Source organism: Anolis sagrei, chromosome 7 (genome assembly GCF_037176765.1).
Source record: "Anolis sagrei isolate rAnoSag1 chromosome 7, rAnoSag1.mat, whole genome shotgun sequence".
Lineage (NCBI taxonomy): Eukaryota > Metazoa > Chordata > Lepidosauria > Squamata > Dactyloidae > Anolis > Anolis sagrei.
In genome coordinates, this window is record NC_090027.1 from 2,654,391 (window position 1) to 2,942,748 (window position 288,358).

The 288,358-nt window shown below is 45.4% G+C and overlaps 5 protein-coding genes across 5 annotated transcripts in view; 4 read left to right on the forward strand and 1 right to left on the reverse strand.

Annotated features, from left to right (window-relative positions):
* Positions 1-1,325: 1,325 nt before the first annotated feature.
* Positions 1,326-95,598, forward strand: PLEKHA2 (pleckstrin homology domain containing A2). Its single transcript, XM_067470645.1, is given in 13 exon segments — positions 1,326-1,444; positions 35,041-35,204; positions 44,370-44,426; positions 51,517-51,565; positions 54,056-54,118; positions 54,121-54,152; positions 61,166-61,273; positions 73,435-73,578; positions 74,835-74,903; positions 77,957-78,027; positions 79,912-79,975; positions 88,779-88,856; positions 90,955-95,598. Coding segments are annotated over 12 exon segments (1,239 nt in total). The 5' UTR covers positions 1,326-1,444; positions 35,041-35,063; the 3' UTR covers positions 91,318-95,598.
* Positions 95,599-106,752: 11,154 nt separating this feature from the next.
* Positions 106,753-127,469, forward strand: HTRA4 (HtrA serine peptidase 4). Its single transcript, XM_060787651.2, has 9 exons — positions 106,753-106,873; positions 109,197-109,296; positions 113,201-113,405; positions 114,215-114,409; positions 116,430-116,462; positions 120,089-120,203; positions 120,430-120,487; positions 124,441-124,542; positions 127,282-127,469. The coding sequence occupies exons 1-9, from the start codon at positions 106,831-106,833 to the stop codon at positions 127,445-127,447; spliced, it is 1,017 nt and encodes a 338-aa protein (XP_060643634.2). The 5' UTR covers positions 106,753-106,830; the 3' UTR covers positions 127,448-127,469.
* A 2,405-nt stretch (positions 127,470-129,874) lies between these two features.
* On the reverse strand, positions 129,875-137,665 carry TM2D2 (TM2 domain containing 2). Its single transcript, XM_060787555.2, has 4 exons — positions 137,405-137,665; positions 134,342-134,429; positions 132,402-132,517; positions 129,875-130,843 (listed from the first exon to the last, which is right to left on the reverse strand). Exons 1-4 carry the CDS (start codon positions 137,626-137,628, stop codon positions 130,630-130,632), a joined length of 642 nt encoding a protein of 213 aa, XP_060643538.1. The 5' UTR covers positions 137,629-137,665; the 3' UTR covers positions 129,875-130,629.
* A 14,033-nt stretch (positions 137,666-151,698) lies between these two features.
* On the forward strand, positions 151,699-257,828 carry ADAM9 (ADAM metallopeptidase domain 9). Its single transcript, XM_067470646.1, has 22 exons — positions 151,699-152,006; positions 185,742-185,833; positions 188,812-188,876; positions 199,202-199,280; positions 200,409-200,485; positions 205,724-205,907; positions 212,737-212,802; positions 214,460-214,531; positions 216,322-216,491; positions 220,215-220,296; positions 223,823-223,956; positions 227,172-227,343; positions 231,931-232,023; positions 235,573-235,768; positions 237,871-237,976; positions 238,218-238,401; positions 242,085-242,165; positions 242,392-242,497; positions 243,788-243,926; positions 244,153-244,249; positions 249,245-249,384; positions 253,057-257,828. Exons 1-22 carry the CDS (start codon positions 151,913-151,915, stop codon positions 253,136-253,138), a joined length of 2,511 nt encoding a protein of 836 aa, XP_067326747.1. The 5' UTR covers positions 151,699-151,912; the 3' UTR covers positions 253,139-257,828.
* A 3,536-nt stretch (positions 257,829-261,364) lies between these two features.
* The window catches only part of LOC132782422 (disintegrin and metalloproteinase domain-containing protein 2-like), an 80,364-nt gene continuing 53,370 nt past the window's right edge, over positions 261,365-288,358 (forward strand). The window contains exons 1-7 of the mRNA XM_067470854.1: positions 261,365-261,449; positions 266,409-266,488; positions 269,922-269,983; positions 273,394-273,472; positions 274,431-274,507; positions 281,460-281,649; positions 286,030-286,095. Of these exons, the coding sequence (XP_067326955.1) occupies positions 261,365-261,449; positions 266,409-266,488; positions 269,922-269,983; positions 273,394-273,472; positions 274,431-274,507; positions 281,460-281,649; positions 286,030-286,095 (639 nt within the window). The remainder of the gene's footprint in view (positions 261,450-266,408; positions 266,489-269,921; positions 269,984-273,393; positions 273,473-274,430; positions 274,508-281,459; positions 281,650-286,029; positions 286,096-288,358) is intronic.

Genomic DNA, 288,358 nt, shown 5'->3' on the forward strand with positions numbered 1-288,358 from the left:
TGAGCCTGGAGCCCCAGGTCTCAGCGGTGGCCGGGAGAGCTTTTGCACAATTAAAACTTGTGCGCCAGCTGCGCCCGTACCTTGGGAAGTCGGATCTGGCCACAGTGGTCCACGCTCTTGTCACATCCCGGTTGGATTACTGCAACGCACTCTACGTGGGGTTGCCTTTGAAGACTGCTCGGAAACTTCAACTAGTCCAGCGAGAAGCAGCCAGATTGCTCACCAGAGCGGCGTACAGGGAGCATACCACCCCCCTGTTATGTCAGCTCCACTGGCTGCCGATCCAATTCCGAGCACAATTCAAAGTGCTGGTTTTGACCTACAAAACCCTATACGGTTCCGGCCCAGTGTATCTGTCCGAACGGATCTCCCTCTACATCCCACCTCGAAGTTTAAGATCTTCTGGGGAGGCCCTGCTCTCGACCCCGCCAGTGGCACAAGTGAGGCTGGCGGGGACGAGGAGCAGGGCCTTCTCAGTGGTGGCCCCCCACCTGTGGAACTCACTCCCCGGGGAGATCAGATCGACAACTTCCCTTCTAGCGTTTAGGAAAAAACTAAAGACCTGGATGTGGGACCAAGCTTTTGGCCATGCTGACAACTGACTAAAGGACCTATCGATAGACAAGGACAATGGAATGGAATGGATATATGGACTCTGATATATGGACTCTGACATGAGATAGTTTTTATGATTTTAATAGTTATTGATGTTTCATTTTAATTGTTGAACTGTTATATTTTGTATTGTTTGTTGTGTGATTTGGGCATCTAATTGTGCCTCCTTTGTAAGCCGCCCTGAGTCCCCCCCCCCCCCCCCGGGGTGAGAAGGGCGGGGTATAAGTAGATGAAATAAATAAATAAATAAATAAATATGCCCAAATGTGAACACTGGTGGAGTTTGGGGGAAATAGATCATGACATTTGAGAGTTGTTGGGATTTATAGTTCACCTAGTTCACCTACATAGTTCACCTACAATCAAAGAGCATTCTGAACTCCACCAATGATGGAATTGAACCAAACTTGGCATACAGAACCCCCATGACCAACAGAAAATACTGTGTTTTCTGATGGTCTTTGGTGACCCCCTCTGAGACCCCCTCGCGACCACCACCCCCCCCCCAGGGGTCCCCCCCCCCCCCCCCCAGGTTGAGAAACGCTGGTATAGATGCACTTTTCGCAATGCAGAAGGAGCCAATGCTGTGTGCGCCCTGGGCTTGGGAGTCAATGCAGTTCAAGCGGGGACAAACCCGCCTCCATGCCACCGTGCGGATGCTCTGGGGAGGGCTGGCGAGAGGCGGGCGAGGCTGGCCATCCCTCCTCCCCTTTGGGGCTGGCTTTGGCAAAAGGGAAGCGGGACGAACCCGGAAAAAAGAGGAGGCGCCGGCAAAGGAGGAGGAGGAGGAAGGAGAAGGAGGAGAAGGAGGCCCGCCGCCGGCCGGAGGGTGAGTGAGTTTGGAGAGCCAAGGAAGGGGGGATGATGGGCGCTGCGCCTCCAAAGAGGAAGAGCCAGGTCCTTTTGGGACTCCCAAAACTCCCAGACTCTTGCAAAGTCGGCTCTTCTTTGGGGGGAAAGGGAGAGAAGTCCCTTGTGGACTACAGCTCCCAGCATCCTGCAGAGCGAAGTCTCTCTTTGGGGAGGAAGGAGACCTCATTAGGAGTAGAGCTCCCCAAATCCTGCAGAGATTATAGAATAGTCTCTCTTCGGTGAAGAGAACCTTTTAGCCTTACAGCTCCTGGCATCCCCTAAAGTAGAGTCTCTCTTTTTGGACTACAGCTCCCAATATCCTGCAGACTACAGTCTCTCTTTGGAGAGGAGACCCTTTTAGGAGTATGACTCCCCAAATCCTGCAGAGTAGAGTCGCTCTTTGGTGAAGAGAGCCTTTTAGGATTACAGCTCCTGCCATCCTCTAGAGTAGAGTCTCTTAAGAGGAAGGAGAGACTCTTTTTGGACTACAGTTCCCAATATCCTGCAGACTAGAGTCTCTCTTTGGAGAGGAGACCCTTTCAGTAGTATGACTCCCCAAATCCTGCAGAGTAGAGTCGCTCTTTGGTGAAGAGAGCCTTTTAGGATTACAGCTCCTGCCATCCCCTAGAGTAGAGTCTCTTAAGAGGAAGGAGAGACTCTTTTTGGACTACAGTTCCCAATATCCTGCAGACTAGAGTCTCTCTTTGGAGAGGAGACCCTTTTAGGAGTATGACTCCCCAAATCCTGCAGAGTAGAGTCACTCTTTGGTGAAGAGAACCTTTTAGGATTACAGCTCCTGCCATCCTCTAGAGTAGAGTCTTTAAAGAAGGAGAGACCCTTTTAGGACTACAGCTCCCAATATCCTGCAGATCAGAGTCTCTCTTTGGAGAGGAAGGAGACCCCATTAGGAGTAGAGTTCCCCAAATCCTGCAGACATTATAGAATAGTTTCTCTTCAGTAAAGAGAACTTTTTAACTTTACAGCTCCTGGCATCCTCTAGAGTAGAGTCTCTTAAGAGGAAGGAGAGACTCTTTTTGGACTACAGTTCCCAATATCCTGCAGACTAGAGTCTCTCTTTGGAGAGGAGACCCTTTTAGGAGTATGACTCCCCAAATCCTGCAGAGTAGAGTCGCTCTTTGGTGAAGAGAGCCTTTTAGGATTACAGCTCCTGCCATCCTCTAGAGTAGAGTCTCTTAAGAGGAAGGAGAGACTCTTTTTGGACTACAGCTCCCAATATCCTGCAGATTAGAGTCTCACTTTGGAGAGGAAGGAGACCCCATTAGGAGTAGAGCTCCCCAAATCCTGCAGACATTATAGAATAGTTTCTCTTCAGTAAAGAGAACTTTTTAACTTTACAGCTCCTGGCATCCTCTAGAGTAGAGTCTCTTAAGAGGAAGGAGAGACTCTTTTTGGACTACAGTTCCCAATATCCTGCAGACTAGAGTCTCTCTTTGGAGAGGAGACCCTTTTAGGAGTATGACTCCCCAAATCCTGCAGAGTAGAGTCGCTCTTTGGTGAAGAGAGCCTTTTAGGATTACAGCTCCTGCCATCCTCTAGAGTAGAGTCTCTTAAGAGGAAGGAGAGACTCTTTTTGGACTACAGCTCCCAATATCCTGCAGATTAGAGTCTCACTTTGGAGAGGAAGGAGACCCCATTAGGAGTAGAGCTCCCCAAATCCTGCAGACATTATAGAATAGTTTCTCTTCAGTAAAGAGAACTTTTTAACTTTACAGCTCCTGGCATCCTCTAGAGTAGAGTCTCTTAAGAGGAAGGAGAGACTCTTTTTGGACTACAGTTCCCAATATCCTGCAGATTAGAGTCTCTCTTTGGAGAGGAGACCCTTTTAGGAGTATAACTCCCCAAATCCTGCAGAGTAGAGTCGCTCTTTGGTGAAGAGAGCCTTTTAGGATTACAGCTCCTGCCATCCTCTAGAGTAGAGTCTCTTAAGAGGAAGGAGAGACTCTTTTTGGACTACAGTTCCCAATACCCTGCAGACTAGAGTCTCTCTTTGGAGAGGAGACCCTTTTAGGAGTATGACTCCCCAAATCCTGCAGAGTAGAGTCGCTCTTTGGTGAAGAGAGCCTTTTAGGATTACAGCTCCTGCCATCCTCTAGAGTAGAGTCTCTTAAGAGGAAGGAGAGACTCTTTTTGGACTACAGTTCCCAATACCCTGCAGACTAGAGTCTCTCTTTGGAGAGGAGACCCTTTTAGGAGTATGACTCCCCAAATCCTGCAGAGTAGAGTCGCTCTTTGGTGAAGAGAGCCTTTTAGGATTACAGCTCCTGCCATCCTCTAGAGTAGAGTCTTTAAAGAAGGAGAGACCCTTTTAGGACTACAGCTCCCAATATCCTGCAGATCAGAGTCTCTCTTTGGAGAGGAAGGAGACCCCATTAGGAGTAGAGTTCCCCAAATCCTGCAGACATTATAGAATAGTTTCTCTTCTGTCAAGAGAACCTTTTAACTTTACAGCTCCTGGCATCCTCTAGAGTAGAGTCTCTTAAGAGGAAGGAGAGACTCTTTTTGGACTACAGTTCCCAATACCCTGCAGACTAGAGTCTCTCTTTGGAGAGGAGACCCTTGAGAGGAGACCCTTTTAGGAGTATAGCTACCCAAATCCTGAAGAGTAGAGTCTCTCATTGGTGAACCTTTTAGGATTACAGCTCCTGGCATCCTCTAGAGTAGAGTCTTTTAAGCGGAAGGAGAGACCCTTTTTGGACTACAGTTCCCAGTATCCTGCAGCTCAGCGCCACTCTTTGGAGAGGAGACCCTTGAGAGGAGACTCTTTTGGGAGTATAGCTCCCAAAATCCTGCATAATAGAGTCGCTCGTTGGGGAAGAGAACCTTTTAGTATTACAGCTCCTGCAATCCTCTAGAGTAGAGTCTCTAAGAGGAAGGAGAGACCCTTTTTGGACTACAGCTCCCAATATCCTGCAGATCAGAGTCTCTCTTTGGGGAGGAAGGAGACCCCATTAGGAGTAGAGCTCCCCAAATCCTGCTGATTATAGAATAGTCTCTCTTCCGTCAATAGCCTTACAGCTCCTGGCATCCCCTAGAGTAGAATCTTCTAAGAGGAAGGAGAGACCCTTTTAGGACTACAACTCCCAATATCCTGCAGATTAGAGTCTCACTTTGGAGAGGAGACCCTTATAGGAGTATAACTCCCCAAATCCTGCAGAGTAGAGTAGCTCTTTGGTGAAGATAACCTTTTAGGATTACAGCTCCTGGCATCCTCTAGAGTAGAGTATTTAAAGAAGAAGGAGAGACCCTTTTAGGACTACAACTCCCGATATCCTGCATATTAGAGTCTCACTTTGGAGAGGAGACACTCCCCAAATCCTGCAGAGTAGAGTAGTTCTTTGGTGAAGAGAGCCTTTTAGGATTACAGCTCCTGGCATCCTCTAGAGTAGAGTCTTTAAAGAGGAAGGAGAGACCCCTTTAGGACTACAACTCCCAATATCCTGCAGATTAGAGTCTCACTTTGGAGAGGAGACACTTTTAGGAGTATAACTCCCCAAATCCTGCAGAATAGAGTCTCTCTTTGGTGAAGAGAAACTTTTAGGATTACAGCTCCTGGCATCCTCTAGAGTAGAGTCTCTAAGAGGAAGGAGAGACTCTTTTTGGACTACAGCTCCCAGTATCCTGCTGATCAGAGTCACTCTTTGGAGATTTGACCCTTTTAGGAGTATAACTCCCCAAATCCTGCAGAGTAGAGTTGCTCTTTGGTGAAGAGAACCTTTTAGGATTACAGTTACTGGCATCCTCTAGAGTAGTCTTTTAAGACGAAGGAGAGACCCTTTTTGGACTACAGTTCCCAGTATCCTGCAGATCAGAGTCTCTTTTTGAAGAGGAGACCCTTGATAGTATAACTCCCCAAATCCTGCAAAGTAGAGTCACTCTTTGGTGAAGAGAACCTTTTTAGGATTACAGCTCCTGCCATCCTCTAGAGTAGTCTTTAAAGAAGAAAGAGAGACCCTTTTAGGACTACAGCTCCCAATATCCTGCAGATTAGAGTCTCTCTTTAAAGAGGAGATTCTTGATAGTATAACTCCCCAAATCCTGCAAAGTAGAGTCACTCTTTGGTGAAGAGAACCTTTTTAGGATTACAGCTCCTGCCATCCCCTAGAGTATTTTAAGAGGAAGGAGAGACCCGTTTTGGACTACAGTTCCCAGTATCCTGCAGATTAGAGTCACTCTTTGGAGAGGAGACCCTAAACTGTTCTGGCCCAGCCTACCTATCCGAATGCATCTCTTCCTACGAACCCTCCAGGAAGTTAAGATCATCTGAGGAGGCCCTGCTCTCGATCCCGTCTGCTTCGCAAGCACGCTTGGCAGGGACGAGAGACAGGGCCTTCTCTGTGGTGGCCCCTCGGCTGTGGAACTCCCTGCCTAGGGATAATAGATCAGCCCCCTCCCTCCTGACCTTTCGTAAGAGAGTGAAAACCTGGCTCTTCGAGCAGGCATTCGGAACCCCAGAATAGTCAAGCTTGAGATGGAGAATGACCCAGGAACGGCCAAGACGATGAAACGGATGAGGATTGGATTGAGAGGATATAGCTCTTTCTTAAATTGTTATTGCACTGTCTTTTTTGTCTAAATGCACTTACTTGTTTTTGCTTTTGTATTGTATTGATGGCATCGAATTGTGTCGATATGTAGACCACCCTGAGTCGCCTGCGGGCTGATATGGGCGGGATATAAGTGATGTAAATAAAATAAATAAATAAATTTTAGGAATACAGCTCTCCAAATCCTGCAAAGTAGAGTCGCTCTTTGGTGAAGAGAACCTTTTAGGATTACAGTTACTGGCATCCTCTAGAGTAGTCTTTTAAGACGAAGGAGAGACCCTTTTTGGACTACAGTTCCCAGTATCCTGCAGATCAGAGTCACTCTTGGGAGAGGAGACCCTTTTAGGAATACAGCTCTCCAAATCCTGCAGAGTAGAGTCGCTCTTTGGTGAAGAGAACCTTTTAGGATTACAGCTCCTGCCATCCTCTAGAGTAGAGTCTTTAAAGAAGAAGGAGAGATCCTTTTTGGACTACACTTCCCAGTATCCTGCAAATTAGAGTCAAAGGAGACTCTTGAGAGGAGACCCTTTTAGAAGTATTACTCCCCAAATCCTGAAGAATAGAGTCTCTCTTTGGTGAACAGAACCTTTTAGGATTACAGATCCCAGTATCCTATAGAGTAGAGTTTTTAAGTGGGAAATAGAGACCTTTTTTTAGACTACAGCTCCCAGTGTCCCGCATATTAGAGTCTCGTTTTGGAGAGGAGACTCTTTTAGGGGCATAGCTCCCCAAATCCTGCAATCGTAGAGTCACTCTTTGGGGATGAGAACCTTTATGATTACAGCTTCCAGCATACTGCAGAGTAGAGTCTGTTTGGGGGAAGGAGAGACCCTCTTGTTACTACAGTCCCCCAAATCCTGCCGAGTAGAAGTCTCTCTTTGGAGAAGAGGCGCTTTTAGGATTACAGCTCCCAGAATCCTGTAGGCTAGACTCTTAGAAGGAAGGAGATACCCTTTTTGGACTACAGCTCCTCAAAGGCTGTAGGTAGGATCATTCTTTGGTGAAGAGGACTTACTAGGATTACTAGTAAGTCCTCTTCACCAGGATGCTCCCAGCATCCTGCAGAAGAAGATCTTATTTGGGTTGGGGAAGATAGGGAGAGACCCTTCTTGCAAAGTTGACTTTTTTTTGGGAAAGGAGAGAGGTTCTTTGTGGACTACAGCTCCCAGCATCCTGCAGAGTAGCCTTTAATTTAGTGGGAGACACCCGTTTTGGACTATGGTAGGTTATTAGCAATTGTGGAAGTTGAAGTCCAGAACACTTGGAGGGCTGAAGTTTGCCCATGCCTGGTGTAGATGCATCCTCTGTCTTCTGAAGGATCCTCCTCAATCCTACTGGAGCCTCTGTCTCTTTTCTCAACATTGGAGAGGACAGACTGGAAACTTCTCATATGTTTGGCTTTGTGGGGTAGCTCAGCGCTAGATCTCCTCCTATGAAAGTCAATGTTGGTGTAATGCAGTGTGAGTTGTGAATGGGCCCATGCCTGGTGTAGATGCATCCTCTGTCTTCTGAAGGATCCTCCTCGATCCTACTGGAACCTCTGTCTCTTTTCTCGACATTGCAGAGGTCAGATTGGAAACTTCCTATATGTTTGGCTTTGTGGGACAGCTCATTGCTAGATCTCCTGCTATGAAAGTCAAGGTTAGTGTAATGCAGTGTGAGTTGTGAATGGGCCCATGCCTGGTGTAGATGCATCCTCAGTCTTTTGAAGGATCCTCCTCGATCCTATTGGAGCCTCTGTCTCTTTTCTGGAGGGCCAACGTTTGCCCATGCCTGGTGTCGATGCCTCCTTTGTCTTTTGAAGGATCCTCCTCGATCCTATTGGAGCCTCTGTCTCTTTTCTGGAGGACCAGTGTTTGCCCATGCCTGGTGTAGATGCATCCTCTGTCTTTTGAAGGATCCTCCTCAATCCTGTTGGAACCTCTGTTTTGACATTGCAGAGGTCAGACTGGAAACTTCCTATATGTTTGACTTTGTGGGGTAGCTCAGCGCTAGATCTCCTCCTATGGAAGTCAAGGTTAGTGTAATGCAGTGAGAGTTGTGAATGGGACCATGCCTGGTGTAGATGCATCCTCAGTCTTTTGAAGGATCCCCCTCGATCCTATTGGAGCCTCTGTCTCTTTTCTGGAGGGCCAATGTTTGCCCATGCCTGGTGTAGATGCATCCTCTGTCTTTTGAAGGATCCTCCTCGATCCTATTGGAGCCTCTGTCTCAACATTGCAGAGGTCAGACTGGAAACTTCCTATATGTTTGGCTTTGTGGGGCAGCTCAGCTCTAGATCTCCTCCTATGAAAGTCAAGATTAGTGTAATGCAGTGTGAGTTGTGAATAGGCCCATGCCTGGTGTAAGTGCATCCTCTGTCTTTTGAAGGATCCTCCTCGATCCTATTGGAGCCTCTGTCTCAACATTGCAGAGGTCAGACTGGAAACTTCCTATATGTTTGGCTTTGTGGGGCAGCTCAGCTCTAGATCTCCTCCTATGAAAGTCAAGATTAGTGTAATGCAGTGTGAGTTGTGAATGGGCCCATGCCTGGTGTAGATGCATCCTCTGTCTTTGGAGGATCCTCCCCGATCCTATTGCAGCCTCTGTCTCTTTTCTTGACTTTGCAGAGGTCAGACTGGAAACTTCCTATATGTTTGGCTTTGTGAGGCAGCTCAGCACTGGAACTCTTCCTACGAAAGTCAATGTTGGTGTAATGCAGTGCGAGTTGTGAATGGGCAGATACCAGGCTAGATTTGAACTTGCCAACAAACTGGCTTGGCTACTTTGGCCAGAAGCATCTTCACACCAAGCACTCATTTGCAAACGGGAATTATAATATTAGTTCCCTTTTCCAGGGGCGTTGTGAAGCTTGTTCACGGAGTGTGCATTTAAACTCTTTGAAAGCACGATTAGTTCTAGCAATATATTAGGTTAGGTGTGAATATGCAGCCTTAGGGTCCTAGGATGAACTGGATCAAGTTGGGTAGTTAGGGTGTATCCACATTGTAGAGTTAATGCAGCTTGAGACCACTTGAACTCGATGCTTTTGAAATCCTGGATTTTGTAATTATATGAAATTTGGAAGGTACCAGCAGATATTGGCACAGAAACGGAAGGATTCAGCAATAACAACCATGAGTGAGTGGATGGCAAAATTAATACACATCATCAAGATTGACAAGTGGACTTGTTGAAGGCTTTCTTTGCAGGAATCACTGGGTTGCTGTGAGTTTTCCGGGATGTATGGCCATGATCCAGAAGCATTCTCTCCTGATGTTTTGCCTGCATCTATGGGCCCTTCCACACAACCCTATATCCCATAATATCAAGGCAGAAAATCTCTCAGTATCTGCTTTGGACTGGGTTATCCGAGTCCACACTCCCCCACATCTATGGCAGGCATTCCCAGAGATTGTGAGGTCTGTTGGAAACTAGGCTAGTGGGGTTTATATACCTATGGAATAATGTCCAGGGTGAGAGAGAGAACTCTTGTCTGTTGGAGGCAAGTGGGAACATTGCAATTTCCCACCTTGATTAGCATTAAATGGCCTTTCAGCTTCAAAACCTGGCTGCTTCCTGCTTGGGGGAATCCTTTGTTGGGAGGTATTAGCTGGCCCTCTCTGTTTCGTGTTTGGAATTTCCCTGTTTTCTGAGTGTTGTTCTTTATTTACCTAACACTTCCCAACAAAGGATTCCCCAGGCATAACAACAACAACAACAACAACTTTATTTTTTTACCCCGCCTCCACCTCCCTGAAGAGACTTGGAATGGCTTATATTTATTTACTTATTTATTTATTATTCAAACTTCTATGCGGCCACTCCCCAGAGGCTCGGAGCAGCTTACAAGAACAGGCTAAAATCGAACACAATTTAAAAACAATTTAGAACAATTTAAAAACAGCAATGTCAAACATTAAAAGCCTGTCGAAACAGGTATGCCTTACATGCCCTGCGGAAAGCTGATAAGTCCCTCAAGGCACGGACTTCAGGTGGCAGAGTATTCCAGAGCGATGGTGCCAACTGCTGTGAAGGCTCTGCGTCTGGTTGCTGTTAGACGCAAGGTCTTGACACTGGGAATTTCCAACAAATCTTGATCCTCAGAACGGAGGGATCTCTGGGGTTAGTAGGGGGTGAGGCGGTCCCTCAGGTACATCGGCCCCAGACCATGCAAGGCCTTCAAGGTGAGTACCATCCCTTTGAAAGTGATCCGGTGCTCAATGGGTAACCAATGCAGCTGCAGTCAGATTGGGGTGATGTGGCATCTCATCGGAATTCCCGCAAGAAGCCGAGCGGCTGCATTTTGTACCAACTTGAGCTTCCGGATCACCGACAGAGAAAGGCCCATGTAGAGGGTGTTACAGTAGTCCAGTCTTGAGATGACCGTGGCCTGGATGACCGTAGCGAGGTCGTCCCTGGACAGGGAGGGGGCCAGCCGTCTAGCCTGCCGCAGGTGAAAGAAAGAAGGCGGTTCTGCTCACGGCGGAGAGAGACCTGGGCCTCCATCGTCAGAAAGAGAGGGTCCAAAAGGACTCCCAGACTTTTGACCAATGATGCCTCGCCATCCAGGGTAGGCAGCTGGATGTCCCCACTGCCTGGTTGACCCAGCCATAGGATCTCCATCTTTGCTGGATTCACCCTCAACCTGCTGGCACGCAGCCATCCAGCAACGGCCTCGAGGCACTAATGGAAGGAATCGGGTTCAGAGTCCGGTTGGACTTCCATCTTCAGCACCAGCTGAGTGTCATCGGCGTACTGGTCACACTCCAGCCCAAAACCTCAAACCAGCTGAGCAAGTGGTTGCATAGAGATGTGAAACAAGAGAGGGGAGAGAATGCCCCCCTGAGGAGGAACCCCACCAGAGAGAGAGGGGGGACCTCTCGGAGACCAGGCCTCCCCTCTCCACTCACTGTCCACGGTTTTGAAGTGCCTAAAACAATACATAAAATAAAATACACACAGAATACAATACTAAATAAACTAGTAGTATAGAAAACAACAATTTGACACAAAATGGCGTCCAATAACATGGTCAACTGTAAACAACATGAAGGGAAAGGGATAGAGCAAGCTGCAGCTAAGGAATCAAGGGCATGGGATGAAGCTGCTGTGCTGTATCATAATGGCAGACCATTGGGCTAGACATTTTCAAAGGCTTGTCTAAACTTCCAAGGAAGCAGCCAGGCTATGAAGCTGAAAGGCCATTCAATGCTCATTGCAACATTCCCAGTTGCCTGAAACAGACAAAAGTTCCTTCTCCTACCCTGGACATCATTCCACAGATATATAAGTCTCACTTTCCTAGTTTCCAACAAACCTCACAACCTCTGGGGATGCCTTTAGTCATAGATGCAGGTGAAACATCAGGAGAGAATGCTTCTGAAACATGGCCAGACAGCCAGGAAAACTCACTGCAACCCAATGTAGAAGGGGCCTAGATAAAGCTGTTACATATAACTGTTGATACTCAGGTTGGATATTGTTGTGTCGTTTTCTTCGTTTATTTATTTTTATCGGAAGATAACGTTGTCATCTTGGTTCCAGAAACAGCTGGAAGATAGCTTGTGATTTTGGAAAGTGTTCTCTTCTTTTGGGTTGTTGTGAGTTTTCCGGGCTGTATGGCCATGTTCTAGAAGCATTCTCTCCTGACATTTCACCTGAATCTATGGCAGGCATCCTAATTTCCAACAGACTTTACAACCTCTGAGGATGCTTGTCATAGATGCGGATGAAACGTCAGGAGAGAATGCTTCTGGAACGTGGCCGGACAGTTCGGAAAACATACAGCAACCCAATGTAGAAGGGGCCTAGTTGTTAAATATAACTGTTGATACTCAGGTTGGATATTCTTGTGTCGTTTTCTTCGTTTATTTATTTTTATCGGAAGGTACCATTGTCATCTGTTATTGAAAGATAGCTTGTGATTTTAGAAAGTGTTCTCTTGGTTTGGGTTGTTGTGAGTTTTCCGGGCTGTATGGCCATGTTCTAGAAGCATTCTCTCCTGACATTTCACCTGAATCTATGGCAGGCATCCTAATTTCCAACAGACTTTACAACCTCTGAGGATGCTTGTCATAGATGCGGATGAAACGTCAGGAGAGAATGCTTCTGGAACGTGGCCAGACAGCCCGGAAAACTCACAGCAACCCAATGTAGAAGTCGCCGAGATAAAGCTGTTACATATAACATATAACTGTTGATACTCAGGTTGGATATTGTTGTGTCGTTTTCTTTGTTTATTAATTTTTATCAGAAGATAACATTGTCATCTTGGTTCCAGAAACAGTTATTGGAAGATAGCTTGTGATTTTGGAAAGTGTTCCCTTATTTTGGGTTGTTGTGAGTTTTCCAGGCTGTATGGCCATGTTCTAGAAGCATTATCTCCTGACATTTTGCCTGCATTTATGGCAGGCATCCAAGCTCTGAGGATGCCTGCCATAGATGCAGGTGAAACGTCAGGAGAGAATGCTTCTGGAACATGGCCAGACAGTTCAGAAAACACACAAAAATCCAGTGGTTCCCCAGGCATTTCTGGGCACCGCAATTCAAGAGAATCATAGAATCATAGAATCATAGAATCAAAGAGTTGGAAGAGACCTCAAGGGCCATCCAGTCCAACCCCCTGCCAAGAAGCAGGAATATTGCATTCAAATCACCCCTGACAGATGGCCATCCAGCCTCTGCTTAAAAGCTTCCAAAGAAGGAGCCTCCACCACACTCCGGGGCAGAGAGTTCCACTGCTGAACAGCTCTCTCACAGTCAGGAAGTTCTTCCTTATGTTCAGGTGGCATCTCCTCTCTTGTAGTTTGAAGCCATTGTTCCGCGTCCTAGTCTCCAAGGAAGCAGAAAACAAGCTTGCTCCCTCCTCCCTGTGGCTTCCTCTCACATATTTATACATGGCTATCATATTTTGGCCACAACATTAATACCCAAATCGCCTTCCAAAGCTCGTTTGTATTTTCTTTTGTTTTCTGAAACTGATTTCTTGTGCCTTTTTGTATCTCGTCTGGCTTTGCTGCGGCTCCGTATCTGCACCGCGATAGCACCAAAATAGAACAGTTGCTCCTTGAAACTTGCCAAGGCTTTATCTGGCTCTTGCATTTGGATGTTGTTCTTCCTCGGACAGTACACACAGTCCCCGTTTATCTTCGGCTAGATTAGATTTAGAGAAAGCAGCCGGCAAGCGCTTCAAGGTTGTTCTGGGAGTTAATGGGAGGACTGGAACTCGGCTCCGTCTTGAACCAGCTTCAGCACTTCCTTTCGTTACTTCTTCCCTCCTTCCCTTCGTGCTGCTTAGACTTTGCTTTTCTGCAAACAGCTCAAAAGCAGAATTACATACAAGAGATACTATTGTTGAAGGCTTTCATGGCCAGGAAACAGGAGCAGGATTCAAAATGATCTTGACGGATTAGGGAGATGGGCTGAAACTAGCAAAATGAAGTTCAGCAGGGTAAAATGCAAGATACTCCACTTTGGGAGAAAGAACGAAATGCAAAGATACAGAATGGGGGACGATGAGGCCTGGCTTGAGAGCAGTTCGTGTGAAAAAGATCTTGGAGTCCTCGTGGACAACAAGTTAAACATGAGCCAGGAATGTGATGTGGCGGCAAAAAAAGCCAATGGGATGTTGGCCTGCATCAAGAGGAGCCTAGTGTCTAGATCTAAGGAAGTCATGCTCCCCATGCTCTATTCCGCTTTGGTTAGGCCACACCTGGAATATTGTGTCCAATTCTGGGCACCACAATTCAAGAGAGATATTGACTCTAAGCTGGAATGTGTCCAGAAGAGGGCGACTCAAATGATCAAGGGTCGGGAGAACAAGCCCTATGAGGAGCGGCTTAAGGAGCTGGGCATGTTTAGCCTGAAGAAGAGAAGGCTGAGAGGAGATATGATAGCCATGTATAAATACGTGAGAGGAAGTCATAGGAAGGAGGGAGCAAGCTTGTTTTCTGCTTTCTTGGAGACTAGGACGCAGAACAATGGCTTCAAACTACCAGAGAGGAGATTCCATCTGAACATGAGGAAGAACTTCCTGACTGTGAGAGCCGTTCAGCAGTGGAACTCTCTGCCCCGGAGTGTGGTGGAGGCTCCTTCTTTGGAAGCTTTGAAACAGAGGCTGGATGGCCATCTGTCAGGGGTGATTTGAATGCAATATTCCTGCTTCTTGGCAGAATGGGGTTGGACTGGATGGCCCAGGAGGTCTCTTCCAACTCTTTGATTCTATGAAACGTTAGAAGAGAATACTTCTGGAACATGGCCATACAGCCCAGAAAACTCACAACAACCCAGCAATACTATTATTGTGTTGTCAAAGGCTTCCATGGCCAGAATTGCTGGGTTGCTAGGGGTTTTCCGGGCTGTGTGGCCATGTTACAGAAGCATTCTCTCCTGATGTTTCACCCACATCACTGATATATCACACAGTCCTAGACACTTGGGAAGTGTCCGACGTTTGATCCAATACAACAGCCAGCTTCCTATTATTATTATTATTATTATTATTATTATTAGTGTTAATAATAATAATAATAATAATAATAATAATAATAATAATGGCATAAACCAGTACAGGTGGTCCCAGTGGTGATCGGCACACTGGGTGCAGTGCCTAAGACCTTGGCCTGCACTTAAACACAATTGGCGCTGACAAGATGACCATCTGCCAGCTGCAAAAGGCCACCTTACTGGGATCTGCGGGCATTATTCGTTGATACATCACACAGTCCTAGACACTTGAGAAGTGTCCGACGTGTGATCCAATACAACAGCCAGCAGAGTGTCTGCTGTGGACTCATCTTGTTGTGTTTCAAATAATAATAATACTAATACTAATACTAATAATAATAATAATAATAATGGCTGTGGCATAAACCAGTACAGGTGGTCCCAGTGGTCATTGGCGCACTGGGTGCCATGCCAAACGATCTCAGCCGGCATTTGGAAACAATAAGCGTTGACAAAATCATGATATGTCAACGGCAAAAGGCCACCTGACTTGGATCTGTGCGCATCATTCGGAAATACATCACATAGTCCTAGATGCTTGGGAAGTGTTTGACTTGTGGTTTTGTGATATGAAATCCAGCATAGAGATCTCATTTGCTGTGACATATTGTGCTTTTGCATCAATAATAATAATAATAATAATAATAATTCCAGTGCTCTATGAATGTTCTGCCTTGGTTACTCCCTGTCCCAGGAGAACACCTTATGGCATTTCTCCTGCCCCCGTTTTCTTTAAAGTGTTTATGAACTTAGATGTTGTGAAAGGTTTACTTGGCACCCTTTTCAAGCCGGTGATGGATGGATGGAGAAGGCAATAACTTAGTATCTTCTTTGTTGGTTCTTTGCTGCACATGTTGGCCACCCAAGAGCCAGATGCGATTTGGACTTTTTTGCAACACGCATCTGGATTGTTCAAAGGGGTCATTACAAAATCCTCTACGCAGATGGAGAAAAATGGGTGTGGGCAGAAAAGTCTTGGCCACGGTAGTCCACGCTCTGGTTACATCCCGTTTAGACTACTGCAACGCTCTCTATGTGGGGTTGCCCTTGAAGACGGCTCGGAAGCTCCAACTGGTCCAATGTGCGGCAGCCATGATACTAACAGGAGCAGGGCGCAGGGAGCATACCACCCCCCTGCTGTACCAGCTCCACTGGCTGCCGATCTGCTACCGGGCTCAATTCAAGGTGCTGGCACTGACCTATAAAGCCCTAAACGGTTCCGGCCCAAGATACCTAACTGACCGCCTCTCGGCCTATGAGCCCACGAGGACTTTGAGATCTTCCGGGGAGGTCCTGCTCTCGATCCCACCTGCCTCACAGGCACGGCTGGCGGGGACGAGAGATAGGGCCTTCTCGGTGGTGGCTCCTCGGTTGTGGAACGCCCTTCCCGTAGACATCAGGCTACCCCCCTCCCTGTTGATTTTCCGCAGGAAGCTAAAGACCTGGTTGTTTAAGAAGGCTTTTGAATAGAAGTACAATGACTGGTAACTTGACTACAGGAATGGAACAACGGAAATGATATCGGATTGTGAACTTGACGATGAGACGACTCGGAATGGTCTTGTAGTAAGGTTGATGTTTTTGATGAGATGTTTTGATAATTATGTACTGTGGATTATTTTATTTTATGTTGTATTTTGCACTTGTTTCTCTATGTTGTACACCGCAATGAGTGGATGGTGATGGCACAATCGTCAGCATAGATGAAACTCTCTGTCCCTTCTGGTCGTGGCTGGTCATTTGTGTAGATGTTGAACATGGATGGAGCAAGCACGCTCCCCTGAGGCAGGCCGTTCTTCTGTTTCCGCCATCTGCTTCTCTGGCCCTGGAACTCAACAAAAAAGCTCCTGTTTGGTAGCAGGTTTCCTATGAGGCGGATGAGGTGGTCGTCCTTTGTGATATTATACTATTTCTCAGGAGGAGGCAGTGGTTCACGGTACCATAAGCCGCTAACAGGTCTATGAAGACAGCTCCTGTCTTTTCCATGTAATAGGCAGAAAGAGCACGCAAAGCTTTGGAGAGCTTCTGTTCAGCCATTTCAAAGCTCCCTGCTTGGGTGGTGATGGCACAATCGTCAGCATAGACTAAACTTTCTGTCCCTTCTGGTAGTAACTTCTCTGCCTGTTAGTGCCACTGGATTCTATGGGTCCATAGAAGGAATGCCATTTAATCCCACTTTAAATGCCAGGGCTCAACGCTAGGAAATCATAGGAGTTAAATATATATGTGCTATTGCGATTTTTTATGCTTATATTGCTTTGTTAACTTTATGTTTATGTTGTTTACTCTGTATGTATTGATGATGTTACTTGGAAACTGCTCTGAATCTCCTCGGGGAGATAGAGTGGTATATAAATGAAGTTTTGTTGTAGTTTGTTGTAGTTCTACAAGGTCTTTAGTATTTATTTATTTATTTATTTGCTCCACTTGTATACCGCTCTTCTCAGCCCTCAGGCGACTCAGAGCGGTTAACAACCAATTCAACAGTACAAAACAGATCATTAGTCAATTAAAACAGCAATATCAATTAATTAACATCAAAACATCAATACAACAATAAACAAAATAACAATCCATCACGTCTCATCAATAGAATCAGCATCCACTCTCATTGTCCATTAATCATAGAATCATAGAATCAAAGAGTTGGAAGAGACCTCCTGGGCCATCCAGTCCAACCCCATTCTGCCAAGAAGCAGGAATATTGCATTCAAATCACCCCTGACAGATGGCCATCCAGCCTCTGCTTCAAAGCTTCCAAAGAAGGAGCCTCCACCACACTCCGGGGCAGAGAGTTCCACTGCTGAATGGCTCTCACAGTCAGGAAGTTCTTCCTCATGTTCAGATGGAATCTCCTCTCTTGTAGTTTGAAGCCATTCCTCCATTGCATCCTAGTCTCCAAGGAAGCAGAAAACAAGCTTTCTCCCTCCTCCTCCCTGTGGCTTCCTCTCACATATTTATACATGGCTATCCTATCTCCTCTCAGCCTTCTCTTCTTCAGGCTAAACATGCCCAGTTCCCTAAGCCGCTCCTCATAGGGCTTGTTCTCCAGACCCTTGATCATTTTAGTCGCCCTCCTCTGGACACATTCCAGCTTGTCAATATCTCTCTTGAATTGTGGTGCCCAGAATTGGACACAATATTCCAGATGTGGTCTAACCAAAGCAGAATAGAGGGGTAGCATTACTTCCTTAGATCTAGACACTAGGCTCCTATTGATGCAGGCCAAAATCCCATTGGCTTTTTTTGCCGCCACATCACATTGTTGGCTCATGTTTAACTTGTTGTCCACGAGGAATCCATATTCCAATAGTCAGTCAGTTGCACTGCTTAGTTGAAAGCCTGTTCGAAGAGCCAGGTCTTCACTCTTCCGGAATACCAGACAGGAGGGGGCCGATCTGATGTCTGTAGGAAGGGTGTTCCACAGCCAAGGGGCCACCACTGAGAAGGCCCTGTCTGTCATCCTCTCCAAACACGCCTGTGATGCAGGCGGGACCGAGAGCAGGGCCTCCCCAGACGATCTTAATGTCCTAACTGGTTCATAGGAAGAGATGCGTTCGGACAGATAGGTCGGGCCAGAACCGTTTAGGGCTTTAAAGGCTAAAGCCTGGCACTTTGAATTGTGCCCGGTAGCAAATTGGCAGCCAGTGGAGCTGGCGCAACAGAGGAGTGGTATGCTCCCTGAGTGCTGCTCCTGTTAGCATCTTGGCTGCCGATCGTTGGACCATTTGAAGCTTCCGAGCAGTCTTCAGAGGCAACCCCACATAGAGAGCATTGCAGTAGTCTATACGGGATGTAACCAGAGCATGGACTACCGTGGCCAAGTCAGACTTCCCAAGGTACGGGCGCAGCTGGCGCACTAGTTTTAGCTGTGCGAATGCTCCCCTGGTCACCGCTGAAACCTGGGGTTTCAGGCTCAGCGATGAGTCCAAGATCACACCCAGATTGCGAACCTGCGTCTTCAGGGGGAGTGCAACCCCGTCCAACACAGGTTCTAACCCTATGCCCTGTTCGGCCTTACGACTGACCAGGAGTACCTCTGTCTTGTCTGGATTCAATTTCAATTTGTTTGCCCTCATCCAGAGCATTACAGCGGCCAAGCACCACTTCAAGATCTGGACAGCCTCCTTAGTAGCAGGTGGAAAGGAGTGACAGAGTTGGACATCATCTGCGTACAGGTGACACCGTACCCCGAAACTCCGGATGATCTCTCCCAGCGGCTTCATTTAGATCAGTGATTCTCAACCTGGGGGACGGGACCCCTGGAGGGGTCGCGAGGGGGTGTCAGAGGGGTCGCCAAAGACCATCAGAAAACACAGTATTTTCTGTTGGTCATGGGGGTTCTGTGTGGGAAGTTTGGCCCAATTCTGTCATTGTTGGGGTTCAGAATGCTCTTCGATTGTAGGTGAACTATGCAACCCAGTAACTACAACTCACAAGTGTCAATGTTTATCTTCCCCAAACTCCACCAGTGTCGACATTTGGGCATATTGAGTATTCATGCCAAGTTTGGTCTAGATCCATCATTGTTTGAGTCCATAGTGCTTTCTGGATGTCGGTGAACCACAACTCCCAAATTCAAGGTCAATGCCCACCATACCCTCCAGCATTTTCTGTTGGTCATGGGAGTTCTGTGTGCCAAGTTTGGTTCAATTTCATTACTAGTGGAGTTCATAAGGCTCTTTGATTGTAGGTGAACTATAAATCCCAACAACTACAACTCCCAAATGAAAAAATCAATCCTCCCCAACCACACCAGTATTCAAACTTGGGTGTCTTGAGTATTTGTGCCAGTAAATGAAAATACATCAGATATTTACATTACAGTTGATATCAGTAGCAAAATGACAGTTATGAAGTAGCAATGAAAATGATATTATGGTTGGGGGGTCACCACAACATGAGGAACTCTATTAAGGGGTCGTGGCAATAGGAAGGTTGAGAACCACTGATGTAGATGTTAAACAACAAGTGTTCTCTGCTAAAGAGTGCTGGTGCCTCATCAAACTATAAGTCCCAGGATTCCATTGCACGGAGCTGTAACAGTTCAAAGTGAAGTCAAACTGCACTAATTTGATAGCCGGAAGCTTCAACCATTAGGCTACACTGTCTTTCCGAATGCAGGCCTATCTTGGTTAACAAAGGCATTCCTTTTTGCAACGTATTTTTTACGTTTGCCTCCAACATTCCTCTTCCCCATCCTTTATCTCTTTGCAAGGTTCGATGGTGAAAGAGGGCTGGGGAAGGAAACACAGGTTGCATCAGGATTTGTGCAATAAACACAGCGCAAGAAAGCTTTGTGAGATTTATTAGATTTTAAGCCTGGAGGCAAGGAACAGTTTGGCTCTCTTACTTGTAAAGTGCCATGTGGAGTGATGGCTCTATATCAATGAATTATTATCATTATTATCATTATAGGACTGGAGTTTGGAAAGAGAAGAATCGTTTTCCACTGTAAGCCATATCTATCGCAAGTTTGCAATCCCTTACTGCTTCCAAATAATAATAATAATAATAATAATAATAATAATAATAAGAGAGGAAACAACCAGGCACATCTTAACACCTCTCAACAAAAGATTTCCCCAGGCTCAGCCAGGCCTTCAAATGCTAATGAAGGTGGTCAGTGGAAACATTCACACCTAGCTCCAGCAGAGAAGAGCTCTTTGCCCCACCCCAGTCATTCCACAGAGGAGGGCGACTAAAATGATCAAGGGTCTGGAGAACAAGCCCTATGAGGAGCGGCTTAGGGAACTGGGCATGTTTAGCCTGAAGAAGAGAAGGCTGAGAGGAGATATGATAGCCATGGATAAATATGTGAGAGGAAGCCACAGGGAGGAGGAGGGAGCAAGCTTGTTTTCTGCTGCCCTGGAGACTAGGACGCAATGGAACAATGGCTTCAAATTACGAGAGAGGAGATTCCTCCTGAACATTAGGAAGAACTTCCTGACTGTGAGAGCCGTTCAGCAGTGGAACTCTCTGCCCCGGAGTGTGGTGGAGGCTCCTTCTTTGGAAGCTTTTAAGCAGAGGCTGGATGGCCATTTGTCAGGGGTGATTTGAATGCAATATTCCTGCTTCTTGGCAGAATGGGGTTGGACTGGATGGCCCATGAGGTCTCTTCCAACTCTTTGATTCTATGATTCTATGATTCTATGTATAAACCCATATTCCTAATTCCAACAGACCTCACTACCTCTGAGGAGGCTTGCCATAGATGCAGGCGTAACGTCAGGAGAAAATGCCTCTAGAACATGGCCATATAGCCCGAAAAAACCCCACAAGAACCTAGTGATTCCAGCCATGAAAGCCTTCAACAATAATAATAATAAACAACAACAACAACAACAGTGTTAAAAAACAAAGTTTGGATCATTGATGTCGCAACTCCAGGTGACAGCAGGATTGCAAAGAAACAACTGGAAAAACTGAGGATTTAAAGATCGAACTGCACAAGCCGGTCAGGGGGTCCCAGTGGTGATCGGCACACTGGGTGCAGTGCCTAAAGACCTTGGCCTGCACTTAAACATAATCGGCACTGACAAAATTACCATCTGCCAGCTGCAGAAGGCCACCTTACTGGGATCTACACGCATTATTCTCCGATACATCGCACAGACCTGGACACTTGGGAAGGGTGATTTATTATCCAGTGCAACAGCCACCAGACTGTCTGCTGTGGACTCATCTTGTTGTGTTTCAAATAATAATAATAATAATAATAATAATAATAATAATAATAATAATCACACAGCCCTAGACACTTGAGAAGTGTCCAACGTGTGATCCAATACAACAGCCAGCAGAGTGTCTGCTGTGGACTCATCTTGTTGTGTTTCAAATAATAATAATAATAATAATAATAATAATAATAATAATAATAATTTATTGTGACTAGCAATAGGAGCCTAGTGTCTAGATCTAGGGAAGTTATGCTCCCCATGCTCTGTTCCTCTTTGGTTAGACCACTTTACCTGGAATATTGTGTCCAGTTCTGGGAACCACGATTCAAGAGAGATATTGACAAGCTGGAATGTGTCCAGAGGAGGGCGACTAAAATGATCAAGGGTCTGGAGAACAAGCCCTATGAGGAGCGGCTTAAGGAGCTGGGCATGTTTAGCCTGAAGAAGAGAAGGCCGAGAGGAGACATGATAGCCATGTATAAATACGTGAGAGGAAGCCACAGGGAGGAGGGAGCAAGCTTGTTTTCTGCTTCCCTGGAGACTAGGACGCAATGGAACAATGGCTTCAAACTACAAGAGAGGAGATTCCATCTGAACATGAGGAAGAACTTCCTGACTGTGAGAGCCGTTCAGCAGTGGAACTCTCTGCCCCAGAGTGTGGTGGAGGCTCCTTCTTTGGAAGCTTTTAAACAGAGGCTGGATGGCCATCTGTCAGGGGTGCTTTGAATGCAATATTCCTGCTTCTTGGCAGAATGGGGTTGGACTGGATGATGGCCCAGGAGGTCTCTTCCAACTCTTGGATTCTAGGATTCTATGAAAAGGTGAATACATCTCAACCTTCCTAATGCCGCAACCCCTTAATACAGTTCCTCATGTTGTAGTGACCCCCAACCATAAAATCATTTTCGTTGCTACTTCATAACGGTCATTTTGCTACTGTTAGGAATCGTCATGTAAATATCTGATATGCAGGATGGATTTTCATTGACTGGGCCAAACTTGGCACAAATACCTGATATGCCAAAAGTTGAATACTGGTGGGGTTGGTGGGATGATTTTGTCATTTGGGGGTTGCAGTTGCTGGGATTTATAGTTCACCTACAATCAAATAGAATTCTGAACTCCACCAACGATGGAATTGAACCGACCTTGGTACACAGAACTCCCATGACCAACAGAAAATACTGGAAGGGTTTGGTGGGCATTGACCTTGAGTTTGGGAACTGTAGTTCACTTACATCCAGAGAGCACTGTGGACTCAAACAATGATGGATCTGGACCCAAATGTGGCACAAATACTCAATATGCCCAAATGTGAACATTGGTGGAGTTTGGGGGAAATAGGCCTTGACATTTGGGAGTTGTAGTTGCTGGGATTTATAGTTCACCTACAAACAAAGAGCATTGTGAGCTCCACCAACAATGGAATTGAACCAACCTTGGCACACAGAACTCCCATGACCAACAGAAAATACTGGAAGGGTTTGGTGGGCATTGATCTTGAGTTTGGGAGTTGTAGTTCACCTACATCCAGAGAGCACTGTGGACTCAAACAATGGATTTGGACCAAACTTGGCACAAATACTCAATATGCCCAAATGTGAACATGGGTGGAGTTTGGGGGAAATAGACCTTGACATTTGGGAGTTGTAGTGGCTATGATTTATAGTTCACCTACAATCAAAGAGCATTCTGAACCTCACCAATGATAAAATTGGGCCAAACTTCCTACAGAGAACCCCCGTGACCAACAGAAAATACTGTTTTTCCTGATGGTCTTTGGTAACCTCTCTGGAAGGAGGGCCTGATATAGATGCACCCCTGATTCTGAGGTCCTATCTACACTGCCATATAAAATCCAGATTATTTGCTTTGAACTGGATTATGCGGCAGCATAGATCCAGCCAGAGCTACAATAGGTTTATTGATCAATAGCTTCTTTACGTAGAGCAGTTTAGATGAGATAATATTGAGTATGGAAGATATCGAACCAAAAAAAGCCAACCTATGGAGAGTCTGCTCATTCAGGAGTCAATTTCTCAACCGTTTGCATGAGCAGCGCATGATGAAATATCAGAAATCTGGTGGAAGGAAGTAACCGGGTTTCCTGTTGTCAAGGTGCCCTCCTTAACTTTCTTAACTTTCTAGATCAGTAATAGAAACCAAAAACCTGTGCAAAAGAAAAGAAAAGGGAATGCACGCACATTCTCTTTATTTGCATAGCGCAGTGCTGTTTGAAGAACCGAAATTCTCCAGAATCGAGACATAGTGCCGGGAACGTGTCATATTCTCGGTATGATTCACAGTCTTCCTCTTACTCTCTTAGCAAAAATTAGAATGGTATTTCTCTCATTCATTTTTATCTTCTCTTTTACCCACTACGGAGCCCAAAGGTGCATCTGCACTGTAAAATTAATGCAGTTCGACACCTCTTGAACTGGGTTGTTGTAGGTTTTTTCGGGCTATATGGCTATGGTCTAGAGGCATTCTCTCCTGACGTTTCGCCTGCATCTATGGCAAGCATCCTCAGAGGTTGTGAGGTCTGTTGGAACTAGGAAAAAGGGGTTTATATATCTGTGGAATGACCAGGGTGGGGCAAAGAACTCTTGTCTGATGGAGCTAGGTGTGAATGTCTCAACTGACCCCCTTGATTAGCATGTGATGGCCTGGCAGTGTCTGGGGCAATCTTTTGTTGAGAGGTGATTAGCTTGCCATACATCAAGGGAACCACTGACCACATAGGGAAGCTGTTGAGGAAACACAGCAGTGGTTCTCAACCTGGGGGTCGGGACCCCTGGAGAGGTCACGAGGGGGGTCGCCAAAGACCATCAGAAAACACAGTCTTTTCTGTTGGTCATGGTGGTTCTACGTATATGGGAAGTTTGGGCCAGGGTGGGACGAAGGACTCATGTCCGCTGGAGCTAGGTGTGAATGTCTCAACTGATCCCCTTGATTAGCATGTGATGGCCTGGCAGTGCCTGGGGCAATCTTTTGTTGAGAGGTGATTAGCTTGCCATACATCAAGGGAACCACTGACCACATAGGGAAGCTGATGAGGAAACACAGCAGTGGTTCTCAACCTGGGGGTCGGGACCCCTGGAGGGGTCACGAGGGGGTTGGTTCTAAGTATATGGTGGTTCCAAGTATATGGGAAGTTTCTATTGTTGGTGGGGTTCAGAATGCTCTTTGATTGTAGGTGAACTGTAAATCCCAGCCACTATAACTCTCAAATGTCAAGGTCTGTTTTCCCCAAAATCCACCAGTGTTCACATTTGGGCATATTGAGTATTTGTGCCAAGTTTAGTCCAAATCCATCATTGTTTGGTTCCACAATGCTCTCTGGATGTAGGTGAACTAGAACTCCAAAATGCAAGGTGAGTACCCACCAAACCGTTCTAGCATTTTATATTGGTCGTGAGAGTTCTTTGTGTTCAGTTTGGTTCAATTCCATTGTTGGTGGGACAAAGGACTCTTGTCTGCTGGAGCTGGGTATGAATGTTTCAACTGACCACCTTGATTAGCATACAATGGGCTGACTGTGCTAATCAAGGGGGTCAGTCAAAACATTCACACCTAGCTCCAGCAGACAAGAGTCCTTTATCTCACCCTGGTCATTCCACAGATATATAAACCTTTTTTCCTAGTTCCAACAGACCTCACTACCTCTGAGGATGCTTGCCAGAGATGCAGGCGAAACGTCAGGAGAGAATGCCTCTAGAACATGGCCATATAGCCTGAAAAAACCTACAACAACCAGTGATTCAGGCCATGAAAGCCTTTGACAATACTTATTATTATTATTATTATTATTATTATTATTATTATTATTATCTGTTGAAATCTAATCACCTCTCAACAAAAGGTTGCCCCAGGCACTGCCAGGCCATCAAATGCTAATCATGGTGGTCAGTCGAAACATTCACACCTAGCTCCAGCAGACAAGAGTTCTTTGTCCCACCCTGGTCATTCCACAGATATGTAAACCTTTTTTCCTAGTTCCAACAGACCTCACTACCTCTGAGGATGCTTGCCATAGATGCAGGCGAAATGTCAGGAGAGAATGCCTCTAGTCCATGGCCATATAGCCTGAAAAAACCTACAACAACCCAATGATTCCGGCCATGAAAGCCTTCGACAATATGTTGCATAAGAATTGTTTGTTTGTATCTATTCTGGGTTTTAGTTACTTTTTAAGAAAGGATGTTTTGGATACGGTAGCAAGTTCCATCCTAGGCAGTTGGGGGAATGAATTGTGTTCTGTTGTGTGTGTGTGTGTGTGTGTGTTTTGTGATGGTCAACTTGTGATAAAGTGAACTGACCCAGTCATGGATCAGGAGGACCAGATTGGGAACTTTCGAGGGGGATTCCTGAATGCACTTAGGCTTTGCCCCACAAGTGAGTCATAATAAAGGGAAGGGGAGTCACACCTCGGAGGTGGCGCAAGGCTGTGTTTTGGCTTCCGAAAGCATGCCTGGACATGTTGGTTGTGCAGAAACATTATTTCTAGAAAGGAGTCTGGGGAAAACGGGGATGCCAGGCTTCTTCTCTAACTGTTTAAGCCAGTGTTTCTCAACCTTCCGAATGTCGCGACCCCTTAATCCAGTTCCCCATGTTCCTCAGTTTCCCCAACCAGAACATTATTTGCATTGCTACTTCATAACTATTATTTTGCTCCTGTGATGAATCATCATGTAAATATCTGATACGCAAGATGTATTTTCATTCACTGGACCACATTTGGCACAAATACCCGGTATGCCCAAATTTGAATACTGGTGGGGTAGGAGGGGGTTGGTTTTGTCATTTGGGAGTTGTAGTTGCTGGGATTTATAGTTCATCTACAATCAAACAGCACTCTGAACTCCACCAACAATGGAACTGAAACAAACTTGGCACACAGAAGTTGGATGACCAACAGAACACACAGGGCTCCCATGACCAACAAAAAAGGGTTTCATGGGCATTGACCTTTCGTGGGCATTGACATTGACCTAGGAAGGGTTTCGTGGGCATTGACCTTGAGTTGTGGAAGTTGTAGTTCACCTACAACCAGAGAGCCCTGTGGACTCAAACAATGATTTATCTGAACCAAACTTCGCACAAATCCTCAATATGCCCAAATGTGAACACTGATAGAGTTTGGGGGAAATAGACCTTGATATTTGGGAGTTGTAGTTGCTGGAATTCATAGTTCACCTACAATCAAACAGCATTCTGAACTCCACCAGCAATGGAATTGAACCAAACTTGGCACACAGAAGTTGGATGACCAACAGAAAATACTGGAAGGGTTTGGTGGGCATTGACCTTGAGTTTTGGAAGTTGTAGTTCACCTACAACCAGAGAGCCCTGTGGACTCAAACAATGATGGAGCTGAACCAAACTTCGCACAAATCCTCAATATGCCCAAATGTGAACACTGATAGAGTTTGGGGGAAATAGACCTTGATATTTGGGAGTTGTAGTTGCTGGAATTCATAGTTCACCTACAATCAAACAGCATTCTGAACTCCACCAGCAATGGAATTGAACCAAACTTGGCACACAGAAGTTGGATGACCAACAGAAAATACTGGAAGGGTTTGGTGGGCATTGACCTTGAGTTTTGGAAGTTGTAGTTCATCTACAACCAGAGAGCCCTATGGACTCAAACAATGATGGAGCTAAACCAAACTTCGCACAAATCCTCAATATGCCCAAATGTGAACACTGATAGAGTTTGGGGGAAATAGACCTTGATATTTGGGAGTTGTAGTTGCTGGAATTTGTAGTTCACTTACAATCAAACAGCACTCTGAACTCCACCAACAATGGAATTGAACCAAACTTGGCACACAGAAGTTGGATGACCAACAGAAAATACTGGAAGGGTTTGGTGGGCAATGACCTTGAGTTTGGGAGTTGTAGTTCACCTATATCCAGATATCCCTGTGGACTCAAACAATGATGGATCTGGACCAAACTCAGCACAAATACTCAATATTCCCAAATGCAAACAAGAGGTCTCTTTCAACTCTATCATTCTATGATTCTATCCAACAAAATCATAATCCTGCCCAAAACTACACAAAACAAGGTAGTGCAAAGTGCCTGGTATAATCTGGAGTCTGTTTCGTGGGTCGCACAAACTGTCCAAGTTTGGGGAAAATAGACCTTGATATTTGGGAGTTGTAGTTGCTGGAATTCATAGTTCACCTACAATCAAACAGGACTCTGAACTCCACCAGCAATGGAATTGAACCAAACTTGGCACACAGAAGTTGGATGACCAACAGAAAATACTGGAAGGGTTTGGTGGGCATTGACCTTGAGTTGTGGAAGTTGTAGTTCACCTACAACCAGAGAGCCCTGTGGACTCAAACAATGATGGAGCTGAACCAAACTTCGCACAAATCCTCAATATGCCCAAATGTGAACACTGATAGAGTTTGGGGGAAATAGACCTTGATATTTGGGAGTTGTAGTTGCTGGAATTCATAGTTCACCTACAATCAAACAGCATTCTGAACTCCACCAACAATGGAATTGAACCAAACTTGGCACACAGAAGTTGGATGACCAACAGAAAATACTGGAAGGGTTTGGTGGGCATTGACCTTGAGTTTTGGAAGTTGTAGTTCATCTACAACCAGAGAGCCCTATGGACTCAAACAATGATGGAGCTGAACCAAACTTCGCACAAATCCTCAATATGCCCAAATGTGAACACTGATAGAGTTTGGGGGAAATAGACCTTGATATTTGGGAGTTGTAGTTGCTGGAATTTATAGTTCACCTACAATCAAAGAGAATTCTGAACCTCACCAATGATAGAATTGGGCTAAACTTCTCACACAGAACCCCCATGACCAACAGGAAATCCTGGAAGGGTGCAGAGTGCTCATTGATTGCTGGTGAACTATAAATCCCAGTACCTACAACTCCAAAATGTCTAGGCCATTTCCCCTCAAAACTCACCAGTATTCAAATTTGGGCATATTGGGTATGCATGCTAAGTTTGGTCCAGATCAGTCATTGTTTGGTTCATACTGTACTCTGGGTGTTGGTGAACTAGAACTCCTCTAAATCCCTCCAAAAACCTGGAATTCAGAGTTTGAAGGAGTGTGAGAATAGCCAACAAGAAGGAGATCAGAGGCCAAAGAAATGCTTTCATGTCTTGCAAAGGGTATTAAGTAGTGTGTTTGAAAACAAAGCTTTGTCAGAGCAACTTCTCGCTCAACCAAGCATCTTGTGTTCGTTTTCCTGTCTCCATGGTCTTGGGATTTTGTCGTGTTCTCGTGGAATCCTGCTTTACAGTGCTATGTTTTATTGGTCTTTAGAACATTATTTTCTTTTTAAACTTTTCATCTTTAAGTTGTTGTAGGTTTTTCTGGGCTATATGGCCATGTTCTAGAGGCATTTTCTCCTGACGTTTCGCCTGCATCTATGGCAAACATCCTCAGAGGTAGTGAGGTCTGTTGGAACTAGGAAAAAGAGTTTATATATCTGTGGCATGTCCAGGGTGGGACAAAGAACTCTTGTCTGATGGAGCTGGGTGTGAATGTTTGAACTGACCACCTTGATTAGCATTTAATGGCTTGGAAGTGCCTGGGGGAATCTTTTGTTGAGAGATGATTTGATGTGCCTGATTGTTTACTCTCTGTTGTTTTGCTGTTGTAATTTTAGAGTTTTTTAATACTGCTAGCCAGATTTTGTTCATTTTCATGGTCTCTTCCTTTCTGTTTAAATTGTCCACATGTTTGTGGATGTCAGTGGCTTCTCTGTGTAGTCTGACATGGTGGTTGTGAAAGTGGTCCAGCAGTTCTGTGGTGCCACCACCGAGAAGGCCCTGTCCCTCGTCCCCACCAGACGCGATTGCGAGGGTGGTGGGACCGAGAGCAGGGCCCCTCCAAAAGATCTTAACAACCTTGATGGTTCATAGGGGAGAATCTGTTCAGACAGGTAAACTGGGCCGGAACCGTTTAGGGGTTTATAGGTCAACACCAGCACTTTGAATTGTCAGAAACTAATTGGCAGCCAGTGGAGCTGGCACAGCAGAGGAGTAGTATGCTCCCTGTACCTCGCTCCCGTTAGTAATCTGGCTGCCGCTCGTTGGACTAATTGCAGCTTCCAGGCAGTCTTCAGAGGCAACCCCATGTAGAGAGCGTTGCAGTAGTCTATACGGGATGTAACCAGATGTAACCATGAGGCTGATGTGGCCCTCGATGAAAATGGGTTTGAAACCTCTAGGTTTATATATATATAGGTTTACTATCAGTGTATACAGTACATTATTCAGGAGGTCTTGTTTGTTGATGGAGGTTACGGCCTCTTCCACACAGCTGTATAAAATCCACATTGAACTGGATTATATGGCAGTGTGGACTCAGATAACCCAGTTCAAAGCAGATATTGTGGATTATCTGCATTAATATTCTGGGTTGTTGTGGGTTTTTTTGGGCTATATTGCCATTGTCTAGAGGCATTCTCTCCTGGCGTTTCGCCTGCATCTCTGACAAGCATCCTCACTACCTCTGAGGATGCTTGCCATAGATGCAGGCGAAACGTCAGGAGAGAATGCCTCTAGACCATGGCCATATAGCCCGAAAAAACCTACAACAACCCAGTGATTCCGGCCATGAAAGCGCTCGACAATACATTAATATTCTGGGTTGTACAGCTGTGCAGAAGGGCCCTGGTGCTGGTACGGCTGTACCAGGAGCTCTAACTTTATTTTCTTTCTGTTATCTGTTTGCAGTCATAGGGCAGGCCACCTGTCCATCATAATTAAGCTTTGGTTCCGCCCCTTGTTCAGGGCTCTGGGAGGGAAAGGAGCCATTTTTTTGGGCAATCTCACATAAGGAAGCTAAACTATAGGACGTAGACCAGCTTGTCCCGTAGAAAAGCGTCTTTTCTCAAGAATATCTGGGGAAACAGAAATGGAAATTCCAGGGGAAAGGTCCCAAGGCTCTGTCGGAGAGCTCACAGCATCAGAGGGAAACAGCCCTGAAGTTTTCAAAGAATTCTCGAAGGGAGAACAGCATTACAGATCCACTGAACTCCAGCTGAAATATCTACAAGCCTCGGCTGGTAGGTCTACTCGATACCCAGACGCATTTGGAATCGGTAGTAGCACCCACACCGATGAGGCATAGATAGTAAACAGCCTGGGAGAGGTTAAAGAGGGTTTTTTCCTACAGAGAAAGTACAGTTAATCAAAGTCAGGTGCCAGTCCATTGAGGACTAGACTAAGAAAGCCTTGAAGTGCTGTTTGAACCATTGAAGATTTGTTGTTTGTTCCATAATAAAGACTTTGTTGTATCATTCAAGACTCTAAAGACCATCACTTCAGAAAAATCCCTGAGAACCTCTCTTTGAGGCGCCCCTGGATTCCCGCTGGGCTTAAAGTATACGTCCTATAGAAAAGAACAGCTGTTACAGACCCGGCGCGCGACAGAACAGCCCTTTACCACCCAAGTGAAGGCTTTCACACAGGGACTATTTCATCCTAGACGTTATGTGTATCCTCCACCACAGACATCCCAGTGTTCCTAACTCTCTCCATTAGTGTGGAATTTGCATGACCCCGCCCACTGCCTGTGCCTTAAGTCTTTCCTATTCTTTTCTATGGTGCACAGCAAACAGAGGAATTGATCGCCAACTGAGAGGTTTGGGGAGAGTTCACTGTTCAAGGGATGAGCTCCTGTTTATCTTTGAGTCCGGACATAATGCATGCGGCATCTTTCCTCCGGCACAAACCCCATTGGAACAAATGAGGAGACATGCCTGAAGGTAGCAGTGTTTGTGCCTAATTCCCTTTCATTTGTGCTTGAGGACATCCTGACGGAAGTCCCTACCGCTCAGGAGTGTGTCTCTTCCACTCGGCCACCCTTGACAGCCTCCGAAATCTGTTGCCCGAGGCAGGTGTCTCGGAGAGGAAGCCACTTCCTGGCACATTGGGCATTGCCACATGCTTCTCGTTGCAGAGAATTTCCAAATAGAAATGAAGGCGAAATGTTCTTTCTGCACGCACGGTTGGTTGTACACATGTGCAACACTGAAATTGCTGGGGTGTCCATCAGTTGTGTAACCATCATGAAAAGTAAACAGAGCCTAGACGTACAGTGGCGTACATTAATAATTTGGTGTGCATTCCTATTTGATATGGGCGTTGTTCAAAGATGTACTTGAAATGTGTTCCCCATGATTGCAGAACATGCCAAGCTGCATTGAGAGAAAGCCTTGGACAGTTTGTGCGACCCACGAAACAGACTCCAGATTATACCAGGCACTTTGCACTATCTTCTTTTGTGTAGTTTTGGGCAGGATTATGATTTTGTTGGATAGAATCATAGAATGATAGAGTTGGAAGAGACCTCTTATTTGTATTGTCGAAGGCTTTCATGGCTGGAATCACTCAGTTCTTGTGGGTTTTTTCGGGCTATATGGCCATGTTCTAGAGGCATTTCTCCTGACGTTTCGCCTGCATCTGTGGCAAGCATCCTCAGAGGTGAGGTAGTCTGTGTAGTCTGACATGGTGGTTGTGAAAGTGGTCCAGCAATTCTGTGGGGCCACCACCGAGAAGGCCCTGTCCCTTGTCCCCACCAGACGCGATTGCGAGGGTGGTGGGACCGAGAGCGGTGCCCCTCCAAAAGATCTTAACAACCTCACCTCTGAGGATGCTTGCCACAGATGCAGGCGAAACGTCAGGAGAAATGCCTCTAGAACAGGGGTCAGGAACCTTCGGCTCTCCAGGTGTGGTGGACTTCAACTCCCACAATTCCTTGAGGCTCGGCATTCGCCCCAAAGGCTTACCTTGGCCCAACGAGGTTTGTTTGGCTCTACGTTATGCTCGTCTCTCCCCCTTTGCTGCCCGTCCTCCATGAAAAAGAGCCAAACAAACCTCGTTGGGCCAAGGTAAGTCTTTGGGGCGAATGCCGAGCCTCAAGGAATTGTGGGAGTTGAAGTCCACCACAGCTGGAGAGCCGAAGGTTCCCCATGCCTGCTCTAGAACATGGCCATATAGCCCGAAAAAACCCACAAGAACTGAGACTTACCTACTTACTTACTTACTTACTTACGACAGGGGTCCTCAAACTAAGGCCTGAGTGCCAGATACGGCCCTCCAAGGTAATTTACCCGGCCCTCGCTCAGGGTCAACCAAAGTCTGAAATGACTTGAAAGCATGCAACAACAACAGCAATCCTATCTCATCAGCCAAAAGCAAGTCCACACTTCCCATTGAAATACTAATAAGTTTATATTTGTTAAAAATGTTCTTCCTTTTAATTATTATATTGTTTTAAAGTGTTTTTTGCACTACAAAGAAGATATGTGCAGTGTGCATAGGAATTCATCATGCTTTTTTCAAATTATAATCCAGCCCTCCAACAGTTTGAGGGACTGTGATTTGGCCCTCTGTTTAAAAAGTTCGAGGACGCCTGATTTACGACATTTATATGTCGCCCTTCTCACCCCAAAGGGGACACAAAGTGGCTTACAAGGTATATATTACATACAATATGTTATATTATTAGTGTCATGAAATCTACCTTTCAGTCGACTAGGCCGAAGCCTGCATGACAGTGGCTGTCATCTTGGAAGGCAGGCAGGACAGGAGGAGGAGTCAAGCCGACTCCTGATTGGGTATAGCAATTGGGGGAGGAGTCGGTTGAGAGAGGGAAATAAGCTGTCAGGTTTTGACAGAGAGAGAGAAGTGTCTTGACATCAGACAGGGGGAGAAGTGTCTTGACTTGAGACACAGAAGGATGAAAACTTAAGATAGGAAGTTTCAGTAGGGATCTGACAGAAAAGGAAGAGCTTTTAGTGAGCCTTAAGTTTAGGGAATAGGCTGAGACAAAGGCTAGGATTTTACTGTGTTGTGAGAGCCAGTAAAAGAAAGATTTGTCTCCTTATACTTGGGATAGTATAAGGGAGCTTACTGCCCTGTGGTGGAGGCAGATAGGAGTCTGTTCTCTAGTCGACACTGTTTCTAAGGATAGAGCAGTGTGTTTTAAGGAGTCTAACAGTTGTTAAAAGCTTTTCTGTCAGGGGAACTATTTGTTTAAGTAACCAAGTTTCTGCAACTGAATCACGCTTCTGTACCACTCATTTCTATGAGTTGTTGTTAATATAAAGTTCAATAAACCATTCTTAGTTTACTTTTAACTGGTGTATGCCTCAGTCTATTAATCGCCTCAGAACTCATTCTGTCAAACCATTTTAAAGTCCAGTCAGCCAGTGAGGAAGCCATAGAAGAACAAGGGCACAAACACCCCTTACCTATAACACATTCACACCTTTGGTTCCTCAGGCCAATAGAAGCTGAGGTGGTGGCAGTAATACCCAACAAGAACATTCGGTCATTAACACATTCAACTTAGGGTCAGTTTAAAATTCGCTATATTAGCATAGTACAATATCAGCATTAAACATTGCTATATTGCACCATACCACTATATCGTAATATTATTAGTAATATATATATATATATACTAGCCGTCCCCTGCCAGGCGTTGCTGTGGCCCAGTCTGGTGATCTGGAAAATAAAGTAATGAAAAAGTGTTGGTTTCTAATATATGTAATTCCTTTCTGCTTGTGGGTAAACAGTATTTCTTGTTGTTTCTTTGTCAATGTTGATGTGGAGAGTGTCTGGTTTGCCTACTCTGGAATATGCAACATATCATAGTCCTTCTTTAAGGGTCTCTTTCAAATCTAGGATACTATATCTGTGTGTATGTGTGAGAATCATATCTATCTATCTATATCTATGGCTGGATGGCTCTCTGTCAGGAGGGCTCTGATTACATTTTCTTGTCCTGGTGAAGGGAGTTGGACTGGATGGCCTTAAGTATTTTCTGTTGGTCCTGGGGGTTCTGTGTGGGAAGTTTGCCCCATTTCTGTCATTTGTGGGTTTCAGAATGCTCTTTAATTGTAGTGAACTATAAATCCCAGTAACTACAAATCCCAGATGTCAAGGTCTATTTCCTCCAAACTCCATCTGTGTTCATATTTATGCATATGGAATATTTGTGTCAAGTTTGGTCCAGATCCATCATTGTTTGATTCCACAGTGCTCTCTGGATGTAGGTGAACTACAGCTCCCAAACTCAAGGTCAATGCCCACCAAACCCTTCTAGTGTTTTCTTTTGGTCAGGGGAGTCCTGTTTGCCAAGTTGGTTCAATTCCATCGTTGGTGGAGTTCAGAATGCTCTTTGATTGTAGGTGAACTATAAATCCCAGCAACTACAACTCCCAAATGACAAAATCATAATTTTTGAGTGATGGTCACTCCTTGTGTTGTGAGATGTTTTGTTGCCAAATTTGGTGTGATTTCATTCATTGGTTCTTTTGTTTTTAAGGTACTCATTATGCACAGAGCATTTTTATATATATAGATTAGCATAGTACAATATCAGCATTAAACATTGCTATATTGCACCATACCACTATATCGTAATATTATTAGTAACATTCTCTCTCTCTTATTATTATTAATAATAATAATAAGATTATATATATATATATATATATATATATATAATCTTATTATTATTATTATTATTATTATTATTATTATATTGCATCACATAATATAAATATTATATGTATATATTATATTATATTATATTATATTATATTATTAAAATAGCACAGGAGACAAGATGGAACTGTCCCCTGGCCCCCTCTCTCTTCACTCTGACCCAGAGCAACAGTTGTACACATGTACTCATAGGCCATCCAGTCCAACCCCCTGCCAAGAAGCAGGTTCACCATTGATTGGGTTGCGACATGCACAGCCATGCTCTGGGCTGGATTTCCCAGAACACTAGACCTTACCTTCCCGTGTCTGCGATTCACAGGGGGATGCTAGAAGAAGCCCGGAATGCCTTATGTGGACCGTCAGAACCGGATTTGTGGGTTCCTGGACATTGAAGACAATGAGGCCAGCGGCAGGTTCCTGCGGAGATATTTCATCTTGGATACCCAAGCCAACAGCCTTCTGTGGTACATGGACAATCCTCAGGTGAGGCTGTCTTCTGCTGCTCACCTTTTGTGTCCTGTGTAAATCTACCTTTGTTTGTCCAAATGTATGCCTAGATGTGCGGGGGTAGCTTGACGAATGCAAGGTTGGGGTTAAAATTGCTGGAAGAAACATGAACAACCTTAGATATGCTGATGATACCACTTTGATGGCTGAAAGCGAGGAGGAACTGAGGAGCCTTCTAACCAAGGTGAAAGAAGAAAGTGCAAAAGTTGGGTGTTGCAACTCAGAGTAAGCTTCACCTTGCTTCCGAACACCACCTCACAAGAGCTGTAGTTTTATAGTTTATTGAGGAAGAAATCCAAGTCAAAATAAAGAATAAGCATTGTAAAGTTCCAAAGATTAGGGTTAAATGCAGAATATAATTCCAAAGATCTTCAGGTAAAAGCAGGAGACACAATCCTATTGGCAAAGTTCAAACCAGAATCCCAGGTACAAGCAATGAAACAATTGCCCCATGAATCACAATGCAAGAAATCCCAAACGCACTGCTTTTCAGGCTAAGATTATTCCATGAAGCTTTCAGGCTCATAAGCTATGTTGAACTGACACTTTCCCTTGGTTTGCAAGAAGCCTAAATACCTTTCTAACATGAAAACATTACATGAAAACATTGCGATGACCTTTCACCGAGCTGGCCTCTCGTCTGCCGGCCAGGCGAGAACTCCACCTGACCCGGATATCAATACGAGCTTGCTGGGTCAGGTCACTGTCAAGGTTTTCAGTATCAGTGTGGGAAGGAAGAGGCGAATGCCTCCCCACCTGTTCACTATCTCTTTCGTTAAAATTCCTTTCTCTTGGGAACCGTTGTGTTGATGTTGACTCTGCACTGTCTGTGCTGTCTATGCTGTCTGTGGGAGCTGCAGGCCCAGAGATTTGAAGCACAGAAAAAGAGCCATCTGAATCCCAACATCCTCATCATCACAGAACATCTAAACCACAACACTGGGTTGCAGTTAAACATAAAAAAACCAAGATTATGGCAACCAGACTGATTAATAACTGGGAAATAGAGGGAGAAAACGTGGAAGCAGAGACAGACTTTGTATTTCTAGGTGCAAAGACGCAGACTGCAGCCAGGAAATCAGAAGACGCTTCCTTCTTGGGAGGAGAGCCATGACCAATCTCGATCAAAGAGTGAAAAGTAGAGACATCACACTAGGAATGAAGATCTGCATAGTTAAAGCAATGGTATTCCCCATAGTGACCTATGGATGTGAGAGCTGGACCAGAAGGAAGATTGAGCGAAGGAAGAGAGATGCTCTTGAACTGTGGTGTTGGAGGAAAGTAATGAGAGTGCCTTGGACTGCGAGAAGATCCAACCAGTCCTTCAAGAAAGAAAGCCCGACTGCTCATTGGAGGGAAGGAGATGAGAGGCAAAGAGGAAGTCCTTTGGCCACATCATGAGAAGACAGGAAAGCTTGGAGAAGACATTTTTTTTGTCGTGTCAGGAGTGACTTGAGAAACTGCAAGTCGCTTCTGGTGTGAGAGAATTGGCTGTCTGCAAGGATGTTGCCAGGGAACGCCAGGATGTTTTGATGTTTTTACCATCCTTGTGGGAGGCTTCTCTCATGTCCCTGCATGGGGCGCTGGAGCTGACCGAGGGAGCTCATCCATGCTCTCTCTGGATTCGAACCTATGACCTATCAGTCTTCAGTCCTGCTGGCACAGTGGTTTAACCCACTACGCCACTGGGAGCTCCTGGAGAAGACAATGATGCTGGGGGAAATGGAAGGAAAGAGGAAGAGGGGCCAACCAAGGGCAAGATGGATGGATGTCATCCTTGAAGTGACTGGCTTGACTCTGAAGGAGACCCTGGGGGTGGTGACAGCCGACAGGGAGCTCTGGCGTGGGCTGGTGCATGAAGTCACGATGAGTCAGAAGCAACTGAACAAATAAACAACAACAACATGGCTAGATCTGGTTTAAAAGCCCCTCTCGGCTTGTTGTATGTCAGCCTGTAATTGTGTCTGATGTTTACGATGGAAATGGGGTCTATGTTCGTGATGGTGGACCTGGATCTATTGGCAATGAGGATGAGGATTTGCCTGGGCCTGGAAGATTCACAAGGTCACATTCCTGGGAGAGGCCTTTTGCAGTCTTTCTCAGGGCAACTGTCTGATGATTATTTGACAGGTGCAGAAATTAATGAGAGTCAACTAAATGATAGAAAGCAAAACTTTTGTAAACAAAGACAGTGCTCAGGCACAAAGAAGATCAGTTTGCTTACAGGAAAAGAGATTAAAAAACACTTTTATCTGTTGGTAAGTTCAAGAGAAATGCTTTCCTTTTGGTTTTGGGATCTGGAAAAGCCTTATATTGTTTCATGAAAAGAGTTGCCTCAGTTGGGTCAACCTTGGAGTTTCATGACAGTCTTGTTTCAACCATGAAAAGGAGCAAAGTTAGCTACCAGTATTTCAAAATTCTAAAATTAAAACAGTAAATAAAAAACAAAACTCAAAAAAGCAGGGAATTCCAGACAAGAATCAATCATGGCCAGCTAACACCTCCCAACAAAGGATCCCCCAGCAGGAAGCAGCCAGGCTTTGAAGCTGGAAGGCCACTCAGTGCTAATCAAGGTGGCCAATTGCAACATTCACACCTGCCTCAAGCAGACAAGAGTTCTTTCTCCCACCCTGGACATTCGACAGATCTATAAACCCCTCTTGCCTAGTTTCCAAGAGATCCCTCAACCTCTGAGGATGCCTGCCATAGGTATGGGCGAAACGTCAGGAGAGAGTGCTTCTGGAACATGGCCATACAGCCCGGAAAACTCACAGCAACCCATTTGCCCTTTATGTTTGATAGAATCTGCCCTTTGGGAGATAAGGCAGAATATAAATAAAGTATTATTATTATTAGGTTCTTGTAGGTTTTTCCGGGCTATATGGACATGTTCTGGAGGCAATTTTTCTCCTGACATTTCACCTGCATCTATGGCAAGCATCCTCAGAGGTAGTGAGGTCTGTTGGAAATAGGAAAATTGGTATTATTATTATTATTATTATTATTATTATTATAAATAAGCGATTGTAGGCATTGCAAATCAGCCACCCCTTCCACCCACAAAATTGAAACGGCCTGGTATCATGGAATTCAAGACCAGAGAGGCTACTCTCTGACCCAGCAGTTTGCTCTGACTCATATCATTCCTTCCCCTGTCTGAATGTCTTAGTAAGGAAACCACAACAGATCCTCTTTGTCTGGGAAATTCCCATGGCCAGCTGGCAAGCTCTCATCTGAGCCTATTTGGAGGGCAGCACACATACATGGTTACATTTTTTTAAATAAACTCTGGGTTAATTCAGCTACCGTTTGCATCCAATTCTTATCTTCCCAGTGAATTTTTTTGTCAGCCCTGCACGTCTGTTAGAGAAAAGGAACAGTGGCTGAATGCCTTTTCCTAGAACTGGCCGAAAAGTCCCAAAGTGGTGCGGAAGTGCTCTCTTTAGTTTGAGGGCAGGGAGAAAATGAGGAAAATCCTATTGTGAAAGTGTGTCTCTCCAAATGCATCTATAACAAGCATGGGCAAACTTCGGCCCTTCAGAAAAGAGACAGAGGCTCCAATAGGATCGAGGAGGATCCTTCAAAAGACAGAGGATGCATCTACACCAGGCATGGGCAAACTTCAGCCCTCCAGAAAAGAGACAAAGACTGCAATAGGATCGAAGAGGATCCTTCAGAAGACAAAGGATGCATCTACACCAGGCATGGGAAAACTTCAACCCTCCAAAAAGAGACAGAGGCTGCAATAGGATCGAGGAGGATCCTTCAGATGACAGATGATGCATCTATGCCAGGCATGGGCAAACTTTGGCCCTCCAAAAAAGAGACAGAGGCTCCAATAGGATCGAGGAGGATTCTTCAAAAGACAGAGGATGCATCTACACCAGGAATGGGCAAATTTGCCCCTCTAGAAAAAAGACAGAGGCTCCAATAGGATCGAGGAGGATCCTTCAGAAGACAGAGGATGCATCTACACCAGGCATGGGCAAATTTGGACCTCTAGAAAAAATACAACCTTAGATATGCTGATGATACCACTTTGATGGCTGAAAGCGAGGAGGAGCTGAGGAGCCTTCTCACCAAGGTAAAAGAAGAAAGTGCAAAAGCTGGGTTGCAGTTAAACATTAAACAGAGGCTCCAATACGATCGAGGAGGATCCTTCAGAAGACAGAGGATGCATCTACACCAGGCATGAGCAAACTTTGGCCCTCCAGAAAAGAGACAGAGGCTCCAATAGGATCGAGGAGGATCCTTCAAAATACAAAGGATGCATCTACATCAGGCATGGGCAAACTTTGGCCCTTCAAAAAAGAGACAGAGGTTGCAATAGGATTGAGGAGGATGCTTCAGAAGACTGAGGATGAATCTACACCAGGCATGGGAAAACTTCAGTCCTCCAAAAAGAGACAGAGGCTGCAATAGGATCGAGGAGGATCCTTCAAAAGACAGAGGATGCATCTACGCCAGGCATGGGCAAATTTGGACCTCTAGAAAAAAGACAACCTTAGATATGCTGATGATACCACTTTGATGGCTGAAAGCGAGGAGGAGCTGAGGAGCCTTCTCACCAAGGTGAAGGAAGAAGGTGCAAAAGCTGGGTTGCAGTTAAACATTAAACAGAGGCTCCAATACGATTGAGGAGGATCCTTCAGAAGACAGAGGATGCATCTACACCAGGCATGGGCAAACTTTGGCCCTCCAGAAAAGAGACAGAGGCTCCAATAGGATCGAGGAGGATCCTTCAAAAGACAAAGGATGCATCTACATCAGGCATGGGCAAACTTTGGCCCTTCAAAAAAGAGACAGAGGTTGCAATAGGATTGAGGAGGATGCTTCAGAAGACTGAGGATGAATCTACACCAGGCATGGGAAAACTTCAGCCCTCCAAAAAGAGACAGAGGCTGCAATAGGATCGAGGAGGATCCTTCAAAAGACAGAGGATGCATCTATGCCAGGCATGGGCAAACTTTGGCCCTCCAGAAAAGAGACAAAGGCTGCAATAGGAATGAGGAGGATCCTTCAAAAGACAGAGGATGCATCTACGCCAGGCATGGACAAACTTTGGCCCTCCAGAAAAGAGACAAAGGCTGCAATAGGATCGAGGAGGATCCTTCAGATGACAGATGATGCATCTATGTCAGGCATGGGCAAACTTTGGCCCTCCAGAAAAGAGACAGAGGATCCTTCAAAAAACAGAGCATGCATCTACACCAGGCATGGGCAAACTTTGGCCCTCCAGAAAAGAGACAGAGGTTGCAATAGGAGCGAAGAGGATCCTTCAGAAGACAGAGCATGCATCTACACCAGGCATGGGCAAACTTTGGCCCTCCAGAAAAGAGACAAAGGCTGCAATAGGAGCGAAGAGGATCCTTCAGAAGACAGAGCATGCATCTACACCAGGCATGGGCAAACTTCAGCCCTCCAAAAAGAGACAGAGGCTCCAATAGGATCGAGGAGAATCCTTCAAAAGACAGAGGATGCATCTACACCAGGCATGGGCAAACCTTTGGCCCTCCAGAAAAGAGACAGAGGCTGCAGTAGGACCAAGGAGGATCCTTCAGAAGACAGAGGATGCATCTACACCAGGAATGGGCAAACGTTGGCCCTCCAAAAAAGAGACAGAGGCTGCAATAGGATCGAGGAGGATCCTTCAAAAGACAAAGGATGCATCTATACCAGGCATGGGCAAACTTCAGCCCTCCAGGTGTTTTGGACTTCAACTCCCACAATTCCTAACAGCCAGTCCAAACACCTGGAGGGCCAAAGTTTGACCATGCCTGATCTACACTGTAGAATCGATGCAGTTTGGCACCACTTGAACTGCCATTTCTCAGTGTAATGGAATAATAAGAGTTGCAGTACTACAAGCTTTTTAGCCTTTTCTTCCAAAGAGTGCTGGTGTCTCACCAAACTATAACTCCCAGGGTTCCATGGAGCCATGGCCATTGAAACTGCATTCATCAAACTGCATTCATTCCACTGTGTGGATGCAGTGTACAGACGTTGCTACGTTCTTTTCTTTCCCTTGTTATCCTTTTTATTGTGTTGATGAAAAGTATACCCTCCCAGCTGTAAACAGAACCCTGCGAAGCTTTCAATAACATTCTGTTTTTTGCATTTTAGGAAGTGTGTTTTGCTTCTGGTGGGTTTCCAGGTGAGACCAGTGAGCTGTGTGAGGCTTCTGGTGGTTGCTGGAGGGGACTGGTGTTCTGCTTCATGTGTCACATACTTGTTGTTTGCCATTGTGAAATGTCACCTAATTTACTTCACAAGAGATCTGTAAGGTTAAAATGGTGTGAATCCAATAATAATAATAATAATAATAATAATAATAATAATAATAATCCAGTGAGTTAAACCACTGAGCTGCTGAACTTGCTGACCGAAAGGTTGGTGGTTCAAATCTAGGGAGTGGAGTGAACGCCTGCTGTTATCCCCAGCTCCTGCCAACCTAGCATTTTGAAAACATGCAAATGTGAATAGATCAGAACGTCTCAACCTTCCTAATCCCCTTAATTTAGTTCCTCAAGTTGTGGTGACCCTCAACCATAAAATTATTTTTGTTGCTACTTCATAACTGTAATTTTGCTCCTGTTATGAATCGTAATGTAAATATCTGATAAGCAGGACATATCTTTATTCACTGCACCAAATTTGGCACAAATACCCGATACACCCAAATTTGAATACTGGTGAGGTTGGGCGGGGATTGATTTTGTCACTTGGGAGTTGTAGTTGCTGGGATATATCGTTCAGCTGCAATCAAAGATCATTCTGAACTCCACCAATGATGGAACTGAACCAAACTTGGCCCACGGAACTCCCATTACCAACAGAAAATACTGGAAGAGTTTGGTGAGCATTGCCCTTGAGTTTTGGAGTTGTAGTTCACCAGAGAGCACTGTGGACTCAACCAATGATGGATCTGGACCGCTCTTAACGAGTTCAAGTCCCCAGGGCCAGATCAACTACACCCCAGAGTATTGAAGGAACTAGCGGAAGTCATTTCGGAACCATTGGCAACCATCTTTGAGAGTTCTTGGAGAACGGGAGAAGTTCCAGCCGACTGGAGGAGGGCCAATGTGGTCCCAATCTTCAAGAAGGGAAAAAAGGATGACCCAAACAATTACCAATGTCCGGTCAGCCTCACGTCGATACCGGGCAAGATTCTGGAAAAGATTGTTAAGGAAGCGGTCTGCAAACACTTAGAAACAAAGGCGGTCATCGCTAAGAGTCAACATGGATTTATCACAAACAAGTCATGCCAGACTAATCTGATCTCTTTCTTCGATAGAGTTACAAGCTGGGTAGATGCGGGGAATGATGCCGTGGATGTAGCGCGTCTGGATTTCAGTAAGGCCTTCTTTGACAAGGTCCCCCACGACCTTCTGGCAAGGAAACGAGTCCAATGTGGGCGAGGCAAAAATGCATTTTAACAGTACCTTCAACTTGCTTCTGACACGATAAATACTGTATATACTCGAGTATAAACCTAGTTTTTTAGCCCTTTTTTAAGTCTAAAAAAGTCCCCCTCGGCCTATACTCGAGTCAAAGTTATTTATTATTTTACCCTGTTAGAAACACATAATACATATAGCATTATTATTATTATTATTATTATTATTATTATTATTACATTGATAATTTTACTTTATTATTGTTTTCATTATTATATATATTATTTCATAATATCTATTTATTATTGTTATTATTACATAGAATCCTAGAATCAAAGAGTTGGAAGAGACCTCCTGGGCCATCCAGTCCAACCCCATTCTGCCAAGAAGCAGGAATATTGCATTCAAAGCACCCCTGACAGATGTCCATCCAGCCTCTGCTTAAATGCTTCCAAAGAAGGAGCAGAGAGTTCCACTGCTGAACGGCTCTCACAGTCAGGAAGTTCTTCCTCATGTTCAGATGGAATCTCCTCTCTTGTAGTTTGAAGCCATTGTTCCATTGCGTCCTAGTCTCCAAGGAAGCAGAAAGGAAGCTTGCTCCCTCCTCCTCCCTGTGGTTTCCTCTCACATATTTCTACATGGCTATCATATCTCCTCTCAGCCTTCTCTTCTTCAGGCTAAACATGCCCAGCTCCTTAAGCCGCTCCTCATAGGGCTTGTTCTCCAGACCCTTGATCATTTTAGTCGCTCTCCTCTGGACACATTCCAGCTTGTCAATATCTCTCTTGAATTGTGGTGCCCAGAATTGGACACAATATTCCAGGCGTGGTCTAACCAGAGCGGAATAGAGCATGGGGAGCATGACTTCCCTAGATCTAGACACTAGGCTCCTCTTGATGCAGGCCAAAATCCCATTGGCTTTTTTTGCCGCCGCATCACATTGTTGGCTCATGTTTAACTTCCTGTCCACGAGGACTCCAAGATCTTTTTCACACGTACTGCTCTCGAGCCAGGCATTGTCCCCCATTCTGTATCTTTGCATTTCGTTTTTCCTGCCAAAGTGGAGTCTCTTGCATTTGTCCCTGTTGAACTTCATTTTGTGAGTTTTGTCCCATCATCTCTCTAATCTGTCAAGATCCCTTTGAATCCTGCTCCTGTCCTCTGGAGTCTTGGCTCTCCCTCCCAATTTGGTCCCGTCTGCAAACTTGATGATCCTGCCTTCTCGCCCTTCATCTAAGTCATGAATGAAGATCCTGATCAGGACCAGGCCCAGAACAGTGACTTGCAATTTCTCAAGTCACTCCTAACATGACAAAAAAAAATTACATTTCCATTATTTTACTCTATTATTATTATTAATTATTACATTTATTGTTTTACTCTATTTATTTTTATTAGAAGGATATGCAAGCAAATTTACATTGAAGGTTAGAATAACGGTTTAATCAGAGTTGGGCAGCCTTATTTAAAATTACAGTTTTATGTAAATATTCAAAAACATTTAGCCTGCTGATGTCTCAATTAATGTAACCGTATTGGTATCTATTTTTATTTTGAAATTTACCAGCTGCATTTCCCACCCTCGGCTTACGCGCGAGTCAATGAGTTTTCCCAGAGTTTTGTGGTAAAATTTGGTGGCTCGAGTTATATTCGGGTCGGCTTATACTCGAGTATATACGGTAAGTAAAAGAATTCAATTTATTGGTGGCTTTTTGATTGATTGGTTTCTTTTGTGTCTTTTCAGAACTTGGCTGTAGGGGCAAAAACTATTGGATCACTGCAGTTGACTTATATCTCTAAGGTAAGTGCAATGTATAATCAGGACATCTGGGATATATAGTTTTTTCAAAATTTTGAATCCCCAGACATGGGGGTGAGTATATAACAATATATCTTGAAAATGGGGTGCAAGTGCAAGTCTGAACATGGAATTCATTGATATTTCTTACATACTTTGTACACTTTGTAGCCTGTAGGTAATTACCGTATATACTCGAGTATAAGCCACCCAAACATAATTTTACCACAAAAAACTGGGAAAACATATTGACTTGAGTATAAGCGGAGGGTGGAAAATGCAGCCACTACAGGTAAATTTCAAAATAAAAATAGATACTAATAAAATTACATTAATTGAGGCATCAGGAGGTGAAATGTTTTTGAATATTTACATAAAACTGTAATTTAAGATAATGCTGCCCAACTCTGATTAAATCATTACATATCTTCAATGTAAATGTACTTACGTATCCTTCCAACAATAATTTATTTATTTGTCGTGTCAGGGCAACCAGTCAATTGTATTACATTTCTAACAGAACAAAACAAACAAACAGACAAAACACAGAATTTGCAAGTTTGGTAGTGGATTAAATGTCCTTTGACCAGTCTCTGGCCTCTTGGAGTGCCTCTGGTGTGGCCGCAAGGAGGTCCTCCCTTGTGCATCATGTGGCAGGGCTCAGGGTGCATTGCAGCAGGTGGTCAGTGGTTTGCTCTTCTCCACACTCACATGTCGTGGACTCCACTGTGTGGCCCCATTTCTGAAGGTTGGCTCTGCATCTCGTGGTGCCAGAGCGCAGTCTGTTCAGTGCCTTCCAAGTCGCCCAGTCTTCTGTGTGCCCAGGGGGGAGTCTCTCATCTGGTATCACCCACGGATTGAGGTTCTGGGTTTGAGCCTGCCACTTTTGGACTCTCGCTTGCTGAGGTTTTCCAGAGAGTGTCTCTGTAGATCTTAGAAAACTATTTCTAGATTTAAGTCGTTGACGTGCTGGCTGATACCCAAACAGGGGATGAGCTGGAGATGTCTCTGCCTTGGTCCTTTCACTATTGGCTGCTACTTCCCGGCGGATGTCAGGTGGTGCGATATCGGCTAAGCAGTGTAATTTCTCCAGTGGTGTAGGGCGCAGACACCCCGTGATAATACGGCATGTCTCATTAAGAGCCACATCCACTGCTTTAGCATGGTGAGACGTGTTCCACACTTGGCATGTGTACTCAGCAGCAGAGTAGCATAGCGCAAGGGCAGATGTCTTCACTGTGTCTGGTTGTGATTCCCAGGTTGTGCCAGTCAGCTTTCATATGATATTGTTTCTGGCACCCACTTTTTGCTTGATATTCAGGCAGTGCTTCTTGTAGGTCAGAGCACAGTCCAGAGTGACTCCCAGGTATTTAGGTGTGTTGCAATGCTCCAGTGGGATTCCTTCCCAGGTGTTAATCCTCAGAGCTCAGGATGCTTCTCTGTTCTTGAGATGAAAAGTACATGTCTGTGTTTTAGATGGATTAGGGATCAGCTGGTTTTCCCTGTGATAGGCAGTAAGAGCACCTAGAGCTTGAGAGCTTCTGTTCTACCATCTCAAAGCTCCCTGCTTGAGCAGTGATGGCACGATCATCAGCATAGATGAAGCTCTCTGTCCCTTCTGGCAGTGGCTGGTCATTTGTGTAGATGTTGAACATGGATGGAGCAAGCACGCTCCCCTGAGGCAGGCCGTTCTTCTGTTTCCGCCATCTGCTTCTCTGGCCCTGGAACTCAACAAAGAAGCTCCTGTTTTGTAGCAGGTTTCCTATGAGGCGGGTGAGGTGGTCGTCCTTTGTGATATTATTATCCAACAATAATAAAGAGAGTAAAATAATAAATATAATAATAATAATTTATTATTTAGAGGTTTTCTATACCGGCCTTCTCAACCCCGACGAGGGACTCAGGTCGGTTTACAGCATATATAAAGTACAATCATATAAAAGAACAACAAGTGCAAATCATTACATATTAAAATAGTACAATACAGTAAAACATCATCATTACAGTTTCCTAAGCCAAATCGTCAATCCAGTCATAGTCATAGTCATGCTCATAGTCACAGTTCATCATAATTCATCACAGGGAAAGGTTCTAGGTTCAGTCCTCGAATGCCACCTTCCAGAGCCAGGTTTTTAGTAATTTCCTGAACGTCAGGAGGGAGGGGGCAGATCTAACCTCTAGTGGGAGGGAGTTCCAAAGCCAGGGAGCCACCACCGAGAAGGCATTGTCTCTCATCCCCATCAACCGTGATTGTGAGGGTGGTGGGACCGAGAGCAGCCCCCCCCCCCCCCCCGGAAGATCTTAATAGCCTTGATGGTTCATAAAGGAGAAGTAAAATAATGGAAATGCAATAATAACAGTAATAGAGTAGAATAATAAATGTAATAATAGAGTAAAATAATAAATGCAATAATAATAAAGTAAAACAATAAATGTAATAATAATAATAAATGGTGTAAAATAATAAATGTAATAATAATAATAATAATAATAGGGTAAAATACTGTAAATTTAATAATAGTAAAGAGAGAAAATAATAGATGAAATAAAAATAATACTAATAACAGAGTAAAATAGTAAATAACCTTGACTCGAGTATAAGCCGAGGGGAGCTTTTTCAGACTAAAAAAAGGGCTGAAAAACTAGACTTATACTCGAGTATATACAGTATATATTTTTGATGTTCTTGTGTGTGAAACAAGGCTTGCGTATATTGAACCATCCGAAAGCAAGGGCATCCTTCTCTGAGCCATCCACCTGGCAATTTGGGAATATTCTGGGTTTCAGAAGTTCAGCCAAAGCATTCTCATTCTCAACCTGTGCAGGATTTCTTGATATCTTTTTTTAAAAAAGCATTAAAGATTAAAAGCTGGGAGGAGGAAGTGCTAATTCCTTGGGCCTATCCCTTTCTGCCATGTGAATTGCCTTGCTTTATCTCCTCATCGTTTCAAAGCTATTTTAATTACAGTCTTAACCCCTTCTGAAAATGGAGCTGCGCTTGGCTAGCAATTTAAGTAGGACATTCTACACCTTCTTCCAGGATCATAGAATCCTAGAATCAAAGAGTTGGAAGAGACCTCCTGGGCCATCCAGTCCAACCCCATTCTGCCAAGAAGCAGGAATATTGCATTCAAATCACCCCTGACAGATGGTCATCCAGCCTCTGATTCAAAGCTTCCAAAGAAGGAGCCTCCACCACACTCCCTCCGGGGCAGAGAGTTCCACTGCTGAATGGCTCTCACAGTCAGGAAGTTCTTCCTCATGTTCAGATGGAATCTCCTCTCTTATTGTTTGAAGCCATTGTTCCGCGTCCTAGTCTCCAGGGAAGCAGAAAACAAGCTTGCTCCCTCCTCCCCCCTGTAGCTTCCTCTCACATATTTATCCATGGCTATCATATCTCCTCTCAGCCTTTTCTTCTTCAGGCTGAACATGCCCAGCTCCTTAAGCCGCTCCTCATAGGGCTTCTTCTCCAGACCCTTGATCATTTTAGTCGCCCTCCTCTGGACACATTCCAGCTTGTCAATATCTTTCTTGAATTGTGGTGCCCAGAATTGGACACAATATTCCAGGCTTGGTCTAACCAAAGCGGAATAGAGCATGGGGAGCATGACTTCCCTAGATCTAGACACTAGGCTTCTCTTGATGCAGGTCAAAATCCCATTGGCTTTTTTTGCCGCCACATCACATTCCTGGCTCATGTTTAACTTGTTGTCCACGAGGACTCCAAGATCTTTTTCACACGTCCTGCTCTCAAGCCAGGCATTGTCCCCCATTCTGTCTCTTTGCATTTAATTTTTTTCTGCCTAAGTGGAGTATCTTGCATTTGTCCCTGTTGAACTTCATTTTGTTAGTTTTGGAGATCAAACAGAATTTGGGCCACTTTCTGTTCAATGAGGGGTTGCCATTGGAAGCAGCAAGATGGATGATTTCCCCCATGACATTTCAGCAGCATTTCTGCTTCTCCTTGAGTTGCTTCTTGCCATGGTCGTTGCCTCTTAGGTGTCCTGTGGGCCCATCCGCAACGGCCATATACATCAAAGTGGGCCAGAATTCATTCCATGACATTTACATGATGCCACGGGGCAAATTCTTGCCCACTTCATGGTTTTGTCCCACATTACGAAAAGTTGGGAGATTCTCTGGAATATCCCCAAAGTTACAGAGCAGCCCCTCACCTTGGGTTGGTGTAGAGTGGGCTAGTTCTGATTTGGAATTGCTGAAGCCACTATGGCTTTCATTCATCTACATTACCAGTTTTGAACTGGTGGAGGGTAGTTAAAGCAGAACATCCCACTTTTCTTGCAGTCCATGAGGATCCACTCATTTTGGAGAGGTTTCCCCAACTTGGAGAGGGTTCCCTTAGAGAGGGTCCTTCCAATTTGGAGAGGGTCCGCTCAACCAGAACAGGGTCCCCCCTCTGACTTTGAGCGGGTCCCTCTGACTTGGATCCGGTTCCTTCGACTTGGGAAGTGTCCACCTGACTTGGGGAAGATTTCCCTGACTTGGAGAGGGTCCATCTGACTTGGAGAGGTTGCAATCAACCGGGAGATGGTCCCCATTCTGACTTGGAGTAGAGTCCCTCCAACTTGGTGAGGGTCCATCCAACTTGGGAAGGGTCGACCTGACGGGGAGGTTTCCCTTGACTTGGAGAAGGTTCCTCTGACTTGAGGAGGTTTCCCTTTGACTTGGAGATGTTCCATCTGACTTGGAGAGGGCTCCTCCAACTTGGAGAGGTTCCAGTCAACTGGGATAGTGCCCCACCCTCTGACTTGGAGAGGGTCCCTCCGACTTGAAGAGGTTCCATCTGACTTGGAGATGTTGCAATCAACCGGGAGAAGGTCCCCATTCTGACTTGGAGAGGGTCCCTCCAACTTGGTGAGGGTCCATCCAACTTGGGAAGGGTCCACCTGACTTGGGGAGGTTTCCCTTGACTTGGAGAGGGTTCCTCTGACTTGGGAGGTTTCCCTTTGACTTGGAGAGGTTCCATCTGACTTGGAGAGGTTGCAATCAACCGGGAGAGGGTCCCCATTCTGACTTGGAGAGGGTCCCTCCAACTTGGTGAGGGTCCTTCCAACTTGGAAAGGGTCCATCTGTCTTGTGGAGGTTTCCCTTGACTTGGAGAGGGTTCCTCTGACTTGGAGAGGGTCCCATTGACTTGGAGATGTTCCATCTGACTTGGAGAGGGCTCCTCCAACTTGGAGTGGTTCCAGTCAACCGCGATAGTGTCCCTCCTCTGACTTGGTGAGGGTCCCTCTGACTTGCGAAGAGTCCACATGACTTGGGGAGGTTCCCCTGAATTTGAGAGGGTCCCCTGACTTGGAGAGGCACCACTCAACTAAAAGAAAGTCCTTTTGACTTGAGTATTGTTCCCTCAACTTGGAGAGGTTCCACTCTGGAGTGGGTCCCTCCAACTTGGGAAGGGTCCACCTGACTTGAGAGGTTTCCCTTTGACTTGGAGATGTTCCATCTGACTTGGAAAGGGCTCCTCCAACTTGGAGAGGTTCCAGTCAACTGGGATAGTGCCCCCCCCCCCGACTTGGAGAGGGTCCCTCTGACTTGGTTCCATCTGACTTGGAAAGGGTGCAATCAACTGGGAGAGGGTCCCCATTCTGACTTGGAGTGGGTCCCTCCAACTTGGTGAGGGTCCATCCAACTTGGAGTGGGTCCCTCCAACTTGGGAAGGGTCCACCTGACTTGGGGAGGTTTCCCTTGACTTGGAGAGGGTTCCTCTGACTTGGGAGGTTTCCCTTTGACTTGGAGATGTTCCATCTGACTTGGAGAGGCTCCCTCCGACTTGGAGAGGTTCCATCTGACTTGGAGAGGTTGCAGTCAACTGGGAGAGGGTCCCCATTCTGACTTGGAGAGGGTCCCTCCAACTTGGTGAGGGTCCCTCCAACTTGGGAAGGTTCCACCTGACTTGGGGAGGTTTCCCTTGACTTGGAGAGGGTTCCTCTGACTTGGAGAGGACCCCATTGACTTGGAGATGTTCCATCTAACTTGAAGAGGGCTCCTCCAACTTGGAGAGGTTCCAGTCAACCGCGATAGTGTCCCCCCTCTGACTTGGTGAGGGTCCCTCTGACTTGCGAAGAGTCCACATGACTTGGGGAGGTTCCCCTGAATCTGAGAGGGTCCCCTGACTTGGAGAGGCGCCACTCAACTGAAAGAAAGTCCTTTTGACTTGAGTATTGCTCCCTCAACTTGGAGAGGTTCCATTCTGGAGTGGGTCCCTCCAACTTGGGAAGGGTCCACCTGACTTGAGGAGGTTTCCCTTTGACTTGGAGATGTTCCATCGACTTGGTGAGGGCCCACACGATTTTACCCCTCTCTTCTTCAAGGCTCCCTAGACTTCTAGCAGGATGAACAAGCCCTATGGCTGTCTCTGAGGCTGATCTACCACTCTGACCTGGCCCTGAATTAAGTGGCCTGTGTAGTTGCTCCCCGTGTCTTCAGCAGCTGCAAGATAGGCAGATCTTTAACAGGTGAAGCTTTTCTTTCATCTCTGATGCTGTGTAGGTTTGCCAGAGGGAAAACTGAAGGCAACTATTACAATTTACAGGAGGTGTTGCTTATTACCTGTTGAATGCCTGTTGACACTTAGTAAGGGATTCTGTGAGTAGTTGGAGCTAGATAAGCAGAAAAGCGAGGTTTGAAGTTGCAGGTCCTTGCATCCATCTACTTTTGCCACACTCTTTAGAAACATACCCAAGGTTGAGTGCCTTCCACCCATTTCTGACTTATGGCAAACCTAAGGCAGGCCTATCACAGGTTTTTCTGGGACGGAGAGCTTGAGTCTTGCTCAAGATCACCCAGTTATTTTCTATGGCTGAGCAGGGAATTGAACCTTGGTCTCTAGAGTTGTGGTCCAACACTCAAACCCTTGTGGCTTTTGCTCCTTTACACCACCATTAAAGGTCTAAAAGCCCAGTTTTCAGTATCCCAACCTGGACTGGAGATGCATCACCTGGTGAATGTACTCCCGTCGTGAAACTAACCACCTTGCTTCATTTCCCCAAATGTTGACAAAATGAGCATCGCATTTTTTTGGAATTGCACTTTCAACGCTCTTCTTTTTCGCTCTGATTTTTCATGACAGGTCAGTGTGGCGACCCCGAAACAAAAGCCCAAAACACCATTCTGTTTTGGTAAGTGTAAGAGGAGAATGTGCGTCAGGGAAAGAGGAGCAGCAATGACTGTTTTCAACAAATCCTTTGCATTTAAAGACTTATCAGTGGAATGTGGATATTGACTCACTGTGTGACTTTTGACGGCTCATGACCAGTGCTTGGTGATGTTTCTTGTAGTCACCAAATGGTGAGCGTGGATTTCCTTTGAGCAGAGATGTCTAGGAAGAGTGCAATAATAGCCAAAATATTGTAGCATCTCCACGAGAAGTTGGTGCTAGGAGGATGAGAATAGTAAGAGGGACTGTTGTTTTCCAAGCTGATTTATTTATCGTATCAGGAGCAAAACAAGAATACAATTGTATTAAACAAAACAAACAAACAAACAAAATAAAGTTTGCAAACTTGGCATTGTATTAAATGTCCTAAATGGCCTCTGGTGTTGCCGCAAGAAAGTCCTCAATTGTGCATGTGTCAGGGCTCAGGTTGCATTGCAGCAGGTGGTCTATGGTTTGCTCCTCTCCGCACTTTGTGGCCCCATTTCTTGAGGTTGGCTCTGCATCTCGTGGTGCCAGAGCGCAGTCTGTTCAGCGCCTTCCAAGTCGCCCAGTCTTCTGTGTGCCCAGGGGGGAGACTCTCATTTGGTATCAGCCATTGATTGAGGTTCCGGGATTTAGCCTGCCACTTTTGGACTCTTGCTTGCTGAGGTCTTCCTGAGAGTATCTCTCTAGATCAGGGGTCCTCAAATTAAGGCCCAAGGGCTGGATACAGCCCTTCAAGGTCATTTACCCGGCCCTCGCTCAGGGTGAACCTAAGTCTGAAATGACTTGAAAGCACACAAAAGCAGGCCCACACTTCCCATTGAAATACTAATAAGTTTATATTTGTTAAAATTGTTCTTCATTTTAATTATTGTATTGTTTTAAGTGTTGTTGTTTATTTGCACTACAAATAAGATATGTGCAGCGTGCATAGGAATTCATTCATGCTTTTTCCAAATTATAATCTGGCCCTCTAACAGTTTGAGGGACTGTGACCTGGTCCTCTGTTTAAAAAGTTTGAGGACCCCTGCTCTAGATCTTAGAAAACTATTTCTTAATTTAAGGCATTGGCGTGCTGGCTAATATCTGAACAGAAATTGGGCCAGAGATGTCACTGTCTTGGTCCTTTCATTGTTGGCTGCTACTTTCCGATGGATGTCAGGTCTTGCAATACCGGCTAAACGGTATAATTTCTCCATATCTTCTAGATATTCAGATATCTAGAATAGATATCCTATTCTAATGCAGCATGTCTCATTAAGAGTCACATGCACTGTTTTAATGTGATGAGATGTGTTCCACACTGGGCATACGTATTCAGCAGCATAGTACCATAGCGCAAGGGCAGATGCCTTCATTGTGTCTGGTTGTGATCCCCAGGTTGTGCCAGTCAGCTTTCATATGATATTGTTTCTAGCGCCCACTTTTTGCTTGATTTTCAGGCAGTGCTTCTTCTTCTTTTTTAAAAAAAATATTTTTTATTGATTTTGTTTTACAAAACACATTGATAAAAACAAGGAGTGAAAGTACGGGTAGGTTACAGAGGGAGGTTGTGGGTAAGGAAAGGGGATTGGGAAGCGGGGGGAGGAGGGATCTCGTGCGGGAAGGGGGGGAAACTGGTGGGGGGGGGGGAAACAAGGGTGGGGATTGGAAACTTCCAAGTTTATCCAGTATGATACAAACTTTCTTGGCTTAACCTGTTGAGTTTAGCTTTCACATATTATTCCCATCTATTGTATTGAAATAAATATTTAATTTTATGTACGCCTTGTGGCTATTTTCCTTGGAGATAGTATAAATGCTAATGTAATTAATTGCTTAGGGTCGTTACTCCCTTTTGCTTTTCTTTTACTTTCATCTTTTTCTTGGATAATTTTTTTTTTATTTTTTAAATTTATTATATTTCTATTAAGTACATCCCCTTGTTTTCTTCCTTTATAAATTTTAATACTGATTTCCAGTTGGTTTTCTGTGGTTTACTGTGGTTTTGAGAGATTCTCTGAGTCAACATATCCATATTAATTATATCCAATATTTTTGGGTCCAGTGTTCCAGTGTTGGTATTTCTTTATTTTTCCACTGTCTTGCTAGGACCATCCTAGCAGCTGTTGTTAGGTAGAAAATTATTTTATCCTCATTCTTTTCCAACTTGAGATTGTGGAGTCCTAATAATAGGGTTTCTGGTCTTAGTTCAAATTTTATCTCTAGGATTTTTTCTATCGATCTATGAATTTGTATCCAGTATTTTTTGACCCGTTTACAGTCCCACCACATGTGTAGAAATGTGCCCTTCTCTCTTTCGCATTTCCAACAGCGGTCTTTTTTTCTTGTTCTTATTAATTTTGGCAAGGATTTCAGGTGTTAAATACCACCTATAGGCAGTGCTTCTTGTAGGTCAGAGAATACTATAAGATGATGCAAAGCCCTTAAATGACATTGATCTCCGATGCTGATTTCCTTCTCTCGGCAGTTATCAATGCACTTTCTCGTCGCTATGTCTTGCAAGCCAATGACCAGAAGGACCTGCAGGACTGGTGGAAGCATTAAACCGGGCCAGTAAAATTACAGTAAGTTGACCCTGTGTGCAGCTTCAAGGCTCCTTCCTTCCTTCCTTCCTTCCTTCCTTCCTTCCTTCCTTCCTTCCTTCCTTCCTTCCCTCCCTCCCTCCCTCCCTCCCTCCTTCCTTCCTTCCTTCCTTCCTTCCCTCCCTCCTTCCTCCTCCCTCCCTCCCTCCCTCCTTCCTTCCTTCCTTCCTTCCTTCCTTCCTTCCTTCCTTCCTTCCTTCCTTCCTTCCCTCCCTCCTTCCTCCTCCCTCCCTCCCTCCCTCCCTCCTTCCTCCTTCCTTCCTTCCTTCCTTCCTTCCTTCCTTCCCTCCCTCCCTCCCTCCCTCCCTCCTTCCTTCCTTCCTTCCTTCCTTCCTTCCTTCCTTCCTTCCTTCCTTCCTTCCCTCCCTCCCTCCCTCCCTCCCCCCTCCCTCCTTCCTTCCTTCCTTCCTTCCTTCCTTCCTTCCCTCCCTCCTTCCCTCCCTCCCTCCCTCCCTCCCTCCCTCCTTCCTTCCTTCCTTCCTTCCTTCCTTCCCTCCCTCCTTCCCTCCCTCCCTCCCTCCCTCCCTCCCTCCCTCCCTCCTTCCTCCTTCCTTCCTTCCTTCCTTCCTTCCTTCCTTCCTTCCCTCCCTCCCTCCCTCCCTCCTTCCTTCCTTCCTTCCTTCCTTCCTTCCCTCCCTCCTTCCCTCCCTCCCTCCCTCCCTCCCTCCCTCCCTCCCTCCTTCCTTCCTTCCTTCCTTCCTTCCTTCCTTCCTTCCTTCCTTCCTTCCTTCCTTGTCCCACTTTTCACTTTATACAGGATTATTATTATTTAAATGTTTTGTTATTTTGTTTTAAAACATTTCAATACATTTGCTATACAGCAGACACATGGTATGCAATACATCCCCTAAATCTTTTGTATCCACTCTTGCTTTCACACTTGCACAAATATGTCTATCCTTCCAGATTGTGTTCCCTGTTGGGGGAGCTTTCTCACACAAGGCTTTTCTCACACAGAGGTTTACCTCACACTCCTCAGGAAGACACTAGCTTTGGCACACTAACTAACAAGCTCCGTGGTGCAGTGGGTTAAAACATTGAGCTGCTGACCGAAAGATTCAAATCCAGGGGGTGAGCTCCAGCTGTTAGCCTCAGCTTCTACCAACCTAGCAGTTCGAAAACATGCAAATGTGAGTAGATCAATAGGTACCCGCTTCTGCAGGAAGGTAACGGCGCACTATGCAGTCATGTTGGCCACATGACCTTGGAGGCGTCTGCTGACAATGCCAGCTCTTCGACTTAAGTCTACAACTTCCGATGTCTTACTATTTTCCAGTTTTGGCAGAGAGATACTGGAGCTCTTAATGGCTTTGACGTGGGTCACAAGCTCCGTGTGCAGTGGGTTAAACAATTGAGCTGCTGACCAAAAGATTCAAATCCAGGGGGTGAGCTCCAGCTGTTAGCCTCAGCTTCTACCAACCTAGCAGTTCGAAAACATGCAAATGTGAGTAGATCAATAGGTACCGCTTCTGCGGGAAGGTAACGGCGCACTATGCAGTCATGTTGGCCACATGACCTTGGAGGCGTCTACTGACAATGCCGACTCTTCAGCTTAAGTCTACAACTTCCAATGTTACAGTTTTGGCAGAGAGATACTGGAGCTCTTAATGGCTTTGACATGGGTCACAAGCTCCGTGGTGCAGTGGGTCAAACAATTGAGCTGTTGACTAAAAGATTCAAATCTGGGGGGTGAGCTCCAGCTGTTAGCCTCAGCTTCTACCAACCTAGCAGTTCGAAAACGTGCAAATGTGAGTAGATCAATAGGTACCACTTCTGCAGGAAGGTAACGGCGCACTATGCAGTCATGTGGCCACATGTCTACAACTTCCAATGTCTTACTATTTTCCAGTTTTGGCAGAGAGATACTGGAGCTCTTAATGGCTTTGACATGGGTCACAAGCTCCGTGGTGCAGTGGGTTAAACAATTGAGCTGCTGACCAAAAGATTCAAATCCGGGGGGTGAGCTCCAGCTGTTAGCCTCAGCTTCTACCAACCTAGCATTTCGAAAACATGCAAATGTGAGTAGATCAATAGGTACCGCTTCTGCGGGAAGGTAACGGCGCTCCATGCAGTCATGTTAGCCACATGACCTTGGAGGCGTCTACTGACAATGCCTGCTCTTCGACTTAAGTCTGCAACTTCCAATGTCTTGCTATTTTCCAGTTCTGGCAGAGAGATACTGGAGCTCTTAATGGCTTTGACGTGGGTCACAAGCTCCGTGGTGCAGTGGGTTAAACAATTGAGCTGCTGACCAAAAGATTCAAATCTGGGGGGTGAGCTCCAGCTGTTAGCCTCAGCTTCTACCAACCTAGCAGTTCGAAAACGTGCAAATGTGAGTAGATCAATAGGTACCGCTTCTGCAGGAAGGTAACGGCGCACTATGCAGTCATGTTGGCCACATGACTTTGGAGGCGTCTACTGACAATGCCTGCTCTTCGACTTAAGTCTACAACTTCCAATGTCTTACTATTTTCCAGTTTTGGCAGAGAGATACTGGAGCTCTTAATGGCTTTGACATGGGTCACAAGCTCCGTGGTGCAGTGGGTTAAACAATTGAGCTGCTGACCAAAAGTTTCAAATCCGGGGGGTGAGCTCCAGCTGTTAGCCTCAGCTTCTACCAACCTAGCAGTTCGAAAACATGCAAATGTGAGTAGATCAATAGGTACCGCTTCTGCGGGAAGGTAACGGCGCTCCATGCAGTCATGTTGGCCACATGACCTTGGAGGCGTCTACTGACAATGCCTGCTCTTCGACTTAAGTCTACAACTTCCAATGTCTTGCTATTTTCCAGTTCTGGCAGAGAGATACTGGAGTTCTTAATGGCTCTGACATGGGTCACCTCTGCTACCCCTCTATTCTGCTTTGGTTAGACCACATCTGGAATATTGTGTCCAATTCTGGGCACCACAGTTCAAGAGAGATGTTGACAAGCTGGAATGTGTCCAGAGGAGGGCGACTAAAATGATAAAAGGTCTGGAGAACAAGCCCTATGAGGAGCGGCTTAAGGAGCTGGGCATGTTTAGCCTGAAGAAGAGAAGGCTGAGAGGAGATATGATAGCCATGTATAAATATGGGAGAGGAAGACACAAGGAGGAAGCAGCAAGCTTCCTTTCTGCTTCCCTGGAAACTAGGACGCGGAACAATGGCTTCAAACTACAAGAGAGGAGATTCCATCTGAACACGAGGAAGAACTTCCTGACTGTGAGAGCCATTCAGCAGTGGAACTCTCTGCCCCGGAGTGTGGTGTAGGCTCCTTCTTTGGAAGCTTTTAAGCAGAGGCTGGATGGCCATTTGTCAGGGGTGATTTGAATGCAATATTCCTGCTTCTTGGCAGAATGGGGTTGGACTGGATGGCCCATGAGGTCTCTTCCAACTCTTTGATTCTATGATTCTATGATTCTATTATTGTGCAGCAGTTTGTGAAGAGCCTTGAAAATGCTGGACCAGACCAGAGAGCCAGGATCTAGGCCAGGTGGGGTGTGAGCCTCGTAGGAAGAAAACCAGTTTTACCTGCCCAGCCTACAGAAAAGGAAATCCGCCCAGGTTTTGCCACCTGATGGCAGATAGGAATGGCTGATGTCAAGTAAAGAGAAGCCAAAAAAAAAAAAGGTTTGCAACTTCGGGTTTGTCTACACTGTAGAATTAATGCAGTTTGGCACCACGTGAACTCAACGGCTCAGTTCTATGGAATTGTGGGTGTTGTAGTTTTCTGAGGCAGAGAAGGATAAAGACCCTGCACAAGTAGAACTCCAAGGACTCCGTGCAGCTTGTAGGATGGCATATGCAGGCCTTTGGATTTTTATTTTATTATTATTATTTTACTATTATTTTTAATGTCATTTTGATAATGCTGATGATCGTGCCATTACCGCTCAAGCAGGGAGCTTTGAGATGGTAGAACAGAAGCCCTCCGAAGCTCTGGGTGCTCTCACTGCCTATTACAGGGAAAACCAGCTGATTCCTAACCCATCCAAAACACAGACCTTTTCATCTCAAGAACAGACAGCATCCTGAGCTCTGAGGTTTATTACCTGGGAAGGAATTCCACTGGAGCATTGCAGCGCACCAAATACCTGGGAGTCCACTCTGGACCGTGCTCTTACCTACAAGAAGCACTGCCTGAACATCAAGCAAAAAGTGGGCGCTAGAAACAATATCATACGAAAGCTGACCGGCACAACCTGGGGATCACAACCAGATACAGTGAAGACATCTGCCCTTGCGCTGTGCTACTCTGCTGCGGAGTACGCATGCCCAGTGTGGAACACATCTCACCACACTAAAACAGTGGATGTGGCTCTTAATGAGACATACCGCATTAGCGCGGGGTGTCTGCGCCCTACACCACTGGAGAAATTACACTGCTTAGCTGGTATTGCACCACCTGGCATCCGCCGGGAAGTAGCAGCCAATAGTGAAAGGACCAAGGCAGTGACATCTCCAGCTCATCCCCTGTTTGGGTATCAGCCAGCACGCCAACGACTTAAATCTAGACATAGTTTTCTAAGATCTACAGAGACCCTCGCTGGAACACCCCAGCAAGCGAGAGTTCAAAAGTGGCAGGCTCAATCCCAGCACCTCAACCAATGGCTGATACCAAATGAGAGACTCCCCCCTGGGCACACAGAACACTGGACGACTTGGAAGGCATTGAACAGACTGCGCTCTGGCACCACGAGATGCAGAGCCAATCTTCAGAAATGGGGCCACAAAGTAGAATCCTCGACATGCGAGTGTGGAGAAGAGCAAACCACTGACCACCTGCTGTAATGCAACCTGAGCCCTGCCACATGATGCACAATGGAGGACCTTCTTGCAGCAACACCGGAAGCACTCCAAGTGGCCAGATACTGGTCAAAGGACACTTAACCAGCTACCAAACTCACAAGTTGTGTATTTTTCTGTTTGTTTGCTTTGTTCTGTTAGACTGGTTGTTCTGACACGACAAATAAAATTGCTGTATTATGTTGTCCGGGCTTGGCCCCATGTAAGCCGCTCCGAGTCCCCATTGGGGAGATGGTGGCAAGGTAGAAATAAAGATTATTATTATTATTATTATTATTATTATTATTAATTGTATTGTATTGATTGTTTTTGTTATTGCTCTTGTTATTGATGTACTGCGGGCTTGGCCTCATGTAAGCCACACCGAGTCCCTTGGGGAGATGTTAGCCAGGTATAAATAAATAAATAATAATAATAATTATTATTATTATTGTTATTGACAAAGTCCTCCTGGCTTCCATGGCACAGGTCCTGAACCGATGCTTGGCCGCTGTATCGGACCGGATGAGGGCGAACAAATTGAAATTGAATCCAGATAAGACAGAGGCACTCCTGGTCAGTTGTAAGGCTGAACAGGGTATAGGGTTACAGCCTGTGTTGGACGGGGTTACACTCCCCCTGAAGACGAAGGTTCGCAGCTTGGGTATGATCCTGGACTGTTCGCTAAGCTTGGAACCCCAGGTTTCGGCGGTGTCCAGGGGAGCATTTGCACAACTCAAACTTGTGCGCCAGCTGCGCCCGTACCTTGGGAAGTCTGACTTGGCCACGGTAGTCCACGCTCTGGTTACATCCCGGATTGATTACTGCAACGCGCTCTACGTGGGGTTGTCCTTGAAGACTGCCCGGAAGCTTCAGATGGTCCAGCGCTCGGCAGCCAGGTTGCTAACGGGAGGCGGCACTCAGGGAGCACACCACTCCTCTGTTGCGCCAGCTCCACTGGCTGCCAATCCGCTACCGGGCACAATTCAAGGTGCTGGCTTTAGCCTATAAAGCCCTAAACGGTTCTGGCTCTGCTTACCTCTCCGAACGCATTTCCACCTATGAACCGACTAGAACATTAAGATCGTCTGGGAGGCGCCCTGCTCTCGATCCCGCCTGCGTCACAGGCGCGTTTGGCGGGGACGAGAGACAGGGCCTTCTCAGTGGTGGCCCCTTGGCTATGGAATGCCCTACCGGCAGACATCAGACAGGCACCTTCGTTGCTGACGTTTCGGAGAAAGGTCAAGACCTGGCTTTATGAACAAGCGTTCGGCTAAGCAATGCAACCAATCAAGGAAGACGGTAAATGGAACATAGGAACGGCACAAGGACTATGAAAACGGATCTGATTTCAACTGAGGCGTTATATATGTTGTGTTGTTGATTTGTCCTGTCTGATTGTTAACTGTTGTGGATCTATGTGTTGATCCTGTTGTTGTACTTATGTTTTAATTGCACTGTAAACCGCATTGAGTCGCCTGTTAAGGGCTGAAAAATGCGGTATAAAAATGAAGCAACTAAATAAAGTAAATAAGAGAGCCTGAGCATATCCCACTTGTTCCTGCTTCTGGAAAGGTGTGAGCAGCCGGGGCACCCAGCGTGCGGATACCTGATGCATGTGAAGATAGTCGTGGGTGATTTTTTTCCACAGACCCGACACTCATCTTGACATTTTGGGCTAGGTGGCCAATGTTTACGCAGTGATTTTCCAAAATGGCGACCTCCCTTTTACTGAATGTTGTGTTCCTCAATAGCAGAGTTGGGTTGCCCTGCAATGGGAGCTGTTTGCACCAAAGTTTGACCACATTGGAATTGGCAATGCCAGTTCTTGACTCCATCATCTGATGGAGAATCCTCACCATAACCCTCTTTCATCTCATCGAACGTCTCCTTTGGTGTGTGGCCTTTCAAGGAAAGGAACTTGAGGACTGCTCTGTCTTCCACTGGGTCCATTCTCAAACCTGACTCCACTTTAGCACCTGTCACATCAAGACTGTTATCCGTTCTGAGTTGTCAATTGGCACGTCACCTATGTTGACTTCTATCATTACACATGTGCAGTTTCTGCATCCTGTGCTAAATAGGAGTGGGTCAGGGAAAACCTTTAATGAACGCCTCTCGTAATTAAATGCTCGTCATTGAGGACTTGAGACTTGGGCAGTGTGGGGTTGAATTCCAACAGGTAGTTGATCATGCAGACCAGAAATGCCATGTCCTATTTTTCCTCTTAGGTACCAAAAGGTGGAAGCTTACCCTTGACCACAGAAGTTGGGAAGCGACCCTACAAGACTGAGATCATTGGCGGGGTGGTCGTCCAGACGCCCATCTCGGTCAACCAGGTAAGAAGGAAATGGCATGGCAAGCCCTGAAGTGTGTCATAGTCCGTTCTACTGCCTTTAGAGTATGTCTCCAATTGGACATTTATGTTGGGTTTGCTCTCTGGATTAGAACGTAGTACTGTGTGTCTTTGCTGTTTGTTCTTGGTAAAATAAGAATTGGAGAGTAGGGTGACAGCCTGTGCTGGACGGGGTCACGCTCCCCCTGAAGGCGCAGGTTCGCAGCTTGGGAGTAATCCTGGACTCATCGCTGAGCCTGGAAGCCCAGGTTTCAGCGGTGACCGAGAGAGAGACCTCCTGGGCCATCATCCAGTCCAACCCTATTCTGCCAAGAAGCAGGAAAATTGCATTCAAAGCACCCCTGACAGATGGCCATCCAACCTCTGTTTAAAAACTTCCAAAAAAGGAGCCTCCACCACACTCCAAGGCAGAGAGTTCCACTGCTGAATGGCTCTCACAGTCAGGAAGTTCTTCCTCATGTTCAGATGGAATCTCCTCTCTTGTAGTTTGAAGCCATTGCTCCATTGCGTCCTAGTCTCCAGGGAAGCAGGAAATAAGCTTGCTCCCTCCTTCCTGTGGCTTCCTCTCACACATTTATATATGGCTATCATATCCCCTCTCAGCCTTCTCTTCTTCAGGCTAAACATGCCCAGCTCCTTAAGCCGCTCCTCATAGGGCTTGTTCTCCAGACCCTTGATCATTTTAGTCGCCCTCCTCTGGACACATTCCAGCTTGTCAAAATCTCTGGCGCAACCCCTCTGTTGCGCCAGCTCCACTGGCTGCCAGTCTGCTACCGAGCACAATTCAAAGTGCTGGCTTTAGCCTATAAAGCCCTAAACAGTTCCAACCCAGCTTACCTGTCCAAACGCTTCTCCCCTTACGAACCCTCCAGGACTTTAAAATCGTCTGGGGAGGCCCTGCTCTCGATCCCACCTTTGTCACAACTACGGTTGATGGGGACGAGAGACAGGACCTTCTCAGTGGTGGCCCCTCGGCTATGGAACGCCCTCCCTAGGGATATCAGATCGGCCTCTTCCCTTTTAACATTTCAAAAGCAGGTGGCTCTTTGAGCAAGCGTTTGCAATACAATATAACAGACATGGAGAAAAGCGGAACGACTCAACAGTGTTATTGGATAACGGTTTTAACAAGGAGACTCAAATTGATATATGTTTTTATTGATATTGGTTTTATATTTAAACTAGCCATCCCCTGCCACGTGTTGCTGTGGCCCAGTCTGCGCATATGTTTTGTGTTTTATATATGCATATATGTGTGTATATATTTGTGTATATGTGTATATATGTGGTTTTGCGCATGCGTTGTAATGTATTTTTTTGTTTTTTTGGCTTTTTCAGTCTCTTCCACTGTGTTTTTCAGTGTTTTTATGAGTGATGGTCACTCCTTGTGTTAGTATGTGTCTTGTGCCCAAATTTGGTGTCAATTTGTCCAAATGGTTGTTGAGTTATGTTAATCCCACAAACGAACATTACATTTTTATTTATATAGACTAGCTGTCCCCTGCCACGCGTTGCTGTGGCCCTGTCTGGTGATCTGGAAAATAAAGTAATAATTTCTAATATATGTAATTCCTTTGTGCTTGTGGGTAAACAGTATTTCTTGTTGTTTCTTTGTCAGTGTTGATGTGTAGAGTGTCTGGTTTGTGCACCCTGGAACATGCGACATATCATTGTCCTTCTTTAAGGGTCCCTTTCAAATCGATGATACTATATATATGTGTGAATCATATATATATATATATATATATATATATATATATATATATATATATATATGAAGGGCTTTGATTACGTTTTCTTGCCCTGGTGAAGGGAGTTGGACTGGATGGCCTTAAATATGGTGGTTCTGTGTGGGAAGTTTGCCCCAATTCTGTCATTGGTGGGGTTCAGCATGCTCTTTGATTGTAGGTGAACTATAAATCCCAGCAACTACAACTCCCAAATGTCAGGGTCTATTTTCCCCAAACTCCACCAGTGTTTACATTTGGGCAAATTGAGGATTCGTGCCAAGTTTGGTCCAGGTCCATCATTGTTTGAGTCCACAGTGCTTTCTGGATGTAGGTGAATTACAACTCCAAAACACAAGGTCAATGTCCACCAAATCCTTCTAGTATTTTCTGTTGATCATGGGAGAACTGTGTGCCAAGTTTGGTTCAATTCCATAGTTGGTGGGGTTCAGAATGCTCTTTGATTGTAGGTGAACTACGAATCCCAGCAACTACAACTCTCAAATGTCAAGATTCTATTTTCCCCAAACTCCACCATTGTTCACATTTGGGCATATTGAGTATTCATGTGGAGTTTGGTCTAGATCCATCATGCTGTGCTCTCTGGATGTAGGTGAACTACAACTCCAAAACCAAAGGACACTGCCCACCAAAAACTTCCAGTATTTTCTGTTGGTCATGGGAGAACTGTGTGCCAAGTTTGGTTCAATTCCATCATTGGTGGAGTTCAGGATGCCCTTTGATTGTAGGTGAACTATAAATTCCAGCAACTACAACTCCCAAATGACAAAATCAATTTTTCTGAGTGAAGGACATACATTGGGTTGTTAGGTGTCTTGTGTCCAAATTTGGTGTCAATTCCTCCAGTGGTTTTTGAGTTCTGTTAATCCCACAAACAAACATTACGTTTTTTATTTATATAGACAGATTGATTGTTTTTAAATTGCATTTTATGCCTTTGATATTGATTGTAAACTGCTCCGAGTTGCCTGTGGACTGAGAGGGGTGGTATGTACATGTAGTAAATAAAATAAATAGAGGTTGTTTATTAAAAGTTTAAAGTTTGTTGTATTTAATTGTATAAAGTGATTTGTTATAGTTTGTATATGCAAATTTGTTCCAAATTTGAGCGGGGAGTGTGATGTCTTGGCCTGTTTATTTCTCAGTTGGACTGTTCCATTTTACCAAGTTTAGGGGAGAGCTTAGGTTCCCCCTAGAGGCCGAGTTCGGTTGGTGCAGCCCATTCTGACCCAGAGCCAGAATGGGCTGGTTATAGAACTTTGTTTCCCATTCTTTGTTAGTCTTAGCTTATAGATAGTTGCCAGATAGTGTCTGGTCTGGCCTAGCAATTTGAACAGGCCATCCTAATCACGTATTTGCCAAAGCTTATAGATAGATAGTCATAGATAGAATAGTTAGATTTGCCTTATAGATAGATTAGATAGTACATATACATAGAATAGTTATAGCCGTATTTGCCTTAGAGTTTATAGATAGATAGTTTGTAAATGCCTTATAGATAGAATAGATAGTATTTGCCTTAGAGTTTATAGATAGATAGTTTGTAAATGCCTTATAGATAGAATAGATAGTATTTGCCTTAGAGTTTATAGATAGATAGTTTGTATTTGCCCTATAGATAGATAGTTATAGATAGATAGTTTAGATAGTACATACCCCAGAGTTTATAGAGTATTTACCTCATAGAAATTATAGTTGTTTTTTACCTCAGATTCACACCTTTGTACATTGTTGTAATTCACCTTGATTATCTAGTAAACTATTGTTAAACTTAATCTTGTTTATAGAGTTTTATTTTGGGGAAATAATAGTAATTAGGGCATACCGATGGTCACTGGGAAAATAGCCAGACACATTTAGGTTTCTTAATAGATGTTCCTGGTGTGCCATCACAGACCGGGTGTTGGATACGGCCACGCCATTTAATTAAATGCAAAACCTTAATTACAATCAACTCCCATAAAGCACTTGGCAGCTGCGATGATGAAACGAAGGCAGGATTTCTCTTGCTGTATAAGCAATTAGCAGCTAGCAATCTGGTTGGCAATATATTCACGTATAAGCCTACCTCGTGTATATATATTCATGTCTACGTCTCACATATAGGTCAAGGCCAGGTTTGGGAGCCCAAATGATGGATTTTGATATGATCTTGGATGAGTCGAGGGTCATTCCTTGGAGAGGAGAAACCACCAACGACTCGGCCCCAAAACATGGGATCAGTGGCCCATTCTGACCGCCAAATCCCAAATCAATACTGGCTTTCTTCGCGATGTCCAGGGACTTCTGATGCTTATTGAGGGAGTAAACCAGGTTAATCCAGTTTAGCCTCATGCTAAGGAAAGTTGGGAAGCATTCCAGAGTTTGGCCGCAGAATGCAGTGACCTCTCCGGATTTATGTTTCAGCTTTTGCGGACTGGTTTAGTCACAGATTTGTTTAGAAACGTTCTCTCTCGAAATCTCTAGGCTCTGTATGGTCAGCTTCCTCCACTCATAGCAATTTCTTTACTGGATCTGTAATTGGTTAAATGGACGAACCCAGAGGGTGCTCACCAATGGTTCCTCTTCATTCTGGAAAGAAGTGACGAGTGGAGTGCCACAAGCAGGGTTCCGTCCTGGGCCCGGTCCTGTTCAGGATCTTCACTAATGACTTAGATGAAGGGTTAGAAGGCAGGATCATAAAGTTTGCAGATGGGACCAAATTGGGAGGGAGAGCCAAGACTCCAGAGGACAGGAGCAGGATTCAAAACGATCTTGACAGATGAGAGAGATGAAGGGCCAAAACTAACAAAATGAAGTTCAACAGTGACAAATGCAAGATACTCCACTTTGGCAGAAAAAACGAAATGCAAAGATACAGAATGGGGGACAATGCCTGGCTTGAGAGCAGTACGTGTGAAAAAGATCTTGGAGTCCTCATGGACAACAAGTTAAACATGAGCCAGGAATGTGATGTGGCGGCAAAAAAAGCCAATGGGATGTTGGCCTGCATCAAGAGGAGCATAGTGTCTAGATCTAAGGAAGTAATGTTATCCCTCTATTCCGCTTTGGTTAGACCACACGTGGAATATTGTGTCCAATTCTGGGCACCACAACTGAAGAGAGAGATTGACAAGCTGGAATGTGTCCAGAGGAGGGCGACTAAAATGATAAAAGGTCTGGAGAACAAGCCCTATGAGGAGTGGCTTAAGGAGCTGGGCATGTTTAGCCTGAAGAAGAGAAGGCTGAGAGGAGATATGATAGCCATGTATAAATATGTGAGAGGAAGCCACAGGGAGGAGGAGGGAGCAAGCTTGTTTTCTGCTTCCTTGGAGACTAGGACGCAAGGGAACAGTGGCTTCAAACTACAAGAGAGGAGGTTCCATCTGAACACGAGGAAGAACTTCCTGACTGTGAGAGCCGTTCAGCAGTGGAACTCTCTGCCCCGGAGTGTGGTGGAGGCTCCTTCTTTGGAAGCTTTTAAACAGGGGCTGGATGGCCATCTGTCAGGGGTGATTTGAATGCAATATTCCTGCTTCTTGGCAGAATGGGGTTGGACTGGATGGCCCAGGAGGTCTCTTCCAACCCTTTGATTCTGTGATTCTATGATTCTATGGTGATATTTCATTTTCACACTTACTTACTTATTTATTTACTTAGGCGATCCCTCGTTGTCTGAGTAGCATAATCCTCCAGGGTGGGTCCGTAGGTGACTATGGAGCCCTCTTCTTGACCCGCATCTTCTCCCACAGTGAGGGCATTGGTTTCCAGGTGGAAGGTGGTTCCGGTTTGGCTTGACGTGCCTTCTTCTTGGCACGTTTCTCTCTTTCACCTGTCGCACCTCAGAGTAGAACCACCTTGCTTAAGACACCAAAGAACACACCAGCAGTTGTCTTTGTAGGTTTATTTAAAACTAGCTGTCCCCTGCCATGCGTTGCTGTGGACCACACGGGGGGTTCTGTGTGGGAGGTTTACTTAGGATTTACTTAGGATCGCCTAAGTAAATCGCCCAGTTCTATTGTTGGTGGGGTTTACAATGCTCTGTGATTGTAGGTGAACTATAAATCCTGTCAGGATTATTGAAAGTATGCATGTATGTTTTTCAATGTGCTTCAATATATTTAACAATGGTGTTCATATGTATTCAAAATGGATTCAGTTATGTTCAATTGTATGCTAGAATTGTTATTGCTAGAGGAAGAGAGAGTAAAGACCTTGATAGAAGTTAGATAACAAATTTTCCTGCCTGGGAAGAAAAAGGGAGGATCGAGCCAGAGAGAAATGAGATAAGCAGATGTTCTGGAAACTGTTGTGTGCTGTGCTTTGTAGTCTTCATGATGTAGCCCGCTTGGAAGTAGACCTGTCTTGAGATGTGCTAAGTAAGCTTTGTTATTTTTGAAACTGAAAACTGCAGTGAGTCCCGTTTTGCATCTGTGTGATCTGGTAACCTCAATTTCACTGCGCATAGCCCCCAGGGTCTCACTCTGACAAATCCCAGCAACTACAACTCCCAAAGGTCAAGATTCTATTTCCCCCAAACTCCACCAGTGTTCACATTTGGGCAAATTGAGGATTCATGCCAAGTTTGGTCCAGATCCATCATTGTGTCCACAGTGGTCTCTGGATGTAGATGAACTACAACTCCAAAACCAAAGGACACTGCCCACCAAATGCTTCTAGTATTTTCTGTTGGTCATGGGAGAACTGTGTGCCAAGTTTGGTTTAATTCCATTTTTGGTAGGGTTCAGAATGCTCTGTGATTGTAGGTGAACTATAAATCCCCACAAACTACAACTCCCAAATGTCAATATTCTATTTCCCCCAAACTCCACCAGTGTTCACATTGGGACATAATGAGTAGTCGTGTAGAGTTTGGTCCAGATCCATCATTGTTTGTGTCCACAGTGCTCTCTGGATGTACATAAACTACAACTCTTTGATTGTCAGTGAACTATAATTCCCAGTAACTACAACTCCCAAATGTCAAGGTCTATTTTCCCCAAACTCCATCTGTGGTCATATTTGGGCATATGGAGTATTTGCAACAAGTTTGGTCTAGATCCATCATTGTTTGTGTCCATAGTGGTCTCTGGATGTAGATGAACTACAACTCCAAAACCAAAACCAAAGGACACTGCCCACCAAACCCTTCCAGTATTTTCTGTTAGTCATGGGAGAACTGTGTGCCAAGTTTGGTTCAATTCCATTTTTGGTAGGGTTCAGAATGCTCTGTGATTGTAGGTGAACTATAAATCCCAGCAACTACAACTCCCAAATGTCAAGATTCTATTTCCCCCAAACTCCACCAGTGTTCACATTTGGGCATATTGAGTAGTCGTGTAGAGTTTGGTCCAGATCCATCATTGTTTGTGTCCACAGTGCTCTCTGGATGTACATAAACTACAACTCTTATGATTGTCAGTGAACTATAATTCCCAGTAACTACAACTCCCAAATGTCAAGGTCTATTTTCCCCAAACTCCATCTGTGGTCATATTTGGGCATATGGAGTATTTGTAACAAGTTTGGTCTAGATCCATCATTGTTTGTGTCCATAGTGGTCTCTGGATGTAGATGAACTACAACTCCGAAACCAAAGGACACTGCCCACCAAACTCTTCCAGTATTTTCTGTTGGTCATGGGAGAACTGTGTGCCAAGTTTGGTTCAATTCCATTTTTGGTAGGGTTCAGAATGCTCTGTGATTGTAGGTGAACTATAAATCCCAGCAACTACAACTCCCAAATGTCAATATTCTATTTCCCCCAAACTCTACCAGTGTTCACATTGGGACATATTGAGTATTCATGTAGAGTTTGGTCCAGATCCATCATTGTTTGTGTCCACAGTGGTCTCTGGATGTAGATGAACTACAACTCCAAAACCAAAGGACACTGCTCACCAAACTCTTCTGTTGGTCATGGGAGAACTGTGTGCCAATATCTTACAATATCTTGTAAGCCACTCTTGAGTCTCCTTTGGGGTGAGAAAGGCGGCGTATAAATGCCATAAATGAATAATAATAAATAATAAATATTTACATTAGAATCATAGAATCAAAGAGTTGGAAGAGACCTCATGGGCCATCCAGTCCAACCCCATTCTGCCAAGAAGCAGGGATATTGCATTCAAATCACCCCTGACAGATGGCCATCCAGCCTCTGCATTACGATTCAGAACAGTAGCAAAATTCCAGTTATGAAGTAGCAACAACAGTAATGTTATGGTTGAGGGTCAACACAACATGAGGAACTATTAAGGGGTTGCAGCATTAAGAAGGTTGAGAAACCCTGTCCTAATGGAAATGTTTGCCTCTTATACTTTTCCAACCCTTCTTTGGAAATGGCACGATTTTCTCTTTCTGATAAACTTCGGAAAAGGAGTGCTGTGCCATATTTTTCTGGCTTGCGGAGTAGTCCACCCCTTCTCTTTCTGGCTCTTTGCTTTGCCCCCAACCTCAAATGGAAGCTAGTTTTGAGGGGGTTGGGGCTCCCATCCTTCGGGGACACACAAGGAGCCCTTGTGCTTGCCTCTTTTGTCAGCAGGGAGCGTTAATGATGAAAAAGCAATCAGGGGGCATTGGCCCATGTAATTTATGCGGGAGGCCAAATTCCGCCTTCGCTCTTGAATAGCAATCCCTTTGGGGCTGGCTCTGTTGCAGTTCAGTTCTGGCTTTGTACGGCGTCTATTTAGCCAAGAGGAGGTTGCAAAGGACTCGTGTTTTTTCCTGCCACTTGATTGCTTTTTCGTCCCACACGTTTCATTTAGGGGACTGTGAGGACGAAACCCCATTCTTTGTGGCACTTCCCCCCCTCCATCCATCTTCTCAATGGTGGCATTTGGAGCTGCTGCCCTTTGTCCTCCTAGAACAAACAGCATGGCACCAATCCGTCTCCGCGACCTTTAGTAAGATTTAGGAACACGGCCTATATCCAAGGTTTTCCCTGCAAGGATCATAGAATCATAGAATCCTAGAGTTGGAAGAGACCTCCTGGGCCATCCAGTCCAACCCCATTCTGCCAAGAAGCAGGAATATTGCATACAAATCACCCCTGACAGATGGCCACCCAGCCTCTGTTGAAAAGCCTCCAAAGAAGGAGCCTCCACCACACTCCAGGGCAGAGAGTTCCACTGCTGAACAGCTCTCACATAGAATCCTAGACTTGGACGAGACCTGGTGGGCCATCCAGTCCATCCCCATTCTGCCAAGAAGCAGGAATATTGCATTCAAAGCACCCCCAACAGATCACAGTCATAGAATCATAGAATCAAAGAGTTGGAAGAGACCTCCTGGGCCACCATCCAGTCCAACCCCATTCTGCCAAGAAGCAGGAATATTGCATACAAATCACCCCTGACAGATGGCCATCCAGCCTCTGTTTAAAAGTTTCCAAAGAAGGAGCCTCCACCACACTCCAGGGCACAGAGTTCCACTGCTGAATGGCTGTCACAGTCATAAAATCATAGAATCAAAGAGTTGGAAGAGACCTCATGGGCCATCCAGTCCAACCCCATTCTGCCAAGAAGCAGGAATATTGCATTCATTCAAAGCACCCCTGACAAATGGCCATCCAGCCTCTGTTAAAAAGCTTCCAAAGAAGGAGCCTCCACCACACGCTGGGGCAGAGAGTTCCACTGCTGAATGGCTGTCAGTCATAGAATCATAGAATCAAAGAGTTGGAAGAGATCTCCTGGGCCATCCAGTCCAACCCCATTCTGCCAAGAAGCAGGAATATTGCATTCAAATCACCCCTGACAGAGGACCATCCAGCCTCTGTTTAAAAGCCTCCAAAGAAGGAGCCTCCACCACACTCCGGGGCAGAGAGTTCCACTGCTGAATGGCTCTCACAGTCAGGAAGTTCTTTCTCGTGTTCAGATGGAATCTCCTCTCTTGTAGTTTGAAGCCATTGTTCCATTGCATCCTAGTCTCCAGGGCAGCAGAAAACAAGCTTGCTCCCTCCTCCCCCCTGTGGCTTCCTCTCCCATACATGGCCATCATCATATCTCCTCTCAGCCTTCTCTTCTTCAGGCTAAACATGCCCAGCTCCTTAAACCGCTCCTCATAGGGCTTGTTCTCCAGACCCTTGATCATTTGAGTCGCCCTCCTCTGGACACATTCCAGCTTGTCAACATCTCTCTTGAATTGTGGTGCCCAGAATTGGACACAATATTCCAGGTGTGGTCTAACCAAAGTGGCATTGCTTCCCTAGATCTAGACACTATGCTCCTATGGAGGTGGAGAAACGCTTGGGATATGCCTGTCGTGTTGTACACAAGAAAACATAATTCTTCTCTGTGTGTATGTGCCTTTATGTCGCCAGTTTGGCTTATGGTGACCCCAAGAACTTCATAGCGTTTCCTTGGGCAAAGGATATTCAGAGGTGGCTTTGCCAGTTCCTTCCTCTGAAATACAGGGTTAGTCAAAATGAATAGGCCAATAAGAAAATTAATTGTATATCTTATTGGCCTATTCATTTTGACTAACCCTGTATATCCTATGGCACCTCGTCATTAGCGATCTGCCATCTGAGTCCGAACCAAGGCTGAGCCTGCTTAGATTCCAAAATCTGAGTTTGTCAGAACCCAGATGCCTTAAAGAGCTAGACACAGGAGTATGTCCAAAACAATAGTTTATTAAAGCAAAGTAAACAGGACTCAGAGACACTTGCTTCAGTGCCTCTGGTCAAAACTAAAAAGTGGTAGCAATTTCTAGCTTGAAAAACAAACTTAGTCAATAATCCGGATTATCCTGGCAAAAAAACCGAATTAAACAGGAATTCTTCCAAAACACCCCAGAATCACACAGCAAAACAATCCAACAAAGAGTCGTGAAGAAGAGCCGTCGTCCAAATGAAGTCCAAAGTCCAAGAAATCCAAGTCCGAAGTTGAAAGGTTCCAAAGTTCACAAGGCAGCGTCGTCGTCAAAAGCAGTCCGAAGTCAAGGAGAGGGGAAATCCGCACTTATGAGAATCCAAGCTGGTTGGTATACAAAGCAAAACAGCAACCTGCAGATCCAGGACCCAAGCCCAACAGGAAAGCGGCAGCGACAAGACCCAAGGCACGAAACCAACACTTTGCCTACTGCAAAGTTCTATCATTCCAGTGCCTACATTTATCTTACAACTCATCATCCAATGATGAGCTGCCCTCCACCCCGTCCTCATCACTCTCAGCTCCTCCAAAACTCAAGGTCAATGCCCACCAAACCGTTCTTGTATTTTCCGATGGATATGAGAGTTCTGTGTGCCAAGTCTGGTTCAATTCCATCGTTGATGGAGTTCGGAATGCTCTTTGATTGTAGGTGAACTATAAATCCCAGCAACGGCAACTCCCAAATGAGTGATGGTCACTCCTTGGGTTAGTAGGTGTCTTGTGGCCAAATTTGATGGCAATTCGTCCACTAAAAACGAACAGAACAGATAGATAGATAGATAGATAGATAGATAGATAGATAGATATTGACCGCATTGAGTCGCCGCCTGAGGCTGAAAAATGCGGTATAGAAATAAAGCAAATAAATAAATAATAAATAGATAGATAGATAGATAGATAGATAGATAGATAGATAGTAGGGTTGGCCGGTTTCGTTCGTTAATTTCGTAATTCGTTATTAATTCGTATTTAAATTAGCTTACGATCCAATATTGAGCCATGCAGGAATAGTGTGAGGAGTAAATTAGATTCGAAACAATTTTTTCAATTTATTCCGTAATTATTTCGTAATTATTTTCGCATGTCTGGTGCAAGTTTTATAGTTGTTGTTTGTTTTATCACACCAACAGTCAACAACAGAGGGAGAGGGAAGCTTCAGAAGTTCCCCCTGTCCCATTTGGAGGTTTTTTTAGTATATTGCGCAATCGCGTCCGCCATTAACGAATCGATTCGAAATTTTACGAAATTTCGGAAATTTCGAAATTTTTAAAAGGGAAATTTCGGAATTATTTAAAAAAACGAAACGCAAGGGCCCCCTAAAAACAAAACGAGTTTAGAACCAAATTTTTCCGTCGTTACCCAAGCCAGATAGATAGATAGATAGATAGATAAGTAGATAGATAGATAGATTGGATTGTTTTGTATTGTATTGTATTGTATTGTATTGTATTGTATTGTATTGTATTGTATTGTATTGTATTGTATTGTATGTAATGTGTGTGTGTGTGTGTGTATCAGGCATGGGAAAACTTTTTGACTCATTGTGTTTTGAAATTTGACAAGCAGGCCAGGCCAGTGGCAGATGGATGGAGAGTGTTTGTGCCTTCCGGCTGTTAGGAATTGTGGGAGTTGAAGTCCAAAACTCCTGGATGGCCGAAGTGTTGCGCATGCCTGACCTAGGACTCGCTTTGCATTTCTTTCCTGATGTATCTCATGGTGACCTTTGTTTTGGGATGGCCATGACCAGTTCTCTCTCTTGTCTCCAGAATGGAGGGGAAGGCTCAGAAGGCAACGAACCCGCCGTGGTCCACCCGCTGTTGAGACGGTCCCAGAGTTACATCCCCAGCACCAAAACACCTCTTGGGCCCCCAGTCCTCAAGAGTGGCTTCTGTGTCAAACAAGGGAACGTGGTAGGTGCCCACCATAGAAAGGAGTAGACTATCTCGATTAAAGGAGGTCATGGAGTCCTCTATTCTTTTGCGGTCAAACCTTAGCAGGCACCACATTTTAAAATAGATATTGGCAAGCGGAAGAGGGCGACTAAAATGGTCAAAAGCATGGAAACTCACTCTTTCTCTCTCTCTCTATATATATATATTGTATATCCTCGAGTATAAGCCTAGTTTTTCAGCCCCTTTTTTAGGCTGAAAAATCTCCCCTCGGTTTATACTCGAGTCAAGGTTATTTATTATTTTACTCTGTTATTAGTATCATTTTTATTACATTTATTATTTTACTCTCTTTACTTTATTTATTTATCGTGTCATCCACAACCAGAACATTGTATTACATTTCTAACTGAACAAAACAAACAAACAGATAAAAAAACCCACAAATTTTGCAAACTTGGTAGTTGATTAAATGTCCTTTGAGCAGTCTCTGTCCCCTTGGAGTGCCTCTGGTGTTGCCGCAAGAAGGTCCTCCCTTGTGCATGTGGCACTCACATGTCGAGGATTATTCCACTTTGTGGCCCCATTTCTTGAGGTTGGCTCTGCATCTCGTGGTGCCAGAGCGCAGTCTGTTTAGCGCCTTCCAAGACTCCCCATTTTCTGTGTGCCCAGGGGGGAGTCTCTCATCTGGTATCACCCACGGATTGAGGTTCTGGGTTTGAGCCTGCCACTTTTGAACTCTCGCTTGCTCAGGTGTTCCAGCCAGTGTCTCTGTAGATCTAAGAAATCTATTTCTTGATTTAAGTCGTTGACGTGCTGGCTGATGATGGGAGAAGGAGAGGTAGTCCCTAAGGTACGATGGACCCTGGCCGTAAAGAGTTTTAAAGGTCAGAACTAGCATCTTAGACAGGCCACAGGACTCAGTTGGAAGCCAATGTCAATGTTGCAGCACTGAAGGTGTTCTATGGCATTTCATGGGCATTCTTGTGAGTAGACTGGCTGCCGCGTTCTGAATAATATGGAGCTTTCAGGTCGTAGACATCGGAAGGCCCACATACAGGGCGTTGCAATGGTCCAGCCTAGACGTGACCGTGGCATGGGTGACCGTTGCCAGAGTCTCGTCAGACAGGGAGGGTGCCCGTTGCCTCGCTTGTCGTAGATGGAAAAAGATCATTACATTTTTATATCTATCTATCTGAATCTGTTTGAGACAGCAGCAAAGGAGCTGGAAAGGATGTGAGTCTTACAATATATATTTTTTTTCCCCTGCCTTTCAGAGAAAGAGCTGGAAACGACGTTTTTTCACTCTGGATGATTTTTCCATCAGTTACTACAAGTGTGAACAGGTAGGTAGTCAAGGCACGATTTGCTGTAGGATTTATCCTATGACTAGTGAGCATCCCATCCCCTTGCAGCTAAAGCCTCACTTTCCATTAAGGTAGGTTTGCTATAATTCATGGATTCCTCTTTCCGTGAATGTATCCCCTGTGGATACAGGGTTCAGACTGTCATTTCCAGTAAAAACTAGGCAATCCGCAGGTTTCATCTTTTCCTTGGAGGAGCAGCCTGACACCCAGTGATGAAAGGCGGCATTGCAGTCTTCCAATAGGTTCAACTTCACCTTTTACATTTGGGTTGCTTTGCAGTTCCATCTTTAAATCCTTGTATCTTGTCAGCTTTTCCAGTTGCTTCTCCTCAATTCGGCTGTTGCCTAGGATTGCAACATCTACATCCATGATTGTTTTTTTTCCCCACAATCGTAGGATCAGGAGTATTGTGCTCCAAAACAACAACAACAATAAAAACTCCTCCTGCTCCTGCTTCTGCTCCTGCTCCTCCTCCTCCTCCTCTTCTTCTTCTTCCTTCTTCTCCTCCTCCTCCTCTTCTTCTTCTTCTTCCCTTCCATTTCCCTTCTCCTCCTCCTCCTCCTGATCTTCCTCCTTCTCCTCCTCCTCCTCTTCTTCCTCCTCCGCCTCCTCCTTCTCCTCCTCCTCCTCTTCTTCTTCCCCTCAATTCCCCTCCTCCTCCTCCTCTTCTTCTTCTTTCTCCTCCACTTCTTCTTCTTCCTCCTCTTCTTCTTCTTCTTCCCGTCCATTTCCCTCCTCCTTGTCTTCTTCTTCCTCCTCCTCCTCCACCTCTTCTTCCTCCTTCTCCTCCTCCTCTTTTTCTTCCTCCTCCGCTTTCTCCTCCTCCTCCTCCTCTTCTTCTTCCCCTCAATTCCCCTCCTCCTCCTCCTCTTCTTACTCCTCCTCCTCTTTTTCCTCCTCCGCCTCCTCCTTCTCCTCCTCCTCCTCCTCTTCTTCTTCCCCTCTTCCCCTCCTTCTCCTCCTCTTCTTCTGCTTCGTCCTCCTCCACCTCATCATCTTCTTCTTCTTCCCTTTCCCTCCTCCTCCTCCTCCTCCTCTTCTTCTTCTTCCTCCTCATCCTCCTCCACCTTCTTCTTCTTCCCTTCCATTTCCCTCCTCCTCCTCCTCCTCCTCCTCCTCCTCCACCTCCTTTTCTTCTTCCCCTCAATTCCCCTCCTCCTCCTCCTCCTCCTCCTCCTCCTCTTCTTTTTCTTCTTCCTCCTCCTCCACCACTTCTTCTTCTTCTTCTTCTTCTTCTTCTTCCTTTCCATTTCCCTCCTCCTCCTCCTCTTCTTCTTCCCCTCCATTTCCCCTCCTTCTCCTCCACTTCTCTTTTTCTTCTTCTTCTTCCTCCCCCTCTTCTTCTTCTTCTTCTTCTTCTTCTTCTTCTTCCTCCTCCTCCTCTTCTTCCTCCTCTGCCTCCTCCTTCTCCTCCTCCTCATCCTCTTCTTCTTCCCCTCTTCCCCTCCTTCTCCTCCTCTTCTTCTGCTTCGTCCTCCTCCACCTCATCTTCTTCTTCTTCTTCCCTTTCCCTCCTCCTCCTCCTCTTCTTCTTCTTCTTCCTCCTCATCCTCCTCCACCTTCTTCTTCTTCCTTTCCATTTCCCTCCTCTTCCTCCTCCTCCTCCTCCTTCTCCTTCTCCTCCTCCACCTCCTTTTCTTCTTCCCCTCAATTCCCCTCCTCCTCCTCCTCCTCCTCCTCCTCTTCTCCTTCTTTTTCTTCCTCCTCCTCCTCCACCGCTTCTTCTTCTTCTTCTTCTTCTTCTTCTTCTTCTTCTTCTTCTTCCTTTCCATTTCCCTCCTCCTCCTTCTCGTCGTCGTCGTCCTCCTCCTCCTCTTCTTCTTCCCCTCCATTTCCCCTCCTTCTCCTCCACTTCTCTTTTTCTTCTTCTTCTTCTTCTTCCTCCCCCTCTTCTTCTTCTTCTTCTTCTTCCTCCTCCTCCTCTTCTTCTTCCCCTCCATTTCCCCTCCTCCTCCTCTTCTTCCTCCTCCTCTGTTGGACCTCAACCTGTGATTGTGTTTCAGGATCAGGGTGCTTTGGATGTGGGGAGTGATGTCAATGAGTTTCAAGATGAGTTTCAAGATGGCAAGTGTTTGGTCAATGATCTTGATGCAGAGAATGGCCAGGAGATCCCTGTTCAAAGTGTAGTTTCTCATGAGAATGTCAGTGAGGGGTGTGGGGATGATGGTGTGCTTTCTGAATTGTTACCAGAGAGTTCCCATGATAGGGAACATGAAAACAGCTTGGCACCTGGCCTAGCTGAAGAAATTAATGAGCAAATAGATAACGAGCAAATAGATAGAACGCAAGGAGATTAGTCAAAACAGGAGAGCCGAACAGTGGCTTCGGCGGTCTGCCAGGCTCAGAGAGAAAAAGATAAGAAGTTCTCAGTTAAAATGAAACCAATTTCTGAATGCTAGAGACTTAGCTATTGAGGAGATAAAAGTCCCAAGTGCAGGATAATTAGTCAGATGAAGCATCATTTGGAATCAAGTCACATTCTCGTCCTTGTCCATGGAAGTTTTGTTTGGGAAATTCATGTTCTAAGTGCCTTTGTTTCATGGTTTTGATTCTTGGATTTCATGCTTCTATATTCATTCCTTGGGTTCATGTTTCCTGATTTTTTACATTATCTGGGAAGTTTTTGACTTTCCAACAGACCTCACTACCTCTGAGGATACTTGCCATTGATGCAGGCGAAATGTCAGGAGAAAATGCCTCTAGAACATGGCCATATAGCCCGAAAAAACCCACAAGAACCTAGTTTTTGACTTTGCTTTTATGGACTTTGCTGGACTATAACCCTGGACTACTTTGTTCCTGCTTATTTTCCTACCTAATTGGATTTACCTATTTCTTTAAAGTGTTTTTTACCTTATTGCTTTTTAATTATCTTCAATAAAAGGATTGTTTGCAATCCAACGGTGTGATGTTTAAAGTCAGAGGACTTTTCCCGTCCTGGAGTGCAACATCCTCCTCCTCCTCTCCTTCCCCTTCACCTTCTTCTTCTCAATTTCCTTTGCTCAACCAGCTTCTCTTTTGCCTTTCCTCAGGACAAGGAGCCGTTGCGGACGATCCTGCTCAAGGATGTGCTGAAAGTCCACGAATGCCTTGTCAAATCTGGGTATGACTTCCCTTTTCTGGTTTGACTTTCCCTTAGTGGTTGGCACTTGGTGTCTAAAGTGTTTTGGCTGATGGGACACCAGCCTTTATGCTTGTGTGGTTCCTCTTGCTGAAGGTAGAAGCCATCTTGCTGAAGGTGGGTATTTGTGCCAAATTTGGTCAACGGAATGAAAATACATCCTGCATTTCAGATACTTACATCACAATTCATAACAGTAACAGAATTAGAGTTGTGAAGTAGCAACGAAAACAATGTTACGGTTGAGGGTCACCACAACATGAGGAACTATATTTTTTATTTATCGTGTCAGTATCAACCAGACAATTGTATAACATTTCTAAAAGACAAAACACAAAGTTTGCAAGCTTGGTAGTTGATTAGATGTCCTTTGAGCAGTATCTGTCCCCTTGGAGTGCCTCTGGTGTTGCCGCAAGGAGGTCCTCCCTGGTGCATGTGGCAGGGCTCAGGGTGCATTGCAGCAAGTGGCTTGTGGTTTGCTCCTCTCCACACTCACATGTCATGGACTCCACTGTGTGGCCCCATTTCTGAAGGTTGGCTCTGCATCTCGTGGTGCCAGAGCGCAGTCTGTTCAGCGCCTTCCAAGTCGCCCAGTCCTCTGTGTGCCCAGGGGGGAGTCTCTCATTTGGTATCACCCACGGATTGAGGTGCTGGGTTTGAGCCTGCCACTTTTGGACTCTCGCTTGCTGAGGTGTTCCAGCAAGTGTCTCTGTAGATCTTAGAAAACTATTTCTAGATTTAAGTCGTTGGCGTGCTGGCTGATACCCAAACAGGGGATGAGCTGGAGATGTCTCTGCCTTGGTCCTTTCACTATTGGCTGCTACTTCCCAGTGGTGCGATACCGGCTAAACAATGTAATTTCTCCAGTGGTGTAGGGCGCAGACACCCCGTGATAATGCGCCATGTCTCATTAAGAGACACACCTACTGTTTTAGCGTGGTGAAATGTGTTCCACATTGGGCATGCCTACTCAGCAGCAGAGTAGCATAGCGCAAGGGCAGATGTCTTCACTGTGTCTGGTTGTGATCCCCAGGTTGTGCCAGTCAGCTTTCGTATGATATTGTTTCTAGCGCCCACTTTTTGCTTAATGTTCAGGCAGTGCTTCTTGTAGGTCAGAGCACGGTCCAGAGTGACTCCCAGGGATTTGGGTGCTTTGCAATGCTCCAGTGGGATTCCTTCCCAGGTAATAATCCTCAGAGCTCGGGATGCTTGTCTGTTCTTGAGATGAAAAGCACATGTCTGTGTTTTGGATGGGTTAGGGATCAGCTGGTTTTCCCTGTAATAGGCAGTGAGAGCACCCAGAGCTTTGGAGAGCTTCTGTCCAACCATCTCAAAGCTCCCTGCTTGAGCGGTAATGGCACGATCATCAGCATAGATGAAGCTCTCTGTCCCTTCTGGCAGTGGCTGGTCATTTGTGTAGATGTTGAACATGGATGGAGCAAGCACGCTCCCCTGAGGCAGGCCGTTCTTCTGTTTCCGCCATCTGCTTCTCTGGCCCTGGAACTCAACAAAAAAGCTCCTGTTTTGTAGCAGCTTTCCTATGTGGCAGGTGAGGTGGTAATCCGTTGTGATATTATACATTTTTCTCAGGAGGAGGCAGTGGTTCACAGTATCATAGGCTGCTGACAGGTCTATGAAGCCAGCTCCTGTGATCTGCTGTCTTTCAAAGCCATCTTCTATGTGGTGAGCCAGGTTCAGCACTTGCGATGTGCAGCTTCTGCCTTTCCTGGGGAACTGTATTAAGGGGGTTGCAACATTAGGAAGGTTGAGAACTACTGTATTAGATCACAATGAAGAGGAATAATAAATATGTCCATTGTGTGTCTGTTGGGTTGCATCTCAACGTCTCTTTTCCTGTTTTTCCAGAGACCTCCTAATGCGGGACAATCTCTTCGAAGTCACCACAAGCTATAGGACCTTCTATATCCAGGTAAAAGACCAACACTCTAGAACTGTTGCTTTCCAACTTCTGTCCTCCTTCCACATTTTGCGGATTCAATTAAAAGAGAGTCTCTTTAGGAAGCTCTTTATGTCCTATGCGATTCTATGACCATCTTCCAATGGCTGTTGACCATTGAGTTGTCCTGGAAGTCCTAGAAATCCCTGGAGATATTTGAGAAAGGCAATTTGTATGTGGTTTATCACTTTCATGGGGCTCCTGTGCCCCTAAACCCAGCAAACTATATGTATATTAAGAATATTTTGGCAATGGAACCATTAGGGATGAGAAAGTTTGATTTGCTCGCAGTCGCCCATCATCACTACCATCACCACTACCACCTTCATTATTATTTACTAGCTTGGGTACGCGGCTATGAATAACCCGGTTCCCCAAGTTATTTTTAAAAAGTCAGTTTTTAATTTTATAGAATGCATAAGGTTGTGGGTGAACTACAACTCCCATCATGCCAGATTAACCCCAAGAAACTTTATCAGTACTTAACGTTTGTTACATTGGGCAAGTTTGCTCTAGATGCATCATCGGTGGGGTTCAGTGTGGTCTCTGGCTATAGGATAAACTATAACTCCCACTATGGTGAGTCAGTCCACTTTAACCCCTCCAGTAGGTTGTGTTAGTCATGGGGGTTCCGTGTGCCAACTTTAGTCCAGGTCCACCATCGGTGGAGATCACAGTTTTTCTGGTTGTGGGTGAACTACAACTCCCAGAAAGGAAGGACAGTTGAACTACAACTCCCAGACACAAAGGACAGTAGGTGAACTACATCTCCCCTCCAGTAATCAAAGGAAAGCCAGTTCCCTTTCAGTAATCAAATTTTGGCATATTAGGTATGTGTGCCAAGTTTGGCCCAGATCCATCACTGTTTGAGTCCACAGTGCTCTCTGGATGTAGGTGTACTACAACTCCCAAACTCAAGGTCAATGCCCACCAACCCCTTCTAGTGTTTTTTGTTGGTCATGGGAGTCTTGTGTGCCATGTTTGGTTCAATTCCATCTCTGGTGGAGTTCAGAATGCTCTTTGATGGTAGGTGAACTATAAATCCCAGCAACTACAACTCCCAAATGACAAAATCAATTTTTTTGAGTGAAGGGCATACATTGGGTTGTTAGGTGTCTTGTGTCCAAATTTGGTGTCAATTCCCCCAGTGGTTTTTGAGTTCTGTTAATCCCACAAAAGAACATTACATTTATATGTATATTTATATTTATACACATATACATACACACACATATACATACACACACACACATATCCACAGACATATACATACATACATATGTTGCCAGTATATATGGCATCTTTTTTGAGATGTAGGTGTTTGCTTTTAAATTTATTTTCCTAGGCAATAAATTTAGCTCTCGACGGTTAAAACGCTGCCAAACAGGAATCGTGGTTGTTGGTTTTTCAAGCAGAAGAGGTGAACGAGGTGAGCTTTTGCAAAACAGCTCGTTCGGGGTCTCAGGAGGCCAGGCCTGCAAAAGGGATCCTGCGTTCAAAACACTTTCGTTTCCCCGTTTCATCATATTTACAATGATTGTTATTTGCATACATGCAAAAAGAAATACGATAAAGATGGAGAACAGTTGAAAACCTGCTCCGGATGGTCACTTTTGGAGACATTTCAATGTGATCCAGATGATACTTCTGCGAAGAAGCAAGAGAGCGGAGGGATGAATTATTGTTGCCACCAATTTGAAAGGAACCACTATTCAGGAGATTTTACCCCAGTTCCCAATTTTAAAAAGAACTGGCCGATTTGCAATGGAGGTTGCCGATTAGGAACCAAATTTACCATCAAGTTGGAAGGGAGGCTGTTCAATTGCACCTCCTCCTTTATTAAGAAAGTAATAACTTAGTAGTAATTACACTGTATATACTGTAGCGTGACTGGAGAGAAGAATGTAGATTTATTTGGTTACTTTTCCCTGCGTTTCTGCCACCACGTGAGGTAAGTTGTAATATTGTGAGAAATGGCACTTGGTACACAGAATAGATGGAGCTGAGGCAATCTTCAAACAAAAGTTAACAATTTTATTAAGTACACAGTGTTTTGGTTGCAAGACGTAACTTTTCCTTGTTGCACTTGGAATAATACTTGTAACTTTAACAGTTCATTCTTTCAAGTAACACAGAATCTTTCTGACGTAGAGCACTTGTTTCAGACAAAGTTTCCATACAGGGATGTTTCCCTTAGTTGATCCTCCCTAGATCAAATACTAAGTAACCTATTCTTTAGCCTCTCCTTAGACTAAAAGAATACCAGCTCTGTTTCACCATTCGGCTGCACTAGCCTGAGAAACTTCCAATAGCCAAACCCAGCTTTTCAAAGCCTCAAAGTTTTGCTTCACAAATCACTCCGCTACCTTTACTTTTCTTCTCTCCCAACTCCTAACTCCTGACTCCTCTGAACCTAAACCCGGACTGCTCATTCCTCTAAACCTAAACCCTAACTGATTTTTAACTGTCGTTTTTTCAAACTCTCCCCTCTAAGCTCCTCCCACTTCCCTCTCTCCTGCATCGGTCTCCATGGCAACGCACATGGAGGACTCCTCTGACTTAGGCCGCTCCAGCATTACTGCAGCCAATCTAAACACAAATACAGTTAAAATCATACAATTTATAATCAACTCCTGTACCACTTCCCATCATCTGCAGTCACTAGGACAAGTCCATTCAAAGGCCAGAAACTTGGCTAGTGACTGCAGATGATGGGAAGTGTAGTCCAGTAATATCCAAGGAGCCCTGAACTATGAAACTGGATCCACACTGCCCTGTATCCCAGGATCTGACCTCAGGTTATCTGCTTTGAACTGGCAGAAGAGGGTTGGACTGGATGGCCCTTGGGGGGGGGGGATGGGATCACTTCCAAGGTTCCATCCACACTGCCATATAATCCAGATTTTCAAAGCAGATAGTCCACATTATATGAGTCTACACTGCCATATAGTCTAACTCAAAGTAGATAATCTGGATTTTGGGTTGTTGTGAGCTTTTCGGGATATATGGCCATGTCCCAGAAGCATTCTCTCCAGAAGCATTTTCATCCGCATCTATGGCAGACATCGTCAGAGGTTGTGAGGTCCTCTAGATTTTATATGGCAGTGTAGAAGGCGCCCAAGTCTATGATTTTATGCTTTGAGCATTGGATGAAGTCCCTATTCAACCATTGAAACCCTCTGGGGCTGGATCTACACTGACCTGAAACCCAGTATTTCATCCCAGATTATCTGCTTTGAACTGGACTATATGAGACTGGATCTACACCACCCTATATCCCAGATCTACACTGCCCTATAATCCACTATCTCATCCCAGATTACCTGTTTACCCTGGATTATCTGGCAGTGTAGACTCGTATAAACCATTTGAAAACAGATCATCTGGGATCAGAAACTGGAATTTAGATGGCAGTGTGGATCCAACTTGGGTGATTTGGGGCAAATCATGATAGGGGCACCATAAGTGACATACAATTTGAAGGCACAACATGGTAGGATCACCATAAGTCACATATGACTTGAAGGCACAATATGGTAGGGTCACCATAAGTCACATATGACTTGAAGGCACATGGTAGGGTCACCATATGTCACATACAACTTGAAGGCACAACACAGTAGGATAACCATAAGTCACATATGACTTGAATGCACAACACGGTAGGGTCACCATAAGTCACATATGACTTGAAGGCACAACATGGTAGGATCACCATCAGTCACATTTGACTTGAAGGCACTACATGGTAGGGTCACCATAAATCACATATGACTTGAAGGCATAACGCAGTACGATCTCCATAAGTCACATATGACTTGAAGGCACAATATGGTAGGGTCACCATAAGTCACATATGACTTGAAGGCACAACATGGTAGGGTCACCATATGTCACATACAACTTGAAGGCACAACACAGTAGGATAACCATAAGTCACATATGACTTGAATGCACAACATGGTAGGGTCACCATAAGTCACATATGACTTGAAGGCACAACATGGTAGGGTCACCATAAGTCACGACTTGAAGGCATAACGCAGTACAATCTCCATAAGTCGCATATGACTTCAAGGCACAACATGGTAGGATCACCATAAATCACATATGACTTGAAGGCACTACATGGTAGGGTCACCATAAATCACATATGACTTGAAGGCACAACATGGTAGGATCACCATAAATCACATATGACTTGAAGGCACTACATGGTAGGGTCACCATAAATCACATATGACTTGAATGCACAACATGGTAGGGTCACCATAAGTCACATATGACTTGAAGGCACAACATGGTAGGGTCACCATAAGTCACGACTTGAAGGCATAACGCAGTACAATCTCCATAAGTCGCATATGACTTCAAGGCACAACATGGTAAGATCACCATAAATCACATATGACTTGAAGGCACTACATGCTAGGGTCACCATAAATCACATATGACTTGAAGGCACAACATGGTAGGATCACCATAAGTCACATATGACTTGAAGGCACTACATGGTAGGGTCACCATAAATCACATATGACTTGAAGGCATAACGCAGTACGATCTCCATAAGTCACATACGACTTGAAGGCACAACCTGGTAGGATCACCATCAGTCACATATGACTTGAAGGCACTACATGCTAGGGTCACCACAAGTCACATACGACTTGAAGGCATAATGCAGTACGATCTCCATAAGTCACATATGACTTGAAGGCACAACATGGTAGGATCACCATAAGTCACATATGACTTGAAGGCACTATATGGTAGGGTCACCATAAGTCACATATGACTTGAAGGCACTACATGGTAGGGTCACCATAAGTCACATACGACTTGAAGGCACAATGCAGTAGGATCACCATAAGTCACATATGACTTCAAGGCACAACATGGTAGGATCACCATTAGTCACATATGACTTGAAGACACTACATGGTAGGGTCACTATAAGTCACATATTACTTGAAGGCACAACACGGTAGGGTCACCATAAATCACATATGACTTGAAAGCACAACAACACAGTCCTTTTCCAATCTGCTGAACCAGCGTTCCTCAAACCGCTGTGGTCAGGCCGGATGAAGTTAATGGAAGATGTCCAAGCCATTTGGAGAGCATCACAGCGTTTCTCCAGACCCATTCTTCACCGACGGAGTGAGCACATCCTCCAGTGCTTGGCTTGCTTTGTGCGGTGACAAGGAGTCCCAGTGACCAGAACTTTCCCTTCCTTGAGCCTTTGGGGTGTAGTCCTGCCATGAGTGATGCGTGGGTGAAGTTTGTTGACGTCAGCTTTCGGTGGCAGCGAACGGCAGGCTGTCCATGTTGTTTCCATTTCTGAGAAAGCAATATTTACCCAAAGCTCAGGGGGATTTGTTGCTTTTCAGCCTTGTTCAACAAACTGCCTGCATTTCTGTTTGCACAGGTTTTATTGCAACTGGAGAAGTTGAGGAAAAGGTTTAAGGAAGGGATAGATCTGGGGTGCATTTTGGCTTGGACAAGGCGTCAGGAAGGAAGCATTCCTTCATCTTCCATGCCTACAAAGGAGAACAGAAAACTTTTCTCCTTGGAGATCAAAACGGCAAGAATCTTGGGTGCATTTGGCAAAGCCAAATCTTGTTGTTTTCTAAAACATGGATGCTATTGCCATGGATCTATGCCTTGCCTGGGTCCTAATTCACATGGCAGTCAATGGCTTGCTGTTTGTTGCTTTTCTATCCTTTTAAGGTCTTTCCTATCTAATGTCTAAAGGAAACATATTTCTGTTTTCTTGACAAGATTTCTTGCTGGAAATAAAGGGATTATTATTATTATTATTATTATTATTATTATTATTATTATTTGAAGCACAACAAGGTGACTCCACAGCAGACACTCTGGGATTGTGGCGCAGCTGGCTGAGTGTCAGCTGCATTAAGATCATCTGACCAAAAGGTCATGAGTTCGAAGCCAGCCCGGGTTGGAGTGGGTTTCCAACCAATTGTGTGTAGCCTGTTGTCGACCTTTGCAACCCAAAAGACAGTTGCATCTGTCAAGTAGGAAAATAAGGTACCACCTTGTGTGGGAGGCTAAATTAACTAATTTATGAGGCCATAAAGAAAAGATTCCGGGGAATGTGGAATGCGGAAGAACTTCATCAGTGTCGCTGGTAGACAATGAAAGCAGCAGCTCCCCTGGCGGCCAGAAAAAAGTTAAATAGCCTCTGTGTATTGTCTGTATATGTTGTTTGTCAAACTGGCATTGAATGTTTGCCATATATGTGTACACTAGGCTTGGGCAATCCATGGTTCTAAATGGTTCTAAAGTACTTACAAAACTAAAGTTCTGGTGGTGAAAATTTCAGAACTCTAACAAAACTCTCAAAATTTCACAATAAATGGCAGTTCCTAATTGATTCTGTCATTAAAATAACCAATAATGAAATAATAATTAAATTTTGAAAGTTTTGTTAGAGTTCTGAAATTTTCACCACCAGAACTTTAGTTTTGTAAGTATTTTAGAACCATTTAGAACCATGGATTGGCCAAGCCTAGTGTATACTGTAATCCGCCCTGAGTCCCCTGCGGGGTGAGAAGGGCGAAATATAAAAACTGTAAATAAAATAAATAAATAAATATCTGCTGGCTGTTGAATTGGATCACATGTCAGACACTTCCCAAGTGTCTAGGACTGTGTGATGTATCGGTGAATGATGCATGCAGGTCACCTTTTGCACATGGCAGGTGGTAATTTTGTCTGTGCCGATTGTGTTTAAGTGCAGGCCAAGGTCTTTAGGCACTGCACCCAGTGTGCCGATTACCACTGGGACCACCTTGACTGGTTTGTGCCACAGTCTTTGCAGGTCGATCTTTAAATCCTCATATCGTGTCAGCTTTTCCAATTGTTTCTCTGCAATCCTGCTGTCACCTGGGATTGTGACATCGACGATCCATACTTTGTTTTTTAACATGATTGTGAGGTCAAGAGTGTTGTGCTCCAGAACTCTGTCTGTCTGAATCCGGAAGTCCCAGAGGAGTTTGATGTGTTCATTCTCTATAACTTTTTCCGGCTTGTGATCCCAACAGTTCTTTGTGGCAGGCAGATGGTGTTTGTGGCACAAGGCCCAATGGATCACCTGAGCAACGGTGTTGTGCCTCTGCTTGGAGTCTGTCTGTGCGATCTTCTTGCAGCAGCTGAGGATGGGATCGATTGTTTCACCTGCTTCCTTGCAAGGTCTGCACTTGGGATCTGTCATCAACTTTTCAATTCTGGCTTGGATGGCCTTGGTTCAAATGGCTTGTTCTTGGGCTGCCAGAATCAGGCCCTCCTTTATCTCCTTTTTCAGAGTTCCATTTTGTGAGCCACAGCCATGTTTTTTCTTTGTCCATTTGGCTCTCAATTTCCCCCAGGAACTGTCCAGGGAGAGAGAGCCTTCTTTGGCCAGTTTTCCCTTTTGCTCTGGATTGTGTTTTGATGGTATCCCCTCTTTGTCTTTTGCACCTGAAGCAGTTTTCTACTCTTGACTTCCCTCAATGTTGGTTTTTGACGTATTTATTATTATTATTATTAGTAGTAGTAGTAGTAGTAGTAGTAGTGGTGGTGGTGGTGGTATTATACTAGCTGTATCGGCCACACATTGCTGTGGCCAACCTTCCCTCCCTCTTTCTCTCCTTTCTCTCCTTTCTTTCCTTCCCCCTTTTCTTTCCCTTCCCCTTTCTCCCAGTTCTTCCTTCTCTACCTATTCTTGGACTGCAATTCCCAGCAGTCTGGTTTCTCTTCAGATCGTATAATTCCCAGCAGTCCTCCTGATCGATCTATCTACGTATGTACATATTGCTATCTAAACTATCTATTTGGAGAACTGCTGGGAGTTGCAGTCCTGGAATAGGAAATGGGAAATATGCCGGGATTGGGATGCTCTCAAAGAAATCCAAGGAGAAGAAAGCTTGCATCTTGGAAGCAGTGCATTTGGATCATCCTCCTCTCCCAAAGGGTCTGACTATTGGATGCTGGGAGCTGTAGTCCAGAAGAGAGTGTGGATATGCTATTGTGTGTTTTGTTTGCCAGGGGAGTCGTTTTTGCACGGGGAGCTGTATTTCTGGCATTGCAGAGGGATTGGCTGGGAACTGCTGGAAAAGCACTTTGGTTTTCTCAATGTTCAATGAGAGGCCGAGCTTCTTGAAGCTTCTCACATATAAATATGTGAGAGGAAGCCACAGGGAGGAGGGAGCAAGCTTGTTTTCTGCTTCCTTGGAGACTAGGACGCGGAACAATGGCTTCAAACTACAAGAGAGGAGATTCCATCTGAACATGAGGAAGAACTTCCTGACTGTGAGAGCCGTTCAGCAGTGGAACTCTCTGCCCCGGAGTGTGGTGGAGGCTCCTTCTTTGGAAGCTTTTAAGCAGAGGCTGGATGGCCATCTGTCAGGGGTGATTTGAATGCAATATTCCTGCTTCTTGGCAGAATGGGGTTGGACTGGATGGCCCGTGAGGTCTCTTCCAACTCTTGGATTCTATGATTCTACAAAGGTGTTTAGAGTGGCATGTAGGTCTTCTTCTAAATTTGCATAGAATACGTTATCATCAGTATATTGAAGTTCTATAAAAGATGTTGTTGTGACCTTGGTTTTGGCTTTCAGTCTGCTGAGGTTAAATAGCGTGCCGTTGGCTTTCACGTTACCTTTGGACACAGACCGTGGGCCATGGTTCAGCCCAAAGAGACCTGAGGAGCGGGTCAAAGAACTGCCTTTGGACAGGTCTCATCCTAGTCTTCCTCTTCCTCTGCTTGCAGGCCTACAGCCCCGAGGAGATGCACAGCTGGATCAAAGCGATTGCGGGGGCGGCGCAGGCATTAAAAAGCTGCCCGAGGGTAGGTCATATCCTTTTTGCTTCACCAGTTAATTCGTTGTTTGTTGTCTCAAGCAGGCAGGCGTCATGTGTTTTAATGTCTTGGGCAAACAAGTGGAGGGATAGCTCATTTCCAGGAGGTGGATTTCCAATGCTGCGTCCCTCCCGGAGTTGCCAGCTTGAAGGTTGGGGACAGGCACATCACTGCCCACGCCTCGCCACAGCTGCACATGAAGACATTGGCACGAACTCGGCCGGCTTGCCTCAATTTCCCTTGAAAAGAGGACACCGAGCCTCGTCGGATCCCTTAAAAAGCCCAAAATTAGTCAAGCAAATTAACCGCTAAACAGATTAATCTCCAACCCACCCCATAATTCGCTGGGTCGGTGGAATTATTTTCCCGATGAAAGGAATCAAACCCACAAAACCATGTGCTGTGTTTCGCCAGCATCTATGACAGATATCCTCAGAGGGTGTGAAGTCTGTTGGAAACTAGGGTGCCTGCCATAGATGCAGGAAAACGTCAGGAGAGAATGCTTCTGGAACATGGCCATACAGCCCGGAAAACTCACAACAACCCAAAACAAGACAACGCTTTCCAAAATCACAAGCTATCTTCCAATAACGGTTTCTAGAACCAAGATGTCAACGTTAACCTTCCGATAAAAATAAATAAACAAAGAAAGCGACACAACAATATCCAACCTGAGTATCAACAGTTATATGTAACAGCTTTATCTAGGCCACTTCTACAATAGATTGCTGTGAATTTTCCAGGCGGTCTGGCCATGTTCCAGGAGCATTCTCTCCTGACGTTTCTCCCACATCTATGACTAAAGGCATCCTCAGAGGTCATGAGGTCTGTTGGAAACTAGGCAAGAACTTCTCTGTTGGAGACAGGTGTGAATGTTGCAATTGGCCACCTTGATTAGCACTGTAGCTTCAAAGCCTAGCTAATTCCTTCCTGCCCAGGGAAATCCTTTGTTGGGAAGTGTTAACCAGCCCTGATTGTTTCATGCTTGGAACTCCCTTTTTTCTGAATTTTCAGGCTTTGAAGCTGAAAGGTCACTCAACGCTCATCAAGCTGGCCAATGGCAACATTCGGAACTCTTGTCTGTTGGAGGCAAGTGTGAATGTTGCAGTTGGCCACCTTGATTAACATTGAATGGTCTTGCAGCTTCAAAGCCTGGCTGTGGAAGGTCCAGGGTGGGAGAAAGAACTCTTGCCTATTGGGGGTAAGTGTGAATGTTGCAGTTGGCCAGCTTGATAGGCATCGAATGGCCTTGCAGCTTCAAAGCCTGGCTGTAGAAGGTCCAGGGTTGGAGAAAGAACTCTTGCCTATTGGAGGCACGTGTGAATGTTGGAATGGGCCAGCTTGATTAGCATTGAATAGCCTTGCAGCTTCAGAGCCTGGCTGTGGAAGGGTGGGAGGAAGAACTCTTATCTGTTGGATGCAAGTGTGAATGCTGCAATTGGCCACCTTGATTAGCACTGAATGGCCTTGCAGCTTCAAAGCCTGGCTGTGGAAGGTCCAGAGTGAGAGAAAGAACTCTTGTATGTTGGATGCAAGTGTGAATGCTGCAATTGCCCACCTTGATTAGCATCGAATGGCCTTGCAGCTTCAAAAAGTGGCTGTGGAAGGTCCCGGGTGGGAGAAAGAACTCTTGTCTGTTGGAGGCAAGTGTGAATGTTGCAATTGGCCACCTTGATTAGCACTGAATGGCCTTGCAGCTTCAAAGCCTGGCTGTGGAAGGTTCAGGGTGGGAGGAAGAACTCGTGTCTGTTGGAGGCAAGTGTGAATGTTGCAATTGGCCACCTTAATTAGCATTGAATGGCCTTGCAGCTTCAAAGCCTGGCTGTGGAAGGTCCCGGGTGGGAGAAAGAACTCTTGTCTGTTGGAGGCAAGTGGGAATGTTGCAATTGGCCACCTTGAATGGTGTTGCAGCTTCAACGCCTAGCTGCTTCCTGCCCAGGGGAATCCCTTGTTGGGAAGTATTAACCAGCCCTGAAAGTATGGATAACTGTTCAATTGGAGCATTCACAGCATCTACAATGGCAATCTAGAACTCAGAAGTGGGGAGGAAAGGTTTTTGAGTCTCTGTCTCCTTCTTTGTTTGCAGGAAATGTCTCTGGTGAGGTCCATGTCCATGAACAAGCGTGGCAGCCCCTCCTCGTCCACCTCGTCCATTGCGCGGCTGAAGCAGCTGGGAGAAGAATCCAAACCCCTTGGCGGCAAAAGCCCATCCACCTCTTGCTGGCTTCCTTGGATGCCCATCCCGCCATCCGAAGAGAACCAGCAGCCCGGAGCGGAGCAAAAGCCCGGTCAAGTGAAAGACTCTGAGTTCGCACCTCTGTTTTCGGAGCGAGACGGTGTTTCCGTGCCAGCGAGACGGTTGCGGCACAGTTCGGAGCCCCAGAAGCCGAAAGAGCGCCCTTTCCCTTTCGACTTGGATGACGAAAGCATCCGAACGTCGGACGTGTAACTGTGCACAGCGGGGCAAGGCTCGCCCAAAATGCTGTGCCTGCTCAGGAAACTGGGAAGAACCACTAGACTACTTCGAACTTCGGAAGGGCACGGAATGGGATCCCCAAGCCCGGTTTGAGGCTATTACTAGCCTGCAGGACCTCTATCGTGGTGCCACCCACCCAGGCTTCCCCTTGAGCGAGAAGACCTTTCCTTCCTGAGATGGAGACCTTCCTGATGGACTTGGCCATGGTTTGTGCCACCGTGATGCCTTCATCTACGCCGAAGGGGAGCCCGTGCCACCAAATTAGTTTAGCAAATGCTAGTTAAGAGTGTTGCTTTCATCTCTGTAGCTTGGAACTCTTTAATGTTCGGTTGTAATGTGCTTAGTTGCACCCTGGCTTTCAGGTCGTGGCACACGTGGAGGGACGGAGCTTTCTTTTGTGTTCAAAGGACTTTGAAGGTACTTCCGACAATGTGATCTGGTGGAAACAAGACGGAACCACTTCGTCCCCTTCCCTAATTTACTTTCGTAACCCTTTTAGTTAACACTTTTAGGGTTAAACCACTGAATTTGCTGATTGAAAGGTTGCCGGTTTGAATCTGGGGAAACGGGGTGAGCTCCTGCTGTTAGCCCCAGCTCCTGCCAACCTAGCAGTTCGAAAACAAGCAAATGTGAGCAGGTCAGTAGGTACCGCTTCTGCAGGAATGTAACGGCGCTCCATGCAGTCACGTGTGTGTGTCAACTGCTTTTTTTTTTGTCGTGTCAGGAGTGACTTGAAAAACTGCTCCTGCTATTAGCCCCAGCTCCTGCCAACCTAGCAGTTTGAAAACAAACAAATGTGAGCAGATCAGTAGGTACCGCTTCTGCGGGAAGGTAACGGCACTCCATGCAGTCATTTGTGTGTGTCAACTGCTTTTTTTTTGTCATGTCAGGAGTGACTTGAAAAACTGCTCCTGCTATTAGCCCCAGCTTCTGCCAACCTAGCAGTTCGAAAACAAGCAAATGGGAGCAGATCAATAGGTACCGCTTCTGCGGGAAGGTAACGGCACTACATGCAGTCATGTGTGTGTGTCAACTGCTTTTTTTTTTGTCGTGTCAGGAGTGACTTGAAAAACTGCTCCTGCTATTAGCCCCAGCTCCTGCCAACCTAGCAGTTTGAAAACAAGCAAATGTGAGCAGATCAGTAGGTACCGCTTCTGCAGGAATGTAACGGCACTCTATGCAGTCATGTGTGTGTGTCAACTGCTTTTTTTTTGTCGTGTCAGGAGTGACTTGAAAAACTGCTCCTGCTGTTAGGCCAAGTTCCTGCCAATCTAGCAGTTCGAAAACAAGCAAATGTGAGCAGGTCAGTAGGTACCTCTTCTGCAGGAATGTAACGGAGCTCCATGCAGTCACGTGTGTGTGTCAACTGCTTTTTTTTTTTGTCGTGTCAGGAGTGACTTGAAAAACTGCTCCTGCTATTAGCCCCAGCTCCTGCCAACCTAGCAGTTTGAAAACAAGCAAATGTGAGCAGATCAGTAGGTACTGCTTCTGCGGGAAGGTAATGGCACTCCATGCAGTCACGTGTGTGTGTCAACTGCTTATTTTTTTTTGGTCGTGTCAGGAGTGACTTGAAAAACTGCTCCTGCTATTAGCCCCAGCTCCTGCCAACCTAGCAGTTTGAAAACAAACAAATGTGAGCAGATCAGTAGGTACCGCTTCTGCGGGAAGGTAACGGCACTCCATGCAGTCATTTGTGTGTGTCAACTGCTTTTTTTTTGTCATGTCAGGAGTGACTTGAAAAACTGCTCCTGCTATTAGCCCCAGCTCCTGCCAACCTAGCAGTTTGAAAACAAGCAAATGTGAGCAGATCAGTAGGTACCGCTTCTGCAGGAATGTAACGGCACTCTATGCAGTCATGTGTGTGTGTCAACTGCTTTTTTTTTGTCGTGTCAGGAGTGACTTGAAAAACTGCTCCTGCTGTTAGGCCAAGTTCCTGCCAATCTAGCAGTTCGAAAACAAGCAAATGTGAGCAGGTCAGTAGGTACCTCTTCTGCAGGAATGTAACGGAGCTCCATGCAGTCACGTGTGTGTGTCAACTGCTTTTTTTTTTTGTCGTGTCAGGAGTGACTTGAAAAACTGCTCCTGCTATTAGCCCCAGCTCCTGCCAACCTAGCAGTTTGAAAACAAGCAAATGTGAGCAGATCAGTAGGTACTGCTTCTGCGGGAAGGTAATGGCACTCCATGCAGTCACGTGTGTGTGTCAACTGCTTATTTTTTTTTGGTCGTGTCAGGAGTGACTTGAAAAACTGCTCCTGCTATTAGCCCCAGCTCCTGCCAACCTAGCAGTTTGAAAACAAACAAATGTGAGCAGATCAGTAGGTACCGCTTCTGCGGGAAGGTAACGGCACTCCATGCAGTCATTTGTGTGTGTCAACTGCTTTTTTTTTGTCATGTCAGGAGTGACTTGAAAAACTGCTCCTGCTATTAGCCCCAGCTCCTGCCAACCTAGCAGTTCGAAAACAAGCAAATGTGAGCAGATCAGTAGGTACCGCTTCTGCAGGAATGTAACGGCACTCTATGCAGTCATGTGTGTGTGTCAACTGCTTTTTTTTTTGTCGTGTCAGGAGTGACTTGAAAAACTGCTCCTGCTATTAGCCCCAGCTCCTGCCAACCTAGCAGTTCGAAAACAAGCAAATGTGAGCAGATCAATAGGTACCGCTTCTGCGGGAAGGTAACGGCGCTCCATGCAGTCACGTGTGTGTGTCAACTGCTTTTTTTTTGTCGTGTCAGGAGTGACTTGAAAAACTGCTCCTGCTATTAGCCCCAGCTCCTGCCAACCTAGCAGTTCGAAAACAAGCAAATGTGAGCAGGTCAGTAGGTACCGCTTCTGCAGGAATGTAACGGCGCTCCATGCAGTCACGTGTGTATGTCAACTGCTTTTTTTTGTCGTGTCAGGAGTGACTTGAAAAACTGCTCCTGCTATTAGCCCCAGCTCCTGCCAACTTAGCAGTTCGAAAACAAGCAAATGTGGACAGGTCAGTAGGTACCGCTTCTGTGGGAAGGTAACGGCACTCAATGCAGTCATGTGTGTGTGTCAACTGCTTTTTTTTCGTGTCAGGGGCGACTTGAAAAACTGCAAGTCACTTCTGGTGTGAGAGAATTGGCCGCCTGCAAGGACGCTGCCCAGAGGACGCCCGGATGATTTGATGTTTTATCATCCTTGTGGGAGGCTTCTCTCATGTCGTGTCAGGAGCGACTTGAAAAACTGCAAGTCGCTTCTGGTGTGAGAGAATTGGCTGTCTGCAAGGACGCCCGGATGATTTGACATTTTTATCATCCTTGTGGGAGGCTTCTCTCATGTCGTGTCAGGAGCAACTTGAAAAACTGCAAGTCGCTTCTGGTGTGAGAGAATTGGCCGTCTGCAAGGACATTGCCCAGGGGACGCCCGGATGATTTGATGTTTTTATCATCCTTGTGGGAGGCTTCTCTCATGTCCCCACAGGAGGAGCTGGAGCTGATATAGGGAGCTCATCCACCTCACCTCGGATTCAAACCTGCGACCTGTCGTTCTTCAGTCCTGCTGGCACAGGGGTTTAACCCACTGCGCCACTGGGGGCTCCTACTGTCAACTGCTAGATAAAGTGCATGAAGCTGATTGGTCAGGCAATACCTGCTGAGCAGGCTGAGCCTGGGACTTTTGGTTACTGTTCAATTTTTGTTCAGGCAGGTCCCAGCCGCCAGGTTGAGAAATGCTGAGATATCAGGATCAAACCACGGCATGTACTGTTTTGTTCAGCTATGCAAAAAAAAAAACTACTGTCTTATAAACTGTGTAAATGGGTGGTTGCAGGTTTTTTCGGGCTATATGGCCATGTTCTAGAGACATTCTCTCCTGATGTTTCGCCTGCATCTATGGCAAGCATCCTCAGAGGTAGTGAGGTCTGTTGGAACTAGGAAAATGGGTTTATTTATCTGTGGAATTATGTCCAGAGTGGGACAAAGGACTCTTGTCTGCTGGAGCTTGGTGTTAATGTTTCAACTGACCACCTTGATTAGCATTTGATGATCTGGCAGTGCCTGGAGCAAACTTTTGTTGAGAGGTGATTAGATGATTATATTTGAGAACACAGAAATGCTGACCACTCTCACAATCACCATGTCAGACTACACAGAGAAGCCATTGAAATCCACAAGAAGCAGGTGGACAATTTCAACAGAAAGGAGGAAACCATGAAAATGAACACAATCTGGCTACTAATATTAAAAAACTAAAATTACAACAGCAAAACAACAGAGAGGAAACAATCTGGGACATCTAATCACCTTTCAACAAAAGATTGCTCCAAGCACTGCCAGGACATCAAATGCTAATCAAGGTGGTCAGTTGTAACATTCCCACCTAGCTCCAGCAGACAAGAGTCCTTTGTCTCACCCTGGTCATTCCACAGATATATAAACCCATTTTTCCTACTTTCAACAGACCTCACTACCTCTGAGAATGCTTGCCATAGATGCAGGCGAAATGTCAGGAGAGAATGCCTCTAGAATATGGCCATATAGCCCGAAAAAACCTACAACAACCCAGTGATTCCAGCCATGAAAGCCTTCGACAATAAACTGTGTAAATGTCTGGGGTAAGAAACCCCTTTTTATATTATATTGCAACTGTTTCAGGAATGCAATATTTGTGTTTTAAGGGAAGTAATCACTAGCCTCAAATAAGATGCCTGGCATTAACCTGAAAATGCTTCTGGTTGATCTGTGAAAGGATAGGACACGCCTTCCTCTTGCCACGTTTCTCCCTTTCGCCCTCCATTCATGCCTCTTCGAATTCCGCAGCACTGCTGGTCACAGCTGACCTCCAGTTAGAGCACTCAAGGGCCAGGGTTCCCCAGTTCTCGGTGTCTATGCCACAGTTTTCAAGGCTGACTTTAAGCCCATCTTTCAAACTCTTTTCCTGACCACCAACTTTACATTTCCTGTTCTTGAGCTGGGAGTATAGTAACTGCTTTAGGAGACGACGATCGGGCATTCGGACAAGCATAGTTGATGAACAATTGTACAATATCTGCTTTGAACTGGGTTATCTGAGTCCACACTCAGACAAGGTGGGATTTTCTGCCTTGATATTCTGGGAGAGGCCTCAGTGTGAGGTAAACCTCAGTGAGAGCGGCCTCAGTGTGTTAGTAGTCCTCAGTATGAGTTGGCCTCAGTGTTAGAAGACCTGGTGTGAGAAGCTTTGGTGAGGAAAGCCCCAGGTTGAAGCTTGTGTGAAGGCTGTCATGTGTAAAAAGCTATTGTGTGAAGCTCCTGTGTAAGTTCGATGGGAGAGGAAGCTCCATTCATGCCTCTTCGAATTCCGCAGCACTGCTGGTCACAGCTGACCTCCAGTTAGAGCACTCAAGGGCCAGGGTTCCCCAGTTCTCGGTGTCTATGCCACAGTTTTCAAGCCTGACTTTAAGCCCATCTTTCAAACTCTTTTCCTGACCACCAACTTTACATTTCCTGTTCTTGAGTTCAGAGTATAGCAACTGCTTTAGGAGACGACAATCGGGCATTCGGACAAGCAGAGTTGATGGACAATCGCACAATATCTGCTTTGAACTGGGTTGTCTGAGTCCACACTCAGACAAGGTGGGATTTTCTGCCTTGATATTCTGAGAGAGGCCTCAGTGTGAGGTAAACCTCAGTGAGAACGGCCTCAGTGTTAGTAGTCCTCAGTATGAGTTGGCCTCAGTGTTAGAAGACCTGGTGTGAGAAGCTTTGGTGAGAAAAGCCCCAGGTTGAAGCTTGTGTGAAGTCAGTCATGTGTAAAAAGCTACTGCGTGAAGCTCCTGTGTAAATTCGATGTGAAAGGAAGCTCCATTCGTGCCTCTTCGAATTCCGCAGCACTGCTGGTCACAGCTGACCTCCAGTTAGAGCACTCAAGGGCCAGGGTTCCCCAGTTCTCGGTGTCTATGCCACAGTTTTTAAGGCTGACTTTAAGCTTATCTTTCAAACTCTTTTCCTGACCACCAGCATTACATTTCCTGTACTTGAGTTGGGAGTATAGCAACTGCTTTAGGAGACGACGATCGGGCATTCGGACAAGCAGAGTTGATGAACAATCGCACAATATCTGCTTTGAACTGGGTTATCTGAGTCCACACTCAGACAAGGTGGGATTTTCTGCCTTGATATTCTGGGAGAGGCCTCAGTGTGAGGTAAACCTCAGTGAGAGCGGCCTCAGTGTTAGTAGTCCTCAGCGTTAGAAGGCTGGTGTGAGAAGCTTTGGTGAGGAAAGCCCCAGGTTGAAGCTTGTGTGAAGGCTGTCGTGTGTAAAAAGCTACTGTGTGAAGCTCCTGTGTAAATTCGATGTGAGAGGAAGCTCCATTCGTGCCTCTTTGAATTCCGCAGCACTGCTGGTCACAGCTGACCTCCAGTTAGAGCTCTCAAGGGCCAGGGCTCCCCAGTTCTCGGTGTCTATGCCACAGTTTTCAAGGCTGACTTTAAGCCCATCTTTCAAACTCTTTTCCTGACCACCAGCATTACATTTCCTGTACTTGAGTTGGGAGTATAGCAACTGCTTTAGGAGATGATGATCGGGCATTTGGACAAGCCGAGTTGATGGACAATCCCACAATATCTGCTTTGAACTGGGTTATCTGAGTCCACACTCAGACAAGATGGGATTTTCTGCCTTGATATTCTGGGAGAGGCCTCAGTGTGAGGTAAACCTCAGTGAGAGTGGCCTCAGTGTGTTAGTAGTCCTCAGTATGAGTTGGCCTCAGTGTTAGAAGACCTGGTGTGAGAAGCTTTGGTGAGGAAAGCCCCAGGTTGAAGCTTGTGTGAAGGCTGTCGTGTGTAAAAAGCTACTGTGTGAAGCTCCTGTGTAAATTCGATGTGAGAGGTAGCTCCATTCGTGCCTCTTCGAATTCCGCAGCACTGCTGGTCACAGCTGACCTCCAGTTAGAGCACTCAAGGGCCAGGATTCCCCAGTTCTCGGTGTCTATGCCACAGTTTTCAAGGCTGACCTTAAGCCCATCTTTCAAACTCTTTTCCTGACCACCAACATTAGATTTCCTGTTCTTGAGTTGGGAGTATAGCAACTGCTTTAGGAGATGATGATCGGGCATTCGGACAAGCAGAGTTGATGGACGATCTCACAATATCTGCTTTGAACTGGGTTATCTGAGTCCACACTCAGACAATGTGGGATTTTCTGCCTTGATATTCTGGGAGAGGCCTCAGTGTGAGGTAAACCTCAGTGAGAGCGGCCTCAGTGTTAGTAGTCCTCAGTATGAGTTGGCCTCAGTGTTAGAAGACCTGGTGTGAGAAGCTTTGGTGAGGAAAGCCCCAGGTTGAAGCTTGTGTGAAGGCTGTCGTGTGTAAAAAGCTACTGTGTGAAGCTCCTGTGTAAATTCGATGTGAGAGGAAGCTCCATTCGTGCCTCTTCGAATTCCGCAGCACTGCTGGTCACAGCTGACCTCCAGTTAGAGCACTCAAGGGCCAGGGTTCCCCAGTTCTCAGTGTCTATGCCACAGTTTTTAAGGCTGACTTTAAGCTTATCTTTCAAACTCTTTTCCTGACCACCAACTTTAAATTTCCTGTTCTTGAGTTCAGAGTATAGCAACTGCTTTAGGAGACGACAATCGGGCATTCGGACAAGCAGAGTTGATGGACAATCCCACAATATCTGCTTTGAACTGGGTTATCTGAGTCCACACTCAGACAAGATGGGATTTTCTGCCTTGATATTCTGGGAGAGGCCTCAGTGTGAGGTAAACCTCAGTGAGAGTGGCCTCAGTGTGTTAGTAGTCCTCAGTATGAGTTGGCCTCAGCGTTAGAAGACCTGGTGTGAGAAGCTTTGGTGAGAAAAACCCCAGGTTGAAGCTTGTGTGAAGTCTGTCATATGTAAAAAGCTACTGTGTGAAGCTCCTGTGTAAATTCGATGTGAGAGGAAGCTCCATTCGTGCCTCTTCAAATTCCGCAGCACTGCTGGTCACAGCTGACCTCCAGTTAGAGCACTCAAGGGCCAGGGCTCCCCAGTTCTCGGTGTCTATGCCACAGTTTTCAAGGCTGACTTTAAGCCCATCTTTCAAACTCTTTTCCTGACCACCAGCATTAAATTTCCTGTACTTTAGTTGGGAGTATAGTAACTGCTTTAGGAGATGATGATTGGGCATTCGGACAAGCAGAGTTGATGGACAATCCCACAATATCTGCTTTGAACTGGGTTATCTGAGTCCACACTCAGACAAGGTGGGATTTTCTGCCTTGATATGGAGGAAGCTCCATTCATGCCTCTTCGAATTCCGCAACACTGCTGGTCACAGCTGACCTCCAGTCAGAGCGCTCAAGGGCCAGGGCTTCCCAGGTCTCGGTATCTATGCCACAGTTTTTGAGGGTATAGCATTCTGTGTCTGATGGAGAGCAATTGCCGAACAATAGCACCTTGTGTACAAAAATTGTTAAAAGCGAATTGTGCCGGAAATGCTGAAAACTATGAAAACACACTGGACTCCATCTAATGAAACTGGAACAACTTTTGCCTTTTCCTGTTAGTTTGCAAATGGAAATGTATATTGACCCTGTGGTACGGCTTGTTTTTGAAAAATGTCTTTGTTTGCACTAATGTATAGAGTATTTTTTAACACTGACCAGCTTGTTAAGTTTGCCAACGCTTTCCTGGAAGTCTTTGTCTGTTTTCAAAAGGGAAAGCATCATCCCTCATGGTGGGCTCCACGCTGGGCAAAGGTTTCCTCCTCTTCCGTCTCTTTCCCATCTCGAAACACTTCAAAGCAAGCCTGGCTTTGCCAGGAAGCAAGAAGAAGCTGGGCTTCTTGAATGCAGCCAGGGAAACCTGCATGCAAAATAAGCTTACGAATCTGCCCGTTTTCCCATCTTTTTCCTATCCAAATAGACACCCGCTGCGAAGTGGTTTCAAAAATACACAGCACACAATCGGCACAGTTTTACTAAGTTAATGGAGACTATTCCAAAGTAACATTTGTGCGCAAGACACTGCAGCTATGATTCAAAATCAGTTTGATGTTTCATTGAAATAATAATAATAATAATAATAATAATAATTAATATTATTATTATCTGAAACACAACAGGATGAGTCCACAGCAAACAAGATCACTCTGCTGGCTCTTGCATTGGATCACACGTCTGACACTTCCCAAGTGTTTATTATTATTATTATTATTATTATTATTATCTATATATATAAGAACCTTAAGGTCGTAATTAGGCGGTCAAAAACAGCTAAACCACCGGACGAAGAAAGGAAGATAGAGAAGGAAGGAAAGAGAGGAGGAGGGAAAGGAGAGAAGGAAAGAAAGAAAGGTAGAGAAGGAAGGAAAGAGAGAAGGAAGGAAATAAAAAAGTGAAAGAAGGAAGGAAGGAGAGAAGGAACGAAAGAGGGAGGGAGGGAGGGAAGGAAGGAAGGAAGGAAGGAAGGAAGGAAGGAAGGAAGGAAGGAAGGAAGGAAAGAGACAAGGAAGGATGAAACCAAACAGCAAATGAAGCGAGAAAAGAAACAGGTAGAGAAGGAAAAAAGAAGAAGAGAAAGAAAGAGGGAAAGAAGGAAAGAGGGAGGGAAGGAAGGAGAAAGAAAAAGAAGGAGGAGAAAGAGGGAGGGAAGGTTTGCCACAGCAACGCATGGCAGGTACAGCTAGTCATTATTATTATTTGAAACACAACAAAATGAGTCCACAGCAAACACGATCACTCTGCTGGCTGTTGAATTGGATCACACGTCGGACCCTTCCCAAGTGTTTATTATTATTATTATTATTTGAAACACAACAAGATGAGTACACAGTAAACAAGATCACTCTGCTGGCTCTTGCATTGGATCACACGTCGGACACTTCCCAAATGTTTATTATTATTATTATTATTATTATTATTATTATTATTATTATTATCTATATATATAAGAACCTTAAGGTCGTAATTAGGCGGTCAAAAACGGCTAAACCACCGGACGAAGAAAGGAAGATAGAGAAGGAAGGAAAGAGAGGAGGAGGGAAAGGAGAGAAGGAAAGAAAGAAAGGTAGAGAAGGAAGGAAAGAGAGAAGGAAGGAAATAAAAAAGTGAAAGAAAGAAGGAAGGAGAGAAGGAACGAAAGAGGGAAGGAAGGAAGGAGACAAGGAAGGATGAAACCAAACAGCAAAGGAAGCGAGAAAAGAAACACAGCTAGTAGAGAAGGAAGAAAGAAGAAGAGAAAGAAAAAGAGGGAAAGAAGGAAAGAGGGAGGGAAGGAAGGAGAGAGAAAAAGAGGGAGGAAAGGTTTGCCACAGCAACGCGTGGATCACACGTCGGACAGTATTATTATTGTTGTTGTTGTTGTTGTTATTGTTGTTGTCATTATTTGAAACACAAGAAGATGAGTCCATAGCAAACAAGATCACTCTGCCGGCTCTTGCATTGGATCACACGTCAGACAGTATTATTATTATTATTATTATTATTATTATTATTATTATTATTATTATTTGAAACACAACAAGATGAGTCCACAGCAAACAAGATCACTCTGCTGGCTGTTGTATTGGATCACATGTCGGACAGTATTATTATTGTTATTGTTATTGTTATTATTATTATTATTATTATTATTAGAAACACAACAGGATGAGTCCACAGCAAACAAGATCACTCTGCTGGCTGTTGTATTGGATCACACGTCGGACAGTATTATTATTATTATTATTATTATTATTATTATTATTATTATTAATATTTGAAACACAACAAGATGAGTCCACAGCAAACAAGATCACTCTGCTGGCTGTTGTATTGGATCACATGTCGGACAGTATTATTATTATTGTTATTGTTGTTATTATTATTATTATTATTATTATTATTATTATTAGAAACACAACAGGATGAGTCCACAGCAAACAAGATCACTCTGCTGGCTGTTGTATTGGATCACACGTCGGACAGTATTATTATTATTATTATTATTATTATTATTAATATTTGAAACACAACAAGATGAGTCCACAGCAAACAAGATCACTCTGCTGGCTGTTGTATTGGATCACACGTCAGACACTTCCCAAATGTCTAGGACTGTGTGATGTATCAACGAATAATGTGTGTAGGTCTGAGTAGGGCGGCCTTTTGCAGCTGGCAGATGGTAATTTTGTCAGCACTGGTGGGTTCAAATGGCAGGGAAGGAGATTCCACTGAAAAGATGAGGAAGAACTTCCTGAGAGTGGGAGCTGTTGGAGAGTGGCCTAGGCTGCCTGGGAGTGGGGTGGAGTCTCCTTTGCTGGAGGCTTTTCCGCAGAGGCTGTCTATTTGGAGTGCTTGGATTGTACCTTCCTGCATGGCAGGAGGTTGGACTGGATGGCCCTTGGAGGTCTCTTCCAGCTCTAGGATTCTAGGAGTCTATCTCAGGAGCAGGCAATGCATGGCCAGACAGGACGGATAACGGACAGCAACCCAGTGATTCTGGCCACGAAAGCCTTCCTTGGACAACCCATTAGAATAGGGGTCCTCAAACTAAGCCCCCGGGGCTGGATACGGCCTTCCAAGGTCATTTACCCGGCCCCTGCTCAGGATCAACCTGTCTGAAATGACTTGAAAGCGCACAACAACAACAACAACAACAACAATCCTATCTCATCAGTTAAAAGCAGGCCCACACTTCCCATTAAAATACTAATCTATATATATAACAATGCTCCGTGCATAATGAGTACCTTAAAAACAAAAGAACCAATGAACGAAATCACACCAAATTTGGCAACAGAACGTCTCACAAAACAAGGAGTGACCATCACTCAAAAATTATGATTTTGTCATTTGGGAGTTGTAGATGCTGGGATTTATAGTTCACCTACAATCAAAGAGCATTCTGAACTCCACCAACGATGGAATTGAACCAAACTTGGCACACAGGACCCCCCTGACCAACAGAAAACACTAGAAGGGTTTGGAGAGAGCAATGACCTTTGGTTTTGGAGTTGTAGTTCACCTAGAGAGCACTGTGGGCTCAAACAATGATGGATCTGGACCAAACTTGGCACAAATACTCAATATACCCAAATATAAACACAGATGGAGTTTGGGGGGAAATAGACCTTGACATTTGGGAGTTGTAGTTACTGGAATGTATAGTTCATCTACAATAAAAGAGCATTCCGAGCCCCACCAACAACAGAATTAGGCCAGACATCCCACATAGAAAATACTATTTTCTGGTGGTCTTTCTGACCCTTCTGACACCCCCCCCCCGGTGACCCCCACCCCACCTTAGGTCTTGACTTCCCAGTTTGAGAAATGCTGTCTTAAGACCATAAACTCCAACTCCCTTCACCAGGGCAAGAAAACATAATCAAAGCCCTCCTGACAAAGGGCCACCCAGCCATCCACAAACACACACACACACACACACACACACATATATATGACAGATGCAGTATCAAAGATTTGAAAGGGACCCCTAAAGAAAGAAAATATGTGGCGCTGCTGTGGCCCAGTCTGTTCATCTGGGAAATAAAGTAATGAGAAAGTGTTGGTTTCTAATATATGTAATTTCTCTCTGCTTGTGGGTAAACCATACATCTTGTTGTTTCTTTGTCAGTATTGAAGTAGAGATTGTCTGGTTTGCCTACTCTGGAACATGCCACATATAATTGTCCTTCTTTAGGGGTCTCTTTCAAATACATGATACTATATCTGTCATATACATATATATGATATAGGCATGGACCACCATGGTCAAGTCAGACTTCACGAGGTAAGGTCGCAGTTGGTGCACAAGTTTTAAGTGCGCGAAGGCTCTCCCGGCTACCGCCGACACCTGTGCATCGAGTGTCAGCGCTGAGTCCAGGAGGACCCCCAAACTGTAGACCTGTGATTTCAGGGGGAGTGCAACCCCATCCAGCACAGGTTGCCACCTTATACCCCGGTCAGCTGAGCAACTGACCTGGAGGACCTCTGTCTTGTCAGGATTGATCCTCAGCTTGTTCTTCCACATCCAGGTTGCCACAGCAGCCAGGCACTGGTCCAGTATCATTGGGGCTTCCTTGGAATCTGGAGGAAAAGAGTAGTGGAGTTGGGTGCCATCTGCGTAGAGGTGGCACCGTACTCCAAAACTCCAGGTCTTGGAAGTCTTGTGTGCCAAGTCTGTTTCAATTCCATCGTTGGTGGGGTTCAGAATGCTCTGTGATTGTGTTGTTGTTGTTCATTCGTTCAGTCATCTCCGACTCTTCGTGACCTCATGGACCAGCCCACGCCAGAGCTCCCTGTCGGCCGTCCCCACCCCCAGCTCCTTCAAGGTCAGTCCAGTCACTTCAAGGATGCCATCCATCCACCTTGCCCTTGGTCGGCCCCTCTTCTTTTTGCCTTCCACTTTCCCCAGCATCATTCCCTTCTCTAGGCTTTGCTGTCTCCTCATGATGTGGCCAAAGTACATTTGATTGTAGTCTTTGATTGTAGGCGAACTATAAATCCCAGCAACTACAACTCCCAAATGACAAAATCAATTTTTTTTTGAGCAATCTAGGTTGTTAGGTGTCTTGTGTCCAAATTTGGTGTCAATTCCCCCAGTGATTTTTGAGTTCTGTTAATCCCACAAAGAAACATTACATTTTTATTTTTATAGATTGTTCTTCATTTTAATTATTGTATTGTTTTTAAGGGGTCTTTTTGCACTACACTAAGAGATGTGGGGAGCCCCCGGTGGCGCAGTGGGTTAAAGCACTGAGCTGCTGAGCTTGTTGATCGAAAGGTCGCAGGTTCGATTCCGGGGAGCGGCGTGAGCTTCCGCTGTCAGCCCTAGCTTCTGCCAACCTAGCAGTTCGAAAACATGCAAAATGTGAGTAGATCCGACGGGAAGGTAACGGCGCTCCATGCAGTCATGCCAGCCACATGACCTTGGCGGTGTCTGCGGACAACGCCGGCTCTTTGGCTTAGAAATGGAGATGAGCACCACACCCCAGAGTCAGACATGACTGGACTTAATGTCAGGGGAAAACCTTTACCTTTACCTTTAAGAGATGTGGAGTGTGCATAGGAATTCATTTATGGCATCTATGGTTGGAGTAGCCTGCTGTGCCTTTCATGTTCCTTGATTCGTGTTTGGGCGCTGTTTGGGCGCTGGAAGTCAGCCATAGCAGAGCACCTGAGGAACCAGCCTGGACACAGCAGATTATTTGAGAACACAGAAATGCTGGACCACTCCCACAACCACCATGTCAGACTACACAGAGAAGCCATTGAAATACACAAGCATGTGGACAACTTCAACAGAAAGGAGGAAACCATGAAAGTGAACAAAATCTGGCTACCAGTATTCAAAAACTCTAAAATTGCAAAAGCAAAACAGCAGAGAGGAAACAACCAGGTACATCTTAACACCTCTCAACAAAAGACTCCACCAGACTCAGGCAGGCCTTCAAATGCTAATGAAGGAGGTCAGTTGAAACATTCACACCTAGCTCCAGCAGAGAAGAGCTCTTTGCCCCACCCCAGCCATTCCACAGATATATAAACCCCTTTTCCTAGTTCCAACAGACCTCACTACCTCTGAGGATGCTTGCCATAGATGCAGGCGAAACGTCAGGAGAAAAATGCCATCTAGAACATGGCCATATAGCCCGAAAAAACCCACAAGAACCTAGTGATTCCAGCCATGAAAGCCTTCGACAATACAAATATGAATGGTTGGCCTTGCAGCTTCAAAGCCTGGCTGCTTCCTGCCTGGTGGATAATCTTCACTTGCCTAGTTTCCAAGAGACCTCACAACCTCTGAGGATGCCTGCCATGGATGAAGGCAAAACGTCAAGGAGAAATGCTTCTGGAGCAAGGCCAGACAGCCTGAAAACTCACAGCAACCCAATGACTGCGGCCACCTTTGGACAACCCACTCCAATAGGTCTCTTTGCAGCCCTGGGTTGTCCAAGGACCTAACCCTAACTCTTTCCAGCCCTGGAAAGAACTGGCCAGGAGTCCAGAGGGAAGGGGTCCCCGGGAGAGGAGGAGGAGGAGGAGGAGAGGCGCCTTTGGACGCACCCCCAGGGCGCTGGGCATAAAAGGCCTCCTCCTCCTCCTCTTCTTCCCAGGAAGGTTCTTGGCAGAGGCAGGAGCCCAAGGTCTCCTTCTTCAACCCTTCTCGAGTAGGCGAAAGCTATGACTGGGATGGTGCTGGGGGTGGTGGCGGTGGTCCTGGCGGCGTGGGTGCCCGGGCTGCGAGGGGACCCACCTTGCCCACCCACCTGCCAGGCTTCGCGCTGCCCGGCGCCCCCCTCTCCTCTCGCCTGCCAGGCCCTCGGGGGTCAACTGCGCCCGGACCGCTGCCAATGCTGCTGGGAGTGCGCCCCCGGAGAAGGGCAGCCCTGCGCCCCCGGCCCACTCTGCGCCTCCGGGCTCTTCTGCAAGCGGGGCCCCCAAGGAGGAGGGGGAGGGGGCCGGCCCAGGGGGGTCTGCACCTGCCCGGACTCCCCCTCGCCCCTCTGCGGGAGCGACGGGCGCACCTACCGCAGCCTCTGCCACCTGAAGGCGCACAACAAGGAGCCCCCCAGGAAGGGGGCACAGATGCCCGTCATCGCCGTCCAGAAGGGCGCCTGCGGGGAGAAAGGTACGCCTGGCACGCCTGGCACACTTGGGGGGCCCAGGGGAGCACCCCAGGATAGGAAGGAGTGGCTGCCCGGTGAAGGAAGGGAAGGAAGGAAGGAAGGAAGGAAGGAAGGAAGGAAGGAAGGAAGGAAGGAAGGAAGGAAGGAAGGAAGGAAGGAAGGAAGGAAGGAAGGATGAAAAGGAGAGAGGGCAGAGAGAGGGAGGAAAGAAAGAAAAAAGGAAGGGAAGGAAGAAGGAAAAGGAAGGAAGGAAGGGAAGGGAAGGAGGAAGAGAGGGAGGAAAGGGGAAAGGAAGGAAGGAAGGAAGGAAGGAAGGAAGGAAGGAAGGAAGGAAGGAAGGAAGGACGGACAAAAGTATGGAAGGAAAAAAGAGGGAGAGAAGGGAGGGAGGTAACTAACGAAGAAGGAAAGAGAGAAGGAAAGGAAGACAAAGGGAGGAAAGGAAGGATGGAAGGGAAGTGGGGGGGGGGAAGGAGGAAGGAAAAATAGAAGGGAGGAAGGATGAAAGGGAGGTAGAGAAGGATGGATGGAAGTAAGGTGGAAAGGAAGGGAGGGAGGAAAGAGAGAAGGAAGGAAAGAGAAAAGGGAAGGGAAGGTTGGAAGGAGAAAGGGAGAGAGGGAAGGAAGGAGGAAATGGGGAAGGAAGGACTAAAGGGTGGAAGGAAAGGGTGGAAGGAAAAAGAAAAGGAAGGAAGGATAAAAGGAAGAGAATGAAGGAAGGAAGGAAGGAAGGAAGGAATGAAGAGGGAGAAGGAAAGGAAGGAAAAAAGAGAAGGAAGGAAGGATGAAAGGGAGAGATGGGAGGATGGAAGAATAAAAAGAGAGGGAAGACGGAGGAAGGAAAGACAAAGGGGAGGGAAGGAAAGATGAAAGGAAGGAAGGAGAAAGAGAAAGAGAGGGAAAGAAAGGGGGAAGGAAGGACAAAAGGGTGGAAGGGAAGGGAAGGATGGAAGGAAAAGAGGGAGGGAAGGGAGCGAGGTCACGAGGAAGAAAAAAGAAGGAAGGAAAGACAAAAGGAAGGAAAGGAAGGATGGAAGGGAAGGAGGGAAGGAAGGAAGGGAAGGAGGAAGAAAAGACAAAAGGGAGGGAGGGAGGGAAGGAAGGAAGGAAGGAAGGAGAAAGAGAGAGGGAAAGAAAGGAAGGACAAAAGGGTGGAAGGGAAGGATGGAAGGAAAAGAGGGAGGGAAGGGAGCGAGGTCATGAGGAATAAAAAAGAAGGAAGGAAAGACAAAAGGAAGGAAAGTAAGGAGGGAAGGGAAGGAGGGAAGGAAGGAAGGGAAGGAGGAAGAAAAGACAAAAGGGAGGGAGGGAAGGAAGGAAGGAAGGAGAAAGAGAAAGAGGGGGAAAGAAAGGGGGAAGGAAGGACAAAAGGGTGGAAGGGAAGGATGGAAGGAAAAAGAGGGAGGGAAGGAAGGGAGGTCATTAGGAAGGAAATAGAAGGAAGGAAAGACAAAAGGGAGGAAAGGAAGGATGGAAGGGAAGGAGGGAAGGAAGGAAGGGAAGGAGGAAGGAAAGACAAAAGAGAGGGAAGGAGAGAGGGAAGGAAGGAAGGAAGGAAGGAAGGAAGGCAGGAAGGAGAAAGAGAAAGAGAGGGAAAAGGGGAAGGATGGAATGAAAAAGAAGGAGGGAAGGGAGGGAGGTCATGAAGAAGGAAAAAGAAGGAAGGAAAGACAAAAGGAAGGAAAGGAAGGATGGAAGGGAAGGAGGGAAGGAAGGAAGGGAAGGAGGAAGGAAAGACAAAAGAGAAGGAAGGAAGGAAGGAAGGAAGGAAGGAAGGAAGGAAGGAAGGAAGGAAGGAGAAGGCACCTGCAGGGAGAAAGGTTGGCCTGCAGGGAAGGGGAACACCACTTGGAACAGGTCTGGGCAAACGTCCTAACTTGGGGGCTGTATGGCAGGCAGGCCAGGAGGGAGGGGGTTCTCCCCAAGGCCCTTTCCTCCATGGCCTTTCCTCCCGTTCCTTCCTCTTCTCTTTCGGAGTCAGAAAGTGAAGGAAAGACGGAAATGTTTGGATCCCAAAAGGGTTGGCCTTGGTCAGGATGAGATGGTGGACAAGAGAGAAGAAGTGTCTCCATGAGACCTCGTCTTGCCAACTCCTGAGATAGACCGACTTACTTACTTAGGCGATCCCTCATAGCCTAGGGATGGTGGTCCTCCAAGTGCAGCACCTTAGTGGTGAGTCCATAGGTGGCTGTGGAGCTCTATTCTTGATCCACATGTTCTCCCGCAGCGAGGACATCGGTTTCCAGGTGGAATGCAGTGACTGGTAGTGAATTAAGGCCAGGCATTTCTTCTGCGTAATGGATACATTGGTTGGTTGTCCTGCAGAACCTCTGGACCCCAACAGCCTGCGACAAAGGTTCAACTTCATTGCTGACGTGGTGGAGAAGATTGCCCCTGCCGTCGTCCACTTGGAACTGTACCGCAGGTAACGGAGCATCTGTCTGGTTATATCCTTTATCTGAAATGCTTGGGGTCAGAAACGTTTGGGATTTTGGAATACTTGCATAAATGCATATGTGTACATCTTGAGAGATCTTGGAGATGGTACCCAAGTCTAAACACAAGTTTTGTTGGTTTCATGCACACCTTAGATACAAGGGGCGTTCAATAAAGATTTCCCCTGACCCGTTTCTATTTACCACAGGACGCTGAAACAGCACATGTGTAATGACATAAGTCTCTATAAGTGACGTGCCAATTTACAGCACAGAACGGATAACGGCCCCGATTTGAGGTGAGAGGTTGGAGAATGGACCCAGAGGAATCCAAAGCAGTCCTCAAGTTCCTTGATTTCAAAGGCTGCATACTAAAGGAGACGTTCGATGAGATGAAAGAGGGTTATGGTGAGGATTCCCCATCATATGATGGAGTCAAGAACAGGCATCGTCCATTCCAATGTGGTCGTACTTCAGTGCAAATAGCTCCAATTCCAGGGCAACCCCACTCTGCTATTGAGGGTCACACCATCCAGCAAGTGAAGGTCGCCATTTTGGAAAATTGCCACATAACCATTCGCCACCTAGCCCAAAATGACAAGATGAGTGTGGGGTCCATGGAGAAAATCGCCCAAGACCATCTTCACATGCATAAGGTGTTCACTCACTGGGTCACACCTTTCCAGAAGAAGCACCGAGTCTAATGCTCTCAGGCTCTCTTGATAATGATGTGCCATGGAAACCAGGAGGACTTTGTCAACAGGAGGAAAGCTGGGTCCATCACTCTGATCCTGAGATCAAAGTCCAGTTGGTGTAATGGAAGCATCTTGATGCACCACCTCCAAAGAAGGCACATGCCCAACTCTCGGCAGGCAAGCTCCACTTATAGGATTTTGGGACCAGCACAGAATAGTGTTGATGGATCTCCTAGCAAAGGGGACCAGGATCACTGGGGCAGACTAGGCTTCACTGCTATGGAAATTGCAGGAGGCCATCCAAACCAAGAGACATGGCATGCTCTCCAAAGGTGTCTTTTGCCTTCTGCAAGACAGCGCACCAGTTCACAACTCTTGGAGTTGTTGCCCAAATGGAAGACGCATTAAATCCTTCTGCAGTGATTCTCAACCTGGGGGTCGCAACCCCCAGGGGGGGTCACCTGGCCATTTCAGAGGAGTCACAAGGCCGCATCCATTTATTTATTTATTTATTTACGGCATTTGTTGACCGCCGTTCTCAGCCCTAGGACGACTCACGGCGGTGTACAACATATAAAAAGTTTACAATAGACAATATCACAACAAAATCAACATCACAATCAATAATACCATTACACTAAATCATCCGCGCCGTCTCATTGTAGAATCATAAACCAAACTCGTTATCCATATTCCGTTCTGATCGTCATTACCAATAATTGTAGCACTTAGTCAAACGCCTTCTCAAATAACCATGTCTTTAGACTCTTGCGGAATGACATAAGGGAGGGCGCCTGTCTGATATCTACAGGGAGGGCGTTCCACAGCCGGGGGGCCACCACCGAGAAGGCCCTATCTCTCGTCCCCGCCAGACGAGCCTGTGAGGCAGGCGGGATTGAGAGAAGGGCCTCCCCAGACGATCTCAAGGTCCTCGTGGGCTCATAGGCCGAGATGCTGTCAGAAAGGTATTTTGGGCCGGAACCGTTTAGGGCTTTGTAGGCCAACACCAGCACCTTGAATTGGGCCCGGTAGCAGATTGGCAGCCAGTGGAGCTGGTACAACAAGGGCGTTGTATGCTCCCTGCGTCCCGCTCCTGTTAGTAACATGGCTGCCGCGCGCTGGACTAGCTGAAGCTTCCGGGCCGTTTTCAAGGGCAGCCCCACGTAGAGAGCGTTGCAGTAGTCAAGGCAGTAGCCCAAGGGCGCGGGCCAGACAAGGGCTCCTTCGTGCGAGGCCTGGCTTCGCACAAAGCCCACCTCGCCTGCCGCACACTCTCACTATCCGGCGTGAGTGTGAGGCGGGCGATCGCGCCAAGGTCTCACGCAAAGCCCCCTTGCCCACCTCGCGCTTTCGCCATTCGGCGTGGACACGAGGCGGGCAAGGCATCGTCGGCGTGAGGCCTGGCCTCGCGCTTTCGCCATCGTCGGGACCCCTGAGCAGGTCGCAAGGGGGGTGTCAGACAGGTCACCAAAGACCATCTGTTGACCATGGGGCTTCTGGGTGGTAGGTTTGGCTCAATTCTATCATTGGTGGGGTTCAGAATGCTCTTTGATTGCAAGTGAACTGTAAATCCCAGCAACTATAGCTCCCAAATGTCAAGGTCTATTTTCACCAAACTCCACCAGTATTCACGTTTGGCCATATTGAGCATTCATGCCAAGTTTGGTCCAGATTGAACATTGTTTGAGTCCACAGTGCTCTCTGGATGTAGGTGAATTACAACTCCAAAACTCAATGCCCATCAAATCCTTCCAGTATTTTCTATTAGTAATGGGAGTTCTGTATGCCAAGTTTAGTTCAATTTCATCATTAGTGGAGTCCTGAATGCTCTTTGATTGTAGGTGAAGTATAAATCCCATCAACTACAACTCCCAAATGACAAAATCTCTCTCCCCCCCCCCACCCCACCAGTATTCAAATTTGGGCCTATCGGGCATTTGTGCCAAATTTGGTTCAACGCAATCCCAGCAACTACAACTCCAAATGTCAAAGTCTATTTCCCTTAAACTCCATCTGTGTCCGTTCATATTTGGGCATATGGAATATTCGTGCCAAGTTTGGTTTGAGTCCACAGTGCTCTCTGGATGTGGGTGAACTACAATTCCCAAACTCAAGGTCAATGTCCACCAAACCCTCCCAGTTTTTTTTTGTTGGTCATGGGAGCCCTGTGTGCTGAGTTTGGCCCAATTCCATCATTGGTGGAGTTCAGAATGCTCTTTGATTGTAGGTAAACTATAAATCCCAGCAACGACAATTCCCAAATGACAAAATCATTATTTTTTTTGAGTGAAGGACATAAATTGGACTGTTAGGTGTCTTGTGTCCAAATTTGGTGTCAATTTCCCCAGTGGTTTTTGAGTTCTGATGGTATCACAAACGAACATTACATTAGGTTCTTGTGGGTTTTTCCGGGCTATAGGGCCATGTTCTGGAGGCAATTTTTCTCCTAACGTTTCGCCTGCATCTATGGCAAGCATCCTCAGAGGTACTGAGGTCTGTTGGAACTAGGAAAAGGGGCTTATATATCTGTGGAATGGCTGGGGTGGGGCAAAGAGCTCTTCTCTGCTGGAGCTAGGTGTGAATGTTTCAACTGACCACCTTCATTAGCATTTGAAGGCCTGGCTGAGCCTGGGAAAATCTTTTGTTGAGAGGTGTTAAGATGTGCCTGGTTGTTTCCTCTCTACTGTTTTGCTGTTGTAATAAGATTTTCCCAGGCTCAGCCAGGCTGCTACTTCCCGGCGGATGTCAGGTAGTGCAATACCGGCTAAGCAGTGTAATTTCTCCAGTGGTGTAGGGCGCAGGCACTCCATGTCTCATTAAGAGCCATACCCACTGTTTTAGCGTGGTGAGATGTGTTCCACACTGGGCATGCATACTCAGCAGCGGAGTAGAACAGCGCAAGGGCAGATGTCTTCACTGTGTCTGGTTGTGATCCCCAGGTTGTGCCAGTCAGCTTTCGTATGATATTGTTTCTAGCACCCAGTTTTTGCTTGATGTTCAGGCAGTGCTTCTTGTAGATCAGAGCACGGTCCAGAGTGACTCCCAGGTATTTGGGTGCGCTGCAATGCTCCAGTGGGATTCCTTCCCAGGTGATCTTCAGAGCTCGGGATGCTTCTTGAGATGAAAGGCACATGTCTGTGTTTTAGATGGATTAGGGATCAGCTGGTGATAAATTATTGTTGATGTTGTTTTGGGGCAGAGTGCCTTACACCAACAAAGAAATCCTGGTGTCCAGCGGCTCGGGCTTCATCGTGTCGGAAGACGGCTTGATTATCACCAATGCCCACGTCCTCACCAACAAGCAGAGGATCAAAGTGGAGCTCAAGAGCGGCCACCAATTTGATGCCAAAGTCAAAGAAGTCGACCACAAACTGGACATCGCCCTGATTAAAATAGACGCCAACGTAAGTCCAGCTGTAAGTCCACCCTCTTAGTGGACCGCAAAGCTTGGGAAGTCAGTGACTGGTCGGGGGGGGGGGTGGACTCTGGGAGTTGTAGTCTTTTTAAGAAAGTAGTATTATCTGCAGTAGAAACGTGGCTTGCATCGGACTAGAAATAATTTGATCCTTGGCTCTCACAGAGTGCTTTGCAAGCCTATCAGCTTATGTTACAGGTCACAACAAACCATTATAGCATCGGGTTGTTGTAGGTTTTTCCGGGCTATATGGCCATGTTCTAGAGGCATTTTCTCCTGACGTTTCGCCTGCATCTATGGCAAGCATCCTCAGAGGTATGAGGTCTGTTGGAAGTAGGAAAATGGGTTTATATATCTGTGGAATGACCAGGGTGTGAATGTTTCAGCTGATCGGAGGATCTGCCCAGCAGGAGCACTGGGAGATCCATCTTAAAGAGGAGAGCTAATCAAGGTGGTCAGCTGAAACATTCACACCTAGCTCCAGCAGACAAAGGTCCTTTGTCCCACCCTGGTCATTCCACAGATATATAAACCCATTTTCCTACTTCCAACAGACCTCACTACCTCTGAGGATGCTTGCCATAGATGCAGGTGGAACGTCAGGAGAAAATGCCTCTAGAACATGGCCATATAGCCCGGAAAAACCTACAACAACCCAGTGATTCTGGTCATGAAAGCCTTCGACAATACATTATAGCATCCCTGCCTACGTACCTTCAAGGTGTTTTGGATCACCGCAGGTGACTAGGTGCCTTCTAGGCTTGATTCCTTCTTTGCTGTGTGTTTCCCCCCATTCAGATGGATCTCCCAGTGCTCCTGCTGGGCAGATCCTCCGATCTTCGGCCTGGGGAGTTTGTGGTGGCCCTGGGGAGCCCTTTCTCCTTGCAGAACACAGTGACCACGGGGATCGTGAGCAGCACACAGCGAGACGGCAAGGAGCTGGGGCTGAAGGACTCGGATATGGAGTATATCCAGACGGATGCCATTATCAATGTAAGTGAAGCCTTCTCTGGATCAGTGGAGGATCCGGCTGTATCATATGGCCCATAATATTTAGTTATGGCTGTTCCTAGACTGAATAGATCCCTGCCAAGGAAAGATGGGTTGCTCCCTTCTTTGTCCAGCATGCAAAACATTTTAAAACTATAGGTAAAGGTTTTCCCCTGACATTAAGTCCAGTCATGTCCGACTCTGGGGTGTGGTGCTCATCTCCATTTCTAAGCCGAAGAGCCGGCGTTGTCTGTAGACACCTCCAAGGTCATCTGGCCGGCATGACTGCAGTAACCCCGTTACCTTCCTGCCTAAGCAGTACCTATTGATCTACTCATATTTGCATGTTTTCGAAATGCTGCGTTGGCAGAAGCTGGGGCTAACAGCAGGAGCTCACCTGTGACCTTTCGATCAGCAAGTTCAGCAGCTTAGTGCTTTAACCCACTGCACCACCGGGGGCTCCTTAAAACTATAGGAAATAGCAAACTAGAAGGGCCGTGAATATGATAGAGGTGCTGGGCGAATGGGCTTATTAACAAAAGACCCTCCCCATAAATGTGCAGTAGAGAAACTTATTAGCAGCAGCACGGCCTGTCAGTGGCATTGGCGGCACAGCAAGGCAAGGAACACGATCATCACAGCCATCTTTAGGTTATAAACTACTTCATTTACAGCTATACACAGTAGCACATCGTAAAACTGCTCCCTCTCCGTCAGGTAGCCACATCGCGAACACGCTGTTATCAGTATTAGTCCACACCTCCTGCATTCCAGAGTGACGTATGATGCACGATGCTGCGTCCATTATTATTATTTATTATTATTTCAGTTACTTTTACTAACACTGAGGCCTACCTCACACTGAGGCCTTTCTCCCACTGAGGTGAACTACCACTGAGGCTTTCTCATACTGAGGCCTACTAACACTGAGGCCTACCTCACACTGAGGCCTTTCTCCCACTGAGGTGAACTACCACTGAGGCTTTCTCATACTGAGGTCTACTAACGCTGAGGCCTTTCTCCCACTGAGGTGAACTACCACTGAGGCTTTCTCATACTGAGGCCTACTAACACTGAGGCCTACCTCACACTGAGGCCTTTCTCCCACTGAGGTGAACTACCACTGAGGCTTTCTCATACTGAGGCCTACTAACACTGAGGCCTACCTCACACTGAGGCCTTTCTCCCACTAAGGTGAACTACCACTGAGGCTTTCTCATACTGAGGCCTACTAACACTGAGGCCTACCTCACACTGAGGCCTTTCTCCCACTGAGGTGAACTACCACTGAGGCTTTCTCATACTGAGGCCTACTAACACTGAAGCCTTTCTCCCACTGAGGTGAACTACCACTGAGGCTTTCTCATACTGAGGCCTACTAACACTGAGGCCTACTAACACTGAGGCCTTTCTCCCACTGAGGTGAACTACCACTGAGGCTTTCGCATACTGAGGCCTACTAACACTGAGGCCTACCTCACACTGAGGCCTTTCTCCCACTGAGGTGAACTACCACTGAGGCTTTCTCATACTGAGGCCTACTAACACTGAGGCCTTTCTCCCACTGAGGTGAACTACCACTGAGGCTTTCTCATACTGAGGCCTACTAACACTGAGGCCTTTCTCCCACTGAGGTGAACTACCACTGAGGCTTTCTCATACTGAGGCCTACTAACACTGAGGCCTTTCTCCCACTGAGGTGAACTACCACTGAGGCTTTCTCATACTGAGGCCTACTAACACTGAGGCCTTTCTCCCACTGAGGTGAACTACCACTGAGGCTTTCTCATACTGAGGCCTACTAACACTGAGGCCTTTCTCCCACTGAGGTGAACTACCACTGAGGCTTTCTCATACTGAGGCCTACTAACGCACTGAGGCTCTTTTCCCAGAAAGACCTCTCACAGGCAGAGGACTACTAAGGTTTTAAGTAAATTGGGGGGAAAGCTCAGCTGTCAAAGAATGCTGCCAGAGGAGGTGCATTTGGACAAAGTGATTAACCTGATTCTCTTCTCGCTTTCAGTATGGAAATTCCGGCGGACCCTTGGTAAACCTGGTAAGGCATTACTTCTTTGCTCTGCCTCCATTTCAGTGCTACCTAAATGTACTGGAGTATTTTGTTTTTTTGTTTGTCCTCTGGCACCTGTCACATATGCTGTGGTTAGAAGCCTACCTTTAATCTTCATACCTAAGGCTTGTTCTACTAGGGTTGCACGAAAAGTAACGCCTCCACCTTCGTAACTCCTCAACAGATGGCAGTGCTGGTGTGCGGCAGGTACTGGCTTGTTCAGCAGACTCTCCTCTACAGTTCCATTTTGGCGAGAAGCCTTAGCATTGAACGGTTGCGTTGTTAAAGTGTGAAGTGTGGAACCCTGTGCAGACGGTCGGTCAATGCGACTTAAGCAACGAGCAGTCATTCAATTCTTGACAGCAGAAGGTTTCACCCCAAAGGAGATTCATCAGAGAATGCAAGCTGTTTGTGGTGATTGTGTTGATGTGAGTACTGTGCGTCGTTGGGCTGCACATTGCTTAAGTCGCATTGACTAACCGTCTGCACATGGTTCCATACTTATAATAATAACAAGCCGTCCCCTGCCACGCGTTGCTGTGGCCCAGTCTGATGATATGGAAAATAAAGTAATTAGAAAGTGTTGGTTTCTAATATATGTAATGTCTTTATGCTTGTGGGTAAACGGTATTTCTTGATGTTTCTTTGACAGTGTTGACGTAGAGACTGTCTGGTTTGCCTACTCTGGAACATGCAACATATCATTGTCCATCTTTAGGAGTCCCTTTCATAGCTATAATACTTTATCTGTGTGTGTGTGAATCATATTAATCTATCTATATCTATGGCTGGATGGCTCTCTGTCGGGAGGGCTTTGATTACGTTTTCTTGCCCTGGTGAAGGGAGTTGGATTGGATGGCCTTAAGTATTTTCTGTTGGTCATGCATAGGGGTTCTGTGTGGGAAGTTTACCCCGATTATGTCATTCGTGGTGTTCATTCAATGTGATGGCGCGAGTGGCGCCACCTATGTATAGAACTGTTAGTTGTAAGACTTAAACTGTTGTATCATGCTTAGTCCTGCCCCTTTTTACACTGCTCGTGTATAGTTGTATGGATTGGTTGCTTGTAGCTGTCAATCAGTACTGTTTGGCTCCACCTCTTCCTGCAAGAGGGGAGAACTTCCTTTTTCTCTTCATTCTGCCTTCAGAGTTCATACCAGATGGATGTGAGTAAGAGACTTGATTCTAAAAGACCCTGATTTAAGTTACCTCTTAGCACCAGTTCTGAGGTTTTTTACCCCTAGGACTCATGCTTTATGTCCAGATCGTCCTGGACAATTATTGAGGAGACCCAAGCGCCTTCAAGCCGGTTCTTTTGGCACCAAAGGAAGATCCTGAATCTTCAAAACATAGGCCATCTGAACTGGGGTTGAGGATTGTTCCAGCATTCACAGCCATTGAGGAAGGAGGAAACTTGGTGAGGCTTCAAACCCCTTGGACCCAGGACTGATTGAGACTGTAACGTATGTTTTCCTTCACCCCTCAAAAGTTTTCCAGCTCATTGCTTTAAAGAAATGACTTTGTGATAAATAAAACTTATCTTGAGCTATTTACAGCGTTTTGGGTTTTTGGGAGTTCCAGTTTCCTATAGGAGGGCAAGAAGCAATCCCTGGGGGAAAGGTGCCATGCCCATCCCTTCTTCATTAAGACTAATAGCCCCCAAGTGCGACGGCACATTCAGAATGGTCTTTGATTGTAGGTGTACTATAAATCTCAGTAACTACATCTCCCAAATGCCAAGGTCTATTTTCCCCAAACTCCATCTGTGTTCTTATTTGGGCGTATTGAGTGCTTGTGCTAAGTTTGGTCCAGATCCATCTTTGTTTGAGTCCACAATGGTGTCTGAATGTAGGTGAACTACAACTCCCAAACTCAAGGTCAATGCCCACCAAACGCTGCTAGTATTTTCTGTTGCTCATGGGAGGCCTGTGTGCCAAGTTTGGTTCAATTCCATCGTTGGAATCAGAACGCTCTTTGATTATAGGTGGACTATAAATTCCAGCAACTACAACTCTCAAATGACAAAATCATAATTTTTTGAGTGATGGTCACTCCTTGTGTAGTGAGACGTTTTGTTGCCAAATTTGGTGTGATTTCGTTCATTGGTTCTTTCGTTTTTAAGGTACTCATTATGCACAGAGCATTTTTATATATATACAGATAATAAAAAATAAAACTTTATTCATACCTTGCCACTATCTCTCCAAGGGAATTGGGAGCGGCTTACATGAGGCCAAACCCAACAACATATCAGTAAAAACAACAAAGCAATAAGCAAATAAAACAATACAGTTAATATAAGTCACTATTTATTTGTCGTGTCAGAACAACCAGTCAAATTATATTACATTTCTAACAGAACAAAGCAAACAAGCAGATTACAAAATTTGTGAGTATGAGAGCTGATTCAATGTCCTTTGACCAGTATCTGGCCACTTGGAGTGCTTCTGGTGTTGCTGCAAGAAGGTCCTCCCTTGTGCATCATGTGGCAGGGCTCAGGGTGCATTGCAGCAGGTGGTCAGTGGTTTGCTCCTCTCCACACTCGCATGTCGAGGATTCCACTTTGTGGCCCCATTTCTGAAGGTTGGCTCTACATCTCGTGGTGCCAGAGCGCAGTCTGTTCAGCGCCTTCCAAGTCGCCCAGTCCTCTGTGTGCCCAGGGGGGAGTCTCTCATTTGGTATCAGCCATTGGTTGAGGTTCTGGGTTTGGGCCTGCCACTTTTGGACTCTCGCTTGCTGAGGTGTTCCAGCGAGTGTCTCTGTAGATCTTAGAAAACTATGTCTTGATTTAAGTCGTTGACGTGCTGGCTGATTCCCAAACAGGGGATGAGCTGGAGATGTCTCTGCCTTGGTCCTTTCACTATTGGCTGCTACTTCCCGGCGGATGTCAGGTGGTGCAATACCGGCTAGACAATGTAATTTTTCCAGTGGTGTAGGGCGCAGGCACCCCGTGATAATGTGGCATGTCTCATTAAGAGCCACATCCACTGCTTTAGTGTGGTGAGATGTGTTCCACACTGGGCATGCATACTCAGCAGCAGAGTAACACAGCGCAAGGGCCGATGTCTTCACTGTGTCTGGTTGTGATCCCCAGGTTGTGCCAGTCAGCTTTCGTATGATATTGTTTCTGGCACAGTCACTTATATAAGTCACTTATAGACAATAACTTATAACTTATAGACTTATATAAGTCACTTATAGACAATAACACACAAAGATTAAAAAACTTATGGTACTTTGCACTTTAACAATGCAACTGTTCAATGCTAAGGCTTCCCGCTGAAATGGAACTGTAGAGGAGAGTCTACTGAACAAGCCAGTATCTGCCGCATGCCAGTACTGTAATCTGTTGAGGAGTTACGAAGGTGGAGGCATCACTTTTCATTCAACTCTCGTATATTCTGTGCAGTGACACCTTCAGAAACCCCTAGTGCTTTTAGTGGGAACCCCATCTCCTCCTCGTCGTGCCCAATACTGGCGACTTCCAACATAAATCTCACTTGCTTTTTGTCCATTGTTGGGGACTTCTTGACTTTTTTGGCTGTCCCATCACACCGTTGATTCACGTTCAGCTTGTGGCCTGTTGACCTAATGTCTCCATTTCTTCCCAATAGGACGGCGAAGTCATTGGGATGAATACTCTCAAAGTTACGGCTGGCATCTCCTTCGCCATCCCTTCAGATCGCATCCGCCGGTTCCTGGAAGACTCGCACAACCGTCAGACAAAAGGTGAGAGTGTCGGGAAGCACAACCAGAAATTCATTGGCGTTTCCTTCTTCAGAACAGGCTGGGTGACCATCTGCCAGGAGTGCTTTGATGGTGCATTCCTACATGGCTGAATGGGCTTGGGCTGGATGGCCCTTGGGGTCTCTTGTAACACTACGTCAGCCAATGTGTGTGTAATTTTTAGTTGATTGTTTCCGAATGCTAATGGCCATTTCTCCCCTCTTTCTAGGAAAGAGCAGGACCAAGAAGAAGTATCTAGGACTCCGGATGCTCCCTCTGACTTTCAAGTAAGCCTTTGTTGTCGTTTTGCTGGACGTTGCACTTTTTCATTACAGGAGAGTCTCGCTTATCCAACCTTCGCTCATCCAACCTTCTGTATTATCCAACGCAGTCTGCCCCCCGCCCAGATCCACAGCTGTTTCAATACATTGCGATGTTTTGGTGCTCAATTCATAAATACAGCAATTACTACATAACGTTACCATCTATTGAACTGCTTTTTCCAGAACCATAGAATCCTAGAGTTGGAAGAGACCTCCTGGGCCATCCAGTCCAACCCCATTTTATTTATTTATTTATCTACTTTGCTTGTATACCGCAGTTTCTCAGCCCGTAGGCGACTCAACGCGGTTCACAAGAGGAAAAAGACAATCATAACAGCATACAATTTAAAAACCATTAACAGCATAGTATGCAAAGTAATGACACATCAATAACAACACATTAACGTCTCGTAACTAGAATCGTGATCCAATTCGTCGTCCATAATTCCGTTCCTATATTCATCGTATTCATTGCACTGTTTATCCGAATGCCTGTTCAAACAGCCAGGTTTTTAGTTTCCTTCGAAACACCATTAACGTAGGAGCTGTTCTAATGTCCATGGGAAGGGCGTTCCACACCCGAGGGGCCACCACAGAGAAGGCCCTGTCCCTCGTCCCCGCCAGCTGTGCCTGTGATGCAGGCGGGATCGAGAGCAGGGCCTCCCCAGAAGATCTTAGAGTCCTGGTGGGTTCGTAGGCAGAGATACGTTCGGATAGGTAGCTTGGGCCCGAACCGTTTAGGGCTTTATAGGCCAACGCCAGTACTTTGAATTGAGCCCGGTAGCAGATCGGCAGCCAGTGAAGCTGGTGCAGCAGAGGAGTTGTATGCTCCCTGCGCTCCGCTCCTGTTAGTATCATGGCTGCCGAGTGTTGGACTAGTTGGAGCTTCCGAGCCGTCTTCAAAGGCAACCCCACGTAGAGAGCGTTGCAGTAGTCTAGACGGGATGTAACCAGAGCGTCCTGCCAAGAAGCAGGAAAATTGCATTCAAAGCACCCCTAACAGATGGCCATCTAGCTTATGTTTAAAAACCTCCAAAGGAGGAGCCTCCACCACACTCCGGGGCAGAGAGTTCCACTGCTGAACGGCTCTCACAATCAGGAAGTTCTTCTTCATGTTCAGATGGAATCTTATTTGTAGTGCGAAAACCCCCACTTAATACAATAATTAAAATGAAGAACAATTTTAACAAATATAAACTTATTACTATTTCAATGGGAAGTGTGGGCCTGCTTTTGGCTCATGAGATAGGATTGTTGCCGTTGTTGTTGTGTGCATTCAAGTAATTTCAGACTTAGGTTGACGCTGAGCAAGAGCTGGGTAAATTACCTTGGAGGGCCGTATCCAGCCCGCGGGCCTTAGATTGAGGACCCCTGGTCTACAGACTGGTCCTGCCCCCTTTCCCCCTTTCCTCCCTCTTCCTTGTCTTGCCTTTCCCCCTTATTGGGAATGGAGAGAGAGTTGGGGAGCGCTCCTTTAACTGAAGGAGAAATACTGGAGGAAAGGGGGAATATCGGATAAGAGCGTCGGATAAGATGGAATGTCGGATAAGCGAAGGTCAGACAAGCGAAGGTTGGATAATAGGCTTGGGTAACAACGCAAAAATTTGTTTCTAAAATCGATTTGTATTTGGGGGGGTTTTTGCGTTTCGATATTTAAAATAATTACAAAACTTTCCTTTGAAAAAGTTCAGTATTTACGAAATTTCGTTAATTTCGTTTTTAGGATATTTTTTGAATTTTTTTTGAAATATTTATTTATAAATATTTTCAGAAATATTTAAAAATGGAAAATTAACAATGCTTGCTCTGTTGTGGAGCGAACACAGCCACAGGACAGGGACAAACTCACACACACAGGCACACAAGGGTCTTTTCTTTTTTTAGAATATTTTTTGAATTTTTTTAAGAATAAAAGAAAGATATTTTTCAGAAATATTTAAAAATGGAAAATTAACAAAATGCTTGCCCTACCCTGTTGTGGGGCGAAAACAGGGCAAAGCCTCCCCGCTGCTCCCAGCAATGAATGAATGAATGAATGAATGCAAGCACAAGCAATGAATGAATGAATGAATGCAAGCACAAGCAATGAATGAATGAATGAATGCAAGCACAAGCAATGAATGAATGAATGAATGCAAGCACAAGCAATGAATGAATGAATGAATGCAAGCACAAGCAATGAATGAATGAATGAATGCAAGCACAAGCAATGAATGAATGAATGAATGCAAGCACAAGCAATGAATGAATGAATGAATGCAAGCACAAGCAATGAATGAATGAATGAATGCAAGCACAAGCAATGAATGAATGAATGAATGCAAGCACAAGCAATGAATGAATGAATGAATGCAAGCACAAGCAATGAATGAATGAATGAATGCAAGCACAAGCAATGAATGAATGAATGAATGCAAGCACAAGCAATGAATGAATGAATGAATGCAAGCACAAGCAATGAATGAATGAATGAATGCAAGCACAAGCAATGAATGAATGAATGAATGCAAGCACAAGCAATGAATGAATGAATGAATGCAAGCACAAGCAATGAATGAATGAATGAATGCAAGCACAAGCAATGAATGAATGAATGAATGCAAGCACAAGCAATGAATGAATGAATGAATGCAAGCACAAGCAATGAATGAATGAATGAATGCAAGCACAAGCAATGAATGAATGAATGAATGCAAGCACAAGCAATGAATGAATGAATGAATGCAAGCACAAGCAATGAATGAATGAATGAATGAATGAATGCAAGCACAAGCAATGAATGAATGAATGAATGCAAGCACAAGCAATGAATGAATGAATGAATGCAAGCACAAGCAATGAATGAATGAATGAATGCAAGCACAAGCAATGAATGAATGAATGAATGAATGCAAGCAGCCAAGACAGAGCCAACCATCAAGCCTCCCTCCCGCACCTCCCATCTCCTTCGCAATGAGCAATGCGGCCACGCGGAGCCGCTTTTAAAGGGCAGCCCGCCCAATCACAATGAGCCATGGTGCTTGGGAGCGCCGGATTGGCTCCCGGCGCACCCAGCATCCTCCATCCCTAAAACGTCATTTCCGAAACGGGCGGAAGCTCGTAAAAAAGATGGAGGATGCCGTTTCGATATTTAAAAACACTTCCGGTTTTGAAAATATGTTTTGTAATCGTTTTGTAATTGCTAAAATTAACGAATATTTAACGAATTACAAAATTAACAAACGAAACCGCCCAGGCCTATCGGATTAGCAAGACTCTTATCCGGTCCAGTGTATCTGTCCGAACGTATCTCCCTCTATGTCCCACCCCGGAGTCTGAGATCATCTGGGGAGGCCCTGCTCTCGACCCCACCACTGTCACAAGTGAGGCTGGTGGGGACGAGGAGCAGGGCTTTCTCAGTGGTGGCCCCTCACCTGTGGAACTCACTCCCGGGGGAGATTAGGGCATCATCATCCCTCCTCGCCTTCAGGAGTAGGGTGAAAACCTGGTTATGGGACCAGGCCTTTGGGCACTCTGGCAATTAAACCAGTTAATCAGGCAGGTAAGACCAGCAGGATGAATGAATGGAATGAAAAACTAGATCTAGGTGTTAACAAACACTGACCATGTAAGAGGAGAAACTGGGTTTGTATTTGGTTTTAATGATTTTATTTGTTTTATTGTTATATTGTATGCATGTCAACTGTGAATTGCTGTAATTTTGTGTAATTTTGTGTACGATTGTTTATGATGCAGGCATCAAATTGTGCCTTGCTCCTGTAAGCCGCCCTGAGTCCCCTTCGGGGTGAGAAGGGCGGGGTAAAAGAACCCCCAAATAAATAAATAAATAAATAAATAACTCTACTGTACTAGCTCCGTGTTTGGCCTGGGTTACCAAATTATTGGACTGCTGGACCGTGTTTGCAATCTATTTCCAGCCTCATCCGTGAGTTGAGACGAAGGGATCGGAATTTCCCAGACCTGATTGCCGGGGTCGGGGTCTACGTCTATGAGGTGATTCCAGGAACGGCTGCCGAAAGGTAAACAAAGAGGAATGCGGGATAGTCTGCTAGAATGTTCTTGCATTGCAGTAGTAATCGGAGCCAGGAGAGGCACTTCCTTGGCGAAATTTTGGCTTCGGAAGTGCATCTCTCACGCCTAGTTCTAGGTTGAGTACGCCTTTGTGCAGATATAGAATTCCCATCATCCACATCTATGCGAGCTATAGAATGTGGGGATTGCAGTTCAGCCTTTCTGGTGCCTCGCTAAGCAATCTACCGTATATACTCGAGTATAAGCCGACCCAAATATAAACCGAGACACCTAATTTTATGACAAAGAAGGGTGGGAAATGCAGCAGATATTGGTAAATTTCAAAATAAAAAATAGATATCAATACAGTTATATGAACTGAGGCATCAGGAGGTTAAATGTTTCTGAATATTTACATTAAACTGTAATTTAAGATCAGGCTGCCCAACTCTGATTAAACCGTTATTCTAACCTTCTTCAGTGCTTACGTATCCTTCTGATAATAATAGTATAAAATAAAAAATGTAATAAAAATAACAATAATGCAGTAAAATAATAAATGTAATAATAATAGAGTAAAATAAGTGTAATAATAATAGAGCAAAATAATAAATGTAAAAATAATCAATAGAGTAAAAGAATTAATGTAATAATAATAGAGTAAAATAATAAATGTAATTAAAACAATAATAATAAACAAAGTAAAAATAATAAATGTAACAATAACAATAAATAGATAACAATAGAAAAAATTAAATGTAATAATAGAGCAAAATAATAAATGTAATAATAATAGAGTGAAATAAGTGTAATAATAATAGAGCAAAAGAATAAATGTAATAATAATAATAAATAGAGCAAAATAATAAATGTAACAATAATAGAGTAAAATAATAAATGTAATTAAAACAATAATAATAAACGAAGTAAAAATAATAAATGTAACAATAACAATAAATAGAGAAAAATAATAAATGTGATGATAATAATAGAGTAAAATAATAAATGTAATAAAAATAACAATATTACAGTAAAATAATAAATGTAATAATAATAGAGCAAAATAATAAATGTAATAATAATAATCAATAGAGTAAAAATGTAATAATAGAGCAAAATAATAAATGTAATAATAATAGAGTAAAATAATAAATGTAATTAAAGCAATAATAATAAACGAAGTAAAAATAATAAATGTAACAATAACAATAGAGAAAAATAATAAATGTGATGATAATAGAGTAAAATAATAAATGTAATAAAAATAACAATAATACAGTAAAATAATAAATGTAATAATAATAGAGTGAAATAAGTGTAATAATAATAGAGCAAAATAATAAATGTAATACTAATAATCAATAGAGTAAAAATGTAATAATAGAGCAAAATAATAAATGTAATTAAAACAATAATAAATGAAGTAAAAATAATAAATGTAATAATAATAGAGTGAAATAAGTGTAATAATAATAGAGCAAAATAATAATAATCAATAGAGTAAAAAATGTAATAATAGAGCAAAATAATAAATGTGGTGATAATAATAGAGTAAAATAATGAATGTAATAAAAATAACAATATTACAGTAAAATAATAAATGTAATAATAATAGAGTGAAATAATAAATGTAATAATAATAATCAATAGAGTAAAAATGTAATAATAGAGCAAAATAATAAATGTAATAATAATAGAGTAAAATAATAAATGTAATTAAAGCAATAATAATAAACGAAGTAAAAATAATAAATGTAACAATAACAATAGAGAAAAATAATAAATGTGATGATAATAGAGTAAAATAATAAATGTAATAAAAATAACAATAATACAGTAAAATAATAAATGTAATAATAATAGAGTGAAATAAGTGTAATAATAATAAAGCAAAATAATAAATGTAATATTAATAATCAATAGAGTAAAAATGTAATAATAATAGAGCAAAATAAATGTAATAATAATAGAGTAAAATAATAAATGTAATTAAAGCAATAATAAACGAAGTAAAAATAATAAATGTAACAATAACAATAGAGAAAAATAATAAATGTGATGATAATAGAGTAAAATAATAAATGTAATAAAAATAACAATAATACAGTAAAATAATAAATGTAATAATAATAGAGTGAAATAAGTGTAATAATAATAAAGCAAAATAATAAATGTAATAATAATAGAGTAAAATAATAAATGTAATTAAAGCAATAATAATAAACGAAGTAAAAATAATAAATGTAACAATAACAATAGAGAAAAATAATAAATGTGATGATAATAGAGTAAAATAATAAATGTAATAAAAATAATACTAATTACAGAGTCAAATAATAAATGGAAATAAGTGTAATAATAATAAAGCAAAATAATAAATAATAATAAATAGAGTAAAATAATAAATGTAATAATAATAGAGTAAAATAATAAATGTAATTAAAACAATAATAAATGAAGTAAAAATAATAAACGTAACAATAACAATAAATAGAGAAAAATAATAAATGTGATGATAATAATAGAGTAAAATAATGAATGTAATAAAAATAATACTAATTACAGAGTCAAATAATAAATAACTTTGACTTGAGTATAAGCCAAGGGGAACTTTTCCAGCCTAAAAAAGTGGCTGAAAAACTAGGCTTATACTCGAGTATATATAGTATAGATTGTGTTATTACCAAGGGAAATGGCTCCAAAAAAGACCATTTCTCCTGTATTTTAAACTCTGGCTTTGGTTCCAGCGCTGGTCTGCAAGACGGGGATGTCATTATCGCCATTAACGGGAAAACCGTCACTTCGACGCGAGACGTCACGGATGCCGTGCAGAACAGCGAGGCCCTTGCCATTGTGGTGCGGAGAGGGAATGAAGACCTCATCCTGACAGTCGTGCCAGACGAAATCGATTAAAAGTTGCCCTTTTGAAGCAAAAGAGTTATGTGAGAGTCTTAAGTGAGTCTGTAAGACATAGCGTACTCCATGGTTCAAAGAATCAAAGAATCCTAGAGTTGGAAGAGACCTCCTGGGCCATCCAGTCCAACCCTATTCTGCCAAGAAGCAGGAATATTGCATTCAAAGCACCTCTGGCAGATGGCCATCCAGCCTCTGTTTCAAAGCCTCCAAAGAAGGAGCCTCCACCACACTCCGGGGCAGAGAGTTCCACTGCTGAACGGCTCTCACAGTCAGGAAGTTCTTCCTCAGGTTCAGATGAAATCTCCTCTCTTGTAGTTTGAAGCCATGGCTCCATTGCATCCTAGTCTCCAGGGAAGCAGGAAACAAGCTTGCTCCCTCCTCCTCCCTGTGGCTTCCTCTCACATATTTATACATGGCTATCATATCCCCTCTCAGTCTTCTCTTCTTCAGGCTAAACATGCCCAGCTCCTTAAGCCACTCCTCGTAGGGCTTGTTCTCCAGACCTTTTATCATTTTAGTCGCCCTCCTCTGGACACATTCCAGCTTAGAGTCAATATCTTTCTTGAATGGTGGTGCCCAGAATTGGACACAGTATTCTAGGTAAAATGGTCTAACCAAAGCGGAATAGAGCATGGGGAGCATGACTTCCCTAGACCTAGACACTAGGCTCCTATTGATGCAGGCCAACATCCCATTGGCTTTTTTTGCTGCCACATCACATTGTTGGTAAAGTGTACGCCGTGGACCAGGAGCCTCCCACTTATCTGATGGTAAGGGGCCTGGGCCACTGTCAGAAAGGTAAATTGGTTGAAAAGTGGAACCTAGGCTGTTGAAGTTTGCAAATGCAAGGCTAAATATTGGAGAGGAAAACCTTCAAGGTGCCATAAGAGCATCAGCAGAGGTCGAAAGGGCGAACCAGGGATTGAAAGTACAGTATACGGCAAAGTTGGAATGGTGGAAAGTTGAAAAACAAATCATGAAAAAGTGGGAAACACATGCAATCCAACAGGAAAGGAGACAAAATATTGATAATTTTAAAATGCCATCATACTCAATGAGACCTGGATTCAATAATGCAACCGTTTAAGCAGCAATAGTTACTTGAACAGTAACAGATTAACTCAATTCCTTTAGTTTCCTACAGGCCATAGTAAATCGTAATGTAAATATCGGATATGTAAGATGGTCCAAATCTTGCACGAATACCTGATACGCCCACATTTGAATACTGGTGAGGTTGGGGTGGAATTGGTTTGTCATCTGGGAGTTGTAGTTGGTGGGATTTATAGTTTACTTACAATCAAAGAGCATTCTGAACTCCACCAACGATGGAACTGAACCAATCTTGACACACAGGACTCCCATGACCAACAGAAAACACTGGAAGGGTTTGGTGGGCACTAACCTTGAGTTTGGGAGTTGTAGTTCACCTACATCCAGAGAGCACTGACGATTCAAACAATAATGGATCTGGATCAAACATGGCACTAAAACCCAATATGCTCAAATGTGAACACTGGTAGAGTTTGGGGGAAATAGACCTTGACATTTGGGAATTTTAGTTGCTGGGATTTATAGTTCACTTACAATCAAAGAACATTCTGAACTCCACCAATGATGGAATTGAACCAAAGTTGGCACACAAAACTCCCATCACCAACAGAAAATACTGGAAGGGTTTGGTGGGCACTAACCTTGAGTTTTGGAGTTGTAGTTCACCTACATCCAGAGAGCACTGAGGACTCAAACAATGATGGATCTGGACCAAACTTGGCACTAAAACTCAATATGCCCAAATGTGAACACTGGTGGTTTGGGGGAAATAGACCTTGACATTTGGGAATTGTAGTTGCTGGGATTTATAGTTCACCTACAATCAAAGAGCATTCTGAACTTCACCGACGATGGGAAACTAACACAGACCTCTCATGACCAACAGAAAATACTGGAAGGGTTTGGTGGGCGCTGACCTTGAGTTTAGGAGTTGTAGTTCACTTACATCCAGAGGGCACTGTGGACTCAAACAATGATAGATCTGGACCAAAGTTGGCGCTAAAACTCAATATGCCCAAATGTGAACACTGGTGGAGTTTGGGGGAAACAGACCTTGATATTTGGGAGTTGTAGTTGTGGGGATTTATAGTTCACCTACAATCAAAGAACATTCTGAACTCCATCAATGATGGAATTGAACCAAACGTGGCACACAGAACTTCCATAACCAACAGAAAATACTGGAAGGGTTTGCTGGGCATTGACCTTGAGTTTGGGAGTTGTAGTTCACCTGTATCCAGAGAGCATTGTGGACTCAAACAACGATGGATCTGGACCAAACTTGGCACGGATACTCAATATGCTCAAATGTGAACACCCAAAGAGTGGAATGTGTGAAGTGAGAGAAGGATGGATCTTCACCAAACTTGGTTTCTAAGATCATCAGAAGTCTGTGTTTTCTGATTTATTTATCGTGTCAGGGGCAGACCAAACAGTTGCATTGCATTTTTTAACCAACAAAGAAAACACAAAGTTTGCAAGCTTGGTAGTTGATTAAATGTCCTTTGACCAGTAGTTGGCCACTGGGAGTGCCTCTGGTGTTGCCGCAAGGAGGTCCTCCATGGTGCATTTTGTGATTGTCTTTGGTGACCCCTCTGACACCCCCTTTGCAACACCCCCCCCCCCAGGGTCCTGACCCCCAGGTTGAGAAACGCTGGCCTAGAGGACATTTTGCAACAGTACCCTTCAGATACACGTTCAACTCTATGTTATTTCCAGCAAATCCTGGCTGTACACATTTATTTGGGGGGGGGGGGGGACCGCTTTCAAAACATACAACAGGGAGATCAATAATTAGGGGTCGATTGCTACTACCTTGTCATTTCCTGGGGGAAGAGAAGAAAGTAAAGATAGATGTAATTACTGGAGTGGTAAATCCATACAGTAGGCTGACTTTACAGTCCAGAAGTTTTCCCAACTCTGGGAAGGGCAAAATCAGCAACCATTTAAGCCAACTATGAAGTATATACAGCAGAATTATGGTCCAAGGAACCTCTTGAAGTGTCAAATAAATAGAGCAGTGCAGTCTTTTGTTTCCGCAGAAGTGGACTCATGCATCCTGTCCTCAGCCAAGCCAAAATTCCCTTATTGCTTTCGTCTTTGGTTTTAGGTCCCATCCCAGGTCTCTAATAAATGGTGCACCAGTTGCTTCCGTCGCTGGGCATTAAACCCCCCGTGATGAGTAGGATCAGGTCCACGAACCACCAAATCCCGAGTCCGCCCAGCGTAAGGAGCTTTCCCACTGCGGTGCCTGTGTGCCCCAAACAGAACCGGTCCACTCCGAAGCAACCCAGGAAAAAGGAGTAGAGGAGGGTGGTGATGAAGTAGTGGCCGGTGTACCTGGGACAAAGCCAAGACGGAGGACACATTGACATATGTTGTCAACAAGGGGTGGCAATTCAGTCAGCCCAATCTTTACCCTCAATGTTCCTTCTAAATGGCACAGAACATATCATTCTCTTAATAATAATAATAATAATCATCATCATCATAATAATCATCATCATCATTGGAGGCCCCAGTGACACAGGGGTTTAACCCAGGACTAAAGAGGCTGGATGGCCATCTGTCAGGGGTGATTTGAATGCAATATTCCTGCTTCTTGGCAGAATGGGGTTGGACTGGATGGCCCAGGAGGTCTCTTCCAACTCTAGGATTCTATGATTCTATGAAGACTGACAGGTTGCAGGTTCGAATCCAGAGAGAGGCAGATGAGCTCCCTGTATCAGCTCCAGCTCCCCATGCAGGGACACGAGAGAAGCCTCCCACAAGGATGATACAGCATCAAATCATCCGGGCGTTCCCTGGGCAATTCTCTCACACCAGAAGCGACTTGCAGTTTCTCAGGTCGCTCCTTACATGACAAAAAAAAATATTGTCATCATCGTCATCGACACAATAATCTTTACTGGCACAAGCCAATCAAGGATCAAGGTGGTCCCAGTGGTGATGGACACACTGGGTGCAGTGCCTCAAGACTTTGGCCTGCACTTAAACACAATCGGCACTGACAAAATGACCGTCTGCCAGCTGCGAAAGGCCACCCGACTGGGATCTGCCCACATTTTTTGCCATTACATCACACAGTCCAAGATACTTGGGAAGTGTCCGACGTGTGATCCAATACAACAGTCAGAAGAGTGACCTTGTTTGCTGTGGACTCATCTTGTTGTGTTTAATAATAATAATAATAATAATAATAATAATAATAATAATAGATAATGTCCGATGTGTGATCCAATACAACAGCCAGCAAGGTGACCTTGTTTGCTGTGGACTCATCTTGTTGTGTTTATAATAATAATAATAATAATAATGACAATAATAATAACAACAACAAAAACAACAATAACAACAACATGCAACTGCAAAGACTCTGGCACAAATCAGTCAAGGTGGTCCCAGTGGTGATTGGCACACTGGGCGCAGTGCCTAAATACCTTGGCCTGCACTTAAAAACAATTGACGCTAACAAAATTCCCACCTACCAGCTGCAAAAGGCCACCCTACTCAAACTGCCTGTATTATTCGCTGATATATCACACTTGGGAAGTGTCCAACGTGTGATCCAATAAAAGAGCCAGCAGAGTGATCTTGTTTGCTGTGTACTACTACTACTACTACTACTATACTACTAACGAGATAGGTTCTCTCAGAGCTGGTGAAGGAAGAAAGCAGGCAGGCAGAGGCCCCTTTGGCACCCAGGCAAAGCCAGGTATATATACTAGTTTAAAAAATAATTACAAAACAAACATGTTCACTTCAGCAATATAAGAACAATGTTTACCCTGTGTAGAAACAGCTAGTTAGAATGGAAGGGAATTTGATAAGCACAAGCATCTCACACTGTATTTCTGGTCAAGCTTTTTCAAGAAGATTCCCAAGACAGTAGACTCACTTGATGCATGGTTTGTTCCCGCGCAGGAAGGTCTGCTCTCCTGCACACTCAATGCCGTCCAGCACCCTGCACAAGACCCGCGTGTGGCTCACGTCGCTGTAGGCTTGGCCTCCAAACTAGGAGAGGGGAAAAGACAGCCAATTCCTTCACTCAACCAGACATTTTCCGTTGCGAAAGGAACACAGGGATAATAATAAATAATAATAAACTTTATTTATACCCCACTACCATGTCCCCAAGGGACTCGGTGTGGCTCACATGAGGCCAAGCCCACAATACATCAGTAATAAAAGCAATAACAACAGTAATACAAAACAATAAAATAAAATAAAACTCATAACAGAAGATAAGCAATAATAATCCTTTTCTTTCTCCCCTCCTTTCCTTCCTTCCTTCCTTTCCTTCCTTCCTTTCTCTTTCCCTTCCCTCCCCAGACCTTTTTCCTTTACTTTCTCCTTTTTCTTTCCTTCCTTCCTTTCTCTCCCCTCATACCTTTCCCCTTTGCTTTCTCCTTTTTCTTTCCTTCCTTCCTTCACCCTTCTCCCTTCCTCTCTTTCTTTCTCCTTCTTTTTCTTTATTTCCTTCTCTCACTTCACAGGTTCCACTCTTTCCTTTCTCTTCCTTCCCTTCCTTCCCCTCATACCTTTTCACTTTACTTTCTCCTTTTTCTTTCTTTCCTTCCTTCCTTTTTTCTTCCCTTTCCCACCCTTCTCCCTCTTTCTTTCTCCTTTTTTCTTTCTTTCCTTCTCTCCCTTCACACCCTCCATCCTTTCCTTTCTCTTCCTTCCTTCCTTTCCTTTCCTTCCCTCCCTTCATACTTTCTCATATTTCCTTCCTTCCTTATTTCTTCCCTTTCCCACTCTTCTCCCTTCTTCTGTTTCTTTCTCCTTTCTTTCTTTCTTTCCTTTCTTCCCTTCCTTCCTCTCATACCTTTTCCCTTTACTTTCTCCTCCTTCCTTCCTCCCTTTTTTCTTTCCTTTCCCACCCTTCTCCCTTTTTCTCTTTCTCTTTTTCTTTCTTTCCTTCTCTCCCTTCACACCTTCCATCCTTTCCTTTCTCTGCTTTCCTTCCTTTCTCTTCCTTTCCTTCCTTCCCCTTATACCTTTTACCTTTACTTTCTCATTTCCCTTCCTTCCTTTTTTCTTCCCTTTCCCTCTCTTCTCCCTTATGTTTCTTTCTCCTCTTTTTCTTCCTTCCTTCCTTCCTTCCTTCCTTCTTTCCTTTCACACCTTCCACCCTTTTGGTTTTTCCCCTTTCTTTTCCTTCTTCTACTTTTTCTCCATGTGCCAAGTTGAGTCCAGATTAATCAAGCTACGGAGGAACCTTTGTGGTACAAATGTACAAACCAACATATACACAAACTTTGCCTTTTATGTACCCATACTTTGGTTTGGAGGTTTTGGAAACAGAGGTATGCATTAGATTTGATGGAATATGAGATTTGAATAAATACAGTTTATATGTATGCACATGTGTATGTGTGTAGATAGATAGATAGATAGATAGATAGACAGACAGGAAGTCCCTGTAACATCCGACTTACAAATGACTCCTTGTTGAGAATGAGGGTGAGACAACAGGAAGTGAGAGAAATATCCCATAGAAGGGACATTCACTGCTGGAAGTAATTATCATAAAGGAAAGGTGATTCCCCTGAAGCTTTATTGCCAATCCTTGTTTCCACAACAAACTACATTTTTTCAAAATCCACTTATATCAGGGACAGGAAGTGAGGTGACTCTTCTGAACAGGGGCACAGAAAACAAGGCAAATGCCTTAGGGGGTGTTAACCTTACCCAATGATCTCAAAAGCTTATATGTTCCAACTTACATACAAATTCTATTTATATACAAACCTACAGCAGCTCTCTCGTTTGTAACTCGGGGACAGTTTGTATATAGAAGGCTAAACATGGCTCACGGATCCCTCTCGGACTCACCTTGAGGCATCCGTAGCCCTGCTCTTCCCTGGCGCTGGCGTTCCCAGCAAGATCCAGAGGCGCTTCGCAGTCAATGAACTCCTCCGGCCTGTGAATGAATGAACCACAAAAGCTTAAGAGTCAATATCTTTTTTAAACTGTGATGCCTAAAGTAGGACACAGTGTGATTCCAGGTGAGGTCTCAAGGCCACTCCACATACAGGCAACAATTTGATGCCCCAAAACACAATGTACACTTAAATATATTGTCGAAGGCTTTCATGACCGGAATCACTGGGTTGTTGTAGGTTTTTTCGGGCTATATGGCCATGTTCAATATAATCAATGGCTCTCTTGAACAGGGGTTTTTCCCGCACAACCTAAAAGAGGCAAGGGTTCGTTCCTTGCTAAAGAAGCCTAGCTTGGATCCTATGACCCTTGCCAATTATCGTCCTGTTTCTAATCTGCCATTTGGGTAAGGTGATTGAGCGGGCTGTACTGGGACAATTGCAACCATTCCTGGATGACACAGCCGGCCTGGACCCTTTCTAGTCAGGTTTCCGCCCTGGCCATGGGATGGAGTCAGTCCTGGTTGCCATTACGGATGAACTTCATCGCCAGTCTGACAGCGGCGGATCTGTGCTACTGGTACTTCTCGACCTTACCGCAGTGTTTGACACCATCGACTACGATCTAATGATTCACCGTCTTGCCATGTCTGGAGTTCGCTGTCAGGCCCTCAATTGGTTCGACTCATTTCTCCGGAACCGGAGCCAATGCGTGGAGTACATGGATCAAGTCTCCGATAGATCCCCCCTCCTATGTGGGGTCCCCCAAGGTGCCATTCTCTCTCCTCTTCTCTTCAACATCTACGTTAGACCCCTTGCTAGTTTGGCTCGGAGTTTCGGCCTGGACTGATACCAATATGCAGACGATACCCAACTTCTTCTGCGCCTGGAGCATGGAGCAACGTCAATTCCAGACAATTTCACCCGATGTCAAATTGGCTATGTGCTAGCAGACTGAAGGTGAACCCGGCAAAGACTGAGATTCTCTGGCAGGTCCGACTCCTCCGTTGCCCACCTTCGATGGTGCCGCCCTATCTCCATCGACCACTGTTAAGAGCTTGGGTGTCGTCCTGGATTCGCAGCTGACAATGGAAGCTCAGGTCGCTGCTGCCAGCAAACAGGACTTTTTCCATCTACAACAAGCGAGGCAACTGGCACCCTCCCTATCTGACGAGGCTCTGGCAACGGTCATCCATGCCATGGTCACTTCTAGGCTGGACTATTGCAACGCCCTGTATGTGGGCCTTCCGATGTCTACGACCCGAAAGCTCCGTATTGTTCAGAATGCGGCAGCCAGGCTACTCACAAGAATGCCTATGAAATGCCATATCACACCAGTGCTGCAACATTGACATTGGCTTCCAACTGATTACCGTGGCCTGTCTAAGATGCTAGTTCTGACCTTTAAAACTCTTGACGGCCAGGGTCCATCGTACCTTAGGGACCGCCTCTCCTTCTCCCATCATCAGAGGTCGCAACGACCATCCCAACGTGACTTACTCTGTATACCGGGTCCTAGAGAAGGGCGTTTGGAAAGGACCAGGCGCAGGGGGGCTTTCTCTATTTCTGCCCCTGCCTTATTGTGGGATTCCTTGCCGCCATACATGAGATGAGCCATGCGTGGCTTAGGGCCTTTTACTCTCGCACTTCAGACACCTGGCTTTTCACTAGAGCATTTGACTCATGTTAATTCATTAATTTCTGTAGGTATGTTTGTATTTCTGTATGTATGTATGTATGGGGAGAGGAAGGCACAGGGAGGAGGGAGCAAGCTTGTTTTCTGCTTCCCTGGAGACTAGGACGCAATGGAACAATGGCTTCAAACTACAAGAGAGGAGATTCCACCTGAACATGAGGAAGAACTTCCTGACTGTGAGAGCCGTTCAGCAGTGGAACTCTCTGCCCCGGAGGGAGTGTGGTGGAGGCTCTTTCTTTGGAAGCTTTTAAACAGAGGCTGGATGGCCATCTGTCAGGGGTGCTTTGAATGTAATATTCCTGCTTCTTGGCAGAATGGGGTTGGACTAGATGATGGCCCAGGAGGTCTCTTCCAACTCTAGGATTCTATGTGAGAGCTGTTCAGCAGTGGAACTCTCTGCCACGGAGTGTGGTGGAGGCTCTTTCTTCGGAAGCTTTTAAACAGAGGCTGGATGGCTATCTGTCGGGGGTGCTTTGAATGCTATTTTCCTATTTCTTGGCAGAATGTGGCTGAAATGGATGGCCCATGAGGTTACCTCCAAATCTAGGATTCTCTGTGAGAGCTGTTCAGCAGTGGAACTCTCTGCCCTGGAGTGTGGTGGGGGCTCCTTCTTTGGAGGCTTTTAAACAGAGGCTGAATGGCCATCTGTTGGGGGTGCTTCGAATGCGATTTTCCTGCTTATAGGCAGAATGGGTTTGAAATGGATGACCCACCAGGTCTCTTCCAACTCTAGGATTGTACTATTATTATTATTATTATTATTAAGCAGAGGCTGGATGGCCATCTGTCGGGGGTGCTTTGAATGCAATCTTCCTGCTTCTTGGCAGAATGGGGTTGGACTGGATGGCCCACCAGGTCTCTTCCAACTCTAGGATTCTATTATTATTATTATTATTAAGCAGAGGCTGGATGGCCATCTGTCAGGGGTGCTTCGAATGCGATTTTCCTGCTTCTTGGCAGAATGGGGTTGGACTGGATGATGGCCCACCAGGTCTCGTCCAACTCTAGGAGTCTATTATTATTATTATTATTATTATTATTAAGCAGAGTCTGGATGGCCATCTGTCAGGGGTGATTTGAATGCGATTTTCCTGCTTCTTGGCAGAATGGGGTTGGACTGGATGGCCCATATTATTCTACTGCCTTTGTTGAGAGGTGGTTAGCTGTCCCTGATTGTTTCTTGTCTGGAGCTCCCCTGTCTTTATTTATACTGTGTTGGAATCCCCGCCCACCTGGGGCCAAACCACGCCTCTTTGAGGGATCGCCCCGCCCCGCAGCCCTGGCCCCGCCCCCTCTTCACAAGCCCCGCCCCCTGCTTACAGATGGTCGCAGCGGACGAGAGGCGAGTAGGGGCCGAGGTAGGCCCAAGGCGCCGTGGGAGTCGAGCCGGCGTCCAGCGGTTGCTCCGCGCCCGAGTCCCCGGAGCTTTCGGTGGCGTTGTGCTGGTGGCTCCGGGAGACGCCTTGGAGCAGGAGGAGGTTTCCGAGGAGCAGCGCGGCTTGGCCGCAGAGCAGCGCGTAGCTGAGGGGGCCTCCGCCGGCCATGGCCGCCCCGCTCCCAGTGGCTCGACAGGCCCCTCACGCGCTCCTCCAATCAGCAGCCGCGATCGTCGCACGGAGGCGGGACAAAGCCGCCGCTCCAGCCAATGGGGGCACAGAAAGGGCTGCCGACGCGTCAACTACAGAGATAGGAAACAAGAGCGGCTTAGGCGGCCTCGTCCAATACATGGAAGCTAAGCTTAGGCGACGGCGCATGCGCACAACACGCACACAGAAAGTTCACTCCTTTCTATTGCCTGCTGCTGCCTCCTACCGGCAAAGGGAGAGCAGCGAAGCACTGCTCCAATAGTTTGGGAAAGACAGCGCATGCGCACAATACATACACAGAGAGTTCACTCCTTTCTATTGCCTGCTGCTGCCTCCTACCGGCAAGGGAGAGCAGCGCAGCACTGTTCCAATATTTTGGGAAAGACCGCGCATGCGCACACTACACACACAGAGTTCACGCCCGTCTATTGCCTGCTGCTGCCCCCTTCCGGCAAGGGAGAGCAGCGCAGCACTGTTCCAATATTGGGAAAGACGGCGCATGCGCACAATACACACACAGAGAGTTCACTCCCTTCTATTGCCTGCTGCTGCCTCCTACCGGCAAGGGAGAGCAGCGCGGCACTGTTCCAATATTTTTGGGAAATCTGAACACCTTTGCAAGTAGAATCATAGAATCAAAGAGTTGGAAGAGACCTCCTGGGCCATCATCCAGTTCAACCACAGAGTTGGAAGAGACCTCCTGGGCCATCCAGTCCACCCCCATTCTGCCAAGAAGCAGGAGAATCGCATTCAAAGCACCCCTGACAGATGGCCATCCAGCCTCTGTTTCAAAGCTTCCTAAGAAGGAGCCTCCACCACACTCCGGGGCAGAGAGTTCCACTGCTGAACAGCTCTCACAGTCAGGAAGTTCTTAGAATCATAGAATCCTAGAGTTGGAAGAGATCTCCTGGGCCATCCAGTCCAACCCCATTCTGCCAAGAAGCAGGAAAATTACATTCAAATCATCCCTGACAGATGGCCATCCAGCCTCTGTTTAAAAGTTTCCAAAGAAGGAGCCTCCACCACACTCCGGGGCAGAGAGGTCCACTGCTGAACGGCTCTCACATAGAATCCTAGAGTTAGAAGAGACCTCATGGGCCATCCAGTCCAACCCCATTCTTCCAAGAAGCAGGAATATTGCAGTCAAAGCACCCCTGACAGATGGCCATCCAGCCTCTGCTTAAAAGCTCTCAAAGAAGGAGTCTCCACCTCACTCCCTCTGGGGCAGAGAGTTCCACTGCTGAATGGCTCTCACAATCAGGAAGCTCTTCCTCATGTTCAGATGGAATCTCCTTTCTTGTAATTTGAAGCCATGGCTCCATTGCATGCCAAGTGTGGAACACATCTCACCACGCTAAAACAGTGGATGTGGCTCTGAATGAGACATGCCGCATTATCACAGGGTGTCTGCGCCCTACATCATGGGAGAAATTACACTGTCTAGCCAGTATTGCACCACCTGACATCCGCCGGGAAGGAGCAGCCAATAGTGAAAGGACCAAGGCAGAGACATCTCTAGCCCACCCCTCAATGACTTAAATCAAGAAATAGTTATCTAAGATTTACAGAGACACTCGCTGGAACACCTCAGCAAGCGAGAGTCCAAAAGTGGCAGGCTCAAACCCAGCACCTCAACCAATGGCTGATACTGATATCGAGCTCTTTTGGGAGGGTCTTCCCAGCGGGGGAGATCCCTGAGGACCGCTAATGGGGTCCTTGGCCTTGGTGAGCAGCCAGCGAACGCCAATCCAAAAAGACGCAAAAATATTAAAATCAATCTCACCAGGCTGAAGAAGTATGCGACCGAAGCGTTTATTCTGCGATTCAGCTGAAAAGGATGCGTTACAGGGATCTTTCCTCCATAAGCATACAGTACAGTGATTTTCAGGCATATTTATACACACAGAACAAAGGAAAATCAGTTGAAACTCCTGCCCGCCCTCCCTCAGCTGGCTTCGCCCTGATTGGCTGGCCCTGGAACAAATGGGAGGAGGCCTGGCCGCATGTCCCGCCTCTCCTCCAATCGGCGAGTGTTGCTGCTTCCAGGGGGCCAATTGGAGCCTCCCTAGCGCCTCCGAAGATGGTCCAATCAGCAGCCAGGAGGCGGGACTCAGCTTGACAGCCCACGGGGAGGCAGGGCGCCCCGGAGGCGTCCCCCAGCTGATTGCGTTTGTCAAGGGGTGGCAGACAGAAGAAACAAAGGATTTCCTGATTTCTGACTGCAGATGTGTATAGACATGAAAAAAGGGGCTATGGGTGGCATTCGGATCTCAAACTCTGTAGACAAAGGGGATCCTTAATCACAAAGGAGCTTACACAAATACCATGATTGATTTAATCAGTCCGTTTTCCGGGTTCCGGTTGACCCATCTCTGGCTTGTTTGTCTGACTCTGAAAACAAACCTTAAGATAATTGTCAACCCTGATCCATGCAAAATGTCAATATGAATGGGGTTTTTCTGAGGAAATTGGATTTCCTCAGCTGCAGCCTCAGGTCACATCCTTTCTTAGTAGGGTAAAGTTCAGAGGGGAAAAGTAGGGAAAAGGGCAAGGGTACATCTCATAGATTTCATATTATGCATATCATATACATTCTTCATAAATCCTCATAAGTTTCATAGATTTCATAAAGGGATCCCCATCCCATCCCATCCCAGCAAAGTTTATTAGAAGCAATAACAATTGATAAAAGCAATTCATCGGAGATTGAGGTATGGTCTTCTTGGCAAGGGCGCACGTAGGCTGAGGCTGCTTGTCCCTCCAAGCTAGCCTGGTCTGAGGTTTGAGTCCAAAAGTGTGGCTGAAAACAGTCCGGGATGTGGAGCAGAAAGTCAATAGGAGAGGGCAAGCAAGAGAGTTCAAAAGGGGGGGGGGCTTCCAGGTTGCGATCTGTGAAGCAGTGTCCTTTGGGAAACTACATTTCCCTGATCAGGGGCCAGGGTCCAGTGCACAAGCCAGAGAATCCACAGAGAGGAAACAGGAACCCAGTTATGTGTGCTGGGTCAGGAAGCAACAGAATCCATCGTCCGGCCCTTGGCGAACTACAAATACTTGGGGGGGAAGATGCTTGGCATCAAATCCTCCCTTCGAGGCTGGAAAATGGTCACACTCATTTTCCCAAGCCTCGACAATTCTTTAGCACCCAGGGCCTCTTCCTAGACTGATTAGATTGTATTCTGTTGATTACTTTGGGGCCCAGCTTAAGCAACAACAGCAGGACCCAGCAGGGTGGGAGGGACCAGTGGCAGAGTGTCCTTTGGGTTGGAGAAAAAAAAAGACTGAAGTAGGAAGGTGAAGACGGTGGAGGCAGGGGATGATGGAGTCTGTGATGGCCGTCAGCATGGAGCACTCAGGGGTCCCGAGTGAGTTCCCAATGGAGAAGGATGGCACATGGTGGAATTCTCCCATCTGGCAGTGGTCCTCAGGCCTCCTGGGGGCGCTGGCTCCTCCCTTGGCACTTGGGGGAGGGAGAAGATGGGGCACAGTCTTGCTACTCCTTCTGGCGTGGCGCCTCCTGGTGACCGCAGACAGGTCCGGCTCTCCATCGTCACAGAGACTCAGGGGTAGTGTCTAGGACAGTCAGAAAGAAGGTTTACAGCCCCCACCCCACCCCCCCTTCCCAGCCCAAGGGTAGTTAGTGGGGAAACAAAAGGGAAAAACTTTCATACCTAGTGAGGGCGTCAGTGGTCTCCTTTGGGCCACTCCTCTGCACAGCTTCTGGAACGGGCAGGGCCTCCTTCCTTTATGGCAGTTGCTGTGGGATCCTGGTTGCTCCTCCTGCGATGGCATTCCCCCGTGGGGGCTCAGATCAGCCTCTAGGAGGGACTGTCTCTTCTGGGCGGCATGGGGTCTGGTCCTGCTCTCTGTGGGATCCTCCTGTGCCATCTGGGTTCCACACAGGAAAGTCCACAGACCTCCCATTGTTCACCTCGCCCAGGTAGTTGTCCTCAGCGGCAGGAGTGGATTATGGGTCCCACAGTTCGATCAGTTGCTCTTCACTGCGCAGAGGGGACCCCTGGACCTCGACGCCCCCCTCATATTTAAGGCAGTTAATGGGATAATTTAGACATACACATACATGCGCTCAGGGAAAGGGGAGGGAGGAAGGGCCAGGAAGGAAAAGAGCATCAGAGGGACTGCGTGTGTGAGAGAGAGATTTAACCATAGATGTGGGTGAAATGTCAGGAGGGAATGCTTCTGGAACATCCCTTCCTTAGGTTTTTGGAGAAGGAGGTAAGAGGGAGCAGCAGGATTTCTCTGGGAGCTAGAGGAAAGAATTCACAGAATACTGGCTTCTTAGAGGATGGGAGGGGAGGGAAGAGAGAGAGAGAGAGAGAGAGAGAGAGAAAGGATGGGTTTCAGAGACAGTTCACAAGCACATGGAACCCTTTGGTGAGGTCTGGTTCTTAGAGAGAAAAGGGGAAAAGCAGGGAGAGAGAGAGAGAGAGACCCAGAAAACTTTATTTGGCAAGAGGAAACAGGAACAGAAAAGGTCCCCTCTTACACCTCCCTTTGCAAGAGGAGAAAGGGAGGAGGGGTTTGAGAGCAAAAAAAAAAAAGGGAAGTTGGGGAGTAAAGAGAAAACAAAGGATAAGGCAGGGACATTGGTGACTGCTCCTGAAAAATGGGTTTTGTAGTTGCACAGAAGAGAAGGGGAGAAGAAGAGAGCTCTTGGGTCAGGGAAACCAGGAGAGAGAGAGAGAGACTTTTGCAAGGCAGCTGAGTCACATCAGTGGCAGGGTCTCTCCTGGCGAGGAGAAACACTGTTTATTATAAATAAACAGGCACTGAAGATTCAGCTTTAGAAAGAAAGGGATTTGTAGTAGCTTGGTGAAGAAGGGAATGAGCAATGCCTCCTTTTTCCCATCTGAAGGAAGGAAAGGGTGGCACAGGAGAAAGCAGGAGAGGAGGAGAGCAATGAATTTCCCTAGTGCATTTCATCAGGGAACAGAAAAAAAAATAGAAGGGGCATATAAATGCAGACACATCATAAATAGGGAATAGGGAAATGGAGGGGTTGGAAAGGGGAGGAAGGAGTCAGGGAGATTGGGTAAAGGGAAATGGGAATGGGATGGTAGGGGAACAAGCAATTTTCAAAGGGAGGGGGGAAAGGTCTGGAGGGGGTTTCCTGGGGGTTGGGGCTTTGTCACCTTCCCCTTGCATGGTAGGAGTTGGCCACAACTACCCCCCTTCCACCTCCTCCGGCACATGGCAAAAAAAGCATGAGGCAGAGGCGAGTTCGGTCCACTTGGCCCCCTCACAGCGATCCGACTGCCATGAGGGGCCACGAAACTCCACCTGCTGAGGGCCTGGTGGGCCATCTCTCCATGCGATTTTTTTACCCTACTGGCCTGCGTCGGCGACGCAACCCTGTCCCATTCCGCCAGTATTCTTCCTAAAGGTGTTTCCGATGAGACAGGACGTTTGATCCTGGAAGAACAGACACCCATCTCTCAGCTACCAGCTCCACAGACCAGTGGTTAATCAGGGAAGCCCCCCCCAACTGTAAGGCAGGCCTGAACCTGAAAAGTTCCTGGATAGGAGAGCTCGGGGCGATCAGCACCCGGCAGCTAGGTGGTTCTGAAAGAGGAGGACTCCCTTTCCCACGTAGCCCCCGCCGAGTCCGCAAAAGCGAGCTGAATTGCAATTCCAAGCCTCAAACGCCTAGATGTTCGCTGCCCCCCGCTAGGAATTTGTTACCGAGATCTAAGGACTTCCCTCCCCAGTGGGCCGACTCCGAAGCTGGTTCGGAAAGCCTAGAATCTCCTTCCACCTAACGACCACCAGGGCAGCCCACAGTTGTTTTTCTTACCCGTCCGGACGCTTTTCCCTCTTCCCCTTCCGCGTCGGTCGCTCCTCTTCCTGGAAGTCCTTGGATCAAGGCTTCCCTGGCGCTCCTTTGTGCTGAAACCCCAGGTCAGAGCTTGGGAGGAAGTGGCTGCGGGAGAATTTGTAGTTTTGTCAAGAAGGAGAGTCCAAATTAAGAGAGGCGCCTCTTTTCCCAAGCCGTTCCTCCTTTGCTGCTGGCCTGAAGAATCAGACCAAGGTGCCTGCTTGAAAATTTAGGCTATAATTTAGTCTGGACCTCAAGCAGAGTCCCTTCGTGGTCGCCAAATGATATCGAGCTCTTTTGGGAGGGTCTTCTCAGCGGGGGAGATCCCTGAGGACCGCTAATGGGGTCCTTGGCCTTGGTGAGCAGCCAGCGAACGCCAATCCAAAAAGACGCAAAAATATTAAAATCAATCTCACCAGGCTGAAGAAGTATGCGACCGAAGCGTTTATTCTGCGATTCAGCTGAAAAGGATGCGTTACAGGGATCTTTCCTCCATAAGCATACAGTACAGTGATTTTCAGGCATATTTATACACACAGAACAAAGGAAAATCAGTTGAAACTCCTGCCCGCCCTCCCTCAGCTGGCTTCGCCCTGATTGGCTGGCCCTGGAACAAATGGGAGGAGGCCTGGCCGCATGTCCCGCCTCTCCTCCAATCGGCGAGTGTTGCTGCTTCCAGGGGGCCAATTGGAGCCTCCCTAGCGCCTCCGAAGATGGTCCAATCAGCAGCCAGGAGGCGGGACTCAGCTTGACAGCCCACGGGGAGGCAGGGCGCCCCGGAGGCGTCCCCCAGCTGATTGCGTTTGTCAAGGGGTGGCAGACAGAAGAAACAAAGGATTTCCTGATTTCTGACTGCAGATGTGTATAGACATGAAAAAAGGGGCTATGGGTGGCATTCGGATCTCAAACTCTGTAGACAAAGGGGATCCTTAATCACAAAGGAGCTTACACAAATACCATGATTGATTTAATCAGTCCGTTTTCCGGGTTCCGGTTGACCCATCTCTGGCTTGTTTGTCTGACTCTGAAAACAAACCTTAAGATAATTGTCAACCCTGATCCATGCAAAATGTCAATATGAATGGGGTTTTTCTGAGGAAATTGGATTTCCTCAGCTGCAGCCTCAGGTCACATCCTTTCTTAGTAGGGTAAAGTTCAGAGGGGAAAAGTAGGGAAAAGGGCAAGGGTACATCTCATAGATTTCATATTATGCATATCATATACATTCTTCATAAATCCTCATAAGTTTCATAGATTTCATAAAGGGATCCCCATCCCATCCCATCCCAGCAAAGTTTATTAGAAGCAATAACAATTGATAAAAGCAATTCATCGGAGATTGAGGTATGGTCTTCTTGGCAAGGGCGCACGTAGGCTGAGGCTGCTTGTCCCTCCAAGCTAGCCTGGTCTGAGGTTTGAGTCCAAAAGTGTGGCTGAAAACAGTCCGGGATGTGGAGCAGAAAGTCAATAGGAGAGGGCAAGCAAGAGAGTTCAAAAGGGGGGGGGGGCTTCCAGGTTGCGATCTGTGAAGCAGTGTCCTTTGGGAAACTACATTTCCCTGATCAGGGGCCAGGGTCCAGTGCACAAGCCAGAGAATCCACAGAGAGGAAACAGGAACCCAGTTATGTGTGCTGGGTCAGGAAGCAACAGAATCCATCGTCCGGCCCTTGGCGAACTACAAATACTTGGGGGGGGGAAGATGCTTGGCATCAATACCAAGTGAGAGACTCCCTCCTGGGCACGCAGAAGACTGGGCGACTTGGAAGGCGCTGAACAGACTGCGCTCTGGCGCCACAAGATGCAGAGCCAACCTTCAGAAACGGGACTACAAAGTTGAATCCACAACATGCGAGTGCGGAGAAGAGCAAACCACTGACCACCTGCTGCAATGCACCCTGAGCCCTGCCACATGCACCAGGGAGAACCTCCTTGCAGCAACACCAGAGGCACTCCAAGAGGCCAAATACTGGTCAAAGGACATCTAATCAACTACCAAGCTTGCAAACTCTGTTTTGTCTGTTTGTTAAAAAATGTTAAAAATGTAATACAATTGTCTGGTTGTATTACAATGACCAAATTAACCAAACCATTTCCATCTTGCACCTCAGCCTCGGCAGCATCATTTCCCTCATCCTTTCTCACAGCATTGCCCACATCAGAAGCATCATGATCCTGGAACACAAACATAGGCTGATTCCCAACACAATCCCAGGTGACAGCAGGATTGCAGAGAAACAACTGGAAGAGCTGACATGATATGAGGATGTAAAGATCGAACTGCAAAGACTCTGGCACAAGCCAGTCAAGTGGGTCCCAGTGGTGATCGGCACACTGGGTGCACTGCCTCAAGACCTTGGCCTGCACTTAAACACAATCAGCGCTGACAAAATTACTCTCTGCCAGTTGCAGAAGGCCGCCTGACTGGGATCTGCATGCATCATTCGCCAATACATCACACAATCCTAGACCCTTGGGAAGTGTCCGGTGTGTGATCCAATACAACAGCCAGCAGAGTGATCTTGTCTGCTGTGGACTCATCTTGTTGTGTTTCAAATAATAATAATAATAATAATAATAATAATAATAATAATAATTTATTTGTACCCCGCTACCATCTCCCCAAGGGACTCGGTGCGGCTTACATGAGGCCAAGCCTGGCAATACAATACATCAATAGAACACAACAATAAAATGTAAGAAAATAAAAATACAATGCAAAAACTTATAAATAAATAGAAAACCAGCACTTTCAGGCTCCTTCCACACAGTTATATAAAATCCCACAAGATCTTCTTTGAACTGGATTATATGGCAGTGTGGACTCGGAATATCAAGGCAGAATAACCCACAATATCTGCTTTGAACTGGGTTATCTGTGTCCACACTGCTGTATAATCCAGTTCAAAGCGGATTTTATACAGCTGTGTAGAAGGGGCCATTATGTTGACTTTTGGGTGTAACCTGCAATGTAAAATGTAGGAATGGCAACTAAGTGTAGCTTAGGGGAGATACATAAAATAATTTTGAATACCTTGGCAAACTAAAAATCCCAGGATTCTGCAAGCACAGCACTCAAACTCCGAGAAACGACACACATATTGCATTGGCTTGGTCTGCTGTATGGGTCCTGATGTATGCTGTCTGTCAACACATATCCAAAATGATTGCTCATTGAGCAGAAACACATGGCAATTATTCCCCAAAGCCAAAATATATTGCAATAATGAAGATTACTGAGAATTATAATACACAAGCGCTGGCAGTGACAAAAACCATATGCAGAAACAAAGTGAATTTACAGGGCAGCAGAGTTTGCTGGGAAGCTATATTATTAATGCACCGCCCATTATTCCTCCCATTGGTAATGCTGGTTGGGGAGGATGGGCATTGCAATCCATCTCGATCTGGAGGGATGAGTGATTCCCATGTTCCTAACTGGACTTGCTCTTTTAGGACGCTCGCTTGCTGAGGTGTTCCAGCGAGTGTCTCTGTAGATCTAAGAAAGCTATGTCTTGATTTAAGTCGTTGACGTGCTGGCTGATACCCAAAGAGGGGATGAGCTGGAGATGTCTCTGCCTTGGTCCTTTCACTATTGGCTGCTCCTTCCCGGCGGATGTCAGGTGGTGCGATACCGGCTAAGCAGTGTAATTTCTCCAGTGGTGTAGGGCGCGGACACCCCGTGATAATGCGGCATGTCTCATTCAGAGCCACATCCACTGTTTTAGTGTGGTGAGATGTGTTCCACACTGGGCATGCGTACTCAGCAGCAGAGTAGCATAGCGCAAGGGCAGATGTCTTCACTGTGTCTGGTTGTGATCCCCAGGTTGTGCCAGTCAGCTTTCATATGATGTTGTTTCTAGCACCCACTTTTTGCTTGATGTTCAGGCAGTGCTTCTTGTAGGTCAGAGCACGATCCAAAGTGACTCCCAGGTATTTGGGTGTGTTGCAATGCTCCAGAGGGATTCCTTCCCAGGTAATCCTCAGAGCTCCGGATGCTTGTCTGTTCTTAAGGTGAAAGGCGCATGTCTGTGTTTTAGATGGATTGGGGATCAGCTGGTTTTCCCTGTCATAGGCAGTAAGGGCACCTAGAGCTTCGGAGAGCTTCTTTTCAACCATCTCAAAGCTCCCTGCTTGAGTGGTAATGGCACGATCATCAGCATAGATGAAACTCTCTGTCCCTTCTGGCAGTGGCTGGTCATTTATGTAGATGTTGAACATGGATGGAGCAAGCACGCTCCCCTGAGGCAGGCCGTTCTTCTGTTTCCACCATCTGCTTCTCTGGCCCTGGAACTCAACAAAAAAGCTCCTGTTTTGTGGCAGGTTTCCTATGAGGCGGGTGAGGTGGTCGTCCTTTGTGATATTATACATTTTTCTCAGGAGGAGGCAGTGGTGGTTTACAGTCTCATAGGCTGCTGACAGGTCTATGAAGACAGCTCCTGTGATCTGCTGCCTTTCAAAGCCATCTTCTATGTGCTGAGTCAGGTTCAGCACTTGCGATGTGCAGATTTTTCCTTTCCTGAAGCCAGCTTGCTGTGGGATCAGACAGGGGTCTATTCTTTCCATAATTCCATGCAAAATAAGTCTCTCCAGAACTTTGTAGAGGTGGCACAGCAGGGAGATTTTTGGGTCTGTAGCTTTTTGGGTCATTACGGTCTTTGCCTGGCTTCAAGATGGCGATGACTCTTGCTTTCCTCCAGATTTTGGGGATCGTATAGCATGGCAGTTAAAGTGGTTCCAAACTGCACACGATAAATAAATATAATTTATTTATTTATTTATTTATTGTATTTATTAGGCTTGGTTGATCCAAAAAAATTGGTTCAAAACTCATTTCGGATGTAAGGGGCGCTGGTGGTTCAGTTCTAAAATCACTTCCGTTTTTAAAAAAAAAAAAAATCGAAACTTTCCAAAGTTTCCGAAACTTCTGAATCGATTTGTTAATGCAGACATGCATTTGCAATAGGAAAAAAAAAACAGGATTGGTACTGGGGGGACTTCAGGGGATTCTCCCTCCCTCCCTCGTTTTTAGACCAATCCTGATGAAACTTGCTACAGTGGTGGAACACATGGACCACTGTTAGCTCACCAAATTTCATAACAACTCCAAAAACTCAAGGTCAATGCCCACCCTTCCAGTATTTTCTGTTGGTTGGTGGGCAGGAAAAGAGATTGAAAGATGGGCTCAAAGCCAACCTTAAAAACTCTGGCATAGACACTGAGAAGCCCTGGCCCTTGGGCGCTCCAGCTGGAGGTCAGCTGTGACCAGCAGTGCTGTAGAATTTGAAGAGGCATGAATGGAGGGTGAAAGGGAGAAACATGCTAAGAGGAAGGCGTGTCAAGCCAACCCCGACCAGGACACCTTCCACCTGGAAACCAATGCCCTCACTGCAGGAGAAGATGCAGGTCAAGAATAGGGTTTCACAGTCACCTACGGACCCACTGTCAGGACACTGATCTTGGACAACAATCCTACTCAGACAACGAGGGATCGCCTAAGTAAGTAAAGATGGTCATGGGAATTCTGTGTGCCAAGTTTGGTTCAATTCCATCATTGGTGAGGTTTAGAATGCTCTTTGATTGTGGATGAACTATAAATCCCAGCAGCTACAGCTCCCAAATGTCAAGGTCTATGTCCTCCAAACTCCACCAGTGTTTACATTTGGGTATATTGAGTATTTGTGCTAAGTTTGGTCCAGATCCATCCTTTGAATCCATAGAACACTCTGGATGTAGGTGAACTACAACTCCAAAACTCAAGGTCAATGCCCACCAGACCCTTCCAGTATTTTCTGTTGTTCATGGAAGTTCTGTGTGCCAAGTTTGGTTCAATTCCATTGTTGGTGAGGTTTAGAATGCTCTTTGATTGTGGGTGAACTATAAATCCCAGCAGCTACAACTCCCAAATGGCAAGGTCTGTTTTCCCCAAACTCCACCGGTGTTCACATTTGGGTATATTGAGTATTAGTGCTAAGTTTGGTCCAGATCCATCCTTCTTTGAATCCACAGAACACTCTGGATGTAGGTGAACTACAACTCCAAAACTCAAGGTCAATGCCCACCAGACCCTTCCAGTATTTTCTGTTGCTCATGGAAGTTCTGTGTGCCAAGTTTGGTTCAATTCCGTTGTTGGTGGAGTTCAGGTAAAGATTACCTCTTTGCAGGTAAAGGTAAAGATTTTCCCCTGACTCTGGGTGATGGTGCTCATCTCCATTCCTAAGCCGAAGAGCTGGTGTTGTCCGTAGACACCTCCAAGGTCATGTGGCTGGCAAGACTGCATGGAGTGCCCTTATCTTCTTGCCAAAGCAGTACCTATTGATCTACTCACATTTGAATGTTTTCAAATTGCTAGGTTGGCAGAAGCTGGGGCTGACAGTGGAAGCTCACGCCACTTCCCGGATTCGAACCTGCGACCTTTCAGTCAGCAAGGTCAGCAGCTCAGAGGTTTAACCCACTCCGTCACTGGACCTTTGACTGTAGGTGAACTATAAATCCCAGCAACTACAACTCCCAAATGTCAAGGTCTATTTTCTCCAAACTCCATCAGTCTTCACATTTGGACGTATTGAGCATTTGTGCCAAGTTTGTGCCGACTCCCAAATGACAAAATCAATCTTCCCTGCAAACCCCACCAGTATTCAAATTCGGCTGTATTGGGTCTTTGTGCCAAATTTGGTCCAGTGAATGAAAATCCATCCTGCACACCAATTATTTACATGACGATTCATAACAGTAGCAAAATTACAGTTATGAAGTAGCAACCAAAATAATGTTATGCTTGGGAGTCACCATAACATGAGGAACTGGATTAAGGGGTCGTGGCATTAGGAAGTTTGAGAAGCACTGCAAACTGTTTACCTGGCAGAACCAAAATCTTGGAAGTGCTTTTGGTCTTCTGAAAGTCTTAATCTGCCTTTGGGAAGAAGAAGAAAAAGGGAGGAAGGAGGTAAGGAAGGAGAGAAGGAGGGAGGGAAGGAATGAAGGAAGGAAGGAAGGAGGGAAGGAGGGAAGGAGGGAAGGAAGGAGAGAAGGAAGGAAGGAAGGAAAGAAGGAAGGGGGGAAGGATTGAAGGAAGGAAAGAAAGAAGGAAGGGGGGAAGGATTGAAGGAAGGAAAGAAGGAAGGAAAGAAGGAAGGGGGGAAGGAGTGAAAGAAGGAGGGAAGGAGTGAAGGAAGGAATGAGAGAAAGAAAGGAGGAGGGAAGGAAAGGGAAGGAAGGAGAGATAGAAGGAAGGGTGAAAGGAGAGAAGGAAGGAGAGAAGGAAAGAAGGAAGAAGGAGGAGGAAGGAATGAAGGAGAGAAGGAAGGAGAGAAGGAAGGAAAGAGAGAAGGAATGAAGGAAGAAAGGAGAGGAAGGAGAAGGAATGAAGGAAGGAAGGAGAGAAGGAAGGAGGGAAGGAGAGAAAGAAGGAAGGAAGGAAGGAAGGGGAGTAAAAAATGAGGAAGGAAGGAGAGAAGGAATGAAGGAAGGAGAGAAAAAAGTGAGGAAGGAAGGAAGGAGAGAAAAAAGTGAGGGAGGAAGGAGAGAAGGAATGAAGGAAGGACAGAAAAAAGTGAGGAAGGAAGGAAGAAGAGAAGGAAGAAAGGAGAGAAGGAAGGAAGGAAGGTGGGAAAGAAGGAAGCAAGGAGAGAAGGAAGGAAGGAGAGAAAGAAGGATGGAAGGAAGGAATGAAGGAAGGAGAGAAAAAAGTGAGGAAGGAAGGAAGGAAAGAGAAGGAATGAAGAAGAGAAGGAAAGAAAGTGGGAAAGAAGGAAGGAAGGAGAGAAGGAAGGAAGGAAGGAGAGAAGGAATGAAGGAAGGAAGGTGGGAAAGAAGGAAGGAAGGAAGGAAGGAGAGAAGGAAAGAAGGTGGGAAGGAAGGAGAGAAGGAAGGAAGGAAGGAAGGAAGGAAGGAAGGAAGGAAGGAAGGAAGGAGAGAAGGAATGAAGGAAGGAAGGTGGGAAAGTAGGAAGGAAGGAGAGAAGGAAAGAAGGTTGGAATGAAGGAAGGAGAGAAGGAAGGAAGGAGAGAGGGAATGAAGGAAGGTGGGAAAGAAGGAAAGAAGAAGAGATGAAGAAGGAAGGAGAAGGAAAGAGGGAAGGAAGGAAGGAGAGGAAGGAAGGAAGGAAGGAAGGAAGGAAGGAAGGAAGGAAGGAAGGAAGGAGGGAGGGAGGGAGAGAAGCGCTCTGAGCTCTCCCTCTGTGTGTGTATCTCTCTTTCCCAAGGCGCCCCTCTCCAAAGGCCTTCTCCTCCGCCCTTGCGCTTTGGGCTTGGCTTTCCCCTCTTCCTCCTCCTCCTCCTCCTCCTCCTCTTCCTCCGGGAAAGCCTCTCCTGTGGGCGGGGAGAGTTGGGAGGGCTCCTCCTCGGGGGTGTTTCCCGGGAAGCCAGGCCAGGAGGGGCCAGGGAGGCCCACTCGCCCGCCTCGGAGGGAGGGATGGCTGCTTGGAGCTGCTGGAGCTGGAGCTGCTGCTGGTGCGCCTGGCTGGGGCTGCTCCTGGGCGCCTTGAGCGCGCAGGCCGAGCGCCCAGGTAAGGAAGGCTCTCCCTCCTCTGTGCGGCTCTCCGTGGGCATTTCCCCCTCGGTTTGGGTGCCCTCCTTCTCCTTGGACTCTGGCCTTTCAGCCCCCGAGAGCCTTGCGCCATTCGGCTCCGGGTTGCCCCTCTCCCACTCGGGGAAAGAGGGCCCCCCTTCCCGTCTCCAAATCCCTGCGCGCCTCTGTCCTTTGGAGAGTTGGGCAGATGCCCACAGGAGACTCCCAGCCATCTTCGCCTCCCTTTCGGGCCTGTTGGTTGGCATTTGGAGGGGATTAGAAGCCCCCTTCGGGATCAGGACTAAGGTCTCTCTGGGGCGGCCTAAGACCTTTCACTGCCTGAGGCACAGCCATGGGGAGCACCCCAATCTCTCCCCCTTCTGCTCACATCAAGAGGGAAGTGGCCCTTGGGGTCTCTTCCAGCTCCAGGGTTCTCTTCCTCTGGCAATAGAATTCCAACCACACTCTCCATTGGAAGCACTCAAGACCTGCTGCCTACACTGGCAGCCTCATTTTGCCTAATGTTTTGGTGGTACACTGGGCAAACATTGTCACCTGTGCAGTGACACAAAGTTATGGCTTGTCTTGGCAGGATTTTCGAAGAGGCCGAGAGAGCATGACTTTCCTAAGTGGGTTTTCGTGGCAGAGGCGCCTTCTACACAGCCATATAATCCAGATTATTAAATCAGGTGATCTGCATGATCTGCTTCGAACTGGATTTTATGAGTCTACACTGCCATATAATCCAGTTCAAAGGAGATAATCTGGATTTTATATATTAACTAGCTGTACCTGCCACACTTTGCTGTGGCCAACCTGCCCTCCCTCCTTCTCTTCTTTATTTTTCTCTCCCTTCTCTCCCTCTTCCTCTTTCCCCCTTTTCTTTCCCCTCTTTCCTTCTCTCCTTCCTTCCTTCTCTTCCTCTTCCTTTCCTTCCCCCCTTTTCTTTCCCTCCCTCTTTCTCTCCTTCTTTCCTTCTCTCCTTCCTTATCTTCCTCTTCCTCTTTCCCCCTTTTCTTTCCCTTCTTTCCTTCTCTCCTTCCTTCCTTCTCTTCCTCTTCCTTTCCTTCCCCCTTTTCTTTCCCTCCCTCTTTCTCTCCTTCTTTCCTTCTCTCCTTCCTTCCTTCCTTCCTTCCTTCCTTCCTTCCTTCCTTATCTTCCTCTTCCTCTTTCCTCCTTTTCTTTCCCTTCTTTCCTTCTCCCCTTCTTTCCTTCTCTCCTTCCTTCCTTCTCTTCCTCTTCCCTTCCTTCCCCCCTTTTCGTTCCCTCCCTCTTTCTCTCCTTCTTTCCTTTTCTCCTTCCTTCCTTCCTTCCTTCCTTATCTTCCTCTTTCACCCTTTTCTTTCCCTTCTTTCCTTCTCTCCTTCCTTCCTTCTCTTCCTCTTCCCTTCCTTCCCCCCTTTTCGTTCCCTCCCTCTTTCTCTCCTTCTTTCCTTCTCTCCTTCTTTCCTTCCTTATCTTTCTCTTCCTCTTTCCCCCTTTTCTTTCCTTTCCTTCTCCCCTTCTTTCCTTCTCTCCTTCCTTCCTTCTCTTCCTCTTCCCTTCCTTCCCCTCTTTTCATTCCCTCCCTCTTTCTCTCCTTCTCTCCTTCCTTCCTTCCTTCCTTCCTTCTCTTCTTCTTCCCTTCCCCCTTTTCTTTCCCTTCTTTCCTTCTCTCCTTCCTTCTTCTCTGCTTCATTCGGAAGATTGCTGCACTCGCAGAGCTCAGGCGGTGTTATATTTCGGTGTCAATGTTGGCTTTGGTGGAGAAGTGGTTGGCTGGTGTCTGCTGGAACAGCACCTTGGTTTTCTCGATGTTCAATGACAGGCCGAGCTTCTCGTATGCTTCTGCGAAGGTGTTTAGAGTGGCTTGTAGATCTTCTTCTGAATGCGCACAGACGATGTTGTCATCAGCATATTGGAGTTCTATAACAGATGTTGTGTAACCTTGGTGGTGTTGAATTTCAGCGTCAATGTTGACTTTTGTGGAGAGGTGTCTGCCAAGGGAGCGGAAATGATCAACATTTTCTAATGTTACACCATTATGCTGTATTGCTGGCATTGGAGAGGGGTTGGTTGGCGTCTGCTGGAAGAGCACTTTGGTTTTTTCGATGTTTAGTGACAGGCCAAGCTTCTCGTATGCTTCTGTGAAGGTGTTTAGAGTGGCTTGTAGATCGTCTTCTGAATGCGCACAGACGATGTTGTCATCAGCATACTGGAGTTCTATAACAGATGTTGTTGTAACCTTGGTGGTGTTGAATTTCAGGGTTAATGTTGACTTTTGTGGAGAGGTGGCTGCCGAGGTCTCTTCCAACTCTTTGATTCTATGATTCTAAGGTAGCAGAAATGATCAACATTTTCTAATGTTACACCATTAAGCTGTATCTCTGGCTTTGGAGAGGGGTTGGCTGGTGTCTGCTGGAAGAGCACTTTGGTTTTCTCAATGTTCAATGACAGGCCGAGCTTCTCGTATGCTTCCGCGAAGGTATTTAGAGTGGCTTGTAGATCTTCTTCTGAATGCGCACAGACGACGTTGTCATCAGCATACTGGAGTTCTATAACAGATGTTGTTGTAACCTTGGTGGTGTTGAATTTCAGCATCCATGTTGACTTTTGTGGCTGCCAAAGGAGCGGAACTGGTCCACATTTTCTAATGTTACACCATTAAGCTGTATATCTGGCATTGGAGAGGGATTGGCAGGTGACTACTGGAAGAGCACTTTGGTTTTCTCAATGTCTAGTGACAGGCCAAGCTTCTTGTATGCTTTTGCGAAGGTGTTTAGAGTGGCTTGTAGATCTTCTTCTGAATGCGCACAGACTACGTTGTCATCAGCATACTGGAGTTCTATAACAGATGTTGTTGTAACCTTGGTGGTGTTGAATTTCAGCGTCAATGTTGACTTTTGTGGAGAGGTGTCTGCCAAGGGAGCGGAAATGATCAACATTTTCTAATGTTACACCATTATGCTGTATTGCTGGCATTGGAGAGGGGTTGGTTGGCGTCTGCTGGAAGAGCACTTTGGTTTTTTCGATGTTTAGTGACAGGCCAAGCTTCTCGTATGCTTCTGTGAAGGTGTTTAGAGTGGCTTGTAGATCTTCTTCTGAATGCGCACAGACGATGTTGTCATCAGCATACTGGAGTTCTATAACAGATGTTGTTGTAACCTTGGTGGTGTTGAATTTCAGCGTTAATGTTGACTTTTGTGGAGAGGTGGCTGCCGAGGTCTCTTCCAACTCTTTGATTCTATGATTCTATGATTCTAAGATAGCAGAAATGATCAACATTTCCTAATGTTACACCATTAAGCTGTATCTATGGCTTTGGAGAGGGGTTGGCTGGTGTCTGCTGGAAGAGCACTTTGGTTTTCTCAATGTTCAATGACAGGCCGAGCTTCTCGTATGCTTCCGCGAAGGTATTTAGAGTGGCTTGTAGATCTTCTTCTGAATGCGCACAGACGACGTTGTCATCAGCATACTGGAGTTCTATAACAGATGTTGTTGTAACCTTGGTGGTGTTGAATTTCAGCATCCATGTTGACTTTTGTGGCTGCCAAAGGAGCGGAACTGGTCCACATTTTCTAATGTTACACCATTAAGCTGTATATCTGGCATTGGAGAGGGATTGGCAGGTGACTACTGGAAGAGCACTTTGGTTTTCTCAATGTCTAGTGACAGGCCAAGCTTCTTGTATGCTTTTGCGAAGGTGTTTAGAGTGGCTTGTAGATCTTCTTCTGAATGCGCACAGACTACGTTGTCATCAGCATACTGGAGTTCTATAACAGATGTTGTTGTAACCTTGGTGGTGTTGAATTTCAGCGTCAATGTTGACTTTTGTGGAGAGGTGTCTGCCAAGGGAGCGGAAATGATCAACATTTTCTAATGTTACACCATTATGCTGTATTGCTGGCATTGGAGAGGGGTTGGTTGGCGTCTGCTGGAAGAGCACTTTGGTTTTTTCGATGTTTAGTGACAGGCCAAGCTTCTCGTATGCTTCTGTGAAGGTGTTTAGAGTGGCTTGTAGATCTTCTTCTGAATGCGCACAGACGATGTTGTCATCAGCATACTGGAGTTCTATAACAGATGTTGTTGTAACCTTGGTGGTGTTGAATTTCAGCGTTAATGTTGACTTTTGTGGAGAGGTGGCTGCCGAGGTCTCTTCCAACTCTTTGATTCTATGATTCTATGATTCTAAGATAGCAGAAATGATCAACATTTCCTAATGTTACACCATTAAGCTGTATCTATGGCTTTGGAGAGGGGTTGGCTGGTGTCTGCTGGAAGAGCACTTTGGTTTTCTCAATGTTCAATGACAGGCCGAGCTTCTCGTATGCTTCTGTGAAGGTGTTTAGAGTGGCTTGTAGGTCTTCTTCTGAATGTGCACAAACAATGTTGTCATCAGCATACTGGAGTTCTATAACAGATGTTGTGTAACCTTGGTGGTGTTGAATTTCAGCATCCATGTTGACTTTTGTGGAGAAGTGGCTGCCAAAGGAGCGGAACTGGTCCACATTTTCTAATGTTACACCATTAAGCTGTATGTCTGGCATTGGAGAGGGATTGGCAGGTGACTACTGGAAGAGCACTTTGGTTTTCTCAATGTCTAGTGACAGGCCAAGCTTCTCGTATGCTTTTGCGAAGGTGTTTAGAGTGGCTTGTAGATCTTCTTCTGAATGCGCACAGACTACGTTGTCATCAGCATACTGGAGTTCTATAACAGATGTTGTTGTAACCTTGGTGGTGTTGAATTTCAGCATCCATGTTGACTTTTGTGGAGAGGTGGCTGCCAAAGGAGCGGAACTGGTCCACATTTTCTAATGTTACACCATTAAGCTGTATGTCTGGCATTGGAGAGGGATTGGCCGGTGACTGCTGGGAGAGCACTTTGGTTTTCTTGATGTCCAGTGAGAGGCTGACCTTCTCGTATGCTTCTGCGAAGGTGTTTAGATCTTCTTCTGAATGCGCATAGATCTTCTTCTAGATCTTCTTCTGAATGCTTGTAGATCTTCTTCTGATATTCTTCTGAATGCGCATAAACGACGTTGTCATCAGCATACATCAACATATATGGCATTGTAAAAGGGGCTGAATCGTAGGATCATAGAAGACATTGCAAGCCAGAGATGGCTCTGCTGTTTCCTTCTTCTGAAATATAACCCGCTGTGATATGCTGCTTTTTAACACATGCATTTATGTATTATGTATTTATATTCGACCCTCCTCCTCCCCCCCCCCCCGCAGGGGACTCAGGGCGGGTTACCATGTACATATACATGGCAAACATTCAATGCCATAGACACACAACATATATAGACAGAAGTGTACATATACATGGCAAACATTCAATGCCATAGACACACAACATATATAGACAGAAATGTACATATACATGGCAAACATTCAATGTCATAGACACACAACATATATAGACAGAAATGTACATATACATGGCAAGCATTCAATGTCATAGACACACAACATATATAGACAGAAATGTACATATACATGGCAAGCATTCAATGCCATAGACACACAACATATATAGACAGAAATGTACATATGCATGGCAAACATTCAATGCCATAGACACACAATATATATAGACAGAAATGTACATATGCATGGCAAACATTCAATGTCATAGACACACAACATATATAGACAGAAATGTACATATGCATGGCAAACATTCAATGCCATAGACACACAACATATGTAGACAGAAATGTACATATACACGGCAAACATTCAATGTCATAGACACACAACATATATAGACAGAAATGTACATATACATGGCAAACATTCAATGTCATAGACACACAACATATATAGACAGAAATGTACATATACACGGCAAACATTCAATGTCATAGACACACAACATATATAGACAGAAATGTACATACACATGGCAAACATTCAATGTCATAGACACACAACATATATAGACAGAAATGTACATATACACGGCAAACATTCAATGTCATAGACACACAACATATATAGACAGAAATGTACATATACATGGCAAACATTCAATGTCATAGACACACAACATATATAGACAGAAATGTACATATACACGGCAAACATTCAATGTCATAGACACACAACATATATAGACAGAAATGTACATATACACGGCAAACATTCAATGTCATAGACACACAACATATATAGACAGAAATGTACATATACACGGCAAACATTCAATGTCATAGACACACAACATATATAGACAGAAATGTACATATGCATGGCAAACATTCAATGCCATAGACACACAACATATATAGACAGAAATGTACATATGCATGGCAAACATTCAATGCCACAGACACACAACATATATAGACAGAAATGTACATATGCATGGCAAACATTCAATGCCACAGACACACAACATATATAGGCAGAAATGTACATATACATGGCAAACATTCAATGCCATAGACACACAACATATATAGACAGAAATGTACATATGCATGGCAAACATTCAATGCCATAGACACACAACATATATAGGCAGAAATGTACATATGCATGGCAAACATTCAATGCCACAGACACACAACATATATAGACAGAAATGTACATATACATGGCAAACATTCAATGCCACAGACACACAACATATATAGACAGAAATGTACATATACATGGCAAACATTCAATGCCATAGACACACAACATATATAGACAGAAATGTACATATACATGGCAAACATTCAATGTCATAGACACACAACATATATAGACAGAAATGTACATATACATGGCAAGCATTCAATGTCATAGACACACAACATATATAGACAGAAATGTACATATACATGGCAAGCATTCAATGCCATAGACACACAACATATATAGACAGAAATGTACATATGCATGGCAAACATTCAATGCCATAGACACACAACATATATAGACAGAAATGTACATATGCATGGCAAACATTCAATGTCATAGACACACAACATATATAGACAGAAATGTACATATGCATGGCAAACATTCAATGCCATAGACACACAACATATGTAGACAGAAATGTACATATACACGGCAAACATTCAATGTCATAGACACACAACATATATAGACAGAAATGTACATATACACGGCAAACATTCAATGTCATAGACACACAACATATATAGACAGAAATGTACATATACACGGCAAACATTCAATGTCATAGACACACAACATATATAGACAGAAATGTACATACACATGGCAAACATTCAATGCCATAGACACACAACATATATAGGCAGAAATGTACATATACATGGCAAACATTCAATGCCATAGACACACAACATATATAGACAGAAATGTACATATGCATGGCAAACATTCAATGCCATAGACACACAACATATATAGACAGAAATGTACATATACATGGCAAACATTCAATGCCATAGACACACAACATATATAGACAGAAATGTACATATACATGGCAAACATTCAATGCCATAGACACACAACATATATTGACAGAAATGTACATACACATGGCAAACATTCAATGCCATAGACACACAACATATATAGACAGAAATGTACATATACATGGCAAACATTCAATGCCATAGACACACAACATATATTGACAGAAATGTACATACACATGGCAAACATTCAATGCCATAGACACACAACATATATAGGCAGAAATGTACATATACATGGCAAACATTCAATGCCATAGACACACAACATATATAGACAGAAATGTACATATACATGGCAAACATTCAATGCCATAGACACACAACATATATTGACAGAAATGTACATATACATGGCAAACATTCAATGTCATAGACACACAACATATATAGACAGAAATGTACATATACATGGCAAACATTCAATGCCACAGACACACAACATATATAGACAGAAATGTACATATACATGGCAAACATTCAATGCCACAGACACACAACATATATAGACAGAAATGTACATATGCATGGCAAACATTCAATGCCATAGACACACAACATATATAGACAGAAATGTACATATGCATGGCAAACATTCAATGTCATAGACACACAACATATATAGACAGAAATGTACATATACATGGCAAACATTCAATGTCATAGACACACAACATATATAGACAGAAATGTACATATACATGGCAAGCATTCAATGCCATAGACACACAACATATATAGACAGAAATGTACATATGCATGGCAAACATTCAATGCCATAGACACACAACATATATAGACAGAAATGTACATATACACGGCAAACATTCAATGTCATAGACACACAACATATATAGACAGAAATGTACATACGCATGGCAAACATTCAATGCCATAGACACACAACATATATAGACAGAAATGTACATATACATGGCAAACATTCAATGCCATAGACACACAACATATATTGACAGAAATGTACATACACATGGCAAACATTCAATGCCATAGACACACAACATATATAGACAGAAATGTACATATACATGGCAAACATTCAATGCCATAGACACACAACATATATTGACAGAAATGTACATACACATGGCAAACATTCAATGCCATAGACACACAACATATATAGGCAGAAATGTACATATACATGGCAAACATTCAATGCCATAGACACACAACATATATAGACAGAAATGTACATATACATGGCAAACATTCAATGCCATAGACACACAACATATATTGACAGAAATGTACATATACATGGCAAACATTCAATGTCATAGACACACAACATATATAGACAGAAATGTACATATACATGGCAAACATTCAATGCCACAGACACACAACATATATAGACAGAAATGTACATATACATGGCAAACATTCAATGCCATAGACACACAACATATATAGGCAGAAATGTACATATACATGGCAAACATTCAATGCCATAGACACACAACATATATAGACAGAAATGTACATATACATGGCAAACATTCAATGCCATAGACACACAACATATATTGACAGAAATGTACATATACATGGCAAACATTCAATGCCATAGACACACAACATATATAGACAGAAATGTACATATACATGGCAAACATTCAATGCCATAGACACACAACATATATAGACAGAAATGTACATATACATGGCAAACATTCAATGCCACAGACACACAACATATATAGACAGAAATGTACATATACATGGCAAACATTCAATGTCATAGACACACAACATATATAGACAGACACACAGAGGCTATTTAACATTCCAGCTTTCGTGAGGGTATTCTGGAGGGTATTGCCAGAGATGTTTATGACATCGTAAAATAGTTAAATTAGCTTCCCCGCATAAGCGGTACCTAAATTTCCTACTTGACAGATGCAACTGTCTATCGGGCTGCAAAGGTCGACAGCAAGCTACACAATGGTCGGAAGCTCACTCTGACCCAGGCTGGCTTCGAACTCATAACCTTCTGGTCAGTAGTGATCTTAATGCAGCTGACTCCCAACCAGACATGCCACAGTCCCAGGTCGTTGTTGTTGTTGTTGTTGTTGTTGTTTGCCTTTAAGTCATTTCCAGTTTATGGTGACTGCAAGGAGACTCTATCATGGAGTTTTCTTTATGTAAGTCTAGCTTGGGTACCCGGCATTGCCTGGGCTATTAGAAGAAGTCAACCCATGAAACTCTATCAATACTTAAAGTTTGCTATGTTGGGAAAGTTTGCTTGAGATGCATCATCGGTGGGGTTCAGTGTGCTCTCTGGCTGCAGAATAATAATAATAATAATAATAATAATAATAATAATAATAGAAGAGAAACAACTGGAAAAGCTGACACGATACGAGTATTTAAATATCAAACTGCAAAGACTCTGGCACAAGATAGTCAAGGTGGTCCCAGTGGTGATCGGCACACTGGGTGCAGTGCCTAAAGACCTTGGCCTGCACTTAAACACAATCAGTGCTGACAAAATCCCCACCTGTCAGCTGCAAAAGGCCACCCTACTGGGGTCTGCACGCATTATTTGCCTATACATCACACAGTCCTACACACTTGGGAAGTGTCCTACATGTGATTCAATACAACAGCCAGTAGAGTGATCTTGTCTGCTGTTGATTCATCTTGTTGTGTTTCAAATAATAATAATAATAATAATAATAATAATAATAATAATAATAATAATAATAATAATGTGGTCCCACTGGTGATCGGCACACTGGGTGCAGTGCCTAAAGACCTTGGCCTGCACTTAAACACAATCGGTGCTGACAAAATTACCACCTGTCATCTGCAAAAGGCCACCTTACTGGGATCTGTACGCATTATTTGCCTATATATCACACAGTCCTACACACTTGGGAAGTGTCCTACATGTGATTCAATACAACAGCCAGTAGAGTGATCTTGTCTGCTGTGGACTCATTTTGTTGTGTTTCAAATAATAATAATAATAATAATAATAATAATAATAATAATGTGGTCCCAGTGGTGATCGGCACACTGGGTGCAGTGCCTAAAGACCTTGGCCTGCACTTAAACACAATCAGTGCTGACAAATTCACCACCTGTCATCTGCAAAAGGCCACCTTACTGGGATCTGTACGCATTATTTGCCTATATATCACACAGTCCTACACACTTGGGAAGTGTCCTACATGTGATTCAATACAACAGCCAGTAGAGTGATCTTGTCTGCTGTGGACTCATTTTGTTGTGTTTCAAATAATAATAATAATAATAATAATAATAATAATAATAATAATAATAATGTGGTCCCAGTGGTGATCGGCACACTGGGTGCAGTGCCTAAAGACCTTGGCCTGCACTTAAACACAATCAGTGCTGACAAATTCACCACCTGTCATCTGCAAAAGGCCACCTTACTGGGATCTGTACACATTATTTGCCTATATATCACACAGTCCTACACACTTGGGAAGTGTCCGATGTGTGATCCAATACAACAGCCAGCAGAGTGATCTTGTCTGCTGTGGACTCATTTTGTTGTGTTTCAAATAATAATAATAATAATAATAATAATAATAATAATAATAATAATAATGTGGTCCCAGTGGTGATTGGCAAACTGGGTGCAGTGCCTAAAGACCTTGGCCTGCACTTAAACACAATCAGTGCTGACAAATTCACCACCTGTCATCTGCAAAAGGCCACCTTACTGGGATCTGTACGCATTATTTGCCTATATATCACACAGTCCTACACACTTGGGAAGTGTCCTATATGTGATTCAATACAACAGCCAGTAGGGTGATCTTGTCTGCTGTTGATTCATCTTGTTGTGTTTCTAATAATAATAATAGTAATAATAATAATAATAATAATAATAATGTGGTCCCAGTGGTGATCGGCACACTGGGTGCAGTGCCTAAAGACCTTGGCCTGCACTTAAACACAATCAGTGCTGACAAATTCACCACCTGTCATCTGCAAAAGGCCACCTTACTGGGATCTGTACGCATTATTTGCCTATATATCACACCGTTCTACACACTTGGGAAGTGTCCGATGTGTGATCCAATACAACAGCCAGTAGAGTGATCTTGTCTGCTGTGGACTCATTTTGTTGTGTTTCAAATAATAATAATAATAATAATAATAATAATAATAATAATAATAATAATAATGTGGTCCCAGTGGTGATCGGCACACTGGGTGCAGTGCCTAAAGACCTTGGCCTGCACTTAAACACAATCGGCGCTGACAAGATTACCATCTGCCAGCTGCAAAAGGCCACCTTACTGGGATCATGTCTGTGTTTTAGATGGATTAGGGATCAGCTGGTTTTCCCTGTAATAGGCAGTATGAGCACCTAGAGCTTCGAAGAGCTTCTGTTCTACCATCTCAAAGCTCCCTGCTTGAGCAGCAATGGCACTCCACTTACTCCTCCACTTGCGACGGAGGAGGAAGCGAGAGGAGGGCCTCTCCAGAAGATCGAATTGCAACTCCCACCATGGTGGGTCAATCCCATCAAATCCCTCCAGTACAGTATTTCTCCACCTTCCTAATGCTGCGACCCCTTAATACAGTGACCCTTGTTGTGGTGACCCCCGGCCATAACATTATTTTCATTGCTACTTCACAACTGTAATTTTGTAATTATAAATCGTAATGTAAATATCTGATCTGCAGTGTGTCTTTTCATTCCCTGGACCAAAACTTGGCACAAATATCCGATGTGCCCAAATTTGAATATTGGTGGGGTTGGGGGGTGAGTTGGTTTTGTCATTTGGGAGTTGTAGTTGCTGGGATTTATAGTTAACCTGGTTGCTTCTGGCACGGCCTGCCTCAGGGGAGCGTGCTTGCCCCATGTTCAACATCTACACAAATGACCAGCCACTGCCAGAAGGGACAGAGAGCTTCGTCTATGCAGATGATCGTGTCATCACTGCTCAAGAAGGGAGCTTTGAGATGGTGGAACAGAAGCTCTCCAAAGCTCTAGGTGCTTTTACTGCCTATTACAGGGGAAACCAACTGATCCCTAATCCATCTAAAACACAGACATGTGCTTTTCATCTCAAGAACAGACATGCATCCCGAGCTCTGAAGATCACCTGGGAAGGAATCCCACGGGAGCATTGCAGCGCACCCAAATACCTGGGATGAGTCACTCTGGACCGTGCTCTGACCTACAAGAAGCACTGCCTGAACATCAAGCAAAAAGTGAGTGCTAGAAACAATATCATACAAAAGCTGACTGGCACAACCTGGGGATCACAACCAGACACAGTGAAGACATCTGCCCTTGCGCTGTGCTACTCTGCTGCTGAGTATGTATGCCCGGTGTGGAACACATCTCACCACGCTAAAATAGTGGATGTGGCTCTTAATGAGACATGCCGCATTATCACGGGGTGTCTGCGCCCTACACCACTGGAGAAATTACACTGCTTAGCCGGTATCGCACCACCTGACATCTGCCGGGAAGTAGCAGCCAATAGTGAAAGGACCAAGGCAGAGACATCTCCAGCTCATCCCTTGTTTGAGTATCAGCCAGCACGTCAATGACTTAAATCAAGAAATAGTTTTCTAAGATCTACAGAGACACTCGCTGGAACACCTCAGCAAGCGAGAGTCCAAAAGTGGCAGGCTCAAACCCAGAGCCTCAACCAATGGCTGATCCCAAACGAGAGACTCCCCCCTGGGCACACAGAAGATTGGGCGACTTGGAAGGCACTGAACAGACTGCGCTCCGGCACCACGAGATGCAGAGCCAACCTCAAGAAATGGGGCTACAAAGTGGAATCCACGACTTGCGAGTACGGAGAGGAGCAAACCACTGACCATCTGATGCGATGCACCCTGAGCCCTGCCACATGTACAAGGGAGGACCTTCTTGCGGCAACACCAGAGGCACTCCAAGGGGACAGATACTGGTCAAAGGACATTTAATCAACTACCAAACTTCACAAATTTTGTATTTTGTCTGTTTGTTTGCTTTATTCTGTTAGAAATGTAATATAATTGACTGGTTGCCCTGACACGACAAATACATAAATTCACTGGACCAAAACTTGGTACAAATATGCCCAAATCTGAATATTGGTGGGGTTGTGGGGTGGGTTGATTTTGTCATTTGGGAGTTGTAGTTCCTGGGATTTATCGTTAACCTACAATCAAAGAGCACGCCTTGAGCCACGGCAGTTCTGTGCCAAAGGAGACTGGTGCCTTGCCAAACTACAAATCCCCAGATCCCATGCGGTTGAGCCGTGGCAGTTCAAGTGGGTTCAAACTGCATCCATTCTGCAGTGTGGAATCACCCTTGATCCCTTCCATGCCAGCAAAGAAACAATATTTGCATTGTTTTCCGGCCCTTTGATACTTCAGATCTTTGCCTGTGATAGAAAAGGACACTGTTTCCAGAAAGTTTGTAACTTACCCACATAGCGCAAGATAATGGAAAGAACGTTTCACTCTCCATGGTATCCTCGCCTTTCTTACAAGCCGTAGATGCAAATCCCCACTGGGACATGGAAATCCACTTTGGAGCAACCTTGGGCAAGCCGTATTCGTTCCTCCGAAAAGGAAGGCATTGTTGTTGCCGCTGGTTATTTATATCCCGACCTTTTTCCCAAGGCAACTTGGAAAAGTTAAAATAAGGCTAGAAATATTTCCATTCTGCACAACTTAAACTAACAACATTGAAAGGAATGAAAAGTGATTGATTCAATCGGTGTTTTTCAACCTGGGGGTCAGGACCCTGGGTGGGGGGGGGGGGAATCGCAAAAGACCACCAGGAAACACAGTATTTTTTGTTGGTCACGAGGATTCTGTGTGGCCCAATTCCCTCATTTGTGGGGTTCAGAATGCCCTTTGATTGTAGGTGAACTATAAACCCCAGCAACTACAACTCCCAAATGTCAAGGTCTGTTTTCCCCAAACTCCACCGGTGTTCACATTTCGGCATCTTGTGTATTTGTGCCAAGTTTGGTCCACATCCATCATTGTTTGAGTCCAGAGTGCTCTCTGGATGTAGGTGAACTACAACTCCAAAACTCAAGGTCAATGCCCACCAAACCCATCCAGTATTTTCTGTTGGTCATGGGAGTTATGTGTGCCAAGTTTGGTTCAATTCCATCGTTGGTAGAGTTCGGAATGCTCTTTGATTGTAGGTGAACTATAAACTCCAGCAACTACAACTCCCAAATGTCAAGGTCTGTTTTCCACAAACTCCACCGGTGTTCACATTTCGGCATCTTGCGTATTTGTGCCAAGTTTGGCGCTGATCTATCATTGTATGAGTCCAGAGTGCTCTCTGGATGTAGGTGAACTACAACTCCAAAGCTCAAGGCCAATGCCCTCTAAACCCGTCCAGTATTTTCTGTTGGTCGTGGGAGTTCTGGGTGCCAAGATTCAGTTCAATTCTATTGCAGGTAAGGTTTAGAATGCTATTTGATTGTAGGTGAACTATACATCTCAGCAACTACAACTCCCAAATGTCAAGGACTGTTTTCTCCAAGCTCCACCAGTATTCAAATTTGGACATATTGAGCATTTGTGCCAAGTTTGGTCCAGATCCATCATTGTTTGAGTCCACAGTGCTCTATGGATGTAGGTGAACTACAACTCCAAAACTCAATGTCAGTGCCCACCAAACCCTTCCAGTATTTTCTCCTGGTCATGAGAGTTCTGTATGCCAAGTATGGTTCAATTCCATAATTGGTGTAGTTCAGAATGCTCTTTGATTGTAGGTGAACTATAAATCCCAGCAACTACAACTCCCAAATGATAAAATCGAATTGTTTTTGAGTGAAGGACATACATTGGGTTGTTAGGTGTATGCTGTCCCAATTTGGTGTCAATTTGTCCAGTGGTTTTTAAGTTATATTAATCTCAGAAACGAACATTACATTTTAGTAATATAGACACACACACACACATATACACACTAGCTGTCCCCTGCCACATGTTGCTGTGGCCTGCTCTGTGTATAGTCTGCATTCATTCTGCAGACTCCAACATTCGAATAGGGCTCTGGTTTATAGTATCATCTGAAAGAAGAAACAGGAAAGACTCCCCTTGTCTGTGTTTTCTAGGGAGACTTCCAATTGCTTAGCTATTTGAACGAATTATACACTGGAGGAAACGCACATCAAAAGCGAAATGTGTGCCTTGAACCAAAACAAACCCATGGAGTCGCCGTGTGGAGACTTCCGGGATGGATAGAACAATCTTTAAAACATGTCCTTTAATGATATCCTGTCTAGAACGAGCAGGATGTTATTCGAGGAGGAGGAGTTGGGCGTTCATAGCACATTCATGAATCTATATAAATAACAATGTAATGTTCGTTTGTGGGATTAACATAACTCAAAAGCCACTGAGCGAATTGACACCAAATTTGGACGCAAGACACCTCTCAGGCCAATGAGTAACCATCACTCATAAAAACACTAAAAAACACAGCGGAAGAGACTTAAAAAGTCAAAAAAAATTATAAAAAACACATTAAAATGCATGTGCAAAACCACATATATACACATATACACAAATATGGAGGTAAATTTCAGGCAAAAATGGGTATGATAAGAAACAAAGATGGCAGGGACCTAACAGAAGCTGAAGAGATCAAGAGAAGGTGGCAAGACTATACAAAAGATCTGTATAGGAAGGATAATAATATTGAGGATAGTTTTGATGGTGTGGTGAATGAATTAGAACCAGACATCCTGAGGAGTGAGGTTGAATGGGCCTTAAGAAGCATTGCTAACAACAAGGCAGCAGGAGACAACGGGATCTCAGCTGAACTATTGACAAGGACCTAACAGAAACTGATCAAGAGAAGGTAGCAAGACTATAAGAAGATCTGTATAGGAAGGATAATAATATTGAGGATAATTTTGATGGTGTGGTGAATGAATTAGAACCAGACATCCTGAGGAGTGAGGTTGAATGGGCCTTAAGAAGCATTGCTAACAACAAGGCAGCAGGAGACGACGGGATCTCAGCTGAACTATTGACAAGGACCTAACAGAAACTGATCAAGAGAAGGTAGCAAGACTATAAGAAGATCTGTATAGGAAGGATAATAATATTGAGGATAATTTTGATGGTGTGGTGAATGAATTAGAACCAGACATCCTGAGGAGTGAGGTTGAATGGGCCTTAAGAAGCATTGCTAACAACAAGGCAGCAGGAGACGGCGGGATCTCAGCTGAACTATTGACAAGGACCTAACAGAAACTGATCAAGAGAAGGTAGCAAGACTATACAGAAGATCTGTATAGGAAGATAATAATATCGAGGATAATTTTGATGGTGTGGTGAATGAATTAGAACCAGACATCCTGAGGAGTGAGGTTGAATGGGCCTTAAGAAGCATTGCTAACAACAAGGCAGCAGGAGACGACGGGATCTCAGCTGAACTATTGACAAGGACCTAATAGAAACTGATCAAGAGAAGGTAGCAAGACTATACAGAAGATCTGTATAGGAAGATAATAATATCGAGGATAGTTTTGATGGTGTGGTGAATGAATTAGAACCAGACATCCTGAGGAGTGAGGTTGAATGGGCCTTAAGAAGCATTGCTAACAACAAGGCAGCAGGAGACGACGGGATCCCAGCTGAACTATTGACAAGGACCTAACAGAAACTGATCAAGAGAAGGTAGCAAGACTATACAGAAGATCTGTATAGGAAGTTAATAATATCGAGGATAGTTTTGACGGTGTGGTGAATGAATTAGAACCAGACATCCTGAGGAGTGAGGTGGAATGGGCCTTAAGAAGCATTGCTAACAACAAGGCAGCAGGAGACGACGGGATCCCAGCTGAACTGTTTAAAATCTTAAAAGATGATGCTGTCAAGGTGATGCATGCCATATGCCAGCAAATATGGAAAACACAAATATGGAAAACACAGGCCATCAGACTGGAAAAAAATCAACTTATATCCCCATACCAAAAAAGGGAAATGCGAAAGACTGCTCCAACTTCCGTACAGTGGCCCTTATTTCTCATGCCAGGAAGGGAATGCTCAAGATCCTGCAAGGGAGAAGACTCCAGCAAGACATGGAGCGAGAGTTGCCAGATGTTCAAGCTGGGTTTAGAAAAGGCAGAGGAACGAGAGACCAGATTGCCAATATCCGGATGCTGGAGAATGGAGAAAGGCAGGGAGTGTCAGAAAAACATCTACTTCTGCTTCATTGACTATTCTAAAGCCTTTGACTGTGTGGATCATAATCAATGGTGGCAAGTTCTTGGTGGGATGGGCATCCCAAGCCCCCTTCCCTCTCTCCTGAGGAATCTGTACAAGGACCAAGGAGCCACAGTCAGAACTGACCACGGAACAGGAGACTGGTTCAAGATTGGGAAAGGCGTCCGGCAAGGCTGCATCCTCTCCCCCAACCTTTGTAACTTGTATGCAGAACACATCACGCGAGGATGTGCGGGGCTTGACGAATGCAAGGCTGGGGTGAAAATGGCTGGAAGAAACATCAACAACCTCAGATATGCAGATGACACCACTCTGATGGCCGAAAGCGAGGAGGAGCTGAGGAGCCTTCTAATCAAGGCGAAAGAAGAAAGCGCAAAAGCTGGGTTGCAGCTAAACGTCAAAAAAACCAAGATTATGGCAACAAGAATGATTGACAACTGGAAAATAGAGGGAGAAATTGTGGAGGCCGTGACAGACTTTGTATTTCTAGGTGCAAAGATGACTGCAGATGCAGACTGTGGCCAGAAAGTCAGGAGACGCTTCCTTCTTGGGAGGAGAGCAATGTCCAGTCTCGATAAAATAGTGAAGAGTAGAGACATCAGACTGGCAACCAAGATCCATTGCCTAGTCCAAGCCATGGTCTTCCCTGTAGTCACCTACGGATGTGAGAGATGGACCTTCGGGAAGGCTGAGCGAAGGAAGAGAGATGCTTTTGAGCTGTGGTGTTGGAGGAAAGTGCTGAGAGTGCCTTGGACTGCGAGAAGATCCAACCAGTCCATCCTCCAGTAAAGAAAGCCCGGCTGCTCACTGGAGGGAAGGAGACTAGAGACAAAGTTGAAGTCCTTTGGCCACATCATGAGGAGACAGCCAAGCCTAGAGAAGGGAATGATGGTGGGGAAAGTGGAAGGAAAAAGGAAGAGGGGCCGACCAAGGGCAAAAAGGATGGATGGCATCCTTGAAGTGATTGGACTGACCTTGAAGGAGCTGGGGGTGGTGACGGCCGACAGGGAGCTCTGGCGTAGGCTGGTCCATGAGGTCACGAAGAGTCAGAGACGACTGAACAAATGAACAACAACATATACACAGATATACACTCACAAAACACATATACACAGACTGGCAGGGAATGGCTAGTCTATATAAATAAAAATGTGTTGTTTGTGCAATGGGATGGGGAAATGTGCCAAATCAACACTGCATCTCATTCACGAAAGGAAAGGGCTGTCGCAAGAGTCGTGCACACCTTAATAGTTCCTATGATAATATTGTGGCACATACTTTGCTCCCATAATCAGAGGGAGAGCCGGGCTTATTAAATGGCCAAGTTGGAAAATCTAATTGTGACCGCCTGCCTTTGAATTAAGTAGTTGAAGCGAGGAATGCACCCATGCTGTAGCATGAATGCACTTTGATGCCACTGTAACTCCCATGGCTCAATGCTAAGGAGTCCAGCCGTGGGCTGCGAGAACAAAAATCCAGTCCGTGAACCTCCTACCTCTTTATTTCATTTTATTTCCCCTCATTTCCACAGGGCTGACCGTTGTATTTGACAGACCACATCAGCTCCGGATTATTAAATGTGGTTTTCTGTGGGTGGGTGAGCAGATCATAGAATCATAGAATCCTAGAATCAAAGAGTTGGAAGAGACCTCATGGGCCATCCAGTCCAACCCCATTCTGCCAAGAAGCAGGAACATTGCATTCAAATCACCCCTGACAAATGGCCATCCAGCCTCTGCTTAAAAGCCTCCAAAGAAGGAGCCTCCACCACACTCCGGGGCAGAGAGTTTCACTGCTGAACGGCTCTCACAGTCAGGAAGTTCTTCCTCATGTTCAGATGGAATCTCCTCTCTTGTAGTTTGAAGCCATTGTTCCATTGCGTCCTAGTCTCCAAGGAAGCAGAAAACAAGCTTGCTCCCTCCTCCTCCCTGTGGCTTCCTCTCACATATTTATACATGGCTATCATATCTCCTCTCAGCCTTCTCTTCTTCAGGCTAAACATGCCCAGCTCCCTAAGCCGCTCCTCATAGGGCTTGTTCTCCAGACCCTGGATCATTTTAGTCGCCCTCCTCTGGACACATTCCAGCTTATCAATATCTCTCTTGAATTGTGGTGCCCAGAATTGGACACAATATTCCAGATGTGGTCTAACCAAAGCGGAATAGAGCATGGGGAGCATGACTTCCTTAGATCTAGACACTAGGCTCCTATTGATGCAGATGGCGACTACTGGATGGCATATGTTCTGAATCAGAAACTAGAGCTGATGTGGTCTATCCAATGCAATTTTCTGAATTAGCACCCCAAATAATCAAACGAATTGACAACAGATTTGGACACAATACACCTATCAGGCCAATGAGTGACCATAACTCATAAAGACATTGAAAAACACAACGGAAGGGACTTAAAAAGCCAAAAACAACAACAACAACAACAACAACAAAATTACATTATTGTTGAAATCTTTCATGGCTGAAATCACTGGGTTGCTGTAGGTTTTTCGGGCTATATGGCCATGTTCTAGAAGCATTCTCTCCTGACGTTTTGCCTCTATCTATGGCAAGCATCCTCAGAGGTTGTGAGGTCTGACAGGCATCTTCTGAGGATGCCTGCCATAGATGCAGGCAAAACGTCAGGAGAGAATGCTTCTAGAACATAGTAACAACAACAACAATAATATACTGTGATCTGCACGCTTTATTCGCTGATACATCACACAGTCCTAGACACTTGGGAAGGGTCTGACGTGTGATCCAATGCAACAGCCAGCAGAGTGCTGTGGACTCATCTTGTTGTGTTTCAAATAATAATAGTAATCACACAATCCTAGACGCTTGGGAAGTGCTCGACTTGTGATTTTGTGATACGAAATCATAGAATCCAAGAGTTGGAAGAGACCTCCTGGGCAATCATCCAGTCCAACCCCATTCTGCCAAGAAGCAGGAATATTGCATTCAAAGCACCCCTGACAGATGGCCATCCAGCCTCTGTTTAAAAGCCTCCAAAGAAGGAGCCTCCACCACACTCCAGGGCAGAGAGTTCCACTGTTGAATGGCTCTCACAGTCAGGAAGTTCTTCCTCATGTTCAGATGGAGTCTCCTCTCTTGTAGTTTGAAGCCATTGTCCCATTGCGTCCTAGTCTCCAGGGAAGCAGAAAACAAGCTTGCTCCCTCCTCCTCCCTGTGGCTTCCCCTCACATATTTATACATGGCTATCATATCTCCTCTCCTCCTTCTCTTCTTCAGGCTAAACATGCCCAGCTCCTTAAGCCGCTCCTCATAGGGCTTGTTCTCCAGACCCTGGATCATTTTACCCGCCCTCCTCTGGACACATTCCAAACACTCAGCTAGACTGGTTTCCTTTTCTTCCCAAACCTTGGATGATCGGGATGTTTGTGTATCTACATCAATATATGTATACTACTGTGTAAACACATCTGTAGCATAGAAGCAACACTCATCTTGGACGTTTCCCATGAACTCGTGAGCCATGCAATTGGCTTTTCCTGTTTCTCACGTCCCTCTCCATTTCTAATCCTTCCAAGTTTCTTCTTCGAAACTCAGCACAAGGAAAAAAAGCCTAAAGCATTGCAGTCCTGGGTAGGATTTCAGTTCTAAAAAATACTGCATTTATAGTCGAAGGCTTTCACAGCCGGAATCACTGGGTTGTTGTAGTTTTTTTCGGGTTCTATGGCCATGTTCTAGAGGCATTTTCTCCTGACGCTTCGCCTGCATCTATGGCAAGCATCCTCAGAAGTAGTGAGGTCTTTTGGAAGTAGGACAATGGGTTTATATATCTGTGGAATGGCTGGGGTGGGGCAAAGAGCTCTTCTCTGCTGGAGCTAGGTGTGAATGTTTCAACTGACCACCTTCATTAGCATTTGAAGGCCTGGCTGAGCCTGGGAAAATCTCTTGTTGGTCTAGAGGCATTCTTTCCTGACATTTCGCCTGCATCTATGGCAAGCATCCTCAGAGGTAGTGAGGTCTGTTGGAACTAGGAAAATTGGGTTTATATATCTGTGGAATGACCAGGGTGGGACAAAGGACTCTTGTCTGCTGGAGCTAGGTGTGAATGTTTCAACTGACCACCTTGATTAGCATTTGATGGCCTGGCAGTGCCTGGGGCAATCTTTTGTTGAGAGGTAATTAGATGTCCCTGATTGTTTCCCCTCTGTTGTTGTGCTGTTGTAATTTTAGAGTTTTTTTTAATACTGGTAGCCAGATTTTGTTCATTTTCATGCTTTCCTCCTTTCTGTTGAAACTGTCCACATGCTTATGGATTTCAATGGCTTCTCTGTGTAGTCTGACATGGTGGTTGTTGGTGTGGTCCAGCATTTCTGTGTTCTCAAATAAAATGCTGTGTCCAGGCTGGTTCATCAGGTGCTCTGCTATGGCTGACTTCTCTGGCCATTTTTAGAGTTGTAGTTCACCTACATCTAGAGTAGGGGTCCTCAAACTTTTTAAACCAGGGGCCAGTTCACTGTCCCTCAGACCGATGGAGGGCCGGACTATAGTTTTTTTTTTTAAAAAAAATCAATTAAAAATCCCTATGCACATTGCGCATATCTTATTTTGCGGTGTGGGAGGGCCCTTAGAGGGAGGGGGTTCTTTCTATCCCTCTTTAAGGCAGTAATTCCAGGAGCAGAGAATGGGAAATCTTCCTATTTCTAGTCTGAACAAAATCTGGCTACCAGTATTAAAAAAAACTCTAAAATTATAACTGTAAATAAAGAACAACCCTCAAACACAGGGGAACTCCAGACAAGAAACAGTCAGGGCCAGCTAATCCCCTCTCAACAAAGGATTCTCCCTAAAAACCGTCAGGCTATGAAATGGTCATCAAGGTGGCCAATTGAAACATTCATACCTACCTCCAACAGACAAGAGTTCTTTCTCCCACCCTAGATCTTCCACAATTTTCCTGGTTAAAAGTTTTCCTCTGACATGAAGTCCAGTCGTGTCTGACTCTTGGGTGTGGGGCTCATCTGCATGTCTAAGTTGAAGAGCCGGCGTTGTCCGTAGACACCTCCAAGGTCATGTGGCCAGCATGACTGCATGGAGCGCCAGGGCAGCCTCCCTTGGCTGGCTCACGCTGCCCATCGGGCCTGATGGATAGCGTGAGCCTGACAAGGGAGCAGCAGCCCCGTGCGGCCTACTTGCGAGTAAAATTAAATCCAGACAAGACAGAGGTCCTACTGGTCAGTCGTAAGGCCGAACAGGGTATAGGGTTACAGCCTGTACTGGATGGGGTTACACTCCCCCTGAAGTCGCAGGTTCGCAGCTTGGGAGTGATCCTGGATTCACCGCTGAGCCTGGAACCCCAGGTCTCGGCGGTGGCCGGGAGAGCTTTTGTGTAATTAAAACTTGTGCACCAGTTGCGCCCGTACCTTGGGAAGTCTGATCTGGCCACGGTGGTCCACGCTCTTGTTACATCCCGAATAGACTACTGCAATGCTCTCTACGTGGGGTTGCCCTTGTTCGGAAACTTCAACTAGTCCAGCGAGCGGCAGCCAGATTGCTCACCGGGGCGACATACAGGGAGCATACCACACCCCTGCTATGCCAGCTCCACTGGCTGCCGATCCAGTTCCGAGCACAATTCAAGGTGCTGGTCCTGACCTATAAAACCCTGTACGGTTCCGGTCCAGTGTATCTGTCCGAACGTATCTCCCTCTACGTCCCACCTCAGAGCTTGAGATCATCTGGGGAGGCCCTGCTCTCGACCCCACCACTCTCACAAGTGAGGCTGGTGGGGACGAGGAGCAGGGCCTTCTCAGTGGTGGCCCCTCGCCTGTGGAACTCACTCCCCGGGGAAATCAGAGCATCACCATCCCTCTTCTCCTTCAGGAGGAGGGTGAAGACTTGGTTATGGGACCAGGCCTTTGGGCAACCAGGCAATTAAAGACCAGCAGGTTGACGAAATGGTATTAAAAGCGGATCTATGAGACAGCAAACACTGACAACGTAAGGGAGGAATTTAGGTTTGTATTGATTTTATTGATTTTTACTGGAATAATGCATGAAGCTGCTAGTAACTGTGAATTTTACTGTAAGTTGTGATGATTGTTGTGATGTTGGCATCTAATCGTGCCTTTACTGTGTAAGCCGCCCGGTGTCCCCTTCGGGGTGAGAAGGGCGGGGTAAAAGAACCCCAAATAAATAAATAAATAAATAAATAAATAAATAAAGTACCTCGCGAGATGCTTTACGCGCGAGTAGGCCACGCAGAGCAGCTGCCCTTGGCTGGCTCACGCTGCCCATCGGGCCTGACGGATAGAGTGAGCCAGTCAACGGAGGGGCACTCTGGGGGGGGGGGCGCTCCTCCTCCGCAGGCTGGATAAGGGGCCTTGGTGGTCCGGAAGTGGCCCGTGGGCCGTAGTTTGGGGACCCCTGATCTAGAGTGTACTGTGGATTCAAACAATGATGGATCTAGATGAAACTTGGAGAAAAACTCCATATGCCCAAATGTGGAGTTTGGGGGAAATCGACCCTGACATTTGGGAGTTGTAGTTGCTGGGATATATAGTTCGCCTACAATCAGAGCATTCTAAACCTCACCAACAATAGAATTGGGCCAAACTTCCCACACAGAACCCCCAGGACTAACAGAAAATACTGTGTTTTCTGATGGTCTTCGTCAACCCTTCTGACACCCCCAGGTGACCCCCGCCCTAGGGTCCAAATCTCGTTATCCATGTTCCATGTTATCCATGTTCCGTTCCAATCGTCATTGCCAATTGTTGCAGCATTTACTCAAACGCCTTCTCAAACAACCACGTCTTTAGTCTCTTGCGGAATGTCATAAGGGAGGGTGCCAGTCTGATGTCCACAGGGAGGGTGTTCCACAGCCGGGGGGCCACCACCGAGAAGGCCCTGTCCCTCGTCCCCGCCAGGCGAGCCTGTGAGGCAGGCGGGATCGAGAGAAGGGCCTCCCCGGACGATCTCAAAGTCCTCGTGGGCTCATAGGCCGAGATGCGGTCAGACAGGTATTTTGGGCCGGAACCGTTTAGGGCTTTGTAGGCCAACACCAGCACCTTGAATTGGGCCCGGTAGCAGATTGGCAGCCAGTGGAGCTGGTACAACAAGGGCGTTGTATGCTCCCTGCGTCCCGCTCCTGTTAGTAACATGGCTGCCGCGCGCTGGACTAGCTGGAGCTTCCGGGCTGTCTTCAAGGGCAGCCCCACGTAGAGAGCGTTGCAGTAGTCAAGAAGGGATGTGACCAGAGCGTGTACTACCGTGGCCAAGTCAGACTTCCCAAGGTATGGATAGATGCTCAACTTGTATATACTACCAGCCCTTAGTAATTTATTAAAATATGCAAATGCACAAGAAATAGATGCCATCGTGTCTGAGCCATTTCCTGACCTATTTTGCTTGGGGCATTTGCGGTGTGTGGGAGGAGGGATCCTCAGCAGACCTCCGTTTGCCTGACGGAATTGATAATCCTCTTTAGCGATGACATAATACTATCTGTATTGTCGAAGGCTTTCGTGGCTGGAATCACTAGGTTCTTGCGGGTTTTTTCGGGCTATAGAGGCATGTTCTAGAGGCATTTTCTCCTGACGTTTCGCCTGCATCTATGGCAAGCATCCTCAGAGGGAGTGAGGTCTGTTGGAAATAGGACAATGGGTTTATAGGTCTGTGGAATGGCTGGGGTGGGGCAAGGAGCTCTTCTCTGCTGGAGCTAGGTGTGAATGTTTCAACTGACCACCTTCATTAGCATTTGAAGGGCTGCCTGAGCCTGGGAAAATCTCCTGTTGAGAGGTGTTAAGCTGTGCCTTCAAATGATAATGAAGGTGGTCAGTTGAAACATTCACACCTAACTCCAACAGACAAGAATCCAGCTTAACACCTCTCAACAGGAGATTTTCCCAGGCTCAGGCAGGCCTTCAAATGCTAATGGACACATTCCAAACACTCAGCTAGACTTCTCAAACGCTCAGCTAGACTGGTTTCCTTTTCTTCCCAAACCTTGGATGATCGGGATGTTTGTGTATCTACATCAATATATGTATACTACTATGTAAATACATCTGTAGCATAGAAGCAATGCTCATCTTGGACATTTCCCATGAACTCGTGAGCCATGCAATTGGCTTTTCCTGTTTCTCACATCCTTCTCCATTTCAAACCCTTCCAAGTTTCTTCTTTGAAACTCAGCACAAGGAGAAAATGCCTAAAGCACAGCAGTCCTGGGTAGGATTTCAGTTCTAAAAAATACCGCATTTATAGTCGAAGGCTTTCACGGCCGAAATCACTGGTTTGTTGTAGGTTTTTTTGGGCTCTATGACCATGTTCTAGAGGCATTTTCTCCTGACGTTTCGCCTGCATCTATGGCAAGCATCCTCAGAGGTAGTGAGGTGTGTTGGGAACTAGGAAAAAAGAGGTTTATACTGTGGAATAATGTCCAGGGTGGGACAAAGGATTCTTGTCTGTTGGAGTTAGGTGTGAATGTTTCAACTGACCACCTTCATTAGCATTTGAAGGCACAGCTTAACAGCTCTCAACAGGAGATTTTCCCAGGCTCAGGCAGGCCTTCAAATGCTAATGAAGGTGGTCAGTTGAAACATTCACACCTAGCTCCAGCAGAGAAGAGCTCCTTGCCCCACCCCAGCCATTCCACAGATATATAAATCCCTTTTCCTAGTTCCAACAGACCTCACTACCTCTGAGGATGCTTGCCATAGATGCAGGCGAAACGTCAGGAGAGAATGCCTCTAGACCATGGCCCTATAGCCTAAAAAAAAAAACCCACAAGAACCTAATAATACTATCTGTTCAATGTTGCATCTCATGGCTTATTCTGTTAAGAGTCAGAACAACAACCCTGCAAGGTAGACAAGCTTGCTGCAAATGGTGCGTGTCTGCCTATATTGTTGAATTATGGTGTTGACTCTACTTGAACTGGCATGGCTCAATGCTACGCATGGATGGGCTTTGTGGTTTTACAAGGTCTTAAGCCTTCTCTCCCGATTTATTTATTACTAGCGGTCCCCTGCCACGCGTTGCTGTGGCCCCGTCTGGTGATATGGAAAATAGAGTAATGAGAAAGTGCTGGTTTCTAATATATGTAATGTCTTTATGCTTGTGGGTAAACAGTATTTCTTGATGTTTCTTTGACAGTGTTGATGTAGAGATTGTCTGGCTGTCTATTCTGGAACATGCAACACATCATTGTCCATGTTTAGTAGTCCCTTTCAAATCTATAATACTTTATCTTTGTGTGTGTGAATCATATCTATCTATCTATATCTATGGCTGGATGGCTCTCTGTTAGGAGGGCTTTGATTACATTTTTTTGCACTGGTGAAGGGAGTTGGACCGGATGGCCTTAAGTATTTTCTGTTGGTCATTGGGGTTCTGTGTGGGAGGTTTGGCCCAATTCTATCGTTGGTGGGGTTCATTCAGAATGGTCTTCGATTGTAGGTGAACTATAAATCCCAGTAACTATAACTCCCAAATGTCAAGGTCTATTTCCCCCAAACTCCATCTGTGATCATATTTGGGCATATGGAATATTTGTGCCAAGTTTGGTCTGGATCCATCATTGTTTGAGTCCACAGTGCTCTCTGGAGGTAGGCGAACTACAACTCCCAAACTCAAGGTCAATGCCCACCAAACCCTGCCAATATTTTCTGCTGGACATGAGAGTTCTTCTGTGTGGCAAGTTTGGTTCAATTCCATTGTTGGTGGAGTTCAGAATGCTCTTTGAGTGTAGGTGAACTATAAATCCCAGCAACTACAACTCCCAAATGACAAAATCATAATTTTTGAAGTGATGGTCACTCCTTGTGTTGTGAGACATTTTGTTGCCAAATTCGGTGTGATTTTGTTCATTGGTTCTTTTGTTTTTAAGGTACTCATTATGCACAGAGCATTTATATATATATAGACTAGCTGTCCCCTGCCACACGTTGCTGTGGACCATTCTGTGTATATGTGTTTTATGTGTATATATATTTGTGTATATGTGTCTTTGCATATATATATATTATATTATATATATATATATATATATATATATATATATATATATATATATATGGTTTTGTGCATGCGTTGTAATGTATTTTTTTGGTTTGTTTGGCTTTTTAAGTCCCTTCTTTTGCGTTTTTCATTGTTTTTATGAGTGATGGTCACTCATTGGCCTGATAGGTATATTGTGTCCAAATTAGGTGTCAATTCATCCAGCGGTTTTTGAGTTATGTTAATACCACAAACAAACATTACAATATATATATACTAGCTGTCCCCTGCCACACGTTGCTGTGGCCCACATGGGGGTTCTGTGTGGGAGGTTTGGCCCAATTCTATCGTTGGTGGGGTTCAGAATGCTCTGTGATTGTAGGTGAACTATAAATCCCAGCAACTACAGCTCCCAAATGTCAAGATTCTATTTTCCCCAAACTCCACCAGTGTTCACAGTTGGGCATATTGAGTATTTGTGCCAAGTTTGGTCCAGATCCATCATTGTTTGAGTCCACAGTGATCTCTGGATGTTGGTGAACTACAACTCCAAATCCAAAGGACACTGCCCACCAAACCCTTCCAGTATTTTCTGTTGGTCATGGAAGAACTGTGTGCCAAGTTACGTTCAATTCCATCGTTGGTGGGGTTCAGAATGCTCTTTGATTGTAGGTGAACTATACATCCCAGCAATTACAACTCCCAAATGGCAAAATCAATTTTTTTGGAGTGACGGACATACATTGGGTTGTTAGGTGTCCTGTGTCCAAATTTGGTGTCAATTCGTCCAGTGGTTTTTAAGTTCTGTTAATCCCACAAACGAACATGACATTTTTATTTATATAGATATACTACTAGCCGTCTCCTGTCACGCGTTGCTGTGACCCAGTCTGTGTCTAAGTGTTTTGTGTGTATATATATGTATTTATGTGTGTGTATATATTTATGTATATTTGTATACATGTGTGTTTGTGTATATATGTGGTTTTGTGCATGCATTGTAATGTATTTTTTTGGTTTTTTTGGCTTTTAAAGTCCATTCTGCTGTGTTTTTCAATGTTTTTATGAGTGATGGTCACTTGTTGACCTGATAGATGTATTGTGTCCAAATTTGGTGTCAATTTGTCCAATGGTTTTGGAGCTATATTAATTCCACAAACAAACATTACATTTATACACACACACACACATACTAGCCATCCCCTGCCACATGTGGTGTGTGTATATATGTGTATATGCGTGTATATATATTTGTATATATGTGTATATATGTGGTTTTGCGCATGCATTGTAATGTATTTTTTTATTTTTTAGGCTTTTTAAGTCTTTTCCGTTGTTTTTCAATGTTTTTATAAGTGACTAGCTGTGCCCTGCCACGCGTTGCTGTGGCCTATAGTAAAACTTATCAAAGTTGAGGTAGATATCTGGACTATTATCAGAGGCGGCCCTAAGTAATTTTCAAAGGTAAGCAAACAGTATTTTGCCCCCCCCCCCCCCCACCAATCATTGATATATATTTTCTGTTCGCCATGGGAGTTCTGTGTGCCATATTAGGTTCAATTCCATCATTGGTGGAATTCAGAATGCTCTTTGATTGTAGGTGAACTATACATCCCAGTAACTACACTTGCCGCACTTGCTCCCTTGCCTGGCCCGCTTTGGGTCCGGAGGCATGCCTGGAGACCCCAGTGTGTGCACCAAAAGTCACCTCTTCTCCTGACTTTCTCCTCAGCCATTGGGACCAAGAGAGAGAGAGAGAGAGAGAGAGAGGTGGAGATGCCCACCTTTCCTGAAGGTAGGCGCAAAAACAAAGGAGGGAGCGGAGGTGGGAGATACCTCCAGCCGGAGGGGCTCTCTCTCTCTCTCTCTCTCGTCCCAATGGCTGAAGAGAAAATCAGGAGAAGAGGCAACTTTTGGTGCGCACGCTGGGGTCTTCAGACACACCTCTGGACCCGAACAGGGCCAGGCGCGGCGGCTCCACCCCTTGGCCCACTCGCGGATTGGGGAGAGGAGAGGAGGCAGGTGGAGCGCCGGGAGATCAGGAAAGGGAGCTGGTCATGGGGAAGGGATCGAACGTGGAGAATGATTGAGCGCCGGCTCTGCTCGCGCACCCGGGTGGAGCAGGAACGAGAGGGGCTAGGCGAGGCTCAAGGGCCCGGCCCCTTTGGGAAGAGGCTCGCCCGGCAGCGAGGCAAGAAAGCCGAGGCTCCCCCCGGACTGCTAGGGCTGTTGTGAGCTGAGAGGGCGCTCCTCAAGTGGCGGTCGAGGGGCATTTACAGAGGCGCCTCTGCACCCCTGGCAAAAAAAAGTGTTCTGCGACCGCTTACTTCGCGTAATGGACGAGCCGCCCCTGACTATTATGAAAGAGAGGTACCTACCTATTCCTTCCCCCTTTTCCTCCCCCTTTCTCTCCTTTCTTCCTCCTCTACCTCTTTCTTTCTTTCCTTCTTTCACTACTTGGTTTCATCCTTCTCTCTTTCCTTCATTCCCTCCCCCTTTCTTCCTTTGCCTTTCTTCCCTCCCTGTTTGCTTCCTTCTTTCTCTTTTTATTTCCTTTTATTTCACCACCATCATAACAATAACAATAATGCAATGCATTGCCTCTGGGACCTGACACCTCTCCTATTCCCCCTAAAAGGGTCTCATAGGAAGAATAGCATAATAGTAATAGAAATAACAACCTTTACCCGCCACGGGTTGCTGTGGCAAACCTTCCCTCTTTCTCTCCTTCCTTCCCTCCTTCCTTCCTTCCCTCCCTCCCATCTTTCCTTCTCCTCTTCCTTCTCTATCTCTTTCCATCCTTCCCCCTTTTTCTTTCTCTTCTGGTCTCTTTTCTTCCTTCTCTCTTTCCTTCTTTCCTCCCCTCCCTCTTTCTCTACATTTTCCCCCTTCCTTCACTCCCTCTTTCCTTCCTTCATTCCCTTTTTTCTTTCCTTCTCTCCTTCCTTCCTTCCCCCTTTTTCTTTCTCTTCTGGTCTCTTTTCTTCCTTCTCTCTTTCCTTCTTTCCTTCCCTCCCTCTTTCTCTACATCTTCCCCCTTCCTTCACTCCCTCTTTCCTTCCTTCATTCCCTTTTTTCTTTCCTTCTCTCCTTCCTTCCTTCCCCCTTTTTCTTTCTCTTCTGGTCTCTTTTCTTCCTTCTCTCTTTCCTTCTTTCCTTCCCTCCCTCTTTCTCTACATCTTCCCCCTTCCTTCACTCCCTCTTTCCTTCCTTCATTCCCTTTTTTCTTTCCTTCTCTCCTTCCTTCCTTCCCCCTTTTTCTTTCTCTTCTGGTCTCTTTTCTTCCTTCTCTCTTTCCTTCTTTCCTTCCCTCCATCTTTCTCTACATCTTCCCCCTTCCTTCACTCCCTCTTTCCTTCCTTCATTCCCTTTTTTCTTTCCTTCTCTCCTTCCTTCCTTCCCCCTTTTTCTTTCTCTTCTGGTCTCTTTTCGTCCTTCTCTCTTTCCTTCTTTCCTTCCCTCCCTCTTTCTCTACATCTTCCCCCTTCCTTCACTCCCTCTTTCCTTCCTTCATTCCCTTTTTTCTTTCCTTCTCTCCTTCCTTCCTTCCTTCCCCCTTTTTCTTTCTCTTCTGGTCTCTTTTCTTCCTTCTCTCTTTCCTTCTTTCCTTCCCTCCCTCTTTCTCTACATCTTCCCCCTTCCTTCACTCCCTCTTTCCTTCCTTCATTCCCTTTTTTCTTTCCTTCTCTCCTTCCTTCCTTCCCCCTTTTTCTTTCTCTTCTGGTCTCTTTTCTTCCTTCTCTCTTTCCTTATTTCCTCCCCTCCCTCTTTCTCTACATCTTCCCCCTTCCTTCACTCCCTCTTTCCTTCCTTCATTCCCTTTTTTCTTTCCTTCTCTCCTTCCTTCCTTCCCCCTTTTTCTTTCTCTTCTGGTCTCTTTTCGTCCTTCTCTCTTTCCTTCTTTCCTTCCGTCCCTCTTTCTCTACATCTTCCCCCTTCCTTCACTCCCTCTTTCTCTCCTTCATTCCCTTTATTCTTTCCTTCTCTCCTTCCTTCCTTCCCCCTTTTTCTTTCTCTTCTGGTCTCTTTTCTTCCTTCTCTCTTTCCTTCTTTCCTTCCCTCCCTCTTTCTCTACATCTTCCCCCTTCCTTCACTCCCTCTTTCCTTCCTTCATTCCCTTTTTTCTTTCCTTCTCTCCTTCCTTCCTTCCCCCTTTTTCTTTCTCTTCTGGTCTCTTTTCTTCCTTCTCTCTTTCCTTCTTTCCTTCCGTCCCTCTTTCTCTACATCTTCGCCCTTCCTTCACTCCCTCTTTCCTTCCTTCATTCCCTTTTTTCTTTCCTTCTCTCCTTCCTTTCTTCCCCCCTTTTCTTTCTCTTCTGCTGTCTCTCTTTTCTTTCCTTCCATCTTTCCTTTTCTTTCCTTTTCTTCTTCCTTCTTTCTCTAACTTTCCTTCCTTCCCCTTTTTTCTTTACCTCCCTTTCTCTTTCTTCCTTCTTTCCTTCCTTCCTGTCTTTCCTGGATTTTGACAGGGCGGGAAGGGGTGGGGTGGGGTTTGGAGGTGGCGTGAAGTAAAAGGAGGTAAGATTGGGACGGGGGAGTGATTGAGCGTGGGGTTGTGTGTGTGTGTGCGGCGGCGGGGGGAGTGATGGAGCGTGGGGTTGCGTGTGTGTGTGTGCGGCGGTGGGGGGAGTGATGGAGCGTGGGGTTGCGTGTGTGTGTGCGGCGGCGGGGGGAGTGGGGTTGCGTGTGTGTGTGCAGCGGCAGGGGGAGTGATGGAGCGTGGGGTTGCGTGTGTGTGTGCGGCGGCAGGGGGGAGTGATGGAGCGTGGGGTTGCGTGTGTGTGTGCAGCGGCGGGGGGAGTGATGGAGCGTGGGGTTGCGTGTGTGTGTGTGGCGGCGGGGGGAGTGATGGAGCGTGGGGTTGCGTGTGTGTGCGGGGGCAGGGGAGTGATGGAGCGTGGGGTTGCGTGTGTGTGTGCGGCAATGGGGGGAGTGATGGAGCATGGGGTTGCGTGTGTGTGTGCGGAGGCGGGGGAGTGATGGAGCATGGGGTTGCCTGTGTGTGTGCAGCGGGGGGGGGGGGGGGGACTGACACCTTCCAAAGCCACATACACAACTGCCTTCTAAGTTTGAGTTTTGGGTCAGGGGAAACCTTTAATGAATGCCCTTCATACTGTGTGGATGAGCCCTGTGTTTCACTCCTGTGTTCTTTGTATACATTGTTTCCTCTGTTTTGCAAGCAAGCTTTGAGTGGTTTAGACAGTTGGAGGAAATGTCCTTCCCTCTTCCAAGAATTCCTTCTTCATCCTCACCTCCTCCTCCTCTCTCCAAGTCCATGGCTAGGCTTTTTCGGAGTTTGTTAAGCTGATGCATTCCAGGGGCATGAGCTCTTCGAAATGGGTTGCGTCCAAACTTCTTTGTTGGTCTCCTATCATGGCAACGAGGGTGACTCCTTCCTTTCCAAGGCAAGGCTTTGTCTGATCAGGAAGGTGTTATCATTGGACCGCAGCTTTGAAAAATCCCTGTTTCGACTTGAGCTCACCCCATTCCTCGGATTCGAACTTGCGACCTTTCAATCAGCAAGTCCTGCAACTCAGCGGTTTAACCCTCTATGCCACTGCAGCCCCATGGTAGTGTAGACCTATATAATCCAGTTCAATGCTGACCTTCCTTTCTGGGAGTTGTAGTTCACCCACAAACAGAGAAAATGTGACCTCCACTGATGATGGACCTGGACCAAATTTGGCACACAGAACCCCCATAACTAACTCAACTTGCTGGAGTGGCTTGAGGGGACTGACTCACCATAGTGGGAGTTGTAGTTTACCCTGCAGCCGGAGAGCATACTGAACCCCACCCATGATGCATCTAGAGCAAACTTGCCCGTGCAACAAACTTTAAATATTGATGGAATTTCTCAGGGTTAACCTGGCATGATGGGAGTTGTAGTTCACCCACAACTCTATGCATTTCATACAATTAAAAATTACTTTTTCAAATAACCTGGGCAACGCCAGGGACTCAACTTAGTTAGCACTAAAAATGCTTCCAGATGATACCTTTGTTGCTCAGCTTTCTTGCAAGGTAGGTGCTCGACTTGCAGCCCTGATGGTCTCTCTTCTGTTGATCCATTCCCGTTCCTTTTTCTCTTCCTAGGTTTCCAGCCATTATCTGATTTGTCTTCCTACGAAATTGTGGTCCCCAGGAGGATAACAAGAGAGCGCCGTGATCTGCCCAAAACCCCAGAGGTATTTCAAGCTAAATGTCCTTTATGGTCAGGACAACTCCTGCCATAGGTTCCAATCAACGGGAAGCACAAAGAACGGAGGAATAAGCCTCTGAAACTGTGTCGCTGACGAGGAATCTAATCCAATTTGAGAAGATTATAGACACATTCGTGCATTTGGATTGCTTTATGAGAAATGTGGTTTTTGGATGTAATTATAAAATAGATGCATCTACACTGTGGAATTAATGCATTTTGGCACCACTTTAACTTCCCTGGCTCAATGCTTTGGAGTCATTGGAATTGGAGTTTGGTGAGGCGCTCTTTGGCAGAGAAGGCTGAAAGAAGGCCTTGCAAAACTCTCAACTCTTATCATTCCATAGCGCAGAGCCCTGGCAACTAAAGTGGGGTCAAACTGCATTAATTCTATAGTATAGATCAGGTATGGGCAAATCCAGGCCTGGCTACAGCCCCTTGGGCTCTTTTCCCAGCCCCTCCTCTCTCTCACCATCTTATCCTTCCATCCTTCTCTCTTTCCTTCCTCCTTGCATCTTTCACTTCCTTATCTCCCTCTTTCTCCTTCCCTCCTTTCTTCTTTCTCTTTCCTCCCTCCTTCCCTCTCTTTTTCTCCTTCCTTCCTTCCTTCCTTCCTTCCTTCCTTCCTTCTTTCCTTCTTTCTTTCCTTCCTTCCTTCCTTCCTTCCTTCCTTCCTTCCTTCCTTCCTTCCTTCCTTCCTTCCTTCCTTCCTTCCCTCCCTCCCTCCCTCCCTCCTTTCCTTTCCTTTCCTTTCCTTTCCTTTCCTTTCCTTTCCTTTCCTTTCCTTTCCTTCCCCTTCCTTCCTTCCTTCCTTCCTTCCTTCCTTCCTTCCTTCTTTCCTTCTTTCCTTCCCTCCCTCCCTCCCTTTTGTTTTTCCTTCTTTCCCTTTTGTTTTGTCTTCCATCCTTCCTCCCTCCCTCCCCTTCTTTCCTTCCTTCCCTTTTGTTTTTCCATCCTTCTCTCGTCCCTCCCTCACTCCACCCTTCCTTTTTCTCCTTCCTTCCTTCCTTCCTTCCTTCCTTCCTTCCTTCCTTCCCTCCTTTCTTCCCTTTTGTCCTTCCTTCTCTCTTTCCTCCCTCCCTCCCCTTCCTTCCTTCCTTCCTTCCTTCCTTCCTTCCTTCATTCTCTTCCTCCACCCATCCTCTTCCTTCCTTTATTCCTTCCTTCCTTCTCTTTTTCCTTCCTCCTTTCCTCCTGGGGGATGTTTACCTGAGAGAAGAGAAGGTCAAGAGGGAACAGGAGAACCATGTTTCCAGATTGCAATGGGGGGCCCATTGAGGGGGAGAACGGACTTTCTGCTGCCCTAGAGACCAGGGCACAAGAAGGGAGCCATGGGCTCAAATGACAGGGAAAGAGATTTGACTGAAACGACCAGGAAGAACTTCCTGAAGAGTGGCCTAGGTTGCCTGGGAGTGTGGTGGAGTCTCCTTCTCTGGAGGCTTTTCTGCAGAGGCTATCTATCGGGAGTGCTTTGATTGTGTCTTCCTGCATGGCAGGGGGTTGGACTGGATGGCCCTTGGGGGTCTCTTCAAGCTGTAGGATTCTATCTCAGGAGGAGGCAATACGGGGTCTCATGGAGACACTTTTTCTCTCTTATCCACCATCTCATCGTGAGCAAGGCCAACCCTTTTGGGATCCAAACATTTCCTGCCTTTCCTTCACTTTCTGCCTCCAAAGGAGAAGAGGAAAGGTAGGAATGGGCAGGGAGGGAGAACCCCCAAGTTAGAAGGTTTGCCTAAGCCTGGTGTAGATGCTCCTCTGGAGGAAAACAACTGTGCCAACTTGAAAGACTTGTGGGTGAAAACATTGGAGATGTTGGATGTCTATGCAGATGATGTCCAAATCTGTCACTCCTTCTCACCTGTCACCAAGGAGGCTGTCCAGACCTTGAACCGGTGTTTAGCCGCTGGGTCGGACTGGATGAGAGCTAACAAATTGAAATTGAATCCAGACAAGACAGAGGTCCTACTGGTCAGTCGCAAGGCCGAACAGGGTATAGGGTTACAGCCTGTGTTAGACGGGGTTCCACTCCCCCTGAAGACGCAGGTTCGCAGCTTGGGAGTGACTCTGGACTCATCGCTGAGCCTGGAACCCCAGGTCTCAGCGGTGGCCGGGAGAGCTTTCGCACAATTAAAACTTGTGCGCCAGTTGCGCCCGTACCTTGGGAAGTCAGATCTGGCCACGGTGGTCCACGCTCTTGTCACATCCCGGTTGGATTACTGCAACGCACTCTACGTGGGGTTGCCTTTGAAGACTGCTCGGAAACTTCAACTAGTCCAGCGAGAAGCAGCCAGATTGCTCACCGGAGCGGCATACAGGGAGCACACCACCCCCCTGTTGCGCCAGCTCCACTGGCTGCCGATCCAATTCCGAGCACAATTCAAAGTGCTGGTTTTGACCTATAAAACCCTATACGGTTCCGGCCCAGTGTATTTGTCCGAACGGATCTCCCTCTACATCCCACCTCGAAGCCTAAGATCTTCTGGGGAGGCTCTGCTCTCGACCCCGCCACTCTCACAGGTGAGGTTGGCGGGGACGAGGAGCAGGGCCTTCTCAGTGGTGGCCCCCCACCTGTGGAACTCACTCCCCGGGGAGATTAGATCGGCGACCTCCCTCCTGGCATTCAGGAAACAACTGAAGACCTGGGTCTGGGACCAAGCCTTTGGACACACTGGCAGCTAAATTAAGGATCTGACGACAGACAACGACAAATGGAATGGAATGGTTATATGGACTCTGACCCCAAGCATGAGATTGTTTTAATATTTTATTATGTATTGATTTTTTAATTTAACTGTTGAATTGCTTTTTGTACTTTGTATTGCTGTCAATTGATTTAGGCATCTAATTGTGCCTCCTCTGTAAGCCGCCCTGAGTCCCCCTCGGGGTGAGAAAGGCGGGGTATAAGTAGATGAAATAAATAATAATAAATTAATATTTTGTTTTCCTCCTCCTTCTTTTAAGGACATATTTTCCTACGTAATCGCCATCGAAGGAAAGGACCATACACTGGTCCTAGAAAGAAACAGGTAAGTGGCTTGTTCGGATTTCCTTCCCCTGCAGTGGTTGTGTTTACTTACTTAGGCGATCCCTCGTTTTCCGAGGATGATTGTCTTCCAATATACTTGTGGGTCCGTATGTGGCTGTGGAGCCCCATTCTTGCTCTGCATCTTCTTCCGCAGTGAGGGCATCGGTTTCCAGACGGAAGGCGGTCCCGGTCAGGGTTGGCTTGATGCGTCTTCCTCTTGGCACGCTTCTCCCTTTCACCCTCCATTCATGCCTCCTCAAATTCTGCAGCACTGCTGGTCACAGCTGACCTCCAGCTGGAGCGCTCAAGGGCCAGGGCTTCCCAGTTCTCAGTGTCTATGCCAAAGTTTTTGAGGTTGGCTTTGAGCCCATCTTTCAATCTCTTTTCCTGCCCAACAACATTCCATTTTCCATTCTTGAGTTCGGAGTAGAGCAACTGCTTTGGGAGACGGTGGTCGGGCATCCGGTTGTGTTTGGTGACCCAAGAAGGACGTAAAACATGAGTTACAGAAGTGCCAGCGAAGGAAACAATCGTATGAGTTTGACTTCCCCTCCCATCCTCTCGGCTTCCCTCCCAAACACCAGCGAAGCACTTTTGTGTTGGACGTTGTGATAACATTCAGACTTCCCAAAGCCAGAGGAAGCGCTTTTGCAAAGAGGATGTGGACATTCATCAGCAACTCTCCTGCTAATAATAATAATAATAATAATAATAATAATAATAATACTTTATTTATACCCCGCTACCATCTCCCCAAGGGACTTGGTGCGGCTTACATGAGGCCGAGCCCACAATACATCTATCTATGTATATAATAAAAGTCAGTGTTTGTATGTGGAGGGAGGTGTATGTGGCAGTGTTCTGATTGGCTGCCACTGTGGTACAATTTGCATATGGTCTCTGATTGGCCAGCTTCAACATTCCAAGGTAGCAGAGGGAAAAGGAAAGGGGCCTGAGGCTGTCAGTAATGGTTGGAGTTGAAGTCCAAAACACCTTGAAGCCCCCAACAAAGGCAGAACAAGACCAAACTTGGCACAAAGATCCCCTTCCCCCCAAGAACCACTCTACATCCTGGTGCAGTTTGAGGGAGGATGGACCATGGATGACGGGACTTGCAGTACTTTAACTCACTTCCTTAAAACACTGTGGCTCACACCAATGACGGATCAGGACCAAACTTGGCACACAGAGGCCCAATGGCCCACTTTAAAACCTGGTGCAGTTTAGGGCAGGATGGGCCACAAATGATGGGATTTGCAGTACCTTCACTTGATTCACTTCCCACAGAACATTGTAGCCCCTACAAATCACAGACCAGACCCAAACTTGGCAGAAGGAGTACTCATGACCCACTCTACATCCTGATGCAGTTCTAAGGGGGATGGACCATGGATGATGGGACTTGCAGTACCTTTACTCATTTACTGAAACCACTACGACCCTCATTCAATGACTGATAAAGACCAAACTTGGCACACAGAGCCCCCATGACCCCACTCTACATCCTGGTGCAGTTTGAGGGAGGATGGACCATGGATGACGGGACTTGCAGTACTTTAACTCACTTCCTTAGAATACTGTGGCTCACACCAATGACGGATCAGGACCAAACTTGGCGCACAGAGGCCCAATGGCCCACTTTAAAACCTGGTGCAGTTTAGGGCAGGATGGGCCACGAATGATGGGATTTGCAGTACCTTCACCTGATTCACTTCCCACAGAACATTGTAGCCCCTACAAATCACAGACCAGACCCAAACTTGGCACAAGGAGTACTCATGACCCACTCTACATCCTGATGCAGTTCTAAGGGGGATGGACCATGGATGATGGGACTTGCAGTACCTTTACTCATTTACTGAAACCACTATGACCCTCATTCAATGACTGATAAAGACCAAACTTGGCACACAGAGCCGCCATGACCCCACTCTACATCCTGCTGCAGTTTGAAGAAGGATGGACCATGGATGATGGGACTTGCAGTATCTTCACTCCCTTACTGAAACCACTGTGACCCTCATCCAATGACTGATAAAACCAAACTTGGCACAAGGAGTACTCATGACCCACTCTATATCCTGCTGCAGTTTGAAGAAGGATAGACCATAGATGATGGGACTTGCAGTACCTTTACTCATTTACTGAAACCACTACGACCCACATTCAATGACTGATAAAGACCAAACTTGGCACACAGAGCCCCCATGACCCCACTCTACATCCTGGTGCAGTTTGAGGGAGGATGGACCATGGATGACGGGACTTGCAGTACTTTAACTCACTTCCTTAGAATACTGTGGCTCACACCAATGACGGATCAGGACCAAACTTGGCACACAGAGGCCCAATGGCCCACTTTAAAACCTGGTGCAGTTTAGGGCAGGATGGGCCACGAATGATGGGATTTTCAGTACCTTCACCTGATTCACTTCCCACAGAACATTGTAGCCCCTACAAATCACAGACCAGACCCAAACTTGGCACAAGGAGTACTCATGACCCACTCTACATCCTGATGCAGTTCTAAGGGGGATGGACCATGGATGATGGGACTTGCAGTACCTTTACTCATTTACTGAAACCACTACGACCCTCATTCAATGACTGATAAAGACCAAACTTGGCACACAGAGCCCCCATGACCCCACTCTACATCCTGCTGCAGTTTGAAGAAGGATGGACCATGGATGATGGGACTTGCAGTACCTTCACTCACTTACTGAAACCACTGTGACCCTCATCCAATGACTGATAAAACCAAACTTGGCACAAGGAGTACTCATGACCCACTCTATATCCTGCTGCAGTTTGAAGAAGGATGGACCATGGATGATGGGACTTGCAGTACCTTCACTCACTTCCTGAAAACAATGCAACCATCATCCAATGACCAATAACGGCCAAACTTGTCATACAGAACCCCCATTACCCACTTTCTCTAATAACCTGGGCAGCACCGGGTCCCCAAGCTGATCAGTAATAAAAGCAATAACAACAGTAAAACAAAACAATAAAATAAAACTCATAACAGAAGATAAGCAATAAACATTAACAGTAACACGACGTTTAAAAACCTATGGCTGGGCCAAATGCAATAATTAATTATTTTTTTTAATCTGTTGGCCATCTGATTTTAAAATAGGAATTTCGCTTGCATTTCTGGATGACAAATATTTTGAAACACCTCTTGGCAACGTTCTCTTAATTCGAGTTCCCAAAGTTTCGCTTTCCGCTATTATTCTCCCTTTTATCCATAAATGCCGCTTTAGGTTGGCTATTGGGAGCAGCAGGGTGGATCTACACTGTAGAATTAATGCGGTTTCACTCCGTTTTAGCTGCTATGGAATCCTGGGATCTGCAGTTTTGCAAGGTATTTCACCTTCTCTGCCAAAGAGGGATGGTGTTGTGGTTCAGCCAGAGGCTGAAGATGAGGGGATGATTTAGTCAGAGGTTGTGTTATTGGGGGACTCCTGTTCAACACCACAGCCTTTGACCTGTGGGATTCCACAGGGCTCCATACTGTCCCCCATGTTGTTTAATATCTACATGAAGCCGCTGGGTGAGATCATCCGGAGTTTCGGGGTGCGATGTCATCTGTACGCAGATGATGTCCAACTCTGTCACTCCTTTCCACCTGCTACTAAGGAGGCTGTCGAGGTCCTGAACCGGTGCCTGGCCGCTGTAATGGTCCGGATGAGGGCGAACAAACTGAAATTAAATCCAGACAAGACAGATGTACTCCTGGTCAGTCGTAAGGCCGAGCAGGGTATAGGGTTACAGCCTGTGCTGGACGGGGTCGCACTCCCCTTGAAGGCGCAGGTTCGCAGCTTGGGTGTGATCCTGGATTCATCGTTGAGCCTGGATCCCCAGGTTTCAGCGGTGACCAGGGGAGCATTTGCACAGCTTAGGCTCGTGCGCCAGCTGCGCCCATACCTCGGGAAGTCTGACTTGGCCACGGTGGTACACGCTCTGGTCACATCCCGCCTTGATTACTGCAACGCTCTCTACGTGGGGTTGCCCTTGAAGACGGCCCGGAAGCTTCAGCTAGTCCAGCGCGCGGCAGCCATGTTACTAACAGGAGCGGGACGCAGGGAGCACACAACGCCCTTGTTGTTCCAGCTCCACTGGCTGCCGATCTGCTACCGGGCCCAATTTAGGTGCTGGTGTTATCCTACAAAGCCCTAAACGGTTCCGGCCCAAAATACCTTGCGGACCGCATCTCGGCCTATGAGCCCACGAGGACCTTGAGATCGTCCAGGGAGGCCCTTCTCTTGATCCCGCCTGCTTCACAGGCACGTCTGGCAGGGACGAGAGAGAGGGCCTTCTCGGTGGTGGCCCCCCGGCTGTGGAACACCCTCCCTGTTGACATCAGACAGGCGCCCTCCCTTATGTCTTTCCGTAAGGGCTTAAAGACGTGGCTATTTGAGAAGGCATTTAACTGAGTGCTACATTTACTGGTAATGACAACTGGAACGGAATATGGCTTACGAGCTTGGTTATGATTCTACGATAAGACGGAGCGGATCATTTAGTGTAATTTATTATTGTGTATTAGTGATTATTGCTTATTGTAAATGTGTTTTTATATGTTGTACACCGCCGTGAGTCGCCCTAGGGCTGAGAACGGCGGTCAACAAATGCAGCAAATAAATAAATAAATAAATTGTGAGGAATGATGGGCTTTTCGGTGTGGAAAATCAGGGGATTTTGGATCGTGAATCTGTATAGGAAGATGAGTCTTTGTCTGGTCAGATTGGAACAGCTTCAGAGCAGGGAGGAGATGGAGATGCTTTGGCATCGGAAGATAAGGGAGACCTTTCTTCTGGTCGTTCCTTGGCAACGGAAGATAAGGATAAGGGAAAGATCTTTTCCCTGGGAAAACACCTGTGGTCAGTAGGAGTAGGAGACTTGGTTTACAGGGAGGAGGGAGTCAGATCACTTGGTGAGAAACCTGTGAAACAAACCAGTAAGAAATCCTTGAAACTGAGATGTCAAAGGCACGACATCATGGCTTGTGGACCTTAAATTACAGTGTTGTTTACTGAAAGGGTCAGAGCAGGCAGCACTGCATTAATGTGTACACCTTGGGTCTTGTTCTTCCACGTTGAAGTCTATGGCTAAAATCTTTGGGAAATTCTTGTGCTCATGTTCATGGATTCATGTTTTGAAATAAGTTCCCATGCTCCTGGTTATGAATTTATGCCTGTGTCTTGATTCCTGGTTTTTTCATGTACCTTGACGCTTTTGAACGGAACTTTGCTGTTTGGACTGTTGCCTTTCGAAAGCCTTTTTCCTATTGCCTTTTGGGCATTGCTTTTTATATTACCTTTTGCCTTTTTATGTTTGCATTCTTCAATAAACTGTTTAGTTAGTACTACTGGACTCTGGTGTAGTGTTGGGTGCAAAGGGGAATTCAGACCAGAGTACAACAGCTGGTGCCTCACCATATGTTGTGGCTTAGCTGGAGCCTCAGGAAGAGGATGATGGGTTTCAGATTCCTGAACATGTTCCTGTTGTTGATACGGATGATGCTGATGCTGAAGACGAGGAGTTTCAGTTTGCCATGGCAAGAGATGTTGTTTTAGAAGATGTTTCTGATCTTAGACAAACTTCACAGGTGCAGGCGGAGGAGGCGAGCCAGCCTGTGAACTCTCTGCCTGCCGATTCTCAGTTTCATTACTCTAGGGAGGTAATGCTACCCCTCTGTTCCGCTTTGGTTAGACCACACCTGGAATATTGTGTCCAATTCTGGGCACCACAATTCAAGAGAGATATTGACAAGCTGGAATGTGTCCAGAGGAGGGCGACTCAAATGATCAAGGGTCTGGAGAACAAGCCCTATGAGGAGCGGCTTAAGGAGCTGGGCATGTTTAGCCTGAAGAAGAGAAGGCAGAGAGGAGATATGATAGCCATGTATAAATATGTGAGAGGAAGCCACAGGGAGAAGGAGGGAGCAAGCTTGTTTTCTGCTTCCTTGGAGACTAGGACGCGGAACAATGGCTTCAAACTACAAGAGAGGATTCCACCTGAACATGAGGAACATGACTGTGAGAGCCATTCATCCCGTTTAGACTACTGCCCGGAAGCTGCAGCTAGTCCAACGCACGGCACCCAGTTTACTAACGGGTGCTGGGTACAGGGAGCACACCACTCCGCTGTTACACCAGCTCCACTGGCTGCCAATTAGCTTCCGAGCACAATTCAAAGTGCTGGTGTTAACCTATAAAGCCCTAAACGACTCCGGCCTGGTTTACCTCTCCGAACGTATTCTCCCCTACGAACCATCAAGATTACTAAGATCGTCTGGAGGGGCCCTGCTCTCGGTCCCACCGGCCTCGCAAGCGCGGCTGGTGGGGACGAGGGACAGGGCCTTCTCGGTAGTGGCCCCGTGACTGGAACTTTCTCCCGCCAGAGGTTAGAACCGCCCCAACAATCCTGACATTCAGGAAACAGGTGAAGTCGTGGTTATGGAGACAGGCTTTCGAAGAATGAGACAACGATCTGGATGGAAGACGGTGTATATTCGATTTTAGTGTGACGACTGACCACTGTAGTTTTAAATATATGTGCTTTTTAAATGTTTTATTGTATTGTGTATTTTGATATTTTACCGATTGTATGTGTTTTTATGGTTGGAAACCGGGCTGAGTCCCTCTTATGAGGTGAGAAGCTCGGTATATAAAACTTTGAAATAAATAAATAAATAAAATTCAGCAGTGGAACTCTCTGCCCCGGAGTGTGGTGGAGGCTCCTTCTTTGGAGGCTTTGAAACAGAGGCTGGATGGCCATCTGTCAGGGATGCTTTGAATGCAATATTCCTGCTTCTTGGCAGAATGGGATTGGACTGGATGGCCCAGGAGGTCTCTTCCAACTGATTCTATGAGGTATTCGACCTTGAAGGCTTGGCAGATTTAGATAGGGAGGATCACTTACAATTCAGGGTTTGCCGCAGTACAAGGCTTGCAAACAAGAGAGATTAGAGGTCAAAAGAATGCTTTCATGCTCGGAAAATATATTTAATTATTATTATTTTATTATTATTATTATTAACTTTATTTGTACCCCGCTAGCATCTCCCGCAGGACTCGATGCGGCTTACACAGGCCGAAGCCTCAAACACAATAAAATAGAACATAACACAACAATAACAAGCAAATCAAACAATTAAGCAAAATAAGCAAAATACAACAATAACTACATCAAGACACTATTAGAACTGGTTCGGCCGGCGTAATGGGGTACAGGGTTAAAATGCTGAGATGGCAGGAGGAACGTAGGAGTAAAAGTGCTGTGTGCAGTAACATCGGTTGTGATAAAGTGCTTCTAGGACTTGGGATGGGGATTCCTAATCTGCGAAGGCACATCGGAACAGCCAGGTTTTTAGGTTCCTTCTGAAAACTGCTAAAGTAGGGGCCTGTCGGAGATCTTTTGGAAGGGCATTCCAAAGTCGGGGGGCCGCCACGGAGAAGGCCCTGTCCCGTGTCCCCACCAAGCGCGCTTGCGACGAGGGCGGGACCACGAGCAGGGCCTCCCCAGATGATCGAAGTGAGCGTGTGGGTTCGTAAGTGGAGATGCGGTCACGCAGGTAGGGTGGTCCCAAACCGTTCAGGGCTTTGTAGGTGAGCACCTGCACCTTGAATTGGGCCCGGAAAATAAATGGCAGCCAGTGGAGCTCCTTAAACAGAGGGGTAGACCTCTCTTGATAATGAGCCCCGGTTAGCATCCTGGCTGCCGCCCGCTGGACCAATTGAAGTTTCCGAGCCGTCTTCAGGGGCAGCCCCACGTAGAGCGCATTGCAGTAGTCTATTCTAGAGGTGACCAAGGCGTGGACCACCCCGGCCAGATCTGCCTTCACGAGGTACGGTCGCAGCTGGCGCACAAGTTTCAATTGTGCAAAGGCCCTCCCGGATACCGCTGACACCTGAGCCTCAAGTGTGAGTGAAGAATCCAGAAGGACACCCAAACTGCGGACCTGTGGCTTCAGGGGGAGTGTAACCCCGTCCAACACAGGTTGCCACCCTATACCCCGATCCGGTTTACGATTGACCAGGAGGACCTCTGTCTTGTCAGGATTGATCTTCAGCTTGTTCTTCCTCATCCAGATCGACACAGCGGCCAGGCACTCGTCCAGCACCCGAGAAGCCTCCTTGGAATTAGGTGGAAAGGAGTAGTAGAGTTGTGTGTCATCCGCATAAAGATGGCACCCAACTCCAAAACTCCGGATGACCTCTCCCAGCGGTTTCATGTAGATGTTGAAAAGCATGGGCGACAAAATAGAGCCTTGCGGGACCGCACAGGTCAAAGGCCAGGGGTCAGAGCAGGCGTCTCCCAGCTTCACCATCTGGGTTCGTCCCTCCAGGAAGGACCGGAGCCACGACAAAACCGCGCCCCCAAGGCCCATCCCAGCGAGACGACCCAGAAGGATACCATGATCGATGGTATTGAAAGCCTCTGAGATGTCCAAGAGAACCAGCAGAGTCACACTCCCCCTGTCCAGCTCTCTGCGGAGGTCATCCATATTTAATGAGCTGGTTGAAGTCAACCTTTTGTCAGTGCAACTTCAGCGAACACCCTGATAACTTCTTTGGGTTGCCTCGGCTTTTGGGCAATGCTTTTGGCTTTTTGGGACTTTGTTGTGGATCTTGGCTTCTTGGGACTCTGTCATGCTGCCATGGAATCTTGTTTGATCAATGCTTATGGATGACGCTTCATGTTATTTGCCTCTGGACTTTGGAAACTCTTCCTTTGCATTTAAGGCTCCGTTTGGCTATTGAACTTTTGCAACTTTACTTTTGTCTTTTCTTTAATAAACTACAAAACCTACAACCTTGGTGTGTGTGGTGTTCTGAGCAAGGTGAATCTATCCTGAGGTGTGACACCATATGGCAATCCCAGGAATCTATAGCCAGAAGCGACCCTAGGTAATTTTCAACGGTAAGCCCCCCCCCCCCCCCAACCAATCACTGATATATATTTTCTGTTCGTTGTGGGAGTTCTGTGTGCCATATTTGGTTCAATTCCATCATTGGTGGAGTTCAGAATGCTCTCTGATTGTAGGTGAACTAAACATCCCAGTAACTACAACTCGCATATGTCAAGGTCTATTTTCCCCCAAGAGCGCACCTCAACAGAAATCTCTCAACAGGAGATTTCCCAGGCTCAGGCAGGCCTTCAAATGCTAATGAAGCAGAGAGGAAACAACCAGGCACAGCTTAACACCTCTCAACAGGAGATTTCCCAGGCTCAGGCAGGCCTTCAAATGCTAATGAAGCAGAGAGGAAACAACCAGGCACAGCTTAACACCTCTCAACAGGAGATTTCCCAGGCTCGGGCAGGCCTTCAAATGCTAATGAAGCAGAGAGGAAACAACCAGGCACAGCTTAACACCTCTCAGCAGGAGATTTTTCCCAGGCTCAGGCAGGCCTTCAAATGCTAATGAAGCAGAGAGGAAACAACCAGGCACAGCTTAACACCTCTCAACAGGAGATTTCCCAGGCTCAGGCAGGCCTTCAAATGCTAATGAAGCAGAGAGGAAACAACCAGGCACAGCTTAATAACACTTCTCAGCAGGAGATTTTTCCCAGGCTCAGGCAGGCCTTCAAATGCTAATGAAGCAGAGAGGAAACAACCAGGCACAGCTTAACACCTCTCAGCAGGAGATTTTTCCCAGGCTCAGGCAGGCCTTCAAATGCTAATGAAGCAGAGAAGAAACAACCAGGCACAGCTTAACACCTCTCAACAGGAGATTTCCCAGGCTCAGGCAGGCCTTCAAATGCTAATGAAGCAGAGAGGAAACAACCAGGCACAGCTTAACACCTCTCAACAGGAGATTTCCCAGGCTCGGGCAGGCCTTCAAATGCTAATGAAGCAGAGAGGAAACAACCAGGCACAGCTTAATAACACCTCTCAGCAGGAGATATTCCCAGGCTCAGGCAGGCCTTCAAATGCTAATGAAGGTTGAAACATTCACACCTAGCTCTAGCAAGGAAGAGCTCTTTGCCCCACCCTGGTCATTCCACAGATATATAAACCCATATTCCTAATTCCAACAGACCTCACTACCTCTGAGGATGCTTGCCATAGATGCAGGCGAAACGTCAGGAGAAAATGCCTCTAGAACATGGCCCTATAGCCCGAAAAAACCCACAAGAACCTATAGATTTTAATATTGGTCAGTCAGCTTTTCTTTCTTTCTTTCTTTCTTTCTTTCTTTCTTTCTCCTCCCTCCACATTTTGCCTATCAGTCCTTTTAATATGCTTTCCCTTTCATTACTGAATTATTAAAATTGTTTTCTCCGTGTCCTCCTCTCCACCTCCTTTTAGAGCGCTTTTGCCAAAAGACTTCACATTGTACACCTACAAGAAGGATGGAACGTTGCATACGGAAAAGCCAAGCGTTGGGGTAAGATATATTGGTTTCTCTCTATAATTCTCTATATAAGATGTATTGGTTTATTGATACACGAACATCAGCCCTGGCCTTGTCTTACTCAACTGCTGAGTATGCCTGCCGTGTTTGGCACAAGTTTGTTCACGCGACGCAGGTGAACACAGCACCGAATAAGACATGCAGAATAATCACAGGATGCCTCAAATCTCTATTTGAGATTTGATAGCCATGTATAAATATGTGAGAGGAAGCCACAGGGAGGAGGAGGAAGCAAGCTTGTTTTCTGCTTCCCTGGAGACTAGACGCAATGGAAGAATGGCTTCAAACTACAAGAGAGGAGATTCCATCTGAACATGAGGAAGAACTTCCTGACTGTGAGAGCCGTTCAGCAGTGGAACTCTCTGCCCGGAGCGTGGCGGAGGCTCCTTCTTTGGAAGCTTTGAAACAGAGGCTGGATGGCCATCTGTCAGGGGGGATTTGAATGCAATATTCCCGCTTCTTGGCAGAATGGGGTTGGACTGGATGGCCCAGGAGGTCTCTTCCAACTCTTTGATTCTACAGGAAAGGAGATTCCATCTGAACATGAGGAAGAACTTCCTGACTGGGAGAGCCGTTCAGCAGTGGAACTCTCTGCCCCGGAGTGTGGTGGAGGCTCCTTCTTTGGAGGCTTTTCAACAGAGGCTGGATGGCCATCTGTCAGGGGTGATTTGAATGCAATATTCCTGCTTCTTGGCAGAATGGGGTTGGACTGGATGGCCCAGGAGGTCTCTTCCAACTCTAGGATTCTAGGATTCTACAGGAAAGGAGATTCCATCTGAACATGAGGAAGAACTTCCTGACTGGGAGAGCCGTTCAGCAGTGGAACTCTCTGCCTCGGAGCGTGGTGGAGGCTCCTTCTTTGGAAGCTTTGAAACAGAGGCTGGATGGCCATCTGTCAGGGGTGCTTTGAATGCAATATTCCTGCTTCTTGGCAGAATGGGGTTGGACTGGATTATGGCCCAGGAGGTCTCTTCCAACTCTTGGATTCTATGATTCTATGATTTGTGGGTACAGTGTGGGATTGATTCCTTAATCTTCTGCAGTGGAACTTTTCCATGTCTTTCTCAGTCTTCCTTTCTCCGTTGCTTTCCATCCTTGTAGGAGCATTGCCACTATCACGGCCACGTAGAAGGAACATCCTACTCCCTGGTGGCTGTCAGCATTTGCTTTGGACTCAGGTAAGGAATATGTTCATGGCTTTTCTCTGGCAGGACAGGCTATGGTCTAACTACACAGATATTCCCAATGACTCCCAAAGTGACCCTTTTAAGGTGGAATCGGGTGTCAAACAGGGATGTGTTCTTGCCCCAACCTTATTTTCCATCTTCATCACTATGATACTTCATCGCTATGATACTTCCTACCGGAGTGGAAATCCTCTATTGAACAGATGGCGAGCTGTTTAACCTCTGCAGACTGAAAGCCAAAACCAAGGTTACAACATCTGTTATAGAACTCCAGTATGCGGATGATAATGTCATGTGTGCGCATTCAGAAGAAGACCTACAAGCCACTCTAAACACCTTCGCAGAAGCATACGAGAAGCTCGGTCTGTCATTGAACATCGAAAAAACCAAAGTTCTCTTCCAGCAGTCAATCCCTCTCCAATGCCAGAGATACAGCTTAATGGTGTAACATTAGAAAATGTGGACCATTACCGCTACCTTGGCAGCCACCTCTCCACTGAGGTCAGTATTGAGACTGAAATACAACACCGCCTGAGCTCTGTGCAGCATTTTTCTGAATGAAGCAGAGAGTGTTTGAGGACTGGGACATCCGTAGGGATACCAAGGTGCTTGTTTATAGAGCTATTGTCCTCCCAACCCTGCTATATGCCTACGAAACGTGGACTGTCTACAGACGTCAACATTGAGGCTGAAATACAACACCGGCTGAACTCTGCGAGTGCAGCATTTTTCTGAATGAAGCAGAGAGTGTTTGAGGACTGGGACATCTGTAGGGATACCAAGGTGCTTGTTTATAGAGCTATTGTCCTCCCAACCCTGCTATATGCCTACGAAACGTGGACTGTCTACAGACGTCAACATTGAGGCTGAAATACAACACCGGCTGAACTCTGCGAGTGCAGCATTTTTCTGAATGAAGCAGAGAGTGTTTGAGGACTGGGACATCCGTAGGGATACCAAGGTGCTTGTTTATAGAGCTATTGTCCTCCCAACCCTGCTATATGCCTACGAAACGTGGACTGTCTACAGACGTCAACATTGAGGCTGAAATACAACACCGGCTGAACTCTGCGAGTGCAGCATTTTTCTGAATGAAGCAGAGAGTGTTTGAGGACTGGGACATCCGTAGGGATACCAAGGTGCTTGTTTATAGAGCTATTGTCCTCCCAACCCTGCTATATGCCTACGAAACGTGGACTGTCTACAGACGTCAACATTGAGGCTGAAATACAACACCGGCTGAACTCTGCGAGTGCAGCATTTTTCTGAATGAAGCAGAGAGTGTTTGAGGACTGGGACATCTGTAGGGATACCAAGGTGCTTGTTTATAGAGCTATTGTCCTCCCAACCCTGCTATATGCCTACGAAACGTGGACTGTCTACAGACGTCAACATTGAGGCTGAAATACAACACCGGCTGAACTCTGCGAGTGCAGCATTTTTCTGAATGAAGCAGAGAGTGTTTGAGGACTGGGACATCCGTAGGGATACCAAGGTGCTTGTTTATAGAGCTATTGTCCTCCCAACCCTGCTATATGCCTACGAAACGTGGACTGTCTACAGACGTCAACATTGAGGCTGAAATACAACACCGGCTGAACTCTGCAAGTGCAGCATTTTTCTGAATGAAGCAGAGAGTGTTTGAGGACTGGGACATCCGTAGGGATACCAAGGTGCTTGTTTATAGAGCTATTGTCCTCCCAACCCTGCTATATGCCTACGAAACGTGGACTGTCTACAGACGTCAACATTGAGGCTGTAATACAACACCGGCTGAACTCTGCGAGTGCAGCATTTTTCTGAATGAAGCAAAGAGTGTTTGAGGACTGGGAAATCCGTAGGGATACAAAGGTGCTTGTTTATAGAGCTATTGTCCTCCCAACCCTGCTATATGCCTACGAAACGTGGACTGTCTACAGACGTCAACCTTGAGGCTGAAATACAACACTGGCTGAACTCTGCGAGTGCAGCATTTTTCTGAATGAAGCAGAGAGTGTTTGAGGACTGGGACATCCGTAGGGATACCAAGGTGCTTGTTTATAGAGCTATTGTCCTCCCAACCCTGCTATATGCCTACGAAACGTGGACTGTCTACAGACGTCAACATTGAGGCTGAAATACAACACCGGCTGAACTCTGCGAGTGCAGCATTTTTCTGAATGAAGCAGAGAGTGTTTGAGGACCGAGACATCCGTAGGGAGACCAAGGGGCTTGTTTATAAACCTCTTTCCCTCCCAACCCTGCTATATGGCTGCGAAATGTGGACTGTCTACAGACGTCACATGAAACTCCTGGAACTATTCCATCAGCGCTGCCTCCGGAAAATCCTGCCAATCTCTTGGGAAGACAGGTGGACAAACGTCAGCATGCTGGAAGAAGCAAAGACCACCAGCGTTGAAGCGATGGTCCTCTGCCATCAACTCCACTGGACCGGCCACGTTGTCTGGATGCCAGACCACCGTCTCCCAAAGCAGTTGCTCTACTCTGAACTCAAGAATGGAAAACGGAATATTGGCAGGCAGGAAAAGAGATTGAAAGACGGGCTCAAAGCCAACCTTCAAAACTCTGGCATAGACACTGAGAACTAGGAAGTCCTGGCCCTTGAGCGCTACAGCTGGAGGTCAGCTGTGACCAGCAGTGCTGTGGAATTTGAAGAGGCATGAATGGAGGGCGAAGGCGAGAAATGTACCAAGAGGAAGGCGCATCAAGGCAACCCCAACCGGGACCACCTTCAACCTGGAAACCAATGCCCTCACTGTGGGGGAAGATGCAGGTCAAGAAGAGGGCTCCACAGCCACCTACGGACCCACCACCAAGACACTACACTTGGAGGACCATCATCCTCGGACTACAAGGTATCACCTAAGTAAGTAAGTACAGAGATATCTATAAATACAGTGTCAATACACAAAGGTCTTATTGCTATAAACTTCAGCAAAAATAGCAATTGGAATAATGATGTAAATACCAAACTAACCCGTAAAAGCCTCTTTGACCTAAGCGCTCGCTAATGGAAGTCAGGAGTACACTACACTTGTTGAAATCTCGCAACAGAGCCATTCATTCCGCTAGTGCAGTGTTTCTCAACCTTCCTAATGCCGCGACCCCTTAATACAGTTCCTCGTGTTGTGGTGACCCCCAACCATAAAATTATTTTTGTTGCTACTTCATAAATTTTGTAATTTTGCTATTGTTCTGAATCACAATGTGAAAACACATCTGATATGCAGTATGTGTTTTCATTCACTGGAACAAAGTTGGCAAAAATATCCACATTTGAATACTGGTGGGGTTGGACGGGGGGGGGATTGATTTTGTCATTTGGGAGTTGTAGCTGCTGGGATTTAGAGTTCACCTGCAATCAAAGAGCATTCTGAACTCCACTAATGATGCAGTTGAACCAGTCCCGGCACACAGAACTCCAACGACCAACAGAAAATACTGGAAGGGTCTAGTGGGCATTGACCTTGAGTTTTGGAGTTGTAGTTCACCTACATCCAGAGACCCCTGTGGACTCAAACAATGATGGATCTGGACCAAACTTGGTATGAATACTCAATATGCCCAAATGTGAACACTGGTGAAGTTTTGGGGGAAATAGAACTTGACATTTGGGAGTTGTAGTTGCTGAGATTTATAGTTCACCTACAATCAAATAACATTTTAACCCCACCAATGATAGAATTGGGCCAAATTTTCCACACAGAACCTCCATGACCAACAGAAAATACAATGTTTTCTGATGTTCTTTGGTGACCCCTCTGATATCCCCTCACGACCCCTCCAGGGGTCCCGACCCCCAGGTTGAGAAACACTGCGCTAGTGGAAGTAAGTATGTTATTGTGTTAAATTGTTTACATAAGGATTATTATATTGTAACTGGGTGTTGTGGTTAGCATATCTATTATTTTGTCCTCTTTAAATTTAGTTTATAAAGCCTTAGAAGATATTATTTCAAACGAATTAAGAAACTTTGAAAGAAACCTGAAGAAGGGATACTCCTCCTGAAACAAGGACTATAAACACCCAAGACTTTTTCTCACATCTTGACTGCACGTGGGACAATATTGGATATGTTTGTCCCCACGACCTTTGGAAGATCCGAGTAATTATTTTGGAAAACATGAATATTATGTTTGTTATACTGTTGTAAATAGTTCCCATGTGTATGTTTCCCACAAGTTAGTTTGGCCCTTTTTCTCTCTCTGGAGAACTGTTATTTACTTATCGTGTCAGGAGCAACCAGACAGTTGTATTGCATTTTTAACAAAACAGAAAACACAAAGTTTGCAAGCTTGGTAGTTGGTTAAATGTCCTTTGACCAGTCTCTGTCCCCTTGGAGTGCTTCTGGTGTTGCTGCAAGGAGGTCCTCCCTTGTGCATCATGTGGCAGGGCTCAGGTTGCATTGCAGCAGGTGGTCAGTGGTTGGCTCTTCTCCCCACTCGCATGTCGAGGATTCCACTTTGTGGCCCCATTTCTTGAGGTTGGCTCTGCATCTCATGGTGCCGGAACGCAGTCTGTTCAGCACCTTCCAAGTTGCCCCGTCTTCGGTGTGCCCAGTGGGGAGTCTCTCATCTGGTATCAGCCATTGATTGAGGTTCTGGGTTTGAGCCTGCCACTTTTGGATTCTCGTTTGCTGAGGTGTTCCAGCGAGTGTCTCTGTAGATCTTAGAAAACTATTTCTTGATTTAAGTCGTTGACGTGCTGGCTGATACCCAAACGGGATGAGCTGGAGATGTCTCTGCCTTGGTCCTTTCACTATTGGCTGCTCCTTCCCGGTGTGTGTCAGGTGGTGCAATACCGGCTAAGCAGTGTAATTTCTCCAGTGGTGTAGGGTGCAGAAACCCCGTGATAATGCGGCATGTCTCATTAAGAGCCACGTCCACTGTTTTAGCATGGTGAGATGTGTTCCACACTGGGCATGCATACTCAGCAGCAGAGTAGCAAAGTACAAGGGCAGATGTCTTCACTGTGTCTGGTTGTGATCCCCAGGTTGTGCCAGTCAGCTTTCATATGATGTTGTTTCTAGCACCCACTTTTTGCTTGATGTTCAGGCAGTGCTTCTTGTAGGTCAGAGCACGATCCAAAGTGACTCCCAGGGATTTGAGTGTCCTGCAATGCTCCAGTGGGACACCCTTCCCAGGTAATAATCCTCAGAGCTCAGGATGCTTGTCTGTTCTTGAGAGGAAAAGGACATGCATTTGATGCATTGCACTCTGTTGTTGGTAGGGGCATGATCCAAATCGAGAACATCACCTTTGGAGTCGAGCCCATCGATAAGGACAGGCACCTGGTCTACCCACTGAGCAGTGTGAAGGCCCCTTCCTTGTCCTGCGGGGTCAGTTCCTTGAGCCACAGCTGCATGAGCCCAGCAATGCTTCATCCCATTGGCGGCGGGACTCCGCACCTGAGAGTGAGTAAGCCCTTTGGATTTGGACTGGAGATCTCTGCTTTGGCAAGTTGGGGGTTAAGATTTATTTATTTATTTCGGACATTTATATCCCGTCCTATTTCAACTTCCGCAGACGCACTCAGGGCGGCTAACAACTGGCACACCATAAATATACAATTTAAATAGAAACAATATAAAAATAGTATAAAAACATTCAATCCATCGCCAGTTTAAGTCAACTGTTGCAACTCAGAGTAAGCTTCACCTTGTTTCCAAACACCACCACACAAGAGCTGTAGTTTTATAGTTTGTTGAGGGAAAAAATCCAAGTCAAAATAAAGAATAAGCATTGCAAAGTTCCAAAGATTAAGGTAAAATGCAGGATACAGTTCCAAAGATCTTCAGGCAAAAGCAGGAGACACAATCCTATTGGCAAAGTTCAAACCAGAGTCCCAGGTACAAGCAAGGAAACATTTGCCCCCAAGAATCCCAATGCAAGAAGTCCCCAGCGTACCGCTCAAGGCTAAGGTGATTCCATGAAGCTTTCAGGCTAATAAGCTACGTTGAACTGACGCTTTCCCTTGGTTTGCAAGAAGCCTAAATACCTTTCTAACATGAAAACATCACATGAAATCATTGCGATGACCTTTCACCGAGCTGGCCTCTCATCTGCTGGCCAGACGGGAACTCCGCCTGACCCGCAAATCAAGACGAGCTTGCTGGGTCAGGCCACTATCAAGGCTTTCAGTCCGCTCCAGGCTAAGGTTATTCCATGAAGCTTTCAGGCTAATAAGCTACGTTGAACTGACAGTTTCGCTTCCTTTGTGAGAAGCCTAAATAGCATTTTCTAATCATGAAAACATCCTGCTCTCACAGTGGTCCCATGTCCTTTCCCCGACCTGGCCTCTCGTCTACAGATCAAGGCCTTCACTATCAGTGTGGGAAGACACCTGGGTACTAACTCCCTTACTGGCATTCCTTTCCTGTGAGAATCGCCTGCTTGAATCTCTCCTGTCTGTGAGAGCCTTGGGCTGCGGCACAGAAAAACAGCCAGGAATCTGAATCCCATCACTCTCATCACATTGAGCCACAACATCAGCATCCTAAAAACACTCCATCAAGTCCATAAGAGGCCCTGCTCTCGGTCCCGCCATCTTCGCAGGCACGTCTGGTGGGGACGAGAGACGGGGCCTTTTCTGGGGTGTCCCCTCGGCTATGGAATTCTCTCCCAAATGAAATTAGATCCACCTCCTCTCTCCTGACCTTTAGGAAGCTAGTGAAAACCTGGCTGTGCAAACAAAGCTTTTGTGGAATGATGTCTGAGAACGGCAATTGACTAATGGTACTGATCACAATATATGGTCTTGTAAAGGGGTCGTTAAACTGCTGCCACCAATTGTGAAGAAGACCGTTTTAATGCCACCGAATGTCACCAAATGTGAAGGTGCAAGTGGTAAAACACCCACTGCCACCTAATCTATGAGGGAAGCCGGGCAACGATCAATATCAGCCTAGGAACTATTTTATATAGGGACTGTTTCTGGCTGACTTTAGTATTGCAGGCTGTTCAACTTAGAAGAAACTGTATCAGGCAAGACTTGAGGAGAACAGTAACAAGTTTATTTTAACAGCAGTATAATAAGTTTAACTGTTTCTTCAAAAGAGGCACAAATCTTGATGGATACATTGGAAAGGTTTCATGAGTAAACTCAAGCAAACACTTCATAAGGTTTCACACCTGGCACAACAGGCTTAAACCCAGCCAAACCTTGATTCTTCATTCAGAATCAACAACCCCCTGTACCGGGTCCTTCTCTGCAACCACTTTGGTCACCAATTGATTCCCTGAATCTCCACTAAGAGATTCAGTGTTCTCTCAGTAGCTCTCCGGCCACTGACTAATTCCCTGTTTCTCCCACTAGAGAAATCAGTCCCTTCCTGTAGCTCACCGGCCACAGACTGCCACTTTCAAAAAGCTGCGCCATGAAGTGATAGTTGGCTCCGCCCCCGTTGCTATGGCAACTCAGCTACCATCTCCCACAAAACATAATCTCCCATACTTACCATCCCTAAACCACTGTCCAAACTACACATAACGAAAGGAATAAAATTTACACATCGTCACGGACGGAGTTGGACACGATTTTATCCTGGTGAACGGCTTTTAAGTAATTTTATGTAGTTTATGTAATGTAATTGGTAACTTAATGTTGTATATTATGTTTTAGATTTTCAGTGTTAGCATTGAATCTTTGCTGTTAGCCGGTCTGAGTCCCTCTGCAGAGGTAGAGTTTTAAATAAATAATAAATAAATAAAGCCGTCGCTTTGCCAGCAGGTCAGCCTAGTCTGCAAAGACCTGATCCCACAGTCAGGATTTCACTTGTGTTTGCAAGGTCAGGAGAGATGGAGCAGATCTAATTTCACTTGGGAGGGAGTTCCACAGCCAAGGGGCCACCACAGAAAAGGCCCTGTCCCTTCTCCCCACCAGACACAATTGCGAGCAGGGCCTCCCCGGATGATCTTAGAGTCCTAGGTGGATTTTATTTATTTATTTATTTACTTTACTTGTATACCGCTCTCTCTCAGCCCGTAGGCGACTCAGTGCGGTTTACAGCCAGGACGATATACAAAGTGCACACATTAGCATTTAAAACAGTACTAAAGCAACTACATCGATATAGCAATACAACAGTACATCAATATAACATCTATACATCTAAATAACTAATCCATCACGTCTCATCAGTAAAGTCATAATCCGATCCCCTCGTCCATTATTCTAAGTTCCAAGATCAATTGCCCTGCTTAATTAAACGCCTGTTCAAAGAGCCAAAGAGTCTTTACTCTTCTCCTGAACGCCAGCAGGGAGGGGGCCGATCTAATGTCTGCGGGAAGGGCGTTCCACAGCCGAGGGGCCACCACTGAGAAGGCCCTGTCTCTCGTCCCCGCTAGGCGTGCTTGTGAGGCTGGCGGGATCGAGAGCAGGGCCTCCCCGGACGATCTTAATGTCCTAACTGGTTCATAGGGGGTGATGCGTTCGGACAGATAGGCCGGGCCAGAACCGTTTAGGGCTTTAAAGGCTAAAGCCAGCACTTTGAATTGTGCCCGGTAGCAGGTTGGCAGCCAGTGGAGCTGGCGCAACAGAGGAGTGGTGTGCTCCCTGAGTGCCGCTCCTGTTAACAACCTGGCTGCCGATCGTTGGACCATTTGTAGCTTCCGAGCAGTCTTCATAGGCAACCCCACGTAGAGAGCGTTGCAGTAGTCTAAACGGGATGTAACCAGAGCGTGGACTACCGTGGCCAAGTCAGACTTCCCAAGATACGTAGCGAGAGATACGTTCAGGCAAGTAAAGTGGGCCAGAATCATTCAGGGCTTTATAGGCCGACACCAGTACTTGGAATTGTGCTTGGAAGCTAATAGACAGCCAGTGGAGCTGGCGTAGCAAGGGCATTGTGCCAGGTGAGCAACCTGGCTGCCGAATGTTGGACTAGTTGGAGCTTCCGAACAGTCTTCAGGGGAAGCCCTACATAGAGTGCATTGCAGTAATCTATTCGGGATGTAACGAGAGCGTGGACTACCATGGCCAAATCCAACTTCCCAAGATACGGGTGCAGTTGGCGCACAAGTTTTAATTGTGCAAAAGCTCCCCTGGCCACTGCTGAGACCTGGGTTTCCAGGCTCAGGGATGAGTCCAGGATCTCTCCCAAACTGGACCAAAATAGTAAATTCATTCCTGGGTTGCTGTGAGTTTTTCAGACTGTATGGCCATGTTCCAGCAGCATTCTGGACTGAAAACTTGCAAACCAACCTTTAAAGCAGTGTTTCTCAACCTTCCTAATGCCGCGACCCCTTAATACAGTTCCTCATACTGTGTTGACCCCCCAACCATAACATTATTTCCATTGCTACTTCATAACTGTAATTTTGCAACTGTTATGTATCATCATATGAATATCTGATATGCAGGATGTATTTTCATTCACTGGACCAAATTTGGCACAAATACCCAATATGCCCAAATTTGAATACTGGTGGGGTTGTGGGGGGGGGGGGGGGGGTGGTTGATTTTGTCATTTGGGAGTTGTAGTTGCTGGGATTTATAGTTCACCTACAATCAGTGAGCATTCTGGACTCCACCAATGATGGAATTGAACCAAACTTGGCACACAGAACTCCCATGACCAACAGAAAATACTGGAAGGGTTTGGTGGGCATTGACCTTGAGTTTGGGAGTTGTAGTTCACCTACATCCAGAGAGCACTGGGGTCTCAAACAATGATGGATCTGGACCAAACTTGGCACAAATGCTCAATATGCCCAAATGTGAACACTAGTAGAGTTTGGGGGAAATAGACCTTGACATTTGGGAGTTGTAGTTGCTGGGATTTATAGTTCACCTACAATCAAAGAGCATTCTGAACCCCACCAACTATGGAATTGAACCAAACTTGGCACACAGTTCTCCCATGATCAACAGAAAATACTAGAAGGATTTGGTGGGCATTGACCTTGAGTTTGGGAGTTGTAGTTCACCTACATTCTGAGAGCACTGGGGTCTCAAACAATGATGGATCTGGACCAAACTTGGCACAAATGCTCAATATGCCCAAATGTGAACACTAGTAGAGTTTGGGGGAAATAGACCTTGACATTTGGGAGTTGTAGTTGCTGGGATTTATAGCTCACCTACAATCAATGAGCATTCTGGACTCCACCAGTGATAGAATTGAACCAAACTTGGCACACGGAACTCCCATCACTAAGAGAAAATTCTGGAAGGGTTTAGTGAGCACTGACCTTGAGTTTTGGAGTTGTAGTTCACTTACTTTCTGAGAGCACTGGGGTCTCAAACAATGATGTATCTGGACCAAACTTGGCACAAATACTCAATATGCCCAAATGTGAACACTAGTAGAGTTTGGGGGAAATAGACCTTGACATTTGGGAGTTGTAGTTGCTGGGATTTATAGCTCACCTACAATCAATGAGCATTCTGGACTCCACCAGTGATAGAATTGAACCAAACTTGGCACACGGAACTCCCATCACTAAGAGAAAATTCTGGAAGGGTTTAGTGAGCACTGACCTTGAGTTTTGGAGTTGTAGTTCACTTACCTTCTGAGAGCACTGGGGTCTCAAACAATGTTGTATCTGGACCAAACTTGGCACAAATACTCAATATGCCCAAATGTGAACACTAGTAGAGTCTGGGGGAAATACACCTTGACATTTCGGAATTGTTGTTGCTGGGATGTATAGTTCACCTACAATTAAAGAATATTCTGAACCTCATCAATGATAGAATTGGGCCAAGCTTCCCGCACAGAATGCCCATGACCAACAGAAAATACTGTGCTTTCTGATGGTCTTTGGCTACCCCTCTGACACCCCCTCGCGACCTCCCTTGGGGTCCCGACCCCCAGGTTGAGAACCACTGCTTTAAAGAAAAATAAATAGTGATGCTAAAATGCTTGCAGCAGTTTTGGCAAACAGGGCTACCGAATGTAATAACTTGATATTGTCGAAGGCTTTCATGGCCGGAATCACTGGTTTGTTGTAGGTTATTTTCGGGCTGTATGGCCATGGTCTAGGGCAGTGGTTCTCAACCTTCCTAATGCTGCGACCTCTTAATACCGTTCCTCATGTTGTGGTGAACCCCAACCATAACCCTAACATTATGAATCGCCATGTAAATAATGATCTGCAGGATGTATTTTCATTCACTGGAGCAAATTTGGCACAAATATCCAGTATGGCCAAATTTGAATACTGGTGGGGGGATTGATTTTGTCATTTGGGAGTTGTACTTCCTGGGATTTGTAGTTAACATCTAAACAAAGAGCATTCTGAACCCCACCAACAATGGAATTGAACCAAAGTTGACACAGAGAACTCCCATGATCAACAGAAAATACTGGAAGGGTTTGGTGGGTACTGACCTTGAGTTTGGGAGTTGTAGTTCGCCTACATCCTGAGAGCACTGTGGGCTCAAACAATGATGGATCTGGACCAAACTTGGCATGGATACTCAATATGCCCAAATGTGAACACTGATGGGGTTTGGGGAAAATAGATCTTGACATTTGGGAGTTGTAGATACTGGGATTTATAGTTCACCTACAATCAAGGAGCGTTCTGAATCCCACCAATGATAGAATTGGGCCAAACTTCCCACACAGAACCCCCATGACTAACATGAAATATTGTGTTTTCCGATGGTCTTTGGCGACCCCTCTGACACCCCTTCGCGACCCCCTCAGGGGTCCCGACTCCCAGGTTGAGAAACACTGGTCTAGAGGCATTCTCTCCTGATGTTTCGCCTGCACTTTGGTAAGCATCCTCACTACCTCTGAGGATGCTTGCCAAAGTGCAGGCGAAACGTCAGGAGAGAATGCCTCTAGACCATGGCCATACAGCCCGAAAAAACCTACAACAAACCAACTTGACATTCCTTTCTTACTGCTACATACCTTGGAAACTGTATTAAATGGGAAAGGTTGGGTGCATAAATCTCCTAAACAAAGAATATAAAGGAAAAGAATGATCCTGGACTATTTTTCATTTCGTTCACTTCTGTTCTTCCTTTGGAGTCCTTGTTATGTTTGGTCGGATTGGAAAGTACTGTTCCAGCCAAAATGTTGCTCTTGCACAAAAGGAGGAGATGAACAGGAAAAAGAAGGGTTGGCTTTGGGTCGGAATGTTCTCTCTCCCTTTTGGGTGTGGGTCGGTCCCAGAAGCGAAATTCAACAAAGAGGAATGTGGACTACAATGATATCATCCTGTTTTGAACATAGGAATCAGGGAGGAGATGTGGTTCGTTGTAACTTTTCTCCCTGGTTTTCGTTGCAGAACAAAAGGGGCCTCCTCCTGCAGACGAGATACGTGGAGCTCTTCATCGTTGTGGACAAGGAAAGGGTAATATAATCTATCTAAATAAAAATGTCATGTTCGTTTGTGGGATTAACAGAACTCAAAAACCACTGGACGAATTGATACCAAACTTGGATACAAGACACCTAACAGCCCGATGTATGTCCGTCACTCAAAAAAAAACACTAAAAAACACAGTAGAAGGGACTTTAAAAGCCCCGCAAAAACTAAATGATGAAAAGGTAAAAGACATTACAGAAAAAAGGGAAGAAAGAGGGAGGGAAAGAAAGAAGGAAAGGGAGAAGGAAGCATGGAAGCAAAGAGAGAAGGAAGAAAGGAGAGAAAGAGGGAGGGAAAGAAGGAAGGAAAGGTAGAAGGAAGCATGGAAGAAAAGAGAGAAGGAAGGAAGGAAGGAAGGAAGGAAGGAAGGAAGGAAGGAAGGAAGGAAGGAGAGAAGGAGAGAAGGAAGAAAGGAGAGAAAGAGGGAGGGAAAGAAAAAGGGAAAGGAAGGAAAGTTAGAAAAGGAAAAAGGGGAGAAGGAAAGAAAAAAGGGAAAGAAGGAAGGAAAGGGAGCGAAGGAAGGGGGAAGATGTAGAGAAAGAGAGAGGGAAGGAAAGAGAAGGAAGAAAAGAGAGCAGAAGAGAAAGAAAAAGAGGGAAGGAAGGAAAGAGATAGAGAAAGAAGGAAGAAGAGAAGGAAAGACAGGAAGGAAGGAGGGAGGGAGGGAAGGAAGGAAGGAAGGAAGGAAGGAAGGAAGGAAGGAAGGAAGGAAGGAAGGAAGGAAGGAAAGAGGGAAGGTTGGCCACAACAAAGCATGGCAGATACAGTTAGTCTATATAAATAAAAATGTAAAGTTAGTTTGTGGGATTAACATAACTCAAAAACCACTGGACAAATTGCTGCCAAATTTGGCCACAAGACACCTACTAACCCGAGGAGTGATCATCACTCGAAAAAATAATAATATTGTCACTTGTGAGTTGTAGTTACTGGGATGTATAGTTCTCCTACAATCAAAGAGCATTCTGAACTCCACCAATGATGGAATTGAATCAAATGTGGCACACAGGACTCCCATGACCAACGTAAAACACTAGAAGGGTTTGGTGGGCATTGACCTTGACCTTGGGAGTTGGACCTTCGGGAAGGCTGAGCAAACCTCCAGGAAAGAAAGCCCGGCTGCTCATTGGAGGGAAGGAGACTAGAGACAAAGTGGAAGTCCTTTGGCCACGTCAGGAGGAGACAGCAAAGCCTAGAGAAGGGAATGATGCTGGGGAAGGTGGAAGGCAAAAGGAAGAGGGGCCGACCAAGGGCAAGATGGATGGACGGCATCCTTGAAGTGACTGGACTGACCTTGAAGGAGCTGGGGGTGGTGACGGCCGACAGGGAGCTCTGGCGTGGGCTGGTCCATGAGGTCATGGAGAGTCGGAGACGACGGAACGAATGAACAACAACAAAGTCAATTCATCCATGTCCATAATTTCCCTAATTTTTCCTATCCACTCTTCTATCGGTGGATTTAATTCTTGCTTCCATTCTCTTGCAAAGACAATTCTGGCGGCAGTTGTGATCAATGTAAAAAGCTTATCTTCTTGGACATGTTGTTTTTACCCTGCTTTGAAATGCAAGTACAAAATGTGGCATGTATCTAAAAAACAGAAACTTTTTTCTTTCCCTCTCTAAAATATTCCTTCTCTCGCAGTACATGCTGTTAGGTGAGAACAAAACTGCCATCAGAGAAGAAATGATGCATTTGGCCAACTACCTGGATGGCGTAAGTGAAGCTTCAGAGGAGTGCCTTTGAGAGATATTTTGGACTTATGGGGGACACTTATTGAATTAATTGCTTTCGAGGTGGGCATCAATCCCTTAGGGGAGCTGTGCCCAGGGGCGGCTCAACCCATACGCAAAGTAAGCCTTTGAAGTATAGTTGATTATGCCCAGGGGCGCTCTTGGGGGAAAATAGACCTTGACATATTCAAGTGGTAGTTACTAGGGCTGGGCGGTTTTGTTCGTTAATTTCGTAATTCGTTATTAATTCATTATTTTTTTTTATAACGAAGCGATATTGAACCATTCAGGAGCAACTAAAAAACGAAACGAATTTTTCAATTCGTTTCGTAATTGTTTCGAAATCGTTTCGTTATTATTTCCGCATGTCTGGTGCAAGTTTTATAGTTGTTGTTTGTTTTATCAGTGAAAAAAATATATAATTATCGCACCAACAGTCAACAACAGAGGGAGAGGGAAGCTTCAGAAGTCCCCCCTGTCCCATTTGGAGGGTTTTTTAGCGTATGGCGCGGTCGCGCCCGCCATTAACGAATCGATTCGTAATTGATTCGTAATTGTTTCGTAATTTCCGAAATTTCGTAAATTTCGAACTTTTTTAAAGAAAATTTTCGGAATTCTTTTAAAAATCGAAATGCAAAACCCCCCTAAAAACGAATCGAGTTTAGAAACATTTTTCCGTGGTTGCCCAGCCCTAGTAGTTACTGGGATGTATAGTTCTCCTACAATCAAAATATAAAGTTCGTTTGTGGGATTAACATAACTCAAAAACCACTGGACAAATTGCTGCCAAATTTGGCCACAGGACACCTACTAACCCGAGGAGTGATCATCACTCGAAAAAAATAATAATATTGTCACTTGTGAGTTGTAGTTGCTGGGATTTATAGTTCTCCTACAATCAAAGAGCATTCTGAACTCCACCAATGAGGAATTGAACCAAATATGGCACACAGAACTCCCACATAGAATAGAATCATAGAATCATAGAATCAAAGAGTTGGAAGAGACCTCTTGGGCCATCCAGTCCAACCCCATTCTGCCAAGAAGCAGGAATATTGCATTCAAATCACCCCTGGCAGATGGCCATCCAGCCTCTGCTTAAAAGCTTCCAAAGAAGGAGCCTCCACCACACTCCGGGGCAGAGAGTTCCACTGCTGAACGGCTCTCACAGTCAGGAAGTTCTTCCTCATGTTCAGATGGAATCTCCTCTCTTGTAGTTTGAAACCATTGTTCCGCGTCCTAGTCTCCAAGGAAGCAGAAAACAAGCTTGCTCCCTCCTCCTCCCTGTGGCTTCCTCTCACATATTTATTCATGGCTATCCTATCTCCTCTCAGCCTTCTCTTCTTCAGGCTAAACATGCCCAGTTCCCTAAGCCGCTCCTCATAGGCCTTGTTCTCCAGACCCTTGATCATTTTAGTCGCCCTCCTCTGGACACATTCCAGCTTGTCAATATCTCTCTTGGATTGTGGTGCCCAGAATTGGACACAATATTCCAGGTGTGGTCTAACCAAAGCAGAATAGAGCATGGGGAGCATGACTTCCTTAGATCTGGACACTATGCTCCTATTGATGCAAACAGAAAATATATGTCACTGATTGGTTGGGGGGGGGGCAAAATACTGTTTGCTTACCATTGAAAATCACCTAGGGCCGCCTCTGGCTGTGCCCATTGCAAATTGGGGTGGGGGTGTGAAGGCAGTGCTGATTGAAGGAATATTTTCCCAACAGTGGCTCATTCCATCCTGTATTGCTTGCGTCTCTCTGTCTCCTCAGATGTATGCTACGCTGAACATCCGCATTGTGTTGGTCGGCTTGGAGATCTGGACTTTTCAGAACAAGATCAGCCTCGAAGGAGGTGCCGCCGACGTTCTTGCCAACTTTGTGCAATGGCGAGAGCGGGACCTCATCTTGCGCAGGCGGCATGACAGCGCACAGCTTGTAATGTAAGGTCCTCTTCCTTTTCCATACATTCCCCATAAAAGGACTATGTTGTTGTATTCATACAACCATACCGTTGACTCTGTAGACTACATGCAGTTTGATCTCTCTTGAACTGCCATGGCTCAATGCTATGGCGGTTCAAGGAGTTGTAGTTTTGTAGCTGTCTCTCCAAACTCGAGAATAATTTTGCATTTTTAAAGACAACAGCAAAAGCACAAATAAATAAAAACACTTGGAGCCTGGGACTCTCATAATAAATCATACTAACACATAACGCAGTGGCGCAGTGGGTTAAAGCACTGAGCTGCTGAGCTTGTTGATCGAAAGGTCGCAGGTTCGATTCCGGGGAGCGGCGTGAGCTTCCGCTGTCAGCCCTAGCTTCTGCCAACCTAGCAGTTCAAAAACATGCAAATATGAGTAGATCAATAGGTACCGCTCCGGCGGGAAGGTAACGGCGCTCCATGCAGTCATGCCTGCCACATGACCTTGGAGGTGTCTACGGACAACGCTGGCTCTTCGGCTTAGAAATGGAGATGAGCACCACACCCCAGAGTCAGACATGACTGGACTTGATGTCAGGGGACTACCTTTACTTTACCTTTTTAACACGTAACGGTATTGGAATACCAGGCTAATTTCTATAGCAATCCACGTTTTTCATTTGAGTTGCTGTGGGTTTTCCAGGCTGTCTGGCCATGTTCCAGAAGTATTCTCTCCTGACGTTTCACCCACATCTATGGCAGGCATCCTCAGAGCTTGTGAGGTCTGTTGGAAACGAGGCAAGTGAGGTTTATATATCTGTGGAATGATGTCCAGGGTGGGAGAAAGAACTCTTGCCTGTTGGAGCCAAGTGTAAATGTTGCAGTTGGCCACCTTGATTAGCATTGAATAGCTTGCAGCTTCAAGGCTTGACTGCTTCCTGCCAGGGGGAATTCTTTGTTGATAGATGATTAGCTGACTCTGATTGTTTCTTCTCTGGAATTCCCCTGTTTTGTGACTGTTGTTCTTTCTTTGTTGTTGTTCATTCGACTCTTTGTGACCTCATGGACCAGCCCACGCCAGAGCTCCCTGTCGACTGTCACCACCCCCAGCTCCTTCAAGGTCAGTCCAGTCACTTCAAGGATGCCATCCATCCATCTTGCCCTTGGTCGGCCCCTCTTCCTTTTGCCTTCCACTTTCCCCAGCATCATTCCCTTCTCTAGGCTTTCCTGTCTCCTCATGATGTGGCCAAAGGACTTCAACTTTGTCTCTAGTATCTTTCCCTCCAATGAGCAGCCGGGCTTTCTTTCCTGGAGGATGGACTGGTTGGATCTTCTCGCAGTCCAAGGCACTCTCAGCACTTTCCTCCAACACCACAGCTCAAAAGCGCCTCTCTTCCTTGGCTCAGCCTTCCCGAAGGTCCAGCTCTCACATCCGTAGGTGACTACTATGGGGAATCCCATGGCTTGGACTAGGCAATGGATCTTGGTTGCCAGTCTGATGTCTCTACTCTTGACTATTTTATCGAGACTGGACCTTGCTCTCCTCCCAAGAAGGAAGCGTCTTCTGATTTCCTGGCCACAGTCTGCATCTGCACTCATCTTTGCACCTAGAAATACAAACCCTGTCACGGCCTCCACGGTTTCTCCCTCTATTTCCCAGTTGTCAATCATTCTTGTTGCCATCATCTTGGTTTTTTTGACGTTTAGCTGCAACCCGGCTTTTGCGCTTTCTTCTTTCCCCTTGATTAGAAGGCTCCTCAGCTCCTCCTCGCTTTCGGCCATCAGAGTGGTGTCATCTGCATATCTGAGGTTGTTAATGTTTCTTCCGGCAATTTTCACCCCAGCTTTGCATTCATCCAGCCCCGCACATCCTCGCATGATGTGTTCTGCATACACATTAAAAAGGTTGGGTGAGAGGATGCAGCCTTGCCGGACGCCTTTCCCAATCTTGAACCCGTCTCCTGTTCCGTGGTCAGTTCTGACTGTTGCTCCTTGGTCCTTGTACAGATCCCTCAGGAGAGAGGGAAGGGGGCTTGGGATGCCCATCCCACCAAGAACTTGCCACCATTGATTATGATCCACACAGTCAAAGGCTTTAGAAGAGTCAATAAAACAGAAATAGATCTTTTTCTGAGACTCCCGGCCTTTCTCCATTCTCCAGCATCCGGACATTGGCAATCTGGTCTCTGGTTCCTCTGCCTTTTCTAAACCCAGCTTGAACATCTGGCAACTCTCACTCCATGTATTGCTGGAGTCTTCCTCCTTGCAGGATCTTGAGCATTCCCTTCCTGGCATGAGGAGAAATAAGGGCCACTGTGCAGAAGTTTGAGAGTTTGAAGTTTGTACGGATGTTCTTTCTTTACTGTCCTGATTTTAGAGGGTTTTTTTTAAATACTGGTAGCCAGATTGCGTTTATGTTCATGGTTTCCTCCTTCCTGTTGATATTGTCCACAGGCTTCATGTGGATTTCAATGTCTTCTCTGTGTAGCCTGACATGGTAGTTCTCAAAATTTTCTTGCCTAGGTTATTTTTATTTTGAAACTCACTTTGTGGGTGTTTTGCACCTGTTTTCCTGCTCTTCGTTGCTGGGGTCTTCCTCTTTAATATATTTTATTTGGAAGAGAGAAAGCAAAAGCCCTGTTTATTTATTTATTTGGGGTTCTTTTACCCCGCCCTTCTCACCCCGAAGGGGACTCAGGGCGGCTTACAAAAGGAAAGGCACAATTTGATGCCTGCATCATAAAAACAATCAAACACAGAATTACATCAATACACAGTTAACAACAAATATACATTATACCCATAAAATCAATAAAATCAATAAAACCAAATACAAACCCAATTTCTCCTCTTACATGGTCAGCGTTCGCTACTCATAGATCTAGTTTTACGTTCCACTTCATCAATCCTGCTGGTCTTACTCGCCTGGTTGTCTGATTTAGTTGCCGGAGTGCCCAAAGACCTGGTCCCATAACCAAGTCTTCACCCTTCTCCTAAAGGCGAGGAGGGATGATGATGCCCTGATTTCCCCCAGGAGTGAGTTCCACAGGTGAGGGGCCACCACTGAGAAAGCCCTGCTCCTCGTCCCCACCAGCCTCACTTGTGACAGTGGTGGGGTCGATAGCAGGGCCTCCCCAGATGATCTTAGACTCCGGGGTGGGACGTAGAGGGAGATACGTTCGGACAGATACACTGGACCGGAACCGTACAGGGTTTTGTAGGTCAAAACCAGCACCTTGAATTGTGCTTGGAACTGAATCGGCAGCCAGTGGAGCTGGCACAGCAGGGGGGTGGTATGCTCCCTGTATGTCGCTCCGGTGAGCAATCTGGCTGCCGCTCGCTGGACTAGTCAAAGTTTCCAAACAGTCTTCAAGGGCAACCCCACGTAGAGCGCATTGCAGTAGTCTATTCGGGATGTAACAAGAGCATGGACCACTGTGGCCAGATCAGACTTCCCGAGGTACGGGCGCAACTGGTGCACAAGTTTTAATTGCGCAAAAGCTCTCCCAGCCACCGCTGAGACCTGGGGTTCCAGGCTCAGCGGTGAGTCCAGGATCACTCCCAAGCTGCGAACCTGCGTCTTCAGGTTGCTTTTTGACAAGGACTTCTATTTTTCTCTAGTCTTCAAAATGACATAACTTGCCTCTCTTTGCTTGCAATAGTTTAAGACAGAGAATCAACGTGTGCTTCCTGCCAATGATTAATTAGACACCCACAATTAGGAATATTTTGTATTTAATTTAGGACAAAAGGATTTGGCGACGTTGCAGGAATGGCCTACGTGGGAACGATCTGTTCCAAGAGCAACGCCGGAGGGATTAACGTGGTAAGATATCATGCCTTTGAGCAAAGTTCAGAATTATGCATGCCAGGTTGTGATGTTCAACCCCATCTTTTACAACAAATTTGACAGAAAAAGCAATTCAATACATGGTAACGTTATGTAGTAATTACCATATTTACGAATTTAGCACCCAGACATCGCAATGTATTGGAACAGCTCTGGATCTTTTATTTATATCCCACCACCATCTCCCAGAGAAATTTGAGGTGGGTCACAAAACACTCAAGGTGTGAGATGCAAAATGCAACAAGTGCAAAACAAAACATAGAATATAGAGCCATGTTCTAGAGGCATTTCTCCTGACGTTTCGCCTGCATCTATGGCAAGCATCCTCAGAGGTGTGAGGTCTGCTGGAAGTAGGAAAAATGGGTCCAGCAGACCTCACACCTCTGAGGATGCTTGCCATAGATGCAGGCGAAACGTCAGGAGAAATGCCTCTAGAACATGGCTCTATAGCCCGAAAAAACCCACAAGAACCTAGTGATTCCAGCCATGAAAGCCTTCGACAATACATAAAACATAGAATCATAGAATCCTAGAATCCTAGAATCAGAGAGTTGGAAGAGACCTCATGGGCCATAATCCAGTCCAACCCCATTCTGCCAAGAAGCAGGAATATTGCATTCAAATCACCCCTGACAGATGGCCATCCAGCCTCTGTTTAAAAACTTCCAAAGAAGGAGCCTCCACCACACTCCGGGGCAGAGAGTTCCACTGCTGAACAGCTCTCACATAGAATCCTAGAGTTGGAAGAGACCTCCTGGGCAATCATCCCGTCCAACCTCATTCTGCCAAGAAGCAGGAATATTGCATTTAAATCACCCCTGACAGATGGCCATCCAGCCTCTGTTTCTAAGCTTCCAAAGAAGGAGCCTCCACCACACTCCGGGGCAGAGAGTTCCACTGCTGAACAGCTCTCACATAGAATCCTAGAGTTGGAAGAGACCTCCTGGGCAATCATCCAGTCCAACCTCATTCTGCCAAGAAGCAGGAATATTGCATTCAAATCACCCCTGACAGATGGCCATCCAGCCTCTGTTTAAAAACTTCCAAAGAAGGAGCCTCCACCACACTCTGGGGCAGAGAGTTCCACTGCTGAACAGCTCTCACATAGAATCCTAGAGTTGGAAGAGACCTCCTGGGCAATCATCCAGTCCAACCCCATTCTGCCAAGAAGCAGGAATATTGCATTTAAATCACCCCTGACAGATGGCCATCCAGCCTCTGTTTAAAAACTTCCAAAGAAGGAGCCTCCACCACACTCTGGGGCAGAGAGTTCCACTGCTGAACAGCTCTCACATAGAATCCTAGAGTTGGAAGAGACCTCCTGGGCAATCATCCAGTCCAACCCCATTCTGCCAAGAAGCAGGAATATTGCATTTAAATCACCCCTGACAGATGGCCATCCAGCCTCTGTTTCTAAGCTTCCAAAGAAGGAGCCTCCACCACACTCCGGGGCAGAGAGTTCCACTGCTGAACAGCTCTCACATAGAATCCTAGAGTTGGAAGAGACCTCCTGGGCAATCATCCAGTCCAACCTCATTCTGCCAAGAAGCAGGAATATTGCATTCAAATCACCCCTGACAGATGGCCATCCAGCCTCTGTTTAAAAACTTCCAAAGAAGGAGCCTCCACCACACTCTGGGGCAGAGAGTTCCACTGCTGAACAGCTCTCACATAGAATCCTAGAGTTGGAAGAGACCTCCTGGGCAATCATCCAGTCCAACCCCATTCTGCCAAGAAGCAGGAATATTGCATTTAAATCACCCCTGACAGATGGCCATCCAGCCTCTGTTTAAAAACTTCCAAAGAAGGAGCCTCCACCACACTCTGGGGCAGAGAGTTCCACTGCTGAACAGCTCTCACATAGAATCCTAGAGTTGGAAGAGACCTCCTGGGCAATCATCCAGTCCAACCCCATTCTGCCAAGAAGCAGGAATATTGCATTTAAATCACCCCTGACAGATGGCCATCCAGCCTCTGTTTCTAAGCTTTCAAAGAAGGAGCCTCCACCACACTCCCTCCGGGGCAGAGAGTTCCACTGCTGAACGGCTCTCACAGTCAGGAAGTTCTTCCTCGTGTTCAGATGGAATCTCCTCTCTTGTAGTTTGAAGCCATTTGCATCATAATTCCAATTGCTTGCCATCTGTTCAATGGAGGATTTCCACTCCGGTAGGAAGTATCATAGCAATGAAGATGGAAAATAAGGTTGGGGCAATAACACATCCCTGTTTGACACCCGATTCCACCTTAAAAGGGTCACTTTGGGAGCCATTGGGAATATCTGTGTAGTTAGACCATAGCCTGTCTTGCCAGAGAAAAGCCATGAACATATTCCTTACCTGAGTCCAAAGCAAATGCTGACAGCCACCAGGGAGTAGGATGTTCCTTCCACGTGGCCGTGATAGTGGCAATGCTCCTACAAGGATGGAAAGCAACCGAGAAAGGAAGACTGAGAAAGACATGGAAAAGTTCCACTGCAGAAGATTAAGGAATCAATCCCACACTGTACCCACAAATCATAGAATAATAGAATCCTAGAGTTGGAAGAGACCTCCTGGGCAATCATCCAATCCAACCCCATTCTGCCAAGAAGCAGGAATATTGCATTTAATCACCCCTGACAGATGGCCATCCAGCCTCTGTTTCTAAGCTTCCAAAGAAGGAGCCTCCACCACGCTCCGGGGCAGAGAGTTCCACTGCTGAACGGCTCTCCCAGTCAGGAAGTTCTTCCTCATGTTCAGATGGAATCTCCTTTCCTGTAGAATCCTAGAATCCTAGAGTTGGAAGAGACCTCCTGGGCCATCCAGTCCAACCCCATTCTGCCAAGAAGCAGGAATATTGCATTCAAATCACCCCTGACAGATGGCCATCCAGCCTCTGTTTCTAAGCTTCCAAAGAAGGAGCCTCCACCACCACAGAGAGTTCCACTGCTGAACGGCTCTCACAGTCAGGAAGTTCTTCCTCATGTTCAGGTGGAATCTCCTTTCTTGTAGTTTGAAGCCATTGTTCCCTTGCGTCCTAATCTCCAGGGAAGCAGAGAACAAGCTTGCTCCCTCTTCCTCCCTGTGGCTTCCTCTCACATATTTATACATGGCTCTCATCATATCTCCTCTCAGCCTTCTCTTTTTCAGGCTAAACATGCCCAGCTCCTTAAGCCGCTCCTCATAGGGGTTGTTCTCCAGACCCTTGATCATTTCAGTCGCTCTCCTCTGGACACATTCCAGCTTGTCAATATCTCTCTTGAATTGTGGTGCCCAGAATTGGACACAATATTCCAGGTGTGGTCTAACCAAGGCAGAATAGGGCATGGGGAGCATGACTTCCCTGGACCTAAACACTAGGCTCCTCTTGATGCAGGCCAAAATCCCATTGGCTTTTTTTGCCAATGAGTAGACAATGAGCCATCAACATAACATTTGTCTATGAGTCTATACTGAACATCCACAGGTTCTGGAGGTCCTGCAACCCAACCCTTTAATTTTCTCTGTGTCCCTTTCTTTGGTAGTTTGGCCCCATCAGTGTCCAGATGTTTGCCTCCATTGTGGCTCACGAGCTCGGCCACAACCTGGGAATGAACCACGATGATGAACGGCACTGCCACTGCCCGACGGATAACTGCATCATGAAATCGAAAGCATCGTGAGTAGTTACTGAATTTGGGTTCAGGGAGCTTCTGGACAGGATGGAAGGACAATATCATGATTCTCTTAAGGCTACGAGATTGCATCTCCCAATCCAATGGAACCATTAGGCATGAGTGATGGGACCTCCAGTTCAACAATATCTTGAGGGGCTGCATTTGGCCAACGCAAAGTGTGGAGGAATGTAACTGCTGGTTGCAGGATGGGAAAGGTCTTCAGGCTACATCTACACTGCCATACAAAATCCAGATTACCTGCTTTGAACTGGATTATATGGCAGTGTAGACTCATATAATCCAGTTCAAAGCTGATAATGTGGATTATCTGATTTGATCATCTGGATTATATGGCGGTGTAGATACAGCCTCAGAGGTTCCAATTACAGGCCCCTTCTACACTGGCATATAAAATCCACATTATCTGCTTTGAACTGGATTATATGGCAGTATAGACTCATATAATCCAGTTCAAAGCAGATAATGTGGATTAACTGATTTGATCATCTTGATTATATATCAGTGTAGAGCCAGCATCAGAGGCTCCAATTACAGGCTGCTTCTACACTGCCATATAAAATCCAGATTATCTGTTTTGAACTGGATTATTTGGCAGTGTAGACTCATATAATCCAGTTCAAAGCAGATAATGTGGATTCTATTGCAGTGTAGATCCAGCCTCAAAGGCTTCAATTACAAGCCCCTTCTACACTGCCATATAAAATCCAGATTATCCTCTTCGATCTGGATTATAAAGCAGTGTAGACTCATATAATCCAGTTCAAAGCAGATAATGTCGATTATATTGCAGTGTAGATCCAGCCTCAGAGGCTCCAATTACAGTCCACTTCCACACTGCCATATAAAATCCAGATTATCTGTTTTGAACTGGATTATAAAGCAGTGTAGACTCATATAATCCAGTTCAAAGCAGATAATGTGGATTAACTGATTTGATCATCTCTATTATATATCAGTGTAGAGCCACCCTCAGAGGCTCCAATTACAGACCGCTTCCACACTGCCATAAAAAAATCCAGATTATCTGCTTTGAACTGGATTATATGGCAGTGTAGAATCATATAATCCGGTTCAAAGCAGATAATGTGGATTATCTAATTTGATCATCTGGATTATATGGCAGTGTAGATCCAGCCTCAGAGGCTCCAATTACGGGCCCCTTCTACACTGGCATATAAAATCCAGATTATCTGCTTTGAACTGGATTATATTAGCCTACACCGCCATATAATCCAGTTCAAAGCATATAATCTGGATTTTATATGTCATTGTAGAAGGGTCCTAGGGCACTTCCAGGCAGGCCCTATATCCCAGGATCTCATCCCAGGTTTTCTGCTTTAAACTGGATTATATGAGTCCCTACTGCCAGGTAATCTGAGATAAACAGAAAACCTGGGATCAGATCCTGGGATATAGGGTCCGTCTGGAAGGGTCTTTAGAAGCCTTTTGTAGATATTGCTTGATGAAAGCTAAGATGCATCTCCACTGTAGCTTTAATGCAGTTTGATACCACTTTAACTACAATTGCCCAATACTGTGGAATCATGCTTCCTTGGAGACTAGAACGCGGAACAATGGCTTCAAACTACAAGAGAGGAGATTCCATCTGAACATTAGGAAGAACTTCCTGACTGTGAGAGCTGTTCAGCAGTGGAACTCTCTGCCCCGGAGTGTGGTGGAGGCTCCTTCTTTGGAAGCTTTTAAACAGAGGCTGGATGGCCATCTGCCAGGGGTGGTTTGAATGCAATATTCCTGCTTCTTGGCAGAATGGGGTTGGACTGGATGATGGCCCAGGAGGTCTCGTCCAACTCTTGGATTCTAGGATTCTAGGAGAGGATGGATGGCCATCTGTCAGGGGTGATTTGAATGCAATATTCCTGCTTCTTGGCAGAATGGGGTTGGACTGGATGATGGCCCAGGAGGTCTCTTCCAACTCTAGGATTCTAGGATTCTAGGAGAGGATGGATGGCCATCTGTCAGGGGTGCTTTGAATGCAATATTCCTGCTTCTTGGCAGAATGGGGTTGGACTGGAGGATGGCCCAGGAGGTCTCTTCCAACTCTTGGATTCTAGGATTCTAGGAGAGGATGGATGGCCATCTGTCAGGGGTGCTTTGAATGCAATATTCCTGCTTCTTGGCAGAATGGGGTTGGACTGGAGGATGGCCCAGGAGGTCTCTTCCAACTCTTGGATTCTAGGATTCTAAGAGAGGATGGATGGCCATCTGTCAGGGGTGATTTGAATGCAATATTCCTGCTTCTTGGCAGAATGGGGTTGGACTGGATGATGGCCCAGGAGGTCTCTTCCAACTCTAGGATTCTAGGATTCTAGGAGAGGATGGATGGCCATCTGTCAGGGGTGCTTTGAATGCAATATTCCTGCTTCTTGGCAGAATGGGGTTGGACTGGAGGATGGCCCAGGAGGTCTCTTCCAACTCTTGGATTCTAGGATTCTAGGAGAGGATGGATGGCCATCTGTCAGGGGTGCTTTGAATGCAATATTCCTGCTTCTTGGCAGAATGGGGTTGGACTGGAGGATGGCCCAGGAGGTCTCTTCCAACTCTTGGATTCTAGGATTCTAGGAGAGGATGGATGGCCATCTGTCAGGGGTGCTTTGAATGCAATATTCCTGCTTCTTGGCAGAATGGGGTTGGACTGGAGGATGGCCCAGGAGGTCTCTTCCAACTTTTGGATTCTAGGATTCTAGGAGAGGATGGATGGCCATCTGTCGGGGGTGCTTTGAATGCAATATTCCTGCTTCTTGGCAGAATGGGGTTGGACTGGAGGATGGCCCAGGAGGTCTCTTCCAACTCTTGGATTCTAGGATTCTAGGAGAGGATGGATGGCCATCTGTCGGGGGTGCTTTGAATGCAATATTCCTGCTTCTTGGCAGAATGGGGTTGGACTGGAGGATGGCCCAGGAGGTCTCTTCCAACTCTTTGATTCTAGGATTCTATGCGCTTTGCATTTTGATGAGACACTAAAAGTCTTTGGCGAAGAAGCCTGAATTCCTTGTAAAACAACAACTCCCACAATTCCCAAACACCGAGTTGTTTAAATTAATTAATTAAATTAATTGAATTAAAAGTGGTGTCAAACTGCAATAATTCTACAGTGCAGAAGTACCCCTGGTTGAAAAAAATAAACCATTTGGAATTAGAGTGGCCTTAATTCGTTTTTAATCTGCCATGTTGACAGAGGAGCCAGAAACTTCAGCAGCTGCAGCGAGGAAGACTTTGAGAAGCTCACCCTGAACAAGGGGGGAAGTTGCCTTCTCAATATCCCCAGACCGGAGGAAACCTATAGTATCCCCTACTGTGGCAACAAATTGGTGGACGCAGGAGAGGAGTGTGACTGTGGCTCCCCAGAGGTGAGTAACGATGGTGGCATACCATTGGGGTAAGCAACTATGGGGTGCTACTCTTATGGGAGTTTGGGAGGCATTGTGAAGCATCTGCTTTGGGAAAAGATCTCCCCTGTGTCAATAGTTCTCTAGGGAAAAAAATGGGCCAAAATGTCCTTGTTCTGGGACAGCCGCACTAGGAGTTCCGGCTTATCTTGCTATTTGTTGATTGCTGCATGTATTTTAAAGTTCTATGCCTTTGCAGTTAGATGGCTTTCCCTACTTTGCAGCTATTGGGTCAATTGCAGCCAGGCTGTTAACAGGAGCGGCACTCAGAGAGCATTACTTTACTTACTTAGGCGATCCCTCGCTTTCCGAGGATGATTGTCTTCCAATATTCTTGTGGGTCCGTATGTGGCTGTGGAGCCCTATTCTTGACACGCATGTTCTCCCACAGTGTGAACATCAGTTTCCAGGTGGAAGGTGGTCCCAGTCAGGTTTGGCTTCATTCACTTCCTCTTGGCACGTTTCCCCCTTCCTCCCTCCATTCATACCTCTTCGAATTCCACAGCACTGCTGGTCACAGCTGACCTCCAGTTATAGCACTCAAGGGCCAGGGCTTCCCAGTTCTCAGTGTCTATGCCAGAGTTTTTAAGGTTGGCTTTGAGCCCATCTTTAAATCTCTTTTCCTGTCCTCCAACATTCCGTTTTCCGTTCTTGAGTTTGGAGTAGAGTAACTGCTTTGGGAGACGGTGGTCGGGCATCCGGACAACGTGGCCGGTCCAGCGGAGTTGATGGCGGAGGACCATTGCTTCAATGCTGGTGGTGTTTGCTTCTTCCAGCACGCTGACGTTTGTCTGCTTGTCTTCCCAAGAGATTTGCAGGATTTTCCGGAGGCAGCGCTGATGGAATCGTTCCAGGAGTTGCATGTGACGTCTGTAGACAGTCCACGTTTCGCAGGCATAGAGCAGGGTTGGGAGGGGAATAGCTTTATAGACAAGCACCTTGGTATCCCTACAGATGTCCCGGTCCTCAAACACTCTCTGCTTCATTCGGAAAAATGCTGCGCTTGCAGAGCTCAGGCGGTGTTGTATTTCGGCATTGATGTTGACTTTGGTGGAGAGGTGGCTGCCAAGGGAGCAGAAATGGTCAACATTTTCTAATGTTACACCATTAAGCTGTATCGCTGGCATTGGAGAGGGGTTGGCTGGTGCCTGCTGGAAAAGCACCTTGGTTTTTTCAATGTTCAATGACAAGCTGAGCTTCTCGTATGCTTCTGCAAAGGTGTTTAGAGTGGCTTGTAGATCTTCTTCTGAATGCGCACAGATGACGTTGTCATCAGCATACTGGAGTTCTATAACAGATGTTGTTGTGACCTTGGTTTTGGCTTTCAGTCTGCTGAGGTTGAATAGCTTGCCATCTGTCCGATAGATGATTTCCACTCCGGTGGGAAGCTTCCCATCAACAAGGTGAAGTATCATAGCGATGAAGAGGGAGAATAGAGTTGGGGCAAGAACACATCCCTGTTTGACACCTGATTCCACCTTAAATGGGTCACTTTGGGAGCCATTGCTGTCCACTCCTCTGTTGCGTGAGCTCCACTGGCTGCTAATCTGCAACCAGGCACAATTCAAAGTGCTGGCGTTAGCCTTTAAAGCCCTAAACGGTTCTGGCCCGACCTATCTGTCCAAACGCATCACCCCCTATGAACCAGTTAGGACATTAAGATCGTCCAGGGAGGCCCTGCTCTCGATCCCGCCAGCCTCACAAGCACGGCTGGCGGGGACGAGAGACAGGGCCTTCTTTGTGGTGGTCCCTCAGCTGTGGAACGCCCTCCCCACAGACATTAGATCAGCCCCCTCCCTACTGGCATTCAGGAGAAGAGTGAAGACCTGGCTCTTTGAACAGGCGTTTAATTAAGCAGTGCAATTAAGTGATTGATTACTGAAACATGGAATAATGGACAAGGCGATCGGATTATGACTTTACTGATGAGACGTGGATTAGTTATATGGATGTATTGATGTTATATTGATGTATTGATGTATTGTTATATTGATGTAGTTCCCATGGTCATAGTTTTCTAAGATCTACAGAGACCCTCGCTGGAACACCCCAGCAAGCGAGAGTCCAAAAGTGGCAGGCTCAAACCCAGCACCTCAACCAATGGCTGATACCAAATGAGAGACTCCCTCCTGGGCACACAGAAGACTGGGCGACTTGGAAGACATTGAACAGACTGCGCTCTGGCACCACGAGATGCAGAGCCAACCTTCAGAAATGGGGCTACAAAGTAGAATCCTCGACATGCGAGTGCGGAGAAGAGCAAACCACTGACCACCTGCTGCAATGCAACCTGAGCCCTGCCACATGCACAAGGGAGGACCTTCTTGCGGCAACACATGCTAATGTTGTGCACTTTGTATACTGGTTTGGTTGTAAACTGCTCTGAGTCGCCTACGGGCTGAGAGAGAGAGCGGTATACAAATGAAGCAAGTAAATAAATAAATAAATAAATAAATAATTGCTTGTCAATTATTATTAGGTTCCCTAGTCCCGCCTCCTTCTTGGGCTTTGGAGGGAAGTGAGCCATTTTGTTAGTTAGTTAGTCTAAGCTAGGTTAGCCATGCTGGCCACACGACCGTGGAGGAGTCTACGGACAACGCCGGCTCTTTGGCTTAGAAATGGAGATAAGCACCAACCGCAGAGTTGGACACAATGGGACTTAATATCAGAGGAAACCTTTACATTTTTATAAGCTTCAAAGGAAAACAAGATCCACAAGTATATAAAAATCTACGAAACCAAACACTTGAATCTGGGAAGCAAGACAGCAGGAAAATCTCATAGGCAAATCTTGAGCTTGGGAAAAACTTGGTACATGAAACTAAGAGCACTTAACAACAACATTGACCCGACTGAGGCAACTCTGTCCCATGAATCATTGTAAACTGCAAGTCGCTTCTGGTGTGAGAGAATTGGGCATCTGCAAGGACGATGCCCAGGGGATGTTTGACCATCCTTGTGGGAGGCTTCTCTCATGTCCCCGCATGGGGAGCTGGAGCTGACAGAGGGAGCTCAACCCACTCTCCCCAGATTTGAACCTCCGACCTGTCAGTCTTCAGTCCTGCCGGCACAAGGGTTGAAACCCATTGCACTACCGGGGGCTCCTAAATCATACACTGCATAGATTAAAACCAAAAACATATAAACATTAACATAGTATTAAATATAATACTTGAGTAGTCAAACAGGGATGTGTTATTGCCCCAACTTGATTCTCCATCTTCATTGCTATGATACTTCACCTTGTTGATGGGAAGCTTCCCACCGGAGTGGAAATCATCTATCGGACAGATGGCAAGCTATTCAACCTCAGCAGACTGAAAGCCAAAACCAAGGTCACAACAATATCTGTTATAGAACTCCAGTATGCTGATGACAACGTTGTCTGTGCACATTCAGAAGAAGACCTACAAGAAACTCTAAACACCTTTGCAGAAGCATATGAGAAGCTTGACCTGTCATTGACCATTGAGAAAACTAAAGTGCTCTTCCAGCAGTCACCAGCCAACCCCTCTCCAATCTCAGAGATACAGCTTAATGGTATAACATTAGAAAATGTGGACCATTTTTGCTCCCTTGGCAGCCACCTCTCCATCAAAGTCAACATCGACACTGAAATACAACACTGCTTGAGCTCTGCGAGTGCAGCATTTTTCCGAATGAAGCAGAGAGTGTTTGAGGACCGGGACGTCCATGAGGAGACAAAGGTGCTTGTCTATAAAGCTATTGTCCTCCCAACCCTGCTATTTGCCTGCGAGACGTGGACTGTCTACAGACGTCACATGCAACTCCTGGAACGATTCCATCAGCGCTGCCTCCGGAAAATCCTGCAAATCTCTTGGGAAGACAGGCGGACAAACGTCAGTGTGCTGGAAGAAGCAAAGACCACCAGCATTGAAGCGATGGTCCTCCGCCATCAACTCTGCTGGACCGGCCACGTTGTCTGGATGCCCAACCACCGTCTCTACTCTGAACTTATGAATGGAAAACAGAATGTTGGAGGACAGGAAAAGAGATTCAAAGATGGGCTCAAAGCCAACCTTAAAAACTCTGGCATAGACACTGAGAACTGGGAAGCCCTGGCCCTTGAGCGCTCCAGCTGGAGGTCAGCTGTGACCAGCAGTGCTGCAGAATTTGAGAAGGCATGAATTGAGGATGAGAGAAACGTGTCAAGAGGAAGGCGCGTCAAGCCAACCCTGATCGGGACCGCCTTCCACCTGGAAACCAATGCCCACACTGCGGGAGAAGATGCAGGTCAAGAATAGGGCTTCACAGTCACCTACGGACTCACAAGAATTCTGATCCTGGAAGACTATCATATTTGGCCAACAAGGGATCGCCTAAGTAAGCAAGTAAGTAAATAAGTAAGTATTAGAAGTATTGTATATACTTGAGTAGAAGTAGGAACAAAAATCGAATCCACAAAAATCAAAACTGCAGATGTGGAGGTCTCACCATAATCTCCATTCCAAATTGTGTGTGTGTGTGAATATATAAATAGAGATAATGTTGTTCTCCTGTCTCATTCGTTTTCTCCTAACTTTCCAGGAATGTAAAACGGATCCTTGCTGTGAACCTGGAACGTGCAAACTGCGCCCAGGGGCTGAGTGTGGTTACGGAGACTGCTGTCGCAATTGTCACGTAAGACAAGTTCATACAAGAAAAGGGAGGGTGCAAGGAAACGTTCACATTTTTTAACGAAGAGGTTTCAAGGGCGAGTATACGTTTTGGGAACTGCAATTTCAACTTCAACTTCAAAGAAACATTTAAAAACTCTGCTAGCTAAATATATGTTTTTGTGCAATGGCATGTCTTTGTCCCTGGCAGTTCAAAGACATGGTTTATCAGTTTAACAGCTGAGTTACCTGTGTGCCATTACATGAGTGCTTGTGAACATCACTTTTTCAAAGGGTTGACTTCTAACAAGGCCGTGCCAAAAGGTGTTTTATTTATTTATTTATTTCATCTACTTATACCCCGCCCTTCTCACCCCGGGGGGGACTCAGGGCGGCTTACAGAGGAGGCACAATTAGATGCCCAAATCACACAACAACAATACAAAATATAACAATTCAACAATTAAAATGAAACATCAATACCTATTAAAATCATAAAAACTATCTCATGTCAGAGTCCATATATCAGAGTCCATATATCCATTTCATTCCATTGTCCTTGTCTATCGACAGGTCCTTTAGTCAGTTGTCAGCATGGCCAAAAGCTTGGTCCCACATCCAGGTCTTTAGTTTTTTCCTAAACGCTAGAAGGGAAGTCGTTGATCTGATCTCCCCGGGGAGTGAGTTCCACAGGTGGGGGGCCACCACTGAGAAGGCCCTGCTCCTCGTCCCCGCCAGCCTCACTTGTGCCACTGGCGGGGTCGAGAGCAGGGCCTCCCCAGAAGATCTTAAACTTCGAGGTGGGATGTAGAGGGAGATCCGTTCGGACAAATACACTGGGCCGGAACCGTATAGGGTTTTGTAGGTCAAAACCAGCACTTTGAATTGTGCTCGGAATTGGATCGGCAGCCAGTGGAGCTGGCGCAACAGGGGGGTGGTGTGCTCCCTGTACGCCGCTCCGGTGAGCAATCTGGCTGCTTCTCGCTGGACTAGTTGAAGTTTCCGAGCAGTCTTCAAAGGCAACCCCACGTAGAGTGCGTTGCAGTAATCCAACCGGGATGTGACAAGAGCGTGGACCACCGTGGCCAGATCCGACTTCCCAAGGTACGGGCGCAGCTGGCGCACAATTTTAATTGTGCGAAAGCTCTCCCGGCCACCGCTGAGACCTGGGGCTCCAGGCTCAGCGATTAGTCCAGGATCACTCCCAAGCTGCGAAGTGTTCTCCAGATGTTCATGGAGATTCAAATTTGCCAATAGAATATGGCATCATTTTTCCTTTTCAAAAAAGTTATGAATGTCATTTTCCCTAAAGATAAGAAATTATTTCCATGTAGCTTCAAACAATTTTTCTTCCATTTATCCTCTCTCTAACTTTGTATGTTAATTTTTATAGTTACAGCTATGGCCCATATTCTGCTAATCCAATTCTATATCGATACATTTTATTATTTGTTTCCATGCTTAGATCATCTCCATCCTTGCAGCGTGTTGCAACTCAGAGTAAGCTTCACCTTGCTTCCAAACATCACCACACAAGAGCTGTAGTTTTATAGTTAATTGAGGAAAAAATCCAAGTCAAAATAAAGAATAAGCATTGCAGAGATTAAGATTAAATGCAGAATACAGTTCCAAAGATCTTCAGGCAAAAGCAGGAGACACAATCCTATCGGCAAAGTTCAAACCAGAGTCCCAGGTACAAGCAATGAAACAATTGCCCATGAATCACAATGCTAGAAATCCCAAATGTGCAGCTTTCCAGGCTAAAGTTATTTCATGAAGCTTTCAGGCTAATAAGCTACGTTGAACTGACACTTTCCCTTAGTTTGCAAGAAGCCTAAATACCTTTCTAACATGAAAACATCACATGAAATCATTGCGATGACCTTTCACCGAGCTGGCCTCTCATCTGCTGGCCAGACGGGAACTCCGCCTGACCCGCAAATCAAGACGAGCTTGCTGGGTCAGGCCACTATCAAGGCTTTCAGTACTCTCAGTAGATTGGACTACTGTAATGCGCTCTACGTGGGGCTACCCTTGAAAACGGCTCGGAAATTTCAACTGGTCCAACGGGCAGCAGCCAGGATGTTAACTGGGGCTCCTTACAGAGAGAGGTCAACCCTCCTGTTCAAGGAGCTCCACTGGCTGCTGTTTATTTTCCGAGCCCAATTTAAGGTTCAGGTGCTTACCTACAAAGCCCTGAACGGTTTGGGACCATCCTACCTGCGTGACCGCATCTCCATTTATGAACCCACGCGCGCACTTCGTTCATCCAGAGAGGCCCTGCTCGCGATTCCGCCTGCATCGCAGGCACATCTGGTGGGGACGCGAGACAGGGCCTTTTCTGTGGTGGCCCCCCGACTCTGGAACACCCTCCCCAAAGATCTTAAACAGGCCCCTACGTTGGCAGTCTTTAGAAAGAACTTGAAGACTTGGCTGTTCCGATGTGCCTTTCCAGGGTAGGAATCCTCCAACAACAAGTCCCAGAACCACTTTATTAGAATTAAGATTGCTGGCACACTGCACACTGCACTTACCCTATAATCCTTATATATCACCTGTCACATCAGCACTTTTAATCTTGTACCATTACTCTGGCCCAGCCCAGTTTTGTTGTGTCTTAGTGCATTGTTTATTGCTTGTTGTTTAATATTGCTTTAATTGTTTTTAATTTCCTTTAGGTGTTGTATTGTTATGTTGTGTTTTGAGGCCTTGGCCTTTGTAAGCCGCATCGAGTCCTTCGGGAGATGCTAGCGGGGTACAAATAAAGTTAATAAAATAATAATAAATAATAGAGTCCCAGGTACAAGCAATGAAACAATCGCCCCATGAATCACAATGCAAGAAATCCCAAGCGTGCAGCTTTCCAGGCTAAGGTTATTTCATGAAGCTTTCAGGCTAATAAGATACATTGAACTGACGCTTTCCCTTGGTTTCAAGAAGCCTAAATACCTTTCTAACATGAAAACATCACATGAAATCATTGCGATGACCTTTCACCGAGCTGGCCTCTCGTCTGCCGGCCAAGCGAGAATTCCGCCTGGCCCGCAAATCAAGATGAGCTTGTTGAGTCAGGTCACTATCAAGGCTTTCAGTACTTTCAGTATCAACGTGGGAAGGAGGCAAATGCTTCCCCACCTGTTTGCTATCTCCTTCGTTAAAATTCTTTTCACTTGGGAAGCGCTGTGTTGATGTTGACTCTGCACTGTCTGGCTCTGCACTGTCTGTGCTGTCTGTGGGAGCCGCAGGCCCAGAGATATGAGGCATAGAAAAAGAGCCAGGAATCTGAATCCCATCATCCTCATCATCACAGAACATCTCGGCCACAACACAGCGCATACCAGAAAGACAGGACTTAGGGTCGGAGGAGGCAACCTATGGCGTCATGTAATAGAATTTCAGTGTATAATCTGGAATTCTACTTTTCTTACCTGAAATGACACATTAGTTATACTATAAAACTTGTGCAAGAAGTTGAGATTCCCTTTGGTTTCTTCTGGATGTGTGCATTACAACTTTGGTTCCTACCAACCATGTCCATTAACCATGGCCATTCTCTTTCTGCTTGGAATTATAGTACATGACCAAGGCCACAGAATGCCGTGAGAAGTCCAGCGAATGTGACCTTCCGGAATATTGCAATGGCACGTCGGCCTTCTGCCCGCAAGACGTCACCATTCAGAACGGCCACCCTTGCAAAAAAGGAGAAGCCTATTGCTACAACGGGGTCTGCCAGTACTACGAGGCACAATGCCAGGCTATCTTTGGCCCAAGTAAGAGGGACAGCTTTACATTATAGATATCCTGGTTTGGGCAACAAAGAGCCCAAACAGCCTGGGTGTTTTGGCTTTAAGTTGCTGCTTTTCAAGAATGTATTTATTTGTCGTGTCAGAACAACCAGTCAAATTATATTACATTTCTAACAGAACAAAGCAAACAAGCAGATTACAAAGTTTGTTAGTATGAGAGTTGATTAAATGTCCTTTGACCAGTATCTGGCCACTTGGAGTGCTTCTGGGGTTGCTGCAAGAAGGTCCTCCATGGTGCATGTGGCAGGGCTCAGGGTGCATTGCAGCAGGTGGTCAGTGGTTTGCTCCTCTCCACACTCGCATGTCGAGGATTCCACTTTGTAGCCCCATTTCTGAAGGTTGGCTCTGCATCTCGTGGTGCCAGAGCGCAGTCTGTTCAGCGCCTTCTAAGTCGCCCCGTCTTCTGTGTGCCCAGGGGAGGAGTCTCTCATTGGGTATCAGCCATTGGTTGAGGTTCTGGGTTTGGGCCTGCCACTTTTGGACTCTCGCTTGCTGAGGTGTTCCAGTGAGTGTCTCTGTAGATCTTACAGATCTTAGAAAGCTATTTCTAGATTTAAGTCGTTGACGTGCTGGCTGATACCCAAACAGGGGATGAGCTGGAGATGTCTCTGCCTTGGTCCTTTCACTATTGGCTGCTACTTCCCGGCGGATGTCAGGTGGTGCAATACCGGCTAGACAATGTAATTTCTCCAGTGGTGTAGGGCGCAGACACCCCATGATAATGCGGCATGTCTCATTAAGAGCCACATCCACTGCTTTAGTGTGGTGAGATGTGTTCCACACTGGGCATGCATACTCAGCAGCAGAGTAGCACAGCGCAAGGGCAGATGTCTTAACTGTATCTGGTTGTGATCCCCAGGTTGTGCCAGTCAGCTTTCGTATGATATTGTTTCTAGCACCCACCTTTTGCTTGATGTTCAGGCAGTGCTTCTTGTAGGTCAGAGCACGGTCCAGAGTGACTCCCAGATATTTGGGTGCGCTGCAATGCTCCAGTGGGATTCCTTCCCAGGTGATCTTCAGAGCTCGGGATGCTTGTCTATTCTTGAGATGAAAGGCACATGTCTGTGTTTTAGATGGATTAGGGATCAGCTGGTTTTCCCTGTAATAGGCAGTAAGAGCACCTAGAGCTTTGGAAAGCTTCTGTTCTACCATCCCAAAGCTCCCTGCTTGAGCAGTAATGGCATGATCATCAGCGTAGATGAAACTCTCTCTAATAATGACCAGCCACTGCCAGAAGGGACAGAGAGTTTTAAGAATGTAGAGATTTCTAGAGAGAATACAGCCAGTGAATAATAATAATAATAATAGAGTAAAATAAATATAACAGCAGTAATAGAATAAAATAATAAAATAAATGTAACAGTAGTAATTGAATAAAATAATAAATATAATAAAAGCAATAATAAAGAGTAAAGTAATAACAAATGTAATAAAAATAAGAATAATAGAATAAAATAATGTAAATGTAATAATAATAATAAATAGAGTGAAATAATAAATGTAATAATAATAATAATAATAATAATAATAATAATAATAGAGTCAAATGATAAATAACTTTGACTCGAGTATAAGCCAAGGGGGGCTTTTTTCTGCTTAAAAATGGCTGATAAACTCAGCTTATACTCAAGTATAAATAGTCGTCATTCACACACACACACACACAAACATATATTCATGCCCAGGGAGCCCCCGGTAATGCAGTGGGTTAAACCGCTGAACTGCTGAGCTTGTTGACCAAAAGGTTGCAGGTTCGACTCCAGGGAGCGGCATGAGCTTCCGCTGTCAGCCCCAGCTTATACCAACCTAGCAGTTTGAAAACATGCCAATGTGAGTAGATCAATAGGTAATGGTGCAGAAAGGTAATGGTGCTCTATGCAGTCATGCTGGCCACATGACCTTGGAGGTGTCTATGGACAATGCCGGCTCTTTGGCTTAGAAATGGAGATGAGCACCACAGACCCAGAGTCGGACACGACTAGAACTTAGCGTCAGGGGAAATCTTTATCTTTACTATATATGCATCCGTTATCGTTGACTTGGTTTCCCAAATCTGTATTTTCCAGAGGCAAAAGCTGCTCCCGAGATTTGCTTTTCTGCTGTGAATTCCAAAGGAGACAGATTTGGAAACTGCGGCTATCACAACTATGACTACAAGAAGTGCTCAAGCTCGTAAGTTGCACAGAGGTGCAGAGCTAAGGGTCATTTAATATGTGTTGGGATAGAGGGAGAAAATGCATTGAGATGCAGACATTTTCCAGCCAATGCGCATTTTATTTAGTTGGCTTTCAGGCTTTTGTGGTTGCAGTAAGTGTCGTCCGCATATCCTGTTTGCCTTTAATGTGGAATTACTTGCTGGGAGTTGTGATTTAGTTCCCTTAGGAGCTAAATTTATTTTTAAAAAACCTTGCAGGAACTCTCTGTGTGGAAAGCTGCAATGTGAGAATGTGAAAACGCTTCCGGTGTTTGGCATCGAACCTGCGTTCATCCAATCTCCGATCAAAGGCAGCACTTGCTGGGGAGTGGACTTCCAGCTCGGCTCGGACGTCCCTGATCCGGGGATGGTGAACGAAGGCACCAAATGCGCACCTGGGAAGGTAAGCTCGGGAAGGCCACCCCACCTCACCTAGACCATTGCGTGTGTTGCAACCCAGAGCAGGCAACGAGAGCATAAGATAACAATCCACCACACTTGACTGTGGGAAAAAACAATGCCTTTTTATTGATGAAAACTGGTTACAAAATAGAGGAAAATGCAAAGTCTTTACCCACTCTGGCTTCCTGTAACAGCCAGGATGGGCAGGGGTCTAGGATGCACGTGGTCGCTCTCGCCTCCCCAAGAACCTTGTCCACGTCCTTGAGCTGCACAGATTGAAACGAATCCATTCAAATCACCCCTGACAGATGGCCATCCAGCCTCTGTTTAAAAGCTTCCAAAGAAGGAGCCTCCACCACACTCTGGGGCAGAGAGTTCCACTGATGAACAGCTCTCACAGTGAGGAATCATAGAATCATAGAATCAAAGAGTTGGAAGAGACCTCCTGGGCCATCCAGTCCAACCCCATTCTGCCAAGAAGCAGGAATATTGCATTCAAATCACCCCTGACAAATGGCCATCCAGCCTCTGCTTAAAAGCTTCCAAAGAAGGAGCCTCCACCACACTCCGGGGCAGAGAGTTCCACTGCTGAACAGCTCTCACAGTGAGGAATCATAGAATCATAGAATCAAAGAGTTGGAAGAGACCTCATGGGCCATCCAGTCCAACCCCATTCTGCCAAGAAGCAGGAATATTGCATTCAAATCACCCCTGACAAATGGCCATCCAGCCTCTGCTTAAAAGCTTCCAAAGAAGGAGCCTCCACCACACTCTGGGGCAGAGAGTTCCACTGCTGAACAGCTCTCACAGTGAGGAATCATAGAATCATAGAATCAAAGAGTTGGAAGAGACCTCATGGGCCATCCAGTCCAACCCCATTCTGCCAAGAAGCAGGAATATTGTATTCAAATCACCCCTGACAGATGGCCATCCAGCCTCTGCTTAAAAGCTTCCAAAGAAGGAGCCTCCACCACACTCCGGGGCAGAGAGTTCCACTGCTGAACAGCTCTCACAGTCAGGAAGTTCTTCCTAATGTTCAGATGGAATCTCCTCTCTTGTAGTTTGAAGCCATTGTTCCGCGTTCTAGTCTCCAAGGAAGCATGATTCCACAGTATTGGGCAATTGTAGTTAAAGTGGTATCAAACTGCATTAAAGCTACAATGTAGACGCTTCTTAGCTTTCATCAAGCAATATCTACAAAAGGCTTCTAAAGACCCTTCCAGACAGACCCTATATCCCAGGATCTGATCCCAGGTTTTCTGTTTATCTCAGATTACCTGGCAGTAGGGACTCATATAATCCAGTTTAAAGCAGAAAACCTTGGATGAGATCCTGGGATAAAGGGCCTGCCTGGAAGTGCCCTAGGACCCTTCTACAATGACATATAAAATCCAGCCTCTGCTTAAAAGCTTCCAAAGAAGGAGCCTCCACCACACTCCGGGGCAGAGAGTTCCACTGCTGAACGGCTCTCACAGTCAGGAAGTTCTTCCTAATGTTCAGATGGAATCTCCTCTCTTGTAGTTTGAAGCCATTGTTCCGCGTCCTAGTCTCCAAGGAAGCAGAAAACAAGCTTGCTCCCTCCTCCTCCCTGTGGCTTCCTCTCACATATTTATACATGGCTATCATATCCCCTCTCAGCCTTCTCTTCTTCAGGCTAAACATGCCCAGCTCCCCAAGCCGCTCCTCATAGGGCTTGTTCTCCAGACCCTTGATCATTTTAGTCGCCCTCCTCTGGACACGAGTTCTTCCTAATGTTCAGGTGGAATCTCCTTCCTTTCCTGTAGTTTGAACCCATTGTTCCACGTCTTAGTCTAGCTCCAGTCCTAATCTAGATGAAGGGAAGTCATGGTGCCTCTCTATTTGGCTTTGGTGAGACCTCTTCACCTGGAATACTGTCAAATTCTGGGCACCACAACTTAAGAGAGATATTGACAAGCTGGAAGGCGTCCAGAGGAGAAGGGCAACTAAAATGATCAAAGGTCTGGAGACCATGAATTTCTCTGAAAGATCTGGGTGTTTTTAGACGATAGAAGAGAAGGTTGAGAGGGAATATCTGAAAGGATGCCATAAGGAAGGGGAGCAGGTTTGTTTTCTGTTGCCTTTTTGGAAAAATGGCTTTCATGACCTTTTTGAAAAGGAAAAATGATTTCATATCCTTTTGGCAAATGTGAAGATCTTGAGACTACCTTCTGAAAACCACCAGTGAAGGAAAGGCATGACCTTGTTAGAAGTCAATCCTTTGCAAAAGTGATGTTCACAAGCATTCATGTAATGGGAACAATAATGGACCTGGACAATGATGGATCTGAGCTCTGTGAGTGCAGCATTTTTCCGAATGAAGCAGAGAGTGTTTGAGGACCGGGACATCCATAGGGATACTAAGGTGCTTGTTTATAAAGCTAATGTCCTCCCAACCCTGCTATACGCCTACGAGACATGGACAGTCTAGAGACGTCACATGCAATCACATGAATGATTCCCTCAGCGCTGCATCCAGAAAACCCTGCAAATCTCTGGGGAAGACAAGCGGACAAACGTCAGCATGCTGGAAGAAGCAAAGACCACCAGCATTGAAGTGATGGTCCCCTGCCATCAACTCTGCTGGACCGGCCACGTTGTCCGGATGCCCGACCACCGTCTCCTAAAGCAGTTGCTCTACTCTGAACTCAAAAACGGAAAATGGAATGCTGGTGGGCAGGAAAAGAGATTGAAAGACAGGCTCAAAGCCAACCTTAAAAATTGTGGCATAGACACTGAGAACTGGGAAGCCCTGGACTTTGAGCACTCCAGTTGGAGGTCAGCTATGACCAGCAGTGCTGTAGAATTTGAAGAGGCACGAATGGAGTGTGAAAGAGAGTAACGTGCCAAGAGGAAGGCACATCAAGCCAACCCTGACCGGGACTGCCTTCCACCTGGAAGCCGATGCCCTCACTACAGGAGAAGCTGCAGATCAAGAATAGGTCTCCACAGCCATCTACGGACCCATTGCCAGGACACTGCACTTGGAGGACCATCATCCTTGGACTACGAGGGATCGCCTAAGTAAGTAAGTAAGTAAGTAAGTAAGGACCTGGACCCAACTTGGCACACAGAACCCCCATGACTAACTCAAGGGGTTTGAGGGGACTGACTCACCATAGTGGGAGTTGTAGTTCACCCTGCAGCCAGAGGGCACACTGAACCCCACCGATGATGCATCCAGACCAAACTTGCTCAGCGTCACAAAGTACTGATGGAATTTCTCAGGGGTTTTTTGGTCGCTCCTGTTGTGAGAGAATTGGCTGTCTGCAAGGACGTTGCCCAGGGGACACCCAGATGATTTGATGTTTTATCATCCTTGTGGGAGATTTCTCTAATGTCCCCGCATGAGGAGCTGGAGCTGATAGAGGGAGCTCATCCGCCTCTCCCCGGATTTGAACCTGTGACCTGTCGGTCTTCAGTCCTGTTGGCACAGGGCTTTAACCCACTGTGCCACCGGGGGCTATTTCTCAGGGTTAACCTGGCATGATGGGAGTTGTAGTTCACCCACAAACTTATGCGTTTTGGACAATTAGAAAACAGACTTTTTCAAATAACCCAGGCAGCACCTGGTACCCAAGCTAGTATACATTAAAAATTAAAGTATGTCTATTTTTGACCACTTTGGTCTTTCAAAGTGTATATTTAAGGTTCTTTTTATTGCAGATATGTAAGCACTATCAGTGTGTTGACGTGGCAGTTCTGGGCTATGACTGTGACATAAGCAATCAATGCAACGGCCAAGGGGTAAGTGAAACAAAATAATCTATATGATTTGTTTGAATGATAATTTAGTGATAGTAAACAGGAACCCTGAGGTCCTCCAGCTTTCCTCTCACTTAGGACTTGATCCTTGTCTTCATCGAGATGCTTGGGATTGAAAGTGGGGTCTTCTGTGTTGCTCCCCCACCCAACTAAGTTTTCTATCCGACTATTCCTTCTTTTTACATCAAAACAATATTCTTTAAAACAGGTGTGCAACAGCAATAAGAATTGCCACTGCAACTCAGGGTGGGCCCCTCCCTTCTGCAATGCCAAAGGATATGGTGGCAGCGTCGACAGCGGACCTCCGTATAATGGTAAGTCATGGGAGGAAAATAATGGCGTTCGTTTCTTTATATCCAAGAGTGTCAGGGTGGTGTACAATAAAAAACAATTTAGATCCATCAACAAGAATAACAATCATTCAAAAGATTACCGTTGCCTAAAGGGTGGAGGATTATCAGTATGTCATAGTGAACTTCCAGGTGTTGCTGGAGTCCAGTTTCCGTCTCCAAACCCATCTGGTTCTGTGACCTGATCCTGCTGGAAGTTTGCAATTTCAGTCCCATGGAAGGAAGTGCTACAGCAGTGGTGCCCAACCTTTTTTTGACCAGAGCCCACTTGACCAGGGACCATTTGATCAGGGCCCACTTTGACCAGGGCCCCCTTTGACCAGGGATCACTTTGACCAGGGCCCACTTGACCAGGGACCACTTTGATCAGGGCTCACTTTGACCAGGGACCACTTGACCAGGGACCACTTTGACCAGGGACCACTTTGACCAGGGACCACTTTGACCAGGGCCCACTTGACCAGGAACTCCTTTGATCAGGGCCCACTTTGACCAGGGCCCACTTTCACCAGGGACCACTTTGACCAGGGACCACTTTGACCAGGGCACCCTTTGACCAGGGACCATTTGACCAGGGGTCACTTTGACCAGGAACTCCTTTGCCCAGGGCACCCTTTGACCAGGGACCACTTTGACCAGAGTCCCATTTGACCAGGGACCACTTTGACTAGGGACCACTTGAGCAGGGCCCACTTTGAGCAGGGCCCACTTGACCAGAAACCATTTGACCAGGGACCACTTGACCAGGGACCACTTTGACCAGGGCCCACTTTGGCCATGGCCCACTTGACCAGAAACCATTTGACTAGAGACACTTAACCAGGGCTCACTTTGACCATGGACTACTTTGACCAGAGACCACGTTAACCAGGGCCCACTTCACCAGGAACCATTTGACCAGGGACTACTTGACCAGAGACCACTTTGACCAGGGACCGTTCTCCAACATTAATACCCAAAGGGTTATTTGGTCAACTTTAGATTCAGTTTGAGGTGCTGATTCAGACAATTGCATTGGATAGACCACATCAGCTCTAATTTCTGATACAGAACTTACGTCATGGTCAGCAACAGGGAAGGAGTGGCAGGTGGCATGAAAGGAGCGAACATAAAATAAAATAAAGAGAAAGGAGGCTCGCGGACCAGATTTCCGTCCTCGCGGCCCACTGGTATTCCATGGCCCACAGGTTAAGAACCACCATGCTACAGGAATGGAACTAAAAGTTTTACTTCTTCGTCCTCTGTCCTTTCCAGATGAAGACACCACAACGAGGAACTGGCTGCTGGCCTTCTTCTTCCTGATTCTCCCTCTATTATTGAGTGTCGTTTTCTGCTATTTAATGCGGAATCGTTTGGGGTATTCCTTAAGGCCACTAATAGAGAGTTGTTGCGGGTGAGTATTTCCCCCAGTTCTAAAAATGGACCAGAAATTCAAGAATCACAGAGGCTTTGTCAGAGCCTTTGATCCTCCTACGGCTCTGTCTATTGCAATCCAAAACAGCTCAAAGGCTGTAGTCTCGGTGTGTATGCAAAAGGCATACTCTGTTCTAGGAATTTTCAACTTTGGAAAGTACTTACGGGGTTGCTGAGCATTGCCTGTCATTTGTCTGTCTATTCAGATGTTTCAGCAGATCGCGTCACAGGAGGCAAGAGCCGGTTGGCTCTGAGTTCCCACCGAACGTGCCGTACCCGCCCATGGATACATCATCCCAAATGGTAGGAGCTTCTCTGTATTTTTTTAAAATAAGGAAAAACGAACAGGTCTTGGTGAAGGATTTCCTGAATGCTACCAACCTCAACCATTAGAGCAGAGCTTTCCAAATTTTTCATGTTGGTAACACACTTATTAAACATGCATCCTTTCGCGACATAATAGCAAACCGGAAGTTAAACCAACCCCTTGTAAGAGTTTACTACAATATATAGGACTAGCCGTCCCTTGCCACGCATTGCAGTGGCCCACTTTGGTGGTCATGGGCGTTTTGTGTGGGAGGTTTTGCCCAATTGTATCATTGGTGGGGTTCAGAATGCTCTGTGATTGTAGGTGAACTATAAATCCCAGCAACTACAACTCCCAAATGTCAAGATTCTATTTTACCCAAACTCCGCCAATGTTCACATTTGGACATATTGAGTATTTGTGTAGAGTTTGGTCCAGATCCATCATTGTTTGAGTCCACGATGATCTCTGGATATAGGTGAACTACAACTCCAAAACCAAAGGACACTGCCCACCAAACCCTTCCAGTATTTTCTGTTGGTCATGGGAGAACTGTGTGGGAAGTTTGGCCCAATTTTCTCGTTGGTGGGGTTCAGAATGCTCTTTGATTATAAGTGAACTATAAATCCTAGCAACTACAACTCCCAAATGTCAAGATTCCATTTTCCCCAAACTCCATCATTGTTTACATTTGAGCATAGTGAGTATTTGTGTAGAGTTTGGTCCAGATCCATCATTGTTTGAGTCCACGGTGATCTCTGGATGTAGGTGAACTACAACTCCAAAACCAAAGGACACTGCCCACCAAACCCTTCCAGTATTTTCTGTTGGTCATGAGAGAACCGTGTGCCAAGTCTGGTTCAATTCCATCGTTGGTGGGGTTCAGAATGCTCTTTGATTGTAGGTGAACTATAAATCCCAGCAACTGCAACTCCCAAATGACAAAATCAATTTTTTTGAGTGAAGGACATACATTGGGTTGTTGGGTGTCTTGTGTCCAAATTTGGTGTCAATTCCCCCAGTGGTTTTTGAGTTCTGTTAATCCCACAAACGAACATTACATTGTTATTTATATAGATATAATACATATAAGTTTCATATAATCTTTACTTTATAAACGAAGTTTGAACATTTTCCTTTTACACTTCGTATGTATTAAATATTTATTTATTTATTATCAAAAGCATTTCATACCTTAGTATAAAACAGATGAAAAAAGGAGCACAAGCGGCTAAATATCTTTTAAACAAAAACGGGCAACAGTGACTGCGTTGTCTGTAGCCTCAAACAATTCTTCCTCTCTGCGTGAGGCAGGACATTGCGGACAATCATACGAATGCGGAGTTGTCTGTTCTGCTCCACAATCACACAAATTAGAGGACTCTTCTAGACTGTGCTATTTTGCTAGATTGTCTTTTAATCTGCTCACTCTGCTTCTGAGATTGGGAAAGGCGTACGGCAGGGTTGTATCCTCTCCCCCAACCTATTCCATTTGTAGGCAGAACACATCATGCGATGTGTGGGGATTGAGGAATGCAAAGCTGGGGTGAAAATTGCTGGAAGGAACATTAACAACCTCAGATATGCAGATGACACCACTCTGATGGCCGAAAGCGAGGAAGAGCTGAGGAGCCTTCGAATCAAGGTGGAAGAAGAAAGCGCAAAAGCTGGGTTGCAGCTAAACATCAAAAAACCCAAGATTATGGCAACAAGAATGATTGACAACTGGGAAATAGAGGGAGAAAATGTGGAGGCCGTGACAGGGTGTGTATTTCTAGGTGGGAAGATGAGTGCAGACGCAGACTGTGGCCAGGACATCAGGAGATGCTTCCTTCTTGGGAGGAGAGCAATGTCCAGTCTCGATGAAATAGTGAAGAGTAGAGACATCACACTGGCAACGAAGATCTGCACCGTTAAAGCCATGGTATTCCCCATAGTAGTCACCTACGGATGTGAGAGCTGGACCTTAGGGAAGGCTGAGCAAAGGAAGAGAGATGCTTTTGAGCTGTGGTGTTGGAGGAAAGTGCTGAGAGTGCCTTGGACTGCGAGAAGATCCAACCAGTCCGTCCTCCAGGAAAGAAAGCCCGACTGCTCACTGGAGGGAAGGAGACGAGAGGGAAAGTTGAAGTCCTTTGGCCACATCAGGAGGAGACAGGAATCATAGAATCATAGAATCATAGAATCAAAGAGTTGGAAGAGACCTCAAGGGCCATCCAGTCCAACCCCATTCTGCCAAGAAGCAGGAATATTGCATTCAAATCACCCCTGACAAATGGCCATCCAGCCTCTGCTTAAAAGCTTCCAAAGAAGGAGCCTCCACCACACTCCGGGGCAGAGAGTTCCACTGCTGAACGGCTCTCACAGTCAGGAAGTTCTTCCTAATGTTCAGATGGAATCTCCTCTCTTGTAGTTAGAAGCCATTGTTCCGCGTCCTAGTCTCCAAGGAAGCAGAAAACAAGCTTGCTCCCTCCTCCCTGTGGCTTCCTCTCACATATTTATACATGGCTATCATATCTCCTCTCAGCCTTCTCTTCTTCAGGCTAAACATGCCCAGTTCCCTAAGCCGCTCCTCATAGGGCTTGTTCTCCAGACCCTTGATCATTTTAGTCGCCCTCCTCTGGACACATTCCAGCTTGTCGATATCTCTCTTGAATTGTGGGGCCCAGAATTGGAAAGCTTAGAGAAAGGAATGATGCTGGGGAAAGTGGAAGGCAAAAGGAAGAGGGTCCGACCAAGGGCAAGATGGATGGATGATGTCCTTGAAGTGACTGGTTTGACCTTGAAGGAGCAGAGGGTGCCGTGGTCTGGTCCATGAGATCACGAAGAGTTGGAAAGGACTGAATGAATGAACAACAACAACAATTCTGCTTCTGAGTCTTTCCAGGGACTTCCAAGTTGCTCATTCTTTGCCCCTTGGGGAAGACCCTTGTGGGGGGGGGGGGCATCCAATTGGGATTTCTTCCCCGGGTTTAGCTGCCCAGAGGGTTACTCTTGCTGTTGCTGGGGGAATGTTAAGAGGAGTGGTGGTTCTCATGAAGCTTTCCCTTGATTTGTGTCTACTGGGAGGAGACTGATAGCGATGCAGTGGGTGGCTTTCACAGTGTTCCAACCTCATTTCTCTCACAGTTAGCAGCAACTTCCCATCACACATCGGGGGCTAGCAATGCCAGGCGTAGGTCTGAGACATCCTGTGATTATTCTGCATGTTTCGTTCATTGCTATGTTACCTGGTTCGGGTGGGCAGGCTTAGAATCATAGAATCATAGAATCATAGAATCAAAGAGTTGGAAGAGACCTCATGGGCCATCCAGTCCAACCCCATTCTGCCAAGAAGCAGGAATATTGCATTCAAATCACCCCTGACAAATGGCCATCCAGCCTCTGCTTAAAAGCTTCCAAAGAAGGAGCCTCCACCACACTCCGGGGCAGAGAGTTCCACTGCTGAACGGCTCTCACAGTTAGGAAGTTCTTCCTCATGTTCAGATGGAATCTCCTTTCTTGTAGTTTGAAGCCATTGTTCCATTGCGTCCTAGTCTGCAAGGAAGCAGAAAACAAGCTTGCTCCCTCCTCCCTGTGGCTTCCTCTCACATATTTATACATGGCTATCATATCTCCTCTCAGCCTTCTCTTCTTCAGGCTAAACATGCCCAGTTCCCTAAGCCGCTCCTCATAGGGCTTGTTCTCCAGACCCTTGATCATTTTAGTCGCCCTCCTCTGGACACATTCCAGCTTGTCAATATCTCTCTTGTGCCAAACAGGGCAGGCGTACTTGGCAGTTAAGACAAGGCCAGGGCTGATGTTCTTATTAATTTTGGGTCTGCCAGTAAGTTTCCGCAGGATGTTATTGCATGCAGCTACCTTGTGCTTGGTGTTCCTGCAGTGTTTCCTAAAGGGTCGTGTTTGACCTGAGATTTGTCTTGATTTAAGTCGTTGACGTGCTGGCTGATACCCAAACAGGGGATGAGCTGGAGATGTCTCTGCCTTGGTCCTTTCACTCTTGGCTGCTACTTCCCGGCGGATGTCAGGTGGTGCAATACCGGCTAAGCAGTGTAATTTCTCCAGTGGTGTAGGGCGCAGACACCCTGTGATAATGCGGCATGTCTCATTAAGAGCCACATCCACTGCTTTAGTGTGGTGAGATGTGTTCCACACTGGGCATGCATACTCAGCAGCAGAGTAGCACAGCGCAAGGGCAGATGTCTTAACTGTATCTGGTTGTGATCCCCAGGTTGTGCCAGTCAGCTTTCGTATGATATAGTTTCTAGCACCCACTTTTTGCTTGATGTTCAGGCAGTGCTTCTTGTAGGTCAGAGCACGGTCCAGAGTGACTGCCAGGGATTTGGGTGCGCTGCAATGCTCCAGTGGGATTCTTTTCTTCCCAGGTAATAATCCTCAGAGCTTGGGATGCTTGTCTGTTCTTGATATGAAAGGCACATGTCTGTGTTTTAGATGGGTTGGGGGTCAGCTGGTTTTCCCTGTAATAGGCAGTAAGAGCACCTAGGGCTTTGGAGAGCTTCTGTTCAACCATCTCAAAGCTCCCTGCTTGAGCTGTAATGGCACGATCATCAGCATAGATGAAACTCTCTGTCCCTTCTGGCAGTGGCTGGTCATTTGTGTAGATGTTGAATATGGATGGAGCAAGCATGCTCCCCTGAGGCAGGCCGTTCTTCTGTTTCCGCCATCTGCTTCTCTGGCCCTGGAACTCAACAAAAAAGCTCCTGTTTTGTAGCAGGTTTCCTATGAGGCGGGTGAGGTGGTCGTCCTTTGTGACTCTGAGATGACACCAAGATACTTAGGATAGAAACAGTGTTCAGGCTCTTTGGCCTTCCCAGGCACTAAAGTTGATTCTTGTGTAGTTTCCTCTATAGCCGCTCCATGTGGTTCATCACAAACATAGTTGTCAACAGATTTTATTTTCTGAATTAGAAACGTATTCATATTTAGGGGTAATTGTTTTATTAATACACTTTTGGTTCCTGGTTTTCTCCCAGAACATGCAGACGAAGAGATATCCTGTGCCATCTTACACAGCCAATCAACAACCATATGGTGAACATTTCTACTACGCACCTCCTCATTCTTCTCCAAGATCGGCAGCGCTGCCCACCGAACAGCATTACATCCCATCAAGGTTGGTAATAACACTGGAAAAAGACATAGATAAAAGAACGTGAATTCATCCATCCATCCATAATTTTATTTATCATCTCTGACTCGCAGAGTTTTTGGAGCATGCCACAGAGGTTCTCCATTTCTCTCGTTGCATTTCCATTGATCTGTTAAATGCGCTAAAGTGGCATATGTTGTTTCTGGCCTGAATTCCCCTTTGCACCCAACACTACACAAGAGTCCAGTATTACTAACTAAACAGATGACTGAAGAAAGAAAATATAAAAATGGTAAAAAAGTGAAAGGTAATACAAAAAGCAATGTCCCAAAAAAAGGAATAGGAAAAAAGGCTATTAAAAGGCAATAGTCCATAAATCAGAGTTCTGTTCCAAAAGGGACAAAGGACATGAAAAATCAGGAGTCAAAACATAAACATAAATCCATAACCAGGAACATGGGAACTTCTTCCAAAACATGAATCCATGAACATGAGTACAAAAATTTACCAAAGAACTTAAAGATAGACTCGAATGTAAAACAAGACCAAGATGTACATGGCAACGCAGCGTTGCCTGCTCTAACCCTTTTATTTATTTATTTATTTATTTATTTACTTCATTTGTTGACCGCCGTTCTCAGCCCTAGGGCGACTCACGGCGGTGTACAACATATAAAAACACAGTTTACAATAGAACAATAGCACAAAATATCAACACTATCAATAATACAACAATCAAATAATTACACTAAATCATCCGCGCCGTCTCTTCATAGAATCATAAACCCATCTCGTAGTCCATATTCCGTTCCAGTCGTCATTACCAATTGTTTTAGCACTCAGTTAAACGCCTTCTCAAATAGCCAAGTCTTTAGGCTCCTGCGAAATGACATAAGGGAGGGCGCCTGTCTGATGTCTACAGGGAGAGTGTTCCACAGCCGGGGGGCCACCACCGAGAAGGCCCTATCTCTCGTCCCCGCCAGGCGTGCCTGTGAGGCAGGCGGGATCGAGAGAAGGGTCTCCCCAGACGATCTCAAGGTCCTCGTGGGCTCATAAGCCGAGATTCGGTCAGACAGGTATTTTGGGCCGGAACCGTTTAGGGCTTTGTAGGATAACACCAGCACCTTAAATTGGGCCCGGTAGCAGATCGGCAGCCAGTGGAGCTGGAACAACAAGGGCGTTGTGTGCTCCCTACGTCCCGCTCCTGTTAGTAACATGGCTGCCGCGCGCTGGACTAGCTGAAGCTTCCGGGCCGTCTTCAAGGGCAGCCCCACGTAGAGAGCGTTGCAGTAGTCAAGGCGGGATGTGACCAGAGCGTGTACCACCGTGGCCAAATCAGACTTCCCAAGGTACGGGCGCAGCTGGCGCACGAGCCTAAGCTGTGCAAATGCTCCCCTGGTCACCGCTGAAACCTGGGGATCCAGGCTCAACGACGAATTTTAGTCAACAATACTTTAATTTGAGGAGCATGCCATGATGTCATGCCTTTGACACCTGCTCTGTTGCTTCAAGGATTTCTTACAGAGTCTCTGTGACCTCCATAATCTGGCTCCCTCCTCCCGGAGATCCGAGCCTCAAACTCCTACTGACCTCAGGTGTGATCCCAGGGAAAAGATCTCTGCCTTCCAGCTCCTTATCTTCCGATGCCACCACATCTCCCTTACCAGACACAGATCCATTCTCCCAGCAGAATCGTGATCTAAAATCCCCTCATTTCCCACCTCTGATAGAACAATCTCATCTTTAGCTCTGGCTGAACTACAACACTGGGAAACAAAGTTTTATGTGTATGAGGGAAGGGAAGGACAAAGAGAGCCATCTTGCTATGGAGACAGTCTTTCTCAGAGCTCGAGAAGGGAGAAAGTAGGTGGACAGTAGGGCTGGGCGGTTTTGTTCGTTAATTTCGTAATTCGTTAATAATTCGTATTTAAAGTGGCTTACAATCCGATATTGAACCATTCAGGAGCAACTAAAAATCGAAACGAATTTTTGAAATTTATTTTGTAATTGTTTTGAAATTGTTTCAAAATTGTTTCGTAATTATTTTGTTATTATTTCTGTATGTCTGGTGCAAGTTTTATAGTTGTTGTTTGTTTTATCAGTGATTAAAAAATAAATTATCACGCCAACAGTCAACAACAGAGGGAGAGGGAAGCTTCAGAAGTTCCCCCGGTCCCATTGGGAGGGTTTTTTAGCGTATTGCGCAATCGCGTCCGCCATTAACGAATCGATTAGTTATTGTTTCGAAATTGTTTCGTAATTTCCGAAATTTCGTAAATATCAAACTTTTTTAAAGAAAATTTTTGGAATTCTTTTAAAAAACGAAACGCAAAAACCCCCTAAAAACGAATCGAGTTTAGAAACAAATTTTTCCGTGGTTGCCCAGCCCTCGTGGACAGAGGTTCCAGTGACACCAGGGCAACACTTTTGGAGCATGTAAGGAATCAGTGAATGTGTGTGTGTCAACTGTAAAATAAGATGCATGAAGCTGATTGGCCAAGCTATGCCCAGGGAGCAGGCTTGGCATGGGACTTTTGGATACTGTTACATTTTTGTTCAGGTTTCAGTTATGTAAGTGCTTGGAACAGCAGAGAGAGAGAGTTTGGAGTGTGTTCTTGCTTCATGAACTGCTGAAGGAGTTTATCTACATGGACAAAGAAACACAATTTTACACCTCTCATAAAAGGACATTATATGAGTTGATACAAGTGATCACATTGCAAATATGTTGTTCTGAACTACAAAGATTTATTTTATTTATTTTATTTATTTACTTCATTTGTTGACCGCCGTTCTCAGCCCTAGGGTGACTCACGGCGGTGTACAACATATAAAAACACAGTTTACAATAGAGCAATAGCACAACAAAATATCAGCAACTATCAATAATACAACAATCAAATAATTACACTAAATCATCCGCGCCGTCTCTTCATAGAATCATAAACCCATCTCGTAGTCCATATTCCGTTCCAGTCGTCATTACCAATTGTTTTAGCACTTAGTTAAACGCCTTCTCAAATAGCCAAGTCTTTAGGCTCCTGCGGAATGACATAAGGGAGGGTGCCTGTCTGATGTCTACAGGGAGAGTGTTCCACAGCCGGGGGGCCACCACCGAGAAGGCCTTATCTCTCGTCCCCGCCAGACATGCCTGTGAGGCAGGCGGGACCGAGAGAAGGGCCTCCCCAGACGATCTCAAGGCCCTCGTAGGCTCATAGGCCGAGATGCGGTCAGACAGGTATTTTGGGCCGGAACCGTTTAGGGCTTTGTAGGCCAACACCAGCACCTTAAATTGGGCCCGGTAGCAGATCGGCAGCCAGTGGAGCTGGAACAACAAGGGCGTTGTGTGCTCCCTGCGTCCCGCTCCTGTTAGTAACATGGCTGCCGCGCGCTGGACTAGCTGAAGCTTCCGGGCCGTCTTCAAGGGCAGCCTCACGTAGAGAGCGTTGCAGTAGTCAAGGCGGGATGTGACCAGAGCGTGTACCACCGTGGCCAAGTCAGACTTCCCAAGAGTGAACTATTTGGTATTCATTGTTCATCTGCATGGCATATTTTCTTTCTCTGGCAAGGCAGTGTTTGGGCTGATCAAACCTGAACTACATGTGGTTTATTTACATTAGGCCACAACTTTGCATACATGTTAGTTCAAATTTTAAAAAGAAAGGCCAGACGATTGATTCTTTATGTTCTTTGCAGGCCTCCCCCGCCGGCGATGAAGCCTCCGAAAACTCAGGAACCCTTGATCCCTTCTCGCCCTGCGCCTTTGCCGCCCAAATAACTTTCCGTCTTCCGCCTTTCACGAGCTGCCCTCCTTGCTGGGACAAAGCTGCGTTGGTCTCGCATCAAGCGGCCCTTGAAACCCTTCCTTTTCCCCCTCAGCACTGGATAAGGAAAAAAAGCAAAGCAAAACATAAAACAAAAGAATTTTTTTTTTTGCAAAACCAAGGAATGTAAACTTATCAAGCAAAATACCTCTACCAAAGCTGCAGGAAGCGAAACCACCGAGGCTGTGAAAAACTGTCTGTCCAAACTGCAGTGGGGCTGCGCTGCTGGAAAAGCGGATCGGCCTCAAATATAGCAATCTTTTGGACGTCGCGATGTCGCCCTTCCTTTCTATATGTTTTAATGATCAATATTCCTTATATGGATTCCCTTCCGACCCAGGCTGTCTTCCGTAGGCAATTTAAGGTTGAGTGAAGACAGGCATAGCATGGTTAGTTTGATCAGGGGACCAGGCGTTTCAGCCATGTCGAGCTTATTGAAAAATTTCTGCATGTGGGTATGGATTGCTGCGTTTGAATGGCGTCCGTTTGCATTCCCAAATTACTCACTCATTGGGATCAATCTTGCACTTTTAAACATTAATAAGACAAACAACGGACTTTCCAAAGTTAACGTGTTGCACTTTAAAGCGGAAAAGTATGGCAAGACTGATTGCAAGACTTGCATTCGATTTGCTGGTGGGTACATCTGTCTGTTGCTCAAATAAGTCAAGTTGAGGGCTCTCTTTCAAAAACATATGTTATACCTGTCTTCACTTGCAACTGCATCAAGATAAACCTCAATTTAGGTTAGGCCAGGAAGAGAAAAAGGTTGGAGTTCTAATTGCAAACAGTAAGGAAAACTACGAGGTTTATCCGGAAAGTGAAGTTACAAGATTTTTTTTAAATACAGAGAATGAATATATTTTAATCAAACTGACGTGGATGGTAGCACAGGTATTGCATTATTTTTCCACGTTGTCACCAGTCAGTTCAGTACATTTTGTCATCTGCAGGACAAGTTTTGGATGCCTGTGTCATAGAAGTTTCCCTCCACCTTTTTCAGCCAGTTTGTCACTTTGATTTTCACCTTGTCGTCATCGGAAAAGTGTTTTCCACCCAGGTGTTCCTTCAATTGAGTGAGCAGATGATAGTCACTGGGTGTGAAATTGGGGCTGTGAGATAGGTGGCTTAAAACATCCCAACCAAATGAAGTCATCAACTCTTGTGTTGCATGAGCGGTGTGCGGACATGCACTGTCACGAAAGATAGCGATTCTCGCTATCAGCATCCCATGACATTTGCTTTGGATGGCTCTGTGAAGTTTCTTCATGGTCTCACAATATATTCTGTAGGAGTGTCCGGTGGCGCAATAGGTTAAACCCTTGTGCCGGCAGGACTGAAGACCGACAGGTCCGAGATTCGAATCTGGGGAGAGTGTGGATGAGCTCCCTCTGTCAGCTCCAGCTCCCCATGTGGGGACACAAGAGAAGCCTCCCACAAGGATGGGAAAACATCAAACATCCAGGTGTCCCTTGGCAAAATGTCTTTGCAGACGGCCAATTCTCTCACACCAGAAACAACTTACATTTTCTCAGGTCACTCCTGACACGAAGAAGAAAATCCGTACCCATTTTGTCACATGCTGTCTTAACATTACGCCCTGTCCATAAACTGAAATGATTTTGTGATGAATCGCAGCGACCCATAGCATTTAGGTAGTGTATTACAACTTCACACTTGGAGGGAAACATAATGAGTAGGCTCATCTCTAACCTTCACCACGCCAGTCGATGAGCTACTGACGACCGGCACTGCTCGTTCATTTCCGCTGGCTTCCCACTATACCAAATTCCCCGCGAGAGCTGCATGCCTTGTAACCTTACTTTCCGGATAACCCTTGTATAATGCATATCTATCTCTAACGGAGAATTCCAGTGGAGTCAAGGTAAGTCTGTGCAGGATTGCAGATATACTTTATGGATTGGTCGAAAGATAATATGCCTTTTATCTGTGTTTCCTTCCTGATTAAAAGATGGAGGGAAAGAAAAGACATTCGAAGAGGACATTTCCTAGAGTCTTCTAAAAATACTAAACGAACCAAGGAGAGAAACCCTACGTTTCGTAAGATGAAATATTTCATAGCTAGTACGTTCTTAGGTTTTTAATGTATGAAACGGGAGCGTGCCCATAGCGATATTAACCCAATTTAAAACAAAGGCAAATTTTTACAGTGCTGACTGACACTAAACTGTAGTTAATAAAGGGCGTTAGGTTGAACTTAACAATGTTTAGCTAACCAATAGAAGAGCAGCAGATTCTTCTCATTTACCACTAATGAACCGTTCTCCCGAAAAGTATGAAATTGTCCATTTTATTTTTTTCTTTGGACAAGGCTAGCAGTGGAGCTGCTAACGGTTTACAAATGTTCTTTTGGATTTTTAAATTAAAGATGGAAGAAAAGGATTTCGCAACGGTTCACAGTTCTTTTGGATTTTCCAGGAAGCAAAGAGATTCCGGAAAACGCAACGACAACCAGAACTCAAGGATAAAATATACAAAGCACACATTTCGTTCTGTTATATATTCCTTGGTGTCTCCATATATTGTTGGGGAGGAGGGAGAGGGTTTCTGTGTTTGGAAGGGGAAAAAAGCAATTTAAATGGGAATATTGCAAAGGTACCATGTGCATCCTTCATTCCATCCTAATACTATTTGATATGTTGTCGAAGGCTTTCATGGCTGGAATCATTGGGCTGCTGTGAGTTTTCCAGGCTGTCTGGCCAGGTTCCAGAAGCACTCACTCCTGACGTTTGGCCCACATCTATGGCAGGTGTCCTCAGAAGTTGTGAGGTCTATTGGAAACTAGGAAAACGGTTAGTATACCAGCTGTTAGGATTTCTGGGAGTTGTAGGCCAAAAACATCTGGGGACCCCAGGTTGAGAACCACTGTTCTAGAGGCATTCTCTCCTGACGCTTTGCCTGCATCTATGGCAAGCATCCTCACTGCGTCTGGAGAAATGTCAGGAAAGAATGCCTCTAGAACAGTGTTTCTCAACCTGGGGGTCGGGACCCCTGGAGGGGTCGCAAGGGGGTGTCAGAGGGGTCGCCAAAGACAATTAGAAAACACAGTATTTTCTGTTGGTCATGGGGGTTCCTTGTGGGAGGTTTGGCCCAATTCTATCATTGGTAGGGTTCAGTATGCTCTTTGATTATAGGTGAAATATAAATCCCAGCAACTACAACTTCCAAATGTCAAGTCTTATCATCCCCAAACTCCACCAGTGTTGGGCATATTGAGTATCCGTGCCAAGTTTGGTCCAGATCCATCACTGTCTGAATCCACAGTGCTCTCTGGATGTAGGTGAACTACAACTCCAAAACCCAAGGTCAATGCCCACCAAACCCTTCTAGTGTTTTCTGTTGTTCATGGGAGCTCTGTGTGCCAAGTTTGATTCAATTCCATCGTTGGTGCAGTTCAGAATGCTCTTTGATTGTAGATGAACTATAAATCCCAGCAACTACAACCTCCAAATGACAAAATCAATCCTCCCCTCAACCCCACCTATATTCAAATTTTGGGTATTTATCGGATATTTACAAGATGATTCATAACAGGAGCAAAATTACAGTAGTGAACTGGCAATGAAAATAATATTATGGTTGCGGGTCACAACAACATAAGGAACTGTATTAAGGAGTCATGGCATTAGGATAGTTGAGAACCACTGCTCTAGAACATGGCCATATAGCCCGAAAACACCTACAACAACCCAGACCTCACAGCCTGAGGATACTTGACATAGATGTGGGCAAAACATCAGGAGAGAAGACTTCTGAAACATGGCCAGACAGCCCGGAAAAATCTGAGCAACCCAGACTGATATTTGTCAGGGTCACAATGCTATGCAAATAATGCTAATGACATGCAAATTAGCAGCAGCTCTTTGGCTTTGGATGCACTTCCCTCGTGGCCTTCAAAAACCTAAGCCAAATTGATCATTTTTATAAATGCATACAAGGAAGGGCTGAGAAGGGGAATATATGATATGGAAATGCCAGCCCTGCAATTGTTGGATGTTGACAGTACAATCACTACGTCCTTCCATCAACTCATCATATATACATTTGCCGTAAGATCCTTTTCTTTGTGAAGGCACCCGCCCGCCGTGGTGCAAAACCCACGTTGATTTTAAGCCCATTGCAACTGTTATGAGCACTTTAAATCCTGGCAGCCTGCTGAAAAATCCACTCTACGTATATATCTTCCCACACTAATTCCTTTGAAAATGTTGCTTTTCACGTCAGTCAGGATGTTTACATTGGCTAAGCCGTCTCGGATAGATTGCCTAAATCTTGTCGGATTGAATTTTGTCAATCTTTGCACCATTGATGAAGCCGGTTTGTGGTTGTATCTGTTAACAAGAGTCTTCTGGACGCGGTGGCGGGATTATCTTGTTATATTTAGAATCTGATTAGTTTTGCGATACGAAGAAGCGGCGTCCGCTCCATTTGCTCCAGAATAAAACCGTTCTCATTAAATTAAGACGTTTCCTCCCATGTGGCAACCACTGTTCGGCACATACGTGTTCGGTACATTTCTCCATAACTCTTGCCAAAACTATGAGAGAGAGTCTTTAACAGTGTTTGTATGTATTCCTATATAAATATATGTCTGCATTCGCAGTAATAAAATACTTGAACTATTGTAGTCTTCCCAGTATTTTGGAAAATGGCCATAGAGATCCTGTCTATGTCAAGTCCACAATTTGGAAGGCTGTTTCTGCACTACTTGAAATGCCAGCTTTCCACATTCATCTTTTTCTGTATCTTTTCCTTTTCCTATCTCTTTCTGCCTCTTTTTTTTCTTCCTTCTCTCTTTCTTGTCCTCCTTCTGTCTCCTTTCCCATCTATTTTTTTCCCTCACCTCCTTTCTTTTCCTCCTCCCGGTTTTTCTTTCCTTTTCTACTCCCTTTCTCTCCTGATTTTTCTTCTCCTCTATCTTTGCCTTCTCTTCCTTTACTGAATTTTCCTTCTTCTCTTTCTCCTCCTATTCCTTTCTCTTTTTCTCCTCCACTTTGTTTCTCATCTTTTCTTCTCCTCTTTTCCTTTCTTCACCTCTTCCTCCTTTCATTTCTCTTTCCTTTCTCTTCCTCCTCTTCTCATTCTCTCCCTTGTCTTTTCTTGTCTTATCTTCCTTTCCCTTCTTTTCAATCTCTTTTCTTTCTCCTTTCTCTCTCCTTTATTTTCTTCTTCCCCTTTTTGTTCTTCCTCCCTTTTTCTTTTCCTTTCTTCACCTTCTCTTTCTTCTCTTTTCCTTCTCTTCTTCCTCCCGTTTTCTTTTCCTTTCCTCTGCTTCATTTTCTTCTTCCCTTTCTCCTTTTTCTTTCCCTTCCCCTTCTCTTCCTCCTCTTCTTCATTTATCTCTTTTTCTTCATCTTCTTTTTCTTCTTTCCTTTCTTTCCCCTCTTTTCTATTTTCACTTTCTTTTTCTCCTTCCCCTTCTCCTCCTTTTTGTATTTTCCTTTCCTCTCCTTCCCTTTCTCTTCCTCCTCTCTTCGCTTTCTTATTCTTCCTTTTCTCTAATTCTTCTTCCTCCTTTTTTTGCTTTCTTATTCTCCTTCCCTTTCTCTTCCTCCTCCTTCCCTTCACTTTTTCTTTACATTCCCTTTCTCTTCCTCCTCTTTCCCCTCTTCCATTTTCTCTTTTCCTTTCTTCACCTCCTTTTCATGTTTCCCTTCTCTTCCTCAATTTTCTTCCTTTCCTTGCCTTCATTTTCTTCTTCCCTTTCTCCCACTTTTCTTTTCCTTCTCTTCCTCCTCTTGTTTCTCTTTTCCTTTCATCTTCTTGCTTGCATTTCTTTCTCCTTTTCCTTTCTTCATGTTCTTTCTCTCCTCATCTTTCCCTTCTCTTCCTCCCTTTTCTTTTCCTTTCCTCTCCTTCATTTTCTTCTTCCCCTTTCCTCCTTTCTTTCCCCTCTTCCTCCCTTTTCTCTTTTCCTTTCCTCTCCTTCATTTTCTTCTTCCCCTTTCCTCCTTTCTTTCCCCTCTTCCTCCCTTTTCTCTTTTCCTTTCCTCTCCTTCATTTTCTTCTTCCTCCTCTTTTTCTTTTCATTTCTTCCCCTTCTTTCCCTCCTTTCTTTTCCTTCTCCTGTTTCTCTTTTCCTTTCTTCATCTTTTTTCTCCTTCCCTTTCTCTTCCTTTTCTTCCTTTCTTCACCTTCTTTTTCTCCTCCTCTTCCTCCTTTTTCTTTTCCTTTCCTCTCCTTCATTTTCTTCTTCCCTTTTCCCTCCTTTCTTCGTCCTTTCTCCTTCTCTTCCTCCTTTTTCTTTCCCTTCTCTTCCTCCTTTATCTCTTTTCCTTTCTTCACCTTCTTTTTGTCATCTTTCCCTTCTCTTCCTCCTTTTTCTTTTCCTTTCTTCGCCTTCTTTTTCTTCTCCTCTTCCTCCTTTTTCTCTTTTCCTTTCCTCTCCATCATTTTCTTCTTCCCTTTCCCTCCTTTCTTCGTCCTTTCTCCTTCTCTTCCTCCTTTTTCTTTCCCTTCTCTTCCTCCTTTATCTCTTTTCCTTTCTTCACCTTCTTTTTGTCATCTTTCCCTCCTCTTCCTCCTTTTTCTTTTCCTTTCTTCGCCTTCTTTTTCTCCTCCTCTTCCTCCTTTTCTTTTCCTTTCCTCTCCATCATTTTCTTCTTCCCTTTCCCTCCTTTCTTCGTCCTTTCTCCTTCTCTTCCTCCTTTTTCTTTCCCTTCTCTTCCTCCTTTATCTCTTTTCCTTTCTTCGCCTTCTTTTTGTCATCTTCCCCTTTTCCTTTTCTTCCTTTTTCTCTTTTCCTTTCTTCACCTTCTTTTTGTCATCTTCCCCTTCTCTTCCTTCTTTTTCTTTTCCTTCTCTTCCTCCTCCTTTTTCTCTTTTCCTTTCTTCCCCTTCTTTTTTTCATCTTCCCCTTCTCTTCCCCCTTTTTCTTTTCCTTCTCTTCCTCCTCCTTTTTCTCTTTTCCTTTCTTCACCTTCTTTTTGTCATCTTCCCCTTTTCCTTCTCTTCCTTTTTCTCTTTTCCTTTCTTCGCCTTCTTTTTGTCATCTTTCCCTTCACTTCCTCCTTTTTCTTTTCCTTCTCTTCCTCCTCCCTTTTCTCTTTTCCTTTCTTCCCCTTCTTTTTGTCATCTTTCCCTTCTCTTCCTCCTTTTTCTTTTCCTTCTCTTCCTCCTCCCTTTTCTCTTTTCCTTTCTTCCCCTTCTTTTTGTCATCTTTCCCTTCTCTTCCTCCTTTTTCTTTTCCTTCTCTTCCTCCTCCTTTATCTCTTTTCCTTTCTTCACCTTCTTTTTGTCATCTTCCCCCTTTTTCTTTTCCTTCTCTTCCTCCTCCTTTTCCTCTTTCCCTTTCTTCACCTTTTTGTCATCTTCCCCTTTTCCTTTTCTTCCTTTTTCTCTTTTCCTTTCTTCCCCTTCTTTTTGTTATCTTCCCCTTCTCTTCCTCCTTTTTCTTTTCCTTCTCTTCCTCCTCCTTTATCTCTTTTCCTTTCTTCACCTTTTTGTCATCTTCCCCTTTTCCTTCTCTTCCTTTTTCTCTTTTCCTTTCTTCACCATCTTTTTGTCATCTTCCCCTTCTCTTCCTCCTTTTTCTTTCCCTTCTCTTCCTCCTTTTTCTTTTCCTTCTCTTCCTCCTCCCTTTTCTCTTTTCCTTTCTTCACCTTCTTTTTGTCATCTTTCCCTTCTCTTCCTTCTTTTTCTTTTCCTTCTCTTCCTCCTCCTTTTTCTCTTTTCCTTTCTTCCCCTTCTTTTTTTCATCTTCCCCTTCTCTTCCCCTTTTTCTTTTCCTTCTCTTCCTCCTCCTTTTTCTCTTTTCCTTTCTTCACCTTTTTGTCATCTTCCCCTTTTCCTTCTCTTCCTTTTTCTCTTTTCCTTTCTTCGCCTTCTTTTTGTCATCTTTCCCTTCTCTTCCTCCTTTTTCTTTTCCTTCTCTTCCTCCTCCCTTTTCTCTTTTCCTTTCTTCCCCTTCTTTTTGTCATCTTTCCCTTCTCTTCTTCCTCCTCCTTTTCCTTCTCTTCCTCCTCCTTTTCCTTCTCTTCCTCCTCCTTTATCTCTTTCCCTTTCTTCCCCTTCTCTTCCTCCATGTTCTCCTTTTCCTTCCTTCCTTCCTTCCTTCCTCCTTCTGCCCCTCCTCCTCCTCCTCTTTCCCTTCCGTTCCAGAGGGCGGGGACCGTTAAGGCCGGGCGCCCGAGGTGGAGGCGCCCAACCGCCGCAGAGCCATGAGGCGAGGGCGCGGCCTCGTAGGCCTGGCAGGCCCCTTCCTACGCCTTCTCCTCCTCCTGGGCGGCTTCCTCCGGCGCCTGGGTGAGGGAGAGGCTCCTCCCTCGGAAGCCTGCCATGGTTTCGCCTTCTCTGTTCCAAGCCCGCTTGAAATCCTGAGGGAGCCGTGTAGGCCTTGGAAGCGTTTTGGACTTCAACTCCCAGAATGCCTAGCTGTTGGCTAAGCTGGCCGAGGCTTCTGGGAGTTGAAGTCCTCAACTGCGGGAGACCCAAACAGCATTTCATGTTGTCCCTTTTTCCTCCCATAGGAGGCGTCTTTCTTTCCCACAGCTGTATAAAAACCGGATTATATGGCAGTGTGGACTCAGTTCACAGATAACCCAGTTCAAAGCAGATCCACAGAACAAGAGAAGCCTGGAAAGGCTGCCAAGAATAACTAAGGGCGCCATCGCCCACACTGCAAAGTTAATGCAGTTTGATGCCGTTTTAACAGCCATGACTCAAATGTTGCAGGATCTCGGGAGTTGTAGTTCTACAAAGTCCTTAGCCTTCACTGGCAAAGGGTGATGGTTTCCCCCAAACTGCAAATCCCAACCCTCGTCTACACTGCCATGGAAGCCAGTTTCTGAATCCAGATTGTCTGCTTTGGATTCTATGGCAGTGTAGATTCATATAATCCGGTTCAAAGAAGGTAATCTGGATTCAGAAACAGGGGACCCCCTTCTACACTGCCGTGTACAATCCAGATTATCTGCTTTGGATGCTATTGCAGTGTAGACTCATATAATCCGGTTCAAAGAAGGTACCTAATCTGGATTTAGAAATGGGGATCCCTTCTTCACCGCTGAATACAATCCAGAGTATCTGCTTTGGTTTCTGTGGCAGTGTAGACTCATATAATCTGGTTAAAAGCAGATAACCAGGATTCAGAAATGGGGACCCCTTCTACACTGTCGTATACAATCCAGATTATCTGCTTTGGATGCTTTGGCAGTGTAGACTCATATAATCCAGTTCAAAGAAGGTAATCTGGATTCAGAAGCAGGGGGCTCTTCTACACTTCCGTATACAATCCAGATTATCTGCTTTGGATGCTTTGGCAGTGTAGACTCATTTAATCCAGTTCAAAGAAGGTAATCTGGATTCAGAAGCAGGGGGCTCTTCTACACTTCCGTATACAATCCAGATTATCTGCTTTGGATGCTATGGCAGTGTAGACTCATATAATCCAGTTCAAAGAAACTAATCCGGATTCAGAAACGAGGGGCTCATTCTATCTGCTTTGGATTATATGGCAGTGAAGACTCATATAATCCGGTTTAAAGAAGGTAATCTGGATTCAGAAATGGGGACCCCTTCTTCACCCCCGAATACAATCCAGATTATCTGCTTTGGATGCTATAGCAGTGTAGACTCATATAATCCGGTTCAAAGAAATAGGGACCTCTTCTTCACACCCAAATACAATCCAGATTATCTGATTTGGATTCTGTGGCAGTTCAAAGAAACTAATCTGGATTCAGAAACGAGGGGCTCCTTGTACACTTCTATCTGCTTTGGATGCTATGGCAGTAAAGACTCATATAATCCAGTTCAAAGAAGGTAATCTGGATTCAGAACTGGGGTTCGTTCTACACTGCCATATACAATCCAGATTAATTGATTTGGATTCTGTGGTAGTGTAGACTCATATAATCTGGTTCAAAGCAGGTAATCTAAATTCAGAAATGGGGACCCCTTCTACACTGCCTTATACATTCAGATTATCTTATTTGGATTCTGTGGCAGTGTAGACTCATGTAATCCAGTTCAAAGCAGATAATCAGGATTCAGGACTGGGGTTCGTTCTACACTGCCGTATATAATCTAGATTAATTGATTTGGATTCTGTGGCAATGTAGACTCATATAATCCAGTTCAAAGGAACTAATCTGGATTCAGAAACGAGGGGCTCCTTGTACACTTCTATCTGCTTTGGATTATATGGCAGTGAAGACTCATATAATCCAGTTCAAAGAAGGTAATCTGGATTCAGAACCGGGTTCCTTCTACACTGCTGTATATAATCCAGATTGTCTGTTTTGGAATATATGGCAGTGAAGACTCATATAATCCAGTTCAAAGAAGGTAATCTGGATTCAGAACCGGGTTCCTTCTACACTGCCGTATACAATCCAGATTGTCTGCTTTGGATTATATGGTGGTGAAGACTCATAATCCAGTTCAAAGAAAGTAATCTGGATTCAGAACCGGGTTCCTTCTACACTGCCGTATACAATCCAGATTGTCTGTTTTGGATTATATGGCAGTGAAGACTCATATAATCCAGTTCAAAGAAGGTAATCTGGATTCAAACCGGGTTCCTTCTACACTGTCGTATACAATCCAGATTGTCTGCTTTGGATTATATGGCAGTGAAGACTCATAATCCAGTTCAAAGCAGGTAATCTGGATTCAGAACTGGGTTCGTTCTACACTGCCGTATACAATCCATATTGTCTGCTTTGGATTCTGTGCCAGTGTAGACTCATATAATCCAATTCAAAGCAGATAATATGGATTATCTACTTTGATAATCCGAATTATATATATAGCAGTGTAGAAGGGGCCTTATATATCCACACTTATAAGATCTTAAATGATCTTTCTTATATGACCCTGACCCTATATTTTGTGGCATAAGCCTTCAAAAAGCTTTTTATCTGTTTATTTATTTATTTGTCGTGTCAGAGCAACCATATTACATTTCTAACAGAACAAAGCAAACAAACAAACAAACAAACAGACAAAACACAAAATTTGCAAGCTTGGTAGTTGATTAGATGTCCTTTGACCAGTCTCTGGCCCCTTGGAGTGCCTCTGGTGTTGCCTCAAGGAGGTCCTCCCTTGTGCATCATGTGGCAGGGCTCAGGTTGCATTGCAGAAGGTGGTCAGTGGTTTGCTCTTCTCCACACTCGCATGTCGAGGATTCCACTTTGTGGCCTCATTTTTTGAGGTTGGCTCTGCATCTCGTGGTGCCAGAGCGCAGTCTGTTCAGAGCCTTCCAAGTCGCCCAGTCTTCTCTGTGCCCAGGGGGGAGTCTCTCATTTGGTATCAGCCATTGGTTGAGGTTCTGAGTTTGAGCCTGCCACTTTTGGACTCTCGCTTGCTGAGGTGTTCCAGCGAGTGTCTCTGTAGATCTTAGAAAACTATGTCTTGATGTAAGTCGTTGACGTGCTGGCTGATACCCAACCAAGGGATGAGCTGGAGATGTCTCTGCCTTGGTCCTTTCACTATTGGCTGCCACTTCCCGGTGTGTGTCAGGTGGTGCAATACCGGCTAAGCAGTGTAATTTCTCCAGTGGTGTAGGGCGCAGACACCACGTGAAAATGCGGCATGTCTCATTAAGAGCCACATCCACTGTTTTAGTGTGGTGAGATGTGTTCCACACTGGGCATGCGTACTCAGCAGCAGAGTAGCATAGTGCAAGGGCAGATGTCTTCGCTGTGTCTGGTTGTGATCCCTAGGTTGTGCCAATCAGCTTTTGTATGATATTGTTTCTAGCTCCCACTTTTTGCTTGATGTTCAGGCAGTGCTTCTTGTAGGTCAGAGCACGGTCCAGAGTGACTCCCAGGTATTTGGGTGCGCTGCAATATTCCAGTGGGATTCCTTCCCAGGTGATCTTCAGAGCTCGGGATGCTTCTCTGTTCTTGAGATGAAAGGCACATGTCTGTGTTTTGGATGGGTTGGGGATCAGCTGGTTTTCCCTGTAATAGGCAGTGAGAGCACCTAGAGCAGTGGTTCTCAACCTTCCTAATGCCGCGACCCCTTAATACAGTTCCTCATGTTGTGGTGACCCCCAACCAGAACCCTAACATTATGAATCACCATGTAAATAATGATCTGCAGAATGTATTTTCATTCACTGGAGAAAATTTGGCACAAATACCCGGTATGCCCAAATTTGAATACTGGTGGGGTTGGCGGAGAGATTGATTGTGTCATTTGGGAGTTGTAATCACTGGGATTTACAGTTAGCCTGCAAACAAAGAGCATTCTGAACCCCACCAACAATAGAATTGAACCAAACTCGGCACACAGAACTCCCATGACCAACAGAAAATACTGGAAGGGTTTGGTGGGCATTGACCTTGAGTTTGGGAGTTGAAGTGCGCCTACATCCAGAGAGCACTGTGGGCTCAAACAATGATAGGTATAGACCAAACTTGGCATGGATACTCAATATGCCCAAATATGAACACTGGTGGGGTTTGGGGAAAATAGACTTTGACATTTGGGAGTTGTACTTGCTGGGATTTATAGTTCACCTACAATCAAGGAGCGTTCTGAACCCCACCAATGATAGAATTGGTCCAAACTTCCCACACAGAACTCCCATGACCAACAGAAAATACTGTCTGTGATGGTCTTTGGTGACCCCTCTGACCCCCCCTCGCGACCCCTCCAGGGGTCCCGACCCCCAGGTTGAGAACCACTGACCTAGAGCTTCGGAGAGCTTCTGTTCTACCGTCTCAAAAAGCTAATAACATTAATAATATTTATTAATAATAATTATTAATAACATAATAATATTATTATCTTCCTTCCGGAGGCCTTTCTTGTAGAAAAATATTGTTACAACACAAACAAGGTTTCCATAACATAAACCAAAGTATTTATACTTCCTTTAGATAGTGAGATGACATTGCACTACTTCAGTCCTTTTTCAGTTGTCTTTTTATGTGTGACGATGTGGGGAGAAAATGTTTCCTTTTAAATCTTTTTACTGCCTTGTATTGATGTATTTTCCCCTTTTTTTAATTGGCTGGGGCTTTCTTGTGAGCTTTTACTTTGAGGCTTTTATATTACAGGCTTGAGACACTCTTGTAGTAAACGAAGTAACACAGTTTAAAAAAAAGAGAGCTAATAACACAACATATACGAATCGGGTTCTAAGGTGTCCTAGAAGTCATAAAAAAACAGATTTTAAAACTCAATTTCCATAGATTTTTTTAAATAAATTGTTCACTAACCATGACCATTGTGTTTTCCTCTTCTCTCCAGATGGCCAGACGTTTTTGCATATCACGTACCCCCAGAAAGTCCTCTCCAACCTCACTGAAGATGGCTTTGAAGAAGATGCGGTATGGAGAACTGCTATTATTGGGAGCTTTGTTTTCCAGAAGGATCACTTTATAATAAACAGAGAATCGTTTGAAATGTTTATGCAGCAGATCAGGAATGAAACAAAGTGGCCAGAAAGCAGGATACAGTTGTCCTCTCGCACTTACAGGTTTGAATTTTGCGCATTTGATTACACCAGGTGAGAAAGGCAGGCTGTAAATGAAGCAAATAATCTATCTATCTATATCAAAATGCTCTGTGCATAATGAGTACCTTAAAAACAAAAGAACCAATGAACGAAATCACACCAAATTTGGCAACAAAACGTCTCACAACACAATCAGTGACCATCACTCAAAAAATTATGAGTTTGTCATTTGGGAGTTGTTGTTGCTGGGATTTATAGTTCACCTCCAATCAAAGAGCATTCTGAACTCCACCAATGATAGAATTGAGCCAAACTTAGCACACAGGGCTCCCATGACCAACAGAAAAAGCTGGAAGGGTTTGGTGGGCATTGACCTTGAGTTTGGGAGTTGTAGTTCACCTACATCCAGAGACCACTGTGGACTCAAACAATGATGGATCTGGACCAAACTCTACACGAATACTCGATATGTGCTAATGTGAACACTGGTAGAGTTTGGGGAAAATAGAATCTTGACATTTGGGAGTTGTAGTTGCTGGATTTATAGTTCACCTACAATCACAGAGCATTCTGAACCCCTCCAATGATAGAATTGGGCCAAACCTCCCACACAGAACCCCCATGACCACCAGACTGGGCCACAGCAACGCGTGGCAGGGGATGGCTACTCTATATAAATAATAATGTAATGTTCGTTTGTGGGATAAACATAACTCAAAAACCACTGGACGAATTGACACTAAATTTGGACACAAGACACCTACTAATTCAATAAATGACCATCACTCAAAACATTGATTTTGTCATTTGGGAGTTGTAGTTGCTGGGATTTATAGTTAACCTACAATCAAAGAGCATTCTGAACTCCACCAATTATGGAATTGAACTAAAAACCAAATGTGGCATACAGGACTCCCATGAACAACAGAAAACACTATAAGGGTTTGGTGGGCATTGATCTTGAGTTTGGGAGTTGTAGTTCACCTACATCCAGAGATTACCATGAACTCAAACAATAATGGATCTGGATCAAACTCTACACGAAAATTCAAGATGCCCAAATGTGAACATTGGTGGAGTTTGGGGAAAATAGAATCTTGACATTTGGGTCAAACCTCCCACACAGAACCCCCATGTGGGCCACAGCAACGCGTGGCAGGGGACGGCTAGTCTATATAAATAAAAATGTAATGTTCACTTGGGGGGTGAACATAACTCAAAAACCACTGGACGAATTGACACCAAATTTGGACGCAAGACACCTCTCAGGCCAATGAGTGACCATCACTCATAAAAACACTGAAAAACACAGTGGAAGGGACTTAAAAAGCCAAAAGATGCCACAGCACATGCGCAAAACGACACCGCCCCCCCCCCCCGGCAAACAAAACACACAATAGAATATCCACACTCTCTTGTTATCATCTCTGTCCAGTTCTTATTAGATTTTACTTTTCAGTTCTTATTAGCAACTTCTAATTACAGTCCAGCAAGCAGGTAGGTTAGTCATTGCAGGCCTTGGTCTTTTAGAATTGGTGTCTCCAAAATTATTAACTCTACTCATACATACATCCTCTCATTCTTCCATTCACTCCCACACATCATATTAAATTCACATTTATCAAATCTGCAGTGATATTTTCATGATAGGGATCTTAGTGTCCGCAAACATCATCTTTTCGCCATTAAAACCTTTACTGCTGCTTCCAGCATCCCAAAACAAAACGGCAAAGGAGAGGGTTCGTGTGTTGTGCAGAAATACTGTTCTGGTATGGCTGTACCAGGAGCTCCAACTCTATTTTCTTTCTGTTACCTGCAGTCATAGGGCAGACCTCCTGTCTATCATAATTATTTATTATTTATTTATTTATTTGCTGCATTTGTTAACCGCCGCTCTCAGCCCTAGGGCGACTCGCGGCGGTGTACAACATATAAAAAACATATTTCACAATAAACTACAACTACAAAAACAAAATATCACTAATACACTATCATCTAATTACACTAAATTAATCCGCTTCGTCTTATCATAGAATCATAACCAATCTCGTAGTCTACATTCCGTTCCAGTTGTCATTTCCAGTTACTGTAGCATTTAGTTAAATGCCTTCTCGAATAGCCATGTCTTCAGGCTCTTCCGGAAGGACATAAGGGAGGGCGCCTGTCTGATGTCAACAGGGAGGGTGTTCCACAGCCGGGGGGCCACCACTGAGAAGGCCCTTTCCCTCGTCCCCGCCAGGCGTGCCTGTGACGCAGGCGGGATCGAGAGAAGGGCCTCCCCAGACGATCTCAAAGTCCTCGTGGGCTCATAGGCCGAGATGCGGTCCGAAAGGTATTTTGGGCCGGAACCGTTTAGGGCTTTGTAGGATAACACCAGCACCTTAAATTGGGCCCGGTAGCAAATCGGCAGCCAGTGGAGCTGGAACAACAAGGGCGTTGTATGCTCCCTGCGTCCTGCTCCTGTTAGTAACATGGCTGCCACGCGCTGGACTAGCTGAAGCTTCCGGGCCGTCTTTAAGGGCAGCCCCACGTAGAGAGCGTTGCAGTAGTCGAGGCGGGATGTGTAATTAAGCTTTGGTTCCGCCCCTTGTTCAGGGCTCTGGGAGGGAAAGGAGCCATTTTTGGGCAGTCTCACACTATAGGACGTAGACCAGCTCGTCCTGTAGAAAAACTTCCTTTCTCAATAACATCTGGGGAAACAGAAACAGAAATTCCAGGGAAAAGGTCCCAAGGCTCTGGCTGAGAGCTCACAGCCTCTCAGCCTCACAGTAATCGGAGGGAAAACAGCCCTGAAGTTTTCTAAGAATTCTCAGAGGGAGGATAGCATTACAGATCCACGGAACTCCAGCTGAAATATCTACGAGCCTCGGCTGGTAGGTCTACTCGATACCCAGACGCATTTGGAATCGGTAGTAGGGCCCACACCGATGAGGCATAGATAGTAAACAGCCTGGGAGAGGTTAAATAAGGTTTTTTCCTACAGAGAAAGTACAGTTAATCAAAGTCAAGTGCCAGTCCATTGAGGATTAGACTAAGAAAGCCTTGAAGTGTTGTTTGAACCATTGAAGATTTGTTGTTTGTTCCATAATAAAGACTTTGTTGTATCATGAAAGACTCTAAAGACTTCAGAAAAATCCCTGAGAACCTCTCTTTGAGGCGCTCTGGCTTCCCGCTGGGCTTAAAGCATACGTTCTATAGAAAAGTACAACTGTCACAAGCCCAGCGCGGGACAGAACAAATACAGTTTTGCAATACTATCCTGATGAGTGTCTGTCTTTGTCTTTGTTTGTTCCTGAATGTTACAGGGCAAGCAGACGTATATCATCACGATCAATAAGAAGCCGTACACGGTTCACCTGATGCAACAGTGAGTGACCGTCTATATTCTTTTTGATTTTGTCTGATTAGGATTGTTCGGAAGCTGGCCAAGCCTTCAAGGTCCCTCCAGTCATCTTCCTTTTCCTGAAGGATGACTTGAAGGATATTTCGCATATTATTAACAGGCCCCTTCTACACTGCTATATAAAATCCAGATTATCTGCTTAGAACTGGATTATTACTTACTTACTTAGGTGATTCCTTGTAGTCTGATGATGATAGTCCTTCAAGAGTGGTATCCTGGCGATGGGTCTGTAGGTGACTGTGAAGTCCTCTTCTTGATCTGCATCTTCTCCCATAGTGAGGGCATTGGTTTCCAGGTGGAAGGCGGTCCCAGTTGGGGTTGGCTTGACATACCTTCCTCTTGGCACATTTCTCTCTTTCGCCGTCCATTCATGCCTCTTCAAATTCTACAGCACTGCTGGTCACAGCTGACCTCCAGTTAGACTGCTCAAGGGCCAGGGCTTCCCAGTTCTCAGTGTCTATGCCAGAGTTTTTAAGGTTGGTTTTGAGGCCATCTTTCAATCTCTTTTCCTGCCCTCCAACATTCCTTTTCCCGTTCTTGAGTTTAGAGTAGAGCAACTGCTTTGGGAGACGGTGGTCAGGCATCCAGACAACATGGCCGGTCCAGCAGAGTTGATGGCGGAGGACCATCGCTTCAGTGCTGGTGGTCTTTCCTTCTTCCAGCATGCTGACGTTTGTCCGCCTGTCTTCCCAAGAGATTTGCAGGATTTTCCGGAGGCAGCGCTGACGGAATCGTTCCAGGAGTTGCATGTGACGTCTGTAGATAGTCCACGTTTCGCAGGCATAGAGCAGGGTTGGGAGGACAATTGCTCTATAAACAAGCACCTTGGTCTCCCTACGGATGTCCCGGTCCTGAAACACTCTCTGCTTCATTCGGAAAAATGCTGCACTCAGGCAGTGTTGAATTTCAGTGCCAATGTTGACTTTTGTGGGCAGGTGGCTGCCAAGGGAGCGGAAATGGTCCACATTTTCTAATGTTACACCGTTACGCTGTATTTCTGGCATTAGAGAGGGACTGGCTGGTGACTTCTGGAACAGCACTTTGGTTTTCTTGATGTTCAGTGACAGGTATACTTCTGCAAAGGTGTTGGGAGTGGCTTGTAGGTCTTCTTCTGAATGCACACAGACGACGTTGTCATCAGCATACTGGAGCTCTATAACAGATGTTGTTGTAACCTTGGCTTTGGCTTTCAGTCTGCTGAAGTTAAATAGCTAGCCATCTGTCTGATGGATGATTTCCAGTCCTGTTTGACACCCGATTCCACCTTAAACTGGTCACTTTGGGAGCCATTGCTGTCCAAGGCTGCTGCCATCATGTCATCATGGAGGATTATATAGCAGTGTAGACTCATATAGTCTAGTTCAAAGCAAATAATGTGGACTATCTTCTTTGACAATCTGGATTATTTGGCTGGGTGGAAGGGACCACAATCTCCCGATGCATAATAGGGGAGCAGACTTCTTCTACACTGCCATGTAATCCAGATTATAAAAGCAGATAATCCACAATTTGTACCCTTTCTACACTGTCCTTATACCCCAGGATCTGATTCCAGATTATCTGCTTATCTCAGATTGTATGGCAGGAGGGACTCATATAAATCAGATAACCTGGGATTTTTTTTTTGTCGTGTCAAGAGCGACTTGAGCTGCAAGTTGCTTCTGGTGTGAGAGAATTGGCCGCCTACAAGGATGTTGCCCAGGGGACGCACGGATGTTTTGATGTTTTTACCATCCTTGTGGGAGGCTTCTCTCATGTCCCCGCATGGGGAGCTGGAGCTGATAGAGGGAGCTCATCCGCGCTCTCCTCGGATTCGAACCTTCGACCTGTCAGTCTTCAGTCCTGCCGGCACAGGGGTTTAATGCACTGCGCCACAGTGTTGAAGCGACCTGGATTATATGAGTCTACACTGCCATATAATCCAGTTCAAATCAGACAATCTGGATTTTATATGACAGTGTAGAAGAGGCCCCAGAGGAGGAAAATGTAAGGAACCCTTCCTTATCACAAAATATGTCTATCATGAAGATAAGACAGGTTACTTCTCCTTTAATATTTTATATGTATTGCATTTTGGTGGCATCCACCTATTTTAGTAGCACAGTTGTTGATTTTATTTATTTTTTTCTCGTGTCAGGGCAGCCAGTCAATTATATTACATTTCTAACAGAACAAAGCAAACAAACAGAAAAAATACAAAATGTGTGAGTTTGGTAGTTGATTAGATGTCCTTTGACCAGTCTCTGGCCACTTGGAGTGCCTCTGGTGTTGCCGCAAGAAGGTCCTCCATGGTGCATGTGGCAGGGCTCAGGTTGCATTGCAGCAGGTGGTCAGTGGTTGGCTCTTCTCCACACTCACATGTTGTGGATTCCACTTTGTGGCCCCATTTCTGAAGGTTGGCTCTGCATCTCGTGGTGCCCGAGCGCAGTCTGTTCAGCGCCTTCCAAGTCGCCCAGTCCTCTGTGTGCCCAGGAGGGAGTCTCTCATCTGGTATTACCCACAGATTGAGGTTCTGCGTTTGGGCCTGCCACTTTTGGACTCTCGCTTGCTGGGATGTTCCAGCGAGTGTCTCTGTAGATCTTAGAAAACTATTTCTAGATTTAAGTCGTTGACGTGCTGGCTGATACCCAAACAGGGGATGAGCTGGAGATGTTTCCGCCTTGGTCCTTTCACTATTGGCCGCTCCTTCCCGGCGGATGTCAGGTGGTGCAATACCGGCTAAGCAGTGTAATTTCTCCAGTGGTGTGGGGCGCAGGCACCCTGTGATAATTCGGCATGTCTCATTAAGAGCCACATCTACTGTTTGAGCGTGGTGAGATGTGTTCCACACTGGGCATCTGTACTCAGCAGCAGAGTAGCACAGCGCAAGGGCAGATGTCTTCACTGTATCTCGTTGTGATCCCCAGGTTGTGCCAGTCAGCTTTCGTATGATATTGTTTCTAGCGCCCACTTTTTGCTTGATATTCAGGCAGTGCTTCTTTTAGGTCAGGGCACGGTCCAGAGTGACTCCCAGGTATTTGGGTGCGCTGCAATGCTCCAGCGGGATTCCTTCCCAGGTGGTCTTGAGTGCTCGGGATGCTTCTCTGTTCTTGAGATGAAAGGCACATGTTTTAGATGGGTTGGGGATCAGCTGGTTTTCCCTGTAATAGGCAGTAAGAGCACCTAGAGCTCCGGAGAGCTTCTGTTCAACCATCTCAAAGCTCCCTCCTTGAGCAGTAATGGCACAATCATTTGCTGATGGGCAAGCCCAGCTTTCACTATATTTGTAGAGTTTTTCTATTTAATTTTTTTCTGACATCCCAGGGAGGTTTTTTCCTTTGGTGTCGTTGATTGTCCACTTTGAGGAAATGCCGTTTTGTTATGCTTGTTTTCAGAACGTTTTTGCCAAACGACTTCATGGTTTACACCTACAACCGAGGGGGCTTTGTACACCCCAGTTCCCCACATATTCAGGTAAAGAGTTCTTTGTTGTCTTCTTTTTGTAGTTTGAATTTTGCATACTGTTTTCTTTTGAATTAGAGAGATGTATTTTTTATCTCCCAAAGAAATTTGCAAAAATACTGTAACTAATATAATATATTATATATTTATAATATAATATAATATAATATAATATAATATAATATAATATAATAATAAAACTAAAATAATAATAATAATAATAATAATAATAATAATAATTTATTGCCAGTGGCTTTCACGGCCGGACTCTAGGACTTCAAGTTCATCTTGTTTGTTTACCAAACCCTGTTCATTCGTAAACAGAGCATTATTTGTTCAGTGTGTTGTCGAAGGCTTTCATGGCCGGAATCACTGGGTTGTTGTGTGTTTTCCGGGCTGTATGGCCATGTTCCAGAAGCATTCTCTCCTGACGTTTCGGCTGCATCTATGGCAGCCATCCTCAGAAGTTGTGAGAAGTTGGAAACTAAACGAGTGGGGCTTATATATCTGTGGAATTATGTCCAGGGTGGGAGAAAGAACTCTTGTCTGTTGGAGGCAAGTGTGAATGGACAATTTCAACAGAAAGGAGGAAACCATGAAAATGGAACAAAATTTGGCTACCAGTATTTAAAAAAACTCTAAAATTAGGACAGTAAATAAAGAGCAGCACTTTGAAAACAGGGGAATTCCAGACAGGAAACAATCAGGGCCAGGTAACACATCCCAACAAAGGATTCCCCCAGGCAGGAAGCAGCCATGTTTTGAAGCTACAAGGCCATTCAATTCTAATGAAGGTGGCCAATTGCAACATTTACACCTGCCTCAAGCAGACAGGATGTGAATTTCCAAGAGGTTCAAATGAATGAGATTTTCAACTAAAAAAAAATCTGTATGTAAGACAAGTTAGCCGGTAATCTCATGAAACTGTACTAAGTTGAATTGTTTAATTTCCCCCTTCTAATATTTGTAGAGAGAATGCTTCTATCGAGGATATATCCAAGGCATCCCCAACTCAGTTGCAATACTCAACACCTGTTCTGGGCTCAGGTAAGAGAGAACTAGAGGAGCCGCGGTGAAGCAATGTGTTATACCCTTGTGCCAGCTGAACTGCTGACCTGAGGTCCCATCTGTCAGCTCCAACTTCTCATGTGGGGACATGAAGGAAGCCTCCCACTGGATGGTAAAACATCCAGGCCTCTCTGGGCAATGTCCCTGCAGACGGCCAGTTCTCTCACACCAGAAGCAACTTGCAGTTTCTCAAGTCGCTTCTGACATGAAAAAAAAGTAAGAGAGCTGAGCTTGGGCCAGTTGCCCATCTAGTCTGGTTTCCAGGTCGAGCTCCAGATGCCAAAAACTCTTTCCTGGAGTATCTTTGAAAAGGAGAGAGAGGAGTCCGGAACATAAGCATTCATTGGCTAAAGTCCACTTCATCATGGAGTGAAGGGTCAATGAGCAGGTGGTGCAAGTGGTGAAGGAAATGCACAACTTTGCTGGCAAGGTGTCCAGTTATAGCAATGGCCCCCAAGGGACAGAATCAGGAGGAAAGATGGTGCCTAAAGTCAGGATGAGAGATCAACATATGAATAGTTATTGGAAAGTTGTTGGAGGATGGCTAAGAACCAGATGTGATAGGCCAAGGATGCCATCATGAGTTTGGAGTATTTCCATAGTAGTATAATAGACTAGCTGCCCCCTGCCATGCATTGCTGTGGCCTAGTCTGTGTATATGTGTTTTCTATGTGCATATATTTGTGTATATGTGTATATATGTGTGTTTGTGTGTGTACATGTGTGTGTGTATATGTAATTTTGAATTTTTTGGGGCTTTTTAAGTGTCTTCTGCTGTGTTTTTCAGTGTTTTTTGAGTGATGGTCACTCCCTGGCCTGATAGGTGTTGTGTGTCCAAATTTGGTGTCAATTCGTTCAGTGGTTTTTGAGTTATGAACATTACATTTTTATTTATATAGCTGTCCTCTGCCACACGTTGCTGTGGCCCAGTCTGTGTCTGTGTGTTTTATGTGTGTATATATGCATATATGTGCATGCATATATTTGTGAATATGTGTATATCTCTGTGTTTGTGTATATATGTGGTTTTGCGCATGCATTGTAATGTATATTTTGGTTTTTGGCTTTTTAAGTCCCTTCTGCTATGTTTTTCAGTGTTTTTATGAGTGACAATCACTCGTTGGCCTGACAGGTGTATTGTGTCCAAATTTGGTGTCAATTCGTTCAGTGGTTTTTGAGTTATGAACATTACATTTTTATTTATATAGCTGTCCCCTGCCACACGTTGCTGTGGCCCAGTCTGTGTGTTTTATGTGTGTATATATGCATATATGTGCATGCATATATTTGTGAATATGTGTATATCTGTGTGTTTGTGTATATATGTGGTTTTGCACATGCATTGTAATGTATATTTTGGTTTTTGGCTTTTTAAGTCCCTTCTGCTATGTTTTTCAGTGTTTTTATGAGTGACAGTCACTCGTTGGCCTGACAGGTGTATTGTGTCCAAATTTGGTGTTAATTTCAGTTATGTTAATACCACAAACGAACATTACATTTTTATTTATATAGATCAGTGTTTCTCAACCTGGGGGTCAGGATCCGGGGGGGGGGGGGGGGGTCATGAGGCGTTGTCAGGGGGGTCACCAAAGACCATCAAAAAACACAGTATTGTCTGTTGGTCATGGAAGTTTGATCCAATTATATCATTAGTGTGATTTGGAATGCTCTTTTATTGTTTGTGAACTATCAATCCCAGCGTCTACAACTACCAAATGTCAAGATCTATTTTCCCCAAACTCCGCCACTGTTCACATTTGGGCTTATTGAGCATTCATGCCTAGTTTGGTCCAGATCCATCATTGTTTGAGTGAACTACAACTCCTAAACTCAAGGTCAATGCCCACCAAACCCTTCTAGTGTTTTCTCTTGGACATGGGAGTTCTGTGTGTCAAGTTTGGTTCAATTCCATTGTTGGTGGAGTTCAGAATGCTCTTTAGGTGAACTATAAATCCCAGCAACTACAACTCCCAAAAGACAAAAGCAACCCACCCAAACCCCACCAGTATTCAAATTTGGGTGTATTGGGTGTTTGTGCCAAATTTGGTCCAGTGAATGAAAATACATCCTGCATATCAGATATTTACATTATGATCCATAACAGTAGCAAAATGACAGTTGTGAAGTAGCAACGAAAATAATGTTATGGTTGGGGGTCTCTACAACATGAGGAACTGGATTCAGGGGTTGCAGCATTAGAAAGGGGGAAGGTATTTGGAGAGATAGAAGCTATAATGGATATGGAGATAGGGAAAAGTGCAAGTATTGCATTGTTGTCACTATATAATGTTAATAAATTGGAAAAAAACAGAGAAAGATGCAATAGATAACATGTTAACTGCAGCAAGATTACTGATAGTGAAGAATTGCAAAGGTAAAATAAACATATCAATTGAAGAACCTCCACAACCTTTGACTTGTGGGGTTCCACAGGGCTCAATACTGCCCCCCATGCTGTTTAATATCTACATGAAGCCGCTGGGAGAGATCATCCGGAGTTTTGGGGTGCGGTGTCATCTGTACGCAGATGATGTCCAACTCTGTCACTCCTTCCCACCTGCTACTAAGGAGGCTGTCCAGGTCCTGAACCGGTGCTTGGCCGCTGTGACGGTCTGGATGAGGGCAAACAAATTGAAATTGAATCCAGACAAGATAAAGATACTCCTGGTCAGTCGAAAGGCCGAACAGGGTATAGGGTTACAGCCTGTGTTGGACGGGGTCGCACTCCCCCTGAAGACGCAGGTTCGCAGCTTGGGTGTGATCCTGGATTCATCGTTGAGCCTTGAGCCCCAGGTCTCGGCGGTGACCAGGGGAGCATTTGCACAGCTTAGGCTCGTGCGCCAGCTGCACCCGTAGCTCGGGAGGTCTGACTTGGCCATGGTAGTCCACGCTCTGGTTACATCCCGCTTAGACTACTGCAACACTCTCTACGTGGGGTTGCCCTTGAAGACGGCCCGGAAGCTTCAACTGGTCCAGCGTGCGGCAGCCATGTTACTAACAGGAGCAGGACGCAGGGAGCATACAACGCCCTTGTTGTACCAACTCCATTGGCTGCTGATCTGCTACCGAGCTCAATTCAAGGTGCTGGCGTTGGCCTTTAAAGCCCCGAACGGTTCCGACCCAAGATACCTATCCGACCGCATCTCGGCCTACAAGCCCACGAGAACTTTGACATCGTCCGAGGAGGCCCTGCTCTCGATCCCGCCTGCCTCACAGGCACGCCTGGCGGGGACGAGAGACAGGGCCTTCTCGGTGGTGGCTCCTCAGCTGTGGAACACCCTTCCCGTGGACATCAGACTGGCTCCTTCCCTGATGATATTCCGCAGGAAACTAAAGACTTGGCTGTTCAAGAAGGCGTTCGAACAAGAAGTGCAATAATTGGTAAGGACGACAGGAATGGAACAACGGAAAATGATACTGGATTGTGGCTTAATGATGAGACGACGCGAATGGCTTTTTGTATTAGTGATATTGTTGATGTGTCTGACGATGTTTTTTGGTTATTGCTGGATTGATTTTAGATTGTATCTTGTAAATTGTACCCTGTCCTTTCTATGTTGTACACCGCTGTGAGTCAGGAAAGGGGTATGGAAGGAAAATGATTTTGATAAAGTTTGGGGAACATTTATTGAGAATGGCTGAAAAGAAGTAGACGGGAAATTAACTCCACAAGAAGAAATGGTATTTTGGAAAGAGAATGCAAATTGAAGTGGCTCAGAAGGGGGGGGGACACAGAGGTGGGGGGGGGAAGTATGCAAGATATATATACTAGGGCTGGGCGGTTTCGTTTCGTTAATTCGTAATTCGTTAAAAATTCGTTAATTTTTTAATAACGAAGCGATAACGAACCATTCTGGAGCATTGTATTGTCGAAGGCTTTCATGGCTGGAATCACTAGGTTCTTGTGGGTTTTTTCGGGCTATAGAGCCATGTTCTAGAGGCATTTCTCCTGACGTTTCGCCTGCATCTATGGCAAGCATCCTCAGAGGTAGTGAGGTCTGTTGGAAGTAGGAAAATGGGTTTATATATCTGTGGAATGGCTGGGGTGGGGCAAGGAGCTCTTCCCTGCTGCAGTTAGGTGTGAATGTTTAGCTGATCACCTTCATTAGCATTTGAAGGCCTGCCTGAGCCTGGGAAAATCTGTTGCTGGGAGGTGTTAATCTGTGCCTGGTTTTTTCCTCTCTGTTGTTTAGCCGTTATAATTTTAGAGTTTTTTAATACTGGTAGCCAGATTTTGTTCATTTTCATGGTCTCTTCCTTTTTGTTGAAATTGTCCACAATTGTACAACATACAAACAATCTACAAACCCACCAAGAAAATCCAACAAATGCTACGTTCAGCAAAGGACAAGAGGGATCCTCTCACCTCTGCAGGAGTCTACTGTATACCATGCAGCTGTGGACAAGTCTACATAGGGACCACCAAACGCAGCGCCCAGACACACATCAAGGAACATGGAAGGAACTGCAGACTACTTCAACCAGAGAAGTCAGCCATAGCAGAGCACCTGATGAACCAGCCTGGACACAGCAGATTATTTGAGAACACAGAAATGCTGGACCACTCTCACAACCACCATGTCAGACTACACAGAGAAGCCATTGAAATCCACAAGCATGTGGACAATTTCAACAGAAAGGAAGAGACCATGAAAATGAACTAAATCTGGCTACCAGTATTAAAAAACTCTAAAATTATAACAGCTAAACAACAGAGAGGAAAAAACCAGGCACAGATTAACACCTCCCAGCAACAGATTTTCCCAGGCTCAGGCAAGCCTTCAAATGCTAATGAAGGTGGTCAGTTGAAACATTCACACCTAACTGCAGCAGGGAAGAGCTCCTTGCCCCACCCCAGCCATTCCACAGATATATAAACCCATTTTTCCTACTTCCAACAGACCTCACACCTCTGAGGATGCTTGCCATAGATGCAGGCGAAACGTCAGGAGAAATGCCTCTAGAACATGGCTCTATAGCCCGAAAAAACCCACAAGAACCTAGACATTCTGGAGCAACTTAAAAACGAAACGAATTTTTAAATACGTTTTGTAAATGCTTCGTATTTTGTTTTGTATTCGTTTCGTTATTGGTTTGAGGTCGTTTCGTTATTATTTCCGCATGTCTGGGGCAAGTTTTATAGTTGTTTTTTTGTTTAATTAGTAAAAAAAAAATTATAATATCACACCAACAGTCAACAACAGAGGGAGAGGGAAGCTTCAGAAGTTTTTTTAGCGTATTGCGCTATCGCGGCCGCCATCAACGAATCGATTCGTTATTGTTTCGTTATTGTTTTGTAATTTTTTTTACCATTTACAAAATTTCGTAAATATCGAACTTTTTTTAAGGAAAATTTTGTAATTATTTTAAATAACGGAACGCAAAAAACCCCAAAAAAACGAATTGATTTTAGAAATAAATTTTTCCGTTGTTACCCAGGCCTAATATATACACTTTGGTTGATGTAATGAATTGAGGATGGAATATAAGATTATTGAAGGTATTGATGTATTCTAAGAAAACCAATTAAAAATATTTGGGGAAAAAAAAGAAAGGTTGAGAACCACTGATATAGATGATGTGATTGTAATGATATTTCTTGAGTCGAAATGTGGGCACCTTCCAGTGCCCGACGGGACAGCTCCTGATGAAAGTTGAGGAGGAAGTCCAGAAGCAGGGTTACACTTGAGTCTTAAGAAGGCAAAACTAAGGATTATTATTATTATTATTATTATTATTATTATTAACTTTATTTGTACCCCGCGAGCATCTCCCGAAGGACTCGATGCGGCTTACACAGGCCGAAGCCACAAAACACAATACAATAGAAAACATAACATAGCAATAACAAAGCAAATCAAACAATTAAGCAAAAACAACAATGGCAATACATCAAGACATTATTAAAACTGGTGCGGCTGCGCAGTGGGGTACAGGGGTTAAAAGTGCTGAAATGGCAGGAGGGGCGTAGGATTAAAATAGTGCGGTGTGCAGCAATGTTAATTGTGCTAAAGTGCTACTAGGACTTGGGATGGGGATTCCTAATCTGAGAAGGCACAACGGAACAGCCAAGTTTTTAAATTCCTTCTGAAAACTGCTAATGTAGGGGCCTGTCGGAGATCTTTTGGAAGGGCGTTCCAGAGTCGGGGGGCCGCCACGGAGAAGGCCCTGTCCCGTGTCCCCACCAAGCGCGCTTGCGACGTGGGTGGGATCACGAGCAGGGCCTCCCCAGATGATCGAAGCGAGCGTGTGGGTTCGTAGATGGAGATGCGGTCACGCAGGTAGGGTGGTCCCAAACCGTTTAGGGCTTTGTAGGTGAGCACCTGCACCTTGAATTGGGCTCGGAAAAATAAATGGCAGCCAGTGGAGCTCCTTAAACAGAGGGGTAGACCTCTCTTGATAATGAGCTCCAGTTAGCATCCTGGCTGCTGCCCGCTGGACCAATTGAAGTTTCCGAGCCGTCTTCAAGGGCAGCCCCACGTAGAGCGCATTGCAGTAGTCCATTCTAGAGGTGACCAAGGCGTGGACCACCCCGGCCAGATCAGCCTTCACGAGGTATGGTCGCAGTTGGCGCACAAGTCTCAGTTGCGCAAAGGCCCTCCCGGATACCGCCGACACCTGAGCCTCAAGTGTGAGCGAAGAATCCAAGAGGACACCCAAACTGCGGACCTGTGGCTTTAGGGGGAGTGTAACCCCGTCCAACACAGGTAACCACCCTATACCCCGATCCGGTTTACGATCGACCAGGAGGACCAGGATTACAGGATGGTTTGCAATATTTTAAAGTGAAGGGTGGGCGAAATGTCGAGAATATGGGGCAAGAGAAAAGAGAGAGGAAAAATGAAATGAGATGGGGATTGGATTCCATAGTTAGGACTGGGAATGGCCAGAAGGTCACTGTATCTTGATTGGCGCTTTTTCTGCCTTCCAGAGGGTTGCTGCAGTTTGAAAATGTCAGCTATGGGATCGAGCACTTGCAGTCCTCCAGTACCTTTGAACACCTGATCTATCAACTGAACAACAAAAACCTCAACAGCCCGCTTTGGACAGAAAGCTTCTCTCCTTTGGAGAGACCATCAGGGGATGGCGGTGTGTCTTATAAGCTACTTTCCGATACTAAAGTGAGTCCTTCCCCTTTCTGTCTTTTGGGAATGATTGTGGTTACTCGTGACTTACCCATTAGCCATGTCAAGAGTACTTCTGAAATCTTAAATATGTTCTTTTATTCTGTTTTCAGTGAGACAGAGTATGTCAGTTCAGCAGTTTATGATTTTTTGGTTAGAAATATTCAATATTAACTAGGTATTTTAAATTACAAAAATGTGAGTCAAGCACTGAAAGGGTTAAATGGATGTAATAACTCAGCAAAAGCTGTAGTTCAGTGTTTCTCAACCTGGGGGTCGGGACCCTTGTGGGGGTCGCGAGAGGGTGTCAGAGGGGTCACCAAAGATCATCAGAAAACACAATATTTTCTAGGTTGTTGTAGGTTTTTTCGGGCTATATGGCCATGGTCTAGAGGCATTCTCTCCTGACGATTCGCCTGCATCTATGGCAAGCATTCTCAGAGGTAGTGAGAATGCTTGCCATAGATGCAGGCGAAACGTCAGGAGAGAATGCCTCTAGACCATGGCCATATAGCCCGAAAAACCTACAACAACCCAGTGATTCCGACCATGAAAGCCTTCGACAGTATTTTCTGTTGGTCATGGAGGTCTGTGTGGGACGTTTGGCCCAATTTTATAGTTGGTGGGGTTCTGAATGCTCTTTGATTGTAGGTGAACTATAAATCTCAGCAACGACAACTCCCAAATGTCAAGTCTATTTCCCCCCTAAACTCCACCAGTGCTCACATTTGGGCATATTGAGTGTTCGTGCCAAGTTTGGTCCAGACCCATCATTGATTGAGTCCACAGTGCTCTCTGGAGATAGGTGAACTGCAACTCCCAAGCTCATGATCAATGCCCACCAAGCCCTTCCAGTATTTTCTGTTGGTCATGGGAGTTCTGTGTGCCAAGTTTGGTTCAATTCCATTGCTGGCGGAGTTCAGAATTCTCTTTGATTGTAGGTGAACTATAAATCCCAGCAACTACAACTCCCAAATGATAAAATCAACCCTCCCCAACCCCATATGGGGTATTTGGGCATACTGGGTATTTTTGCCAAATTTGGTCCAGTGAATAAAAATGCATCCTGCATATCAGATATTTACATTACGAGTCGTAACTGTAGCAAAATTACAGTTATGAAGTAACAATGAAAATATTGTTATGGTTGGGGGTCAACACAACATGAAGAACTGTATTAAGGGGTTGCGGCATTAGGAAGGTTGAGAAACACTGCTGTAGTTGCATTGTTGAAGACTTTCATGGCTGGAATCACTAGGTTCTTGTGGGTTTTTTCGGGCTATAGTAGTTCAATATAAGTAGGTGTGCCTGTATCTTAGAAGCCCTCAGTCTGTGAAAGGCCTCTGTGGGAGAAGGGCCTCAGTGTGTTAGTAGGCCTCCGTTTGAAACGGTATCAGTGCTAGTTTGCCTCAGTGTCAGAAAGTTGCCAGTCTGAGAGAGCCCTCAGTGTGAGAAGGCCTCAGTATGAGTAGGCCTTGTGGGAGAAGCTTCAGTGAGAGAAGCCCCAGGTTGAAGACCTTGTGTGTGAAGCTCCAGTGTGAAGGCTGCTGTGTGTAAAAAGCTCCTGTGTAACGTTGGTGTGAGAGGAGGCTCTGTGAGAGTGAAGCTGTTTATCTGCATGAGAAAGAAGCCCAGCATGGAAGCAAAGAAGGAAGTATAAAGAACTTCATTTGCGTTATGGAAATCTTGTTTTTTAAATAGTGCAACCATATTATGTGTTGTGACTCAGTTTGATTCTGAGTCTGAAACTGAACCCTGTGGGTCTTGTGAGCCAGAGTTCCCTGATGAAGAGGATGATAGGATTCTGATTTCTATTGTGCCTGCTTCAGACAGTACAGCAGGGGGAAAGAATGGCAGTGGGATAGATAACGCATTGAGTCGCTTGTCAAGGGCTGAAAAATGCGGTATAAAAGTGAAGCAAATAAATAAATAAATAAATAAATAACGGCCAGATGGAGTTGTCTTCGCCTTCTTAGTCTTCCCACGATGATCTAGTCCAGCTGGACCAAGATAAAGAAAGCCTTGAAGATAGTGAATTAATGAGCAGGCAAGAATGCTTAGAATTAAGGGTTCGGAGGAGCTCTCGCTTAGCTGGTAAGCGAGAAGTCAAGTCGGCCAAGGGTCATCGCAATGCGTTGATGACTGCAAAGGGCATTTAGCCTTCTGGCTGACAAACGGGAGTTGTCAGTTCAACGTGGCTCATTCCAGGCAAACTCCGATGGATTAACCTTGGCTTTAAGCAGCTCGCTTTTGGCTTCCTGAATCTGGGATTTTGGGTCTTGTGTTTCACTGTATTACTATGGACTCTTGTTTGATCATTGCCTAAAGGATTATGCTTCATGTTTTTACTTTGGGGACTGAGTTTTTGCATGTAAGCCTTTGTCCTGCTTATGGAACATTTGCATTTCTTATTCTATGTTTGACTTTGCTTTTTTTCTCAATAAACTACATAATCTACAACTCTGGTGTGGTGGTGTTTTGGGAGCAAGGTGAAACTACCCTGAGTTGCAACATTATTTTGCTATAATGAAAAGCCTTCTAAGGAAGAGATAACATTGGTCCGTGTGTTTCTGTTCCTTTTTATCACTTTTGGCTACTGGTGCTGCGTCAGGCTGCTGCTAATAAGTTACTCTGCTGTACAGTCAAGGGGAGGGTCTTTTGTTAATAAGCCCACTCGCCCAAAATGTTTCACTTCCTTTTGCAGTTTCCCAGGCTTCAGTCTTCTTAGAATGGTGTCTTCAGTCTTGACCACCCCAATCATACACCAACCATACAATTTCATTCAATCCACACATCAAATTTATAAACCTACACACCACAACCCATGCTCTAAAGCAGTGTTTCTCAACCTGGGGGTCGCGAGGGGGTGTCAGAGGGGTCACCAAAGACCATAAGAAAACACAGTATTTTCTGAAGGGCATGGGGATTCCACGTGAGAAGTTTGAGCCAATTCTATCATTAGTGGAGTTCAGAATGTTCTTTGATTGTAATGAACTATAAATCCCAGCAACTACAACTTCCAAATGTCAAGATCTATTTTCCCCAGACTCCACCACTGTTCACATTTGGGCATATTGAGTATTCATGCCAAGTTTGGCCCAGATCCATCATTGTTTGAGATAGGTGAACTACAACTCCCAAACTCACGGTCAATGCCCACCAAACCCTTCCAGTATTTTCTGTTGGCCATGGAACTTCTGTGTGCCAAGTTTGGTTCAATTCCATTGTTGGTGGAGTTCAGAATGCTTTTTGATTGTAGGTGAACTATAAATCCCAACAACTACAACTCCCAAATGTCAAGGTCTATTTTCCCCAAACTCCACCAGTGTTCACATTTGTGTATTTGTGCCAAGTTTGGCCCAGATCCATCATTGTTTGAGATAGGTGAACTACAACTCCCAAACTCAAGGTCAACACCCACCAAACCCTTCCAGTATTTTCTGTTGGTCATGGGAGTTCTGTGTGCCAAGTTTCTGTTGGCAATGGAAACCTTGGTGGAGTTCAGAGTTCATTGGTGGAGTTCAGAATTCTCTTTGATAGTCGATTAACTATAAATCCCACAGTGCTCTCTGGATCTAGATGAACTACAACTCCAAAACTCAAGGTCAATGCCCACCAAACCCTTCCAGTATTTTCTGTTGGTCAGGGGAGTCCTGTGTGCCAAGTTTCTGTTGGCCATGGAGACCTTGATGGAGTTCAGAGTTCATTGGTGGAGTTCAGAATTCTCTTTGATAGTCGATTAACTATAAATCCCACAGTGCTCTCTGGATATAGGTGAACTACAACTCCCAAACTCAAGGTCAATGTCCACCAAACCCTCCTAGTCTTTTCTGTTGGTCAGGGGAGTCCTGTGTGCCAAGTTTGGTTCAAATCCATCGCTGGTGGAGTTTAGAATGCTCTTTGATTATAAGTGAACTATAAATCCCAGCAACTACAACTCCCAAATTACAAAATTTGGGTGCATTGGGTATTTGTGCCCCAGTTTGGTCCAGTGAATGAAAATGCATCCTGCATGTCAGATATTTACATTATGATTTATAACAGTAGTAAAATGACTGTTATGAAGTAGCAATGAAAACAATATTATGGTTGGGGGTCAACACAACACGAGGGATTGTATTAAGGGGTCGAAGCATTAGCAAGGTTGAGAACCACTGCTCTAAAGGTGATAGTAGTTGATACGTGAAACTATGGATATTGAGTCTGCGGATAAGGAAAATGTATTGGCTTGAAACCTTGAATTATATCTAAATATCTGACTGACACTAGGAATTTATGCTAATGATAATACATTTTGTATGTTTTTTTGGATGTTCTGAAAAGCCCACATGATTACAGATATGATTTCTTAGACTGATCTATCATGTCTCTTCTCAGCCACTATCAGAAGTCATGAAAACATTCAGATACATAGAATTGTATGCCGTTCTGGACAAGCATTTGGTAAGTCTCTGCCCATCAAAATCATAGAATCATAGAATCAAAGAGTTGGAAGAGACCTCCTGGGCCATCATCCAGTCCAACCCCATTCTGCCAAGAAGCAGGAATATTGCATTCAAATCACCCCTGACAGATGGCCATCCAGCCTCTGTTTCAAAGCTTCCAAAGAAGGAGCCTCCACCACACTCCGGGGCAGAGAGTTCCACTGCTGAACGGCTCTCACAGTCAGGAAGTTCTTCCTAATGTTCAGATGGAATCTCCTCTCTTGTAGTTTGAAGCCATACCTTTCACTGTGACAGGTGGGATGTGGATACCAATTTGAATTAATTTGGCTTCAGATCCATGCCTTTTTCTTTTATTGATGTGTTGTTGGGCTTGGCCTCATGTAAACCGCTCCGAGTCCCTTGGGGAGATGGTGGCGGGGTATAAATAAAGTATTATTATTATTATTATTATTATTATTATTATTATTATTATTTGAAAAGAAGCAGGGAAGCTGAGGGATGATTTATTGTTGCCACCAATTTGAAAGGAACCAGTATTTAGGAGATTTTACCCAGTTCCCAATTTTCAAAAGACTTAGCTGATTTGCAATGGAGGTTGCCGATTAGGAACCAAATTTACCATCAAGTTAGAAGGGAGGCTGTTCAATTGCACCTCCTCCTTTATTAAGAAAGTAATAACTTAGTAGTAATTACTAAGTACCTTGGGAAGTCTGACTTGGCCACGGTGGTACACGCTTTGGTCACATCCCGCCTTGACTACTGCAATGCTCTCTACGTGGGGCTGCCCTTGAAGACGGCCCGGAAGCTCCAGCTAGCCCAGCGCGCGGCAGCCATGTTGTTAACCGGAGCGGGACGCAGGGAGCACACAACGCCCTTGCTGTCCCAGCTCCACTGGCTGCCGATTTGCTACCGGGCCCAATTTAAGGTGCTGGTGTTATCCTACAAAGCCCTAAACGGTTCCGGCCCAAAATACCTTGAAAACCGCATCTCGGCCTACGAGCCCACGAGGACCTTGAGATCATCTGGGGAGGCCCTTCTCTCGGTCCCGCCTGCTTCACAGGCACGCCTGGCGGGGACGAGAGAGCGGGCCTTCTCGGTGGTGGCCCCCCGGCTATGGAACTCCCTCCCTGTTGAAATCAGACAGGCGCCTTCCCTCATGGCCTTTCACAAGGGCCTGAAAACCTGGCTCTTCGAAAAGGCCTTCAGCTAGTGCTATGTTTTTTGGAATGACCACCGGAATGGCTATGACTATGAATTTGACTATGACCCCAAACTAGACGAAGCGGATTTTTATATGTTGTGTTATGGTCTTGTTCTACTGTAAATTGTTGTCTTTCTATGTTTTGTACACCGCCACGAGTCGCCCTCGGGCTGAGAGTGGCGGTTAACAAGTGCAAATAATAAATAAATAAATAAATAAATAATTACACTGTATATATTGTAGCGTGACTGGAGAGAAGAATGTAGATTTATTTGGTTACTTTTCCCTGCATTTCTGCCACCATGTGAGGTAAGTTGTAATATTGTGAGAAATGGCACTTGGTACACAGAATAGACAGAGCTGAGGCAATCTTCAAATAAAAGTTAACAATTTTATTAAGTGCACAGCGTGTGGTTGCAAGACGTAACTTTTCCTTGTTGCACTTGGAATAATACTGTAACTTTAACAGTTCATTCTTTCAAGTAACACAGTATCTTTCTGACGTAGAGCACTTGTTTCAGACAAAGTTTCAATTCAGGGATGTTTCCCTTATTTGATCCTCCCTAGATCAAATTCTAAGTAAACTATTCTTTAGCCTCTCCTTAGACTAAAAGAATACCAGCTATGTTTCACCATTCGGCTGCACTAGCCTGAGAAACTTCCAATAGCCAAACCCAGCTTTTCAAAGCCTCAAAGCTTTGCTTCACAAGTCACTCCGCCACCTTTCCTTTCCTTCTCTCCCAACTCCTAACTCCTCACTCCTCTGAACCTAAACCCGGACTGCTCACTCCTCTAAACCTAAACCCTAACTGATTTTTAACTGATTTTTTTTTCAAACTCTCCCCTCTAAGCTCCTCCCACTTTCCTCTCTCCTGCATCGGTCTCCATGGCAACGCACATGGAGGACTCCTCTGACTTAGGCCGCTCCAGCATTACTGCAGCCAATCTAAACACAAATACAGTTAAAATCATGCAATTTATAATCAACTCCTGTACATTATTATTATTATTATTATTTTATTTTAAATATGTGTCAAGGACAATGGACAATGGACAATGA

Excerpts from the sequence above, each read along its gene's own strand:
- HTRA4 (XM_060787651.2), top strand. The coding sequence starts at position 106,831 with ATGCCCGTCATCGCCGTCCAGAAGGGCGCCTGCGGGGAGAAAG. Across the intron at positions 106,874-109,196 it reads GGGCGCCTGCGGGGAGAAAG|AACCTCTGGACCCCAACAGC; the intron begins GTACGCCTGGCA and ends GTTGTCCTGCAG. Across the intron at positions 120,488-124,440 it reads ATGCTCCCTCTGACTTTCAA|CCTCATCCGTGAGTTGAGAC; the intron begins GTAAGCCTTTGT and ends ATCTATTTCCAG.
- TM2D2 (XM_060787555.2), bottom strand. The coding sequence starts at position 137,628 with ATGGCCGGCGGAGGCCCCCTCAGCTACGCGCTGCTCTGCGGCCAAGCC. Across the intron at positions 132,518-134,341 it reads AGGGCTACGGATGCCTCAAG|TTTGGAGGCCAAGCCTACAG; the intron begins GTGAGTCCGAGA and ends CCCCTCTCCTAG. Across the intron at positions 130,844-132,401 it reads GGGAACAAACCATGCATCAA|GTACACCGGCCACTACTTCA; the intron begins GTGAGTCTACTG and ends GCTTTGTCCCAG.
- ADAM9 (XM_067470646.1), top strand. The coding sequence starts at position 151,913 with ATGGCTGCTTGGAGCTGCTGGAGCTGGAGCTGCTGCTGGTGCGCCTGG. Across the intron at positions 199,281-200,408 it reads CGGAAAAGCCAAGCGTTGGG|GAGCATTGCCACTATCACGG; the intron begins GTAAGATATATT and ends CCATCCTTGTAG. Across the intron at positions 214,532-216,321 it reads TGGCCAACTACCTGGATGGC|ATGTATGCTACGCTGAACAT; the intron begins GTAAGTGAAGCT and ends CTGTCTCCTCAG.